We start from the raw sequence: 276561 nt of genomic DNA, 5'->3' as shown, positions 1-276561 counted from the left end.
TCAAACACACTCTTGAGAGGAATGGATTCCCGCCAGCTGTTGTACAATATGTTGATAGATTATACAGTAGACTTTCTGGTTATGTTCAAGGTCCAGGTTGGAAGTCTGACCACTTTGCATTTAGAAAGGGCACCGTTTCAAGGTGATCCATTTTCACCTGTTCTTTTCACTCTCGTGTTCGATCCATTTATTATTATTAAACTTTATTTCAGACAGGTACAAGGACCGTCCATAGAATCAAAAAAGCTACACAGTACACCAAAAAAGCACAACACCAAACTACAAGAAAGTACAGACAGATTACAAAAACACACATTAAAAACAGGAACCCTGAGAGACAATAAAAAGCAATTCTAAGACTAACGATACAGAAGCTGTCTCCAATAAGATTGCAATCCAGAATACCTACAGTCTGACAAAAGTAAAACTCTTAGAAGACTGTTGTCGGTACATTGCAGTCTCCGGACAAGACTGTACACAAGTCTTCTTCTAAAGACTATAATACAGTATCTCAAACAATTTGAAAAATCCCATGGTTATGTTCTTAATGATCAAAAAATCATAACCCTTCCATACGCCGATGACTTCATTTTAGTAACAAATAACAAGCGTAAGCATCAGAAATTGATGGATGAGGTTCAGAGGATTACGAAAACAATGAATCTACATTTGAAGCCATCTAAATGTAAGACCCTTTCAATTTGCAGTGGTCAGGCTAAAGCTGTGCCATATTATATCGACGATAGTCAAGTAGCTCTGGTTAAAGACGCTCCCGAAAAGTTTCTTGGTTCATGGATTACTTATTCAGGTACATCACAAGCGGCTTTCGCCTAAGTAAAAGACAAAATTACCAGTATGTTATCAAATATTGATTCTTCATTAGTAAGACCTGAATATAAGTTGCATGTATATTCCAAGTATATGCTTTCTTCAATTAGGTTTATGTTAACTGTACATGATCTGACAAAATCACAAAGAAGCTTTCTAGATAGTATTACAACTAAATATATCAAAAAGTGGTTAAATATTCCTTCTCATGGTGCCACTTCGGCAATTATTTACAGTCAACAGGGGCTTGCCATTCCGCTCATCTCCCAGGTGTACAGTGAATGTCATGCACATACTGTAGCACACTGTCATATCAGGGCAGATGACCGGGTTATGGCAGCCATGAATGCCACAATAGCACGGGAGGAATCTTATAGTAGGAAATCATATGGCAACATTGAAGCTGCTGCCATAGCAACAGATGCTGTTAATGCAGCAACAGGTAGTAAGTGGGACCATGTGAAGGAAAACATCAAACAAATTGTTACAACAAAATATCAGTGTCATTGGATGGATAAAATAAAATCTCTGGTTGTTCAGGGAAAATTCCTGGCGCTTCTTGCAGAAGAAAAGTCAGACTTACATGGAGAAGCATTATCTATAACATGCCAAAAAAAATCCTCAGCTTCGCAGTCAGAGCAGCTATTGACTGTCTTCCAACGTTCAATAATCTACATAGATGGGGTAAGAAAATTTCCTCAAAGTGTAAACTTTGCGGTAATACCCAAACCCTTCATCATGTTCTGAATGGCTGCAAAATCATGCTTGAACAGAATAGATACACGTGGCGACATAATAATATTCTGAATTATATTTTTGAAATTTGTGCTTCATCAGTTATGGACACATTATCTATTAACGCCGATTTACCAGGTCATACAAAAGGTACCATCCCGCACAATGTTTTACGTACACCTGACCGTCCTGATCTTGTTATTCTTTTCAGTAATGTACAAAGAATGATCATTTTTGAACTGACATTACCATTTGAATTTAATATCGAGAGACGTCATAATGACAAATGCATGAAATATTCCCATCTTGTTAACTCTTTACAAGCTCAAGGTTATTCGACTGAACTCATTTGTTTTGAAGTCCGGTCGAGAGGACAAATAACGACAGACAATAAACTTAGACTTCTACAACTTCTTAAGGCACTGAAATTAAGTAAACAGCATAAAACAGTGATACGTGATATCAGTAAACTATGCCTTATCTCAAGCTATTGCCTATTTCATGCAAAAGATGAACCATCATGGTGTGAGGCTTCAATATTGTCTTCTTCCAAAAGTGCAACTACTAAATAGCATTGTATATGTACATTTACCAACCAATCTATATGTTCATCGGTATTACACAGATTTGCTTATGTTTTGCGCAGGTTTTTCCTTGTCAAATGTTTTATTGCTTGTTTTTTTTTTTTGGCAAGATGTTATACGTCATGTTCTTCATTGTTATTGTATTGTTTTGTTTGCCCTGCCTCTTGCCAGTTCGAGGAACATTTTGCCTTTCTCATATTCGGCTGAGGACCTGGGTTTTATTGTGTATCTTCTTTTTATTGATTATGAAATAAAAAGTGATTTATATATTTGTGGAAGTATTGTCATATTTTATGTATACGAGTGTGATGAGGTATTTATGTTTTAATGTTCAGTACCCTGTCAACATGTAAGGTTTTCTATTGTGATTTCTATCCATCTTTCGCCACTTTGAATATTAAATACCACGCATTGCTAACTGAACAGATTTGCCAGCCGAGAATATACAAGTATTTCATCTTGTTGTCTGAATTCTGCCAGGCATTCTCATGGACGAGTTTTCTCACATGAACGATTCTCAAATACACTTAGATCGAATAGATCAAAATTAGTTGGATATTTGATTGTTTGTAAATAATGCATGCTCCTGGCCACAAAGTTTTTTTATCGTCATGCGTTGTGTTAATGTGCGCCCTCTAACGGTCAGATGGCGAACCCTAGCTCTCGACAGTGTTCACCATCTTTACCGTCGAAATACAGATTCTGAAAATAAAGACTAAAACATTATGAACACCGACCATTCTACCTTATGATAAAAAGTGCGATTTAATTCATGTTTTAACGCGCATTTATGATTTGATTTAGTCTTCAAAATGTCCTAACAGCAGTGGTTCACAATTTGCTGTAGACGGCGCTACCGGGTAAGCGTATGAGATACAAGCGAACTCTGGAGGGCGTCTCCATGGATGCGACCGTTACATTTATTTACATTGAAATATGTCCATCGATGTGGCCATGTTCTTTATCAATGTAAGGCAGACACGGTAAAGTGATATGATTAAGTCATAACTTTAAGAGTTTAGGAGTTTTGTGTATATCAAGGAAAAAAAATGAGATTATACTTAGCTATGAACTAAATCAGTGTCGATATATGAAGTTCAAGTAAAGACATTCTTGGCTGTACATTGTACGCTCCTCAAATAATATTGGCCTCTCAATTAATGAATAAATAACAAAACAAATCTGAAAGACGCTAACTTTCTTCTATATCACATAATGGAAAGTTTGAACTCCCTTGGTAATGTTTATGACATTTCTCGGATGGAATTAAAACAGTAATTGATACAAGGGCAATAAAAATGGTAAAATGCGCTTCGGGACAGATATTCAGACTCAAATTTTTGACAATATTTTGCTGATATGCTACTTTCTGGACTAATTTTAAAGCTAATGGATATATCGTTCCAATTTTGTTTTATTTTCTCCGTGTCGGGACGAGGTAAATGAAAGATGATCGTTGCATGAAGAATATTCTGATATAGTGAAGTGAGGTACAAACTATGGGGACTATCTTTTCTATTCGTTTTGATATTGGAACGATGTCAGTTCATTTCCTTAAGGAAAGGTTTTGCGGTCTTGTGTATATATATATATATATATATTATATATATATAATATATATATATATATATATATATATATATATATATATATATATATATATATATATATATATATATATATATATAAATGGGATATTTATACTTTGAAGAACTACTAAAACTGTCCTCACACGTAGCACGTTGTAAAACTGGAATTAATTTCGAAATTCAATGTATTCGTATCTTGATTTCTCCCGCCGTCTCATCCATTCACGTAATATTTGCAACAAAATTGGCAATGGCAATGCTGAAAATACTTTTCCTGCACAGTTAATAATGATTTTTTTTTTGGAGAAAGTTAAGCATTTATGAGCTCGAGATCCCTCTGATTTTGAAGTTACACTATCGAAAACAAGGAGATTGCGGTTCACTAGTGTGAATAGCGTTAGTGATCCCTTATACAACATATCCTGTGGTTGCATTCAGTGCTGCTTTTGCGAGAATATTCACATTCCTGGCAAACCGACAAAGGCACCTGATTCCAGAAGTGACGTTGCATGCTCTGCCCACCTTGAAGAAAAAAGTTGTTATTTAATCTAAGAAAGAGAACAGTTGCGCGTTCTTGTTCTTACTGTTTCTCTTAAGGTTTACTGTTGGATCCCATATTTTCATCTGATTTGATTTCAAATCGAAATTCAATTCCGGTTATCGCCATTTCCCATGGATACTCAACTTTGCTTGCCCCCTTTCCCTTGCTGATCATGACGATCTCCAACATCATTCTCTTCAGCTCATTAGGTCCATGTACGTGTATCAAAACGACCCCTCAAACACCTTTCCGCAAAGGGCCGTGTAAAAACCCATGCAATTCATGCAAAGGGAGAGATTTGAAACCAACTCATGGAGAGATTCGAAACCGACTCAAAATCTACACTACCCATCGTGTTACTTTGGTTTTTATATTCCGCTGAAAGAAAAGAGACAGACTTATTTCTATATTCTAAAGCAGTTCGTAAAGAGTCATAGCCGAGAAATTGTGATGTGTATTTTAAACGAATGCTAGATAGATATTGAACTATAGAAAACTTGTTTCAGGATGAGGTGAGCTGAGTAGCGACGGTATCAGTTCTTTTGAAAGCTTTGACAGATTTCCCTTGATGATATCGCCACCAAGCGACCGTTTGTGCAAAATAAAAACAAAATAAGAGGAAGCCTTTCTGCAGACACAACATTTTACACAGCACAAGTTGCTATAAAATAATGTTGAACTGCGCTTCACAGTGTTTTACATTTTTTCAGGGTTTTTAAAATACGCATGATATTTAACACGAAAAAAATGGAAAAATACAAGCAAGAGAGAAAGATCGCTGACCAAGATTTAAATATGCTATGTTTTAGCGGTAAAACTGTGTAGTATGTCCGTCACTTGAACCGAACCTTTTAGGACTGCTCATTTTTCTAGGATCAGTCTATTTTAGTGAGAATTTCAAACCGAGCGCTGCAGTTTACAAGAAGCCAGTGAGACTGTACGAGGACATGTGTTATAAATTCTAAATTGGATGAGTAACTCGAACGCTGAGATGGGCATTTGGATTCGCACTTGATCGTTGAATTATCTGCGTTTCTAGTGAGGGATAGGTCCTTAATTCGTGTAGGCATAGGCCGTACTGAAACATACACACACAGACAAAGAAAATAGCTCCTTGTCTGTGATATACATCACTTCTCTCAAAACCATTGCATATAGCGCCATGTGGGTAGGATTTAATGTCTTGTGACGCAGATAAAGGCAATTTCAGATCTACGGACATTGCATACTTTCATTCTTTAGAGGGTTCGAATCCAAAGATGATGAGAAATTAATGACAGGGAACACAATAAAACTAAATACGGTCACAGTTACATCGCAAATGTTCACCGTCAAATCCTAATTTCCGAAATTTCCAACCTCGGCCAGGTATTCATAAGACATTTATAAATTCATAAGCTTATATAAACACAAGCTCCGTCGTCCGCTCGCACGGGTCCGTTACTTCCCACTAACTACTCTGTTTTCGGGAAGCATCCAGAAGCCCGGACAAGAGACCTTGGCAAGCGAAGATGGACCAGCTCCGGCGTAGAAACATCGCATTCTCTACACTTTTAACACTGCGAAACACAGTCGCTCGAGAGTTATTCAGCTCTGGGACTAGTCGCCCCATAGACGAGTATACAGAAGCGAGAAATACCTGGATTTCTCGCTTCTGTATACTCGTCTATGGGGCGACTAGTCCCAGAGCTGAATAACTCTCGAGCGACTGTGCTGCGAAATTGTGTTCTTGCCACCTGTTCCTTGTTCTCCGTTCTAACAACGCTTCACGTGTGTCCGTACGTGGGTGCGTGCTTCACAAATTGCCACTGTGTGATATGCTGATTAATAGTGATACATATAGATGGTTTGCTTGACCATGAATCTTATACAATCAGAAATCAGCAGTTATTAGGGAGCGTTCAGTTATTATGGCCGGGGGTGGGCCGGCAAATTCTTCCTGCGCATCAAGCAAAATAAGTGAACACCCCCTACCCATTGTACCAAAAATTGATGACCCCCCCCCCTTTAAGATGACAAAAATTCATGACCCCCCCCCCCCCCACATTGCTTGAGTAAAGCTGCACAACCATACACCTCGGAGGGATAGAATCAAAAAAAAGATTCTCAGATATTTTCAAATGACCCTCCTCACAAACTCACAAAGTGTTAATGTTCAAATTTCCCCTTCTGACTTGCTATAATTTTGAAATTACCCCTTAAAGGGATTAGACAGAAATTACACGTAGATCGCAATATTTTTGCGGAAGCGTGTGCGTAAAAAATTTTGATATTTGGATTTAATTGATGATCAGCTGTTGATAATGTTGATTCACTATACATGATAGTGTATGAGAAAACTATTAAATACTATTTTAATACAAAACTATATCTATGCATTTATAGATGTTTGATAATTGACATAAATGTACTTACAACTGGTATGTGGACAAAAAAATTGACTTTAGAATTTCACCAAAAATGTTCATCCACTATACATACGAGTCTATGATAAAATTGTGAACAATTTTTTTTGGAATGAAAAACTTGCTATACATGAGCATATACAGACGTTGAATAATTAACATAATTGTACTTGATTAGAATATGATGGTTAAAGGTGCATATTATGTGTACAAGAAATCTGATTTTGAAATTTCACTGAACGTGTTCATCCACTATACATGGGAGTCTATGAGGAAACTATAAATAATTTTTTTCCAATACAAAAATAGGTAAACCTGTGTATTTATATACTCCCGATTATTAATATTAATGTACTTGATTAGTAACAAATGGATGTGTTCGCAAGAAATTGGATTTTGGAATTTCACAGAAACGTTGCATGGTAGTCTTTGAGGAAACTATGAATATTTTTTTTTCAATACAAAAATAGGTAAATCTGTGCATTTATGTACTCTCGATTATTCATATTAATGAACTTGATTAGACTACAGTGGTTACAAATGGATGTGTTCGCCAGAAATTATTTTTTGGAATTTCACCGAAATGTAGATTCACTGTACATGGGAGTCTATGAAAAACTATGAATAATTTTTTTCCAATACAAAAATAGGTAAATCTGTGTATTTATGTACTCCCGATTATTAACATCAATGAACTTGATTAGACTAGGGTGGTAACAAATGGATGTGTTCGCCAGAAATTGATTTGGAATTTCACCGAAATGTAGATTCACTGTACATTGGAGTCTATGAGGAAACTATGAATAATTTTTTCCAATACAAAAATAGGTAAATCTGTGTATTTATGTACTCCCGATTATTAACATCAATGAACTTGATTAGACTAGGGTGGTAACAAATGGATGTGTTCGCCAGAAATTGGATTTTGGAATTTCACCGAAATGTAGATTCACTGTACATGGGAGTCTATGAGGAAACTATGAATAATTTTTTCCAATACAAAATTAGGTTAATCTGCGTATTTATGTACTCTTGATTATTAATATAATGTACTTGATTAGACTAGGATGGTTACAAATGGATATGTGTGCAGGAAATTGGATTTAGAATTTCACCTAAAGAATTATTTAACTTTTCATGGTACTAGTAGTCTACAGGTAACTGTTTAAAACTTGCCATATCTCTAATATGTAAGTAATAGGAATTGTTCATTGCCCTCAGTGAGCTCCATTGACAATAAGACATGCCTCAGAGTTGCCAAGTCAAGATGTTCATGTGATAGATAATTATATTTTTGTTCAGATTTACAATTAAATGACTTCAGAGAATGAAATCATGCAGCAAATCACTTTTATCTCCCAGAATATTTCTGAACACTGAAACTGCTTTTTGACGTGACGGATGCTTATGAAAATTAAGTGACCCCCCCTCTGAGCTGTTTGAAAAATACATGACCCCCCCCCTTTGCAGTTTTCAAATTTGAGGTGACCCCCCCCCCCTGGATTTTGCCGGCCCACCCCGGCCGTAAAAACTGAACGCTCCCTTAGATTGTGGCATGTGTCAGAGAACACGGAAGTGATTCAAAAGATTATGTAAAGGGAATATGTCCTTAATCTTTGGTATTCGACTCACCATTGATCCAGCGTGGGCAATGCAAAATCAAATATACTCAAGACGTAGAGACAGAGTGTCGAATTCAATTCCAAATAAAGTACTACAATTTACTTGGTTCAGATTATCGATTAGTTATTTAGTGCCTGTGTTTATGCTGGTATTGTATGTAAAATATTGCGGCGCTCACGTTTAACAAGTAATCATCAGGCAGAACCAAGTTTCGAGAGCTGGACTGTAACCAAAGATGTCACTGGGCTAAAGTGTTCAAGGGAGAAAGCTCGAGGAATCCGAACACATAACAAGTGACCGATGGCTTTGTCTTTCAAAATCACGAAACTATAATGCTCCTCTGACCCATGACCGCTGGGGCTTGTGATCGTGACATAGGTATAAACTTTTAAGATTTTTATCGAAATATGATCCGGGTGTTTGGAACTTGCTCCGCCTAATAAAACTCTGGCCAAAATTGTCGTTTGTAGACAAGACATGCATGCATGACATAGCTTGCAAGATCAATCGGTGACAAAAATGGAATCACACGGAAAACTGTCATGATCTTTACGGAAGTACTTCTGTCACTACCCCAAAAAGATTCCTAATTGATTCGGTGATTTTCTCCCCTGCTCACGGTCTTCCATTTTTTCAGATCATTATTATTCATTCCAGGGGTCACCTATTTTGATTACATTATCTTTTCTGTGCATGCTTCTTCACAATACGTAAGATTGATTGGTTTTATTTGCACGCGTTGCGAATAATTTACATCAAGGGTAAAACTATGAAGTGCAACCTAGCTCGGTTATTGAACCAATCTTTTTAAGGGTGAGGATTTGGCCGAGCGGTTTCCACTGTGATGTCTTCCCTAGGTGACTAGGTGCCGATCGTTGTGAGTTCGAATCCGATCGAAAATTTACTGAATCACCAACTTTTGTAGCGATACACCAAAATCGAGAGACTTACATGTAGGAACTGCTCATTACAGCTTTATTGGCAGATAATTTGAATGCACACGTGCTGTTTTTTCGCAGTCCAGAGTACGATATATTTCTGTCCAAGATCTGACTAAGCAATACACTAGTACCATTTCCCTCAGAAATCTTGAGGTTTTTTTAAAAGTATCAGTTAGGTGATTTTAGTTTTTCAAAGGTAGAAAATGTTGCACAAACATTTCCACTGTCTTCGCCATGAAGAATTTTTGGTTCTTACTTACCGTTATGAGATTTGACGATCAATTCTCGCAGTAGAATGGGTAAGAATTTTGTCCAAGTCTTAGTATTTCGCTACAAGAAATTGAAAAAATTAAATTTTTTCCCAAAACTTTCCTCAGGGAATGTTTAAACGATTCCCCTTCGAAATCAGCAATAATGATCATGATGCAAAATTCGGTAGTACAGAAAACATATTACTCAATATTACCCAACAATGGAAATTCTAAATGTTTGCAGCCCCTGTGTTCAATCTATGGGGAAAATAAAAATTTTGGTTTTCGAAACAGTATCCCAGGGAAACTTTAACTGTTTCAACAGCTTCAAAGTGAGTTCCCGTGAGTGGCAGACCAAAAATGTGTTGTACAAACACTTGTTCCTACCAGTGTAAGTGTAATAAACTGATATTTCTGCAGTGTTTGAATTGACCAGACCGATGAGTCTTCCGTCAGATCTGTTACAACTGTGAAAGAAGTAATGTAATTTTTGTGCAAAGCTAATGCAGCCAGTAAGTCAAGTATTTAAAAGCTGTGACTTTTGACGTATTTTCCGTCATATTGGTTTAGTTTGCAGAGTACGGTTTCTTGTTCTACTCCTCTAAGCGTGTCGAAATGTTTTGTGTTCAGATTGTCAACATAGCCTTGGACGTTATGGCTCACGTAATTGTTGACAACCAACTCTAGTATAGTCTGGGCAAGGATCCAAAGATGGCATTGCATATTACACTAGAGGTACAGCATTGCACAGGCTAAATATCTTGTATCCAACGAAGTAGTAATTTAAGGAAAATAAGTAGAAATTTACTCGTTCTTGAAATAAAAAAAATGAAAATATTATCAAATGTTGCTATTATCGCCCTTATTTTAAGTAACCCTTGAAGACGAAAGTCTCCTATTCAGCAACAAGCCATTTTGAGATGGACGTGCCTGAGGCTCTATGGTCACCTTGATTTGGTTCGCGTCATATACCGTACACAAAATTGTCTACAATGTTTTGATTAGACTATAACTCCTCTTGAAACCTTCATCCCAGTACAATCACATTTAGAGATTTTTATTCACAAGAAACAGAATATTGAAAAATTTGTTCTGTAGGTAAGAATTCAACCCGATGATATCTTGATGAACAAGCAAGACGTTTATTTGCCAAATTTCGTATGATATCTTCACTATTCATGTTGTTCACTTGCAGTGCTACGAATCTGATTGTTTTTGTGTTTTGTGCGTGTGTATGTTTTGTAATTCACTTCATCGTAGCATAAACATAGAAACATTATCATAAGTTCTGCACGCCATAAATCAATTTGAGACAATAAAGAGAACAAAGGTTCATACCAATGGCAAGACGGAGACAAGTTGTCGGAGGACAAGACTGATAAGACAAGTATAAAAACAGTTCTTATTTAAACAAGCAGTATTTTTGTTCTCGTTTACCCGAGCAACAAATTCTTTAAGTGCAAATACGGTGAATATTTTTGCTTATCAGCACCCTAATTGCCACGGTGTCAACAACCACTTCTGTAAGAGCAGAAAAGATTCCTTTGTGTATCAGGCGGGGATAGCACCAGAATGTCACAAAACTTTACCAACTAGACTTTTTAGAGAAGTACAAGGATATTTACATTAATCACACAGAATGCAGACGCTTTTCTGCGATATCACTTGTTTGTCATGGAGCGAGTTGACCTATTCATTCCGGGCTGGACTCGACCGAGGTGATGGTACCATTGTGAACGGGAGAATTCTTTTGGCAATGCGCCCGTCTGTCGTTCCCTAAAACGAGGGAGAAAGTTGGCAAATAACACAGTACTTTGGACATCAATGCAACCACGGGACAGACTTTTTACTCTTGAAATCTGATAATTCGTAGCTTGTGATTAGCTTGCAAATTGTGTTGACAACTAGTACTTTATGCCTGTGAAAAAGCCTGGGTTTTCATCATAGTCTTGTTTGTGTCAAAATTGTATAGTATGGATGTCCTTCTCTCATAAAAATATTTACATTGTGACATAAATATTTTCATAAAAATAATAGTGAAATAAGCAGTGAACGAGAATGTATGGCGTAACGTTTCTTGAAACAAAATACGAATCAAAGTTCCAAACTTTCCGTCGTCCGTTGCGTAATATCTTCCAGGAGACACCTTTGTTTCTCGTCTATTTTTCATAAAGAAGTCTGATCTTGAAAGAAACGGAAAAGTTCCTCAATTGTCACGGTGTACTTTTTGGAAACACGAGTTCTCCAATTTTTGTGAACACCTCATACTCATATACAATAAAACTGAAAAAAATAGGAAAATTTCTGGGGAGAAAGATAAGATGAAAGCAAAAACACTGTAACCAATCTTTGTCATATTTTGCCATTTTCCTTATTTGGGCATTTGTAGATTTCGAATGTCCACAGTAAAGTATATCGAAGGAGATCCCAACTTGCTCAGATAAGTCGCAGGAGCTAACCTCTACAAAAACATCTCGGCTGAGCTAGGATTAGGCTTTGTGCTGTTGGTGGAGCATCTCTGTTGACGCCCTTTTCTGCATGTGTGATCTTCTTTGATGTACTTTCAATCTAAATCGCACTCAGGGCGATATGCTGTGCTGCTACTGATGAAATAAATTCCAGTCCGGACTAAAATAGCTGTCAACAACTGTGTTTGATACTACGCTCATACAGGCTGGGGTTGTAGACAAGATGAACACTAGACATTTCGACGTTATTTTGGAAATATATCAAGAAAGTGAATTTGACTAACAGAACTTTTGTAGATTCTATAAAAGAACAAACATTCATTCTGAAAATTGCATCAAAAGTTAGGGCTGGCAAAGATTAAGTGTGTAACTTGGAACCATCTGACTTTCAGATAAAAGATTGGTATGTGAAGCGTGCTGGAAGAGTTAGATTATCCGAAGCACTATGTTATCTTCAGGGACATAACAATAATCTCCGACTCTGTGTGTACAAGTATCAGCAGTCAGACCCGGCTTAGTTTTCGTTAAACTATGGATTGTGTGCGTCTGATTGGTATTACTGGCTCTTTCAACTAACCCAAAGATTTTTTTCAATTTTTAACCACGTATGAATGAATCGGATTCAAATAGCTGAAACTAAAATTGACATACAGAAATTATCAACGGACTCCCAGCTCTACCTAAACCAAACGAGCGACCAGTTTGATCGAAGGACATATTTACACTCTCTCTCTCTCTCTCTCTCTCTCTCTCTCTCTCTCTCTCTCTCTCTCTCTCTCTCTCTCTCTCTCTCTCTCTCTCCCCAATACTGTCCTGTAATAATAAGTACATTGTTTAACGATGAATTATCAAGGATTTCCTTGATCGCCCTTGCACACTCGTACTCTGCGTTTATCAATAGTTGATATCAAAATGGAAATAATTTTAATAACTTTCCTTTGGTCGGTCGAAGAAAAAGTACAATAATTTCTAAGAAAATCTTCAGAAATGATGTAAAGAGTAAAAGTTTCTCCTCCTCAGCGCTTATCTAAATCTTATCAGTATGATCTGTGTTGGCTATATCCTTTTAGCATTTGCTGTGAGGAAGCAAATGTTTTAGAATATAATTAACTATGTGTTAATAGTTATTGACTCCATAAATTCACCTGTTCTGGTATGCTATCAAAATCTGCCATAAGGAAGCAATAGCTGCGCATAGTGAGTGCGTTGGTGAATTGTTGCAGTAGATGGAAGTTTCCCCCAGATATTAATTTCAGTGCAATATACGCCGACGATATTCAACATTTTCGATTATCACTAAGTAAATATAATCGCGTTTCCGGTACAAATCGGGTAGTACTTGCCTGGCAGCATACGCCGACCCAAGACAGCCCACGAGTACAACAGACATTAGGGAAAACATTCGGGCTTCTTGTAAACTTAGTTTCTCGTCTAGAATTTTCTTGCAATCATTACGATGATTTAACGATAAAAACCTGGTAACTGTGGAGGGTAAACATAGCATGTTCATGTCTCAGAAATATTTACAGAAAATTTATCCTTTCCTGCCAGAATGCCAAAACCGTAGAAGATTACAATATTCACATCCCACACACACACACACACACACACACACACACATGTACACACACACAACATAACCTATCGGGCTCAAAAACAGTCTATCGCTACTAGTAAGTTTCGGCGTAGGAGTAACTTCCGATGAAGCTCTTGACAATTTCATTTCTGTATGTTCATCGGTCGATAACGATATTATAGTAGAACGCCACCGTTCCATACTGGTCGCATGCCCGCCATAGTTTCTTGAATTTCACCTTCTTTGTCTTTGACGGAAAAGGCGCCAAACATAATCAGTCGGTAGTTATGCATAATGAACAGAAATATAGACATGTATAAATAAAGTACAATAATTGCCAGATGTACGTCAATGAAACAAATTACCTATGGAAAATATACAGGCTATCAAGTTGAACAAGCTCGATGACGAATGCTACAATTCTACACTATTTTCAATCGTTGGAAGATGATGTTCGCTTTCAACAGACAGCCGGGGTCAGAATAAAAAAGTGTATGTATTCAGTCTTAGCTCAAGAAAAATGCTATCGGTCGCACGAAACATTTTATTATTTTAGATGACCAAAAGGAAACAGAAAAATGCCGAAGTAATGGCTTGGTGATCTACTGGTTACATAGTTTTCTTTGCGTATATGACACTGAGTAATCAATTCGGTCGACAGAATTTATTTCGAAATCGTAATAAGAGTGGTATGTTTCAGTGATTCAGAACAAGGAATCCCAAGTGCTTTACTTTTCAGCACGTGGTCGACACTAATCGGTTATTCCAACAGTACACACTCTTTTTTATGGAGGGATGGGGATCTAATACAAGTACTTTGCTTCAGCAAGACTTCATGGAAATCACAAAAGAAACATCACTGGCCCTTTAGGTGTGCCCAGGAACGTACAATATCAATCAGTCTTTTCAGATATACTGCAGTGTTTGCCTTGTGATAAATAACATAATGATTTAAGCGAGTCGGAACGAGTCTAGTTGACTCGTGTATGCTATGTGAAACCCGGGGACTTCCCCGGTCCAGTAACTTTTACGACAGTACCGTGATTTCGAAGTTTATACTGCATACGATTAAGTTATCAATTTAATGAAGTTATGGTTATCAATGACAGTATCTTCCTACGCTCCATAAATTTATTTCAGAGAAATTTTAGACATCGGAAACCTCATCTTGGATAATCACAAACGGATTGTGTAAACTCATTAATCGATGAATTTTGATGACGATTTCTTTCGTAATGAAAAGATTTGCATCTTGACATTGACTCCTTTCCTGGATACTGAAAGAGGATGGTTTAAAGTTTTTTCTGTACCAAAGTATGAAAATTTAACTCTTTCTTTTTCGAGATTCAATACAATCTTATCGTGGTGCACATGTACTCCCTTGTGTTATCCGTGCCAAATATTTAATACTACGTGTGTTCTTGGTGTAAAGTGGTTAATTTGACATTATTTCGAACATAAGCGATTAGGTGAAGTTTTGTAAAATTTCATCATTTTTCTTTGGACATTTACGATTCCGAGCTCTAAAAGTACAATGAACTTTAAACATTGTCACGTTGGTATTTTGCGAATTCGCTGAAGCCATGTTAAAGGTACCACGTTCTTTGGCTTCACTGCAATAGGCTGTATGGATGTTTGTGTAAGTAACTTTCATGTTGACTCATTCCTCATCAGCAAGCCTGATCCTTTATGAGGTATTTTCAAACTAAATTTGCCTTATGTGCGATGTGCAATGCTTCTGCTTATAAATGAATGAAAGGCTGGACTAAAATTCAATCATCAACGATGTATCTCAGTCTTAACAACTGTGTTCACAAGTTGACCACTGAGAATCTCAACATGATTTTTGAAGAATCGAAAGAAACTGTGCATTAGAGAGAGAGCAATTATACTCGTGAAAAGGTACAGCTATGAGCTTTAATATTTGAACCACTCGTTACTTAAAGTTGTATGAAATGCGACTCTAAGGTTAACGATTGATCTTTGACTGTTACAACAAAGCCGCGTCAATGTTATCTGTACGGCACAATAATAACTTATTCAGTGTAAAAATGACAGTCTCGTTGCATGATATCAGCTGTACCTGTCTGCGTGTTCGTACGCAACAAACAATATTTACAACTTTTTATCGTGTAAGGACTTGAATCAAAAATAATCATGAAAGTCAAAATGACTCGAAGAAGTTATAAACCGAGTCATGGCACTATCTGTAAAATAACTAACTAATTACATCAAACGATCATTTGACGACGCATACGAACTCTTTTAGTTTCAAATATTATCCTATATTATTTGAAATGAAGTAAGTGATTTGATAATTGGTGACAAAGTTTCCGGTGGTCGGCCCTGCGCATGCGTATCCTGCGTTATCAATATGTCGTCACACAATTAAACACATGAAAAAAATAACTTTAATGACTTTTCCTGGTTAGCTCAAAGAAAAAATGCAATCATTTCTAGGAAATTCTTCAGAAATAGAGTATAGACTGAACATTTCCCTCATTAGCCTATACCTACATCTTATCTGTGATCCGTGTCGCAGGGTTAACTATATCCAAGCCGTTACTCTGACGAGGCAAATATTTTGTAAATGCAAAATATACATCGAAACCATAAATTCACCCATTCAGGTGTGTTCTCAAAATATGACACGCGGAAGCAATGGCTCTTCTGTGAGTGCGTTGGTGTAATGGCACGGCGTAGCGCTATAAACGGAAGTCTCGGGCAATGAAATGCCGATACGATTAGAAATTTTCTCGTCATCAATAAGATACAATGGCATTTTGAGTGCAAAGTGAGTATTCTGTGAGAACAAGACTATGGATTGATGGAATATTGTTCATATTGCAATTCACAATGCAATGTAGGAGGAAAGCCTTTTTCGAAAGATCGCTTGAAGTGTTTTAGTAATCGTGACAAAACCTAATACCGGTGGAGGATAACCATAGAGCTTTCAATATCATGTCGATGTCTCAGAATCATTTCCAGGAAGTTTAGCCTTGTCTGTCCGAATACTCGAACCTCGTGTGATTTCAACATGCAAGAACACCGTTCAACATCTCCTCCGATTCCTTAACATTCTTGACACAAAAAATGACGACTCAACTGCTGATGAAATCCTTAACATTCGATTTCTTTTTTACTTTATATAAAACCTCAATCATTACATCCTAACCAAGTTACAGCAGAGCGTCAACACTCACTAGTGGTCGTACACCTACCGCATTTTCTTCATATTTCACCAAACTCCCTCCAGCCACAGCTGTGATTTTACCTACTTGTGACTTTGTGTTGTTGGCCGGGAAAGTGCAATATAAGTTCAAAATAACAGTCGGTAGTTGAGCCAATGATCAACAAGACCACAGACATGAATTAACTAGAATGGAAGTACGTCACTTTGAAAAAAGCTGGAAAACACACAGGGTATAAAGTTGAACATACCTGACGACGCATGCTCTAATTCCTTATATTTTCGATGAAGGGAAGATCATGTTGCTATTTACAGACAGGGTCGAAATAAAGCACTTGTGTATTTCTTGGCTACGAAAATGGGTATCGGTAGGACGAAAAATTTCATTAATTTTTGATTGCTGTAACTCACAAGAAGATGATTGGTAAAAGGATTTAGTGAACGCGTTATTTTTTGAAATGGAGAAACCAACCACTGTTACAAGACTATGAGCAAAAGATAGGTGGTATACTAACTTACTGGAAACACGCACAGGTTTTCCCTGTGAAAACTACGCACCAGGTCAACAGAATTTTTTAAATCAGAGTTTTTTGAAGCCAGACTAGTCTTTTTTATTACCAAAACACAGGCAGGGATTTTCAAATAACATTAAAGGGTCAGGGAAATGTATATTATAGCCACATGCAGAATACTAGACATGAGGAGTTGAGTTAACTCTGTAACTTCTGTAACTGTTCACGACAGCATAGTAACGGAAAACGAACAAGCAAGCCCGAGTACTTTAATTTTAATGGGTGGTCGGAACTAATCCTTTTTTCAAAGCCGGTAGGAGGCCAATGCAAATACATTTCTTTTACTAGACTTTGTGGAAATCATAAAAAAGATATCAATGACCATTAAGGTGTGTGCAGGAATGTACAAAATCAGTCATTCTTTTGAAATATGCAGTTTTTATTGCCTTCATGATAAATTGCGCAATTCGTTACAAGTCTAGTTGACTCGCGAGTTTCACGTGAAACAAGGGACTTCCCCCTTTTCAGTAACTTTTAGAACAGTACATGCGTTGATGCTTCTTATTTTATTAATTGGACAAATTATGATTTATAAATGATAGCATCTTCCTAAGTTTATTTCACAGAAATTTAAGGAATTGGAAAGTTCATCATAGTTAATTACGAATCGACGGCGTGAACTTTTGGAGTGATGACTGTTTACTTTTTGGAAGCTTACATGCATTGTCTTCCGTGTGAATGAAGTTTGCTGTCGTATTGGTGACACGCCGTTCATACGCATGTGAATGTTTTATTTACTGGTTGTTCCTCGGAAGCATTTCGCTCGCACGACCTAAAGTTTTAAGTGGACTTGCAGTCAATGGTATTCAAATTATATTCTGCACACTTTCACCTGTGAAAGGAATATGCGCGGAGGAAGTTTGAAAACACTAATGACATTTTGAGACAGAGATTTTCATATACACCTTTTATGTCTTCTGCTTTCGCCGCCTACAAGAATAGGAAAGAAAAGGAAAAACCCTACACTTTTTGATTTCAACTTTATTCATGCGGAAGGTACAGTTCACAAGAATCACAGTTGGAATTTAAAAATATGAATTTTATCACAATCTGTTGTAGGCCTACCACACAAATTCTAACGGCCAAAGTCTCAGTTTTTCGGTCTTAACTTCCAATACTTAATATTGCACCAAAGATTGTCAGACAACAAGTTTTTAGCCTTGATGGTTGCCCTAGAAAGCAGCACAATTTTCAAACGAAAGCGCTTTTGTGAGTGTAGTACATTGAATCAAACCGATACAGAAATGCATCCGGTCTATTCTTGACCGCTGAGTGACGTCACATTGGAACGCACGTGAGCGAGGTGAATGAGATCAGACGATACAGAAGAGCGAATGATACAGAAATTATGTGAAAAAAAGCAGAACTAAAAGTTGCGTCATTTATGTATGTTGAAACTTTAAATATTGGTTTGGCGGTTGAAAAATCCGAACTTCAATTATTTGTTTTCACCGCGCTGTGACGCAAAAATGACGAAAGAACCCGCAAGTACCCGGATGGTCCGCGGTCGAGAATATACAATGATTTATTTAGGGAACAGTATCAGTCGAGTGAAAAGCTTAGATCACAAACTATCCTCCCAATCATAATAGTTTAAAACAGAAAAATTCTACATATTGCTTTTACGATTGAGAGACAAATTTCACCTTATACCGTAATTTGTACATTTGCGTTTCCATGCCCTTTAATACCCCTTGCACCGCATTCATTGACTGGCGCGATAGGTTGACTCGACGCTGTCCGATACCTGGTCCCAAAACGGAACTTGGCACAGTGACTGTAAGCAGACCTTTGCATGCAAACATCAGGCCTTTGAAGAGTACGGAAGAAGTCAGCCATGTCGATCTAGTCTTTCATATAGTATTTACAAGTTCGAGAAGGTTCATAAATAGGTAACTATTATTGATTGTAGTTCACCATGTGAACCAGGTCGATGTAATTGTACATGAAGTATGTAAAAGTTTGAGAACTTATTATTTTTTTGTTTAAAAACGACCGCAGTGGTTATTTTCAGGCAAGCATCAAAGAATGTATTTCCAAACACTTACTACTGCCTATTAATCTTCATATGAATTAATTCGAATTTATTTATGAAGACCGTATTCCCAAACGGAAACCTATGTAAGACAAGCTGTTAATGAAAGGAAAGATACAGGAATGGATTGATTTCCGCGTCCGACTGCGTTCAGCTACTGAAACCTTTTGCAATGTTTATTTATGAAAGAGCACCAGTATAGTGCATGCGTACGTGTACATGCGACACAACGATGACATGCGGTGATAAAATCAATATGCTAAATAGAATAATATACCTGTATGGCTAAATATAAATCACGGGGGTTTTACAAGGGTATCTGGGACTCTATTGTCAGACACGGAGTACGTCACAGGGCACTATGCTTTCTTCTTGCCTGGTCTTTGATATCAGCCAAAAGGTATTCCAACCATTTCAGTTCAACTTGTAGTGTGAAGTATTGAAAGAACATGAACGGTGTATTTAATTGCAGGTATCAACTTTTTCGAGTTGATTTTTAGGCTGTCAAGGTCGTATCGTCAATCAACGAAACGTTCTTCCAGTTAAACTCGAGAGAAGGGTACAACTGGTGTTATCTTACTACCTCGTCCCATTTTTTTTACTGTTCACCTGTCCGTGTTACTGTATTGTTTGTTTTGTCAGTCGTTCAGAATATGCACCTTTGGAGTTTGTAAGGTTTATTCTAGATACGCGCAGAACATTGTATGTACCAATTGTTATATTCAATACATCTTGTTCAGTTATCATGTTTCGCGCGCCGTGGCATTCCTCATGTTTGATAGCCTGACCCTGGGACAATATATCTTCTTCCTGTCAATTTAGTTCAAACAGCCTAAACCATACCGACGAGCTAAATATAAACGTCGGGTTTTGCCAGCCAGCGATTCTGTTTTACGACATTTCGGTGTTGTGTCATACAGTTAACGGTAGCAAAGTTGGCGGACGTTCAAGTAATTTAAGAAGCAATCGACCGCCAATCTTTTACGTGTATAAAACTGCATCTCTTTCTAAACGTTTCAATACCACCTCGATGGTCGAGGTTTGACAATTTAAAAATACGGGATGACGAAATCATTTACGTCACTTTCTTAGAAGAGCTAAGCACACCTACTGTCGGAATGTAAAATAATTCGTTGGTAGATTTACAGACTGCTTACACTTAATTTGATGAGAATGAATCAGGTAGAGGGGAGGCTGTCGCGTAATCGTCTAAATGTTTTATCTACGAGGAAATGATTCCGAAATCAAACAAATGTATAGAGATTACACCAATTGATCCATTGATTTTAATAACGATATTAAGTTTTCCGTGTTCCACTGAATTTTGACATTTCCTCGTCAATACATTGAATCTCTCATGCCCACATGGCATGCTGTCATGACGATGAACTGCGTACATCTTTTCAAGAACCAACAAATAATTAAGTTCTGGATATAGACGCTAACGGAGCAATCGCGGTGCATTAGTATCCGGCCTTTGTAGAGCTTTATCTCAGATATTGGAAGCTGCGATACCTTATTTGCCTTACGAATAAAGTAATTTTATAGCAGAGCATCAAAGCCTAATATTTTGTAGTTAAGGACAACCGTGAAGATGTGGGGAAGTCGGCTGTGAACGAGCTCGGCAATTTTCGGTCAGCAATAAAGAGAGAATGATGCTTGATTTGTGAATGTTAAGGATGATGATGACGGTCGTCGTCATGGGATTTCGTATTCTTAAAGCCTATTATACCTTTTTTGCGCAAGTTGTTTATCCAAGTATACCATCTAATCTTGACGATTCGGTCGATTGTTCAAAGTTTTCGTGTACTCGCTCGCGATGGCCGTATCTGACTTTTCGAGTCGAACATAATTTAGTTGTTAACATCTAAGTTGTACGTTTGTCGCCAATTTTTCAAAAAATATTTTGTGGTCACACTTCCGTAGGAATTTTTACAAAGGTCGCCTTTGATTTCAAACCATCTTATTTAAATAAATGCACTAAGATACAGCTGCTAAATGGGGCGAATTAATACCTGGATTCTTCACCATGTTTAACTCATTGTGGACCGATGCTGCGGAACAGGAAGCGATTCAACGTCTCTGATGTGAACAGGCTGTGAAGAGGAACATCGAGGAATGTATGCTTTTGAACTTGAATATGATAGAGCTGATTTAATGTCATTAGCAAAAATATCGCGCACCACTTTTAGAGGTCTAGCCATGGTTCCATGTTCAATAAACAAGTTCCATCACCACTCGTCAGTTACAGCGTCGCATTCTCATTCTGCGGTTGAATTATGACAGCTCCATGAACATGGAATTCTAAACAAATATAAAATTCACGACACTCCGAAAATATCGTCATGTCAACCACTCGACGTTGACTTGAGAAAGAATCTCTATTTCATAGACTTTAATGCCAATCGAAACATACTTAAGAATATTGTTTGCATTATCTGCCTACAACATTCCTGAAACGCTCATAAAATATGTTGGCTCCTGTCAAATACCAGTGATGCCAAGGTGTGGCTGAATGGATCTTGATAATGATGTAAGGTGAGGTACATTTCACTTAGCATGAAAGCAAACACGTAAACAGCTTGATATCTCGATTGTAAAGGGCCGTGTTTACGGAATTCGAAATTTTAATGAGACATTGGTCTCATATTATCTAAATCGTTCGCCAACTTCCAGTTCCTTCCCGTTAATACTCATGTCTAGTCCTTCCTTCCCAAAGTCTCTCGTCATATCCAGATATTTCTCCCTGTGAATTTATCCTTCTTTCGGTCAGTTTATCTCTCTATGTCTTCGTTTATGTCTGTCAGAGTCTCTCTCCTCATACCTATTCCAACCTGACTGTCTCTATATTACTTTTGTTCTGTCTTCCTTTGTTTCAGCTCGTTCATTTCTCATCCAAATGATGAAAGTGTAAAGACGGGACAATATGATTGTAAAAAATTGTTGATTCTTAAAATCAGTGTACTCGCCCGCGCGTAAACAAGACAAAAGGACATTCTACATGCCTAACTTCACTGCTCAGATAAATTTTGATGCTCTTGTGACACTGTGCGATAGCAGAGCAGGTACTGTAGTTGGATGTCTCTGAAATTACGGAAGTCAAATCGTAACTAAATTTCGTTAGTATGTGACGTAAGTCAATAAATATTTGAGAATACTCTCATAAATAAGTAAGTATCTTATATGAATCTGTGACGTCACACCGTCGTATGCTGACTCTACGAACTGGTCTACGTGTAATGTGGCAGTCAGCAGCCACGGCTATCGACGTGTTACGTTTGGAATTTTAATAGACCAACTGTACACATGACATGATTTTTAGACGCCAGACGTTGCTATTTTTTATGATGAAAAAATCATGATAATGTCACCGATATTAGCTGATAATGTCACCGATATTATCTGGAAGCTGACAGCGCAGTTTTCATTGCAGTTTTTCTGTTGGTTGAAAATGAATGTAACGTGACGTAGTTTTCCTCAATTTGCTGGAGACACAGGTCACCAAAAATATGCAAATCAGGTTTCGAAGGAGGCTCAACTTAATGAACCAACAACTTGCCATTTCTTAACGTCTGTGTGTGTGTGTGTGTGTGAGAGAGAGAGAGAGAGAGAGAGAGAGAGAGCATTAATTTCATTAACTTCATGAGTTTTACTCAAAATTTACATTATCAAGAATCGTATCTGAGAACATTCACTGTTAATCTCAGTTAATATATCTGCTTCATCGCAGAGGCTATGTGAGCTTCCTACCGCCAGTGAATCGTCCGGTGTCAAAAGCGTTGTCCACAACGTGTACTGAATGACATCATCGAACAGTCAATATCTACTCTTACTTCCGTCTCAGGCAGCTATTGCACAAGGTCGATGAAATCAACACCAGCTCGTATATTTTACGCCATGGAACAATGAACGTTTCTATCTTCTCAAGCGAAAAAACGTGTAATATAAATATATAGGAGGCATATAAATGGTGATTCTGTTCATTACTGTAGTCTTTTCTATTGTGAAGCATCCATAATGTTTTCACGGAAAAGAGTTCCAGTAATAATTGTATGTGAAGATTAACTTGATGCTAAATAGGCATCCATACCATTTTAATGGAAAGGATAAATGTCATGTTTATACGTCGCAGCCGATGTGTAGGTGCTGTGAATCAACATATGCTTTGTCACCATGCAACTTGTACGCTGCTTGTCTTTAATGGTGTGACAATTTGATTACAAATTGAAGGCGTGGGTTTTGTCATACGTGTATACATACAAAATGATGGATCAAAGTGCTTGATCGTGGCCAAAGTTGTGCAATACATACATACATACATACATACATACATACATACATACATACATAGTTCAGGTTTTTTAAGGACGGATGGATGGACGGACGGATGGATATATGTATGTATGTATGTATGTATGTATGTATGTATGTATGTATGTATGTATGTATGTATGCATGCATGCATGCATGCATGTATGTATATATGTATGTATGACACAACTTTTGTTTGACCTATCAAAAACTAAAGACATTTTGTGTTGAGTTTCGACCTAAGAATTGGGCCTAAGTGTGTTATTCGACCCCCTCCCCATTTGACGGGAAAATGTAGAATTTTTGTTATACATGTACAATACAAATGTACTTAATTCGAGGATGGTGCCCCAGGACTAAGCAAATTTTATCCCACAGTCTCAGAATAGCTAGTTAAAAACCTTACAGATATAGCCGTTTCCGCCTGATCATTCTCTAAGCCAAAACAAACGACTCGTGTGACTGAGGTCGATAAAGTATATGACTCAGAAATACCAACTGAGAGAATTAACAGGATAAGAGGACTTTGGTCAGTGTACATACTTTTCAAGACAAAAAACAAGTTTTCAAATGTTATCTTTTTTCTCCAGTCAGAGTTGTCTTGAGAAGAGTTTCAGGTTACTCGTCGTCAGCCCTATTTTAATATTTTTTTTACAGTGTGTAATTATCGGAGTCTGCGACTCGGAATATTTGTGTAAACTCAGGAGAAAACATGATATGGTAACGCGTCAATAAATATAACACACAATTAAGGTTATCGGAGAGTCGTGCGACGATATCGCGGAAATCTGGACAATAATAACTTTATTATGAATTAAACATCTACCGTTTGCCGGCATGCCTCGGTCACGAAGGGGCCTCACGTTGACATGACTTAAGCAAATCCGGCGACTATGCTTTGGTATCCTATCTTCCTCCACTCCAAGAAAACTTGGTTGAATAAATTTTTGTCTGAAAGTGAATTTTCTTCCAGAACCACCCTGTTCTCTCAATGAAATAGTTCACCGACGAGTGATGAGTCACTGTCACTTTGTCTTGGAGGACAGGTCAAAAGAGAAAGAAGTCCGCGGCGCGAAAATCACAGGCGTTCGTGGGTTTTGTAGTCTACTCGATCAATCGATCGCCTTTAACGCAAGAAGCAGAGCACTGAGCAGGCGATCGATTGATCGAGCAGACCACAGAGAACCCAGAAATCTGGTTATTGTTGTTGTTGTTTGTGTTGTTGTTTACGTTTATATAAGTCGTGTTGTTGTTGACCAATAAAATTCAAGGAACGTAACTACTGTGTCGTTGTTGTTTCAAACGTTAAATGTAGATGTCATAAGAAACACTACAAGGGCTCAATCATTATTTGATCAGATGCAACTCTCTGCTAATGTACGGTAAGTATAAGGAGAGCGTGTACGCTGGGAGAAAGTTGCATTTGGTCAAATAATGATAGTGTCCTTGTAGTTTTTCTTATGACATCAACATTACGTTTGAAACAACAACAACAACACAGCAGTCATCTTCGTTGAATTTTATTGGTCTGCAACAACAACAACACGACTAATATAAACATAGATAACGATACAAACAACAACAAGGACCAGATTTCATGGTCCCCTATGAACAGAATACTTAGCGCACGAATGCCTGTGGCAAAAATGTAAAAAAAGGTGTGCTGCCATACAGTACATACAAAAGTTATTCCAAGGGCTTGAAACTTAAATGCTGTAGCAGTCTGCGAAAACTGTTCAAGCTTTGCTTTGCGTGGTACACCGCGAAAGAAGACGTCGGGATGTGCAACGCTAGAGGACATTTTCATTTAGCCATGATCTTAGATCACGAGGCAGGACATTCTGTCGAAAGACGATATAGAACCAAAAATAGCAAACAAAGCAAAACAAACTAACAAACAAACAAAACGATTCTTCTAACTACTTTGACTTTCGACTATTTGTAGATGATTCAAACCTTTTTCACACTTTCCAGCTGACATAAAAAATATAGATCTATCTACAGTTGATCACTATCGTAAGACTGTTACACGCTGGTGTGATGCTGATAATAAGTTGACCATAAACACTCTTAAAACAAGTTATGTAATTTTTGACAGCAAACGCAAAATGTTAATAACCACAGTGTTGTGTCTGTCAAAAACATTGTAATTAATGCCGGAGGCCTCAGAAGCATCATTTGTCGGAGTGATAATTGATAAACATCTAACGTTGAAAGAACACATTGCCGAAATAAATCAATGCATAAGAAGAAAAGCAGGGATTTCATTCAAATTGAGAAATTATGTTTCAAGAAATGTACTTGGTTTACTGTACAATGCTTTCATTTTACCTAATATAATGTACGGTCTAGAAGTCTGCGGTAGTACATATTCATTTATTATAGAACTTGGGAATGCTAGAAACTTCACAAATTTATTGTGGGAATATTTATTTTTGATTTGCAGCATCAGAATTTCCCTTTTCCTATGCTAGATTATTATTAAATGGCAGATCATTGTCATGACACTAGATTCAAACTCGGTGCGAATCTATCTCCACCTAGAATGCATACCCCTCTGGGTCAATTTGCAATTTCGTATATGGGTGCCAAGTTAGGGACTGGTCAGTTTCTTCAGCCTGGGGGGGCCCGGTGGATTCATGGGGGGGGGGGTCACCCTGTTTTTGACTTTGGTGATAGGGGGGGTCACCATGTTTTTGAAATGCCCAATAGGGGGGGGGGGGGGTCAGTGTGTTTTTGAATTTCGACACAGGCTCATCATTGCCTAAAATGCATCGTGTCAGCCACAAATTTCATCATTCAGTTGCGTTTTTCGGCGCGCCCTTCGGGCGCATAACTTTAATAATCAGACATATTTTTCAGCACGCCCAACTTTAACATATCAGGCATACATATATCAGAGATATCTGTATGTTCAATATTTTCCAGCGTGCTCTTTGAGCGCATTACCGGTACTTTAATATATCAGACATTTTTCAGCACGCCTTTCCTGTGCATGACTTTAATATACAAGACATATATATATCAGAGATATCAGGATGTTTCATATTTTTCTCCGCGCCCTTCGGGCGCCATACTTTAATAAATCAGAGATATATGCCCGAGATATCTTGATGTTTGCTAAGTGAAAGTGTACCGTTATGAAATCTGCATTTCATATGAAAAGCATGACAAATTCCTGATACTTTTCTGTTCTGTTCATGAGAATTCAGTATGAGAAAGCAACATGCACTAATATTTCACAATTATATATTTGATACAGTGACTTATTTTAGAGATAGAAAAATGACAAGATATCTTTCGTTCTCATTGATGCAACTTTTTTCCTTTGTGTCTCAGGTTTTCTGTAGAATGATGCTTTTTTTATGACCAAAATAACAGTGAAAAAAGGCAGTTTTTGTCATTATTAGCTGTGATTTTATGGTTTCAATGTTACAAGGAAAGGTCATCTCAGGCACTGCACACATCAGATTTGGCTAAAATCCCTCTCTATGGCTCCTCAGGTAATTTAATTGGATGGCTGGCAAGTCTTAACACCCATCAAAATTTTTGATTTACTGCTTTTTCCTCTTTGATATTAATGATTGACATCCATTTCTGATCAGGACATCTGGTTAAGCATAGAATGTGTGAAATACATTCACAGCTCATTCAAAATGTACTGTATTCAAACTATAAGATTGACACTTTGAAATTTCTATGTTACAACTGACATGTCAACAATTTCATTAAAAAACAGAATGACTGTTAAAATATAAATGTATGTAAAATATAAAATATATATATATATATATAAATATATTATATATATATATATATATATAATTTATGTCCACCTTTTGTTTTACAGTTGTCGTGTGCGGGGGGGGGTCACCCTGTTTTCGAAATTTGGGATAGGGGGGTCACCCTGTTTTCAAAATTTGGAATAGGGGGGTCAGCCACTTTTTGACGTCGTGCGACATCTGGGAGTCCCACTTTCTGGTCCCAGTTTGAGGTTTGAGGTACTCTTACATACCTCGACGTCGGCAAAAAATAATCCACCGCCCCCCCCCCGGCCGAAGAAACTGACCAGTCCCTTACGGAACAACTTGCCAAATATTGTTAAAATGAGAACATCACGATACCAGTTCATAAAAAAACATTAAAACAATGATTGTTACAAGACTAGTTGTTTAATATTGAACATTTAACTGAGCGCTACATGGTGGAATATGTAGGCCTAATGTAAACATTTAAGAGATGGGATCAGACTCGATTAGCATATAGCTATTTTACTGGTTCATATTGGCCTTTTCTCTTATTTTTTTAGTTTTTGTAACTCTGAACTTGTAAGTCAAAGATTTCAAAACGGCAATAAAATGAATGAATGAATGAATGAATGAATGAATGAATGAATGAATGAACGAATGAACGAACGAACACCGGCGTTCAAACGCAGAGAACTACTCCCAGCTTTGAATTTGCAGCAGAGAATCTGAACTTGTCCCAAATGCAATGTATTTGAACATTAGGGTCTATGATTTGAACAACATACACCTCTGCAAACTGTAGGGCTGGAAAATGTACATGTAATCCCCCGCCCGCCCCATTTCAACCACTCAGCGTGTACGGGTATTGATGTAACAGGTCTTTTTTTTTCCTGTGTAACATCGAATGTGCAAAGTCACTGTCAGTGACAGTGACTGCGCTTCCTGTTCCATTTTCAGAGAAAAACAGGTCACTTTCTTCGTGGGAGACAGTCAAACTCGATCGGACGTGAGTCTCCAACAGCACGGCACTTTCCAAACCACAAAAATGAGGAAATCTTATTAAATATCTTACAAGCCAGCACGGCTTCCGAACTGTTTACTTAACTTCCCGCTTTTCGGAGTAAAGACTTCCACAATATTTCACTGTGTAGGGCATATATGTAGGTCGGAAGCACAGGCGCTCCTTAGTTGGGTAGTCTGCTAAGAGGATCGATTTTCGGATCGATCTATTGATCCCGTAGTCTATATGCCCGCCACTGCAACCTAAATACTCACTAAATTTAGGTTGCAGTGGCGGGCATATCGACTACGGGATCAATAGATCGATCCGAAAATCGATCTACTTAGCAGACTACCCAACTAAGGAGCGCCTGTGGTCGGAAGGCACTTCGCCACGACATTCAGACGTGAGTTGCAACCATGGGCATTGCGGAGGACGCAGGGAACAATCTACACGTCTATGTTGCGATGAGTTTGATGATTGCAGGGTCTGGACCGGTGCTAACCAGACTCGTACTGGTAAAACTCTTCGCAACGGCAACTAAAAATCACGCAGATCGTTTGTCTGAAGGGAAACACGGCCGAGTGGCCGCGAACAGATTGTGCAATGAAATATGTGCGAAAACATGTACGTGTAACAGTGGGTACGAGCATGGACCTAAAAAGGGGGTCCATGATATGAGAGTGGTGTGGTATGCTAATTAGACATTATTTGAGCTATGCCAAAATATACCAGATAATTAATAATCATAATTATAACAATGGAGTTTCTAGAGGTATCTCGGCCTACACAAAATAGACGACAATGTTTAAAGCAAGATTTTATTAGTCTATAACATTCAATCTATCAACATTCAATTTATCAATATTCATAATTAATTTTTGATCATAATTGGAAAAATCAACACAAATAATGTCTAATTAGCCTGTGCACCAACCATGCAGTCAAACACATTGCCTCAACAGCTCAAGGGCTAATACAACTGACCAGTCACTAGTTCTTAAAGAACTCCAGCTGGAAACAGAATTTCTATAGGCATGGATATCACATGCCATGTCGAGGTACTTCATGTGCACTGAATTTGCCCTGCTCTCAACATGTTCGTGACGGCTTAATACATCGTGTTGTGATGAAATAGTGGATGTAGCAAACAAGTGGCTATTGTTGGCAGCTATTCATAGTGATGATTGTCAAATAGTGGCTACTTCCCGATCACACCAAACCAGTCAACGCGACATACGTGCATGTCATATACAACCACGGTCCCTCCACAAAACGGATCCATGACATAACACTGTATTTTTACTTGGCGCAAAAAATATTGTAGCTTACATGGACCATAAAGAATTTTTTAGAACAAAAAACTAAAGACATTTGGTGGTGGAAATGTTACGAAACGGTGGGCGGAAGTGAGCTCTGGTGCATGCCAGTACTGACTTCCGCAGACCAATCAAACTATACCACTAACACCCCTATTGACCGAGTCGTCTGGACCAGACTGTGTGGACCAACATTCGCATGCAAATTTCGGGAAATCCCCGCTGCAGAACCGTTCTAAATGGCCTTGCTCGGATTTGATTCGGGATAAAAATAGAGACAACTTCCCCGTTTCGTCAGTTTTCATCTAGTTATCGAACGGAACAGGCGTCCTTCTAAAGTCGCGTAGAAGGGGACAGCTACCGCTGACAAGTGGCTGGTAAACTCATCTAGCCCGTGGTGATACCGACAAGTCTTCGCAATCTCGTGGTAACTTGTACTGTTCAAGTGGACTGAAGCATTGACGCTGTACATCCATCTCAACGTCCGCGCCCCAGTGAAAGTTCTGTCAAAAAATTCGTTTATGCCCGTATTTGCTGTATGCAGCCGTGCTGCCGACGGTGACGAACGCTTCGCCGTACGTTCATCGCAAGTCCGTGTTTGATTCCTGTAACTCGGTGAGTATTTCTCTCATTTTGCTATTCCATGGAGTGGAAAATTGTCATCCCGCTCGCCGTGCCGTGCCACCATTTCAGACGGGATATCAATATCATCTCTAATTTTGACAACTCTAAGCGCTGGGTATTTGCTCACGATCCAGGGGTCACAGTGCATGTGTTCAGCGCTCGGCAACTCTAGCATGGCAGTGTGTTTTACAATCGCGCAGCAGCAAAACAACTGAACAAGGAAGTTGTTCTGTTAGGCGACTCACTGATGGACGTCCCTGTGTTCGGAGCCCGTTGCATGTATTGTTCTGTGATTGTTCAAAGTTATGCTCTGTGGATCCGAGACAGCTCGACAGTTATTGTTGGAACAGTGTCCCAAGTCTCCGCATCATCAGTGTCCGTGATTATCGGACAGACGTCGTATCGCTCTTTACTTTTACATGCAGTTTACCTTGTTTTAGTAAAAAGCATAACAAATGTAGCGAAAATAAGCTATCCATTTTATTACTTCTGCGTTTCGTAAATTTATGATGGGAAATGAGTCCCAGTGCGCCTCAAACTCAGTTCAATATGTATAAAAAACACTTCAACTATTTTACGATGACGGACAACTTGCAGTCAACAGCGAAACAATCCATTCATTTATTTAGATTTGTCACATTCAAGTAGATGTTGGTAAAATGTCATCATGTTGGGCCTCCCTTACCGCCTTAAAACTTTTAGCATAGCTCTCTGTAATATTGATCAATATTTATCCTTTCATGCAGAGAAAAGTGTTTTTTAAGATTTCATTAGATGGGCTCACTTGTGCAAACTGTCCCTCCGAGTGTTGGATTATTAACTCATAGAAAAAACTTGACAACGGTTGTATCAAGTTCCTCTTTTAACGCCAACTAGCGTTTACAATGTAATATTCCATCCATTAGAAGTACAAACATTTACGCCAATTTAAAAAAAAAAGGAAGGGGAACTATCAATGGATCAGAGGCTAGAACTTTACTGAATGGTTTGAAATGTAGAAGCGGATTGTAAAATCAATAAACACCTACAGTTACTCCTCCTGAATCAAATACTATCTATCATGTTGAATTAATGATGGGATTTTTTCAAGGCTTAACTACCCTTTGACTACCATGGTTTTGTCCGAAGCTATCGTTATCAATGGTGGTTTTGGACCTCTTTACAGGAACTTTGGGTGAACGGGTTAGAGAAGATGGAGGGATATAAGTTCCACCGTCACAAATGTTTACCATTGTATACAAGAAAATGAGTGATGGCACAGAAATGTTCAAAGGATATTTGCTTTCTGATGGCTTGAATTTATAAAAATAGATCTTGGCGTTTATTTAGTGCAATTTGCAACATCGTAACTCTTTTTCTCATTTTTTCAACAGACTATCAAGCTTTCTTATTTCATCAAGTAACCATGGCAACTATCGACAAAAGCACGGTGGACATCAAACAAGGTTATCTCACCAAGTCACCTGACTTGGATAAGCACAGGGGAATTAAAGCTTCCTTTATGGTAAGATTTTTTCCATTTACAAAATTGATCTCTCGCAAGGCTGGGGAATATTATCACTTTTGTATTGTTCATTTTCCCTTCTCAAAAACAAACAAACAAACAAAAACAAACAAGCAAATGAACAAAACAGACTCATAAAAATATGTCCAATTCCAAGCTGTCACACAAGAGGTAAAGACATTGTTACATATTGTAATTACATTGTAATGTAAAGATACATTTATTAACAGCTTCCCTGTGTTCCACAATCCGCGATGTTCACGTTGCTGTTATCACTAAAATTATGAAGCTCACATGAATTGTTGTTCAGCATAAATTTAAGTACTTGTATGCAAAAAACTCACTCAACACTGCTCAGAGCATGGTGGGAAGATTTCTTGCTTCTGACACGATAGCCTGCCTCGGTCCAATTAGTTTAAATGCATCCATAACAGTGACAAAAAACTCAAATAGCAGAACTGCAATTAGCTATGTGAATGAAATAACAGCATTAAACCAGTAAATTAGCACCTGGCAATTGATTTTGGTCTTCCTGCTAAAACACTTTGAAATCTACTAATTTTGTGTCACAAGAAAATTACGCACCGGATGGATATGTATAATAATACATGGAAATGTATCCACTGGAATTCTAGAACATAAATGCATTAAATTGTCAATATGATTCAAAACGGAACGTCGCCTTGTTTCCTAGTATCCTGACAGGATATTGGCTCCACACCAGGCACTGGACCCTTTCACCCCCGTATTTGGGTGAAAAGGTCCATCGGCCTAACATGAAAGTGAAGGGGTGAAACTAAAGAGGTGGAGAGAGGGTTCAACGAGCAACAACACTGACGTATCAGTAGTATCAGTGATAAAGTAACATTTTATCATGTATCTAGTTCAGGCACTGAGTCAGGAGACAATCAGATAAATTGATGAAGTCTGCCCGTACGACAAAAAGGCAGACACACAGACATTTAAAAATAGAAAAAAAGAAAAGGGAGGGTTCTGATACTGTGCTACCGGGCTATCAATGATGCTTTACTGTCATTTGCAGTTATAGTTTGCTTTCATAAGTGAACTGAAAAGTCAAAATTTTCAGACATTACCTCCCTAAGATAACTTTTCCTTTTCTATTTTTCTTTGGAAACTTATATATTGATAATTAAAGAGCAAGAACACTGAAAAAAAGGTGAGACAATACCTCTGCTCTTCGTAGTAGTTACGCGAGTAGTATAGATGAAAAAAAAAATTCAAGTCACCAAAACTCTGCCTTCTGATTCTTACCTGTCATCTTTTCACATTTCATTAATATGCTTCCATGGCATCACTAACACTAACCATGCACTAGCTGAAAGCTATTTAATTAAAACTGCAAAACGAAAAAGATCAACCTGCTAAAAAAAGGCAGCGTTTAAGCAGCACAGCCAGGCACATTACTGTTCTCAAGAGTGGGAAACCTGCCATAGGTTTTCCAGTCTGTAGAATTTTCCCAACAGGGTAGCAGCAGAGGCTCTTGGTCTCGGAGTGACATTGGCATTTTGATCTTGAAAACTGTTGAAGGGAAATTCATTGATGTGTATGTGTGAAAATGCTAGGAGGGGAAAGAGTAAGCCAGGAAGAAGTGCATACGTGTACCTGCCATGAAATTTTACAAAAATAATCATGTTGCTGTAAAACTATTTTATACACCAAATGATGGACTCTTAAATTGACAAAATTAGTTTGGAACCGTTACAAATGCAATGTTTCTGTCACTCCAGGTTACGAGTGTTGTTCAGAAAGCTTTGCAAAACCCAAATACAGCTAGTCTGCAAAGCCTGAGAGCAACAGCTAGATTCTGTACTATGTATGCTTGTCAATTTGAAAGACACTTTGATAGCGGCTTATCAGAGGTTACCAGGCGGCATAATGTAGATAAGTTAAACAACCAAAAAGCCGTGTAACTTCTGTTGAACCAATAAAAATGTCAATAGTTTTGTCTACTTTCTGCTGTGTGTATTGTTACTGATAAAAACTGTACAGATTTGTATATTTGTATACTTTTTTTGCTTGGTGGTAAAATTTACAACAAGGGGTTTGCATCGGCCCAGGAAAGTCATAATTCAACTACACATGTACCTCTCTGCCTATAAACGAATTGTCTTTCAATTGATATGTGATACAAAACAGGTAAGTTAAATGTCCCTAAGCCAGAACAATCAGACATTTTGAAGAAAAGTTTGCAGCCTTTATGGAATGTGTTTCAACTATCGCTATCGTGTGAAAATGTAATTTGGGTGGGGTTTTTGTTTGGAGAAGGATAGCCACTGTGTCAGTGTATAAAAAATGGTTTTGTACTCTAATGTGGTTGTATGTCACAGATCTAATTTGTTCTCTACATTGACTTTTGCTTACTGCAAATCACAAAGCTTGTGGAATACAGTGTCATCCACTGATATCATGATGAAAATTCCTCCGATGGATAGTGGTCAGGTTCTTCTGTTCTGACATTGGAAGGAAAACAAAAATTGTTTGTGGGTAGTCTTGTTTATCATAGTCTGGCATACCACCAGTTTATAGTTTTGCCCAAGAATGACTCAGTTTATTTGTCCAAGTGCACCATCTCAAACAATTAGACTCAACCAAAATGACAGAGGATCCATCAGGATGGTTGAGTTTACGTCAGTCTAGTTGTAAAGACACACGTCTTGGTCTCAGTACCAATGATTCACTCAATAGCAGTGAAGTATGACTGAATTGGAGTAACCTGATGACATCATCAATATGAACAGCAAGAAGTGCTTCCCCACTCAAGACAATTCCAAGATTTACGCTCCACTGCCGATCGGTAGACTCAAGTGTGAGTCAGACAGCGAGCCAAAATGTTTTCAATTATATCGATCATGTCTTGAAATAAACGCCCCACTGGAAGTTTTATAGTTCCCATGAAATGATGACCAGAAAAAAAATAGAAAAAGAGAAATTTAATCATCAATATTGTGTAATTTGAGTCGTGAATATGAAACATAAATCAGGATTCTGGAAAAGTAAGACTAATTTGTATTCCAGATAACTACTAAACTAGGATGTGAAAAAATACTTCTGTTTTGTTTCTTGTAAATGAATATAGATTGCTTTATTACACAATCAATTCAAAAGATGACATTTCACAACAAGAAAAAAGATACAAATCTTCAGAATTTTCCCAAGAATCTGGATCCATTTCAAGTTCTGGACAGTTGAGACCAGCGCTGTTGCCAAACATGAAATATTTCAGCAGTTCGCTCAGCAGTGTGAATAGCTTTTGTCTGTGGAGTGCCAGGTCATATTACTGAAAAAAGAACCCTGGGTTTTTTCCAATGAGTCAGACATTGTTTGTTTAACCTCCGGACGACCTGCCATCAGAGGAGAGCGGACAAAAGACCAATATGAAGATAACACCACAAATCTCCAGAGACAATACAGTTTATGACTCCACTTGTCAATTGATCAGTTCCATAACTTTAAGGGATCACAGGCTCTGCTCATATTCCATTCCAGATGCATTGGTAACTGATAGCCGTGGGAAGCCACGTCCAAATTAATACTTTCCCATTTGCAGTCCTCGGAATGGCTCTTACCCTAACACGCTGACTATTCTACATGTATTAATTTTCTCCGATGTGTCCAAAAGTTTGAAATATTTTTTGCATTTGAGAAAAACAGGAAGCATCATGAAACATGGTGAAATAATAATTTAAATATTATTTTTTACGTGTTCCTCCTAATTTTGAACGAAATGTGTATTATTGCCGTAATGAAACCTTTTGATTGGTCAATTTTTTGGTTTTTGTATAAATATGACGTTACGCTGAAAATAGTTATATGTAACAGCAAAAGAATGAAAACACCAATTTAAAGAGAGTTTGGCAGTTTGCCAAGTCACTTCACATGCGCAGAATTCCAAATAACTGTACTTCCTCCTTGCGTTGTTATTGTTGAAGTAGTCTTGCTCAACTGTGAACAATACTTTACCTGTATTATTTACAGTTCCTCTTTTCTGATCAGTTCCCTCTCGGTGAAACTGTTCCCAATTTCATCTGTTTTGTCGTAACTTGTTAGTTTGGCTGTTCTTCTAGTCTAGGGGGTAAATCAGGTTGCCAGGAAATTTAAATTTGTGTGAGTTCCAGTGAGCTGTGTTATATAGTCTGTTTCATACACTGTGAAGTGGGACTATTTTCTTATGGATAGAAGGATATGTTACAAGCGCAGTTGAAGGCCAAATTTGTGAGAACTTGGCATTGAACAGCTCTACCCAATTGTCATGAATAAACTTTTGCCACAGAGAAAAATTACACAATTTGAGCATATTTCAATATCTTCAATTTTTCCATCCATATTTGCAACGTTCACATCATTGGGTTATTGTGCATTTCAAAGTTTTCATCCAACACGTATAAAAGTTCTTTTTTCTTTTTTGTGGAGTTTTTTAGATTCAAACTTGGACTCAGCATCATTTTGATATTTTTGATGATTTCTGGCCGTTCTGAGGGTAATCATGAGAATTGGAGGGGTTCTGTTCATGTTAGGAAACTTATGAATGGTACTTGGGATAAATTCATTTGGTTGTTAGAAAAGAGAAATGAAATGTTAGCGAGCCCAGAAAGGAATATGCAGCCATGGATGCAGTATTTCAGGTTTTGTCAACATTCATTCTATCAGCAGGTGTGAGAATTCAGAGCATAATAAACATTTTGAATTGATCTTGTCCTTGAAATTGTTTAACTGATACACCTGCTACGTGGCTAAAATAAACTTGTATAATCTAGTAGCATCACACTGGCCATTACAGCCGAGTGAAGGAAATACTGTAGTTTCTATTCACAAGGGAAAATAGTTTTAATTGCTGTTCTGTTCCCAAGATTTTATTTAATAAAAGAGAAGGGGGAGGAAATTAGCAATTAAATATAAATTGAAAAGCTTATCTGAATCTAACACTGGATAGTTTTGTTGCAGATGTATATAGTCTTGTTTGTGCATAGACAGTTTTGGTTTATTGAATGATATTTAAAGACGTCTCGATATTAAAAAAGTTATTTGCCCAATTTAAGAGGCTTCATGTCATTGTTTAAAATGTTCAGTCCAACATTTACAATGTTCTGACAATAAATACCAGGGGAGCTTATTGTTCTGTATTAATATCTTTGTTTTCTACAAGTGCACTCCCCCTTCTAAATAACCCTTATCACATTATTCCATACTTTAAGCAGTTGGTCAAATCATGATTTGCTGCAAAAAGTGGCCATTGTTCCAAAATTCCAGTGAAAAGGGAACAGAAATGTACTGAGTTCTCGTGAAAGCTCTTTTCATTCTACTGTTTTGTTGAAAACAATTTTAGGAAGAGAAACTAAGACTATATTTACACTTTTTTCAGAAAAACTGGTTCTGTGGTTATTTTTACTGTGTCAGCAGAAAGGTTTATTCGGCTGCCGTGTTCCTTCCGTACTCAGACAAAATAAGATTGGCAAATGAGTGAAGTAGTTGCTAAAATTTGTTCTTTTGTAAATTGAATACATGTGTTACTTTTTAGGATAAATTGAGCCTATTTGCCGTGAAAAGATCTTTGATTATGTAGTCACTATAGTGTCAGATATTGTGAATACTTAGTTTGATCTCGGTTCTGATCGTCTTTTGTGTTATCTCACCGAAAAGGTATTTATCTTGAGATTATTCAAATCCCCTGACCTGTTGATATCTGTCTGGCTTGGATGGTGTGTGATATCTCATACCACGGACTATTTACACAGTGAGTGATAATCAGATTGCACACAAGGAAATAGATTGAGTTAAAAACAACAGACTTATCAGTTACGTGGAGATGTTATTTCTGTCATGGCAGTCATATTTTTGTCAATAATCCATAAATAATGCTCAGTCATAGAATCGTTTGGTGTCAAGAATTTCAGTAGTTTGCATATACCTGAACTTACAAAATTAAGTAAACGTTGGTAGAGTTTAAATTGCACTGATTGTGCAGAAATTTGATTGGTGTAGTACGTCACACAAGTGGGAAGCATATAGGACAGATTGCCATTTGATAGGGGCACTATTGTTCATGCCCGGTGCTAGAAATAGACACCCATCGTACTGTCATGTCGTGTGTGCTGTGCAAAATCTAAGTCAAAAATAGCCCATCCAGAACCAAAGGGATTGACGTAGTACATGGACTGATACTGGCTGCATGAAATGGATACCACTCATGTGTAATATCACTTATAAGCTTACGGTGTAAGATTAATTGATTCCCTCAAGTCTCAGTGGTGGATGATTTGCTCAGAATGTAGGACAATAGTCAAATTGAACATAGGGGCTGTACTGGTATATTAACATGAACGTAGTCAACAACTGCTTTATTGTGAACAGTCTACCCAGTAAAGTCTCTACCGCATGGAAAAATTTGAATATGTGTGTGTGAAAAAGTAATATAATACATGTATTTATGCAGTGGTGATGTGAATAATTTACAGGCAAAACAGCATTTCATGATTGGTGTTTAGCATGAGTGGTACAAATGACTGTAAGGTCAGGTACTTTGGCCTTCCACAGGTTGACAGGTAGTTCCTTGTTCAAGTGGTGACACGCAGAGTCTGCCGCTGTGACGTGTGTAGCATACATAATATCGAACTCCTGCAGAGGTGGTCTGTATTGAAGCACTGCAGCTCATAACCCTTTGAGCGGCGAAGTCAATTTTTGGCGCTTACAAAAAATATACCCTTTCAATTTTTTTCAGAGTTTTGCCAAAAGTTTGATAAAAAAATGTAGCTAATGAAATGCGATGTCCATTTGGTCAAAAATTATGAAAACAATTACCAAAAATATTTACGAAAATTGGTAAAATGTTGCACTAAAATTTTGGTGGGAAAAATTACAGCACTCAAAATGTTAAATAGCTGTTTAGTATTGTTTTTGTTATGTGCACAAGTGAACTGATTTTGGTAAAGGGGATGGTGAGACCTGGGAATCATCAAATGATTTAGAAGGCATTAAGTTTTTGTCTCCAATTTGAATGTCCCTTCAGTACTGAGCAGTTTCTAAAAGATGCTCCCTGGAGAGTATCAAGGCTTTCTGTTTGTTTCTTTCTACGTGTAAATGCAAATAGTGCCAGGGCAATAGAATGGAATGACAAACCCATTGCCACCAGTTTGCTATTTGCATGTTCAGAACAAAAACCTGCCAGGTTGCTCACCTACGTTGTTTACACTGAAGAAGCATCAACTTTCACCGACATTTCCTTGTGCTTTGTCATACCTTGCTGTGCTCATTGTGTTGTAATGAGGGGATTGGGTAAGGGGGGGATACAGTTATGCAATGTCTACATTCTTCCAGGGCTACAGCCTCAGACGCATAAATCGATGGGTAAATGGACAGTGCAACAATTTATACATTCACTGTGGAATCCAGTAACCAAAGTAGCCTTCCTGTTGCATGTTGGGTAACAGCACATCAGAGAGCGTGGTCAGAATGAGGAAATGCAAATTGCCTTATGCCTCATATAGTTTTATCCATTTTACTTTTACATGTATGATTGGGCCGACCATACATATTTGTCTCTCACAATGTTACACTTTTTAACTCTATATCCTTGTGAATGTATTTTGACAGATGCAGGTCTTAATATTTACATAAATCATAGACTCTCGAGGGTCTATGCATAAATTTACTTGCCTGAAGTTGTTTAACTTTGACTACTGTATCCCACTCCCAGTCCCTCAAAAGGTTGTAGAGAGCGTGCAAAGTGTATCAGATAGTCCATCCGTCACAAAATGATGAACTCTCATCGTTGCGGGAGGTGACTGTGTAAGACTGCTATAGTTGGCTATTAAACTGGGTTCAAAGAACAGTCAAGGAAATAAAGTCTAGCATCTTGATGTCTTTCGGCCTTCGTCCTCTGCTGAAAGACGTCAAGATGCTAGACTAAAGAAATAGGACTGTCTCAAATCAAGAACTTTTCATTAATATCTCTCTGCTCATTGATGTCTTTTCTTTCTCGTTGATATGTTGTGCTGTTAAGTGACTGCCTGTTTTGTTCGTCCATGTCCGTAGGATTGTGGTGGCTGGGTTTAGTGTCTGTAATGTCTGCATCTGTCTGTCTGTTACAACCGTACCGAGTAATCTGTTCAGTTACGATGTGAATTCTTCATTGGGTGTTTTGTCTGACATTAATCATGAATGGATGGATATCCGATCTCACACCATCAACTTTCTTTGATAAACATACTTCACACATACTACCATACACTGGGTTCATGGAGGTCTAAGGTGCCAATGCTCACTATTATAACACAGACATCAAGGTGATTTGCGCAAAGTAAAATATTTTGCCCACTTTGAAGGTTGCATTTAATATTCTCTGACTGCAGTTACTTAAGTTATGAAAATTTAGAGTTTTCTTGTTTAGTTGTATATATATAAACTCCCTACAGTTGATTTCCACATTCCCTATCACAAAGAGTTTGATGACGGTGAAAGTGATTTAGAACCTATTATCACTGAGACTAATCAACTTTTGATATTTGGTGAAATTTTGCAACTTACAAAAGATATCATTTGTCATTGAATAGATATGAAATGGTAATATGCTGTATAAGAAAAGGCAACGTGTTTCTAAATATTAGGGTATTTTTCCCAATTCCAGGCATGGAAGAAAAGGTGGTTTGTGTTCAGAAACGTCCAAGAGAACCCAACTCTGTCATACTACCAAGATCAGAAAACATTCCAAAAAGAAGAAAACGGCCCCATGGCATCATAGAACTGGCTCATTGTGAAGCTATTGAGTCAAAACCAGAAGTTGAAGTGCTGAAACACAGATATGAAAATGTTATATGTATTACAGTCTCCAGTTCTCCCAAAAAACCACACGACAAAAGACTGTATTATCTTATGGCTGACAGCAGGTGGGTTTGCTACATTCATATATACTGTATCAAGTGATGTTTCTCTGTTGTCTGATTGGCTGTTGCCATGACAGTGAGAAATACCATATATAGGTATTTCATTTTGACATCAGATTGGCTACTATCACAGAAATGCAAGTGAACTGTATCAAAGTTTGGTGATTGGTTGTTGTTATGACAATTACAATATTACGATTTCAACAAAAACATTAATTGGCTGTGAAAAGGATGACATCATCAACTTATCAATGCAAATTTCTATTGGCTAATGTCAAGACAATTTCTATTTAAACATTTCAATGAAACATTTCATTGTTGTCATGCAATATCTGTTATAATTTGTTATCCATATTGAATGATTCCAGAATTATGAAATCAATATATTATCCATTGACATTTACTCCACTATGATGAAATAAAAAATTTTTTAATTTGAATGTGTTTTAGAAAGTTTTGCAATGGAGAATCTTCGCCTTAAAAATACTGAAACGTGAATTTGCTCTTTCTACAAACAGGGAAGATATGCTGGACTGGTACAAAAAACTGCAGGAAGTGCTTGTTGCATTGAACCTCATGGAACCAGTCGAAGGAGATGGTCTGATACGATCAAACACAGTCAGTCATATGAACAAATTGCCAAAGGATATCTCATCAAGAAGGAACTATCACAGTGCTCCGACAGGGACACTTGAGGATCAGTTCAAGCGCAGGTCAAGTGCAAGTACGGACAGTTCAAATAGTTACGCAAGCAATCAGGTAAACAACCAAACAGGTGTATGTATTGTACAGAATGGAAATGTTAATTATTGAGTGGAAATATTTTTTAACCTCTTTTAATTTTCCTCTGGCCCGTGGATTTAACTTCCATATGAAATTTGAGAGAGTTTGTATAAAGTAGACGCTTCAATGAAACTGTAATTTTGTGATAATGAAAACTCTTCCTTTTCATATCAAGTTATACTGCCAGTCGAACTGACTTAACATTAAAATTGTGTCATCTGAGGAGCACTTTCAGGAGTCCAGTTTACATTTTACAAGAATGGCTTGTTTCAAGTTCATTGACATCTTAGTATTCTTTCTTGCAGTCTGATTCAAGCAGGCAAGATGGAGCTGCTGCCGAGCAGTGCCCTGAGAACGTAATTGTAGATGCGGAAGTTGAGGAAAGAGTTTGCTGTTGTAGAAAGAGGCACGTCATTTTCCACGATCAGTATGGTGAGTATTAGCATCCCCTGAATGGAAGGGGATTAATCCTTTGAGAGCTGTAATTTTTCCCGCCAAAATTATTGTGCAACGTTTTACCAATTTTTAGAAATTTTTATAATATTTTTAATAATTTTTGACCAAATGGACACAACATTTCATTTGCTGCAGTTCTTTATCAAAATTTTGGCAAAAATCTGAAAAAAAATTGACTTGGGTGTATTCTATAAAGGGGACAAAAATTAACTTTGGCACTCAAAGGGTTAATAATGTAGTGATTACTATCTGCATGTAGTGTTAATTCAAGTACTTAATCAAGCTTTTTTCAGTTGATTGAAAGTGATGTTTTTACGCTGACTACCACTCCGCTCACTGGGTTCTCATCATGTCTGCAGGCACCAACATGGCTGACAAAGACGTCATCTACGAAAACATCCACTTCATCAGGAACCAGTGTCACTGGGAAAAAGACGCGATGCAGAGGAAAGAGAGAATTGTTGAAGGAGAGACCGAATACCAGGACTTCAGTGCCATCAAAACTCTGCAAAATGAAAACACCCACCCAGAAACGGACACAAACGCGAATAAGATTAAACCACCACCACCGCCAAGGGGAGACAGTCTTCCTGATCAAGAAGAGTCTTGCGCGTCGACACAGCCGAAGCAAAGTGAAGGGGGACAGCTTAAGCCAAGACGTAGGAAAATATCTGTACAGATGCAGGGAGTCTTAAACCTCACCCCGGAAAAGATTTCGGAATTAGCGAAGGAAGGGGGCGAGGAGCAGCAAACGTCACCGCAGAGAAGGGAGAGAAGAAAGGGCAATGTATCGTCTCCAGTGGGGCTCCAGCAGCCTAATGTGTATTCTGCAGGACCTTCCGTGGACCAATCACGGCTTTCATCGGGCAGCTTCTCGTCATATCAGCTTTCACCGTCTGAATCATTTGATGAGCCCCCGCCATATGACATACCACCGACGCCCTGGGAAGCACAGAACTCTGCGGGAAGGCCTTTGTCAGGGAGAGGGATGCAAGCTCAGGGCCCGGGAGAAGGTTTCACCCCATCATGTTCCAATATCCAAGCACCAAGACAGCGTCCGGTCATGACCAGAAAGATGTCTCATCAAGAACTAGCAAACAGACCCCTGCCAACTCCAGGACAAGACAATCAACCCCAGCCAAGGAGAAAAATATCTGTCGGTATGTTGAACAGACCACTGCCAACTGTCCCCGACGGAACAGCTACAAGGGATTCAGCAGTGAGGAGTTCAGTTGAAGGCAATGCGTATTCAATATATCCCCAAGAAGACATGCCGGACAGGCCACCACCGCCGCCACCTGCAACCGGAAGAAAGCCGCGGAAAGTGTCAATGTCATCGATGGGTCAGTCAACACAACAAGCCATTCTCCTCAGCCCTTGCGTGAACAACAATCCTCAAAAGCTGACTAAACGTTCCAGGTCGGGGTCACTGCCAGATCTCCTTGACGACGACGATTTCCAAACTTTTTCGAGGCTCCATCCAGAGGTACAAGCCAGAGTGCCGCCACAGCCTTCAACACTTCAGCGAGAGATGAACCTGTACAGTCAGAATCCGAACGATTGCAAGCCAAAGATTCCCGAAAGCAGAAGCTCCAAGAAAGAAAGGAAAGCCAGTTTTGAGTAAGTGTTCCACCTGCCGTGTTCACTGTCACATTCACAACTGATTGCTAGAGAATTATATATAACGGACTCAGTTGTGAAGCTGAGCCATTCAATCGCTAGCACTCAGAGTAAAAAACATGTGGTCAGCTGTAGCAATCATACGCAATCATAAGATTGTGAATGAGTCTTGTCTGGTATGAATGATATTAAAATGAAAAATTACATAAGCAGAGAGAATCTACTCCCTTTCTTTGCTTTTAGTTTATCTCCGTTTGACATGAGACTTGTTTTGTTTTCAGTACACTGGAATCAGAGATGCGTCAAACAGAAGGAATAACAAGAACAATAGTGAAAGAGTACCTGGATGGAAAAAGTGTTGCTTTGGTCGGAATCAACAACAGTGTGTGGTAAGAGCATTTCTCATTCAAAATATATTTCTCCTTCATTTCAGTCAATAAGTATCTTTCTCTCATCTTAGTGCTCAATCTCTTTAATACTGTGTACTTTCTCAGCCATTTGTAAGTGCCACTGCCAAAAGAGAATACTCTTTGACTTTGGACAATGTTGTATATTAGATTATAATTGTGAAGGGCTGACTTTATCAAGGAAAAACGAAGAAATTTTTGTATTTCTGCAACGGGTTCTGAAAACTGGAAAGTCAGAGAACACATTGCTATGGTTTCTGTCGTTAGAATGTTGGTCATATAATAAAAAAATTCTCATTTTGTTCTGTGCAGGGTTGCCGGTTGGAAATCGGATATTCCAAATTTGCAAAATGTCTTCCACATTGGTGATCAATTCTGGCCATTGATGACAGGAGTGTAGGATCGGTTTCAGAAGCATACGATGCCATGGCACGATCAGAAGGGCCAGTGGTAAGTGTACACTACGGCAAAATGCTAATAGTGTTGATCGTGATTTTGGGTTTGTTACTAAATATAGCTGCACGCACGCGACTTTCGAAAAATATGCTGAAATTTGGACAAATTTTGTCGTTGTATGCGCGACTGTTATTGCAGCTTGTAGTCTCAGTCATCAATTCATAGGAATAAGTGTGACGCTAAATAGCCATTCTAACACTCGCAGATTTTATTTTCATCGTTCATGCGGAAAATGCGGACAAATATTTATTTATTTATGCATATTAATTAAAGAGAACAGTGACTTCATTTGCGATCAGCGCTATTATAGTTCTATTTTTCTTAAATTACATTGTCACAAGAATGCAGTGTAAAAGTTGTTTCAAAGATTTTAGAGCTTCAAGGGAGCATCCAGCTTATATATTGCGTATGAAACATGACACATTTGTAGTTGAGCGTCTATTTTGTTAAAAATTTTTTACCAGAGCACTTGTGATGACAGAATGTAAAAGTGATAGCATTATTGACACAACTATGGATCGTTACAGAAAAGATAGAAAAATCTGAAAATTGATGTTTTTTCTTTTGTTAACAGGTCAAGGTACAATTTCGCCGACTTCCTCTTGGTAAAATGTTTACGATGAACCGACAGGGTACAAATGAAGATTGGGGAATGGTTATAAGAAGCGTGGGCACAGGCCTGTCAGTACATTCTGAGGTGAGTGCAAAACAGATATAATCAATACATGACTGACATACTTTGTGACTTGAGGAGATAGTATTGAAACACAGGATAAGACAATATCTACGATTCTGAATTCTGCAACTTGTAGAAAATACAAGAATAAGAACATAGTTGTACTATGTTTGAATCAGAAATTAGCCCAACAAAGAGATATATAAAATCTTAATCCCGTGAAATATCTTCAAATCCAGTGTCTCATTCCAGCAATTCTAACTCAATGCTAGCAAGGAAGCTGACATGGTTTGTGTATCCTTTCCATTCACAGATTGATCAGGTAGTGATCGGGGGACTTGCGTACAACAGTGGACTCAAACCAAAGTGCAGGAGTGTCTTCAACAGGCTCAGTTCCTGGGCTATCACTGAACTCAACTTTGAGACCATCCCTCTGTTTACATCAACAAGCAAGGTAATTTTTTATAGCACAGTATTTCAAATATGTTGAGATATTTTGCATCAGCTCAAAAAATTTAAAAAACACTTCAATGAAATGCTGAAAACAGTTTGCATTACAAAGAAATGATATTCGGCATTCTCTAGCCTGTCATGAATAAACTAGAACTTTTCATCAAACCAATCAAAAACGTTGGAATACACTGACCTACAAGTTCATGAAAGCCTTCACTGACTTGAATATTTTGAATATTTTTAAGAAGGAAAAGCATACATTGTAAGAAGGAAAGCAGACATCGTTTATTTTTTCAGATCAGAAGGCAGCTTTTAACTGGTTATCGAGGGAAAAACTGTTATTTCAACAACGAAGTGAAACCTGTTAATGGGAAATTTGGGTGGGCAGGTTACAACTGTCCATCTCAAACTTAAAATGGCATGGTAAAAAATTGTGTAATATATAATTTGACACTGGTTATTTTGCTTGCTACATCGTAGGTGAGGAAACAACTTCAAGATGCAGGTGTGAGCCTCGTCATATTAGTCCAGCCTTGCGATTTCGTCAAGGAACTCAAAAAGCAGCTCCAGGAGACAAGAAACTGGTATGAATATAGACTTGATGCATCCTAAAGGGCAAGCTGAAAGTTTGGCTCTGCACGCTGCTGCTCGGTGTCGCTTGACACAAATGACAGAATTGATACACCCTGGTGGCTGAACCACAACTCCTGGCTTTGCGAACTGTTAAAAAAAATACTAACACTCACAGCCTCTGATAAGCAGGCTACAGTTGCATGGACCTGATATGTAGAAAAACGGATAAATTAAACTGTAATGTTATTGTCCACATGTACTCTTGACAAATGATGACGTGCATGCACAGTGAATATACCCTGTGAGGTCAATGAACTTCAATCGGTGGACCAAGTCAACGGATTTTAAAAATTCATATAAAGCTGCTTTTATACAATACTAAAAAGCATCACTAAGCATCTTAGAAAGGTGTGCTCTGTATGTATATATCTATAAATATAACATTTTGTATCTAAGAAGGGAATGAAGGAACAAAATAATGTAAGAGATTGTTTAATTTGCAAGTTGAACATTAACATACTGTAGGAAGTAATTTTAACAAACAAGTATATCTTTTTAACTTCTACCCCATGGGAGCAAAATTTGCTTTTTTGTAAAAAACTGCATATTCTAGTGTTTTGAGCAACTAAGAAGTTTATATTACATTCGAGTTATGTTTTGATTTTAATATTATGTTTATGTTTTGATTTTAACATTATGTTTATGTTTTGATTTTCATTTTATGAGTTGAAACAACCTTCAGGAGATTAACTTGCAAGTCTCAACAACTGAGTGTTTCTTTCAACTGCATATACATGTACATGTGTACATGTATATATACAAACATATATACAAAATTAATATTTTCACGTTATTCTTACTCCTATATACTATATACTCCACTGTTTGCAATTATCAATTAACTTACCTTAATAATTTTACTATGACAGGTTACCGGAAATTTTACAAGCCCCGCAGTTTGTCGTTCCTGATGAGTAATTTTTCTGAGAACTCTAAAACTATCACCAAAAAAGCAACAATGCGGATAATAGTTACCATGGCAACCACAGGACAAACAGACCCTGGCTTGATTTTGAGCTGTTGAAACTTTCTCAAAATCAGCTAAAACATTTTATTTTCCCGTTGATTACACTTGACTTAATTAAATCACAGACCGTGAAAAGTTGAGGTGTGATTTGGATGGACGTTTTGTCAAAATATTTATTGATGATTTACACTGGTATTGTAAAAAGTTGTCAACAATATTTACATTTATATTTAAAAGGCAGTTTTGTGTAGCAAGTTTTGCAAGTCAGAAAAAGAAACAAAACCACGGTTTCAATTTCTGCTGTCGTCTTTTCTGTAACTCTTATCGTCGCTGTTCTACTTGTGAAGAATTTTTGACGCCATTTTTCAAATTCAATTTGAGAAAAAGAAACTATATAAACAAGAAGTTTTACCATATTTGGTAACATGAACCTTTTTAGAATGGTTTCCTGGTATCTACCTAGTACATTCACTTTTAGCAATGGACTTACACATGTTTCCACTGTCTGGCAGTATCTTTGTTCAGAAGGCTGAACACATTTGTACGAGGGGAACTGAAAGGCAGTCCTTTCACTCAGGCTGAACTCATAAAATATTCAACCAGTCCAAAAAAGAGGAAGATCACTTGTCCAGATTTTTCTGACCTCTGGTGAACCGCCATCCTCACTGGACTGTTTTCACTGTGAGTGATACAGGGTGGCAGAAAGTTTCCATGGTGATATCAGACAGGATTCTGGGGTTAAAAAACCAGACAGTGTAACATTTCCATGTGTACAATTATACCAGTGAACTTTTCAGTATGTACAATGTACCATACCTCCTGGAGGCAAGTATTGTGATTTTCAGAAAATAATCTTTTTTTTTCCTTGCATCAAGAAAGGTTTATTTGCATATTTAAAATCTTTGGTGAAAGTGTGAGATGTATATTTGTGTGAGTTGCCTATGTCATTGTGGGATTTAAAGAAGACATGAGCCTAGGCTGTTTGTCAATTTTTTGCGCAAAGTGGGACTTGTAAATTGGCATGATTTTAATGTTCTTAAGAAGGTTTTGCAGGCAGATAAATTTGCTACTATACAATGCAATTTGCCAACTGGTATATGTATATGTTTATTCTTGGGGTATATGGTACATAAACTTTTGTCACATTGTCAAAAGTAACGCTTTAAAACCACAACTAGGAGCTAATATTTTCAGTTTAGCATATCCTGGTTTTATCAGAAAAAATGTGCATCTTTCATGATCAATTATGTACAAGTGAATTAAACTCAAGTTTGGACATGTGTGCAGAATTTTCCGATCGACAATTTTTATTCGCAGAGCAATCCATGTGAGGGAAACACGAACAAAGAGCACATTTTCCAGGAAGTAGTTATACCCAAACATTCCATCATTATTCCGGCCTTCAGAGAATTTTTAACAGCTGACTGGTGCAACAAAATAAGCTAGGATGACATTTGAGTTATATTGTATGTGACATTTTGCACTTCAAAAACTGAGCAATAAATGACATAGTCAGTTTTATATAGCTGATGAGAGAGAATGTTATGAATTTTTTTCAGTTGTATTAGCTGTGTTGTATTTGTACACAGGGTTTCCTTTTCTTTAAATAGTGTACATTTCATACAACTGAAACGTGTTTTTGTTTTGTTTTTATAATATAATGAAACGTGCTTCAGTTGGTCATGTCAGGAATTACGACTTGTTGGGACATGAAATCACGGTAACCTGAGCAGTTTAGGTACGCCTAGGGTTCCAGTATTTCACATGTATTCTCCTAATTCCAATCCTGCCATACACCGTGGTGCAACTTGCCTGAAGCTTGTTATCGGTTTGTGAGGTAACAAGAGGCGACCAGACCTTTGGGCTGTACAAATTTAGTTTTGTGAGAACTGGATTATTTCCTTGTCAGTGAAATCAGATACTGAGGAGGAATGTTTCTCTTATAAATCCTGATTCCTGGCTTGTCACTGTTGTCAATATTTTTCAATTTACATTTTGGATGTATATACATTTATATGAACCACAGTGTGCTATGTAAATAAAGAAACTTTATAATCTGTAATTTTCAGTCTGTGGTTGTCCCTTTGTGTGCAGGAAGTGGTGGTTGTATGTGTGAGTTAAATTTAATAGAGCATGCAAGATAACATGGAGAAAGGCTCTCCCTTGGAAATGTGTATCAATATCTCAGATGTGGCTCTATATTCTAACACCCTCATACCCAGAATGCAGATATCAAATTACTGCTACACACTGTAAGAACACTGAGAACTGTATAGGAGAAAGATACAGTATGTGCGTCAAACTTTGTTTAAAGGGCCAGCAATGCTAAGTTTTGATGATTTTTTCATTTTTTTTATTTTGTATATAGGTTGCATGTTCTTCTACTCCAAAAAGAATGTTGAAACACCCACTATTTAGCTCATCAACACAGCGTCTATATGTGTTTACATTTGAATTCAAGTCTGGACCAGAATTCATTTGTCAACAATAACAATGCAGGTTACACACGTACAGGCTGAGTTGACAAACTGAATGTGTATATCAACATGATTTGAGGAGTAGAACAAGAAATTATGGTGTACATTAAAAACAAAAATAGTGATAAAATCATCAACAGTTAGCATTACTGGCCCTTTAACAATGCAAGTTTTGAGGGGAAGAAGTCAGTCCTAAATATAGGTTACCACGGTGCAAAATAAGCCAGCCTCTAAAAGTATCTATATAGCCCTTGTTTTAAACTCAAAACTGAAGTTTTGAGTTTGAAATGAGAGATGAACACAAGTACTTAGCATATCCTTCATTACCATCCTCTTACACGGTATACCGATAGTCAGTCTGAGATGTGCAGTCTCTTGACAAAACTTGATAAATCCTGATGAACTCAGTTTCCTGCATTCCTAGCATTTCACCTGTATGTATCAAGTCCCATGACAGTGATTAAAACTTAGGGATTATCAGCAGTATTCGAGAACTTTGTCATGTCACAAAAACACTGGATTTAAATAAGCATTTTGTAGAATATTCTTAAATTCCATGGCCTCAATGCCCAGTATGTGCAGATAGATTATTTGGGATTAAGAGTTACATGGCATGTCCCAGGAGAACAAGTGTGTTACAATTATCTAGTACGAGTATCTGGGTGAACACTAATGATGCAGAACGGGATGTGATAGCATCTTTTGTCAGCAGTGCTGATTTTAAGAGGTATCTGTAAATTGTCTAGGATTTAGTATTTGGATATGATTAGGGAATATTTCATCCAAAGACTAAGAACTAACAAATCAGAAAAAAGCATCTAATTTACATATTATTTTATTTTAACTGGTTTTCATCTATACAAAGCAATAAAACTACTGGAAAACACTTGGTTATATGTGTCTGTGACTATGTTGGAAAAACGACCACATCAAATATTATGGTTAAAAAGTGACGTGCTGGAGAGCGCAAAATTCAAAACACTTTTTGTACATGGGGATTACTATAGCACACAAACATATCTGAGTTGTAGGACCGTCCAAAGCAACCTGATTGAAATTTGATGTACAGACAGTTCAGTCTTTTACACAATTGTATCATGGTCTTTGTCCTTCCCTCTGTACAGAGGACCAAGGACTGCAGAAACAAAGACCACGATATGATTGTGTAAAAGACAGACCCACCTCTAGATCAGATTTTAATCAGATTGAATCCTCAGTGAATTATTCTTAGTCACTCTCTCAATGTATGGAATCTGCTTTGTACAGTACCCTCATATTTCGGTATTATACACCATTCAAAAGGCATCAACAGATCAAAGGGTGTGAAAATATGACTAAATTATGTAAAATAACATTTTCCTGGCATAGACAATGACATACATACACACTTCAATCATCTGCTGATGTTCTCTTCAGATGGAGATATGATTTTCCCAAAATGCTTTTTACTTCTACAACTTTAAGCTGTTTTAGAATAAAGACACACTGCAAGAAAGTATTTGGTGATATACCAGTATGCTTTATAGAGGATGTGAATGTAAAATACCCGACATTCAGTAACATCATTCTACAACTACTTCAGTTTGCCTGGGTACGACTGATGAATAGAGATTTAGGTATGTTTGCTAAAAGGCAGTTCAAAGTACATCTATGACTGAACACTCCGTATCATCTGGTAAGTGCCGTATATGACAGCCGTACAAGCTCATCAATCCCAGCAAGTGACACCTGCAGGGTTGATTGAGGAACGACACAATTTGAAATAATCAGTGCAAACAATTGATACACTAAACACAGTGTTATTTACCAGGAATGAGCCCGGAGCGTCACCTCTGAAATTGGACTTAATTGACGATCTGGAATTCAATGACTAGACTGACGAAAAGGTGATGGTTAATTGTAACCAACAACTGGTTTTTTTCGGAATTGCTTTTTAATCTGTGCTGTACATTTTGATCCCTTCACCGTCAAATTTTGGTTCAAGCGAATTGTCTTCTGTGACAAAGTTGGACCGTTACATAGGGAAATAGGGGTGAAAGTGTGTATACAAATGACAAAGAAGGGCAACTTTCGGAAACAGAATTCACTCCAAGGCAAAATTTAAATTTGAATACAAGTAAATATTGATAGTAGCGAAGCATCGCACAGTACAATAAATTACCCACAATTCAATCCACAGCAGTTTTGGAGAGCCGGTAGCGCAAGTCTACTCAATCTTTGCACTTCAAGAATGTAAGTGACCTACATACGCTGACAAACCATAAATCGTGTCCCGATATTGCTAAAAAGATACCTTCCCCCGGAGTATCTTTGACTAGAAAGTCTCCTTAAATTTTTGAAAACCCTGCTAATCCATTTTGGAATTTGAGATTTCAGTCAAAGATGCTAAAAGGATCATGAAACCTTTTCTATTACTGACACCTTTGCAAACACTGATATTATTCTCATTTGACAATGAATAGATAAAATTCCGTACAAATTACATTTGGATTCAAAATATTATCCTTCATAAACCGGCATCCTGGTCAAAGCGGTGTCAATTTAGAAAGGTACCCTGCACATAATATTTACTGGTCATTATTGCAGTATGATGTAAACCATCATTGAGTTTCAGATTTATGGACAGGTTTCACACAACAATTGTAAAATCACTTTCTGTTTCATAATGAGGTATGAAATACATGTTTGAAAACTTTTGGGCAGAATGCCATACCTCGCTGTTGTCTGTGCTTTCAAAGTTTGAAAATACTAAAACAACCTTGTTTAATCAAAGCATGACAGACAGAATGGAAAATTTATATATACTTGTAAGTTTATTGACATGGCAAAGGTTAATCTGGCACAATAGAAACTTCAAATCCCACAATCAAATTGTGATTCTATTCACTTTACAGCTGTAAATGAGAACACTACAAAACTCGACTTAGTATAATACTTTGAGATATTTAATCCAAATCAAAAGATTTCAATCATAAACAAAAAATGCCCAAGATTTCTGATTTCTCATTCACGTCAGTGACACTGGTCCTGTTCTAAAGATGTAAATATGTAATGTACAGGGAAATCAAGGCTGCTGTCTGTAACAGTGAACAACAAAATGGCAGAGATTTGTTTATTTGCTACCTTTCTTGGTTTTGTTACCCTTATTTTCCAGTTTACTTTTCTTTGCAGCGGGCTCATCCTCTTCATTGGTCCCCTGGTCTTCATTCTGAAGAAGTGAAATAACAAAGGGATGGATAGAACGTTGGCATCAGCTGGATAATACACTGGTTGGAGACGACATAGCATCATAAAATGATTGAGATATTCCACCACCATTTTCAAGGGGTGGGGTTGGGGGACATGGGTCGAAAAAAATGGTAGCGTTTGGGTTAAATGAATTAACGAGCAGAGAAGATCATCAATGCTAAATTTTTATGGTAGTATGAACATCAGAGTAAAAAGACTGAGACTTTTGCTCACTCTTTACGTAGGGAAACTTTGACCATTCCCTTTTAAATCAAGAACAATAATCAGGGTTGCTGTGCAAAATTCAGTACGAGAAGCGCACACTACCTAATATTTACTGACATGAGAAATTCAAAATTGCTACTAGTCCTTGGGTTGTCTGTTTGGAAAAATTAAAATTAAAATTAAATTTAAATTAAATTTTTTATTTCCACAAACAAAGATGGTGAATACTTTATTTACTCCATAAGCTCCAAAATGGCACAATCAAGAGGACAGAGGAACAGCACATGTATTGAACAATTTAAAGGTCCAAATATCTGTCCCTGAGGTGCATTCTACCTGAAAAAGTACCGACAAAAAAAACTCCTGCAACATATAAAACCAGTTATGAGTTCTCTGTAAAAAGTTATGATCACGGCAACCACGACTTTTTAGCCAGGGCTCACTTTGTGGCTGGCTAAATTTCAACACAGAAATAAACCACAATTGACATCAATCAAATAAATGCCTGGCGGAACAAGCAAGTTGTGTGACACAAGTGTATATGTCAATAAAAAAATTGAACTGCTGACTCCTGAAAGTAGAAATCGTGACATGTAGTTCTCATTTGTCCACGTAAAAGAATTCCAAAGATTTAAGCACAATGCTTTTGGTCTTGATAAGAGGGTGATATGTGGAAGTGCCTGAATATAGGAACTGACAGATAGGTCGGTCAACAGAGTTCAGTCAGTTTGATGAAACTGGTACCAGTAGCTGTTGAAGTCCTACAGAAAAGTTATTTGACATTCCTGTCAAGAATGAGTGTGAGTTAAAATTGCACATATAAAGATTGGCTGTATTCACAAGTATTTTTGTGACATAAGAGGGTGACATGTGGAAGTGCCTGAAGTGACAGACGGGCTGGTAAACAGGGTGCAGTCAGTTTGATGAAACTGGTACCAGTAGCTGTTGAAGTCCTACAGAAAAGTTATTTGACATTCCTGTCAAGAATGAGTGTGAGTTATAATTGCCAATGTAAAGATTAGCTGTATTCACAAGTATATTTTTGAGACACAGACTTTTAACATTGTCTCACTTTGAAATGACCAAATAGTGTTCGGTAAGTTTTGAAACAAACCAAAGTTCCGATTTATAAAGACAAAATATTCATATGAAATCTGTACTTTAATTCCTGAAATCTTTTTTCCTCTTTGCACTGTATAACTTTATGACTTTTTTCCGCAGTTATTTTTTTGGTCAACAGTGCGTGTAGAACTGTACACAGGGAAGTGAGCGGCTTGCCTGGGGGAAATGCTGTGAACCAACAAGCACAATTAAATGTTTACAAGCCAATGCAACCATACTGATAGCCTAGTTGTTGATAGACTGTAACAGATCCACAACATGAACAAAATCAATGAAGTGTGAGAAAATGTTTTATTGCCTATTATTGTTGCTCTAGATGACAAATAGCGCAACTTGGTGAAATTTGAGAGTTAAGACATAAGACAGCAGAGAGGGAATACGAAAATGATTAGAAGGAATCATCTGAATATTAAAAAGCAACTTTTACTGGAGTATGAATGTTGAATGGTGACACATAACTTAAACAAAGTTTGCTCTTCATCAGACAATACTTATAACCAAAAATATGAAATGTATTTAGAATAATTCTTAAAAATAAAGGTAATACACAAGTGTACAGTGAACGTACCAAAAAGTCCTTCTCTGCAAGTGGACCAGTTCGAATTGAATAAGAAACACTTTTATTCAGTACATATTTTCTGAGATGTACTGCCATTACTCATGATTCAGTTGGGCATGCACATGATGTATCAAGTACAAAGGCAACTTTTCAATGTTAAAAATATCATGTTTTCCCAGGATACAAAATTCATAAGCAGGTGGTTTTTTTTGTTTGTGTAGTAGGCAATATGACATTTGGCTCAAACTTTGCAAAAGTGATTTTCAGCAGTTCTATTTGTATGGAAAGTTATTTTTACTGGTCAAAGTTATTTTCATTTTAATCCATTTTTATTATATTTACTGGTGTCTAGCCTACGTTGGAACTTTGCAGCCGTGGCATTTTTTTGAGATTGGTGACTGATTTGGTGACTGGCTCTCACCTCTTCGTTTTCGTCAGATGAGCTGGTCTCTTGCTGTTCCAGAGCAGCACGGACAGCCGCTGTGTTGATTCGAAAATCTCTTGATGTGCTCACCTTGAAGTGTTCCATCAGATTGATCTGAAATAGAGATCAAAATCAGAATTAGATTTGAACTTTGAACTCACTTTGAGGCTGTTAATTGTAAGAACCGAAGCAAGAAAAAACAACTCCTTATTTCAGGGGGGGGGGGGAGTGGAGGAAAGTGAGACCTTGATTCATTTTCAGTGAATTGAGATTGCTATTGTTATAACACAGCGTTAGTGAAATCATTAAAAATACGGTGTTTATGAAGATGGGAAAGCACCGTACTAAAAGTATTTTTATGATGATATGTGGTATTCTCTGGTCAACCATGTATTAATTTGTATCTTGTTCTACTTTGGTCAAATAAATATGACATGGTTTGGAATATAGAGTTTGATATAGTCTAACACTTAGACTCCATAGCATCTGGGTTAACCGGTTCATCCCTATTTCCCAATGAACAGGTCCACAATCACCATTCATGACAATGGGTTTGGGCTAAACCATGGTGGTAAAGGGGTTAATAGGTGGTAAATTGGTAACCATACATGGATTTCGAGTATTATAGCATGAAAGCAGATTCCTCAATTTTCCATTGATTTTTTCCTACTGATTTAAGTATGTGTCATTTATGGAAATACACCTCAAGTTTGAACCCCTCAAGTATTATAAATGTAGACATAATATACTGAAAAGGCAGGCCTGAAAGGGTTATGACCCAAAACCTGACATATAATTGAAATGATGATGTTCTATTTCAAAGGGTTTTAAACTATTCACACTCAAAATTCCCCATTTTTTTTCTTTCATTGAAATATAGCATGTAAGAGAATGTAGATTGCCCATGTTGTACAATTCACACATTATTCGTTTGCCACAGTCCTCTCTGTTCCCCTTCCATTATTCCTTTGATGTAAATTTAATTTAGTGGGAAAGGAAAAACAAAAATTCTTATTTCCAAGTGTAGCAAATCACAGAAACTTGCCAGGGGACGTGGATGAGAACATTTTGTTCTGAAGACAGAAGTTAAAAGTAGATTCTCAGTGATAATAAACTTTTGAAGTAAAATATTGTTAGAGCTGTAATCAGGAAGAATGAGAGAAATACCAATTCTGTGGAGTGAGTTGTTGTTTGACTGATTTTAGAGTTAGCTATTGCTAAGAAAGCAGTACCAATTTGTGCGGTTGGCAATTACGTATTGACTATTTATACTGAGCGGTACATGTCACAAAGGTTTCAGGAACTTCAGAGCTTACAATTGATACAAGTTTTTCTTTTGAAGAGCTGTGGTGCATGTCAGATTCAGTCAAAGTCCATAAAAGTACCATTTTGTTTATCAAAATGAATCAATCACATGGCAAAAATGCATTGTTCTGGGTCAGTGACTTGAACAAGGAGATCGAGAGTACAGGATTTTCCTAAGATAGTCTGAAACAAAATACTATTCATTATATATTTTGTACTTGTGCATGTGGTCAAAAATAGCCTGTGCAAGATTTTTTGTACCGACTGGCTATATTTTACAGGTTTGAAAGAAATTGGTTTTAAATGTCCGAGTATAATGGTTCTGAATATGAAAACATGATGTAAACCTGATATCACAACATGGAATTACATTGTACAATACACTGATGGGGCATACATATAGTACCACACATACATAATTCTTCATTCATTTGCCTGGCCATTCCAACAGAATGCATGAGCAAGTGGCTGGCACTAGGTACTTCCCCATGATAAAAAGAGGCCCTTCACTGTGCATCCAATGAATAAGACAGCTGAATAATTAACCTTCTTAAACACTCGTCTGGAAGTGAGACAAGTCAATGGCTGACAGCATTAGAGGACAATTTGCTAAATTGTGAGGCGATGTTGGTCTAAATTTACTGGCTTATGATAAGTTATTGAGAGACTGACAGCAATCAGCGGTCATGGCTTTAAGATGCCAAGGTGTGGATCAGTGAATTTGGAGATTCATGAAGTTCAATGTTAACGTTTTTACCAATTTTACCAGGTATGAACTTATCAACCTTTCACACACAGCACAGGTACAGTGAAGAAGGTTGCGTCTTGAGTAGCTTACGTAATATAAATTTACATCCGCATGCATAAAACAGTGAGGATGAAAGTATTCTTTGGGAAAAACCCACTGGTGAATTCTAACAGTAGAGGTATACAGATAAAAGGTAAAAATACCCAAAAATAACTTTATTGTAACTTGTTTTTCATGAAGTTTCTTTTAAGAGAGGAACCGACCATAGTTTTTCAGTTCAACTGCGTGATATAGCTGGAACATGTAAAGTAGAGTGCAGTCTTTTGGCTGTATTCCCTTCTGTGGTAATATTGTGTAATCTCCATTGTAGTTCGAGCAATAAATTTACATTATTATGGGCGGGTATTAACATATCTTCTGACTGTCAATACCCTGGGTACTTTGCATCATGTAGATCACATGTAGATCACATGACTGCACACTGAAAATCAAAGCCTTTGAAAGCCAACATAAGGTTCAACATTAGAAATGGAAAATAGAGGATTCACCCAAGGTTACAGCAGTGAAAAGGACTAGGAATGCCGTCATCAGGTGTGTTTGGTCTGGTGTGACCAGATGCATGCACCGGTGCAACAGCGTAGTTGTAATCTGTACATCTAACCAATTAAAAAATCTACTGTCACAGCAACAACCTGTGTACTTTTCAAAGGAATGCTGCAACAGACCTTGTATTCTGCAATAGACTTCATACAGTGAACAACTTTTATGCAAATGAGACATTTGACAATAAAGTAAAATTTTATAATATGGAAATGCCATCGACTGTAATGATGAAACTTTAAATTAATATAAGATATAGTCCTAAGACATTAACTTGTCTCAAAATGAATGAGGTTACAATGTTATCATTAGGATAAATAAAGCAACTGCTAAACTTTAAAACTACAATTTCTTGACATGTAGTGGCAAAATGACACAAAATATGACACTTGGAAGTCAAATGTTCATATTTCATTTGAGATAACTGAACTAGTGTTGTTTTATTTGGCCATTGATCATTCAGCATTTGGTGTCCAGACCTTTTCATTGGATATAGAAAGACCATGGGTGTAAAAAAGAGGCGTTACATAGTATCGTTACTGACAGATTTACTGACAGCTTCCCATATTGGACATTCCAATTGGATTTTCAACATATACTAAATGTCAAGGGAGGAGCATGACTATTGTTGGAATTTCCCAAATGACTTTTTGATTCTCCTCCTTCAACATCCATGGTTGACTTGTCTTTCAAAATAGATGTCCTGACATCCCTAGGCTTGAATTTCAAACATATACCCTATGTGTTCCTGTCATATTCAATCCATGTTCAAACTTCTCCCTGTATGCTGCAATTTCCAGGCTGCCTTGGGAGGGGGTGGGGGTGGGGGCGGGGGAATGGTCATCACAGCATATACCTATTCTACTCAGGTGAAGTCAAATTTATCCTGTCTACACAACACCTGCTTGTAAGTCGCTGCTGGTGGCAGGCTTGTGTCCCATGTGATGATGCAGTTAAAACGTGAAATATATCATGAGGTCGTCCACTATGATACACGTTTACATGTTCACTCCCCCTACTTGGGTACACTCCACTTAATCTCGTGTCCATTTTTTCTCAAAGCATTAATCATGTTTTTGGTTGTGTATAAACAATACCGGTAGACCCTGCTGGTGTTGCTTTGTCCACACCATTGAAAAAGGATAATACCAAGAAATAGTGTTCACTTCAGCCAAATAGGACATACAGAAAAATTACATTTTGCAATGATTTTCAAATCTACCTATCTTACCACATGAGCTACTGTGTGTATGCACAACAGCACACATAAACATTACAGCCAATGTTTTGTCAATATGCTAATTTAAGAAGCCACTAATTTAAACTTTTCCCCATATTTATATGGTCAAGATGACGTCTTTTCAGTTAAATTTAAAACCCGCTGATTGCAATGAAAATCCAAAATGGGTAAGCATGCAGCTAATTCAAAGCGTTTTTACAGTATGCGCATACTTTGTGTGTTGAAGGGCTAAAAACTTCAACATGTCCTGGGAATGGAAACAAGAATTCAAAAAGATTATCAGCAACAAAACCACTGTAAATAATAAAAAATCATTGAACATGGAGTTCTTCAGTAGTCCTTTAATGTTGTCAAATATTCGTCAGTAGTCATTTAACGTTGTAAAAAATGTCTTTCCGACTACTTGAAATGAACACACTGTACTCATATATCAACTTCCCCTACTTGGGTGCATGTGAACAGTAGGAACTAGATATATAATCCATTGGGCAGGCTGAGTTAATGAAACTGGGTGGTTATCATGCACTCGGCGCTGATTACTTGTGTTTGTTTTTCAAATGAGCTACAAATGATACATTCACCATAACCACCTAAAAACATGTTGGGCTTAATTTTTGAACTCTGCTAATTACTTCCTTGTTCTTGTTACCTGTTTACTCTTGGATCAATGTGACAAGAAAAACTGAAGTTGTCAAAATATTAGCGTTTTGACCTACATACATGTAGTTGTATACAATTGGTTGAACTGGGATGAAGGAAAACCTATAGAAATGCTAGTTGAGTGACTGCAGCGGTATAAATAAATAATAAATAAATCAATCAATAAATTAAATTTAATAAATCAATAAATGAATAGATAAATATCATTGGTTGAACTGAGATGAAGGAAAGTCTATAGAAATGATATATGGTTGTTGAGTGACTGCAGCAGGATTAAGTTGACTGGCTTGTGAATTTGCACTTTATTCATCACATAAATATATTGGAACTGAAATATTCTGATGTCACGGTAGTAATTTGTAAAGTTGAAGTGTAAAAGTAGGCATGAGTTTTGAAAGAATTTAAAAATTGAAAAAGATGGCTGACAGTTGACCAACAGTTCAGCCATGTAATTTTTTTGTCCCATTCTTTCTCTGTGCAGTTTTGTATACTTGTATAGAATGTACTTATCTCACTTCTCAATCAAATGATGCAGTTATCCCTGTGACCTACTTTAACTAAAATGACATCAGAGACACGAAACCAAAATGTTAGGGATGTACTTCCTTCATGTTTTGTTCAATACTAGGCTAAGCATGGTGGGTTTCATGATGAGAAAAGTTGTTGAGGAATGATGATGTTTGTCTGGAAAAAAATCTAGAAAGGTTTTAAAATATGGCATTTAAGTTTCTCATACAGTTTGGAGTGACTCTATGGAGTGTGACTGCTAATTGTTTTGGATCACATTTTGGGGAACTATCTGCAATTTGGAACTTCAGAAAATTTGCGGAATTTTTGCAATTTGCTGAAATCTACATGAAAAGTGGATCGGAAGAATAATGGCAAAAATTACATGTGAACACTTCAGATAATACTAATAAATCAAGAACACTACAGGTAGTAAATTCAATTTCATGTCAATGTGTAAACATTCTCTGAAAAAGTTAGCAGTAACCTGTATTTCACAGACTATGATCCGCATATCGGTGCTGTACTGTAACTTTGGTAAACTCAACTTATGGAAATTAAGAGGTCAAACATGAAGGGGTGGTTAAGGACCAACTTATCTTTCAAGTACACTGTTACTGTATGAAACAAACTTCCATTACCCATTTCAACAAATTACATGCATGCAATGCAAGTAAGTTTTTAAAAATCAACAAGACCTTGATGAATTAAACCTTTCCAAGTTGCATCCAATCTACAGGCACAGTTGCTGTTTCTTATATATTTAACTTAGAGAAACATATTATTTTGAAATGTGTTCAACAACAAGTCGTGACATTTGGCGTTTTTGTATCAACTTCTGTTTATTTTCAAGATGCTGCATTGTATGATTTGTACTTTACACAGGCCTGGAAATAAATGAACACACAAATGGGTTTTATTTGCCATTCTTTTGTTATTTGCTGACAATGGGGGAAACTACACCCCTAATCATTTTCAATCCTTGGGATTCAGAGTTCCCTCTTTCCTCCTATTCACCCCCAATTGTAAGTGGAAAGGCCCACAATCATGACTGATAACAATGGGTTTGGGCCAAACCGTGGTAGTGAAAAGGTAAAAAGTTTTCAACAGAGAGGGTTGTGGTCACAACATTTCCTAGTTACAATACATATTCTGACACATTTGTGATGTAAAATCCCAAAAATTACAGAAACAGGTACAAGTACGATTATATCAGGAATGAGGAAACCATAGGCTTTGCATGCGTTTACCTGTACATGAGTCAGCTGAATACTGAATAAGGTCTTATGTCATCACAGATACACTGTTTACCAACTACTTTTCAGGTTGATAACGATAAGTATCCGTCTTTGATAAAAGCTCGTTTAAATCCAGGAAGAAATTGAAAAAATTTATTCACACTGGCTCCTCAAATGATAATATGTAAATCAACAAAACATTGCACAACCTGAACGCAATGATGAGAATTTTCAAGGTCATGTTTTTAACCATTTGAGCGCCAAAGTAAATTTTTGTCACCTTTAGAAAATATACTCCAGTCAATTTTTTCAGATTTTTGTCAAAATTTTGATAACAAACTGCAGCCAATGAAATGTGATGTCCATTTGGTCCAAAATTATCAAAAAATAATAGAAAAATTCATAAAAATTGGTAAGAATGTTGCACTAAAATTTTGGTAGGAACTCAAAGGGTTAAAAACATATGTAAAGATGGAGTTTGTTTTCAGCTCGAAACTGACCATGCTGATCACCAGATCGAGATAGCAGATTTGATAACTGATGGAAAATGGGATTCTGGGACTGCGATCAAAACCTGTTACATTGTCTGTTTTAAGATACTATCACATGTACCTATGAAAACTTACAGATCTCGATCTTAATTTTTGATGCAGAAGATATAGTAGTCAGAGTCACTGATCAAAACATGTGTGCAAGAGTGGGAGTAACAATACGATAAACATTAGTTTGTGTACTTGGGTTAATTTTCAACTTGTACTTTGACATTTACTTCCTTGTATTCTGCACAAGAGCAAACACTGACATCGATAATGTGCCAAAGTAAAGTGTAGATGATGAGCACATAGCCTGTAAATATTTTTTTCTGTACTGTAATAACCTTGGACACGTTTAGATGACAAAGGCAGCTAGCTGGCATAGAGCCAGTATCAAAGGACACAAGCCAGTGTGAAGTACCAGCCTGAGGGTGATCTATCATACAAGCTGACTGTTAGAAAGGATCATAAACAAGGCACACACGAGGGTACTTGAGACTGTGCGTTTGTCATGTGTCTGTGTTTTATATAAAAAAAGTTAAAAGTAGTGTAAATATGATGTAAGTCACTTCCAGAATTTTGGAAAAGAAAATGCACAGTTATTGCATGTTTTGCAATATGTGATGCATGTACATACACCGTCCATACTCTCAAAGTCTTGCTATTACACGACACATTTGCTGCGGTCATAACCTATCACATGGCCATTGAACAAATGTGAGTCAGCCGGAAACATCTTTCAACATTCAGCTTTGTTTTGTCACCTGACAACATTTTCACTCACTTGTTCTATTGTACTTGAGTAAGAAGTAATCCTCTCACTCTGCAAAACAATAGAGGTTCAGCCAAGTTTGACCAGGGGTGACCAAGGGTCATCAACCTTTTTGGACTGTTTGCTTTTGTAAGACTCTTCTTCTGATCTCAAAATCTTGTCAAGCACAGATCTTTTTGGTGTACAGCATGTTCCTTGCGAATGAGGTAGAGAATGTGTCTTGGGATGGATATCAGGACTCTAATATTTTTACAACACTTGACAGGTCTCATGCTGTTTGTCAAAGCTGTGTGGACTCGTATTGAAACAAGGAAAGCAAATGAAGTTTTTAAGGTCTTGTTTTTTTTCAAAATTCAAGTGAAAACTTGAATTTTTCCCGACAGAGTTAAATAAGGTATAGCAACCATGTTGGATTTTAAATACTGGCACATTTTAGGTCAAAATTTAAAGCATAACAGCTAAGCGTGTATGCCAGAGTCTTTTGCCTGTGTGTTAATTGTATTTGATAGCTGTGTATTGAGTTCATGGGTTAAAAACGTCAAAAAATTCAAACAAAATACCTTCCTTCTCTACAGCCGTCATGCAACATTGTAACTGTATGAGACTGGACAAAAGAACGTAATTTGCCTCTCAATCATGTTTGGGTTGATAGAACAAACAAAATTGTGTAGGCAGATGGACAGACCATGCCATGATAAACAGAATGCCATCTGACTTTTATGATTTTGGGTCAATTTCAAACCATGTCCTAATAAACAGCGTCTCCTGACTTTGACGATTTCTGAACTCTGAGTCAGTTTTTGAATTTCTTAAATTATCTTGAGTCAGTTCTTATATACCAGTTACAAGTAATATGTACAAGTTTGTTGTCACTCCTGGAGTCCGTGGTGTCTCAAATTGGCCAAGATAGTAGTGATGATGAACACGTTTCTATCTTATTTGCTCCAAACTACGCGGAACTAACCATAGAACATGGAAGGATAAAAACTATCTCTAGAAACTGAAAATTCAGTTATTGTATAAATAAAGTGATCTGTTGACAGATAGGCTTTGAAATGTTGATGTAAACAGCAATGATACAGACTGAAAATGAGTCTGACAAAATTTGAACAGAAATTCTACAAGTAAACACACAGCAAACTCTTAAATAGAAAATTTATTTAAAGTATTGAGGGCCGGAAAATAAGTGTTCCTTGAATTCTGTTATGCCCAGCTACAGGCGGCGAGGATTTTTTTCAGTACCAGGCAAACTCTCTCACTAGTTACGTTGTTACTGATGACTTGGAGTCTACTAAGGTTTTACAAACTGTCCACAATAATAGAGGCATTACATATACAGGCAGTGTTAGCAGAACAAATTCTGAACATTTCCACATGCTCAGAGAAGAAAACAAATTCCAAATTGGAAAAATATGCGCAACAAAAAATAAAATAATTGCAAACCAGAAGTATATATTTGGCGCAATTTCAAGAAAAAACAAATTCCAAATTGGCTGTTTCTCTGCTCTCTATGGTAGAAGCTGTGAACCGAGGAAAAATATAATTATTCTTTCTGGCCTAAATAAAAGACATGCCTAAAACAGATTCCATTTATGGTAAAGATATGGGGAAACAAATGAACATGATTAAATCTTATCAGTTTACTCAAGAACTTAAAAAGGTACATGTATTTCTGACCTGAATTTTATGAAATATAAAAATAATTACACATCATATAAATTGATAAAACAATTTATTTTTTGAAAGACAATAGAATTTAAACATTCCGAAACCCTTTAAAATATTGACTGCCACATTGTTTATCTAATCAGTATTTTTATTGGTCCGGGTGGGTAGATATCACTTAAAATACACAATGCAGTTCCAGGAATTACCGTTAACATCCCAAATTATTTGGTGCAATGTCAATAAGAACACTCAAAAAGTGCTTTCTATCGACTCTAGCAATGCTTGCAAGATAATCTGAATTTGCAATCGGATCAATTCATTGTACTAGCAAACTAGAGATATAAACCTATGTGTACAGGCACAGATTTTAGCCTTGCAGGATACACTTTAAGAGGTAATCAACTGATCATAGAACATACTGGAAAACACATTTATTTACGAGGACTCCTGTAAAATGTCCCATCCCCTTTACCTGCTTCCTATGCATAATATGCAAAGAAAACAGCATGCAACACTTACTCTTGAAGACAATTTTTTAAACAATTCCGATTTAATCTTAAGCGACATGAGAAACAATTGCTACCCACTATGGCTTGTTTTGGTAAAAAAAATTAAAACAATTTGAATAAGGAAGTAAACATTGCCGAAATTAATGGTAATTGATTTACAGATAAATATATGACAAATTGAAAATAAATATTTATGCATTTAATATATGTACATTCATATTTTTAGCAGGCAGCTGAATAATAATAAACACTTGGCTTCCATCAAGTACTTATCTGATTACTGTCAGTAAATGTAAAGTTGACTGTAATATCAGCTATCAGATCACCCAACTGTCTCAGCCACATACTTGTATTAAGTCGCTGATACCTGTGTATTTCATTTTGAACTGTCAGCCAATCAGAGAGACATCACAACCTGTGACATCAGATGGAGCTAAAACTGGAATTGATCAACGGGTAACAGAAAGACTGGCATATTTTAAAGAGAATGTTTTCATTTCAATCAATTTTTCTCCATAACCATTGTTGACACACACATGAAACTGCTTGTTTTGCTCAGCTTGGCTGTTTTCCCTTATTAACTCAATCTGTAGAGCTGAATTTTGATTTTGTTTTGAAACTACCACAATGCCTGCCTAAAACCATTCAAAACTTGAGAAAATCAACATAAGAAGTGATGTCCTCCCTCCCAGCGATTTTGCCTGATCTATTTCCCTATTCTGTGATCACTCTCTTTACATTTTAGCGAAATTCCCTCGTAAAGTTTCAAATGCAAACAGAAAGTCTAACATCCATTCTTGGACTGTTGGTATAAACTTGACTTTGTTATTTTTATGTGACATCTTTTGCTTTCAATACATCACTTTATGAACTTAACTCTTTGAGCACTGTAATTTTTCCCCCAAAATATCAGGGCAACATTTTATCAATTTTATGAATTTTTCTGTAGTTTTTTTCACGATTTTGGACCAAATGAACATAAATTTTTATGGGATGCACTTTTTGACTAAAATTTTTGGGAAAATCTGAAAAAAAAAATTGTCTAGATCTGAAAGAAATTGTTGACATTGTATAGTAGTATAAATGCAACAAAAATCAAATTTGGCACTCAAAGGGTTAATAAGCTCAACCTATCATCTGTAGTACTGACTGATACCTCTGAGCCAGTAATCCATTGACAAACAGGGTTGTCAGTTCTTGTGCACACCATAAATAGTTCAGTTGTTATTTTACAACAAGCAAGTCTCAAGTCTCTTTGTTGTGTATTTCTCCTAAAAAGTAGGTTTAACATCTTTAGTCACTCCAGCTTACCATTAAAAAAACCCAACATTGTTTTACTTTGTTCATGCACACAATATTTATTAACATCAAAAGTGTCTGGTATCACATGAATTTGAGTTGCCTAAGGAAAAGTTTGGGTAAGTGGTTTCTATAGAAAGAAACAATGTACTTGTCGTTGACAAGAAAACCCTGTCTTTGCCTTCCTTCACTGTTCATGCTGAATTATTGTCCTTTGCTGGTGGAGAGCAAGTCAGACATAACTGGTTACCATAGTAACAGGAAAGTGGGGTTACTGGGGTTAAATTAAACAAAACTTAGAAACTCTTTATGCTGTCAGTCGATCCGATCCTCGGGCAGAGTGAGAGTTTCAACAATAGGTATTCTCTAATAAATTTTTATGATCACGTTGGGGTGCCAGGAAGTTCAGCCAACACTTTTCATTGATCAAGGTCGTATTTTAGCTTTCTATGCTTCCTAAAGGATGTAAATGTACTTTGTTTAAAGTTAGAAGATTGCTTTTCTGAACCAAATACAGCGATTAAACTTCAATTGCACACTATCACATACCAGATATATTAGGCATGCTGAACATCAGAGGACTGAAATGAGGTCAGCATTTCTGGACATCGTAACTCTGAACATCAAAAACTCTATACTGTAATTGTCCCTATAGAACATTCAAACAATCAGTTGTGAAAACAACACAAAATATGTACACACCCCCTAAGCCTTTCTATCACATGGTACAACAGCTAATTTGAATTTCAAGTATTGAGACATTTTTCAGTCTGGATCACGTATAGTCTTCTCTCTCTTGGAGTGTTATACAAGCAATGCAACTCAGAGGATTAAGACTTTAATACACAACTCAAAGTGAAGATTTTAGGTAACAGGGAAAAGGGACAATGGCAAAACAGCTTGGCAGAACTGAGTTTCAAAGGAGGAACAATATTGGTCTCCCTGTACAATGTACTCTAGTCAAGCATCCCTCTGTCCAGTTCTGTAAACCCAGCATTACAGTTATTTTTTTCTGGAAGTTCAAAATTATGTGCAATTCTGATACATTTAATTGGCACCTTGACATCAACTCTATCAAACTGATTCAAATGTATTTATTCCATATTCTTCTTACCTTAGATTTCTTGGTGAGCTGGATCAAGAACTTCTCATACTGTTCAATTGAAAAAATCAGATTGGGTATTGACTTGGCCTCCTTCAAGACCTTAGCTTTTCCTGAAGTGGATGCAGACTCATTTTTCTTCTTCTCCTTCAGTGTGTTTGCTTTGCCAGCCTGGGCGGCCTGGGTCAGTTGTTCATTTTGGCTTGTCTGAAATCAAGTGAAAATTCAAGATTTTTTGATGTTATACTCCATTATCCAGCACACTGGAAGCCCATTTACAGGATGAGGTACCCATCAGCCACTACCCAATTGGGCAATGAGTCCCAATGGGTAAAAGCCCATTTACAGGGTGAGGTACCCATCAGCCACTACCCAATAGATTTAACCTGGAATTCGAATCAACCATGGTACAAAGAAAACCATGTTCACAAACGTGAATAGAAATGTGTGTATTTCTGTTCACATTTGCACACATGCGGTTGTTTTTTGCCATCATCACGTCATCCCTTGGATGTTCTGAGTGTGAAAGTGCTTTTAGTACAACCATTGAGCAATGAGGAGTACCTAGCTCAAGGGTGCATGGGCATGCTAGAATCTCAAATTACCTGATAGTGAGTCGGAGTAACCCACCCACTGGGCCATGATGATTGCTTCTCTTGAATATTCTTCTCCTGAATGGTTACGATTCAAAGTGGCCTGCCTCCACTCAGTTGCCAATATGTTCAATTTTTGATGAACTTGAATGAATTTTTGATGAACTTGCAATCCCCATAATTTTCCAAAGACCTAGATTTGATTTGATATGAAGTCTTGTCTCTGCCTATCACCAGTCTGAGCACAGTTTTTATTTTAGAAGTTTGTGGTCTTGAACTTGAATTTGTAAAGTGTATTTTGAAGCAAACATTTAAACAAAGTCAAATTTGGTGAAAAGAAGATCAAATTGATGTTATTTGTTTGTTTATTCTCATATGTAAATTAACAATCTCTGCTTTATTTTTTTCTAAATGCTGCCAAACTTATGACTGGGGTGGATCATCAGATTTAGTGAAAAGAGATATTTGGTAGTTCTGCTGGACCAGGTGGGAGGGACATGAGGTTTGTAATGAGTGTCTCACATTTGTAAGGATAAGCTGTTTGCCTCTTTCTTCTCTCAATACACAATACATTGTATTCCATTATTTACACTCTCTGAATAATATTTCATTTACACAATTGCACTGTATGGTCAAAGTCCCATCAATATTATGGTGTTTTGCAAGGCCGGCGGCTTTTTGTAAAAGAAAATTATGTTTGACTCAGCGATTTATTTCAAAGTTACGAGCTGTTGACTAGTTTTTAGCCAAACTATATGCCGGGGTGGACTTTAACAATAAGATATTAAAAACCGTTTCTACTCTCTGTTTATTCACAAGAGAGAACAATGCATTTGCATAAAGTTTTGAAATAAAGTTAGACTTACATCTATTGTGTATTCTTGCATTATGTTTCTGATTTTACAACATCTCAGTAATGTGTTATTTATTCAATAATATTTCTGTTCACTTCAAATGGTGGTGTTTTGCAGCGTAGGCATGTTTTTGTAATGACAGAAATTACCTTTCAAAGTCTGATATATTTCAGCGTTGCGAGCTGATGACAAGTTCCCTTCTGAAAATGAAATAAACCATTTTCTGCCAAATATATTTACATCACAAGTGACATAACGGGATATGGGGCATAAACCATACTTAAAGTGAATTTTGGCAGCATGTTTCATTTTCAAATTACAAGCCGGTGACTACTTCCCTTATTAAATTTGAATGCACAATTCTCTGCCAATACTGAAGGCAAATTGTATGCTGTGGAATTTGGACCAACAGGGAGTGAGACATTCATATTTGTAAGACTACAACTGTAGGGAACATTTAATTTGCTCTATCTTTTGGTGCATTTGCTGTATTTTCATTCGATTTGTAAAAATGCAGTTTCTTGTCCTACTTTTTCATGTCATGTCAGCGTATCTAGTGTTCAATTTGTCAATACAGCCTGTGCGAGCCATAATGCCCCATGTCAATGTTGATGACTGAATTTTTGTCCTGACAAGAATTCATTTGTCAACAATAATACTGCGTAACTGCACCCAATGCATTATGTTGGCAAGGCTTTGTATTTGAACAGAAAGGAGAACAAGAATATGCTTTCGCTCAACTTTCCAAAGTAAAACTTTCAGCCATAATCTTACCAAATCAAGAAAAGAACATCATGTAGGGCCACTGTGTAAATTTTGGAACCAGAGAAACAAAGCACCTGACATTTACCGATATTTTGAAATTCAAAATGGCCACCATGCCTACATTACCTCTATGGGGAAAAATAATATGTTCAATTTTTAAAAAAACAAAATGGTGACAGCTTTAAAATATGCCCCCACAAGTGGTAGATCAGAAAGGATTGTAAAGTTTGGACGTCTGAATATCTGTCGTTGAGGTGCAATCTACCTTTAAGATAAATAATAAAATTTTATCCAAAGTTACAGCTAGTATCCTTGCTATCAGAGAAATAAAAATTTCATGCACCAATACTTCACAGAATAATTATTTGCACAGGCATTGCAAGTCCTTTGTTTTATTTTCTGAGCTCATCTGCCCGAAATAAATATTCCTAAATTACGTTTCTTTATAAAGAAAAAAACTGTCAAGAGCATTGAAGTAAACTTCTCATGGAATTTGTTAAATCTGTACATGGATATCTGGCATTTTATTAAATGTTAAATTTTTTTGTTGTTGATATCTTAATTGCTAATGTTCGCCCCATCAAATATTGGTACATTTATTTGTTATCATGGCGCTGTTTTGGACGATATCTCAAAAGTTTCTACGTGGGTGACAGGTTTATGTACGCCCACACATTGACTGGAGATTTCAACCTACACACTAGTAAAATAATTCAAGCTGAACCAAGTATGTTGCCCAAGATAAAACTAATTGAGCTTCAAAACATCTACAAGTTTACATGGTGAGAGAGTAAGATATTTAATTTTGCAATTCAAACAACACCACACAGGTGAGCAAATCTATCAATATATTTGCTTCTGTTTTCCTCGGCCAGTTAATTTGCAATAATACGACCAAGCCCCCAGGAGAGCTGAAAACTGAAAACTAGGTCATACAACTAGGGTCCAGGCATTGCAGAATTTAATCTAATTCTGGTCTAAAGATCACCAGATGCTAAGCTGGATAAGCATTTTGTTAGACTAGCATGATCTAAAGGCTATGTTATCATGAAAACTTGGCACCACATTGCTTCCGTGAACAAGCACTTTTGTGTACAAAATTACATCTGTTGCTTGGCAACAACACTCCAGCAAACCAAACTGCGAGGCAAAACATTAAAAGTACTTGCTGGTAGCCGATCTATGCCAACTTGGGAATATTTAGGGTGAAATATAATTTCTCCATTTGCAGCAAAACTGTATTAATAAAATGCAGGCATATCTGGGCAAAACTTCAATATTCACTTGGGGAGGAACTGCAAAATGCCTCATAATCTTTATGAACATATCTTTGAGGGCGGCATTAATAATGCCTTTGTGGGTGACAATGATACGACGCACTGATAAGATCTGTATTGTGTTCATGTATTTGGGAGAATTTCATCATCCCATTAAAAGTTCAGAAAACGTGCCCAAAATTACCGCATTCCTCAGAAATCATTTGTCATAACTGTCAATAAAAATAACAAATGACATCATACTATGTTTTTTTTGTGCTACATTATCTACTCAATATGAGTTTCATGACGGAAACAATTTTATGAGGGCCTGAGTGGTAACTGGTGGCATGCAGTAATTATTGCCATGTCGGAAATTTGGACAAAGGTAGCACTGTAATCAGCATCAAAAGCTGATCTTCATATCTCCTGATTAATACTCAACTGCACAAAAGATTGTACATCCCAAGGATATTGATTATTTCTGTTTACTTTTACAATGTAAACAAAAAATAGCAAATTTGAATCATGTGATAGGCAGGTGATACAAGATTTTTTAATTCACATAGGCAAGTTGATAATGTGGATGCATATCAGTTGATAAATATCCGGAAATAAATCGTGATGTGAAATGTTCAGTAGTTATGGACGAAAAGTCAAATTACATTTACGCGTGTCTCTGCATGAGTAATGGATGTTTACATAAAGCCTGGAACTTTGTTCCCTGTACTTTAACCTGCAGTGGACTACAATAAAACTGTTGAACTGTTGATCAGTATTCAAACACAGAAATGTCGGCTCAAGCTTTAACTTAAAGGAAGCAGCAAACAGTGCCCTCGTGAGTTGGATTTTGATATACGGAAGTTGATCTTTCAATACGGAATAAAATGTGATCAATGCGGTATCTGTGAAACTTTTGTGGGCGTCAAAGTTTATCAATTTTGTTGTACACCTGTATATGACTAAGACACCTAAAATATATATGTTAAAACAACTGAATTATTTTGACGTATCAAAACATCCAGACCATATTGTAGCTGCCAATCTGCATCTGATAGGTTGCAAATTACGCCATACAAAACAAGCATGCAGTAGATTTGACTGTGATTTCATCAAGTTTGAACTTTGCTTTCACAAAATTTCAAAAACAATTTTCAACCTGCAAAGTTTTAGTCCTACACCTTGTCAGAGTCTGATGTGCCAGCGTGTATGTATATGTAGTAATTTATCTTTATAATGATAGAAAGACAGCCAGTGCGTTGTCTAGGAGGGTTAAAACTTTACTCGTTACCCATATTATCGATTGGGATACATTTCATAATGGAAAGTTTGAACTGATCTGAAACCCGCAGAGCTATTCCTAGTTCATTTAATTTGATATATCTCATCAATTCAAGGCTTCAAGAAGTCTGAATATGAACGTTTTGTTTTTGTTATATCAAAAACTGTGTCTTAGGAATGAATTAATAATATTTTTGAATTGTCTTGAGTAGAAAACATAAGTTTTAAACTCGGTCAAAACAAAAAGATTTTTGTATAAAAATATTTTGGATATTTTTTGTACCTTGCCAGAATTACGACAAAATTTTATGAAAATTTTGCGATTATTTTTTGCAGAATGTTGAAATCTAATAGAAGTCTGGGACAGTTATACAGTCCGTCACTGATGGGCAAAATGACCGACAGCCTGCTGTACCTACCTGTATATAGTTAATCAAAGCATAACACTGCTGGGTAAGATGTGTACCGGTCAGCTTTGCTAACTTCTCAAACCTTGCTGACAAGTGGCCGACACGCTGAGTGTATAACGCGATATACTGTAAAAAAATCAAATAAAACAGGAATTATAATTTTCCTGTAGTACGAAGGGTTCCTGAGTTTATTTATTTTCAATTTACATCTGATTAAACGTTTCAAAGAGACATGAGTAGCTAAAGGGTATTTCCCATGTCCTTCCCTTGGTTTCCTTCCGTCTATATTGCTGCAATGTGACCTGAAGTCATGGTGATACAGCGTAGTCAGAGACGCTACTAGGAAATAAAACACTATGTTTGAAGGTATCATGTTCGCTTTAATATTTTTAAAATGTGTTTTTATTTTTCAGAAGCTTCTCATAGCAAATGAAATGCATCCATCACTGCATGTTGGTGCACCACTATTCAAAAAAACAGGAATGTTTGGCTTGTTCAAATTTCATTTTGGGTCATTTTAACCTTGAGATTTACAAACACCGAGTGATAACAATCTCTAACGCATCGTGATGAAAGACTTACATATTTAGTGAGCAAGGCTAGGGTGGAATACATCCTTGTAAGGGTTTTCAACAGAGAATCGACAGACAAACCGGCTGGTAGTGCAGACTGAACCAGCTCATGAAAGACTGTCACTAATGTGCCAAGGCGGGTACAAACAGCTTTATCCAAAGTTTCACGCTGAGTTGGCCCGGGGGAATCATGATCTTAAGACAGAAGAGAAGAGATAAAGTTGTTATACTAAGATAACCAAATTATCCATTAATTATAAGCCACTTCATATCTATTTCGGAGAACGTTAAAGAAATTTTTCTTAAAGTTTTCCCAATGAGGATGCCCTTCAAACTTTGCCAATAGCCACGTCTGAATATCGGAGAGATGGCATTGCATAGTATTGTGTGCTTATTTGGCACTGAGTAATTTAATACACATAAAAACTCCAAGTCTACTGAAAATATTATCTATAGTGAACCAAAGTGAATACATCTTGTTGTTTTTACTAATCCAGAATGGTTCCTTTGAAGTATATAACTAGAATTGTGTTTAAAAGAACCCGATATAATTGCAAAAATTCTACTGGTTGAGATATCCCTACCAAGCAACGATGGAGAATCGTTGGGACACATATATTTGATAATTTGTGCCGGGTTTGGGTTTAACATTTTGCATCACCATGATTTAGCTAAATGCCATCCATAGTTTTCTGGAGCAAAGTTGGGCCCCTACAAAAAGTAATGGGTATGAAAGGGCAAACGGTATAGAGTACACCTTATGGACAGATTTTTAGAAACTCAGACTTTTACAAATTTTTGCTGGTATACTGTTTGTAAAGCTTGTGAGTAAATAACATTTTTGCTCTTTAGATTTTGTGAAAATAGAAAGTTTAATATTTCCTCTCTAGAGATAACACTGAGTTTAGCAGCCATTTTGAATTTCAAATATTAGTGAAATTTTAGGCACAATGTTTAATTGATCCAAAACTTTACATCATAACCCCTGATTTTAATTTTTAACTATGAACAACAATGCAAAGTTTCCTTGAGGAAAGTCTCGGCAAAACTTCAAACCTTTGTTTCAAGGTGTGTATTACCTCAAGGTAGATCACACCTCGGGGACAGATATTTGGACTCTCAAACTTTTACAATTCTTTTCTGATCTACCACTTGTAGGGGTTCATTTTAAAGCCCTTGGAGAAAGAAAAACTTTCACTGGCTTAGTTTTTCCAAATATCGAAAATTTTATTTTTTCTCCATAGACTTAACAAAGGGATGGCTGCCATTTTGAATTTCAAATATCAGTTAATCTTGGGTAATTTGTTTTTCTAAGTGCTAAAATTTGCACGGTGACCCCTGATTTTTATTCTTGATTTTGAAAGAGAAAGGTTGAAAGATTCTTTACCGAAAGTTTAGGCAAAATTTTAAGTCTTTCCCTTTCAACGCACATACTGCCTTAAGGTAGAACGCACCTCCGGGACAGACATTCGGACTATCAAACTTTAACAATTCTTTTCTGATATACCACATATGGGGGTTCATTTTAAAGCTCTTGGTGAAAGAAAACTTTTTACTGGCTTAGTTTTTCGAAATTCGAAAATTTTTATTTTTCTCCATAGAGTTAACACAGGGATGGCGGCCATTTTGAACTTCTAATATCGGTAAATCTTGGGTAATTTGTTTCTCTAGTACCAAAATTTGCATGGTGACCCCCTGTTTTTATTCTTGATTTTGAAAGAGAGTGATTGAAAGATTCCTTGAGGAAAGTTTGAGCAAAAGTTTAAGTCTTTCACTTTCGAGGTGCATACTACCTTAAATAAATCTGCACATGTGAATTATCGATAAAAAGGCCCAAGTCACACAGAAGAAACATGCACAAAATTCTTGAGACAAGCAAAGGAACTTACCCATGGATGTGACTATATTACTATTCAAGGCATCTGCTTTGAGTAAACTCAACACCCAGTCTGTTTCATCAAGGTATTTGTCGACTTGGCTCATTAAAAGTAGCTGCAAAGATGCAATGTGGAGAATAGTTAATACTCCATGTAACAATTACAATGTCAAGACCAGAATATTAGTGCTACAAAAATGTGACATTGATAATTACTTCAAGTTATGGCAATGATAGTGGCTACAAAAATGTAAAATTGACAATACAAAAACGAAACATTTATAATGTGTGAAAAATGTGACATTAATAATGGCGACAAAAATGTGTCATTGATAAGGACTACAATGTGCAACAAACATATACATATATATTGTAGCAATGTAAAATTTATTCCAAAAATACAAGCGAAAAGGTTTGGACTGTAAAAACTACTCATGGGAGAAACATTTAGGAATAAAAAGCTAATTTTGGTAAAATTTCATCCAAGCAAGCCAAGACATAAGCTCTGCGGCAAATGGACAAAGTAAATAATGTCATCACTTACCAGAACTGTTGGGGCTGCAGTTCGAGGGTTAATAATTGCATAGTGAGTTCTGTCCTCCACTTCAACATCCTGAAGATTTGAAGTTTATATAATGAAAAATTATACTTTGTAGTTTGTAGTTTAATGGTTAATTCTATACTGCAACAAAGTATCAATTCTTATTATCATGTACCCATGGCAATATTGCTTTACCGTGACAATGTTTACCATAAAATATCAGAATAGATATTTTTACAGGGGTATCTTTAGGGCAAGTGTCACTTATACATTAACCTCCATCAGCTTTGGACTGTGCTTGAAAGGTACTTCAATTGCAAAGTAAACAGACAAATGGGTTCTGCTTTTTGTCTATGATGTTGCCAAGATCAAAAGTTGAAGGTCTTTGAGGAACAGGGATACTTTGTGTGGTTAAATACTGTGACAGATTCTAGAATCTTGTTTATTTTCCTTTGCAAGTTTATTAAAATTGGTGTAACTTTTAGTACAGGGTCAGGCAAAAAATGGAAATATGAAAAACTAGTGCACAATGTCATGTACATTCGAAAAGTACAAAGAGCATGGCACGAGTGTTATGTCGTGTATGCGTCCCTGTATATGCCATGGCCATGTACTCTCACATGAATGATACACTTTGAACAGAGTGAGGACCATTATGTATCAAAGGTATGAACATCAACAGAACCGATTTGTTTACTGACAAATTTGAAAACGAGTGTTCAGGTAATAATAGTTGCCATATGCACAATACATATTTTGCAGAAACAATAGAAAACAATCAAATGCAGCCACACAATCTCAAAATATCAACATTAAAAAAATGGTTTCTATAGTCAGCTGTTGAGATGATCAGTATGCACATCAAATGTTTCAGGGCTGACTTTTTGAAACATCGAATGGAAAACAAATTTTGAATTGGTAACACAATGCTAAAGCAAACAGAATTGACTATAATGTAACTACTTCAGTGTAAAGTGTCCAATTGTGGGCACATAAACTGCCATGTTTCTTTTGAAATATGTCTTTTTTGAAATATGTCCTACTTGAAGTAAATCAGCATTACATGTCATTGTGTCCACTGCTAGATGTGTAATCGCTGCAATCGTTTGAGAATACGCGCTTTAACTGTGACTGTAGCCAACATAGGGCTTACTGTACTTGTTACATCTTAGTCAATTCTGATAAATATAGTAGTGGCCCGTTTTAGGTTTGAAGTTTTTTTCTGTGCATGTTGCAAACAGGCAATCGCAAGAACAGTTAATAGTTTGGCTGTAAGAGAAGAAGCATCAAATTTCAGGTCTTCCTCTTTTCTGTAAAATTCTTGGCATGGTTATATGATTGATTAGTTATTACCCAATATCATGTTTTCTTTTGTGTCATGTAAGCATGAGTGTCATTTGTGCTGTACCAGACATTCAACTTTGTCTCATGCCAATAGATGTCACACAGGAATAGTGATATTGAGTAATATCCTTCAAAGGTCACTGGACTCTCACTGAATCAATAAACAAGTTGATCATCAGTTGGACCGAAAGAGGACCATAATGTACCGAAAGTATGAACATCAACAGAACTGATTTGTTTATTGACAAGCGAGAAACTGAATGTTCATGTGATGTAGTAATAGTTCCCATACGCAAAATACATACATGTATTTGCAAAAGCAATAGAAAACAATAAGAGGCAGCAAAATACTCTTGACAAAAATAGAGTCGGCTGTTGAGAAAATCAAAATTTGCATCAAATGCTTAGGGGCTGGTGACTTATTTATTTTTGAATATTTTCACAATTGTAAGTTTTCACACGAAATATACAAAATTCAAAATAATGTGCACTTGTCACTTTCTGTTAAATCATTGCAATATGCTAAATGTTATTTCTTATCAAGTTTTGGCGATATCATAGACAACTCTCACTGATGGCTACAATTTCAGGGAAACCCAACGCAATCAACATACCTGGTCAACATCACCAACTTGACTGTGGATATCCTGGGCTATCTCCTTGGCGATCACAATGCTGGTGTTGGATTGCGAGGTCAGCATGAACAGCAAAGACAGGAAGACCTTGGTCAAGGATGTGTCATCTACAGGAAAGAAATGAAATCAGATGTTGCATCAGATAGGGAAGAATTACGCAATATGGATGCAACGTATTATCAGTTGTTTTTATGTACGTACAGCGACACTGAAAACAAGAGTTACTGAAAACACTGAAAATGTTTACATATAGTGACACTGAAAATATTACAATTGCAGAAGATTGCATGGCAGTGAGATGCTGATATTCAAGTCAAAATACAGGACATTGTATTCATACATGTACATTGAAACTTTATAAACTTTGTGGTTTTTGAGGCATAGCACAAAAGGACAAAAATAAAAAAATGTGTTTATTTTTATATCTATAACATTTGGCTTCATTTGAACCAATGAAAGTGATGAAATTTGACTTCTTAAGGATCCATCCTTTTGAAAATGCGAAAAGTTTGCCATCATTGGGTATTGAAAAAGGTAAGTAAGATTTTAACCTACAACAGACAATTTGTTCATTTCACCTTACCTAAGTTTTGCTCCTTACAGATCTTAGTCACCCATGAATGCAGCTGGACAAACTGAAAATATAAAATAATCATTTTTTTGAAATTTACTTGCGATACAGCACAAACCACTGAGAACGGCATATTACTAAAATATAACATATATGGTAATTTTGGTGTAGTTTATATATCACAATTTTTCAAAAATATTTTCCTCTTCATGACACTGTAATTATTTCTCACCTTAGTATTCAAAATTTCAATATTCTATCACCTAATTTTTCGACCTACATATTTGAAAGATAGTGGTGAATTGTGCAACACTACGTCAGTTTCACATGCTTCCATCCAGAAAAGGTTAATAGAGTTCAAGTTGGCAGGAAAGGTCCTATAGGAAGTCATTTCCTTCCCCTTCAAACAGCCATCTCTATTAAATTTAACTTTTTTTAATCATTTACTGGTTTATTTGTTTTCAGTGTTGTGATAAATTTTCGGTGTATATTTGATGAACCTAAAGGCAAGTTTCTGTACATATAGGAAAACTTAAAGTATTTGAAAAGGTTGAATATATTTGCCACTTTGGCAAGATGAGATAACATGTTTATAACTTAGTGCAGTGTTTGAAATAATCGGTGGCAATGGTGGCATTTGCCACCAAAAACTGTCAATCTGCCCCCCAAATTTTTTTCTGGTGGTATTTTTCTGCCACTAAATTTTGGGTCATCATGTCATCGATCCTACGGCTTGAATGAAGGAATGCTGAAGGAACAGGCGTTGTCTGACGGCGGAAAAACTCATTAGCAAAAAAAAACAAAAACAAACTAATTGCGACATTTTGGCATGAATGAAAACATAGCGTGAATCCAAACTTGTGATTGGCTAATCTCCATATCGATGACAGCAGCTTTTGTACACTTGACATGTTGTTGCCCTCAGTGATCGCCGCATACGCAGTCATATCGCACAAGATAAAAGCATGTAGTGACATTTTGAAAACAAAGCCAAACTGCAGCCTGCATGAATTAAATAATAATAAATACTTGCAATTCATTAGCCAGTACAGGGCTCAAAAATTCCTATCGCCCGACGCCCGTGGCTAGTGAATTTTGCGTTCGGGTAAGTAAAATCAATATGCTTCCCGTCCGACGGGCAAGTGCACCAGCGGTTGAATTAACTTAGCTCTGGACAATTCAAGCTTGAAAACGTATTTCATTAGGTCTGTACACGCCTACAATCATTGTAAGTCCTTCAACTCTCAGAAGTTTTTTCTGAAAACCCTTGAAAATCGGTCCGACATCGCAAAATTATCGTTCTTGCTGTTGTAAAACACAAAAAGTCGTAAAAATAGAGTTTTGCGACATGTTCTCTCCGACGACACGGAGTGAACTCACTGTTTTGTATGTGTGCCGTAAAGTGGTATGCTCTTGACAGTGGTAGCCATTTAGTGCAAGTGTATGAGTCGTATGACAGTCGATCGCGATCGGCTTCACACGATAGTGTAATTGCATCATGTGCTTGGTAAATGGATGTAAACTTATTCGAAGCCATGGATCTCGGCAATGCTTACTGCTCAACGTAAATCAACACCCTGTTGAAAAAATACAAGTTTACATCGTAGTCGAAACGGGCTCAGTCGACCAAGGAGGCCACATATTGCAGCTATGTAGTGCGTGAGATGCAGACAGTTTCAAATTACGTGACCTTGGTTGTTAGGGATAATAATAATAATAATAATAATAATAATAATAATCTTTATTACCCTTAATCATAATAATATTACAATGCAATGATGAATGTACATCTGGGTTGTGCTGTGATAAAGGGTAAATGGAAACGGAAAATAGCAAATGCTAGTCTAGTCCGTTCCCAAAGCCATTTGATGTTAAAGCAAGGAAACGAAGAAGAAAAAAGAAAACTGAAGTATATCGAGGGTAGTGTACATGAAAGTAGTGGGATTGCAAAGTAACCTAATTGTAACAAAGTAACTAAGTGAATAAAAGAACAACTACATAAATAAATATATAACTAAATAGATACATTACGAGTAAGTAGAAATGCGTAAAAAAGAAAACGATAAGAGAGAAAAAAAAAACGTATATAAAATATATATATATTTAAATATGATATACATATATGTAAAGTTGAATATAACTCTTCATCACTTAAAAAAAAAAACCAAAAAACAATCGGCTCTCACTTACAGAAAACAAATCTGCACTGAAGAGTAACGAAAACGAAACTTGAATCTGTCTCTTGACGAATACATTTATCAAAATAAAACTTTGAAAGACTGCTGTGCTCAGTGAGCAAACATGTAAATAGTTAAAAGGGTTGCAGAATGATGTACATGTGCGTATGCATTGGAAGATAAACACTACTACTAGCAGAGCAGTTGTTTGTGATCTCACCGTGATAATAAAGAGCAGCAGCCAGCCATGCACATTGTAAATCACACAAGCTTATTACTCTTATGCAAAATTTTAATTTGGATTAGGTTGTGGAAAAATTCCAAATTCAAGGATGTTTTCGAGATGGCCAAATCTACAGAAAAGACTAAAGTATTCTCACATTTCTTCAGCTACATTTCAGATTTGGTAATAGTCCTGCATTTTAACAAGATGTACATGTAGTTCATGTTTGAATCTGTTTTTTCCCTCTTTGAATTCACTTCATATGGCCAAACTCTTGCTCTCTGTTACAAATTACTGGTACAGTTATTAGAAATTTAGGGCAAGTAATTTTTCCTCTCGGGCAAGTAAAAATGAAATTCACGTGTCCCACGGTTAGTAAGTTTGAAAATTATTTTACGAGGCCTGCAGTATGGGTTGACTTTTTGTGACGTGTACTCACCATATTTTTAAGAATTTATAAATTAGAATGAGTATGTGGCAATGACAAAATGCTGTATATACCGATCACATGATGTGTTAAACTGCCACCAGATTTTTCATAATTGCCACCTGATTTTATATCCGGTGGCAAACTTTTGCCACAAGAAATAAAAAAGTATTTCTATCCCTGTTAGTGTAATCTGTGTTTGGCACTTAGGTGTTTTGTGAACTGTCCACAGTGTTCCCTTCTTACTCCAGGACACTATCAGCTGTAAATGATCCCTCCAGATTTCTCTCAGCTAACCAGGCCCTCTTCTGCACAGGGCACACAGCCTCAATCAGGCTGTGTTCTTTCACCTTTTTTCATTCAGTTCTCATTGTTTGCCATTTATATAAGCATGTTTATGAGAGACGAATGAGCAAATATTAGTATTTGTCAGTATCATGCTTGCTTTGACCTTGTGTGTGTAGGATTTCCTTCTCTGTTATTCACGCTGGCCAGTTTTCTCAAGTAAGATGATTAATCAAAATCATACCTGCTGTCCCGTGGAAGTGAGATACTTGGCCAGTACGGAAATGATGTGACAGAGCTGTACTGCATCTTTATTGCTCACATCTTGATCATCAGTGGCATTCAGGATATTCATGGTTAATCTCTATAGATAGGAGTGTGATGAAGACATAATGCTGATTATGACTATAAGATTTGGTTATAAATATGGTATTGTGTGCGAGTTATGAGTGATCTCTGTTGATGGAAGCGTGAATGCTGATTATGACTATAAGATTTAGTTATAAATATGGCACTGAGTGTGAGTCATGGATACACTTCTCGACAAAATTTTGTCTTGTCGCACCACTGTTTAAAGAAGTACCAATCATCCTGCCAAGTTTGTTTGTCACTGTCAGGTCAAGTTGGCTGAAACCAGTGTGGCAGAACAGGTCCCATACGTTGCATTTTAACAAAGCCTTGAATATTTGAAGGCTGCTGAAAACAGAGATAATGTATTATAATTTTAATGACTTAACCTGCTCTAACATATCCCTGGAATACGTCAAAACAGACTTTAGTAGACTTTAGTTCAATGCCACTTTTTGCTGACTTTGCAAAAAAGCAAGTGATTGGCCAGGCAATATGCTCAGTGCTCTATGACAGGTGATATTTACAGTGTTCATCATTATAGTGGTAATAACAACGGGTCATTTTGGTCAACCTTGCACCAATAGGTTCAGAAAGTCCAGTAAAAAATTTTGGACAAATATTTATTTTTACTTATTTATGATCGAGATGTATAAGTAACTTAAGGACATTCTATTATATTACGTTTTTCTTAATTTGCAAACATTTTCATGAGTCAAGCTTGGTTCATTTGGAAGAGAAAAGTGATTCAGTTTTGAAGAGAAATACTAGTGGATCAAGCTCTCCATTTAGTATGTCAAATATTTGTTGTCATAAAGTACGGGTACTAGAGTATGACATACTGAATTCTAGATGAACTCTGACCTGGAATTGCTTGATATGTTGGTGTATAATGTCCTGGTCATCCATATCTTCTACCCCACTGGTGTCTTCATCAGTGTTCAACCGCTGCAGGAAGTCTACAACTCGATTTGGGTATCTACTGCACATGATATTGATGACGTTGTTAACTCCATCAAGACACAGAGACGACAATGCCTTCCCCTGGAAATCCAATGAAACATCAAAGAATTAACAACTGATGAGAGACTGTGTTAGTGTACAGCACGACTAAAGGAGACTGGACCACAATGAAAAAGGGTTAAACTGCACAGATATCTTTGTTGGTCTTCTCAATCAAAGCAAAGAAATACCCTTTCACATATATAAGTATAAAGTTTTTAATCATACATAACAATGCATTTTGGCCAAACCATGATGGTGAAAGGCTTAAAGAGATGATTTCACATGACAGCCGGTAAAGTTGAGAAGAATAAGTGCTCGAAGGTTGAGTTAAAGTATTATTTGATCAAGAATATAAAGTTTGTAGAATTTACATAACGTAAATTAAACTTCAATCATCCTCAAAAATTACCTTCTCTTTAGTTGCATGTTCATCTGGTGTGAAAGCATCAGTTGAGTATTTTTGCAGCATTACCCTAGAAAAAAGTGGACAAAGCATTCATTTGTGAATTTTATATCAGCCACATTACAAAAACATAAAAATATTGTTATCTATGTGCATAATGATATAAAGCAGTTCTACTATGCCATTTCCAGTAAAATAGAGTGGAAAGTATTTGAGTAATGAAAGTTTTGAAATCTCACACAATTTGTAGCTGCTTCAACACGTTTTGATTAGGATTGTGCCCATGTAGGAAACTGAAAGATTCATCGCTTGAGGGCGCTCTTTGTGGTAGTTTTTCCCACATGTGGTGCCTCATAAAGCGGGACTTTGGGCAACAAATCTTGAATGTCCCCTGAAATTGATATTTGTTTGTTGATGTAGGTGATAGAAAAATCAAAGTTGAGTTTTAAACTTCAGTTTCTCAAGCAGAGCGAATTTCATATATTCATAGAGGTGTATAAACATTTAGTGTGACTCTTTGACAGAATATTGTTCAATTTGAAGTCACCTGGCCATGGTAGTGCAGTATCTGTATATTCTATCTTTGTCACATCCTTCTGGTCCATCACACTGTCCTTTATCATTGATTTGCTGGATTTTCTGTAAAGATACATTCACAATGTATCTGACAAAGTCTTGGTCTTCCCTGAAAGATTTTAGACTTTCCTGGTGACCTGGAACGCTGTCGCTATGAATTTTTAAAAAAATCATAAAAATTTGATAAGTTTGTAAGTTAACTGTAACCACTGATGGCCAATGACTAGTGTTGTGTTGTAGGACAGGATGATGTTATAAATAGCTGATCAGTGGCATGCAGATGATGATCATGAACTTGTGTATTTCTGAACATATGTGTGAAACACCTCACGCTTGAAAGTACCGGTAATAAAACAATGAAACTACAACAAGAGTAATGTCATTGTATATATCAACAATTTATAGAGTGTCATTCTGGCATTAAAGTCCCAATAGCTGCTAATTTTATGCATTATTTTCAAACCAAAGTTGGTTCGTGTAAATGTGTTAACTGAATGTGTATAGAAGTGTATAGACGTATCACTGCTCGCTGATTTGGACCATGCCTCCATGTTTTAATAGGCTGAATAATAAGTGGGTGCCACACTCATAAAATGGCGCCCCCAGAGGAAAATACAAAAATGCAGTATTTCCTGCACATACAAATTGTGATCATCCAAGAAACACGCACGATGCCATTTACTTGAATGCACAACCCACTATGGCTGACATTTTGTTTATGTAATCATTATTTTCTCTGTCATATGATTAGTTTTCGAAAATGGCACGAAATCTAAAATGATGTTAAAACGTTTGAATTTACATGCAACTTTTGACACTCATGACAGTGTACATGTTTTCAGTCTCCAATGGGTCTTATTCAGAGAAAACTCTTGGAAAACTGAGGATATTTTGAGATCGGTTTATTGCATATTCACAGCTGTCGGGGTTTTAATCATGTAGCAATAGTGTGTCCTCCATCAAAACATTTTGAAGAATCTGTTAGTTTGTGACAGGACTTACCAGAACAGGGCTCTCAGCATGGTTGAGACAAACTTTATTGAAAGAAGACTCCTGGCTGTCTTGTTGACCCCGGCTGTACTTCTTCCCTTCTTCCCAGCAGCTGAGTTAGCTTTCTCTTTCAGAATCTCCGACAATTTGTGATAATTGTGGAAAAGATTCAGGACATCCTCACAGCTGCTTGGGCTGAAATGATTCCAATTTTTTTTGTGTCAGACTTACAGAAATGCTGTACTATGTATCTGACATCACACAATGTTGTCCCTTCAAATCTGGCTATATTACTTTTTATGACCATTCGTATATCAATTGATTAGGTAACATGGTGAAATGGTCAAAGCTAGTTAGCTTTATTGGATTGTACAGCTAAACAAAGTGATGCACAAGTTCATGGTATACATCAGGTAACATGATGAAATGCAAAGAAAGTAAGCTGTATTGGATTGAACTGCAAAACAAAGCGGTGCATAACTTTGGGCATCCCATATTTTATTGCTTTCTTAAAATGAGAAAAGGAATTATTTAAGGCACATTGGGGAAATCAATTTTGGTACATGCTGTAATATAATGAAAGTGAAGGGAGAATGTCAGATCTGAAAGTGCAAACCTACATGTATATATACATATATAGGTCCTGTCACAGGATTCCACCTGTAAGGGACTGTAATATTAGCACTCAATACATTTTACACAACTGGTGCTACTGAAATGAATGTATTCACCATGTTTTTTTATGAAAGGCAGTAAATCAGTTAAGGTTTTATTGATGTCAGATTTTACAGTAGTTTCGTTTGGTGACTGATTTGGTCATTCCATGAAATGACAGAAATATTCTACTTTATTTCAATAATCATTGCATTACCTGAAGTCAGAACCAGTAAACTGATACTCAATCAAGGCTTCATAGACCCCCATCACTACGATGGCAAAGATGTTGTTTTTGATTCCCACACTGCTACTCAGAGAAAAATCAGCTGATTTGTCCTATAGAAATAAAAGGGTTAACTTCAAATTAAAATCTTACAGTAAAGTGTACCAGCTATTCAGGCATAGTTTATCTTTTTTACAACAGAGACAAAAACTGAGAAAGGAAAGAATGATATCAACATTGGAAAATGGCCACAACTGACATTTTTGGCAAGATCAGTCTCATCAAAATGACTGAAATTTACCTGTTGCTATGGCTAAAATTCTAAGATGGTAAAATCTTTGTATAGAATCATGCTTAAAGACTTATTGTAAGATGTTTTATGCATTCACAAGACACACAACAGCACTTTTTTAGCGCCATGATGAAATTCAGGAATATGCAAATTACAACTCCCTCCTTTAACAAAATTAATGAGGAAACTGTCAATAAATGACTACTGACCAGCTCAAAGTCTTCCATCTCACTTTTTATCATCCTCCTCATCAGAGATTCCATCATCTCTTCAAGTTCCTCCTTGGCTCCACTGCCTTCATCCTCATCATCGCCTTCATCACCTTGGTTTGATGTATTGTCCAACCACAGCAATGACTGTGTGATGCAGCAAATCAGATGGGCCTGTGAAAGAACATGACGTCAGTATCAAACCTTTGGCTGCAAGTTTTGAACTAAGCTGTTATCATCTACGGTAAAGGTTGGAGAGGATTAGGACTGATGCTGAGTGACGGATTATCGCTAACGACATAATTAAAACTGACAACTACCTAACTGTAAAACTCTGTGAAATGTGAATGAAAGTCATATAACATTAGAAAAGGATAATGTTAGCCCTGCTAGGCAAATATACCGGTACAGCAATCAGGATTTTGTCTGATAAAATGTAAACAATTTGAACATTTAAGCATCTAACAGAGATGAGTGTGACCTTGTCGATTGTCCCAAATTGGCCACACGCATTATTTGTCCTAACATACAAAATATCGGACTTCATTTGCAAAGTGTAACAGTTTTAGAGAAATTGTCAGACAGACCTGAGTTGTGCTGAAAGTGGTGTTCACATTAATGCAAAATGTCACAAAATGATATTTACCAGGTATTATATCTTTCAGTGAATGATTGTTTCCAATGGTGGGGTTTCTTTTTGTCACTGACAACAAACTTACCAATGGCTCAGCTAGGAAGACTTGTTCTCCCTGGGCTGTGATACATGGTTCCAGTAAGATAGGTGGATTCACATCTGTAGTGGACTCGTAGTACTTCTTGAAGTGGGAACATACCATCTCCAAGATCGTATTCTTCAGCTGGGAGTTCTTCTTCAACACTTTATACAAACCCTGAAAGTACACACAAAGCCATGTACACTTATACACTACCTTGATATGAACAGAAAAAGCCATAAGTGAATCTTCCAATAGTTAAAACCATAATTTTTCAGGCATCACTTCAAACTGGTATTTCAATAATATTTGTGATGCTGAACTCATCATACCCTTGTGGCTTGAATCCAAACTACATTATTGGAAACATATTTTAAACTTCATGGTAGTGAAATAGGATGGTTGCTGTTATTCCAATAAGCAAACCAATATTGCATTCCTGATCAAAACCCGATTAAGGTAGTAAACGCCTAAAAGTGAAAGACCTCAACTTTTACTAAACCTTCCTCAATGAAAATTTAAATCACTCTCTTACCAAATCAAGATTAGAAATCAGGGGTTACCACACAAAGTTTGACATCGAGAAACAAATTACCAAACATTTACTGATATTTGAAATTCAAAATAGCTGCGGCCACCATAGTATACAATGCAAGATACGAGGTACATGAATATTCCACATTGATTAAGGGTCATTAGCATAGAATTTTAATACTGAAACAATGCTCATTAATCTGCATATTTGAATATCATTATACCTTGCATCTTGCACTAATAGCACCATTGTGTTAACTCGACAGGGAGAAATAAAATTTTTGATTTTTGAAAAACTGAAACAGTGGCAGAAATTTTTCACTCCAACAGCTTTAAAATGAGTCTCTCCAAGTGGCAGCTCAGAATGTTCAAGAGTCTGACTGAATATTTGTCACCAAGGCACATTTTAAACACTGCATTCACTTTGATCAGTCCCTTCACTGACAGTTTTTGTACACTGTGTTGCATAGTGACATATATTTGGATCTACTCACAGGACTATACGGGGTGAAAAGCTGAAAAATAAAACTTGCCTCATAGAGGAGGAGTCTGACATCAGCTTGCTGACTGAAACACCTTCTGAGATTGCCAAGAATTTCCAGACACAAGGCTTCATTGCTTGAAGGGTTGTGCTGGGTGTGGACGTCAACTTGAACCTGTGATATTTTTTTGAGAGAGACAGACACAGATATATCAAAGGCATAATTACCAAAACTGAATTCTATTCAGAGACAAAAGAGCACCAAATTTCAAATTGTTTAACTTACAGGTGATACAAAAAGCGGTCAGACAATGAGAAGAAATCTGTTGCATTTGTGATATCAATCATGCAGGGCAGATCTTTGCAGATTATTTATTGAAAAATTACTAATTACTTTAAAGGTCTGGTGAAATGGTCCCGTTCGTATGACTGAATATCTTCCAGGGGGTCAATACTATTACACTCGCAACAGAATTGCAACTTAAAAGTTTGCGCAAGTGTTAATTTTTTTGATATTTCTATGCGCGGCTTTCATGGGGTCATTTTGCGACACTCAGGTCACGCCCATAGCGGGGATAATAGTTGGCCGTCTGTGACGTCACAGGTGTGTTCATTTACATCGAATAGCGGTCCAACGCCGCCTTATCTCTGCCCGGTATCCGCTAACAAAACAGGCTCCAGTGTTCGCGCTGCCAATTTGCCACGTTCGCCAATGCGAATCGAAATCTGAAGTGGCGAAAAAAAATCGATCCTAATTCGCCACAGCGGCGAAACTGATTTTGTTTAAAAAATATGGTAAAATAAAGAAAAAACGTTGGTTTTTTAGTATTTTGTTTAATCTGCGCTTCTCTCTCGGCGATTCGCAAAAACTGTGTCTACTTCCGTATTATTGCGTTCTTTCCGTCGTACGTATTTGCAATCGAGCCAAGTCTCGCGAGAGATTTGACGTCATCTAGTCTAGTGTAGAGCATGCATAAATGGCTCTCGCGAGAATTGAAACTTTAGACACACGCAATCGAGCCCTCGCGATAAATTGACGTCATTTTGTCTGCATGTACAGCGGGCATAGGAACGCTCGCTCGCGAGAATTGAAACTTTTGCTATACATAGCAGACATACGCATTTTAATCGAGGCAACAAGGATCGGTGTTGCAGTTGATTTACATTGCGGTCTCGATGTTCTGTGTTGTGCATTTTAATCACAGTCTTCAACATTCCATGTTGCGGCCGATTTGCATCGCGGTCCTCGTGGCCCGGTATCCCCGTTGTTCTTCAATTGCCGTCCCAACGACGCGTTCCGTGTTGCTGTCGATTTGTATCATGAAGGACTCTACCTCCATGATTTGTATCACGATCTCTACGTTCCGTATTGTTATTCGTTTAATGGTAGTCTATTCAGTGTTGCTGTTCATGCAGCTGATTTGTAGTTATAGTGCATTTTAATCACGGTCCCATTTACGTTTTAAGTTACTGTCGATTTGCATTGCGTTCCCGACGTTCCGTGTTGTAGACAAGTGCATTTTAATGGCAGTCACAACGTTCAGTGTTGGTGTTCATGCTGTTGATTTGCATTGCGGTCCCAACCTTCTGTGTGTAGCGAGTAGCGAGGCAGGCTCAGCCGAGGGACCGTGGCCGATCGTACGAACCAGCAGAGACAAGCACATTATGGTTCAAACACTCAACACTTGACGGGAACTTGAAAAAGTTTACAGTTGAGCCGTTCATATTCTTGCCGCTGTCACAGGCACCAAAAGAACAACGTTCTCCCATAGTGAAGGAGGACACTGTCCTGATCATGTAAGCGGAAACCCTAGAAGTTACCCCCCGTAGGGAGCTTACGGAGGTGTGAAATACTTTAATTCCCGTTATGAGATACGGCGTCGGGCAAACTTCGGAAAGCCGAAAAAAGTCGACTGGAGAGGCTCGGGGGACACGCCCACATTGCATTTTTCTTTTGCCATATTTCATAATCGCGCGCGCTAAACGAAAAAAGAAATGAATGTAACTGTTTTATAGACCATCAACTGTATTTCTGTGATTTTGCAACATGGGCATTTCACCAGACCTTTAAATGAAAATATTTAAAGTAGAATTTTTCAACATCTAAAAAAAAAAACATTTTTCCGGTTCTTTTTTATGTTCAGGTCATATTTCAACAAAAAAACATCTACCGATACTATTATGTGGGGTGATGTGAACTGACAAGCATCTGACATAAAACTTACAGAAAGCACAAGTTTTTGATATTTTGTTACCTGGCTGCTAGAGCTGTATGCCTGACTGGATTGACTTGATGGAAGTCCGCCTAGGATCTTGAAATGCTTCAATATCTTTAGAAACCCTGTCACTGCTATCTTGCGGGCATCCCCTTGCCTGTGGTTGAAAAAACAAGAAAAGGAGAAAATGTAGAGGTGAATGCTTTCCACCGAATGGAAAAATATGTGACATCTATCTTCTTGTGTGCCTGATACTCGAAGGATAACATAAAAGAGTCCATTTATGCAGAGTGGATTAATGAGTAGAGTTTGATTGAGTACCAAAATATAATTATAATGACGTGTTATTAACGGTGAGTAATATTATTGCAAATTTTATTCTCTGTGGTGTTTGGAAGTAGGCGTTTCCCAATAAGATTCATGCTTGTACATTTCTACAAGCAGAGGAAAGCTACGGGTGTTTTATATATGCCTTCATGCAAATTTCTTTTGTCTATCATAAATGTGAATCCTTGGGTCCATAACCATTGAAAAATCATCTGCCCACCAGTTTGCAAAGAGAATGAGCATGCGTTGCAGTGTTGTCTTTAGAAGCTGGGTGTCGGGTAAATAACCCGCCTGTTTTGCATTTTTTCTACTTTTAACGTAATTAAATTATTTACATTTTTATAGACCTATTAATTTCGAGATCACACTGCCAGTGTTAGACGGCACACGTGTGAGAAGCAGTTTCGCAACCCCTTTCCCAACTTGGAATTGCACAAACATAAAACAGTTTCTAAATACCCATTTGTGGCTTTTTGAGCTCGATCCTTCTCTTGTTAAAGTGTGACTGGCTGATGGACGAGCCTATGGTGTTGCCTTTGTTACGAGCAGCATGATTGGTTTGATTAGTATGAAGGTCATCTTCGGTCATCTCTGACGATGGCATCAAAAAGAAAGGCGTCGGCCACTGGCACCTTGCTGATGGAATATTTTTCCCCTGAGAGACTCCGTTCAAAAGGTATACTTGATTCCAACAATACATTTTGTTTATGTATGAAACACTTCAATTTCACTGAATTTGTGAGAGAAAAGCACCGAAAAGATGTGATTTTGATCTACGATTTGAAGTTCATGAGACTGGCAAGCTAGTTTTCTGCCACTGCGCTGGCTGCCAACGTCACTACGAGTATGATAATCTTCTTAACAAATCAAGTTATTCTCAGTGCAATACCGACGCATTTTCTAGATTTAAAAAAATTAGCTAGAACTGAAATGTTTTTAGAACCAACTGTTTATTTGAATGGGTATTTTATTTTCATTGATTATTCTTATGTACTAGAATCCATTGTAACAGGCATGTGTCTTAATCCATGTTGCCAATCGTTAATTTCACAGTCACAGTCACAGGCAGTTGTGTTTCAGTTTCAGACCATTTTTATAGGTTGTTCTCTCTGACAGCCTCATCTCCCTACTGATACGCTACAGGCCTCCGTGTCTGCATGTATTTGCACTGTTAAAATTCTGGGTATGTCAGGAGATTTGATTTTATCGGGTGTCATTTTTAGATAATAAGGTTCCATCGATAGAGTATATTACGAAAGGACCACGTAAAAAGATCGATGTCAGATAAAAATCTAAATTCTTTAAAAAGATTTTTCATCCAACAAAAACGATATTCTAGTTTTATTTGGTTGAGAATTCTTATAAAATGATGATGTAATTACATATTTTTGCTCCCTACATCGCCGTGATTGCAACTGGAAAACTTCTTTTTCTTCCAGTTGTCTGAAATAGACATTTTTATATTGGTACATGTGTTTACATTACAGTGAATTATCTTACCGATAAGTTTTTTGTTAACAAAAGTAAATGTGTTTTTCATTAGAATAATAATTCAATGAATTAGTCAAATGTCACCTCAGATGCCACCAGAGAACACCATTTCCGCTCCAAAATTTCATTTTTTGCCTTGTGAGAGGGGAATGTCCCCCCTTGTTCGCTACCTTACTGGCCATTCAGTCGTTTCACTCCCTCGCAGTACACCCGTCTACTTTCTTAAATTACCTGGCTACTTTTAAATATAAGGACAACACTGATGTTAGAAAAACTCAAGATGTCATCACTGTTTTTAACGATGATTTGATGTATTTCAGTTGCGCTTGAAAATTCAAGAAACTGTTGAATCTCAGGCATAGAAGATCATAAAGCTCAGGTTTATGTGCAATATAGGTAGCACTGTCATTTTTTATCAGATGACTTTAATGATAACCAAGAGGCTGCATCTAAATCAAGATTTATCTAGCTAACTGAAAAGAAGATGAAATTTATAGTCCCCAGAAGAGTGGTCTCTTGCATGTCAGAGAATGCAAGATGTTTTGTTTACAAACTGTTTTGCTTATCATTCCTGATACATATGTGCAAAATGGTGCTGTCAGATCTCAATGATTGTAAATACAGTAATCTCAAATGCAAAGTGTGTTATACTGTCTACTGAGCATCATAACATGATGAAACAGAAAAAAGGAGCACCTGGCGCCCTCTATAGGTGATGTTTGCAAATGGGTTAGGTTTTCGGGCTATATTGATGAGACACTTTTCCAGAATTTCCCACTACATAGTTTGAAAAAGTGTCCATCAATAGAATAGCACTTATCCTGGTGCGGTCATCATGTACAGTAACTCAGGGGTCGCACTAGCGCTCGTCACATTCGCAAAATGCTACAGAAAGTGCTGGGTGGCAAATAAAATGTTTTCATGGTTCGCCATGCTCATGAAAGTGTGGCGAACTGGCCTAAAACTCAAAGACCCCGGTCAAATTCACGATGGACGATGCGATACTATCAGGTGATGAAATCAATGGGACTATACTCTCGCTCTCAGCGCCACGTATACCCGACAGTGGTTGTGTACTAATGCTTCTGTCCAGCTTAGGTACGCATTGTTGAACTCGGCAAGCCATGAAGCTTTTTCTTTACCCTTTGAACCCAGTTTAGTACCTTATAAGGACTAAAATAATGACATCATCCACCCTAACAATAGAGAGTTCCAATACTTTATGCGAACTTTCCGAGAAGGGGTCAGTGGTTTACGTGAATATTTAATCAGGTCGGCTGCCCCGCTGCCGTGCACTCAATGAGAGTCGAGAGACCTTATGATAGCTTTTCCGCAACTCAGACACAAAAGACGATTATATCATGTACAGCTATTGCTCTCTGAGTGATAGAAACGGTAGATTTTACCACTTTTTTGATAATATTCTATGGAAAAATGGAGCGATTTGCTAGCCAAGTTGATTGTGATTGAACGTAGCGATAGCATTGGATGGCAGCATGGCCATCATTGCGTGACGCTAAACGCTCCAGATTGTCCCATGGTTGAGGTTTTCTTTCTATGTGCATGATGAAGAAATTTGTAAGATTTCAGTTAAACTGAAGTGTATTTTGTTGAATTTCAAGTGACTTACAATCGATAAGCTCATGCAAACTGTTGATATCGTGGCCTTATCCAGATAGCGAGAGAGCCATGACTGTCAACCTAGTTTGTTTACATATTTATGTGTTGTTTATCGTGACATATTTCCTTGGTCGCGTCACGTCTGACATGTGTCTGTTGCATCTCCACAAGGTGACTTGAAACCGTATTTCGTGAGTTTGAAGCCAATTGGAAACACTGTATTTTTAACTGAAATAAACCGGGCATGAAACTTTTATCTCAATACTTTGTGGTTTCTTTCTATCTAAAGACCGCTTTTGGTAGGCTTGTCAAAATACATGATCCAACTTTGAAAACAGATTGACTAACACAGTATGACTACGAGACATGATTAAATTAAGGCAAGTTATCGAAAGCATATGTTGTACGTACATGAATCAAACTAATGTCAGTTGGTCCAAACACCAAAATTAGTTAACTGTTTTTGTCATCAACTCTTCACTCTATTATACTTGCAGTTCAAACGATGGGGGAAAGGAAGCCCTGTAAATTGTGTGTATGTGTTGCACAATAGTTTACCTCTATTGGTTGTACTAATTGAATCATATGGGTTGCTAGAATTCCTTATCACATCACAGAAAATGAACTTCACCAGTCTTTTTAAAGAAGTGTAACAAGCAGTTGCGTTCAAAAAGTCCTTGTCTGAGAAGGGGGGGGGGGGGGGGGGGGGGTAGTGGTGGATTGCATGTGAAGTCTATGGCACTTCAAACAAGATGAGACCTTAAGATATTTTTGTTTTGATTTTATTGTACAAAATTTTTGTGTGGCTAAAAAAATTTGTGTGTGTCTAACAAGATGTATGACCAATTCGCCACGCAAAGAATCTGTGACTAACAACTTTGAAATCCTAGCGCTACCCCTGGTAACTGCCAGTGTTTCATCCAGGATGGCATCAAAAGGGGGGATTTTCCCCCTTTACCAGAAAATAAAGGAGGAGATTTCACCAGTTCATGTGTTCTACTTGTATCTCTAAGGTGTGACTAGTCCACTGGCACCATTTCATGGGGGCTGGCGGCAAAGAAATGTTCTCAGCAGGACAGCTAGAGAGTGACAAGAGCTGGTATTCTCATTGTGCATGAATAACCAATGAAATACAATAATATTATTACACATCTACCATTTTGTACACTAAAAAAGCTAAATGGCAAGCATGTTCCATAAAATTGACTCTTCCAAGGCGACCTAAGTCAAGAGCATTCTATGAGACCTCTGCACGTTCACAGGACCCATTGGATAATTACCCAGAATGTGTGTACATGTGGTTGCACAGGCTCTCATATCAGAAGCGCACATGTCGAGTATAGCATCCCAAAATGCAATACAAATCAGAAGAAAAACTACTGACAAAGCACAAAAATGGTCACCACTCTGCCCCTCTGACGCCAAAGTAAAAAATGTGAGATGTACCCGTATGACATCACAAAAGGATGCACTAGGACATTAGAACCACACATCACCCAAACTTCATATCTGGTCATATACTGTGTCAATGGCCCAGTACATCCTTTGTGGTATTTTTGTAATTACCTCATAATATGACTTTTAGACAAGAGAGGGTTTTTTTATCACATTCTTTGGAGTTCATCAGAGAAGAGACTGATATGTACTGTACTTTATCAACAGAAAGAACATCATGGCTGGTTTACTTTATAGTGCTTTACAACTTTATTGAGATCTATAGACACGGACATGCAATTTTATAATTCATTGCTTCATACTATTCCAAAGTCTTGGAGGCTGATTACAATGGGAGGTGAACCAAGAGGTCTAGGGTTTATCCAAAGAAAGGTGGACGGTAAGGTCTTGGTCTTGGGATTGGACGTGGACGTGGACGGGGAGGTTTAGGATGATAGAAGGAAGGAGGTTTCGGTACGTTGGGATTGGGAATTTCGATGGGCTGTCTGATAGGAGGCCTAGTAGGTCTTGCAAAGCGCATCTGTCGAACGTCAACATCAGAGCGAGATTGCTGTACCCGTGGTGGATGAGGAATTTCTGGAGATTGCCAGGCCTTTTGTATCTGTGGAACTTTAACTTCAGCGTTATACAGCTGGTCTGGTTGTTCAACATTGTAGTCTGGAAACTTATCTGCTGCACCATATTCACTATCTTTGCTGTCACGTTTCTGCAGCATAAATGGAAAACAATCAGTAGTCATTCTCACAGTATTGATCCTGTTATCTAAGCTTGTATCCTAGATCTTGCCATAAAAAACAAGCTAGGATATGCTATAATGCCATGATTTTATACTCTTGTAAAGGGGTATGTGATTTGAAGCAAACTTTACAAGAAACTGACTCATATCTAAGTGACAGATTTTGAAATGTGAAAATGTAAGAAACTATTTGCTCATAAAAAAACTTACCAGATCACAGAGCTATGCTAAAAATACCACCTTTGATGTACCTGGTATTTACACAACAATACCAATTATGTTGGGTTTACTTTTATTGGATAGCACATTGGAAAGTCAGACAAGATCGCCACTCACGATATATGAAGAAACAAAGAAATAAAAAACAACTCGAAATTCACACACGTCTGCTTATCATGGTTATTGTCATCATTGTAGGTAATATGGCTTAGAATCTACTCACATGTGTGACATACATGCACTAACTGGGAGGCTATATAAGTACAGGTAATGTGGCAACTGGAAGTCAGGTTCCCAGACACTTCGCACCAAAACCAGTTCGCACCATGCCTCCTTCCATACCATTTTGCACAAAAACAACACTGTACCAAGACCACTTTGTCCCTAGAGTCACTTTGCCCTAAAACCACCTCGCCCCATCCACTTCATCCCAAAAATCACTTCGTCCCCATAACACATCAAGCCCCAATTACAATCCACTATTTCCCTTACTCTGCCTCTGCGCGCCAACCTGTAGAGCTACATAAATATAACCCACTAATGCTCAAGAATAATTTCCCTCACCCATAATCGGGCCAGCGGTCACATTTGAGTAACCGGCATTCATGGCTTCTGGATCTGTAGTGCATTGCGTTGATATCCGAACATATCAAACACTATAGATTTCGCTGTATGGTATGGTATGTTATGGGTATTTATTACAGGGACTTTTGCACTCGCAGCTCTCCGCTGCAAATGTGACAAAATACAATATACATGTACATAACTGTGAGATACAATACATGCAACCAGCCCACACGGGCTTACAGGTCACTTCAAAGCAGTAAAGTACAACAAATTAGCACTGGTGATACAAAAAGGTTCATGTTAGTACATGGGAGAAGTGGTTTGGGGGACGGGGTGGTATTTGGGGTGAAGTAGTTTTTGGACAAAGTGTTATTTGGGGCGAAGTGGCATTGGATGAAGTGGTGAAGTGGTACTTGGGACGAGGTGGCTTGGGGTGAACTGGATTTGGTGCGAAGTGTCTGGATCCCAAGTCAGATACTGTTCAACAATAATTGTCGCAATTTATTGGATAATGTCGTGAATTAAAGTTGATTGGAATGACTTGGCCAGAACAGCGATATGCAATCTATGATCAACGGACAATATAGCACAAGATTTTGGTGGAATTCACATGCATTCACTCTGCAGATCTACCAACCCATTCTCATGGATTTACAAGACAAGATATTTAGATGGTCTGACTAGACTTTCAAGGGTAAAATAGACCGGGATCACAGTCTTGTTGGGACACATATAGTAAATCTATAATTTGTAAACCTATAAAATTTAACAATTAAATCTGTACGATTGTAATTGGTTAAATTAGCTATAATACAGTGGTATAAATAGAGAAAAGCTCATATGAAAGTGTCACAATAAATATACAGTCATGTAGTAAATGATTGGGGTTATTTCTATAATGAAGATATTTAGGAAAGCTTAGAAATACATCATATCTTTGATTAGAGTAATTGCTAGCTAGATAAATGAAAAACTAACCTGATCTACAACTGCTTTTTCATCGTAAAGCTGCCCATCTTCCACTTGGAATGCTTCTGGGTGGTCAGTTGCAGTACCAGTGCTCAGTATGCACAATACAGCCAACAGATAGAGCATCATTGGTATAGTGGGTAGGACGCTGACTGGCTTAACGGATTTCAGGTTCACGACACAGACTGTGGTAGAGTGTGGCTGTGTGTTGCCTGGTGTACGGTCTCATATGCACCTATATATACACTTCATGTTGGATGTCGACGTGAAACATTGCACATAGACTTTTGCATGAATTTTCGACATGCTTGCCTGAGTAAACTTTGCAGGAACCATACAACTGTCACTCACTTGAAAAACTCTCTAACTCCCTGCTGGTAACTCATAAATATTTTTTAGCCCCAAACAATTTTTATTTCAACAGCCTTAGTTGCAATAGTTTGTTGTTAACTAGTAACTCCACCGAATCTGAAATGCCCATTTGGGCAAGAAGTGATCAAATACATTCTCAAGACCATACAAGTGTCACAACTTCCTTCCAGACCACTATTTTCTTAACCTTTTGAGTGCCGCAATTTTTCCCACCAAAATTATTTCATTGATTTTTATGAATTTTTCTGTAAATTTTTTTGATAATTTTGAACCAAATGGACATCACATTTTATTGGCTGCAATTTTGTATCAAAATTTTGGCAAATGTCTGAAAAATATTGACTTCAGTATATTTTATAAAAGCAACAAAAATTGACTTTGGCGCTCAATTCCATCAGAAAGTTTACATGTAAGTACTGTATACGCACAAATGTTACAAAATTGTGAGTCAGCTTCTCCATATCCTTGATTTGACTCCTTAGAAGTGAGACGACATACCATATTGTTTTGCAGGTTTTCACAACCCTTCGGCAGCACTAGAACACGTTGGAGTATTGTGGAAACACTAAAGTAAAGAACAGCCAATCAAGTAACAGAAAGATCGAATGCACTGAATTGAACATTCATAACAGCTGGTGCTAGAGTGCAAAGTTTAAAAATTGTGACCTGTTCGAGTTTGTTACAGTTGCAGTCGTTAGCAGAAAAAATTGCTGTAACTGCTGTATCAGACCGGCCGCAGATGGGTGGTGTACAGAAATGTTTGGCCAAGGGTATGCAAGTTTTTGCAGATGCACCCAATTTTAGAGCCAAATCTGTAGTGTATGTAGAATACATGCAACATCTGCGAAGGTAAAATCGAAACTAACCCAAGTCCATTTTGTCTGACCAGTAGGAAATTTTTTTCTTCAGTACAGCTCTTTTGAGGAAGAACCATGTTCAATTTAATTTACTTACAGCCATATTGACATGTATCAGTTCGTACTGACGAAATCTCTCTTCCTTTTCAGTAGAAATACAACAACTGCTCAGGAAACTTTTCTGTAAGCCTTAAACACAAAATGCTCAGTACACAATATCAATAATGTCATGATCACATACAGTAGGTCTCAGCCCTTGATATTGCACCAGAGGTTAAGATTAGAAATTTTATTTCCATCTGAAGATGCACAGTCGATGCTTGGTCAATATGGTCAATAATAGTATTTAGTCATGACAAGTAATACGAAAGAATAAAATAGAATTGTTACTTGCTATGTACATTAGTAGGGCCTGTGCGCATTGCATAAACAATATATAATTACCTAGTTTAATTTGTCGCCCACTTATATGCACAGTTTACTTACACTGTGTCAGACCCCGACAGGTATAGATTTTCTGTTAAATCTGTCAAAAAATTGCACATAAATGGCAATTTTTGTACATAACATTTTGCATTTTTAACAACCTTGTGCCATCATTTCCATAGCAACTGTACTGCCCAACTTCCAATTGCAAGCTAGAGGCCTTAGTCTAGAAACTGGCAATTTTTGCATCTACCAGCACTTGGTAATGCCAAGGACACTCTTCTGAATGCGAACGGTGTTGTCTGCAAGTTCAATCCCAGCATTTTGTAGTAAATGCAATGAAAAGTGACCCATGCAAGACTCACGCCCACATCCACGAATACGTTTCCGATGCTCTACCAACTGAACTAATTTTAAGAAAAGAGCTGCCTGTGTTTCTAGATGTAAAGATGTTCATTACACAGATCTCTGATAGCACGCAATGAGATATGTCAGTACTGCATCAAGTAATTGCTAATTTGCATATCTGATGAATTTTTATAATAAGAGTGATATGTCCCGAAATACTGCAGCAAATTTGATGAAACTTGGTACAGATCTTTCGCACATAGTCTCATATAAGTTTACAAAGACACTTAGCAGTGTCATGCGAATTAACAGCTAATTTACATATATAGTGAACTTTCCTAATTAGTGGGCTATCTCCAGAACAACCGACTGCATCAAGTTTGATGAAACATAGTACAGATGTTCATTTCTCAGTACTGTAATACTGTGTAAAGACGTTAAGCAGCGTCATGTCAATTTATTGCTAATTTGCATATTTGATGAATTTTAGTAATTAGTGTGAGATGTCTAGAAATGTTGCATCAAATTTGATGAAACATGGCAAAGATGTTGATCTTTTGGTAGCTTAATGGCGTGCATTGATATGTAACAGTATCATGTCAATTAACTGCTGATTTGCAAGTTTAATGAATTTTTGTAATTAGGCTGATGTGTCAACAAATTATTCAACTTTCATAAAACTCGGTACAGATGTTGAGCTCACATTTCTTTAACATTTGAATGAAGACATTTATCAGTGTCATTTAAATTGTTGCTAATTTGCATATTCAATGAACTTTCCTATATAAACTTGGTACAGATATTGATCTTTCACTACTTTAATACTGTGCAAAGACATTAAGCAGTAGCTTGTCAATTTGATTGCTAATTTGCAAATTTGATGAACTTTCATAATAGTATGATATGTCTAGAAATGCTGTATCAAATTTGATGAAACATGGTACAGATCTTGGTCTTCCAGTTGTGTTACGGCCTTGCAAGACATGAAGAAGTATCATGTCAATTAACTGCTGATTTGCATATGTAATACATTTCCATAATTAGGCTGATATCGCGAGAAATGGTTCATCAAATTTCATGAAACTTGTATAGATGTTAAGCTCACATTGCTTTAACATTGAATAAAGACACTATACAGTGTCATGTTAATTAATATTTAATTTACATATGAAATGAACTTTCCTAATTAAGAGTGATATGTCCAGAAACACTTCATCCAACTTTGTACAGATGTTGATCTCATAGTGTTGTAATACAATTCATTGACACTTGGCAGTATCGTTTATGAAATGTGGTTCACATGATAATCAGTTAGTGTTATAATAGAACGTAAAATAATATGTTTGGCAACATCCTATTATTTAATGACCTTTTGTAAGTAGGGTGGCAGCCCACATTGGTTTTACATTTTCACCAGAATGGAACTCATTTTTTATCACAGACCCAATTCATGAACAGGACTCTATACTCTCCAAGGACTTGTAGTCAACGTACCCATTAACAAGAGGGGACTGTGTCATCAACGATGAATTGTTTATTATATTACCATGCCCTGTCTGTCGTATTTTAATTGGTAGAGCTGAACCATGTGACTGACCACAAATAAACAATAATGGTTCGTTTACATGCCCGTGAATATGAAAATAATATTGTAACTACAGCTAAAACATAAATTTTTATTTCTACAAAGATCATAATCAATCACAAAATAAAATGAAGCACTTGTGGGAAAAGTTTAAACACTTTTTTCCAAAAAAATATCTACATTTGCAAAGTTTTACAGCTCGCATGACAGTGCGTCACATATTACCCAAGTTCTTGGGCCCAATTGTCTTTTGCGTGGGAAATTTTTTGGAAATTTTGACTGGGTTTTGGGGTTTGTTGATGATATAATTGAACAAGCTTTGCCTGTTACAGCGGTGGCGACTGGAACTGGGACACCTAAGTTTGCAAATTACCCAGCTGTATTGCAAGGCATATCGCCATTTTCCTTTGTAATTATCGAGAGACTTTGTTAACTTGTCAGCAGTATTGTTTTTCATTTCAGTCAGCTACAGACACTCCGTACATGTAGGGGTATGTTGCCATAAAGCTTTTCTGGGTTTCAATAATTCAGTATAGGGCTGGCTGCTTTTTGCTTTATGGGATTCAAAATGAATAATTTAAAGATAATTATGATATTCATAATAATAAAATACACTACACTGCTAAATAAAGATATTTTTCAAGCCACACTTGTTATCTCATTTACTGCTCTTTGAATGTCAATAAAATCCCAATTTGTTTGTGTCAATTTCATATCAAATAAGCTAGTGCCTTTCTGAGTTGGGTGTAGTCATGTGGAGACTCTTATCGGGCGTCATTTATGGTCATTCTTAAATTTGGCAGTTTTCATTAGATCAATCTGAGATTCAAAGCAATGTGTTGAAAAAAAACACAAGTCTGAGATACACATAGGCAGTTCAAATTTAACATATTTCAAACGTCACGGATACATACATCTTAGTGGCATCAGCACCCTTTGCAAAACATGTCAGAGGCAAAAACTACAAAAGTCAGGGAATGTTTTTCATTTTTACTTGCAAAGACCTGATATCAATATAACTCCAAATACAAAACGTGGGACATACATTTGCAAACTGCTGCATAGCAGAATCATTTTACATACCTAAAACATCATTGACAATTTACACTTTAGGTATATTTAGGTTCACTAAAGTTTGATATATTTACATTCTGTAAATGTCAAACTCTTAAGTGAAAGGAAATAACAGAAGGACACTTGGTACATTTTTGTCCTGTAAATATCATAAACAGACATAACAGGTGGAAACTTCATATTTTTATGTCCTGTAAATATCATAAAGCCTTAAAAGGAAGTTACAAATGGACACCTTTAAAGTGTACATTTTTATTGTTTAATACTGGCTCTAACAAATTTAATTTATGGACATTTTATCACTTTTGCATGAATTATATACACAGTCAAACCTACATTTAAAGCTGACTTGTACACAAAGTACCATAGTCACTACTATTTCATACTGTGTGAAACGGAAGTAATTCAACTTTCATCAAATAAGTGCAAAGTGTGAAACTCACTATATACGGCTATCAGGTATTAATTTGTTGAAAAATGTTGTAAACATTCGTAAATTACACATACATTTTACATTCAATAGTTAATTTTCAACTACCTTAATGCAGTCAGGGGGTTTGAATGTGTCTGTTGCGATACGTATAGATTAAAAAAACTGTTTCAGGTCCTTGACATTGACATTTTTTCTTCTTTTTTTCCCCTTTTTTTATTCCTAACAATGCTGGTTTGGCACTGTTGATGCAACAGTTGTTGTTTTTTATCAATGGCTGCATAATACTTCCGTTTTCTTTTTAGCATTTTTGGACATCCAAACAGGAATATCAAGAATAGCTGTACTGATGAGTACGTAACCCCCAAAACAAGAAATGATGCGCAGGTTCACTCTCGAACCAGAGTTCTTATCGCGCTTACGCTAATAAGTATCTCTGGCACAGGCAGATTAATATTCATGTGACCTCGAGGTCATGGGAACGTCAATGAACTACTTTTTAACCTGTCGCGCACTGTAGCTATGGTACTGCCACAGTAACGCACGGCAGTTGGAATTCGTTCCAGCACGCGCACAGTTATCTACAAATTCAAATAAAAACGCCATTTTCTCTTTTCAGTGTTTATTTATTGTTCTTTCTTGAGTATTTATATATACGGCCATGGTAAATAACTTCCAGTGCAGGAAGGGTCACAATTCAAGAAAATACATCATCAGCAGACGATACAGGGGATTCGCTCAAAGGTCAGAAAAGGTCAAAGCCTTGTTTCTTCCCGAATAATTACACTATTTAAAAGAAGTTCCAATGTTAATTATATTTTTCCAGTTCGTGTTTTGCTATAAACTTACAGTAATTAGTTTTCAAACCGATGAACATTTTTGCATGGAGGATAGACTTTGTATTTTCAGCTAGTTCGTCACAGTGTCGGTTTTCGAGCTGACTTCCGGTTTGCGGATCGGTATGTGGTGATTTACCACGTAAACAAGACACCTGTGGCAGAGTCATTATCGGCGACAGTGCAAGGAATTGTGGGAAAGACACGCCGATAAGAACTCTGCGGTGGAGATTGGCGCAGGTTCTGAAATGACCTGAGACTTCACTTAAACCCCCATTCGGACTTAATCCGAAAATATAACATACTTATATGATGATTGCAATTTCAAAAGAAGACAAAACACAGAAACGCCTCATGATCTTCTTAACACCTCAGTTAATCCCGATCCCGGGCCTTTTCGAGTCAGGGTTTAAGAATTTTACTCTTACTACCCCTAGCATTATCTTTCAGAAAATATTCTTCGAGGAGGGAGAAAGCCAACTGCCTGCATTGGCAGTTCAACTTTCAGTTGACTGATATGCAAATTATATACAAGCGAACTCATAAGCAATGCATATTGTATCGGTGTATGTTCAAAGGAAACCACACGTGAAAACCACACAGGAAAGTTTTACAAACAATAATCAGCTATCTGTCCTTTAGGAACAATATCTTCAGTCTTATTTCACTCCTTTTCTCTGTGTATTTTGAAAATAAATTAGCCCTGTTATTCGATGATAGCATATTCTTAGCAATGTCATTGGAAAGGTTATACTCACAATGTGTTATCTGAACCTCACATCTACAACAAACCCTTGGAGAGTCTTTTCTTCCCAATTCAATTTCAACCTTATGATCACTTATGTGAAATTTGGTTAGACAATGCAAGTCTCATGCTAAAACAGCTAGATATTCCATATAATTTTCCATGATTTTGAAAATTCTTTGCATATGCTACTTATTTCCATGCAGCCTGTTAAAGGTGTCATTAAAAAGAAAACACTCTCAAGAATCTATATACTCTGTCTAGTTTCATTCACATAATCTTGATAACTGTAGCCATGTTCTACAGCAAATAGACTGAAAACATTTTTTACAAAGCAACAGGCTCTTGAGTGAAGGGCATACCACTTTATGGCACACATGGAAAAACAGTGTGTTTTCAGCAGTCTGTCGTAGAGAGCATATGTCACAAATCTTTTTGATGGCTTTTCGTATTTTAGGACAGAAAGAACGATCATTTTTGTGATGTAGTCAATCGATTTTCCGGACTGATTTTCACAGGAATTTTCACAAAACCTTTAAAATTTCAAAGACTTTCAGTGACTTCTAGGTGAATACAGTTCTTAGTCGAGTATTAACAAATTTTCTACTAAAACTTGAACGCGCTCTGGGGCACCAACAACGCAAATTTCAATGCACCATTTTTCAGGTCAATGTGGAAATGGCACAGGGTACGCTTCCTTCCCAATCACTAGTAGCTGTACACTCCATTGAGTGGAGGGATCCAGGGCTCAAAACCGATTTCAGAAGTTTTCTATTCAATTCTTATTATAAATACTTCAAAAACAGCCTATTGGTCGACAAAACTGGTACTTGATTGAAAAGGTGGCAAAGTGTCGAGCACAATCACATGCTGAAGACTAGGCAAAGTCATGCTACTGTAAAACCCCAAAAGACTGTTAAAGATATTCATTAATCTGTGTAGAAAATACTTTGTAAATGCTTTGAGCAGAGTACATTCATGTTTTTTATCTCTACTGAATTTTTACCTCATCTGACCGGACTTAATTGGCTAAATCTTTGATTTAAAAAGTGAAATGTGTATAATGGTGGTGAATAAAACTGAATTCTTGACAGGAGCCAAGAACTTTATTTGCAAACCAATGACAACGTTATGAAATAAAAGCAAGACTACAGTAGTACTTGCCTAACTTACTTTCTTGCAAAAATACAATGTTTTAGGTATAGAATGAGGAGCAGGATTATTAAATTATGGCTTACATTTTAAACTTTGTGGATTCAATGATCAAACATGCAGAGGAAAATGTGTCCATGTTGGTCAGTATGCATGTAGTAACATTTGCATAAATTCACGCTGGGATATTCCAATAATTGTATTGAACAAGAGACAATAAATCCATTTTAGAAGAAGACAGTTTAGGGAATCATGAAAAAAATAAAGGTTCATATCTATGTCATCGGACTAAACTATTACAGCTGGTGGCTATATTCATTTGTATCACAAATGAACTGGTACCAGGAACTGACCACTACCGGGTCCAAGCATGATCTTTCAATGATATCCGCTAAAGCATGTGTCTGAGTGATGGCTAAAATTTATCCCAGAATGGCCTGTTGGCTGCCATATCAGGCTGTATCATGAAACACACTAATGTGCATCTAATGCACATCAAAACATAATGTTGTATATTCAAGTTCCTTTCCTCTGACCAAGTGCAAATTGATTATTCTTTGATTCAAGTCGTCCTCTGTGGAGGGACTGTGTTAACTTTCATATTTACATTCATGTTTACTAAATCAGTTTGTACTGATCATGTGTCTTCCTGTTTTCAGTAGAAACAGTTTAAGCCACATGAGCAAAATGTGCAAACCATGACATTAATAATATAAGGTTATTCCCAAAGTACCGGGATTTATGTCTGAGTACATCATGCAGGGGAGGTATTTTCTGAGACGTGTAGCGTCGAGGACAATACCGAAGCGTACGATGTACGAGGACATAAATCCCGGTATTTTGGGAATAATCTTATTATTATACACCTTTTAAGTCCAACTTTACACGAAAAAAGTCGAAATTATGGCGTCATTTTGATGCTCATTGCTCACTGTACTGAGTGATCGCGAGCAGACTGGGAACGCGTGTCTGCTAGCGCGTAGAACGAAATTTCAACCCGTGCTGCGCAGTGCACATGGTAGAAATTGTAGGACAGCAGCATAATTTCACTCGCATTCACAGATTTTGGACTGACACGATTTGATTTGGGAAGTACTGATGCTAATAAGTATATATTTTTGTAAAAAATGTAAAATTTTCTCTTCTTTTTCTCTGTGTTGAAAGGTGTTTTGAGGTCAAAGGTCAAATGGCGTCCAATAACCTAAAGTTATCGTACGCCGCGTCAAAGTTATTGGACTCCGCATCTTCTGATACCCAAACTTACTGTACGACGAAACTCCATAGGTTACAGACGCAGGTGTATAATAATTTCATGATATTAATGATTTAAAAGCATTGACAATCGCATTTTTTACATTCTATATGTTTGATTAGCAGGTTTACATTGTGAACCAATCTGTTGCAACAAAAACAAAGAATTATACATATCTAGTATGAATTTAGCATATTTTGAATGTCAAAGACTCATATACAGTATACAATAATGGCATCAGTACCCTTGACAACAAGGCAAAAACCACAAAAGCTAGTATATTATTTTCATTTTTACTTGCAGAGACACTTTTTCAAAAATACAAAACGTGGTACGCCTACCTCAGCAAACTGCTGCATGGCAGAATCACGTCAGTACCAAAAATAATGTTGTCATTTTACGTATGTGTTAAATCAAATTAAAAGTTGATATATTTATGTCCTGTAAATATCATAAACACATAAACCGAAAGGAAATTACAAATGGACACCCTTGAAGTGTATGTATTCACTGTTTAATAATGGCTCTTACAAATTTAATTCATGATGATTTTATCACTTTTGCATGCATCATAAAAACTGGGTGTAACCTGGATTCAAGCTGACTGATACACAAAGTACACTAGTACCACTGCCAGACAGTCCTTCAAACTGAATGAACCATGACTAATCCAACTTTCGTCCAATGATTGCAAACTGCACAACTCATATTAGGAAAATTTTTGTTGGAAAACTTTGTAAACACTTGTAAATTACATGTAAATTTCAATATAATGGTTAATTTATAGAGTGTGGTAATCAAACAAGAGACCATGAACAAGTGATTACTATGTGAGCTGGTCTTTCTGTAGAGCTTGAGAGGGGGCCCATATGGTGTATCTATTTGGGTAGGTTGTACACTAAATAGTGAGTATGGGGAACCAGTGTATTGCCAGGTCATTTATTGAATATTATTCCTAAAAAATTATATGAATCCATAAACATGTGAAACCAGTAACAAGACTCTCCAGTTATTTTCAGTATCAATTACTGAGTTTTTGTTACACGCGGGTACTGCTACCAAATCATGTACCAGCATCTATAGATGATCCCATTCCATATAAGACAGGTGGCTGTTTCATAGGAGGACAGTGAGTTAAATCTAAACACTTACTGGGTTACCTGCAAATGACTACCAGGCACCCACTCAGTGAAGGTGAATATACACTCAGTGTGACAGTTTTCGGACGACCTCAGTTTTCGGACATTTAGTGACATGCTGTTAGTTAGACTCACTTCGCTCCGTATCGATAGCGTTTTACAGATCATGTGACCTCATATTAAGTCAGGTGACACTGTTGTCCCGTTTTCGATAGTTTTTTTGATAGAAGCTATTGAGTTCGCTACGAGCGGCGGTCACAAATTGTCGTCTGATTAGACTGATACCGAGTCAGTGATACTGTCAACATACTGCCGTCAGGTCAAAGTAACTGAAATTTTGACTAAAGTCCTGATTTAGCATTGAATTTTGAATGTGGGGGAGAATAATGATTTTGAAAATATTCTTTCCATTGTTCGCTACGATTGCATGTAGCTTTAACGAAAACTGCGCAGTTGTTTCGAGAAAAAAAAGTACATTTGATGAACGTAAGAATTGTACAAGTTTTCGGACAGACAATATTTAGCATGTGTAAACGTAGTAAGTGACTTACCGCGTAAAAACTTGACAGGTAAATAATTCCATACGATGAAATATACTCGCTATTTTTATTAAATAATGCCTGTGCGATTCCAATACAAACAAAATATGCAATGGAAACAATTATAAGTAATACTCGCTGAACAAACTTAGCGAAGTTTGCCACACCATACGATACAAGGTGCCAAAAGCAACACACACAGAGACAGCCCGTGTCCGATATCTAAGCGCTTTACACGTCGAAATATAGTTGAGTCGTCCATGGATTAAACATAACTAATTATCATGAAATATTCTTATATACAGTTTTCTAAACACATCGAAATTAAAAATCGGTGGTTTGAAGTTTCAAATTATCAATACTTAGCTCATAATCACATTCCAAACACGATGTCCGATTTCTGGGATTGCAGTCCGATTACTACGCCCTCAACATGGGGTCAAAACTTTGGCAACTTTGACCCCGAAATACCGCTCCCGTCGCGTCAACTGAGTTTGAGGATAACCACAATAAAGTTTCGAAAGGTATGGTAATAAGATTTCGTATTGCTGGTCATTTACGAAACGACTTTGGGCGAAATTCACTACCCTGTCCGAAAACTGTCACACTGAGTGTACTGAGACAAGTTTGACTGCGCATGACAAAGGATTTGAAGAATTTTCTTAATAACAATTTGAAAGAAAATCCCATTATTCTGAGGCTCTATTACCAGGAATTAATACTGTAAATTATGGTATAACTGACCATAGCCTCCAAATGGTAGTGGGACATAAATCTCTTGCCATTCACAGATGGTTAATTATTAACCATTAAAGAATCTATTCTTTGCATAGCCATATTTGGTGTTGTATTAAACTCCACAGTGATACATACCACTCTGTCTCTATTAATTGCACCCTACAATTAATATCTTTCGACCCCTATTTTCATCTGCCAAGGTCCAACCTTGGCATACGACTTGTTTAGCTTTGTTTCAAAAATGTCTCAAGAGAAAGGATAATTTCATTAAAGAATCACAATCTTACCTTGAAAACATTGCTTTCCGGAGTACCAGTATCAGGGAGTCTTTCAGTGTCATGCTGATCTTCATCAATGGCTGTATGGCTTTCATTAGTCCTTCTGCAGAACTGGTCGGTAAGTACGCCAGGTAGTCGAAAGCTTCACGCACTTTAGGCAATGAATCCAGCAGGATCTGTGGCGCTGAGCTGATGGTGTTGGACAACAAGTCTGTGAAATAAAATATACAAAAATTTAAAGGGGAAGTTCACCAAGGATGATTTTTACATATGTGGTAGCTCTGTGGTCATTTACCCCAGAAAAGCTATTTTCACCATTTATAACTCGCTGGATTTTTTACGAAAATGATAAAAATAGTACAGGAAGTTGCCCATGTTATTTGAATCATGGGAAATAAGCCCCAAGCTTGGAGCTTGCATCATGTGATATGGAAGGGACCATCTTCGGATGGGTATGGCCCCCACATTGCCCACTCACAGCAACACAGTAGTAAACTGCAACACAAAATCTGACAGGGGACAGTTATTATAAGTGATCATCGTTTATGCAAGGATAGTCAGTATAAACAAAAGTTATGTAAATACGCACAGCCTGGTTTAAGCATGGGTGAGTGGACAATGCCATACCCTTGGGATAATGGTGCCCTCCATATCACATTATGCAAGCTCTAAGCTTGGCGCTTTTTCCCATGATTCAAATTACATGGGCGACTTCTTGTACTATTTCTATCGGTTTTTGTAAAAATCGTGCAAGTTATAAATGGCGAAAATAGCTTTTCCGGGGTAAGTGACCACAAAGCTAGCACATATGTAAAAATCATCCTTGGTGAACTTCCCCTTTAACTGAGCATAGTGAGGTAACATTTGTAACGGAATTCTATGGTGCCGATATTACACACTATAAACTTCTAAGTCACTAAAGTCACAAAATATAAATTATTGGTAAAATTTATTATTTCCAAGATTACTTAATTTTATGCTGAGCATTGTTGCAAATTAACATCATCCCAGTGGGGTATACAAGAAATGCTGCCTTACCATGAAGGCTATTCTGAGACTAGCCTTTAATTACCAAAAGGAACAACAATGAAATTGAAACGTACGAGGATAACTTTATCCTTGAGATAGTATTGTTTCTCATAAATTGTTGGAGGTTTATTTCAGCGACGTCACATGAAATTAAATGGCAGCAACAAATAGAAAAGAAATAAGGTTTTCAAAGGGGGACACACTCTCACGACAATAAAGTAACTCTAGCTTGACAGTGCATCAGAATAATTTTTAAAGATCCAAAGCATGTGAACAAGATGGTTGCTTCATACACACATGTGGTATTCACATGCTGTGTAACTTACCGATGTAATGACTGACAGGGGCAGTCGTCTTGGTAACCACTCGATTCAAAATCTGTTCCAATATCTCCGACCTGACCAGTTCATGTACTTTGAAAGTCTCTATCAAAACTTTACTTCCCAAATCACAGGCTTGTTGGCTTGGAGTCTTGATGTGTGATGTACTTTCTGAAAAGAGAGAGATTTTTTTAATTATACAGGGTTGCAGGGACTCTAAGCTAAAATACTGCACTTTAAAATACTCCTGAAAAATCCAAAATTGTCAATTGGGAATTTTACATGTGAATGTTAAAAAATATGACATGATAGTTGATCAGCATTAAGATATGGAAAATATTCCTTTATCTCAAAAGGTAACATTTCACAATTGCTTTATTACTGAGTTGCATTTGATTTGATAAGTTATCAAGTAGTCTCCTTTTATAGTTTGAATATGGTTGTTTATTTTTGAAGTATTGAAATTCCACTAACTATTGTAAAACGATCCAAACTTGGAAATGTTATTGGCAGATAATAAATATTCCAAAAAATTCAATTGCTCGGCAAAAAGATTAACAATAAAAAATGAGAAACAAAGCTCTTTCTGCATACCAGCACTTTTCCCAAAAGGTCCTGCTTTTGGTCCAAATGAGTCCATCAATGTAAATCCAAGCTGTACCAAGCCTTGCGTTACATGGTCCCAACCATATAGACTGCATGGGGGAGTAGATCATTGATGAAAATACATGCATGGATTGTGACAGATTTAAATTCAGATATACAGAGTGATACATCAATGAAAGACATGAACTGCAAGAGCAAAAAAATGCACAAGTACCGGTAGACCAGCAAACTTTGCTTTATGATTCGATTTTTGAAATAACTTTATGATATATAAAGTAGGTGATTTAATGTTTGTTTGTCTCACTTTGTGATTATACCAGTTTCAGTTTGTCATCTTTTGTTCAGAAGAAAAATTAACTTTTTTATTCGTGCACAGGGTACTTGGTGACATGAAATCTTATGTCTAATGAACAGATTTTATTGGATGGTCTAAAAATATTTTACATTGTTACAACTTGACTAACTGGGTATAATACGATGTAAAGTCAAATGCAATTCTCATGAACAAAGACTAGACAGAGACGATGGAGATGCTTTTCCAACAATTACAGAAAATTTACTCCCCCCCCCCCAAAAAAAAAAGCCGCAGGAGGTAGCTTTAAAAGAGCAAGGCTAAAAACTAACCTGTTCTGAACAGTTTCAAGTATTTGATTTTTGACAATGAATGATTCGGGCACCAATTCTGAAAGATTTAAATTGTAAAAGTCATCATATTAAACATATTTTTGCATGTACTGATCAGTATATCCTCATCCTTGAGAAATAATATTTGACAAAACTTGACATGAATTTCTCATAGAGCTTTATGGGCATTTTACAAATTAAGCACATTATAATGATTCTGTTTTCAGGAATATGCTCATCAATTTATTTGTAAGATGCAAGATCAGCCAAGTTGTGAATAAGCAAATGCTAGTGTCCAACTTTTATCACTAGAAAGGCTGTGTTACCTTCAGTCCATTTGGAAGACTTCTTTTTCTCTGCATCTTTGAAACTCTTTATAATGGATGCTCTCAGGAAATCAAATATCTGGAAGATAATGATACGCACATGCATGAGTTATTAATGGTTTGCAATTTATCTTTAGAGTTGTCCATTTCTTACTTATACACTTCTCCAAAGTAATACTTACAGACTGACAGTTAGAGGCAATAATTTTATTAGAGAAAAGTTCAAAGCTTGCTTTCAAATGAGAAAATCATCATACACTTGACTTATTCTGTATATAATTCCCAACCATTTCAAGCGTATATGTTTGTGCATACCTTGTTGACATATAGTGGCACCTTTGGGGAGATTAATGAATGATGGGTCCCTTCTAAGTTCAACTACAATTCAATATTACCTAAGGTGAATGTTTGTATTCATTCACCATTATTGGCATCCCTAGGCAAGTACTGATTTCCACCACAAGGAGGATGTGATCAGCCTTCTTCAGGAATGCAGGAACTTTCATAGTACAATGAAAGCAAAATGAAGTACCAGACCAGTTATTGTAGATTTGACCCTTTCGTTATCACATTTTGATTTAACCCTGTTGTTTTCAATGCCAAAGCTTCTAAGAAGCAATATAGGAGTGAAAGGGTAGCAAAGGGTAGCAAGAGAAACTGCTGTATTGAAAACAAGTCATTATTATACTTACAGACTCTTCAAATCTGTGAATTCTTGCGATGGAGAGTGCCAAGGCAACATTGAATGGTGTTAATATCTTTGCAGAGGATCCTTGCTGACCAGCCTATACCAAAAGTTGGTATAAAAAAATTAGCTGCAGAATTTTGATTTATTTATACTATCTTGATATAAAACAGATTGATACTCTAACCACACTGATGATTAAACTGTGTCTGTAGTAAAACTTACTGTTAAATCTACAGAATGGTCAATAAAACATTAATCTTACAGCTGCTTGCCAAATAGCACTGATTGTGATTGTAGATTTGTTACCAAGTATATCATCACTTATATGAATTGACCGCTACAGACAGACATTCTGGCATTTATCATTTTTTTAGCAGTGATTATTACTGGAATGGGTCACTGCATGTGACATGATTTTTATGGTTTGCTCTAACATACCGGTATAGAAATGAACGAAGCACCATTTTTGTAATTCTCAAGTGAGTATTTTTCTGAAAGTCTTGTCACATATTTCAAACTAATATTTATTTATTTTTGTATATTTACTATTGAACTCATTGGAAATCAGCCCTATCACACCATTGAATCTGTTAGTCTGTAACAACAGCAGTAGATTGAGATTCTACTGCTAGAAGAAATCACATTCTCAGTGAGTTTGATAGATTTTGTATTTACCTTTAAATATTTGATAAATTCTCTGCCAAGTTCTTGGTCTTGTTTGATAGCAAATGTTATGTGTAGAATAATGGTACCTTCCATGTGTCTCAACTGTTCAGATGACACAGTGGACAAATCATCATCCCTGAAATGTCCCAAAATAAAAATGATGTGAAGTGCTATAACTGGTATACTGCAATTATAATTATTATTATTATATTTATTATTATTGTTGCAATTATTATTATATTTTCTTGGGGAGAGGATGGATGACAAATAATCATCAATACAACAAACAGAATTTACTTTACACACAAGGGCCAAGATTGCATGACAAGTAGTGAGCAGTTAAACAAACTCTAATCCATACATTCCTAACTATGTCAGTAAAATATATACATGGATTCTTGAGTCCATATCAGACTATGAACCAACTTAACATATCCAACGTGATACAAAAACACCAGAAATAACGCCTTTTTGAAATTGAAAAAATTGACAAAGTTACCAACCTTTGGTCTTTGTTTTGTTCTCGGCATATGTTGTCCTGTTCATTGAAAAAGCTTGATATTCCCTCTAGTACCAATCTCTTATGTCCCTGGAAAAAAGTATAATCTCTCCCTTTTTAGTTTCTTTCCCATTTGTTTCAAACTACTAAATCACAAAAGCAACTTTAGATGGCCGGACAACAAGTCAGTGACTTCAGGATGTTCACAAATTTTTCTGATAGCATTGGCTGGTCTGAAGTGCATATTTAGTAAGCATCAAGTTCTTATTTACAATCAAAGGATAGAGATTGCTCTTCACAATATTCTCTAACATAAATGATTATGTGAAAATATGCTCAATATCTTGACTTTTGTGTGTTGCGGCTTCTCCTGCTTCAGTGGTAGAGAGAAATTCAGCAACTTGTTGATACTTGTGATGATGAGTGTTGAAAAATACCCAAGTTTACCTTTGTAGACAAAAGCAAGAGTTGGTAGACCAGTGGTGGCAGTTCCTGTAGCTCCATGGTTTTGAACATTCTCAAAATCTTATCAATAACAAACTTGAGTTCTTCAGGACTGAGAGGAATATCCCTAGAAAATTGAAATTGTAATACCAGTAACAAAATATCATTCCATATCAGATGATAAAAATGTATAAAATTGTGGTTTTATCATATAAAAGCAAAAAAATTTCACAGCTCACAGATTCTTTTAACTTTGTAATCATCTGATCAGTGCTCAATTTGATAGTATGACTATCCCTACCAAATGCAGACTAAATCTTGAACTATGCACATTTGAAGGATTTGCTCTCATGTTATTTTCCTTTTGATAATTTCACATGAAAACCCTTGTATCAGTTATTCTGTACAACATACCTGAACATGGCAGCTAGATGAATCACGCAGTCAGCACCCCACCTGTAAGTATTTCCAAGAAAAACACAAATTAAGACCTTGTGTCCTCAAAGTTTTGTCCTGGTGACTGGAAAGCTGGATATATACTCTCATTGCTGACCATAGACAGATATACTCCAGTAATTATGTGTTGACTACAACAGTAGTTAGATCTTTATAAGAAGTGAGGATAAACTGTTCTCTCTTGCTTTGCCAATTTTTAGTACTCCCAACTGCCCCTTTGTGGCAAACTTGGAATCAGCTGGTGAAGAATTACTATGCGACTCATACAGGTTGAAACTGGCGATTACTTACTTGCTGGAACAGAGGGTGTTCAACACATGGCTCTTGTAATCCCCACCTGTCATCTCACTGTTGCCATAGGCAACTGTCTCCTTGGCAGCCAGCGCAGATAAAATCTTGGGGAAGAGCTCAAATGCCCTGTTTAACAAGATAGTATAGACAGTATGAACACCAGTCTTGTGTTGTTTGACATAATAAACAAATGGTTACATTTATGATGCAATGATTCAAAAGTCACACCAGGTTGTCTGCATGTTGATGATTTTTTGAGGTTTCTCTTCTGTGATACTTCTCTTGCAAATATGTCCGATCTGATGCCTGACCTGCATCATAGTTATTATTATATTTATTTATACAAAGTGTATTAATTATCGCTGTTCAGGTATGCCAATCTGATGATAATAACTAATTATCAATGTAAAATATGTATGTCCTAAAATTGTGACTTAATGAGACTCCTGTGTCACTTCAACTTGATCAATAGTACTCTACCATCAGGGTCTATGATTGTACTCAACCATTTCCATTTTTTTGTCTGAGTATTGTACATCTCTTCCCATACCAATTCTGAACATGATTATTGTTACATTTAAATCAACATGACAAGTAACTTACTTTCCATTGGTAATTTCCCCTGCTTTGATGGAATCCACATAGAGATTGGCCAACTCAGCTAAACTCTTGCCAGTAAATGAATCTGCCTGTTGGATTAAAACAGCTGATGGTTTCTTGGCGAGCATGGCATATCAGAATACAAACTAAAACACTGTGTCGCTAAATACATGTAGGGTGAATAAATCTACAACATAGGGCACATCACATTAGCGACTTGTACTAATTATACATTGCATAAAACTATAGGTTGCAATTTTTCCTGAAATAATATTTCTATTTGTAATACTGTTTGTTTTCTTCGTTTTCTCTGAAAACCTACAAGCACACGGACGGCAAACAAATAGTCTGTGGGCCGACCTTTTAACCAAAACACATGATGCAAGTTTAACATTCCGTACCTCCATCAAGAGAACTCCAACCATTTCAGATGCTGTGTTGTTGCTAAGGTTGCTGCCAGACAACAGCTTGATAGCTTTGGTGTACATGCCAAGTCTGTGAGAGATTCCCTGTGTGGTTGTACATGGTGATCCAGACAGTACTGCTCTGAGTAAGGCTACTGGATCACCTTGTCCTCGGACTGCATAACTCTCAAAAGTTTTGGTTATCTGAAGATTAAATAATGTATAGAATAAAGTTTTGGAGACAGGGACAATATTATTAATTTACACTAAGTCTTATTCTGCCAGGCCTATCACGGGTTCTCAAAAAATTTTGAAGTAGGCGGAAAATTCAGAAAAGTAGGCGGTTAGCTTCTGTGTGCAACCAGGTTCCCGGGGCGGGCGGGGGGGGGGGGGGGGGGGGGGGACAGTACTGAGCAATTTCATGCATATACAGTGTATAAAAGGCTGTTCCAACATACACACGGGGGGGGGGGGGTTCAGGGAGGGGATGCCCTCCCTGTGTGCAAGAAATTTTTAAAATTTGAAGACATTTTGTAGTAATTTCATGCATTTTGTACTGTATGGAGTGTCGGTGTAAGATTGAATCCCTTTCTGTCAAAGATCACGGGAAACAACTGTCTAGAACATATGGTGACAGAGCTTTCAGCGTGTATGCCCCTAAACTGTGGAATAGTTTGCCACCCGAACTTAGGATGATAAAGAAATTCGCTCTTTTTAAGAAGTCTCTTAAAACCATTATTTTTCGTCAATGCTACTGTTGACTTGGATATAATTTTTACCTGCATGTTTTATAGTTTATTTATTTTTTTATCATTTTTAGTGAAATTTTTTAAACTACTTTCTTTGCTGTTTTTAGGTAGGATCCTTTAGTCTAGATTTTAGCTTGCTTGATTTTATCGATTGTTTTTAATTTCACTCTTTCCTCTGTGACTTATTTTGTATTTCTGCGTTAATTTTAGTTCTTCCAGTAATTTTCTGTAATGTACAGACCACTGAGACAAGGTGTGTAGTGGTCTTTAAACAATAAATTATTATTATTATCATTATTATGAAAGACCATTTCAGCATGAGAGTGTTAAGGATTATTTTTAAATTGAAGACATTTCTGAGTAATTTTATGCATTCTTATACAGTGTATAAAAGGCTATTTCAACATACACACAGGGGGAGGGTTTCCCCGTCCCTGTGGGCAAGAATTTTAATTTTGAAGACATTTTGGAGTAATTTTATGCATTGTACAGTATTAAAGACCATTTCAGCATACAGAATAATCATTATCATTGCCAATTACAACATGTTTTCAAGGGATAAAGTTTTAAAAAAGTCAGAAAAATTAATTGATATCACTCGGGCCTGTCAACTGCATTCAGTTGACAAGGATAATAGCAAAATTTCACCAGACTGTTGTGTAGAATTATATTTAGCTCATGACTTGAACAAACATTTGAAATACATCATAGAATAGGGCCTAGGGTTTTCACAACCCAGATAACGATCCGCTAGAATCCTGACCAGCCTGGCTGTACAAAGTGTTTTACTGATTTAAATAGACTTGATTGAAGATACAGTAAAATAAAAGAGTTTATTCAATTCAATGAATTATAGGAACACAATTTTCAGTGATTTTAATTCACTGTACTAATTTCACAATAAAACGAATCGCGAGCTGATTATTGATTTTTTGCTGATGTTGAATATAATTGAAAAAGAGAGCTAAATTTCAGTGTTCATGTTTGATAAAACCTCAAACTAACGACACTGAACGCAATCCTGTACTACACCGTGTGTGTACAAAGCACGGTAGTCAATTGTAACACAGTACACACAACGCGATATCCGGTCGACCTGAAATTTGACACTGTGATCGACGTAGCGACGTAGCGAAAAGTGAGACCAAGTAATTTTTGTTTATTTAGATTTGACTAAACCTCCCAAAACCAACAGACAAAGTCAGAAAATCAAAGTTTTCAAGCGTCGACTTTCTCTTCAGCGATGCACACAACCACGGCCCCTCCACAAAATGCGATGTCGATCGACTTGAGTTGAATATTGACATCGTGATCGACCATGGATAGATTGACGTGGCGTTTCGAAAGTATGAAAAATGAGACTCAGTAACTTGTGGTCGCTTTAGATTTGATCAAAAACCTACAAAAGTCAAAACCCATCAGACTAGGCCCTACTCTTACGCAGAAAACCAAAGCTCTCAAGCGTCAACTTTCTCTTCCGGGTTTGAGCGAAACAAAAGTCGGCTTCATTCGGAAATGGTCGGCTATTCGCGGGCATAACGTAATTGTATGTTAGACCAATTTTCGGCTATACCCGATGTGAATGTCGGAATAATTCGGGCTGTGATAGGGCGAGCGAGGTTGCCCTCGAGAGCGATTCCCAGTGTATAGTACAACACGTTCGCTGATTGCGGTACTACAGTGATAGCAACAAGTTCACGCGTAAATTGCTAGAATACATATAGCCACATCGGCACTTCTGAAATATAATCTGCGGCTTGCAAGACCACCAAAAAATCTAATTATTGTTATCAAAACCAGAATTTCCGGGCCTGAGAGCGAAACAGTGCTGAAAAGTAGCCGGCCAAAATACGAAAGTAGCCGGTCAATTTGGCCGGCATCCGGCTAAAAATGAACACGCTGCTATCACTTCCCCATCTGCAGAGTCAGTAAATTATGATAGTAGAAATTCCACCTGGCATAATATCTTATAGCAGGTTTAGTTATTAAAAATCAATTTACATTTTCAGAGGCCTTCATTGAGGGCCTCTGAATCATAGAATGTCCCATATGTTGCATTTTAACAAAAAATTGAATATCTGAAGTTTTAACATTCAAGTTTTTGTTAAAGTGCAACGTATAGGACATGTTATGCCTCACTGGCTTTAACTAACTTGACCTGATATTGACATATGAAGCAGGGATGTAAGAATGTCTCTTTTGTAACTATTTGACTTTTGAAAGTCATTGTGCCTTATTTGGTTGCATCAACCAATGCCATTGCCAGTTTCACAATGACTGGTAAATGCTTGGTATGTACTGTGCCAATAGGCAAGATCTATAACATGAGACCATTACTGGGTTGATTTTCAAAACCAGTTGAGCTCCAACTCTGGTGCAAATGGTGTCACTACTCAGTCAGCAAAATTCTCTGTAAACAGTTCAGATAATCAGAAACAGCATTTTACACCATTGAAATTGCTACTTGCTTATTTGTACACAATTGACTAGGTCCAAAGGCAACATTTCAATAAGTGTGCTGGACCACGGTCCCTCACGGTCCCTCTATCCTATGGATAGAGGGACCGTGGCTGGACTTAAGAAATGTAACCAAAAAAATGCAAACACAGGAGATTACAGCTGAGAGGATAAAGTAGGAATGTTTTACCTGTTCACTGTCAATGTCCTTCAGGAAATTTGTCAGCTTGTCAGAATCACCAGCTTCAGCAAGTTTCAGTAGTTTTTGGTGGTCCATTCTTCTATGATACCATCACCAACATAAATGTGTCTTGTCGGGTAGCAGAGGGATACTTGGCAAAATACAATGGTACTAATATTTAGAATGTTGATAATGGCGGAGATAGTTTTTCATAAGTACTAATGATTATTAACATCATTTTAACACTAGAAACTCTGGAGGCAATTCATTCTCTGAATTGATAAATATAGAAGTGATGTTAGTAAATGTTGTTTTAAATATGCGCAGTCCTTCACATTTTTTCATGTCAACAAAGGTTCTGAACTTAGATTAGTGTAAATTTTGGTTTTATGAGCTTTTGTCTTAGCACTTGAAGAGGTTGGTTAGTTTGCTTTTTGAAGGGCCTTTTGGTGGCTTATACAATAACAATAACAATAATTTACTTTTCTCAGTTACCAATTTTGTAACATCCACATCATAATTATTCCGCATTGTCAATATGATGTTAAAACAGGTCCAATAATCAGTATCATGCAACCAAGCAAGGTAAGTAAGTTACCACTGGACCAGGTCCAAGAAACAAATAGAAAATGATTTAATGAATGAAAAATCACATAGTAAAGCCTGTATTTACAGAAAATACTGGATGTATCATCGTCATTATATTGCAAAACAAAGTCTGAAATGTGTTTTCTAGGGTTTGTCATTGCAACAAAACAGCGTGTGAAAAGTTTTAACTTGTCTTTTGTTATGTGCTTTCATCATGAATGTTGGTAAAAATATATTTGCGACCCTATAGGCAGTGTCCCGCTTGAGTATATCAGAGAGAATTAAATTTTCCAAATTTTGTTGATTTCAGACAATTTTCTTACTTTTGTAAGCGGAATATGTTTGTGTCCCAATTGTTACTGAATTAAATTTTTTCCCCTTTTGTTCAAAATACTATCCTTCATATTACCCCTGAAACCAATAGAGAATGGATTCATCTAGCTGTGGGTCCATAGCTGTGGTGTTTTCAGACGATATTCCTGCCTTTTACGGGCTGGTTTTGACTGTGGTGGCGGGGTTAAAATCATAAAAGTCAAAACCAGCCCGTAAAAGGCAGGAATCCCGTCTGAAAACACCACAGATATGGACCCACAGCTAGGATTCATCACGCCCATGAGTTCGCAAAGCACAAACTCTATAATTTGTCTCTGCAAAGGCTTGAGGATTTCCAGAGTCAAAAATCTTTGAAGAACACTGATTTCTGTCAAAACCAAACACTTTCTACAAATCAATGGGCCAAAAGTACAGATATGGGTCAAAGGTCAAGTTGGTGTCAGACCACAGGGCCACGCAAGGATCAAGATGCCTACATTTCAACAAAAGTTTACGGGTCGAAAGTCAATATATGAAAGATGAACGAGTCGCTTTCTACCTTAGCTGTCGAAAGGTGGGGGGGGGGGGGGTTCAAAACCGCGGTGCCATCATGGAGCTAGGACCACTGTGCTGGGAGCGACCTCTTCCTCCGGTTTCTGTATCCATGCTATATCGGAGTCCCCTTCATATGGAAAACGTTTGATTGCAAACTTTACATGTATTCTAGGGCGGTTACATAAAAGAGTATTGCCAAACAACGTTACAACTTACCAGCTGAATTAATGTTTGTCACGATTACATTCAACTTGGTCACAAAATTTCACGCAGACCTGGTGTTAATCCCGACAATTGATGCGACAATTAGTCGGAGTTATTTTGTAATAAAGTGTACTGCACCCGAAATTCGCGCCACAATAAGTAGCTCATACCATTATTCAAAAGGGCAAGATAGCTTTAAAAAGTCAACGTCGAAATGCTGATGATGAGAATATAGTTTCAAAAGTTCCGGATACTTATGACATTCTCAATAATATCTCCCTGGAAATGAAATGGAATATTAATTAGTTATTCTTTTCATTGTAAATGGTTTTTAAATAACTTGTCACTCACTACGTGATAATGGTTTATACCAGGTCACAGCAGTCCGTTTCGCCAATAGTATTCTCTATATTCTCTGACCTAAGGGTCAAAGGGATTTCCCAAATATGGCCGCTTGATAGCCCTCAACACGCATCAAGGCCGCTGTTGAGCAGTAAAATACACGTGTTTAAGTTTTGAAAATGTGCGAAAGTTGGTTCTGTGGTTACTTTGCAAAGGAATAATTTGTTTTTCACATTTCGAGTTATCTTAAATCAGATGACTCGTGTAACGCGGCACTTGTCTCACCTTTCCTGAGACGTACGCTGGATTTCGTCGTTCACCCAATCGATTTCGTCATCCACAGGGTACACCTTATACATGTCATATCTATTCCAAGCATCAATATAGACGTTATATTATGTGACAGATGCTTTTCAGGACATTGCATGTGAGCATCAGGAGAGGGTTTATCTTGCAATCTGTTAGACGGTACTCAAACTGGAAAATGGCAGAAGCAGACGCCCTCCATTGCGCGAAGAAGATCAAACTTGACGTCGATTCACAAGAGTTCAACTCCATGTTTACCCCCGAACTGAGGAGACTCGCTGATGTCTTCAAACAGCATAATCATGAACTTAGAATTGCTGGTGGAGCCGTTAGAGATCTACTCATGGGCGTGAGTGTCATTGATTATTACAGTGATCTTTGTTGCCCAATAATATAGAGCTTTCATCTCTGAGTAGACTGAAGAAATGTACTGCACATTTTGTTCTCCTCACAATCACTATTTCCCCTGGAGGCATATATTTTGGCAAGACTTCCTTCAGACCCCCGCGGGGTCCTTTGAGAAGACATGCCAAATCTAAGCTTGTAGGGTTAGGGTTAGTTAGGGGTATGGCGTTAATTAAGAATTTTCCGATCTGGAAATGAGAAATTGGGGAGCAAAGGAAAGTTTTTTTCTGGTTTTGTGAATGGTAACTATGTGGCACATCAGACATGACAGTTAAACTATCCAGGACTGAAAGAACTACTTTTATAAGCAGTAAATAATAATAAGTAAGAATAATTTCCAGATCATTTGGTGTGATGGAAGAAATTGACTTTTAGTTATCATATTTAAAGAAAAACATTGTGGATCATTGCAATTTTTGAGTGACAGAAAGGAATTCATTTTTATTCATTTCAAAATAATTCTTTCTCCTGCATATCTGTATCCCAAACATAATAGAAGTCTAGAACTGATTTTTTTTTGTGCATATGAATGAAGTAACTGACTTGTGTTCACTTTTTCATCCACAGAAACAGCCACAAGATGTGGATTTTGCAACAACAGCAACACCAGCTGAAATGAAGGACATGTTCGAAAGTGAAGGAATTAGGATGCTGAATACAAAGGGAGAGAAACATGGCACAATAACTCCAAGAATAAATAATATGAATTTTGAAGTAACAACACTGCGAGTGGATGTTCTGACTGATGGAAGACATGCAGAAGTGGAGTTCACAAGAGATTGGAGAATAGACGCTGAGAGGAGAGACTTGACAATCAATTCCATGTTTCTAGGTAAGACTAGGGTCACCCCATATCATAATAGATGGCTTTCAAAGCAGGTTTTTATGCCAAGGGGGATTCAAGAAAGATCATGAAATGCTCCTCAATAGCTTTGAGAATCTCACTGATTTCAGCACATATGTTATCACATTAGAGATGGTAAATAGCATTTTTGACCCTAAAATATAAGTACAATCAAGTGTAAACAGTGTCCCTGAGGGATAAATCTTCCTGAGTCACATTGTTTCTTTGTGTTATCACATTATTACATTACAAAGGACAGAGACACTTCCGTTCCAGGAACTGAAATAAATTTCATGGTAGCTGGTACAATTCACCCATCCAAAAAATTAATTTTAAACTTGAGAATTTATGTGATTATTTACATCATTAAAAGAATTGCAATCGTTTAACTTTATGGAATAATATCTCAGTGGAAACAGTAACATCAATAGGTCATGCTAAGAGGTCAGTGTCTGGTGCCAGGAAATCAGACAATATGCTATACATAATCATTAGTAGATGTGTCAACTATTCATGACCAACAGTTTGAGCTAGGTGATGTCTTTTTCATCTGTCACATAATTTATCCTCCTCAATAGGTTTAGATGGAACTGTGTATGATTTCTTCAATGGCAAAGAAGATCTTGAACGACGAAAAGTAGAATTTGTAGGAAATGCTGTCACTAGGATACAAGAAGATTACCTAAGGATACTTCGATACTTCAGGTAGCTGGTCAAATGACATTTGTTGACAAATTTTATAGTCTCTTTTGGTAAATATGAAGTAAACAAAAGAAGTTTCTTTTTTTTTCAGGGAGAATTGGATGGTAAAATGTTGCAAATTTTCTAAATTTCAAATTCAGCCATCAGTAAGTTTTTGGTGGTTTGAAAGCCTGGTAAAATTCTGGCCTGACTTTAAAGGAATCTAACATTTTATTTAGCTGAAAAGGGCATTGTACAAAATTTCTTTAAATTAGCAACATTTGCAACAAGCATCTGAAAATATTCTTGTGCTTTGCAATTTCTAGAAGTCATTTGCTTGACAATGTTTTACCTGATATGTGCAGATTTTATGGCAGAATAGCAGAGAGCTCAGATGAACACAGCCAACAGACACTGACAGCAATCAGAGAAAATGCAGATGGATTGGCAGGGATCTCTGGTGAACGAATCTGGATGGAACTCAAGAAAATTGTGGTTGGTAACCATGCTGCCAATCTTATGAGGTGTATGTATGAGCTTGGACTGCACACATTCATGGGTTAGTTTTGGTCTTTCATCTTCTTCCATGTTGACTGTAGATCTTGGTCTTCCCTTCTTAACCTGTTCACCTCCATTTCACTGTGAACACATCCACAATCACTATGGAATCCCAAATTATTCAAATTGTTGATAAATTCAAAACACCAGTGGTGAAATGTGAGTTTGGTGTATTAATTGTCATTTTGAAGTTTGAACTAGAAAAAGATTTTGTTTATAGGCTAATTGGTGATGTGAATGTCAGAATGACTACTAACTTTCTATCTTATATACCCAAAACTTTTAAGTGACACAGAATTTGAAGTGTATTTAACCTATAGCTTGGCTTACCAGTTAGTGTTTCTAATCAACTCACAAAAATTCTGTGTTACGTCTGAAAAATGTAGGGACTTGGTGCTCATTATAGGTACCGTTTAAATTCCTTGTTTTCATTTCAGGACTGCCGGAGGATGGTGACTTGAATGAATTCCAGACAGTGTGCAATAGGTCTCTTTTGTTGAGTCCAAACCCAATGACAGTCGTCAGTTCACTGTTCAAAAATGAGAAGGGTGTCCTTGCCCTTGACAAAAGATTAAAAATTTCTGCAGAGGAGAGAAAGATAGGCTTGTTCATTGTGGACAATAGAAAAGATGTCACTCACAAAGAACCACTGAAACCATACAAGGATATGATTATAATGGTGAGTAGATATGAAGGAAGAAGAAAAGACTTATTCCTGTACAAGGGTGTGTTTGTTTCTTCCATTGTTAATTATATCTCAAATGAGAATTATTTTTTCTGTATTATAATTTCTTTTAACAATATTATTTCACTCTTCCCATTTTTGTCAATTCTTTCCATCCAACAGAAAGCCTTTGATATTAATATAGTTTAACTGGCTGTACATTCATAAATCCCACACCAATGCTCTGTGAATTCACAGACAACCAAATGAAACATCTAAGCCCCCTTTTATTGCAGATGGTTATTCTAGACATAAAACATTCATCTTGCTTTGCAGGGATCAGTAAGAGATCCAGACACACGTTCCAAAGTGGTAGAGTTACTGAAGTACAAGGGAGAAGCTGAAATGCTCACGGAAATAAAAAACTGGCAGATGCCCAAATTCCCAGTGTCCGGGAAAGACTTGATAAACATGGGAATAAAACCAGGGAAAAAGTTTGGAAGGTATATCGACAGACTGCGAGAGAGCTGGAAAGAGAGTAATTACACATCAACAAAGGAAGAACTTCTACAAGAAGCAGAGAAGTTTAAATCAGAGTAGACGGTCTCTGTGGGTTTCTTGTGAATCTACTATGAATTCTGCATTTACTGTGATGAGAACACTCCTTGTTGATGAAACTGAAACTTCAATATTTTCAATATTTTTGCTTAATCAGCTTTATCTTTCAGCAAATTGATTATCTTGACACAACTTTCTGAGGAGAACAAGAACTAAAGTTGCATCAGTAGTGGATGTCAACAAGCACTAATGCAAGAACCAGGGATTGAGGACTGCTTGTATATTTCAACCCAGTTTATTCAATACTGTGCCTGGATTGATATGGTTTTATTGTGTGATATGTTGGGCATATTTTAGGCATAGTGTTTAACAACCTTCACCTCAGCCAGAGGATAAATCCTAATGTTATCCTTCAGAAGGAGCTAATTGCAAGACACACGATATCTGGCAATGTCAACTTAGGAACTCTTAGAAAAGTATTGTATGTGTTACTTGTTATGCTCAGCTCAGTGAAGGGATAGATTGATGAAATGACAGTTTGTGGACTCGGAACTTTCATACAGTAAAGAAATGCTGCTTACTGTTATGTTACAGAACTCTTCAAATGCAAATGAACAGGGAAGGGAAGAAAGCAAGAGAGAAAATCCTCCTTTGATATTTTCTATATCCTGTTTATGTTTGAAAAACGTTATTCATGATGCATTGTTCAGAAGCATCATTACCTGGAGGAGTTTGCCGCACTGAAGTTTGTGAAGACAGTACTCAGGACATTTTGAGAGCTAACAGCTTACTGCAGCTTTACCGGCATGGATTTCCTGGTCATTTGTGATTTCATGCAGGCAAATTGTGAATTTGTGACTTTAACAATTCTTCGAATAAACCTAGGAAAACTCTAATAAACAAGAAATGTTGAGTAAACTTTTTTTCAGGTTTTTTTTCATCATGCTTGTATGGTGTGTGTTCCAGCCATTTGAAAAAACTAAATACTGCTACACAGAGACAAATGCTTGTATTTCAACTCTCTTGACGGATGCAACAGCCAGTTCTATTTTAACCCTTTAAGTGCTCTAATTTTTTCAACAAAATATTTGTGCAATTTTATTACTTTTTTACAGATTTTTCTGTAATTTTTGATAATTGTTGACCAGATGGATTTCACTTTTCATTGAGCAGAGTTTTTTATCAGAATTTGGGGAGAAATCTGGAAAAAATTGTCTGGATTTGATTAAATAATTGTACAGGATAAATATTTGAATAGGCAACAAAAATTGACATTGGCACTCAAAGGGTTAATGAAACTTGTATACTTCTTTCCTCTGCCAGTCTGGACTTGTTACTCAGAAATGACATTTGCACCTTGACTTTCATGGGTTTTTTTGTCAGCAATCTATTGCTTTACAAGGTACAGTGTAGAACTTGATATCAAATACAACAGTTGCAGCTGCCAATTTTGCATTTGTTGGTTTCAAACAAAGTATGAGCCCACACAAGATCATAAGCATATAGTACTTTTAATATTGAAAATTATTAGCACATTCTACAATACAATGCATTAATAAACTTGCTTTTCACTCTTTCTGAACTCATAAAAGCTTATTTAATAATTAAATGATATAAAATGCACAAAATCAAATTTAAATACAGTGAAAGAAATTGACATGGTCTGAGCTGGTCCAGTCAAAGGAAAGGTTCCTCAATACTTAAGAATGTCACATGAGATGTATGGATATATTCTGTTATTAAAAAGAAAGTAATTAAATTTCAAATGTAAATGTTGATATGAGAGAGTGCAAAAGACAATTTCAATCTTAATATTTTATTTGGGATTGATTACTTCCCTGTCTTCAGGTCAGGTCAGGTTAGAAGGGAAAATACGGAACAATCAAATCAGGTAGTTGTGAAGAAAACATGGTTAGACTATTCATTTTAATCTATGCAGTTTTGGATAACATTCGTAGGTGTTGGTACACCCTGGAGCACTTAAACACAACTGCAATGATATGGAAAATGTAACAAGATGGACAAACCGGAATTAGTTAAAGCTGTGCGTAAACAAAATAGGCAGATCAACTGTTAAAGTATGGCCTGTTATGAATTCAACAATGAAAATTCAACTCTCTCTCTTTCACCTCTGTGACAATATGATTTTTATAGTTTTTAAAATTTTTCCTCAAAGGTGGCATCTAAAATATTTCTCCATAAATACAGACTTCTTTAATGAATCTATATTTTGTTCATACTGTTTATGGGTTATAGGCTTTCTACCATCCCTATTCTCAATAATGATCTAACTAATTGAATCGGCAGGGTTACACTATTTGTCCATAACTGTGTAATCATTGTACAAGAGTGGCTAGATTGGAATGTTTTGGAGCAAGAGAAAGTTTAGGCAGCAATTGGCAAGAAAAAAATCACGGCAAGTCAGGATTTATGACAATTCATGGCTTTTGATCCACTTTTGGAGCTAAATCCAACTCAAATAGCCATGAGTGGCAGTTATTTATTGATCCAAAGTCTAGTAATGGAAATTTAAAAAGCCTACAAAGAAGTATCTACATTTGAAAATAAAAGTGTGCTTCCTGTCAGGTTTTTGGGTTTGATCTGAATTTGCATTCTAGGTATGTGTGAACTTGTTTTCTGTACTCGCATGAGATTTCCCACTAGATTCTCTGGATATATTTATACGATAGATCCTAGCTTTCACAATGTCTCAGGTGATTCGAACTATACATTTATGGCTCTTACTCTGAAGTCAGGTGGTAACCAAGACTTTTCATTTTTTTTTTCATGATAAACATTACTGTCTTACTGTGAATGGTGCTGAAAAACTTTTCAAAAGTTGAAGCATGGTATGGCTGACAAAGTTTATACGTTTTGCCAATAACTATGATTTTGTATGGCAAGGATTTCAAAGCATCTCATTAGCTGTGTTGTACATGAACACGATGACTGCAACGTAGCCTGAGAAAAACGTGGCCTGAGAAAAAAATTCCCTTCAGTATAAAGCTAACATCATGTTTACCACATTCACTCACACATCATGAACTTTCCATTTCAATTGGACAACAGAAATATGAGCCTACTACTATCATCATCTCTGATATTTTCTTATTTTGTCTCTACGAAGTATGAATTGCTTTCATTCTGTGCTGAGTGATTAGACAGTTTGCACTGGGTATAAAGAGAATTCACATGCAAAACAGATATCAAGAATACTGATGTGGCAACTGTTGAGGGAAAGGTCCACGATTGTACATCTACTTGGTTTAACCATGGACACTGGAGCGGTTTAAACTCATTTTTTCCAAGCAAATTGAAATTGAATTTCATCTGTTACCGCAAGCCTAGAAAAACCAATTTTTTTGGAAAATATGAATCAAAACAGTTTAGAAATAGTTTGATTGACTGGTACCATGGAGGATTAGTCTTGGCATGAAGATAGAATGCTGTGATTGTCTACTTGATAACTGAAAAGGTAAACAATGTTTAAATGGACAGATTGGGTTCAGTGAATCTGGCACCATTCTGAGCTTGAATGGTATAGTTGCTGAGTAACCAATCTTGTCAGTGACATTTCAGATTTTTTCAAGAAATTTGTGTCGATGAGTGATTGAGAGAGAAATGGACTTGCATGGGATGTGAGTTCAGGGTGTTGGATAATGCAAGAAAGAATGCAGACTAAAGGCAAGGCTATTTCAGATTTGTGCAATTTATAAGGTAATATTCTAATTTACATGTCATGCCTGCATGACATATGCCTACAGTGGTTGTTATAGATGTATTCATTCTGAAACTTTACAGTTATTGTGGTATATGTGGTATATCTGCCATAAAGGACATACCTTGTTGTTAGCATTACGCCTATATTGCAATTTGACAGTAACACTTCATGTCTGACTAATTACAATTGTTTTAAAATACAAAATAAGAACGCTTTTGCACAAACCTCCACCAAAACACTTATTAAAATAAAATGATATATTCTTGAATAATGAGAAATAAAATTACACAAAAACTGGGTTCTAGCAAAATTCTCTGAATAAGCTTGAATGTGAATTGACATACATAGACAAAAATCAAAAAAAAGAAAGGAAAAAAAGTGAAAATTCAATATCAACAACAAATCTGTGCATTGTCTGCAGTCCTAAAAACAAAGGGATTACATAAGGTGACATTGAGGGCGCCATGGTATCAATGAAATACTGTTGGTAATAATTTAAGTTGGTGAAGGTGATCACAATGTCAGGAAGATAAGAATCACTTCATCGGCGTTATTCATGTACATCAATATAAAATGCATGGTTAAGTACATAGCCCATCTACACAACGAAAGATTTTCTGTATAACTTGCACTTTAATTAAAAAGGGGTCAAAAACTGAATGCTTTTGCTCATCAAACATCAAAAGGAAATGAAGAGAAAAGAGAAACAAATTCTCAATCAGCCTCTGTTGAAAACATTTACATTCAACATAAAGAAAGCTTGCTTTCACACAAAAGTAAAAATGAACAAAAACAAGCTTGCAAAACCTCTGACAAACATGGCCCAATCTTCTGTAACAATTATTCCTCATTATAAAAACCTCACTGAGTAAAACAACTGGATTTCCTCCTCTTAAAAGTGCCCCTGGGAGTTCACAGTATGAACTCAGAGTAATCCTAAAAATCTGACATAAAAAATATTTCTTTTGTCCATTCACAGATGGCAAAGTAAATAAAACCACTGACTGAGTAAAGGGAATGATGAAAGCAGGTATCTCAGAGAACACAATGATATATGAATGTCCCCTTGATTATCTAATGTTTCACAATATTACAATTCAAGCTTTGATATTTCACTACAATATGTAATCAAAGTCATGGAAGTTGCTGTAATTATAAGCCATGATATTCCTGCTTTCTCTTAGAGCAAAGATTTGTAACTGTAAGAGTGTCACAACATTAACAAACTACTGTGGGTTTTTGTGTTTCCAATAGTTAATATGTTACTTTACAAAAGTTTAAAATGTGGCTATTAAATTAAACTGTGCTCATAAATGTTTGTAAATAGTTTTTTTCAAGAAGAACGGCATGTCTTATACCCATGGAGTGTAATGTTTGCACTACTTTGAGCTTCAATAAGCAGCATAAGACAAAAAATGATTCGGCATTTTACACTTTGTAACAGCATTGCACTATTGAAGTTTGTACACATGGAATGTGTTCTTGATACAATAAGTAATTAAGTAATTGTAATAGGTCAAAGGTCACTGCAGCAGCACATGGCTATCCCCTAACACTTCCTCTGTTTGGATGCTGACCTTTGACCTGCAGTTAATTGATTGTCAATCCTTGATTATGAATGATTCACAATGCCAAACATTACATGTACTTTTCAGTTTTTCACCTGGCAGAATGAAGATTGTAAGTATCTAAGAACACACTTTTCAGAAGGACAGTCTTGGCCATTTGTAGTCACATGTAAATGTACTGTAGAACTTGTGAAGAAATTTTCTACTGAGTTGAGCTTCTCACACTGTAATCAAATTGCAGTATAACTTAGTAACTAGTGTTCCTACTAATTGTTGTTTGCATTATGGGCCATGGTTTAGAGTTACAATGTACAGATTTTCTTGCCACATTCAAAAAGCCATGGTCCCATTCCTGTGACCATAGAAAGTGTTGCTTCTACTGTCTATGCTGTGACATACTCTGTCACACATGACGCAAAGATTTGTCAGTTTTGATCATAATTCACAGTCTATGTTATTATTCTCTTGCATTCTTAAAATGCAGCTGTGCAGGCAATGTGGTAGATATGGCCTGGGATTTCTTGCCTAGAGGAGATATGAAATACAAAAACTCTTGTTTTCTTGAACTTTGAGGCACTCTCTGATATGCAAATAAACCAGGTGATTGCTGTTGACAAATTATCATGCCTGAACATGGGTGTTTCCTGATAGTCAACAACTTCAAAGATTTAACAAGTACCCATGAAGTATTTTCAAAATGAAACACACAACTGATGATATATGTAGATCCCTACAGTACATTTTTTGTACACACCTGTATGATCAGTGTATCACCCCTACAGAACACTATATCTACCCAGTAGTCTACACTGCAAAACAGGGTACCATTCTACGGGATATTTTAAGAGTTCTTCACCCCAAGAAGTTTCAGCAAAATATGAAAAATCCCCATTTTCATGTTGCATATTTGTAAAAGTGATCACATAATTGCTGCATGGCAAATACGTTTTTTTCGTGTACACAAAGGCATGATCCAAAAATACTGCATATGCAAATATCTATGATTTAATTGGCTATCTTCCAATCACATGACATTCTTATGACGACAAGAACACTCCTCCTTGATTCATATTATTGATTACAAAACTGTTCCTCTTCAGGTATGAATGGCTATGATATGACGACATGAGGTCAAAAATACTGGAAGCCACATGTGACTGTCCGAAATCAATTCCTCGTGACTAGTTTTTAATTCACATAATTACACTAGTTGCAAATTTTCACACAGCTGTGAGCTTTGGTTTCATTCAGAAATTAAAATGCTAAGTGTAATTTTTCAGAGTATGTGTGGAAAGCCTATACTGGTTTTGAGGCCTACCTTAAATAGTTATTCAAAAACAAAAATATTAGAAAGAGTGGTGCTGCCAACTTCTATATACTTCTACACATGGCTAAAAAAATTGACATACCAATATATTCCGACAATATCACACTTTGTGATGTGGCCCTATTTGCATACCAACTTGTCTGCATCTGGTGGCTGCACCAATGAGATGCAAGTCTGGCGACAAACACAGCACTACTGCTACTTTGACTGCTTTCACAACAAACAGTGGCATCATGATTTATTTATTTATTTGTAAGTTTTTGAACCCCATGGCTTTTGTTTTCTTAAAAACTTCTCATTTGATCATTATATAAAATTTCTCTTTCCTATTATATGGAAAAACTGTTACCACTTGATTAAATTTGTCAGATTTTGCTCATCCATAACAAAAAAACTTTGTAAATTGTAACTCTACAGATATTTCTATGCTACAGTTTACTCTACCACTCACTAACTACAAATACTAGCAAACTGTAGCATTAGGATGAGGTTTTCTGGGTACTGCTGGCTTTCTTGGCACAACAGGTGCCCGTCTTCCCGGCGCAACAGGTCTTAGAGGTAGACTATTAGGTCTGGATGGAGTTTCTGGTTTGCTTGGGGATGCGTTTTGTCCACCCCTGGTTGGTTTAGGTGGTGGGGCTGGTCTGGCATTATCAGTTTTGCTTGGCTGTGACCTGGCTGCAGCTGGGGGTGCCATCGGCCGTGCCGGGGGGACTGCAGGACGCGATACGCCATTCGCATGATCATCGCCATTGATATTGATTTCTGTGAATCCCTGATTGCGTTCTGATGATTTTCTTTCTAACGATCGCCTGTCAAAACTACCGGTGTATGGAACCCTGTGTATTGGTCGGTTTTGCGTCTTGGCTGGTGGTTTGGGCTTGCTGTGTGGGTGTGTCTGTGGCTTTGCTGTTGCTGTTGTAAGCTGGTGTGTCTTTACAACGTCAGGCTGCCCCTTGGGATGTACTCCATTGGCATCAGCTTCTGTTTGTCTGTTTAAAGGAACAGAACTATGACTATGGTCAGCATTCACCTATACAAATAACTCTTTACAATATAGATTGAACAGCATAGCTGTTGTGTGTTGAAGCCAAGAAAGTTATTGATAGCACGAAGTATGCACTGTAAGTTGATAAGCCCTACATAATTGTTTTACTTGGGCATGTTCAGCCACCAAACTATGGCTCTACTTATCTAACCCATACAATGAGTCTGTTAATTGCTTTGCACAACATATCCCAAGATCCCTTGTGCATATCAACAATTTCAAAATGGAGGCTGTATTGATACTGGTAATCACAGCCAATGTAAAAGCTTCCTGTAAACAAAGGTACGCCATCAAAGTTAATTTGGCAGTCTTGCAGCGATTGGAAAGGTACAGAACTGGTGAACTATTGACATGCATCAAATACTGAATTCGCTTCACATTTATACACCATTCATCTCCAATTTCTGGGAAGTGGCAATGTTTATTAACAAGAAAATGTGCAGCTACAGACAGGACGACACCCTTCCCTTTAAAATTCATTTACAGCTGTAACGATTTATATATGAACTCTTTGGCATTTTGATCTGTCTGTAATATGCATTTTCTTGGTCTACTCACATTGTCATATCAAAATGTCACGCATTCAACTTGTTAATACAAATTATATTGTGTGCTACGTCCAACATACTGTTGACGACTACAGTTTTAGTCTACAGACTAGCAGCTGTCAACAATAACACTACATATTGCACACAATTGTGGCAGTAAGTTCACATTTTGTATTTTCACACACTTTTATGAAAAAAGTTTGTTTCCAAGAATACAATTATTGAAACAAATCACAGCATTTGTCAGTTCAATGACAAGCGAAACAGCACGGTGTCACTTACTTGTAGTGCCTGCTGCGCCACCAGGCATAGATCCTGTTACGATGATACAACAGACAGATGCCCACTACAAAGAGGCACGGCACAACAACCAAACACAGGATAAGTATGACCAGTACAGTACCACTAGATGTTGGCTCTGCAAAGAAAGTGTATCATTACGTTTCTCCACTGGGCTTCCCATTTGAGAGGAGGCCTGTTCACCGCTACACTCCCTGTGAAGTTGACTGACCCCTACAATATCTATCGCCAGTGGATCGCACAACTGCTGCAAGGATTGCAGGGATGTCAGGGTTAGTTAGGAAAAATGCTTCAGTCCACATTAGTGGCAGAGGTAAGCTTGCAGATCTATTCAAATTCTGGAATCCTCATAAATGTCAAAAAACCCTAATTCTTTTCTCAAAATTTGAATTTCAGAGTTACACTGTTAGCTTGTTTCAGATTGAACTCTATACACAGTGTGGAAATGAACTGAAGTAGAGCAATGAACCAAATTATCAGGGAGAAGCACATTCTCATGTGATCACATCTCTGTGTAAAAAAAATGGGAAGATCTGCATACTTATGATAAATATTACTCAAAGCCAAGCCTGAACTTGTAACCAGCCACAGATGTCAGAATGGAGCCAGCATGCTATGACTCCAACAACGCTCTCTTCATTCATTGACATTGGATTGTAATGCACCAATGTTACATTCTCGCCTTTGTGATTGCTTTTGAATCATAGGTCCTGAAGTGCGCCCTCTGTTGGGCTGGTGCATTCAAACAACAAGCGATTTTGACGATGAAAAATGGGTGGGCTGTTTGACTGTTTGGGTTACCTGAGATGGGTTTCGTAATTATGACTTGAGTGTGATAATCTGTGGATGGAAAATCTGTAATGTCTGTTAAGACACTTGGTTCAGTAGTTAGTGCTGTAAAGTTAAAAAAAAAAGAGAGAAACACAAATTGTCACAGATGCCATGCTGAGTTTCAGGGGAAAAAAACCAAAATTGACAAACAAAATCAACACAAACAAGTACATGTCCATGATAAAATGGAGGGGAGCAAATACAATGCAGAAAGACTCTGCAAACACATGCGGCACATACCACTAGAACAAAAGAGTCATAACCAGGAATATTTTGGGCTGAAACTGTCTGTTGAAAGAAAAACATTACATTTGAAAGGTATGCAGACAATGATGACAACACATTGCTTTCCACAGACATGCAAAGAAAAGGAAGCACCAAAGGAAAGGAAAGGAAAACAGACAGACAGAGAGACTGAAACAGTTTATTTTTACAAATTACTATATTCTCTTTTCCTTTGGATAAAAAAAAATCATAGGGAAAAGATTTCTGAAGGTAGAGGAAGGGGTACTGATGGGGTGCATGTACTGGGTATAATATGCATACAAGCTGATGCAAAAGAAAGAGACAATTTATTGTTTGATGATGCTTTGCAACAATGATTCATGTCTGGGTTTCTGGAGACTTGCGTTCTTGTTTACATGATGTGTTGGATGTGAGTCAGGTGTGTTCCATGACCAAAGCTTCCGTTGTAGGAAAGGTCGGGGAAGAGTATCTGTTGAGGTTGTGTTGTAAATCACTGAGATGTAGTACTGTGGCTGAGTTACTGCCAAGCTGGCTTTGAGAACAAGTCAGGTATCCTTCAATTCATGATAACAGATCATACAAACTATGCCTAGGACTAAATGCAAGGAGGACTTCATGTCCAGCCCATTTCAGGAACAGAATTATATTTCAAAGTCCATACATGTTTATAACTGGGGAAAAAGATGCAGATCCATATTTATAGTACGTAGTATTTTTCCAACAGTGTTCTTCTCAACATTCACTGTGATTATAAACAATGTCAACAGGATTCTCTACGTTGGCATTCACATTCACAGATCCATTATTCCTTACACTTGTACTTCATGGGTATGCTAGCAATTCCTATATTTCTGAATATACAGTACTGAAGTCATGTCCATCAATAGAAATCACAACGTTTACCGAATGCAATCAATTGAATTGATTTCAAAACTCATCTGGACAGTGTGCTCAACATTAGTTATAGTTCAAAAAGTGGCATTATTGGCATATAAAGCTGTGGTAACAGGAACTTGTTGCTTCAAAAGACAACTGTCAAGTAGAAATGAAACTCTGATAATTTCTCTCAAACTGCTCATCAAAATTATTGAAAATCTTTCTACATGTTAGAGGATATTCGAAACTGATAGATGTACAATGAGTAAAAGCAGTTTACATTTGAACAGAATAGCTGAAATGGCATCTATGCTGAGAAAAGTTTTTAAGCAGCTACAACATGTACATAAAACTAATGCTGAGAATGCGAAAGAAGAGATGTAGCTACAAGAGACACACATGACTGAATGTCACACAATGACTATCATGAGAATGTGACAAAATTAACATTTAATGGTGACTGACTCATCACTCGATTGTATTCTGCCTTTGAAAGGCACCTTGTCTTACCTTCTGCTGGGGGTCTGATAGGACCACTGTCAACACTGCCTCCAAAACCAGGAGAGGTACAGTATGGAGGTGCCCATTCCTTGTCACAGTGACAGTTGTTATTACTGTTACAAACCTATCAATAAAGATTGAACGATATTTGGATAAATTATGCATTCTCTGATTATTTACAGGAAGGTCACTGTCCTTGCACTCTGTAACATGGGAGAAGCAGAGGGAAATATTTTGCCTGAGTAGGAATTGTATATATCAAGTGTAAGCATAAAATGGTGTTGGATCCGTTGTTTGAATTGTACAAACCCAAATGTATACAGCCAAACTGAAAGCGAATAAAAACAGGATCTCTACATACTAGGTCATAGATTTTAAAAACGGGTGAACAACCCCCATTCAAAATTCACTGGAAAGCCTTCCCTGGAATTCATTCTCAGAAATTTACGAATGTGGCATTACAATCAGTCACTTTACACTAGACTGCATCCAGGGTTATCACCTTGCAATCTGCCACAGGTGAAAGGCAATTTAACCTATCCTCAACCAAGTTTTGAATCCTGTAACTCTGTCCTTGTCAACAGTATGACTAAAGTGTTGAAACACTGAAATCTACTTGCAGTACCGTTGTTCAGTCATCACACTATGAAAAGTGATCAATTCAAGTCTTCATTACAATTAGTAGATACTGTCAAAGTACAGGTAGATATCTGTTGTGACATACATGTATCCTTCAGCAGGGGAGGAAAATTTTGACATCACATCAAACCACGGCAGTAATTTTAATTATTGCACAGCACCGTACTTTTTGAGCCTCAAACCTTTACATTTCCATACAAAATTCCTTGAATTTCCTTGATCAGCCCTATGCAAATTTATAGTAGTGTAATATGAAATATTTTCCGGAGTCTAGGATAAAACTTTGGAGTCAAGTCAGCTTAGAAGGTAGAGTACACTAGGGGGTTGTCTTCACTCTTAACACTTACCCCATGGTAAGAACAGTTGTATGGACAATTCTTGATACCTATTTCGGCAAATGTTTGACATTCGTAATCCAGGCACATCTGGAAAAAATAAATTCAAAACCTAGGTAAGACCATTATTCAATGAAAGTGATCAACATCTTCGGATTTTGTCAACATTTTCATTCATGGCATGTAATTTTCCTCTCGTAGGCACTGTCATCTCACTTTATGTATAAATGTCTGATATGAATTTTAACTCAGAGGCTGAGCATGCAAACAAGCATGGTTTCCTCAACTTACCATTTCCTCGCCACATTTTGTACCAGGTTGGGCCAGTCCAGGATCTGGGACGTCATTTCCAAGGTCTATCCTGGCTGCTTTGCAGTCGTACATTTTGTCGTCAATGTAGACAAAGCCAAGCCTGGTTACTGCCAAGGAACCTTTGACTGGATAATTCTGACCATTTTGACACATAAGTCTTCCACACAGGATATCCCTGCAATTCCACAAAGCAGAAAAAGTTCCTTAGTTTGCTATGCTATGCAGGCTCTATTGCTAACAGATTGTGATAGATGTAGCTCACATATTCACAACAGCAGCCAAAAATCCAATTTTTCTTTCTGCTTTGTTAGAGCAGACAAGCTGCTCATCCAAAAATGTTCTGAATTATTTTTCAGCAGTTTGCTACTTGGTATGTTATCATGCATCCAAAGGGCTTGAGTTTACAGTAGCATGCTTGTGAGAAAGCACAACTGCCTGCACAGAAAATAGTTGAGTATCCTCTATGGGTTGTGGTAAGTGCAGTTAAGAGTTCACCATACATTAAAGGTCTGGTGAAATGCCCATGTTGCAAAATCACAAAAATACAGTTGATGGTCTATAAAACAGTTGCATTCATTTCTTTTTCGTTTAGCGCGCGTGATTATGAATATGGCAAAGGAAAAATGCAATGTGGGCGTGTCCCCCGAGCCTCTCCAGTCGACTTTTTTCGGCTTTCCGAAGTTTGCCCGACGTCGTATCTCATAACGGGAAGTGAAGTATTTCACACCTCCATAAGCTCCCCACGGGGGGTAACTTCTAGGGTTTCCGCTTACATGATCAGGACAGTGTCCTCCTTCACTTTGGATAGACGTTGTTCTTTTGGTGGCTGTGACAGCGGCAAGAACATGAACGGCTCAACTGTAAACTTTTTCAAGTTCCCGTCAAGTGTGGAGTGTTTGAACCATAATGTGCTTGTCTCGGCTGGTTCGTACGATCGGCCACGGTCCCTCGGCGGAGCCTGCCTGGCTACTCGCTACACAGAAGGTTGGGACCGCAATGCAAGTCAACTGCATGAACACCAACACTGAACGTTGTGACTGCCATTAAAATGCACTAGTCTACAACACGGAACGTCGTGACCGCAATGCAAATCGACAGTAAAAAACGTAAATGGGACCGTGATTAAAATGCACTACAACTACGACACGGAAGGTTGGAACCACGATGCAAATCAGCTGCATGAACAGCAACACTGAACGTTGAGACTACCATTAAAAACGAACAACAACACGGAACGTAGAGATCATGATACAAATCATTACAAATCATGGAGGTAGAGTCCTCCATGATACAAATCGACAGCAACACGGAACGCGTCGTTGGGACGGCAATTACTGAGGCTAAATTGAAGAACAATGGGGAATACCGGACCACGAGGAACGCGATGCAACTCGACCACAACGTGATTAAAATGCACAACACAGAACATCTAGACCGCAATCAGTGTAAATCAACTATAACACCGAACCTTGTTGCCTCGATTAAAATGCGTATGTCTGCTATGTATAGCAAAAGTTTCAATTCTCGCGAGCGAGCGTTCCTATGCCCGCTGTACACTGGACAAAATGACGTCAAATTTATCACAAGGGCTCGATTGCGTGTGTGTGTTTCAATTCTCGCGAGAGCCATTTATGCATGCTGTACACTAGACTAGATGACGTCAAATCTCTCGCGAGACTTGGCTCGATTGCAAATACGTACGACGCGACGGAAAGAACGCAATAATACGGAAGTAGACACAGTTTTTGCGAATCGCCGAGAGAGAAGCGCAGATTAAACAAAAGACTAAAAAACCCACGTTTTTTCTTTATTTACCATATTTTTTAAACAAAAATCAGTTTCGCCACTGTGGCGAATTAGGATCGATTTTTTTTCGCCACTTCGGATTTCGATTCGCATTGGCGAACGTGGCGAATGGGCAGCGCGAAGCCTGTTTTGTTAGCGGATACCGGGCAGAGATAAGGCGGCGTTGGACCGCTATTCGATGTAAATGAACACACCTGTGACGTCACAGACGGCCAACCTTGACTCCCGCTGAGGGCGTGACCTGAGTGTCGCAAAATGACCCCATGAAAGCCGCGCATAGAAATATCAAAAAAATTAACACTTGCGCGTACTTTTAGGTTGCAATTTTGTTGCGAGTGTAATAGTATTGACCTCCTGGAAGATATTCTGTCACACGACCGGGACCATTTCACCAGACCTTAACCCAGCACAACCATGGGTTTATAATAAGAAAGGCATAGAAGCAATGTATTCCTGTATGCCTTTCTGCATGGATTTTTGTTTGTAATTCTGTCAAATTATTTTCATTTTGCTTTGTGTTTGTCAGAGCCAGCAGTAGCCAAAGCACATTATTTTAGCCCAGTGTAAGCCTTTTGAGCATGTCTGATATGCAGAAATTTCCTGTTGTGATCTTTTTACGGTGGCACAATATACAAGATCTGGGGGACAGCTAGTGGTATTCACTGAAATGATCTACTGCAAGCTCAAAGCTGTATACTTACTCTTCAGCGCATCTCTGATACTTGCCATCTCTGCCCTTTCCACAGTTCGATAAGTCATCTCCTCTGACATGATTTCCCTGATAACACAATTCAGGTGAACTCGTGGCATCTGTGGAAGCAAACATCCACATTCGGAAAGGTCATTTTCAAGGGATGGTAGTAGCACTATACTATATATTTGTTCTATATTTTTTACTTTAGCAACCCAGTATTTTAGCTTTACTTGCTTAAAATGTCCTATAATTGTTTCTAAATTACTTTTTGTGCTGCAATTCTTGATTATTTCAATCAAAACCTCTACTTTTTTGGTTTTCTTGTGAAAAATATAGTCTACACTCAGCAGATGATATTATACTTTTTCAGAATCACTCACTTTCAATGAAAGCCATTCTCGAAATTAACTTCCTACACTGAATTTGAAGCACATATGTCCTGCTGGTACAATTCTTTACTGAATTAACATTTTTTAAGTGTAAGCCTACCCCTACAAATGGTCCCAGGCTATTTCTTTCTGAGGCAAGTTCAGTTTCTGAAGGGGTGAAACATTTCCCATGAACCATTCTCAGTGATTGTACACACGAAAAAACTCACTAAAACCTCATTGTTGATCAAAATTCTATTATTGGAAAGCTGTAAAAAGAACGAAGAGAAGAATTAGATCTTACCAGAACCCCATACATCATTGCATTGTTGATCATGAGTCATACAGGCGCCATAAAAACAGTAAGCATTGGGTGTATTGGCACATAATTCACCATTCTGTCTGTATACATTGGCAGGACACTGTAAATGCATATAATGAAATGAGTTACTGATTGCTGGTAACTGAATACAAATTCACTGGACTGGTACAGTTCATGTCTTGTAGCAGCCCTTCCTTAGTAAATCAACACCAATATAGGCTTAAATATACTTTATGCATACATTCTATGCTTGAATCATGACTAGAATGCTGAAACTAGAGTGTAGGTAAATTCTGTGGTTACAAGAAAATATTTGCTTTGAATATTCATCCTGCTGTGTTGAAGATAATCTTGAACACTTATCATACATACCTCTGGAGTATATCCACGGCAGTACTCAGGCAAATCACATTCATTGACAGTATCCCTGCAGACAGTTCCTGCAGATTTCAGCTGACAGTCCTCACAGCAAGCTCCCTCAGCACAGGTGGCGTTGGCATGGAGAGTGCAGTTGAAAGGATTGCAGCATGGGTTGTCACAGGTCTGAGAAGGAATGACATAACCGGTTTTAGAGAAGTCAGAAACACATGGATTGGTTGCCATGATGGTGAGAACGGGTGAAAAAAGAGTGATGGAAACAGAGAATGAGTCTGACAAGCAGTGTTGGGGAGGAAAAGTAGGAAGAAGTAAGCAAATTGAGCTAGGAGAGCAAATCCAGTGGTCTGAGGTGTGGTCCCATTGATTCTTTTTGCTCATACCATCTAATGTGCTTTTCCATTTTGTCAAACAGACAAGTGACAATAATGGTCAAAATGCACCAATAGAATAAAAGAAAGACCGGCACGAAAGACTAGTGGGCCACTAGAGTTGCCATCAAACTGGCCCTTGTATATGGATTTGCTTCCCCAAAAGATAGCCGAGACAAACACATGTAATTAACTGATTGATTAATTAACTGAGTGATTAATTCACTGATTGACAAAGAGATAGATTAATTGGTAGAAATATTAATACATAGAATTTATAAATAATACATGGATGGCAAGGATGTTCAACGGTTCTGTAGCATCTCAGAATGCTTCCTTCCATATAAAGGTCCTCAGGTTAAAGTTTCCTATAGTTTGACAGTAAACAGACATGTGGTAAGGTAAATGACTTACATCCACGTCACCACAATCACATTCTTCTCCTTCTTCTTTGAATCCATTACCACAAAATGGACCACCGTATATTTCACTTGGATAGTCAAACAAACATGCTCCTAGTCCCTTTTCTAATGCTGCGCTGAAATCTTCATGGCTACAAGATGACCAGATTGTCGGTGGAATAGTCCTGTTGGGACAAATGATACAATTATTGTTTAATTGCTGGCTACACTTGATAATAATAAAACAGAACTTGATGGTTTTTGTTTTTTTCTTTCTTTTGTGATGTAAACTTACGAATAACTAATTACAGCTGCTGTGTTGAGCTGTTGAAATTTCACGTCAGTAAGATCTTGGTAAACGTGATACAGCTCCTAATGTACTGTACAGAACTATTTGCTTGGACAAGTACTGGTACTAGACAGATTACAGATCTCACCACTGGTGGCGCCATTCATGAGTTGCTCAGTTGAATGACATCCAAGTGTGAACGTTGACAGTGTTCACAGCAGTTTGTTGTGCAGTTTTCATAAGGAGGTACACAATGTTTGGGAAAAATATAAGAGAATTTTCTAGGAACAGTAAACATCCTCTTCACCCATAAGAACTGCTGGAATAATCTTCTTAGGGAAATAATCTTCAGAAATACTATATTTGTTTCTTGTAAATATCCAGTGTTTGGACAAATATGGTGCAGACAGTTTTTTACTGAGAGAGATAATCACCAGTGTGACCTGTCAAGGTACTTGTCAACTTGCAGCCATGAAAGGATGATGTAAAGTATGAGGTCAACCACCTCTTGCAATACCTATAATCTTCCTTGCTGCAATCTATCTTTATGTTGGGAACTCCATGATTGCTAATCCTTTGCAGTAATATGCTACAATAACAGTGCAGGTGATTGTGATCATGATAAAACATCAGCAAAGATTGGTGGACATGACCTTTGGATACAACTAAAATGGTTTCCCCCTGGGCCTTAAGATACATATTTTGTCCCTTTTCTAGCCCTAACCTTAACAACTTTCGAGTTTACTTGTGCTTGATGGGAAATGTTTGGTCACATCTTCCCACTGACAAATGATGATGACGATGATGATGATTGTAAAAACATCATCCACAACAACAACAACAACAACAACAACAACAACAACAACAACAACAACAACAATTATGATAACAGTAATAACAGTGATAATCATAGCAGCTACTAACCCACTGGCTGGCTCCATGATACATCCTTCTCTAGGTGGGGCATGGCAGGTACAATTTTTCTCCTTGGCATCGTGGAACAAGCCTATATTGTGGCCAATCTCATGAGTCATTGTAGATGCTACATGTGCAGCTAGTGTCCCATGATCCTGTGTATTAGAATATTGATTACTAAAAACTGCATACAATGCATGAGGGATTTATGAAATATGGTACATGTATGATATAGTATAGGAATATTTAAAGTCCAGGAGTGTATACACGGTACCAGCAGATAAATATCTGTTTTACCAGCTGCTTCCATCTTGCAAGTCATTCTGTGAGATACAATATCAAAGCCTGATTGATTACTGAAAGGATCCAGATCCAAGGTTTGTGTTGAGAATTTGAGTTGATATTGGACTCATGAATGCGGATCTGTTTGATCAATATTTAGTGCCTTAAGGCACTACTAAATCAACAACACTCAAGTTCTTCACTGTAAAGAATTTAGATGCTAGAAACACAAAATGCAATTATATTTCACAAAAAGAAAATCACATTTTTTCATTTGCTTCAGGCAAAAAATTGCACTTTAATCCCCCCCCCCCAAAAAAAAATAAACATAGGCCAAAGTCCCTGAAGCTACTATAGACATGGATAAAAATTAAGTATTTCCTGACTGTATGAAATTATCTCACTAAGGTCATCCTAGGGACTTGTAAACCAAATATTAAAGCTGTCTGACCAGCGGTTTTGAAAAAACAAGCGACTCAACAGTTGGCAGAGCTCTGCTGTGTTATGTAGAGAATAACCTTTTGTGACACATGTATTGATGAAGAAGGTGGATATCTTTAATAGCTCATTTCAGGATGGCCTGACCAAAAATGGAAAAAAATTCCGTAAAAATACAGATTTGCATATTTCATCACAATTTTAACAAATCTAAGTTGGGTTATCCCTAGGGAACCTGTATACCAAATAACAAAGCTGTCTGACCAGTGGTTATGAAGAAGGAGATTTTTTACCAAAAATGCCTTTTTTGGCGCTAATTTGCATATTTTCAACAATATCAAAAAATTAATAAAAATAGTTTCTCAAAATCATATTTTATCCACACAACAAATATCAAATCAGTAAGTGCTGCAGTTCTCAAGATATTTGAGTGGAAGGACGCCTCACAAACGGACATACATACATACAGACTGACGGTGGACGCCAGACGGATACCCATCCCAATAGTTTCTATAGACTATATTAGTCTATAGTAGCTAATAAAGGAGAGTTAATTACATTCTAATTAAAGTAAACAAGACTTGCTTAAATCAAGATTTACGTCATAAAAAAACAGCATATCTGTCAGGTTATAAAGAATCTTGAGCTGGTTATTTTTTAATATCAGTATTTTCATCCTATTAACCAAGCACATTAAACTTTCAAATTAACATTGTAAGTAAGTTCTGTTGAATAAGTTGAGACTGTACGTACTCAGAGAAAGCACACTGAAGAGACAAATGTTTGAAACTTAAGAAGTTCAAGGTCATCAAAAGCATTATAAGGAATCATGTAATACTTTCATTGCACTGTTTACACAGATTGCATAATTGCTATAAATAGCACATGAGGAATCTTACCGCCCAACTTTACCATAAAACCCCTATCACTTTGACCACTCTTTTAATTGACCACTCTATTTTTTCCTCAAAAAATAATGTTATTTTATCCTTACCAAGTCAACCATAAATGGAAATTAGAACTTTCTCTATCTCTTTTTATTTGACCACCCTATCATGACAAACTATTATGAACAATTTCTTTTAGATAACATACAGGGCACAATAAATGACGGTTCAGAATATATCAAAGTTGAGATTCAGGAAAGTTGCCTTTACATGTTTAAATCCTCCAAGATGGTAAGCATTTCACTATGAACTGTTAAAAAAAGTTGAACTTTCTGATAATTCCACACTAAAATTATTTTGGCTTTGATGATTTCCTAATTAATTCAATTATTTAAAATCATATTAATTATTTTTTTCTGGGTGAATTGATAGGGTTTATACAGTACAAGAATTACATACAATGTAAGTCAAATTTGACCAAAAATGACAAAAAAATTCCTTAAAAATACACATTTGCATATTTCATCAATTTGAACAAATCTAAGTTGGGTTATCCCTAGGGACCTGTATACCAAATAACAAAGCTATCTAACCAGCGGTTATGAAGAAGAAGATTTTTTACCAAAAACATCTTTTTGGCATTAATTTGCCTATTTTCAACAATATCAAAAAATTAAAAAAATTAGTTTCTCAAAATCATATTTTTATACTACACACACAAATATCAAATCAGTAAGTACTGCGGTTCTCAAGATATTTGAGTGGACGGACGCCTCACAAACGGACATACATACATACATACATACATACATACAGACTGACGCCGGACGCCGGACGGATACCCATCCCAATAGCTTCTATAGACTATAGTCTATAGTAGCTAAAAACCATACAGGTACTCTTTTCTGTTTAAGTTTCACATTATTCTTAATTGAAAGATGCTGTTCTCTGGTAAAATTGACTATTCCAGACTGCCTGCACCTGACCATCCAAAGACTGCCATTCAAGAATACCCATCACAATCCCTACGATAGCGTTCAACTTTCTTTGTTTACACTTCATAAAGGGCTGTAATACCAGGACAACTCTCGCACATATCAACAACAATTTACCCAATGTGAATTTGACAAACAGCAGCTCAACTAAAACCTGATGTATAATAAATGCCATGATGATTGACCGAGCCAGAGTGGCGCCTAGAGGGTGAACATCAACTGAACAACACCTTCATATTAAAATCTAGATCCCTGGTTAAGCTCGTGTGAAGGGACTTGTATTGTGATATCCCTTATAAAAATGGTGTGAACTCCTTGTTGCTCACAACACTTCAAATCTTAGGAAGCAAGACATAATCATAATCTTTGCCTTACAGCATTGCAATCCAAAGCTCCTTACGAACACATATTAACAAGTGAACTGGAGATTTCTTGCTATTGGGCATAAAATATGTTATATCATACATGTATGAAACATGAGATAACGTGACTGTTTCTCACCTCATTCACACCACCTGATCTCTCTGATGAACACATGCCTCCCAATGATGCCATGCCAACGGTGTTGCCTTCAAATGTGCGGCCTCTGCAAAAGAAACATACGTGATTTGAGGGATCATCTAATGGTTTATTGATGTTTCCTAGACTGAGCCACACAAAGAAATGTTGTGAGATTAAGACTTGACGGCAACTTTCGTATTTATAGCTGTGGAAATGTGTACAAATTTGAAAACTGTTTTGATTTGAATTCAACTGATTTCATTCTTCAGGTGTTTACTGTAGGACTTTCAAGATTATCCAAAATCATCCTCCAATAAACTACACCTTTGTCTTTCTGAAATCCAGCTGAATTTGTAACTGAAAGCAAAAGGGCTATGGTATATAGTTTATGAGATTTGGTGATTATGACAATGTCTATTATATAACTGTAAGCAATAGGGCTATGGTATATAGTTTATGAGATTGGGTGATTACGACAATGTCTATTATATCATGCATGTGCACAGTTATATTCTGAAATTCAATAGAGCAAATCTTTAAAGATTTTTATGAATATCTAGACTTACGTAACAAGCTGTGCATTGTCATTGTAAACTTTGGGCAACAATTCCTCCTTTCTCCATTTCTGGAAATTCTCCATGGTAACCATTGGATCACTGCTGACTTCAATCATGTCACCATCTGACCACACTTCCACGCCAATCAACGCAACACGTACATTCAATGGCTTATAGTGCTACAAAAAAGCAACATTAAATGATTATTATTACAGAGTAGGATTTATAACTCATATAAGAGATATGATATGATGATGGGAAAACATTCATATTATCAACACTAACAATCACGGTAACCCATAATATCATTTGCCCAAGTGTATAAAACACTCTGAACATTAAACTGGTAACGGCCATAAGACTTGAAATTCTGACATGTAGTTCCACAGCAAAATTTTCAGTTAATAATTTGAAATGCCGTAAACCTTCAGTAATTTTGGCGTCTATATTGGGTTTTCTAAAAATAATAATGCGAAGTGAAAATTTACAGAAGTGAAGAGTATAATAAAACAGTTTTAAGCCGATGAAAATAATTATATCCTGGTCGAAAATCCAGGAAAATGTTGATATTAAGAACAGATACAAAATATGTCAACACAGCTGCAGAATATTTCTTACATTCAACGGTCTCTTTTATAATGCCAATGTTTTAACAGCAATAACGAGAAGTGTTAGAGCATTTTTATTACTTTTTTTTATTTATGTTTTTGAGCCATTTTTCATGAAATCACAAGCAGGAAGCTACAGATAAGTGCACATGATCTGTATAAATTTACTTTACAGTGACGGCACCAATTATTTTGACGATGAGATACAGCTGGATATTGATACACTACCGAATTAGGTTTGTCAGTTTGCTCACAAATTTACCCTTTTAGTGGTCAACTTTTACAACTTTGCGCCAACATCAGACAGACTAAAACAGCAGGTGACGCAGCAAGATGTCTGTAAACTAATTTACTATGTAGTATGTTTATATCTTTACAGCAGCTATCAGTTTCAATGGTGACACACACAGAGACTGGTTGCCAAGTTTTACAAGCAGTTCAAATTCACCGAAATTTAGACTCAGAGGAGATTTTTTTGAAGTCATGAATTTTATTGATATTCAACTACAAAGAACACTGTCCTCCGAGTCTAAATTTGCAGTAACGTCGTTCTTTTACCACCTCTCAGTGAATTTGAACTGCTTGTAAAACTTGGCAACCAGTCTCTGTGTGTATCACCATTGAAACTGATAGCTGCTGTAAAGATATAAACATACTACATAGTAAATTAGTTTACAGACATCTTGCTGCGTCACCTGCTGTTTTAGTCTGTCTGATGTTGGCGCAAAGTTGTAAAAGTTGACCACTAAAAGGGTAAATTTGTGAGCAAACTGACAAACCTAATTCGGTAGTGTATCAATATCCAGTTGTATCTCATCGTCAAAATAATTGGTGCCGTCTAAATTTACTTTAAGATCCACATGGAAGTTGTGCCCTACAAAAATTATTTATCTCAGATTACAACATGCATGAGCTGTGACCGTTTTTGAATGCATCTGTAGACCCTAGGAAAGAATTTACACTGATGGTTTAGTAAGCACAAGTAGTGCTACAGCATAGTAGATCCTTTGTCCCGCTTATAATGATATTGATGACCAGATGACCACAGCTGTTTCCTCAATATCACTGGTAATGAAACACATTTAAAATGGGAGCCCTCTATACATACTGTACCTGCATAACTTAGCAAACTTTCTAGCATTACTAAATGGCGCTCTGTTGCTGTGATATCTATGTCATAACATCTATTATATATGGTAACAGCCTTCTGGCTTGTCTAAAGGTATATTGATAGTCTGATCCAAAGTAATGTCAAATGTTTGTGCATTTTCAATGTCTTATTAGTGACTTATAAAGGTCAATGTACAACTATAAGCTTTTTTGACAACAGAAATCAAACACAAACGACTGTTTTTGAAACTTCAATCAGAGCTATACTGATGTTGAGAGAGTTTATACATTAATTTTCAAGGTACACAGAATGTACGTGTAGGCACATGTAAAAGAAAGTAGAGCCATTATAGAGTGTTTTTTTGGTGATTCTTTACAGACTTATTTGAAGTAAGATATTCCACATATTTCAAATGCTACCCAATCCTACTAAACTGCAAAGGCATTAACCCACTGGACACATGGTAAGCACTTTGGTCAGACTATGCAAGTAACTTACCGTGACTGAAAACAACATGCACACACTTTATAAAGGGTTAATATACAAAAGTTAATGTTGGCAAATGCACAAAGATTTCAGTAATATACCAATGAGAGAAGTCAAACCACCTGAAAATTTTGAACCACTCTACGCAATGGAAGCATCCAGAATATTTGGGAATATGAAGGTGACTGAATCTTTAGATTACTCTTTGATTTTTTTTTAGGAACTGTATTATTTCTACAGAAATATTTCAAAGTACCTGTCTCAGTTCTAAAACAACACTACATAAATACAGAAGCAGGCAATGTTTGCGAAATTTATCAGAGAGTGCATTTAACCTATGTTTATGATTTATTGATTAATGATATCAAAACCTCACACACTAAAAGCAGATATTACACAAGTACTTACTGAGTCAATTAGATTTGCCATTTCCTTTGTTCGCTCTAGAACCCTGTTCAAATCACTTTCCATGTACTGATACTGTGGGGAAGAAAACACAATAACATGTCATCAAAGAATACACTTCTGTTAGGATCAGAGTTGAGGAAAATCAGGTTAGTACGCCTCTCTTCTTCAAGTGAATATAATATTTCAGACAGCCTGTGGTACCAAGTCTGAACTCTAACATTTAGAAATTAAGGTAGAATGCACCTCCGGGACAGATATTCGAACTCTCAAATTTTTACTTTTCTTTTCTGACCTACCATGTGTGGGGACTCATTTTAAATTTTAAAGCTCTCGATGTAAGCAAAACTTTCACTGACATAGTTTTTCGAAAATTGAAAATTGTATTTTTCCTCATGTGATGGCGGCGATTTTGAATGTCAAATGCATGTATCAATAAATGTGAGGTAATTTGTTTATCAAGTACCAAACTTTACACTATGACCCCTTTTTATTTTTTATTTGGAATGAGTATGGTAGAGAGTTTCATTAATTACAGAAAGTTTGAGCAAAAGTTTAAGTCTTTCACTTTAATCTTTGATAACATTTTCAATTATTTTTTTCTGCAGGAATATGTACACATATTATTCTTATTCTTCTCTCCATCAAAAACTACATTGAAAAACAAAGTGTTGGCCTTGTAAGCATAATTCATTGAGTAAAATATGCAAACATCACATAAAATAGACCTTCAATAACTTTTAAGAAGATGACTTCAATGAAATTATGAGGCAGACAAGGACGGTGTTTATATGTATGATTATATCAATGCTTTAAGCTAATAGCTTTTTGGGGGAAATCCCAATGCATGTGACAGAGAATATCAATGTCCATTAGAGTTCTCTGTTGGGAACACTCGTATGAAACTAAAACTTGCTGTTTTAAAATGTCATTTAAGGCAGAATGTGTCTTGGGGATAGATATTCGGACTCTCAATTTTTACAATACCTAGCTGGACTGCTGTTTGTGTAGACTCATTGAAGCCATTGAAATAATTTCAGTTTTCAAAGTTTTATTTTTGAAAAAAATTCAGATTTTTTCCATTGAGTTATTGAAATACAGGGAAGCAGCCATTTTGAATTTAAATATATTAGAAATTTTAGTTAATTTGTTGGGTTATTTCAGAAACCTGCAGGGTGACTCAACTTTAAATTCCACATAACACAAAAACATGGTTTCAAGTGTCTATAGGATAAGTTTGAGGAAAAGTTTAAAACTTTCGGTTTTTAGACACGTAATTCCATAAGTGACATGATGATTTCAAGTTGACACAAAGCAAGTGTCGATACTTGTAAGAGTACTGTGAAATAGCCGTGATGGAATTAGAGAAGAACTCTTGACTGACCTCTCTGTTATCATTGACTATGAATAGTTCAATAAATTTTGTTTCTGTGTGTACATCTCGTCTCACTCTCTTCAACTTGGAAAGATTTGCCATGTCTTCTGCAAATGCTTCATTGAAAAGGCTGTCTTTATCACCTAATATCAAATTCAGAAATTGATGAATGTTAGTGACTGTGAAAACATCTGAAACAAACACAACATGATAAATATATGTCTGCTACGACATATCAACGGAAATTTTTATCTGAGTACATCACTTAAGTTTTGATCCTCGTTTCAGATTACAATTGTCAGTTTTAGATTAAATCAAAGCAAAAGAGACATGAATTAAATATGTCAGTATATTGTGAAAAATGAAGTCTGTCGCTGACAATCCAAGCAAACAAGATGGTGTCTCAAAGCATTAAAATTGTTACAACACTTGATATCTTGCAATGATCAGAATCTCTCTGCCTGGTACTGTAGAATTGCCTGAATTACACAAGATACTTCCTGTCATAGATCTGGTGATTCGCATGAAATAGCCAGATCAAATTTGATACGATATTCTAGAGAAGCCTGCAGAAATGACTGTAATATCAATATTCACTTTATCAATTGGCAGAGTTTCCAAAGATATTCCCCAAATCCCCACCCCCGCCCTAGTCATTCCCTATATATTTCTCTCTTTCTGCATAAGTTCTGACTGATCAATTGAAACTATACCTTTTTCTGACGCAGTATCAATCTGCATTACTGGCAACACACAAGAAGTATCAGTGAAGGTGATTGTTTTGCTTGGTGCTGATTTACACTCATCCCTTAAAAGGGTCAAAGGTCACCCTCCTTTGTAACTTTAAGAGAGCGAATGATTGGAGCTGATTTCCAATTCAGTGCTGAAACTTGTGAAGACTCTCCTCAAACCATAAGAGTTTGCAACTTTAACTACCACAGGATTATTCATCAAATACGGTACAGCAATGATTGGGCAAGAACTCTGTACTTAATGTATTGAACTTGCTTGTACAGCTTGTCAAATATGTCGAGAATGAAAATGATATTGGTGCATATTTAGTTGTATTTAGCATATAGCCATATTATACATCCCACACCTGAATGTTTTCATCGGGCAATTTGGGACAATTTCAAGTTTGTGTTCAGGGAACTTGTGTTGCATCATCATGCATGAGAAATAAAGCTAAAGTGACTGTATATTGATAGTGTGACATTGATATTGTCCTAAACATGTGATTTTGGAAGGAACGATGAAAGTTCTCCTACACATGACACTGTTACTTGCACGTAATCGTACAAAAAGTCCCAGTCAGAGTATCACAAGAGAAGCCCTGGAAATCATTTCTGATAATATTCAGAGTAACAAACGGTATTCTTGATGTCATCTTTGACAGACAGGACATGCTGCTGATGCAACAACAGGATAGGATGAAAGTTTGCTGAACTTTTCTTGCATGTTATTGAATGGGGGAAGGGTTACTGAATGGGAGGAAGACACTGTTTCTTGTTGATGTACCCTAGACTTACCACATGTGGCCTTGAGAGGACGCTTGACATCCTGAGCTTTGTAAATGAGATGTTGGTTTGAAAAGGAATTCTGGAGAGGTTCTACATAGAAGGTGTCATTCTCTGATGATATCAAACCACTGAAAGAAAAAAAATGCAAATATACTGTTATATTTCACATTAAAAGGTGGCCCATTTACTGTGTTCATTAAAATTGTGCCTGATTTGTGTTGTTTGTACACATTCACACCTTCAGCAATTTTACAATGTTAACCAAACCTTTAATCTGAATTTTCTGAGGAACTTTTCATCATTTTTTTCTGACTCAATCAACCACAACATATGTAGTAAACAGATGTCTATTTCAGTAAATGAGGAACTTTGTCTGTATTAAACAATGTCATACATGTTTTGATAAGCAAACAACATGTTTTTGAATAGGGAAGTATAATCTCAATGAACAAGTCATCATTGATGAAACAGTCCCTACACAGTCAAATTGTGTGTTCGTTGGTTGATCAGATGTAAATGAGTGAGTAGAAGTCATGTTTACGGCATGCATGTGTATTAAACTCATAGTACGGTATGTTGTCCTTGTGCCCACTTTGAATGAAATCCGTCCACATACATCCTTATAATGCCTTCAAACATGAAGAAAATGGAAACAATATGGCCACCAGAAGGCCATATTGGATTATATATCAAAATCAATTGACACGCATATGGATGCCGGACTGTATTATCCTTGTACCAAGTTTAAAAGAAATCTGCCCTGGCATGTCTGAGATATCTGCATGGACTGACACACAGATGCACACACACACACACACACACACACACACACACACACACACCACACACACACACAGGGAACCCAATCTACTATAAGTCCCCTGGACTTTGTCCGTGGGGACTAATCTAATAAGACATTAAAAGCTTCATTTACCGGTATTGATAAACTGACAATTTTGAATGCAGACATCATAATTATCCTACCATAGATGGACTGTGACATGATGGGGTCTCTTGATGTGTTTATAATTCAAGGCCTCAACACAGTAATTAACTTATTTGGTTGTACCTGGTGTAATATTGAAGGCATAAGTATGTAAAGGTGCGTGTACTTATGGTGATATAATGAGCTACGTTTATAAGAACCTCGCTGTGTTTTTTCAATTTCAACAAACCCTGCTTGCAAGAGGATGCATCAAATTTGAAATGCATCACTGATTCTAATACTCTAACATACGGTAGAAATCAGAAATACTGCATCCATGTGCCATGTGTGATTGATCCATGGCTGGTGGGCTGGCGGTTTAAATGAAACACTCACGTGCATGACAAGAAAGGGAAGTACTGTCTACAGTATAACACTGGGCATCTTGCAAGGACCTCGTAGCTGGGTCATATTTGTTTGTTATCACTTAAAATGCAGATAACTTCCAGACTTTAGAACCATTTGTCAACTGTGAGGCCATGAGAAAGGGTCATCCTCAAATGTACTCAAATCAAGCCACATGGTAGCACTCTCAAGGTTTATTGATATACACTGCACATCTGCAAGTTCTTAATTGAGAAAAGGAACATGGCCACATTGTTCAATTAAGGGGACAATAGTTGTAACTTTTGATAATATTTCATTATTGTTGTTCAAGAAACCAAATACAGAATCTTATTGCCCCTAAATGTTGAAGTATAAAGTACACTGAGTTACATTATTGTTATTGTTGACAATGAATTCTACCAGTAGTGCAGTTAGTTGTCAACAATAACTTTGGACATAGTACATACAGTTGAAGGTTGAACATTGGGTATTTCAACCTGAGTTACATGTAAGAGCAGACGAAGAAACTGTTCAGGAGACAGAACACCAGTACATGAAGTATTGAATCAACACAATACATCAAATGTACAGCTATATGACCTTTAAATACAATGATCTCCAGTCTGTTAAATGTTTGACAGCGCTTGCTGTAAAAGGATACTGTCAGTGTTTACAAACACATGTACCTTTTCCTGTAGTCAAAAGTTCAATAGTGCAGTACCCTGAGTGAATGCATTGTTTGCTTTCATCACGAAACACTCAGAACAATCTTTTAATGATACAAACCCACCTTAAAATATCTGATTACTAAGTTACTATATTACCAATCCATCCTTTCAACATAGCTGGTATTTTGTTGTACAATTGCTAAAATGGCCATGTTTATTTGATTTGAAAGTAAAACTGACGTGATGTTTATGATATATTAAACCACTCAACACACAGATTCAATAATGCCTGCTGTTATGCACTATACGGGTACTTTGTTTAGAATTTTCCCTGTCAATTTTGAGGCAATGCTATCAATACTAAAGTAAACAGGAAATCAAGGTTTTCATGAAGGTACTCTTTTGCTTAAAAGGGCCAATAGTTGTGACTCTTGATGATCTTTTTTACTATATATGTGTTTTTTGTCAACTACAGTTTCTTGTTCTACCCCCAAAGTGTGTTGAAATACACAGTATTCAGCTTGTCAACTCAGCCTACATGTGTAGACTGCATTGTTAATACTGCTGATCTGATCTGGACTAGAATTCAGTGTAAATAGGAAAGGAGCAATCTACATGTAAAGGCGCTGGGTTAGCAAGCTAAAATGATATTAGGTATTTTAACAGGCTTTGTAAAGTAAAATGTGGACTTGCAAATGACAAACACAACAAAATTGAAAGCAAGTCATCATAAGTTACTGTAAAACTCATGGCCCTTTTAATCTGCATGTACACTCCACCAGAAATCTAGACTATCAGATGTGGGCTGTCAATCATGGAGACTGCCATCACACCGGAAGGAAAGAACCAAAGACTGATAGGATACTAATGCTACCTACAACACTATCTGTAGTCAGAGTTATCTGAACAATTTCATTCCCCATTTCCAAGTTTTGAGATCCCATGTCACCTTGGAAAACAAAGGGTTGGGCTAAACTAGGGTGATGACAGGTACTATAGGATCACCTAAGACAAAACAAGAATCATGTCAAATGACAATTAACTGCTAATTTGCAAATTTGATGAACTTTCATAATTAGTGTAATATGTCTAGAAGCACTGAATCAAATTTGATGATATGTACCTTCACTGATACTGGTAAATCTGGTCAACAGTAACTCTTCTACTTGTAGTCATGTGGGGTTTGCCAGGAAAATTATTTACTCGACACGAGATTGGAAAATCTTAACAAATTATACTTTTCTATGCATACAAAAGCTTACTTCAAAGCTGCTTACAGAGAGAAAATAAATCTGGAATATCTCTTAATATCTATCAAGAACTGTCCTAAAACTAATACCCTGAAATTAACCATCTCATTTTAATTATCTTATATCAAAGTATGTTTTCATTGAAATGTTGCATAGCCAGTGTTAATTGAATTTTATGTGTTGGATCATAAATGTGTATTTTCTCTATATTTTTCATTGCATTCTGCAATTGCATCCCAGCTAGGTAAGGAGGCAGGCATAGATGTACATGAAAATACAGCATGGCTATTGCTTACAAGCTGTCATTGCAGCTGGTTAGTTCATACATCTCAACCACCTGGGGTAATGTACTTATTTCACTTTCAATTTTGTGTCTGCATATTCCATCAACACTTTCATATATATTCTGTGAAGTGTTCGCTCTGGGAGATCATCAGGGCGTTATTCTTTCGTCACCTCAGACAAATAATGGCTCCTTGAAAAGAGTTTATAGTTCATCAGGTAATATTACTGAAGTGTGCACTCAGAGATGACCCTATGACCTGCATTTCTCAGTATGTGTATTAAATCATACTTCCAGAGAGCAATTGGGGCCGACTAGACATGGCCCAAGTCTGTGAATAAAAACTGATTAAATTATTGAGAATGTGATGTAGTCAAGTAACTGCAACTGGTTTTTCCTGACCCCAATGTAGTGGAGTTATCACAAGATTCCAGGAGAATTTAATGCTGATAGCATTCACTTCACGTATGCGCACATCCACAACCCAGAGGGTTAGCCTCTCACAAGTGTGAAGAGCATAGGATCATACTGCTGAATCTTAGTCAATACCCTTCATATCAAAACTAACATAATGCCTTAAAACTTGCTCAAATGACTTTACACAATTACTGACTGGAATTAAGTCTAGGGGCAAACTAAAGGCCAAGGGATAAAAGAATAGAGGAGGATTGCCATACATGTATGCTAATCCTTCAAACCTAACTCATTATTAATATTATTATTATTATCATTATTATCATTATTAATATTATAATTATTATTATTATTTTCATAAATTCGAAAGTAGCTCATGAAGTCTGACAAGGTTTGTCCATAGCTATAGGTTTGACGACACCACAAAGTCTACATATCACACTGTCACAATCATATGCATATGGTAACACATGTGTATGTGAAGATGCTAAACTGCATTGTTAGACAGGCTTGTAAATGTCTTACCAAAGCACATTCAAGTGAACAAATGATGTACACTTCTTTCAGGTACCCTACAAAACCTATAGAAATTGGATCCATGTTTATCAGCATGATCCATGAGATATACCAGTATTCAGTCACAGTCCCTGTGTGGAGGGACAATGTTCCTACTAGTAGCTTGCTAAAGCCATGTTCATTCAAGCGAACATAAATCTATCTGAGGATATTAAGTGATGTAGATCATCTGATGATGGTAAGGTATGAATGCCACCGTTTTTTATAAATGTTTAATGTAAATGTAATGTACATATACATCAAGTCTAGTCAGCTTCGGTTTTTTGTTTGTAAGGATACTGATTAATTATTAATCATTGAAGATAATTGGAAATTTGTTCTAATGTCAAGTGAACACACCAAGTTTATGCACCATTGTCGCATATCTGTATGTTTGTCAGTGGTTCTTTTTTCCTTCCATAGTGTACATTCCAATTATATCCATACAGAGACGTGGAAAGCAAAATGGGCAGAACCACGTTGGCGGATTCATTGACTATGTTATCGAAACATCTTTCTGAATACAACATCTCTTTATTATCCTGGCTTTGATGCACAATCATGTACCATGTATGTGACAGAATTACTTTTTAATGGCAATTATTGATGTAGAACCGGAGCAGAAAAATGGCTGTGATGGTTTTCGTAACAATGGCTGCGACAGTTTTCCCTGTTCTGCATTATTTATTGACTGCATGAAGACATCTTGAAAACAACCATATCTTCTCCTCAGAGATTATTACCAAGAAGTCGAAATAACAAGAACATTTCCAAAGGCATAACAATTCATATTTGATACTGGCACCACGATGGCTGTCAGTATACATGCTTTTCAGACAGATTTAGCCTAATAATATACTTCTGGTACAGGTTTAACATACACACCCTAATCCACCATAAACAGGTCCACAATCATCATTTATGAGATTTATGACAAAGCCTTGGAGGTGAAAGGGTTAAAGATTGGAAAGGGCCCCATGATCTGTGACTGGTTTTGTCTTTTGTACTGAAACAGCTGCCACACATTTGAAATATTTTATGTGACTGTACTCTTCAAGAAGAACTGACGTTGTCATAAAACTAGTTCAAGTACCGGTATATCTGAAGTGGATAGAATTTCAATATCATGACCTACAGTAATATGATTAAATGTGCCTAATATAATGAAGATGAAAAAGATGACTTTGTAAGCTATTTCTGATTTTATATTCGAACAATTATAAAGACTTACCTTAGACCATTACATGTACTTAACGCTACATTGGATACATTACTGCCTCTCACTTCTCCATGGTAATAGCAATGAGTTTGCTGTTGGAAAGACAGAAAAAGAATAAAATGAACTTCTGGATGTACATTATTCGATCAATGCAAAACAAACAGCATTGCTTTACAGAAATCTTCAGTATGAAAGTTTTAATAAGTACCATATGTATGATGTTACCAAGTTATGCTGATAATCAAATTATCAATTACACATTCATCAGTAGAAAGCATGAGCTACATTTGTAAGTATTTTGAGGGAACACTGGAAGTTACACTGTTGCTAGGAGGTGACCAGTGTATAAAGGGGTCTACAGTACTGAACTTGCTCAAATGCTCATTTCCCAAAACATTTTCCTATTTTTTAATACATGCATGTGTTTCATGATCATGTTATCAAGTTTGTAATGATTCTGAAAACACTGATCAGTGTTTTTGCTAAGGTTGGGGAATATTGGTAAATGATTTGGGAACCAAGGAAACATTGCTGCTGTCCCTCTATTTGATTGCATTGATATACCAGGGGGAACCCCGGTAAAATGACTGGGGAACCCTGGTAACATTTACCTACTTACCGCCCTTTGCAAAAACACTGCTGATGTATGTATGCATTGGAGCACTCTACTTGTAAGCTTGCCATTACAACAGGCAGATACAACTTTCATTAAAGGAAATATGCTTATTGACAGTCACCTGGGAGAAGCTGTGTAACTGAATAACATGGACAAAAAAGTTTTGCTTTTCCATTTCCTTTGATGCAAATGCACTTAAAAGCATGCATTCTTTTCACATTATGGATGACAGAGCCTAATAAGAAATATTTCCTGACTCTGTCAATATTTATCAAAAACTTTTTCACATATCGATTTTGCTTCTGCATACATGTACCGTAGAACATAGCACTGCCGGCCATGCTACATTGTATCTTACCACCTTCTGACATTTCACGACAAACTAACTGCATCAATAATAGAGCATCTGAACACAAAAAACACATCATAAAACCAATCTTTTCAAACTTACAAAGACTTCACAGTTCATTTGTCTTTATACTGTGGCAAATTTGACTCAACGTGTGCAAAAATAACCCCAAAACATAAACTGAATAAACTGAAGTGTAAAATCTGTTTCATAAAATAGGCAGCTCTGCCTAGTGGCAGTGAATCATGATTTCCAAAATCAGGAATATTCCTCAATATTTCAGCTAGTCTAAGGTGTCTACTGGGTCCATATTTGGAGAAGCCCAAGGAACAGAAATCCCCAGGGAATACATGACACTCCGGTAATCCACTATCTTGGAATACAGTCAGTCTTGAACATACACACGGTAAATACACATGAATATATGTAAGCATAGAGTGAAAATTTGGGATTAGTGTGCGTTGCAGCGTGTTGGACCTAATCTATAAATATTTAGAGTCAAATATTCTTGTCTCCTTATCACAAGTTTCTTATCTTGGTATTCCTACATGTGTCTGAGCCATACCCTGGTTGTTTACTTCTTAGGTCAGCACCCTGGAGGGACTATGGTCAGCATGATGTGTTTGTTACAAAGGTCAATGCACTTCTGATCAATATCGACTCAAACGCTTCATTAAACTTTTCACATGCCAAGAATATGCAAATGACGACAGCAATTACAACATAGCAATGAACTTTCAACATTTCAAACTGACGTGCCACATCATTGATTGCCCATCTAAGGTTGGTACAACTGGATTCAAGAAAACAGCGATCATCACCATTGCAGTTGCACACTGCTTCTTTCCAGTAGAATGTCACATGACATCTCTGGCAAAACTACTTTTATGACTGAACATGCTAAAATAATAACGGTTTGTTCACAGAGAAAGTGACAAAGATTTCATACTCGTGATAATTTTTGTAAAATATCTGTACCTTCTGAAGTGTCATGAGATTTTTTCATAGCTTAACTCAGTACTAAATATCTTCGAAAAATTAATATCTGAATTTTACAATAAGAACTTATGAGGCAAAAGAATTTTGAAATCCAAAACAGCCTAGGAATCAGATTTCCCTGTGATTCTGATATCACACTCTTGCAGACTACCACATATCAAAATAAAACTCTCCCTGCATGTCCATATGATAGCATGAATCAAATATATATTTTCTTATCAGAAGAAATTTTCTATCACAATATCTTAATAATTCATTACACATTTTTTATTTATGTAGCGATGATGCCAGTATTTTCAAAAGACACGTAAATAATGGTAAACATTAAAGAAAAAGTAAGAGTTTCATTCACTTGTTTGGCGTTATTTTGTGGAATAGGTTGGCTGGAATATCAGACATGTTTCTTTTAACCTGTTCACCCCCGATTCCCTGTAAACAGGTCCACAATCACCATTGCTAACAATGGGTTTGGGCTAAACCATGGTGGTGAAAGGGTTAAGTTGTCATTTCACCTTCATACTTGACTATACTAGGTTTCCAATATAAAGGAAATTGTCACACACTCTACTGGTATACAAATGAAATCATCAACCACTTCTTCAACACCTGAGCAAATACCATAGTTTCAGAGAAGGCCATTAATCCCATAAAGTTACAGGGTGTGCCGATACAGTTGTAATTACCAGGAGTAGCAATGATGCAATATTTCAGATTTAAAAATAATAGGTTCTCCAACCATCTCGCGAAAGACTCTGAATACAAGTAAAACCTGGGTGCTTTCAATATTGCAGGACAGAAATGATTTCACATGATAGTAAATTGATGTTGTCAGTATGATTATCTTCCTTTGTTTCTCTCATTACATATGCTAGATTCATTTGATCCATACAATGCAAAATATAATACATCAATTATTTATCTGGGGGTGATGTACAATAATATTCACAACACTACCGAAAAGAAAATCTTACCCTGATATCAGGTCTTTTAGTTACAAGGGTTCCATCTTCTAGATAATATCTTTCTACATAATTGGATGGAAGTAGGAATCTGTAAGCAAACATATTGAATAACCTGTTAGCAAGGGTTTCAGACTTGGCTGTTGTTAATATGCAGGTGTACAAACATTTCTCAACAGAATGGAATAGAAAGTTCTAAACTTCTTTATTATTGTAATGTACATGTGCCCTTATTTACATTGGTGAAGTGTGTTTTTGTTAAAGAACAGCAAGAAGAATGGTATTGGGGGATTAGCTGATTTGGTACCTGGACAACATCTGTAGCCCCATTAACAAGAATACGCTAACCTCTTTCACTGAGAATAGCAACAAAAATCAGATTGAGTCAATAAAATTACATGAAAGTGTCGTACTGAACACAGTAAGCACTTGATATTAAATGTGTGTTTTAATCCTTTTCAAAGAAAATGGAACACTGTTTGTAAAGATGGTTAGATCTGGCTCAGGTCAAGCTAGGACTCATGCTTTTTATGACTTGTATTCATAGCACAAGCTTTGACAACGCAAGCTTTGTGGATGTTGAGTGCACTGACAATAGTTAACATCTGTGGGGAGGCAGTGAAAAGACAGCTTATGGAGAATCTAGTTTATCATTGTAGGTCATGTTTATATTGAACTTAAAGTGTTGGCAAAAACAACATGTGAATGTGGGTAATGTCCTGTTGATATGGAAGAAATCTGTCTACACATCATTTTGGAAACACAAAAAAATAGAATATCAATGTGATGTGGGCTACTCAATTGGCATATGCCTTATGAAAGTTCCTAAAATCATCACAGCCAATGCTTTTGACTAACTTTAATGAAACAAAGTTTCCAATAATAAATATTGAAAGGGAAAATTCTGAAGTACACTTTGACCTCCTGTATCCTACAAACATTTCTACGCATTATATTTATTTAGATCCTTGTTTGGTGGGTCCAAAATACTATATAAAATAGAATGGTATACAAAATGCACTGGAAACAGTAATATGGAAACCCATCACCGTGCAGTATGAAATAACTGATCAACATTCAAATCCCTTCCCAGCATAGTCGTCAAAACTTCAGCACATACAGGACTTTCTTCAACGCTATTCACAGGTACTCACTCTCATCAGGTATTAAACCCTGATACGGAGACAACGGCAGACATTGTTCAAAGTGCTTAGATGACTCGCACTGTAAGGCCTTTGAATTGTTGACCTCTGTTGGGGGTCACACCTTCTCAACATCATCCAAGAGGTATTGAAATTTCTAATGCGTACTGGCAAACCCATAATGAATGCAAATGAGGGCCAAGTGGAGAACTGGCCAAAACGCAAAAGTGAATTTCTGCATGAATGTTATTACAATATGTAAGCCAAGAAACAATTTTTTTATGACAGTTACAGATTTATATTCTTATAAATTGAGCTACAGTATGTGGCCGAGACGTCAATCCTAATGTTTTTCCTGGTTAGTTTGTTTTCTGTCACCTGTACTGCATGACAAAATTTATGATATGATACATCCACTTGTATATATCATACAGAAACAAACAGTTCTATATTTGTAACTTCTTTATTTTGCCCATTCTTTCCTTAAATACACATACATGTAGGAAGGATGTTAGACTAAGGAGTATATGCAATGAAATAATATTTCATAGACAAAGATGAACTGCACCATGAGGAAGTAAATGTCAAATAACAAAATAGATTCCTGGATGGGCATTGATAAGAATGTTTGGGTCAGGTGATATTGCAACTTTACATGAAATAAACACATCAACCCTCTGGTTTTGTTTTCAGTGTTGGTGAATAACCAATCATGAAAATATGATCATAGGAAAGTATGATCAACAGCTATTTTAACATCCCCCAATACACAGGCACACACAAAAATGGTATTGAAACAGCTATTAAAAGAACTGGGTTACAGGAACACTGCTAATTTGCCACAGAAGAAGATGCGTTTAACAAACCAGATATTCTTGTGAAAGTTGATAAATAATGTTCAAAGCACAGCATTGTACTTTCCAGTCTGTGAAATATGACACTGATCTACCTGAAGGAGGAAGTGTACCGATTTCCTCCTTGCATGATTCATCTAGAATGCACTATTAGAGTAAATGCAGGTAAACACAATGCCCACGTAACTTGGCAGAAGGTGCATTTAATAAATAAGATAGTCTTGTGAAAAGTTGACAAATGTTAAAAGCACAGCATACTTTCCAGTCTGTGAAATGACACTGATCTACCTGAAGGAGGAAGTGTACAGATTTCCTCCTTGCATGATTCCTATAGAATTACTGGGTACTGTTCACTATTACAGTAATGCAGGTAAACACAATGCCCATGTATGTTGTGTGATATTGAAATTTTTGTGTTTTGATGTAAAGTTTATAACCAAAGTAAACAGTCACTTCAGTACAAACTGGAAAATAACACATTCAAGATTGAAAGCTAATCTCTATTGTTGCACTACGGCATTGTAGTGTATACTCTAGCCTTTCTATTTAGGCTTACAAAGTGACGGCTATATTTCACTGGTATAATAACTCAAATTGAACAGTCAGACCCAAGGCAAAATGCAGAGATTAACAGTAATCATGACTGAAGTTTAACCAGTAAGATCAACCATCTGATGAACACAGCAGGAAAAGCAAACATTTCCGTTGGGATTACAACTCACTCCAACTGAAGGGTTTCTCTTTTTTTTAAATGCATTAACAGTGATATGCTATGATAGAAATGTTTAGTCTGAAATGTCACAGAAATACATGTGATGATCTGAAAACAGTCCAAGGGTTATATTAGATATAGTTATCAATTATTTTAAGGATGACATTTATCATATGTCAATCTTTTTAAATAATCTTTTATCTGACAATACCATTCAGATTTACAGGAACACTGATTTAATTTCAGATATCTATGGCAGACGACTTGAGATATCACAAGTGGGTTCAGAGACCACACATGCATCTTCCTGACATACATATAGCAATAACAAATTTCAGAGATACATTTTTCCAGGTACTTGCTCGGTACTCTTTTTGCCTTGGGCCATGATGGAAGTACCTTGGACCAATCTGGTGCCTTAAATTGTCAGTCTGTCATAATATATTAGTCTGTCATAACATAAAATACCATGTTACTTTTCATGTAGGACTAGTATTTGATAATTTGAGATCAAAAAGGGATAGACCGTGAGATTACGAGGCATGTAAAATTGTTCACAATAGAATTTATTGCAAATAAGTGCACATTCGGTACTATTAACCCTTTCACCACCATGGTTTGGCCCAAACCTATTGTTATCAATGGCCAGTATGGACCTGTTAATAGGGAATGGGGGGAGGAACAGGTTAAGTCTATGTGATGTTTGATACTAGTGCAACAGTAATAGTATACCTTGATTGAAATCATTGACCTATTGGGATTTTGATCATACTGCAAAATAGCATGAAGGATTTGCTAAAAAAAGGCTGACAAACAATATGAAAAATAATAAAAGATATAAATGTATGTAATATAGATGTTAAAGCTACATATTGAATTTTGCAAGACCCAATCATTGTCTACATGTATCTCATGAGGAATACCAAGTCTGCAACTTTAATTACGAATGAAATGACATGCAGTTATGATATCTACAATGGGGCAAAAGACTAGGCCATGGATTATTAATATTAATCAAACACAGGAAACAGGACTGAAAATATTAATAAATGAATGAATGCGATACATTTGGGTCATGTGATGCCTGGTACATCGCACTAATGTCATGGTAACCACCATGTCTGTACTTTGATTGTCGATTGTGCCATTTTGGTCTTTTTTAACTAAAAATTAATATTTGAAGTGTGAGAAATTGGTGTTTCCTTTATGCAAATTGTACTAAAGGGCAGACTTCAGTCCCTGGTTCTAGCATTACTCTTTGTCAACATTGACTGTTTTAAAATATGTGATTTTAGTCCTTAGTTCTCCTTTGAAAGTTGTGTGCAGTTACTCAATTTGCTCAGACATAAAGCTGGTAAAAAACCGCCCTTGAATAAATACTGTTCCAGAATATAAATCTGGAAATAAATGAGTCATGATTATACAGGTATTCATGTTCTGGTGCCTCAGACTCTGCATTTTACACATTCTGCTTTGAAAAATTCAGTGCAACTAGATACCTCATTTCTTTGGCACTAAGCTTCAGAAAATCCGCATCTTGCTTCTGATGCTATTTTTAATAACCAGGGACATGTCAGAATGGAGCTCATAATGGTGGTTATCTGAGCAAACAAAAATTCATATGGGAATCTTGACAGCTTATGTTGGTGATACATCATCTATATAGTAACATATGACAACTGATCAAGAACTACTCTAATACATTACTCAGCTCATATTCTGCCTTCAAAGAACTTAATAATAAATGATAGTTTCATATGACTGGTTCTCACAAAGGCAACATATGCTGTTGTTAAAGAACTTAAAAATCTTTCTGCATGTAACTATCTAGGCCGCATTGTTTTTATTTAATTGGTTAGTTATGGATTATCTAGCATTTCCTTTTTTATTGTCTTGTACACACAGTTTTATATTGTATTTGTCATGAATGAATACATTTAACTCAATGCATGTATGGTATGTTGAGTGATGAATGGCATTTAAGTTTTATTAATATTTTTGTATGGTTTTCAACGTTAATTAATTTCAACATTAACTCAACACCATTCAAATTTGGCATGTTTACCTTAAGAATTAGAGTGTTAAGAATTACAGTTGAAAAGACCTTGGCAGGATCAACCTTATGTACAGCTCCCTTTAATGCGTAATTGACATGAATTTTCATAATTATGCAAATGTCTCAAGGCTGGATACCTTTGAATAGTTCCAATAGAGCTGGCACCTAATTGACTTATTGAGTTACACATGACATTCCCTTTATCCAGCGGTATTCAAGAACCGTCATACCAGCTCACAAATCAATTTTACTTAAAGGCTATTTTATTCTTTCACACAGAGCCTGTTTTGACAGTTGAAACAATGATAAAAATGTCCAAATTAGCATCATTCACATTCATAAAATATTGAACAAGTACAGCCCAGACAATTGTAAAGGTCAAACTAATGAGCTTTCACACACACATATACATATATATGTAATATATATATATATATATATATATATATATATATATATATATATATATATATATATATATATATATATATATATATATATATATATATATATATATATATATATATATATATATATATATATATATATATATATATATATATATACAAGGCTTGGATACACATCCCCTGAATACATGTACATTTTGGAAGATCTCCCAACTCCCAACTGAAATGATGAATTCATCAGATTTAATAAGGGTGTTCACTCTTCTTAGTAGGGTGGCCAAGCCATTTTTTTATCTTGTTTATACACACAGTTTAAATGGATTTTTAGCAAGATGGGGTAAAAGAAGAAAATAAAAAAAAAATTATGCAAATAGCTGTATCCAATCAAAATTATGAGTTTTTAAAGCAATAAAAATGCCATTTTTTTCGCGGACAATTTCGGCAAATTTTAAAATTATTTCAATGAATGCCGATTCCTTCAAGTTTGGCAACCCATAATTTTTTATTTACTTCAAATGGAATCATTTAACTATGTGTCTTGTGCACAGATTTACCCAATATTACGGAAAAATCAAGATTTGACTGATGCACAGTCTTGGATTTTGAAACTGTGAGTGTTGAAAATTGAAAATATTTTGTCTGACTTAGTCAAAATTGCGGCGGCACCGTACCATCAAAAATGGATGCCTTTTTATGTTTTTATGAATTTTGAATTCACATAACTTAAAAACTAGAGCTCACAATACAATGAAATTTTGTCACAATGTTATTTAATAACACTCAATTCTAACAAATCAATTTAAACTGCCAATTGTCTTTTAATGCAGTTCATTTTCAGCCATGAATTGTAAGAAATAGCTGTCCCTAACTTCACCTCAGGCAGGCTGTCAATGGTGTGTAAGTGTGACTGCCTTCCGCCGCCATCTTGAGTCACACTGTACTGAGGTCTATGAATGAACACGATTTTGTTTTTATGATTCGTACTTGTGCTCGTGGACAGATTTTCTTCATATTTCACAGAAATGTTGGAATGATGTTTAAAAAGAGCATGCTACAAGTTTTATGGCAAAAATATGTATCTAAATGGGAAATCTCTACACCGAATTTACCGTACTCACTTTACCTCGTGTTTGCTGGCTAAAATTCCCAGAATATAACAAAAACTCACCACTACATGTAAATGGGATGGTCTGCCACTTCCTGGCCAAGTTTCACAGTTCTATGACAGCGTGCACAGGGCCCGAAAGCAGTTCCGTTGCGAAATAGGTATTGACTGGATTCAGAAGAGCGTGCCATGAGCGGCGACCGCTCAAGCGCTGTGGTCGTCAGTACAAAGTGGCATTTTGGAGAGGAAAAACACCATTTTTCTATCGTTTTTTCTTCAGTTTTTTAATGAAACCTGCCTCATACATCGATTTTAATTGGAAATATCATTTTTTCAGTAACTGAGCTACTTATTTTCAGAAAAAATGGCGTTTAAAATTTCACGAAAATCAAATTTCACTTTCAGTGTGCGTGAGTTGCGTAATAATGTCGCAACATTTTAGCTTAACTTTGGCCACCCTATTACTTAGATAGGGATTTTCACTGTGTCATCAGTGTGAGTGTATTTATGTCAGAAAATTTCACTACTTAGCTGTTTGACTGAGAGGATTGGATTTTTCTACACAAGTTATACCATATGATAGACACATTTGATTAAATGAAGGTCGGGATTTCAGAACACGGTTACTGACAAGGATAGTAATTTGCATCAATGTGAGTAAATATCAGTATGTTGTCAGGTAATACGCTAAACTTCATTTCCTTTACACATCAGCTTTTCTAACAATTCTAGGAACACACTTCAGTATTAATGTAAACATGGGCATCATAAAGTATACATTGATGTGACTTATGCTCTTAGAAAAAGGTAAACACTTAAATGTGATGTCAGAAGTGCAGGGCAGAGAAGTCAACAGTCACTCAATATGAATTGCTTTGTGTGTAACATTTACCTGTGTGACATTTAACAGCATTACATTGGCAATGCTACTGATAATTAAATTGATAACTGATCACAGGTTGATTGATTACACCACCAATGGTAATTGATTTTATCCATTTAATAGGCAAAAGTAACCAATAATTATATAGCTTTAGCTATCTAGCTCTCATATTTCAGGTCTGTCTGATATTGTACTGTGCAGTATGTTGCCTGATTGCATAATTTTAGCAGAATATAGTGATTTTAACATTTTAACAGAAGTGTGTTCACATCGTTTTTTTCACTCCAATACTCAAACAACTAAATGTTCACATTTCACATATACTCAGTCACTGATTGGAATAAATATTGAACACAAACAGCACATGAATGAACCAAAGTCTAAGGAAACGCCATCCTGTAAATTGTCTCTCCCTATAGCCATATTGCATGCAACTTTTGTTAAAAATCAAGAACAGCATTTCACGGAATTCAGTATGCCAGGGAAGAAGTCATAACACCAGTGCCATTTATTCTCCATAAAATACTCTCTTTTCAATGGCTGTTGTACCGTACATAACTTAAAAGAGTCATTCTATGATATATGGTGGAATCAACCTTGGAAATAAATATCCCAGTACTACTGTTTCTGTATCACCACTGTCAGACCATCTATCAACTTTGTCACCATCACCAGTAAAACTCCATTCCTTTTGATCACCAGTATTGAATTACGCTCACTGCTATTTTCACAGCCTTTCAATACCCTGGAACACACTTACTGGGTAAGAATTGTCATGCACGCAGCTCATTCATAAAGATTATCCAGCACATTTCAAATGATGGGGGAAAAACGTGACAAAAGTAACAATCAAATATTCAATGGTAGAATGTCTCTTTCAAGGAGAAATAGAAGATATGGGAAAGCAGTTTTAAGGCTGCACAGTGAAAGATTTAAGAGGCAATCAATCTTAATAATCAAACATAATGAGTTTCACATATTGTGTTTAATTACAGTGAAATACCCATTGAATAATTCCATTATTAATCTAAATATAATTTGTAAATAAAATTTTGGTTGTTTGGATCGTTAGATGCTGCCAGTGAAGTGACTACTGTAAAGGTAAGTGTATAAGTTTGTCAAGTTTTAAAAATCTCCTGTTTAACTGTGATATTACTCAAGGAGTACCAATTCTGCAAAGGTGAAAATATTGGATGCAGTCTCCACTAGACGGCTAGCTATGCTACGACAGTATCGATTTGCTCAATGGTTCATCATCATCCCTCTGAGGTTGCTTCTGAAAGGTCCAGACAAACAGATGTTGCCAAAAGTCATGTGAGTAATTCTTGAATAATGATAAAAAATCTACAAAAACGAGCTGTGGCCTGGCTGATCCCCTTAGTAATCTCAACCATGATAGGCTCTTGACTACAACCAGTCTTAAGAATCTGGCACACAGTCCATGTAGCCGACAATGAGATGCAAATGATATGCAGTTAAGGTCTCCTCAACTAACTTTCAGCTTGTTGTTCACTTTCTACTATTTTTATAGTAATTTACAAAGGCACAGACTTATTCTACCTGCGACTTAAAACTGATAGTGATTTTGTAGCTCATTATTTACTATTTTTCCTAGTTTTCGGTAGCCGGTAACAGACACTTCGTGTTCGTGTCGGCTACATGGACGATCTGCCAAGAATCTGATAATCTTTAATTTGAGACTCTTGGCTTGTTTTCTTCACACTGTTAATATTTTGTCATTCTTCAAGCATGTACAGCTGTTACTCCTGAGATCTGAAAAATTATCATCTCATGAACAGCTGGCTACTCCTAAGATCCAAAAACTTATCATCCACAGTCGCCCAATCACAAATGTGGGAGAGAGAGGTCAGAGTATATATATGGCTATCGATGCCAATTGACAGATATACCTACCACCTAATTAGACAACCCATCCATATTAAACTATTGCTGTATTACACATGTTCATAGATTGCCACCCTAGGCTATGCAAAAACACATCTGAGGCCCACACCAGCAGCAGTCTGTCAGTCAGTCTCTGAAATAACAATTTTCTTTTAATCATCCTCCTCATTTCCTCTCAATTTTTCATTTTGAATTATCACCCTGAGTTATCAAAAAGAGGTCTGAGCACTGGAGAGTTAATATACCAAACGAATTTAATTGGAAAGGAGTATATCCTATCAGGGTCTGGAAAGGTGATGTCAGCCTGCAATATAATCTTGCTTCTGGGCTCGACAATCTACAAACACTTTACAGCAATGTGATAATAATATGCTGACTATCTAACACTGATTTATATAAGATTTGAAATATCCTCAGGCCATTTGCATACAAATTTCAAGTGCGTGATCAGTCAATATTCTGTCAGGATTTTTCCCACGTTGGGTTCAACTGTACTATTTCAGTGCATCATGGATTGTCAGCCAAAGTAAATACATTTTTCTGTAACAGCAACTGGATAATTGTTTCTTTGAATATCAATGATGGAGGATCGTTGCCCACACAAAAGCCTGCCTGTTTTAGAAAATCTCTGTTTTGCTTGTAGATATATGAAAAATATCTGCAATTCAGGCTTTAATATTTCTTAACAAATTAAATTATTTCTGATAATTACTTAAATCTTCTTCATTTGCTCGTGGAATGTTTTAAATTGCTGTGGTTAAACTGTGACTGGTTCGTTTGAAATACTCGAATGTCTATTCATTTGAATGCACTGATAGATCTTCATGTCATGTCTATTAAGAATGCAACACAGAAATAATCTTTAATTGCCAAGACCAGCAATCCTTATTGTCAGGTACTGGGATGATATTAACAAGTTTTGCTTGATGCGAGAAGAGATTTATTTCATTCTGTTCAGTGTGACCAGCTTAGTCATCAGCTATCAGAATTCTACTCTCACCTTGCTTGGAGACATATCTGGTATTTTGACAATCTCTACTCTGGCAAATCACAGAGGTAATGTGTTATTGAATGACATATCTGTAAGGAATAGTGTGAATTTTACAGCTGGCTACTGATCCTGCTCATTTTGCCACGGTAGAACGAAAACATAACTACTTATCACATGAAACAAGAAGTTCATCATATATTACGTTAGAAATTTGCAACAGACTATGTTGAACTACGTCCTCTTCACTAAATTTCCTTAACTTTACGTTTCCTTTGAAAACGTCCCAGCACACTGGGAGTAGATACACAAAACATACATACATACATACATACATACATACATACATACATACATACATACATACACATACATACATACATACATACATACATACATACATACAGACAGACATACGGACGCCACCAACTCACCATATAAGCTCTTTTTTGTATTTATATACATACCAAATATGAGCTAAAAAAATGGGCTATATGAGATGTGATGAAACACATCCTTGCCAGGGTGTGAACAAACTCTACCGGATGTGCACTACAGGTACATGTCTGTGAATAACATCTTATCTTATTATATCAAACAGAACTGGGAGAGATCAAGAAATTGCAATTGAAGATAAGATCAGCTCCACTTCCCTGGTATCAGAAAATGGTAAAAATTCACACAAGTACTGAACATCTCTAAAACAAAAGATCTTGTGTTACTACAGCTGGTGGCCATTGTCCTTGTGACCAATAGGCATAAATATCTGTCATCTACATTAAATGGAAGGCCTAAATCCCTCAGGCAGGGTTGTCTACAAAATTTTCATGGTGGACAAATGGCCTCTTTGTTACACCATGATGTGATGCAATCAGTCGGCCACTTTCACTTCCGATTCATTCTCCCTTGCTTGAGCATGGTTGATTTAGCACATCTGGAAGCTCTGCCCTCAAGACTGCGGTTAATGTGCCCCCACTGGGACGCTAATTGAAATTTTCCATCTTCCACAACCTAAGCAATTTAGAGGTGTTTAATTAGACAGTATACTGTGTGCAATGCAGATAGCTTGGGATACTGTTACCAGTCCGGGTTATGTCCATAGAGAGGATAGTACGATTGACCAATCAGCGAACCTGCCGCCACCAACGTCACGAATAATTAACCATGCAAACCTGGGCTCGTACATTGCAACGAGTTTGGAACTTTTCGGCTTGATTTCGCCCTTTACTTTTAGCACTGGGTAGTTTTTAGATGTAGACTTTACTCACAATGTTTAGTACGGTCGAGATGGTGACCGACACAAGTGGTTAGTACATTGAAAATTACTTATTTGGATGAATTTCCTGGCCGGGTACGTCTCCTAGAAATCAGTATTTGACCCTTGTAAATCTACAGTAAGTTATTTGTCGCCAAATATCGCCTATTTTTGGTCAAATTTCAATTTAACCTTGTAATCTGCAGTATGGAGAATGTTTCAAGCTTTGCAAAGATGGGTCAACTGTTTTAGTCGGTCATCGGAGCACGATGGAGCACGATTTTTTCGATCACCATGCATTTCCCGGTACGATTGACCCTTTGCTCGGAAAAACGCGCAGGATCAATCGCCGAGAAGTTAACCAAAAGCTGGGAAAGAGAACGAAAAACGTCCAATAACTCTTTGTCGAATATGGTCAAGGGTAAAGAAACTTAGAAAACTATTCCTGAAGAAATCTTACAATTTTTAACACGGTAGAACGTCGCCAATCGACTGGAGCTAAGATACTTCCGGGTAGCCAACAGTCTCACTCGATCGGTGGATCTGTCCGGTCACATCGCTGTCTGAACAAAGTGAAAACGTAACCTTTGACCCTTATTACATATACAGTACGTGATTGGTTCTTGCCTTAATTTCATTACATATACGGTACGCCATTGGCTCTTCTCTACTATCCTCTCTATGGACATAACCCGGACTGGTTACACTCATGTTTCACGTCTTTCAATCAGGGGCTGCCAACCAGTCTATTTTGAGAAAGTGTAACTGTAAGTAATGGTACTTCAACAGGTACATGTAAACATGCAATTCTACCATATTTTGAATAAAATTGAAATGTGATGTTTAGCTTGTCAATACAGCATCTGTTATTCTTGAATTTCACTTGTCCACAAAAACAATGCAGTCTACACATGCACAGACTGAGTTGACAAGCTGAATATTGTGTATCTCAACATGCTTTGGGGAGTGAAGCAAAAAACTGCACTTGACATTGAAACAAAATTACTGAAAAAATCTTCAAAAGTTACAGCTACTGCTAGCCCTTTAAGGTTCTGGAACAATGAGAACCAAAAATACATGTGTTGGCAACTCTCGGGCTGAAAATGCATGGCTAGGTTCTGCAGTATCTGTTGTGTGTCTTGCCGATATTTATTTCCCACATAAAATGCAGTGAGGAGCAGTTGGTCTGTAATCAAACAAGGTCAATGCAATGCGACAAGTTTAAGTGTTGTCAAGCAAGCAAGATAGAAATTGTCAGCCAATGTTGCTGAGGGATGGAATTTCAATTTTTTTCCTGTTACAGCTAACCTTAAACACAACCTCTGCCAACATCATCAATCAATTCTGCCTTTGGAGATACATCCTTGCAGGCTGAAAACGGAGTGACCTCAAGCAGTCATTGAGTGCATGGACGATGCGTGTTCCTAGGATGTCTGCGCTGAAATGATACTCTCATTACAGCTCCATTTCAACTCATGAAAAACACACACACAGACATATCTGCAGATTAAGTTTGGAACCCTGCCAGCTGTCTCTGTGGAAGAAACGTTTGCCAGGATGGTGGAAGATTATGTCTGTCAATGCATATAGCTATATGCCACGTGCACGCACTATGATAAATGCACACCTCCTCCTCAACACATTGTAGCGCAAAGATGATGTTCACTCTAACCATTATTAAACCTACGCAATGGAGAATCTGCTTAGGGTTCTCAACAAGGGGATTTCTAGAAAAGGGCCATCTGGCTGTTTTTAGAGCAATCTCTTCATATGTGAATAACCTTACAAAGAGAAATACATTTTCACAACAAAAGAATATTCAAATTGTGCACTCTTACATTGCTATATGGTTTATTGTGTTAATACTAAATAATTCGAATTAGATGGATGTAGGTGGTAGACTATGTAGTGAATGCCATAAGTTTGAAATGACTTTCAAGGCAGATATTTACCTACTATATTGGACATGCAACTGTCAGGCTGATTTGCACTCCAAGTTTTATCATCAAAACTACAGCCACAAATTACTGGGAGTGAGCGTGCAATGTCTGAATATTATTCATTGCCAACTTTAAAAGTTGGCATTGAACAATGAGACAAATTTCACAGTTGTGTTTTGTGCATATCTAAGTATCTGGTTGGTTGCTTAGAGACTGGCCTTCAATCTCCATCTCGAATGAGAAATCACACAAATCAAAAATATCTGTCATAATATTTGAATAGGAAGACACAGCCTGCAATCAGCCTACTGTAGGTTTCTGACTGATTCTGATCTTACCAAGTTAACTGCATGGATCTTGTCCCGTGAAGATCACCTTATAGGTTTCATGCAATGTTCAGGACAACCACACGGACACTTTCCACACTACAGTATCTGAAGTGTGTACTTTTGTTATTCAAATATTTATTTTGGAGCAACAAATGCTGTAATAATCATGATAGATACACCAGAAAATGTGACTCTGGCTTTGATATTAAACACACTATGATCTGGGAAGAAAAGTGCATAAATCAACAGATTCTTAAATAGACTCCTTTCTTTTTCACATACCAGATGTTCACTCATAGAAATGATAGAGCATAAACCTCTGCAGCATCTCTGTACTATTCTTGACTGCGGAGTGAGGTCAGTAGGTGAAACGCACATGAGCGAGTTGAATGAGAGATCAAACGATGCAGAAGCGTGAATGATACAGAAATTGTGTGAAAAAGGCAGAACTAAAAGTTACGTCATTTATGTAAGTTGAAACTTTAAATATTGGTTTGGTGGATGAAAAATCTAAATTTCAATTATTTGTTTTCACCATGCTTTGACGGAAAAATACCGCAATTATACGGTGTCGCTCAAATTTGATCAGCATTGGTACATACCAGTATGGGTACCAAAGATCAACAATAAATGTTGTTTTCTATCTATGAGTGCAGGAAATTCTACGTTGATGTTATGACAATGATTTTTGCACAGTACAACCAGAAAAAACAAGAAATATTTAAACCAGAAAAACAAGAATGACAAAAGTAATTAAGGTCTGAAACTTTAGGTACTGGAGGTCAACTTTAGCAACATGCATAGCAGAAAGGCAGCTAGCCCCCCTTAGTTTGATCATAGACGTCTTCCTCCCCTCTACTGTCTATGGTTTGAGCAGGTCTGTTAATATGTAACAGTTCATAAAACAATGACAGGAAATGACTGAAGTCAGTGGAGTAAGCCTGTTTCAAGCCTGTTTCAGAATTTCGCTTTTTCTTACCTCATTTGCACATTTTTGACACTGATGTGTTCATTTGAATAAATTCACATTTCAACCCCTACATCTACATGTACACTAAATACTGAGACGGTAGCTTTGGCGTATGGGAGCCTTGTGTGTGACGGACATACATCCGCACATACCCACAAATATACAGACACTTAGACTCATCATATAAGCTCTTTTGGTATTTATATATAAAACCAAATATGAGCTAAAAATGGTGTAAGAATCCACAAGTACCCGGATGGCCAATGGTCGAGAATAGTGTTGGTCTACCAACCAAGTGTCTTTTCAAAAAGTAGACATACATGTAGGATTGGCTTCACATTTCTATACATTTATGCCTTATGGTAGTCATGTACAGTGACTGAGAGGTCATCATTTCTTGGACGGCAGATGATGAATTATTCACAAATGATGCATTACGATACACGTATGCGGTATCGTCTTTCATATAACATCCCTTCAAACTGGCCGAGTGCAAGAGGCTATTAACTTCAGTAGTTGAGCTTTTCCGAAGATCAGCAGGTGTTCGCCATTTGCAAACATTTGCGTAGCTTAATGTAAAGGTTGCAGCCATCTTGGAACAATTTACCTTCATTAAATGTTAAACAGCAGATACACCAACAGCGCAAATTGCAATATCATGTTGACAGGCGTGACAGATGAGACAATGTTTCTTTGCCAGTCAGCTCTTGAAAGGAGAAATAAAACTTTTATTATAGAGTATTTGTCACCTGCAGGTTTTTTCCAGAATGCTTTCTTTTCAATATACGGAAATAATTTGATAACAGGAAAGCCCTGACAGTAAAAGGAGACAAGGAGACTTCGGTGTCACTGTTTTTGAAAATGGCCCTGCAACACACTATAACATAGTGATGGCTGGCCTTTTCAATTATCTCATATTTTTTGAAATGACAGATAAAAACATGACATCCACGCATGTAGTTGTGAAAGCCACAGTCGCCTGTGGTTAGGTACATGGCAAAGACCCCTGTAACCCCCGTTTTTACTAGGTTACAGGGACCTCGTGTATACCTATTCACAAGTGACTGTGTAAAATCTCAATCTGCATATTGGTTTCTACAAGCTCATACCAGTATTTTCTGAATCACATGATTCAGAGCAAACACAGTATGACTGTAATAAATACCAGGGGTATTCTCATTAGCATTCAACAGAACACATGAAAGTAATTATATCTGTAACTGAGTTGAACATTTCAATTTTAACTGCAATGATTCTAACACATTCTGCATTGCAGGATTTTTAAACTTCATTACATTTATGAAACAAGTACATTTAAAAGTCAAGTACAGTGTTTCATCCAGGGTGACATAAACGGGGGGATTTTCCCCCTTTACCAGAAAATTTAGAGGTGATTTCACCAGTTCATGTGTTCTACTTGTATCTCTTAGGTGTGAATGGCACCATTTCATGGGGGGCTGGTCCCCTCTTGAAAAATTACTAGGGGGTGCCAACATGTCAACAGAGGGGGAATTCCCCCGTCCCCCTCTCTAGATGAAACACTGCAAGTATACATGTGTAATTATGTTACAGCTTGCACATTGAAATTCCCATGTCCTGCTATTATTGGAGACCATTTTTCTGCAATAGAAAAAGCGGCCGCCTGTTGTCAGCGTATGTGCTGTTACATGTACATATGTTTTGTACCTAATGTAATTTTATTGTAGCTTCCTTGAGAATCAGTGGCTGTTTGTGAAAGTTCCTAGGGACAAACTATCCTTGGTCTGTACTGTTACTGAATACAGTGGTACATGGCATAACATTTAAGTTTGACCATCAGCAACTGCACCACGCCATGTTGAAATTTATACAATGCAATAGTGTGACAAATTTTGATCATGTGCTGAACAAAATATGATGGACTTCACAAATGCAGCTATGTCATTCATTCAACATGTATTTTAACAGACTGCATTTTTGATGAGGTTCGAGTGGGAGGTGGATGCGGGTTTTAACTCACCCTCGCATTTTTATTTTGAAATTGTAATTATCCATTTCGAATTCAACAGCGCTGTATACTTACTCATTTAATTGGACATCTAAGATAAAATCTTTTCCAAAAGCTTCAAAGACAAATGTTGTTTGTTCTACGTGACCGTCCTGGAAAGAAACAAAATTTACACACATTGGTTTGAGTAATGAGTACTATCTTTTCACAAATATGCCGTATGACTTAAACATATGAACATACACACAGACACATGTACTACTGAAAATGATAAATAACATGGTATCCTGAAATATGGTTATGGTAAAGTTGCACAAATCACATTACAGGGAAACCAAATATACATTTTGTATGCTGCATATTTTAAATATCAAATGCACAGATTAGGTTGTTCTTGATGTTTCTGAAAAGAAACCATGCATCAAGAACAGGTGATCAAACAAGGCATAATTTTCATGGATACACGCGACAGTCAACTGGATTTTAAAAAGGAATGTTGTAATTGGCTCATGAATACCATGAGGCTTTGAATAAAGTACATGTTATGGTACTGTCTTTGACTACATGCACCCACAGACTCGTGACAAACACAGCCCCCTAGAATATTTCCATAAATGATATAAGTTTACACCATGAAGAATGAAACATCCATGAATCTCTCCCTCCTTTGGTAGGTAAACTACAACAGAGGTGTAACCATAAAACAGTATAGACAATGTATGTGGTACATCAGAAAATCACTGCAGCCAGCATGTACTGCAGCAGTGGTAACAAATTCACTGTTCTCACAAAAAACAGATCTAATTAATAATCTCCCTCATATTTGCGTATATCTGCTTTCTGATTAAATGGATGCCACTGCCAAATGCAAATAACCACACCAATAAATGATTACACTTGAACAAGAGATTTCAATCAATGTGTTCGTTCAGAAATACAACAGAGAGATCTGTATGTGACAGCCTTTTTGTTTGGCATGGCTGGCCTTTCTGACTGACTAGCGAGGAAAATTGGATTGTGAACACCAGAGCTTGTAAGCCGGTGTGACATCCCATTACAGAAGTAGTCTCTTATAGAATTATGGGACACACTTCACAATTTCCTGGAGACACAGTGATTCATGCCTAACCTGTCACTTCTCACTGACTTCATCTGTTCATTGATGTCCAGGCAGAAAACGTCTCGCATACATGAATTTGTTTTCAAGAATGGCTCTGGCTCTGGTCAGGTATATTTTCATAATACTATGGAACAACATCTTTGAGGTATTTCATTGATTTACTTTTAAAGTAAAGCAGATTTAGCTGACTCATTAATTTCTTGGCAATGCATGGGTGAATCAATTCACAGAAGTCTCGCCGTTGTAAGTCGCAAATATTTTCAGGAGATTCAGATGTTCAGGAAACTCTTCTACTGTAAACTGTTATGCTGCACTGTTTAATCCTAAGCTTAGCAACAACCACATACCCATGATATACCTTTTACACTTTGGAATAACTTTGTCTACCTGTGATGTGAAACAATCGTCCATAATTTATTCTTTATTTACTAAATTTTCATAACATGCCACAATAATTTTGTACAGAGATAGAAATCTTTGGTGACATAGACTTGAAAACGACATCGACCTGGTCCTGAATTAATACGAGCTCCTGTACCTTTTGAAATGGTAAAGTCTGCAAAGGCATATATGAAAAGACAGAAATGGAGAAGAACAACAGTACAAGTCTTAATTAGCACAAAAAGTTTGAACATCAGGAACTCAGAGAAATGGATGCTGCGTGCTATTCAGAAAGCCCCTGCATACTTAAAATATCAATAACCTAGCAACATGAAAGACAGTCTTCCTCATATCCCTTGTCTCCGTGGAAATAGAGTTTCCTATTGTGTAATTGGCATCTTAGAAACCTATTTTAGCAATATGATGCAGAACTCAACATAAACAGCAAACTTAATTTTGCCGGTGATGAATGCCATCTTTCTCGTTTCCAAGCAATCATTGAATGTACGTTTCTCTGATGTGTTGAATAATTCAAGTGAACCCGCCAACTCAGTCTTTGTCTTCGAGAAGTAAGACATACTGGGTGGCAAGGATTATGCGCAATGTGAAGAGGTTTTCCTATGCTAACTCATCCATAATTCAGAGACTTGCGAGTTGCGATCGCTTTTCAAGGATGAAGTCACTAAAGGTTGCATCCTTCATTCACTGATAAACACAGGATAGACCGCACAATAAGATGATTTCCTCATACATTTGTGATTTATTTATTTTAAATAAAAAAATGGGGCACTTTTAATATGACAAGTAATAAATTTTTGCAAGGAACTATGTTGCATTGAAGGATCATGTGATAAATTTTGAAGGCATTTTTTACGTACAGATACACTGTACGTGCATTACAGGGTGAGTTATTGTAATTATGTACAGATTACCCATGGACAACATTCACTTACTGTAGAGTCTATAATCATAGACCCTAAAAGAACAGGGTATATGCTATACACATTCTAATTTCGCAGTAAGCTGTATATTTGCTTTGGCAAATAAATAACCAAGTGTGAAAAAGTAATGAAATACATGTTTTTAAGTTTTCATCTAATACACTATATATATCAATGCAGTAACACTATGAAAATGACCCTTATAGCAGAATAAAACTGCATGCCACGGACAAATATCGCCAACTTAACCAAACTTTTAACAAAACGCTGCCGGGAAATAAACATTTTCGAATTGAATTTAAAAGCAGAATCAATCACTTTCTTTAATTCAATAGTCATCGCATACGTTATTTTCCCACTACATCTACCAGTAGGTATAATATGTACCGTACACTCATTTAATACTATTGTACACACAGACACCATTTTCTTACAAGCAGAATATGATGTTTTGCCTTCAAACTCTCTCAAATATGCACATTCCTACTTCACAGTACAAGCCTGAAGTATATCATTACTGTTGTATAATATTCTTTTGGAACATAAATTTTCTGATAAAAACCATGATGAAAGTATCAGCATAATTATGCTATGACTCAATTCTAAATCCCTCCGCTCTGAATATAAACCTTGCTATTTTCCACTATGTCTTCAATTTGAGTTCCCGGCAAGGCTTCTAGCTATGCGGCACTTTATAAATGTCTCACAGAGATTTCTAAAGCGAGCCGGTATGAATCGGTCTGGTACAGGAAAAGCAATATACACAATTCACTACTAAAAGTCACACCTAGCCTGCGCATGATGATGCAAAACGCCTTTCCTTGAATCGTGAAAACGTCATAACAAAGTCACAGAATGCATCAACCAATCCAATCATCCTCCAAATCTAGAATCTGATAAAAATATTAACAGAAACAATAAAATCAAGAATGCACAGAAACAATCATTTGTACATTCACTGTCAAAAGTAAATTTTTACATTTGGTGTAACGTGTACTCACATATCCTTCTACTTGTAGTTCTTCTTTATTATTATACATCACTGCAACATGTAATCTCCTACAATACTTGTGTTGTTGCATGTGTATGTGCGCACACATGTGCTTGCATAAATTTTCATTGAGAAATTCCAGCTGATTTTGATTCATATGGATCAGGAATCTAAATTTCCAATTTCAAGCTTAATTAACTTTCTCTTTCAAGCCCACTTCACCTTTCCTCAGCAATGCCCTCATCACATTAGCAGGTTTCCTGATATAAATCCACTTTAATTGTCTCTTCTCACTCTGAAAACTAACTCTATTTTCACTCTGCAAATCTAATTACCTTTCTCTCTTTTGATATTCAATTTCAATTTTACAACATCTCGACTGCAGGACACACAGTATCTTGTTGTACAATAACATTTCATAAATTTCCTGTCACAGTGCTCTATATCTTGTTATCAATGATTTTGATGCAGTCACAATTGTTGATAACATCCATTATGATAAATGCTGTGTTGATATCGAATACGTGGTGATACTTGAAACCCCTAACAGTATCAATGGCTATACAAACCATCCTACTGGTAGCATATGAACAACATGGCAGTCAACACAAACCATGATATTTGAAAAAATTGTAGGTGTGGTCAGGTGTTTAATTAAACATTTCCAACATGGTGGGTAGATGGATTTACCTGTGACCCCCCCAAATGTAAATGGTTTCATCTGTTACTCCCCCCAAAAAAGGCAATTCTCCTTAATATTCATATTCAAAAGTGCTTCTATTGATGAGAAAACCAGATATTTGCAAGGTTGGGGATTCATGTTTTTAGACCATAACATTATCTCTGTTAGTCACCTTTTATAGGATTGCATTGATACACAACAGCACTTTCACGACAACCTGGTAAAATTGGTTGGGGAGATTAAAAATAATTGAAACATAATTTGGAAATTCATCCAAAATTTAATGACAGATAGTCTATTAAAACACTTACTTTATCATTTGGGCCTTGAAGGCTATAATCTGAGTGGTTTTTGATGATATTTGTCTAAAATGACATGGAAATATTTTGATCATTTTGTCAAATTGTCGGCAATTGCTGAAATTCAATTGCAGTCTGAATTACTGGCATTAATACATCTTAATTCTATGAGCCAGCAAATAAACAGTTACAAAGTCTCTTTACAATGCCTTTAGAAATGTACTCCATGCTTCAAGACCACATGATTCACGTGGCCAATCAGAGCATGCTCAGAAGTGACTGCCATATTGTCTGATTGCAATGGGAATGAATCATACAACTGTCCTTGTTTAATGGAAAGTGACATTAAAATACAGATCATTCAGCTGCTCCGTCTGACTATCCTCTCAAAGGTCAAGTTAGGTCAAAGAAACCTTGAAACCAATCTGCCAATTGTCTCCAGCATTTTAATCGATAGCATGATTTAATTGCACCTGGGAACTCTTCAATAACGCGGAATGAGAATATCATCTTCAGTACGGTGCTCTCAACCAATCGAAAAGTGCCATTTGCATTTCAGATGGCTGTGTCAAATTTTCAGTACATAATCTATATCATTTGTTACAGCGTAAAATTTGATAATACCATTTATTTTCATGATTGTCGATAAATGTAGTTTTTTCTAATACAAGGATACAATCAAAAAGTACCATTTACCATTAAATAACAGAAATGAACGGAATAAATTTGCAACATGTAATTCATATACATGAAAATGATCATAAAAGTTACAGTGATCTACTATTTTGTATTAATACTCCACGTGTCCAATAAAAAATTTACTATCAATTTGTCAGAAACATTCTTTGAAAGATACTGATTTATTTTTTATGGCTTTCCTTTTTTCAATTTTATCACAAATTTCATAGTAGTTTGGCTTTATCAATCCATATATTATTATCCTGGGTATAAATTATTTACAGCAAAAATTCTATGCGATGAAAGTAACCGCTTATCTGTGGCTACAGTGATAGCAAACAGTTGGTTTTATTGCAACACAAAGGAGAGAGTTGTACATGTATGTTAGCCCATAGACAGAAGGGGCGGGAACCTCTATACTGTCTATGGTTAGCCATGTACCGGTACATGCAGTTTGGGCAGTCACAGAAAATGGAAGCACAGAACATAGGAGTAGGAACAAAAGACAGAGATGGTGAGAGACGGTGAACCCTTCAAGATGAGTGGACTGAATGGGGCTTGAATTAGAAGCATGTTATTTTGACAGTACATTTGGCACAGTGCTTTGTTGCTTCTGTACGAGTGGGAGGATAATTGGAAGTTAAAACACAAGGATGAATTCTGAAATGAGACTATCACGATTAAAAACATGATGCTTTGTCCTTAGTCACTGACAGGATATATGTCTCTCATCTCACCTTGGTGTATTTCTCATTTCTGAACACAGATGCACATGCCTCACCTCTCGGCCAGTCACACACCCTGTGGCCTCTAGCATTTATGGACAGATGGATTTGTTTGCCAATAAAATGCACTATCATTTTATTCTCATCAAAGTAACCGCAATTTCGGCCTTTAACCTGTCTTAGATTATGTCTGGAAAACTCACCGATATGAAGGCTTTCATGATTCAGATTCTTGTTTATGCTTTGCTGTACCGTGTCATAAAAATGTTCTGTCAATAATTGATTTGTTATTATATTTTGTGTCTATTACTACCAACCCTATCACTTGTGACTAACATGAAGTTAATCTAATGTCCATATAGAAATAAGTAAGCCTATATTTGTGAAGATTATTACTAAACTTTGTATTTAATAATAATATTTGACACTGAACATTGGGTGAATTCATTTCACTTTTTAAAATACACTCAGGTATTAAGGGGGCGCTGCACCCAACACAGTGTATTTTGCTCAAAAATCACATTTTTGCAAATATTCCTTCAATTTTAATTAATTTGTTAACCCAAGATTAAAATATTGGTTGGGTCCTCTTAGCTTGTCAAGCTATCGTAAGTTGCTTGACAAAAGAGTGTTACTTTACACAGCTGTATGCGAATCATGATTTTCTGAAATTTTCACATCATGTTTTTAAATGCTCTATTACAAAAAGATTATTTTGTTTGGCAATAAAGTTCTTACATTTTGAATGGGAGGCATTTTAATTTTGCTCATCATGTTTTTAGTCACTTTTTTGTGTCAGTCTTTCAACCTATGTCATTTTAGAATGAGGATAGACAATGCAAAATAAAATCGTCGTTTTTTTCTACATACACTCTTCTTTCAAGTGAAATATGACATTTCAGAAAATAGTGTCAAGTTTTCAACCTTATTAAATTTTTATTATTACTACCAAAATTGAGGTTCTTACCCCAATTACGCCCCTTCATCCTTCAAGTTAACTATTGCTACCCTATTCCACTTCATAGTATGAGGAGTTTCCCTGTCATCTTAGATGAGAAACATTCTTTTGAAAAAAGTGTTGGCAACATTCAGCTCTTAATAAATGTATGAAATTCAAAACTCCGGCTCCATACACTTACACAATTTATAGCCAGTTTTCATCGATAGTAAGACTAGGTTTTTTTTCTTCTTTTTATCATTTTGAAACTACCAAACTAAACACTGAATACAGTCCTCAATTTCTGGCTTTGTGCACCGAGAATTTCTCTCACACTGTTGTAGGGATCACAGCCCTGGATTTTCAGAGATATAGACCACTGAAATATTAAACTTAATGTTTACTGACTGAGTGACCTTAACAGGGCAAATGTTCAAACACCCTGCTTGAGGCTAAGTTACAGGTTAGACAAGGTGGCATATACCATAGTGTTTGTAGTAACTATGCCAACATGATGGATGGCTCACACTGGTGTCTAATCTAATATTGCTGATTGATTCGATAGATAAATCCAAATCTTGATTTGATTGGTACAATAAAATACCACTGGCAAGTTATACTCTCAGTGATTGGTATATATAGCCGATGAACTTTATCATTGTTTGAAAAAATAGGCAATAAATTATTTGGAGCAAAATTGTGGTAGCTTTTTCTTCAAGTCAGGCAGACGACTGTCTTACCCTGGGATTAAAAACCTGTATGCACAGAATCTGTTTACTTCATTCATTGATTTTTAAAAAATATGAAATAGTTGTAAGATGAATCATGTTTCCAATGAAGACAATCCCTCACCCTATCTTTTTTCACTATAAGAAATTCAGCGAACCTGTAGATGTTTTACAGTCACTGGCACAAGTAACTAACACTAATATCACGGAACACTCAAATCTCACAATTGTGGTAATTCTTGGAAACATTGTGCTAGGTGTGACGTTATGAGTATTAGTCTCAAATATCTTCTTAGGCACTGGGAGGCATTACCAATGAACTGAAACTTAATATCAATATTTGCTTTTGGTCACTGGTGTAACTCATACTCATATTCCGTTTAATGTCACAAATAATACTTGTTTATTGATAAGAGAATGAGACCTTTGAAAATCAAATAAGGTCATTAAAGGGTTCGCTGGATGAGTTCACAGTACGGGGAAACAGCCATTTCACAGCGATTTATACTATGAAAAGACTCATGAAGTAAAAGACCTTGATCTCAACGAACCTTTTTCTCCGAAACAAACTTCACTTGATGTTCTTATGATCAGCACTTCCTCATGCAGACAATCATTTGCCAAAACAATAGAAAATGACTACACTACAGGGACAAGCAGAGGGTTCATATTCCTAATGTTCTGTTTGGGTCCACAATAAACTCTGCACAGTCAGAGTTAGAGTACACTACAACACATAGACTGAACTTCCATGAATCATAAAAGCTCATCAGCTCAAAACTTCCATCGAAAGGAGACATCATATTTCCATGCGGACATGTGTGAGTTACTTGCAGCCAAGGTTGCGACTAATATGAACGCCAACACTTGAACTTAAAAAACAATACAAGAACCAGTGCATCATTTTAATAACAGCTATATCTTACACGTAAACATAGAGCTATGATTTTGTAGTGAAATACCCAGCTACTGTACAATGTGCTTTGCATCTACATACATATTGGGCTTGGTTTAATTAGATTTCACACCATAAATCTAGCAATTCTCTCCAATTTTCATGTTGCAAACACATGTCTCAGCCTTTCTGCTGGCTGCACTGCCTGAGAGATTTACAAGAGCAAATTATCCATTGATACATTCTGTAATACATATCATGAGGTATGAAATCTTATTTCAAAGTACATTTTTAATATTTCATGAACTACATCTTTCAATTTAAGGTCAGGCAACTTCTGAGAGGTCATACCAAATTTATCTTTTGTAACCATATTTGGCTCCCTATCATCAATGTAAATGATTTATTTGTTTTTCAAAGGTTCTGGAGACAAAATAAACTTCCTTTTTGCAGACTGTACATGCTCTGACAAATGAGAGTTTTAAAATTGGTTTGTACGGTAACACTTGTGTCCAAAGTGCTGTTCATATGTAAAACCTATATGTAATCCATCGTCAAACTATGCAGTCAGATTGATTGCTGTATGCTAGTTACAGGTGTGAGAGAAATCATCATCGTCATAATTGTCTCATGAACCAGCATGCTGGGGAAGTTACAGCTTCGCAACAGGATTCCCTTCATGTGATTGATTAAGTCATGACTCAGGCCCTGACATACGATGGGCTGGGTGATAATCCTGATATGTGACAGACTACTACAGCTGATCAGTCTTTTCAGTGATTACATTCTACAGCAGAGGAAAGTCACACGAATAACTACATCAATTTTCATTCCATATTGTTCATCGGCACGCACATTCATTTTAAGTTACAAAACCTAATAATGGCTCTTGATTGCCATAAATCTAGTGCCTATGGAAATTAAAGAGTGAACTCTGCATGTATAATGGAAAGCTAGTTGTCTGGTAAATTTTGCTGTATTCCGTATTCACATTTGGTTTTGTATTCACCCCATCCATTTGTAACGCACCATCTAGGCTTCGATGAATGCAGAATTACCAAGGGGCTTTACCTTACTCATGCATGCACGCCAACATGATAAATGTACAGTCCTCGTTTATTTGTACAATCAAAATATTATTTAATTACTGGTACTAAATTTGCAAGTAAGAGTCTATTTCTATTTTTAACAGTGATAATGGATCCTGAATAATCAAAGTTAATTATGCAATATAATGACATTTCATCACTTTTATAGATTTTATTGTTGGAAAGAGGTTTAAATTATCGGCTATCATTTACTTGCAGTGGGTACTTTTCTTTGTGGTATAGTATGAGCTTTGAAAGCAAAAGGCCTAAATTTTTGCTAAAACTTTCCCTGATGAAACTTTCAACCATTCTCTTACCAAAATCAAATATAAAATTCAAGGGTCACAGTGCAAAGTTTGGAACTGGAGAAACAAAGTACTTAACATTTACTGATATTTGAAATTCAAAATGGCCGTCATCACTATTATATGTCAACTCTACGGAGAAAAATAAAATTTTTGATTTTCCAAAGCCTAAAACAGTGAAATTTTTTCACTCCACAAGCTTTAGAAAAGATTGTAAAAATTTGAGATTCAAATATCCGTTTCCAAGGTGCATTCTACTTTAAGAACTGCACGAAAGAGAAGAAGTACACTGCCAACATCCTACGGTGTTTATATGGGCTATAAATACAAAGTAAATTCTGCAATTGAATTCTCTGGTTGTGAATGTGCAACTTATTTAATTTCTAGTAAGTACCGGTAGCTACATGTATAGTGTGATTAAACAACACCAGGATTGACTAATCACAAAGGCAACAACACAACAATTGGAGAGATTTTTCACCAGGTGTTCACCTGTGCATAATCATTTATGTTTTTTTCTTTTTCACCTTTTTAGAGTGAAAGAAGCTATGAGAAATTGAGGAAATTAGTGAGAGATACTAGACATAGTGGGAGACATTTTGGCCTGTTGAAAACAATATTTGGTGTTTGAGTGTACCAAAACACTGATTTTTTTATCAAAGGTCAATTTTAATAAGTCACGTAAACTTTGAGCTGTAACAAATAAAACATCAACTGGACTACCTTGAGTTCTTCCTTTTCACCTTGTTGGTGTAACACAACATGGATATTCTACAGGGTACTTTCAAACTTATAAAGAATTCTGTGGATGTCTTCATGCTGCATTGCAGTGATTGAAATTGTCTTCAAGAGTGCATTTGTATAAAGATGAATTGCACCTCAGATTAGATGCTCGTAATAAGTAGGTAAGATTGGTACTCCCAGGTAATGGAGGAGTTTAATATTTTTGGCTCAAAAGTAGGTGATTGACAGCGGAAAGAAACAACTGGAGTGTCACTTTCACGTACATTTCATATGCACAGCAAGCTTCATCTCACCAATTTCTTCTCTTTCAGTTACACCTGATGCAACATTTCAAGATGATTGTCTTCAAGCCCTCACTTCAGTAGAATACTAGAAATCTCTGCTTACAAAAATCCACCTCAGTATCAGTGTATCAGTATCAGTCCTGTGAATGCACCTTTCAGACTTGTGCCGCCAGTACTTATCTTATTTTTGTCTAAAAATTTAAATAGTAACAATTTAAATAACAGTAGATGGGTTTTTTGACCGTATTTTTTGATCAAAGCTGATCAAACGCTTTCCTGACACATACTGCTGCTGGAGTAATGAGAAGGATAGCTACATGTATATTGCAGGCAAGATACGATGTAGGGCAGAACAATTATTCAGTGAGTTGACTGCTAAACCATCTTAACTATCAAACTTGCCCCGAATGCTTTAGGCCAGCATGGCTTGTTGGGCTATAGCTAGTTTGTAGGGCTTCGCTGATACAGCTGTTGGAAAACCACATGTGTAGACTATGGTAAATATAATTAAGGTAAATCACATGTTTGGTCAAACCACAGGCAATGACATATGATATGCACGGATTCAGCAGGGTCTCTTTCTCTCTCTGGCCCACAGTGAATCAAAGTTCAGTACCACAGAGAGGTACAACTGACCACCTGGGTAGCTACCAGTAACAGCAACCACTTTGTAGTTGTTCAACACGCGCCTACATCTTCATCAAGTGTTTCGCCTGTGGCTCAGACTCTGGAGAACGCTTGCACTGAGAAAGGCTGGCATTATTAATTTGGTAAATGTGCACACCAGAGAGTTTCACCAGAAGGCATGAACTCTGGTTGGCCAAGTATGCAAACAATCTGAGTGGAGTGCGTATCCGACTAGTACATAATTGGTTTACTACCAGGATTACATTCACATAAATTGTTGGATGTCTAAGTCTTTTGACCGTGACTTCAGTGAAGTGGAAGGTTGGAAAGGACAATTTTGTTTCTTAATTACTGTAAGTTGACAACTTCAATGACTACTGATGTTCAAAACAAGGAGATAAACTCACTCACTTCTGAGTATTAGGTTGTATCGACAATCCACAATGGGATGAAATTTAATCATGCATCACGACACCACATTACACGACAGCCTTTTATCTGACCTTTTTGGAACTTTGTCAAGAAAGTTTTTGTAGGCTTTGTCTGTCGCTTATCTCAGAGCTGATGTGACTATGATAGACTTTCACCATCTTCTAAAAACAGGAATTTGAAATGGAACACCTGAGCCGCCTGGTATTTGGATATATGAAGAATGGCTAATTCAATCAGTGTCATCTATAGTACAATGGCTAATTTTTATCAACAAGTGTCATACACACAGTGGCTAATTTAACCATAGGAAACCCCCCCCCCCCCCCCCACCCCCCACGCGAACGTTTTTTCTCGAGGGGGTCTATGGTTTGACAAATTTCAATCACAAGTATGCAATCTGGGTTTGTTACAGAGGGTTTACCCACTATATACCCATTTATCATAGGCAACTCTGATGTCAAATATTGCTAGTTTTCATTTTGAGGTTTCATGGTCTGAGGTTTTGAACAATTGGTACCATGAAGACAGTGTTACATGTGAATTGGATACACTCAACAATGGTATTGATCTGTGAAAGCAAACACTGTTGACATTTTTTTGAACTAAATCATACAACTGCGAAAAGCCAGCAAATGCAAATGAATACATTGCAATGGTACTGCAGGTGATCTTTCTTGGAACATTCACAAGGAACCTCTGTGTCAGGGTATCCTCTTACACTTCCATTCTGAAAACAGGAAATGTAATAATATGCGTTGAACTGGAATGGCTGACCAAATTCACAAGCTCCATCAAATTTGACAAAATATTATTTCCTATTGCAAATCATCAAACTGATTTCCATCAGCAATCTGTCTTTTTCCTTCTGCACCTCTCTCTCCACCAATCAAAATCTCTCTTTCCTGTACAGATAATCCAAGTTCTCATGGACACAAGACAATATCTGATATAAGTTCACAGAATCTGTCTTGTGTGATGTAATTGTAAACTTTTCACCCCATTTCCTTGCAAGTTGAGCCAAATATTAAATGAATAGCATCTGGTTAAACCTATTGTTGGTGGCAAGAATTGTAAAGGAGCATGAACTTATTACTTACTTGAAACACGACATGCACAGATGGTATTTTGATTTATAAACTGTCACAACAAGGAAGTTTAAAGTAATCGTTTTTTAATTTCGTGAGCAAATATTTTTGTCCTGAAGACAGGTGATATAGGTAAATTCAATAATTCTACAAGTTGGCTTGGTAGTCGTGCACAATTACATTGTTTTCATACATGCAATTAGCATTCGCTGGTCTGGTAAAAAGGGAATTTAAGTAGTCCATGCAAACAACTACTCGAAAATTTTCTATAGGCTCAACGGCAAGACTGAACATTAGTGGACACAAAGGAATTTTTGTTTTGAATTGTTAGTAACCAAGAGAATCCACTCAAAACATTTAAGAGCCCCCTAAGAAACTCCTTTTCGTTTGCAACCAAAGGTGTATCTTCTAATCTTAAGTCAACCGGGCTCAACATACTATTAGTGTTATCAGGCTTTGCAAACCCAAAGTTTAGATTTGTAAAGCCTGACTGACAATACTTGAGTATAGAAATTGTTGTAGACTCATGACAGCTCAAGCATAATGGCTGCATGATGGTGTGGCTGACATATCAACATACATGCTGAAGTCTCTTTGATACTGTATCCATCTAGATAATACAAATAATGCAACATTATGGAAATAAAACTTTACATATTCAAAATTGCTATGGTTAACACACATTAAATCAAAGAGACAAAATATATGCAATGTAATGCTAAACAAATGTTAGTGAGGAATTTCAACTTGTATCTGGTCAGATGGAAAAATGTACATTTAAATGGTACATTATTCATGATTGCATGAGGAAATGCCCTCTTAAATATCAGTATATGTACCTGTCATTCCATACTGACACTGAAATATTTCTCAGAAATAATAAGTATCTGGCAGAACTTGGTACCATTGAGAAATGAATTATGCATGTACCTCATTAGCATGCATACCAGTACAGGGTGCTATTCTTTTGAGGATACGTATCAAACCTGGTTTCATAACAGGATGTCACCGAGAGAATAGTTGCGTCTACATAATTCCTGACATTTTTTTTTAAAAGTGGCATCAAAATATTAGCCTAATTTACTGAGTAAAAAGCAACTACAATATATGAATCTTTTTGTTACTGTAATTGTGAAAACTGCCTACTTAAAATATGTATGTATATCACCTTGCCCAAGTGGCCGTTCTACATATCAATATACCTCCTACATAATTTCTATAACTTTGTTACTATACAAAATTTTGAGTAAATTAAGATTTCTGATTAAGAAGAACAAAACCCAAGCTTACTTGCAAACTTTAAACAGTAAACATGAAACATTTTTTTTTAGTTCTAATATACTGCTTATCACCAGACTTTTGAGATTACCTTGCAAGGTATGTTTCCTTACTGTTTTTATAGTTTGCATAATCCGAGGACAAACGAACTGTTCATATCCCCATATCCTCTCCCTTGTGCTTTAGTTTACTAAAGTAATACTGATGTTTTCAAAAGGAATCGGCAAGGATTAGGTCTTCCCATAGATATTTGAACTTCGGATGTATATTGTATAACCTTGGTAAGTAATTGCATAACGGTCAAATTTGAATCAAGAGCCTCTGCAGAATAAATTCTTCATTCCACAGCTTTTGAAACCTGTGATTTCATTTTATGTTTTTAGAATACGGTGTCCCACAATACACATTTAACTGTAAGCCAGAGAAATTCAATATGAAGCAACAAGGCTTATTACTTTTCTTCAAGCACATCAAAAGTCCAAGATGGTGAGTGTTATCCTCTCAATATGATATGATCATTGAACTTTGATATTTCATATTGTGGCTGAATCGACTGACATAGAGGGCCTGAAGAATAAAGGCTGGTAGCCTAGAATCCTATTCGTCTGGTTGCCTCCGTACCTCCGACCCGGAGTGGGTCTGAGGTACTGAGGCAAGCGGACGAATACTAGGATTCTAGGCTACATGTAAAACGCTGGATACAAACACTGTAAACTCTTCCAAAGATTTGGCCACAAGCTAATTACTTTTCAGCGGGGTGGTTGGACCGCAGTCCCTTCAAGGGAGAGACTGTGGTTGAACCTATCATTTACGGAGGGAGGGAACTCGCAAGAGTACAAGACGACAATGACGATTGACAGCTCTGTTGTGATATTTTCTTTCAATAAGGCCACTGCCGGCCACTGGATTGATTTGGATACAACTTGCGTGTTGAATAACATATTTCAAAGACAGCAAAGTAAGGGCTTTGTTTGTTATCATTTTAGTGATCTGGTAATAATCTTGAACAAACTTGATCTTTGGATCACTACATCATGGTCCCTACATGCACTACACACAGTGATACATGTAAGTGTGCTGCTTTCAGTTGAGCCGTACAGTTAGTCTCAGTGACTACTTTCCTCTCATTTTAACATCCGGAAAGGGAGGTCATTCAAATATGAAAATCCTTTGTTTTTGATCTGATAAACAGCAGTTACAGAGGATGGAGTTTTATCGCTGTTGGAAGGAAACAGGAAAGTCATTGAGAAGGTCAAATCATGGCGTGATCTTCTGGGTCGGTCATTCCTGCTAGCTTTCTGAAATTCCACTACCTACTAACGTACCACGTAGATTAAGATTATTAATGTCTCCTGTGAAGTTTCTATGGTCAATACATCAATAATAATTCTATCTTTGTGAAACTGGTCGTAAAAGGAGGGAAACTTGCAGGAAATCAGATGAGAACACATGAGTAAACATACAGCAACTTCTTATCTGGCAATTTGCAATCCTCCCTCCTTGCAAACAATGATTTTCTCAAGCACTTTGATTAGCATTACTTACTGAGGTTGAAGTGGCTATATCTCTCTTCTGTTTTCCTTCAAGTCGATGCGGTTCAAAGATTTCATAATGGTGCAACTTTTCTATTTGTTTGCTGAAACTTGACTGTGCACTGATGACATCTGAAAAAGGAACACGATAATTTTGATGAAAGACAAGTCACAGTGACTTCAATGACATACAAACCTGAAGATAATATATATATTTATTTACACTACAGTGTTTACACCATATCCATTTTTTTCTGAAATCCACCCAAATTGCACAAATGGTAATAATTGTCACAAAATTCACATAATATTGACACTGCATTTACACTTCTTTTAATACTTTTCTTTGTAGAATGATAAGTTTTGTGTAAAATGGGTGCCGTCACAGAAAGGCTATATTTTCCTTTTTATACCAAAGTCATTTAATCCCAAATATCTGAAAGTAACTTGAGAGACAAAACATTAATAGACATAACTACAAAACAAAAGTTTTTTTCTGTTCCTAGCTCATGGCCCTGTCCAGAAAACAGTCACACTTTGATTTTAGCAACGAGGGTAGAAGAGTAGCTTCTACTGTCTATGTACTACTGTACAGCTACTTCTACTTTCACAGCTGACATTTAATATCCTGACTGCGTTGCCCTATGCAGCGGACATATACAACAAGGTGTCAAGCAATATTTACCCTTTATATTATCCATTGAATAACAACAACAACGCTCACAACTTTTCATTTACTTTGAGAATATCCGCCCTCCTTTTTAAAAATTCTTAAAACACAGTTCCTTTGCTTGGAACAACTTCAAATCAGACTACAATGACACCATCGCTTGTAGTGCGATGCACAAGTGACTGCGTAGAATTTCATGAAAAGACGAATCTAATAATTTTAACCCATACAATACTGTGACGTTGCATGAACAGTGTTACCAAAGACTTCAAATGAATAGTGTAACCTGGCTGCACTCTACATTACAAACAGCCTTTTATACGTTTATCTGCTTCACACAAGTTTACATTACAATGACAATGGCGTGAACAGCACCAGTTATAAAATCGTAAACATTCATTTAGTTGTTACATGCCTGTCGTGTGTAGCTGTGACGCACACTGTTTCATCTGTAGGAGTGAGGTCAGTAAGCGAAAGCTGTTTTCTGAGTCTATGCTCGTATATTGCATTTATGCCATTCTACTCTAGCTCTGCAGTCAATGACTCACGGATCTGATGTTGTGAGGGTCATTGACGTCAAAGTACGAAGGACGGATTTTGTGTTCGTTTTGTCTGGAAAACCGAATTTAGTGATCTCATTGAAGACAAAGACAAATAATTTAGGTTTGTGAATGAAGCTGGCATCTATAGGTAGTTGTCTTGAAGGTATGGCTTGACGCAGTGACGAGCTATCACCTGCGCCTAACATGAATTACACACTGCAAGTAGTGACCGATAAATTTGACTCAATGAACGAATAGTGGGAATACTGAATTCAGTGAACTATCCTACCACTTGTGTAGTGCATGTCTGCACCAAAGTCGTCAGACATGTAAAGAGATTGGGTAAAACAACAAAAACTCTCAGAGAAATGTACTTCACTTACCAAGTAAATCGCCAGATATTAAAAGTGACAGCACAAATACAAAGAAAGGTGTAAAAGCGTTGTCCATCGTGAGAGACGCATCCGTATGCACTGCCCACTAATCCTTCTATGCTGTACGCTGAATTGCAAGCCACTTCCGACTATTGAAATGACGTCATATTTGTCCCTGTCGCAGTCACGTCGTTTGCGGCGCTTCATACTATCAACTCTCCGTCATCGTTGCATCAAGGTTGCGTAGTTCGTCGACGGAGTAGTTTCTCTACTGTGTATGGTCGAACCAACGTGTCGCAATTACGAAAATTTCGTGAACTCTGAATGCAGTGTTCGTTCGTAAACCCTGCCGCACATGACACTCTTTAAAAAAAAGATTTGCTCACACATTTGAAATGATTACAAAAAATACGGCACATTCATGATTCATTTTTCTAAAGCATTGTTCCAATGCGTTTGAGAATGAACGGTATTGTTCTAGATAATCAGTTGACATAATTTTCTCATTCAAAATAAGTGACCTAATCACCATCGTCGTCAATTTATTTACTGAACGTTGTCCATTCATGAAAGTTACACTAAGTAAAGAATAAAACAACTGTTGCACAGTCCCCTCGTGAGCTATTCAGCTCGGACTATTCGCCCATAGACGAGTGTACAAAGCGAGAAAAACCCGCTTATGTACACTGTCTATGGGGCGAATAGTCCCAGAGCTGAATAGCTCACGAGGGAGTGTGATTGTTGTCAGCTCTGATAATTCTATTAGAATGTTTTTGAAACGCGTAATTTGTAAAGATTAATTGTTTCATTCTGGGAAAGTCGAGGGTTAGCCCTAACCTTCCAAAATATATTACCATTCTGCAGTTTTTGTTGACAGCAAAGTAAGATATTAATGACCAACTTCCGGACATGTGAATGCTCATGAATTTTCTCTATAATAGAGACAAATATTTTACACTTTTATCGTTGTCATTGAAAGCTGAACGTGACATGCAACAATATGATAACATTTACTTCCAATAGGACTGTTACATGTATTACATATTCAGACTGATTATAAAACAGACATTTATTTATTCATTTAATGGATGTTGTGTGTGTCCGAAACTTTTAGAATCACACAATTTACCACTTTCTTTTTTATTCCTACCGATACCATGATTTCTCAGTTGTGCACACGCTACCTTTAATGCCTGATCTTGTCACTTGAAGCAATGTTTTTACATGTAATGTTTGTATTGCTAAATTGTCACTGTTTTCATTGTACAATATATCTACTGCAGTCTGAATCATTCTCATTGTTCAGCTCATTTAAAATATTAACGGCGTCGTCTTCATCATCCTGGCAAATATTAACACCTTCTTCAGCTACTTGACTTCCTTTGTTTCCAGTTATTGCTGCCTTTAGACCCCGTTGTTTCTCAGTGCTTCACTATCAAAAGTTTGTAGTTGGTAGAATCTAAATCTTCCTATCCTATCTGTCTCGCTATCAATCGATCTATTCTCACATTTTTATGTGGTGCAAATATACAGCACAGTGTGTCAATACCTGTGAAACTGACGCTCATAAGGGAGCCGTCATTATTTTTGGCATGGGGGTCGGAGGAATTTTATCGGAAACCCTTAAATTTCGAGTACCCCGCCAACTCTGATGAGTTTGAGTAACCCCCTCCTAACACAGAAATTGTGACAGACCACCCCACTTAGAAAGGTTAAATACTAATACATGTATTTGTCAAAGTTACCAAAATACAGCAATACTAAAGACCGTTCAATCCTGATGTAAGTTTACTCTGCTAGATTATTATCGGTTAGCTCACGACGGTTGAAAAAGGCGAAACCAACAAAATGAAATCAAAGTGGTCAGAAAATACACGTCAGATAAAAAGCTCACGCTATCATCAGTATCAAATCATACAGTATTGTTTCATTTGGATGGGCATCATGACAGGGTTTTCACTGGAATATCTGACGGGGAAGAATTTAAAAGTACAGGGGAGAACACGGGAGAGGCTGAGGGGGAAGTGTCAGAGGGAGCTGTCCCTTACCTTGCGTGGAAAATTTGTAGAAATTGATGTGTGCAATGGTGCAGTCGTGATGCTATCTGTGAGATGTTTTAATTTGTTTTACTAAGTAAAACTGTTATAACATCCAAAAGGGGAGAGCACGAGAGAGGGGGTTTGAGAAATTGATGTTTTTAATGGAGCAATCTGAGAGATGTTTCAATCTATTTTGCACTCGGTAAAATTGTTTGAAAATGACATTAAACACTGATATTTTTTATTACATTTTTTGCATGACCAGTGTTTGAGTCACAATATTCAACAACCAAACAATGGTTATACATTTCGTTAAAAAAAGTTTTCAGTTTACCAGAGATTGAAGATCAAAGAACATGCAGGAATGGAAAATTTGACCTTCTTGTGTTATTTCTCCAGCTGCCAGCTTCTAATGAAAAGCCTGAGTACAGTATGAACTGGAGTCAATTAAATTATATAATATGTGCCTGTGATAATAAAGAATGAATTCACAACATTTCAGTTTTGTCCTAGATCCTGTAAAATTTTTTAGAAACTGATGTGTGCAATGGTGCAGTCTGGTGCCATCTGAGAGGTGTTTTCAATTTGTCTTTTACTAGTAAAAATGTTAGAACAACCTAAGGGGAGAGCACGAGAGGGGATGTCCCCCTCTCGCATCGAAAATTTTGAGAAATTGATGTGTGCAATGGTGCAATCTGAGAAGTGTTTCAATTTATTTCGAACAAAAAATTGAGGAATCACCCTTCCTCTCCACATTTTGAGCAACCCCCTTGAAGTTATCAATTTTTTGAGTAACGGCCCCCTGAGAGAGATTTTTTCTGTCAGAAAAAAATGGTTTTAATAGCACATGCCTAGTAGATGTATCATTTGTTCGCTTTTCGGTGCACCATCCGTATTGGATGAAATTGGTGAACTATGTTCAACTATTGCAATTATCATGGGATTGTTATTACAGTTTCGTCATACTGTAAGATTTTGCGATCATCATAAATTTGCAAATATGAAATATGACCCTCCCCAGGCTGTTTGCAAAATTGAACCCTCCAGGAGGGTAGGTTTGTATAAAAATGCCCGCCCCTATCCCCGTCCCCCTCTTAATACTGAAAGCTCCCGATTATTTGACGGAAAACGACATATACCCATAAAGTTTTCATGCACCCATCTTGCCAGTGTTGGGATGGTTGACTAGATTCCCTTTTCTGAATACTGCAATTCACAGCTACAGCCAACGAAGCTATCATGGAAAGGGAAGGCAGGCGGGTAAATTCAAAGTAGAGTCAGTGGGTGACTTTTTCTCCCCACCCGGGTGGGGAGAAAAAGTCATATTTTACAGTGGACAGGAATAAAATGTCTGGCAGTGGCTACCGGAAAGTATGTATAGGAAGGGAATGATGTCGTTGATAGCACAGGCTCTAGAGTCAATGCAGGCGAACCGCTAGCCGCCACTGATACAGTAGCGGCTAGCGGTTCGCCTGCATTGACTCTAGAGCCTGTGAAATGTATAGTCTGATGAAAAGAATATCTTACAGTGAAAATACAATTGTAAGAATGGTTAATGATGTACTGTTTTACAGTTCTGACTTGCGTAACCTGTTGAGAAAGTCGATCTTTCATGGTTAGTGAATGAATCTATATATGGATAGTATATCCAACACCATTTTTTTTTGTATCACAGTATCTGTATTCTCGGGGTCCAGACACTTCGCACCAAAACCAGTTCGCCCCACACAACTTCGTCCCAAAACCATTTCGCACCAAAACAACCTCGTCCCAAGTACTACTTCGTCCAACGCCACTTCGCCCCAAGTACCACCTCGAACTAAAACCACTTCGCCCAAAGTATTGTACCATCAACTCGTCCTAAAACAAGGATGCCACGACGTATCATAAGACTGTTTTTACCTGCAACTTGGAGGCATTCATGTGTCAGGACATTTGGGCCACTACGAACCATTTATTGTTGCATGAAACCATAAACGGTATATTAGAAAAAAGAAACACGCAATGAAAACTACTCAATGCTATGTAACTCAGGTGCCGTGTGCACGATGTAATTTTCTCGAAATTTGTACACTTTCAAGATTTCAGTCCTGGGATGACAGAAAGGTTATGAAAACTTCGATGGCAGTGGTTGGTTATTTTCCGCTTTGCCGGTTGGCGATAACTTTGGGGCAAAGTGGCATTGTTTCAGTTGTTTTGGGGGCGAAGTGGTTTGGGGCGACGTGACTTTTGGGGCGAAGTGGTTTTGGTACGAGGTTGTTTGGTGGCGAAGTGGTTTTGGTGCGAAATGGTATGGGACGAGATGGTATGGTGCGAAGTGGTTTTGGTGCGAAGTGTCTGGGAACCTCTGTATTTCCTTTGTGTAATTTATATGGACGAATGTTGTCCGAAATAAAAAATACAATTACAATTACAATAGGGAAGATTTAAGCGATATCATAGCAGAGCGAGGGTCTCGGGAACGAATAGACGAGATACAGGAAGAGGGCAGCAGTGGGCGTTGTGATAATTTTGTAGAATTGATTGAATATGCCTGTTGGATGCACCTTACTTCACCCCGCCTCACCGTAGCCCCTATCCCCAAAACGTAAAGTGCCCTGTGGTGGCGCTGTCCTGGGATCGGCGCTTGCGATTTGTGCCAGCTCCGACCTGCCTTCGTCAAATCAAATTCATACAACGCGACAGGAAGTACTGGTGTTGCGGAATGGTTGCAGCTATACCCACGTCGAGGTTCGGCTATCTTTGTAGTCAAGTCCGTTTTCCTCACATGGAGACGATAACTGTCAATAATTTAGAAGGACGTTAATGTTATACGGCGCTTGAGTTCACCTAAGTTCTGTCAATGCCGATGTCTTCGCGATAGTCGATCTTCAAATTCAACTCTCGTAAGTCATACATTGTGTAGTACCAGCTGGCTATATTGAATGAATGCATATACAAATGTTTCCCGAGTGGTAAAGCCTGGCACTTGCAGTCTGTTGTGAAGACGTGGATCTGAATTCTTCGAGAGAAATCTTGCCCCGCTTCATGGCCAGCCAGCAAAGTCAATCGTCGTGACAGCCGTCGCGACCGCAACAGGAGTCCAGGAGAAAATGGAGCAGGAGCCGATGATCACAAATTTAGCTGACGACGACTCTGCTCTGCTGTGTTCCGGTTATCAAAGATTTTGGTCCACCTTTGTACGCTACAGTGATTTACCGTCTAAAATGAAATTCCTCCCTTTAATATAAACTGTTGAAATAGCAAAACGAAGGGGAAGGACCTGTCCTCCGATTACGTGACAGTCAAAACATTATCATTTTACTGAGAATCGAGAAACGGTAACCATGACAGTTAAGGAGACATCTGCTCTCGGAGTGTACTACGGTTCAATGTCGTTGTTTCTATCCATCACACACAATGTCTTCCTTCTATACTATGTGGAGATGTTTGTGTCTGTCTACAAGATTGATAAACTTTCCTTCTGGGTGGGAGAGGTAAGTCTAAAAGAAAGGCTGGCTAACTTGTTCATAACATCAAGTGATGAAGGATGCCAAAGCTGTGTCAATTGCCATATGTCCACTTAAAAAAAGTAATGGCCATATGATGATTGAGATAGTTTATGTGTATGGCAATTGCTGAAACACCGTGCACCATATGGTTAGCAAAGTGTTTCACATATGACACTCCAATAAAAACAGTAATGTTGATAGGATAAAGCTGAACAGAAATGTAAATTCAGGTCAACGGACTTGCTGCAAAACCTTAAACCTTACTATATGTCTGCAAATCTGAAAGTGTGATTTCTTATATATTTAAAATCCCAGCTGCCTCTTTAGGGGCATTTCTGTGCCACCATTTTGTTGCTGGGGGTGTGTCATTCATAAATTGCAAATCACAGTCTACAACAAACGTTGTAATATCAAGGACATACAGCAAGATAATGTATCATCTTCAATGAAGCCCACAGAGCAGGACGACACACATTATGTCGTATACATGTGTCACATACTTCAAAAATCTAATTTCATCCACCATATATTGATATGAAAGGTCCTCATTTCTTTTCATTACAACAGTTCTGGTGTATACGGTATAGCAGTCTCAATCATGTTGAAGCATTTGTCAGTTATTATAAAGACCTACTAGAGATATCTCCAGAATGGTTCTGGTATTCAATGAAGTATTGTGTTAGGCAATTAAAAATGTAAAGAAAATTGGAAACCCAAAATGCAAGAGCATTTTATTCTAAATATTGACAAGTATTAGTAGATTTTGTTGTGATCAGCACATTACCTGACAATGAATTTCTGTGGTATATTCAGTAAACCCTTGTACACATGTGGAAGTATTCCCGCAGCGGGAATACAGCAACCATGTTGTACTCCACAGGCAGTTGACAGAAAATGTCTTCTGAAGCAAAGATTCACTTATACTTGCAAATTGTGTTCCTAAAATATTTCACGACAGACAAGAGATTGAGAAGAATACCTTTATTCCATCGGGCAAAAATGGAATTGATTACTCTCTTATATATTTTTAAATATTTATAAAGTTGAAAAATACTTAATGATCAATAGTGGTTTTGGAACTGTTCGATAATGTAAGTTACTGAACAGAGAAGTCATTTTTACATGTATTTACATGTTTTCTCACCTATATTTGCTCTGGGCATTATTTTCTAACAATATTTGTCTGACTATAATTATGTCAGGCATTTTTTCTAAACCAAAAAAATTGATGAAATAAGTTCTCAGCGGCACCCTGGTCCCATGGATCACTTCTTTGGAACTGTAAACATTTCTAAAACAATAAATGTAAATTATTTGATGAATTATAATGACAGGTGGTTTGCAGTGACACAAGAAGTTCTGCTTTAGGGCACGGATACTCTGAAAATGGAATGGACTCAGGTGATAATGATGCAGATGATTGTTACCATAGCAACAGACTATCCATTTCATGAGGCTAAACAAGTCCCTTTCACAGAGCTATTTAAGAAAGCCATTGATTTCCTTGAATTTATCGGTGAAAATTGTTCATGTGAGCAATAAAATAGGCTTGATTATGTCAATTTAACAATTTTCAACATTTGACATCAACTGTTGAGTGTTTATACACGCATAAAGTAGATGTATTGCCTTATGAACACAAATAATTCACAAACATTAATGCAAATCCAGTGACAAATGTCATGAATATTGAAATCTGAATGTGAATTCATACAAGACTGTATGGGGAACTGTTCAGGGCACCCGTATTTCTAACATGTATCATGAAAGTCACATAATCAGAAAATATCAGAAAACGAGTGCTTTATTAATTTTTAAATGGATCATATATTGCATTTTTTGTCCCAAGGACCGTAATGTGAGAAACAAAATACGGTACCAGTATGTGATACTCTATTGAAATCCCAAGGAAAAAAGCAGAGTCATGAATGAAGACTGATTCATATGCTTCAGTCATTTGATTTAAAACTCTGCGTTGTCTGATCATTCAGATGTTGTACTTTGCATTTAATTTCAGACAGAAAGAATAATTTCATGATGCTTGTAAGGTGTGATCTCACAAAGTTTTATCTGAATTATGATGCTTGAGTTCACAAAGGCCTGAGGCTGCCTGATTTGTCTTCAGAATTGAAAGAAGGATGACAAGAATTAGAGTTTTGTGCAATCATACTGTATAGGTACTTCAGTCCTTTCAATGTTTTTCAAGTTGGATCTCTGTGAGGGGAGAATGGGATAAGGTGATTTTATCCGGTTCCCTTTTATGATGAAATCAAACATATGGTGCAGTTTTAGGCACAAAAGCCAAGTCAGAGAAAGATGTGTTGCAAAACTTTCCATGTGACATCTCGCTATGACTCTGATTAATCTAGGTAATATTGGTATATCATATTAAAGAATATTTTTTTTGAACTTTTTCTATTTTCTTACAGACAATATTTCTAGTGTGGAACGCCTTCAATGACCCTCTGTTTGGTTGGATCAGCGATAAAAGCCTCCTTAATTCAGAAAGGTATGCTGTGACAATATTTAGATTTGATTCGAATGGTTTGCAGATTTTTTATGCATAGATTTATTCATACTAGGTACTTTTGCCTTTTTTTTTGTATTGTTATGACTGGTTGAAATTATCATAAGTTGCAAGCAAGTATGGGCATTCTTTCACAGCAAAGTGCTGAAGGTTGTGCCTACACATACAATGCTTACTTTGAATGTTGCACCACTACCGGGCAAAGTCAAAAGGCAAAATGGCACATGATGCTGTCAGCAGTCTATGTATCATATTAATTCATAACTATAAATGTATGAACACAAGAGATGAAAAATCTTCATATTTTTCAACATTGACTGGTACATGATTTCTTGTACAAATAATATATTTCTATTTTTCCAGTGAGAGTAAGTCAGGGAGTTACCCGGCAGTTGTCTTCAAAAGACTGCGTGCCTTGTCCATGAATGGTCCCCTATTTGGTGTCTCGTTTATGCTGTTTTGGATTCAGTGGGCAAACCCAACGCTTCAGTTTATCGTATGTCTGTGTCTCTACGATGGATTCCTTACGATGTTGGATCTCCATCATACAGCTCTGCTGGCAGATTTAGCACTCAGTGCTTCAGAAAGGTATGTCCTGGTTTGAATCTAGTGATTTCTACAAACACCACTACTCCAGACAGTCTGTTTATTTTATCTATGCAACTGTACAAAGGTATACATGCTTTGTGAGCACTGCAACCAAAGGTTTTATTATTAGATTTAGTATTTTAAATATTTTCAGTATCAAGCTTTATTTCTGTCTGGTAGTTTCTTTACAGGCAAGTTGTCTAAAGTTGGGCTTGGCTGAGAACATAATTAGGGTTGATCCATGCATGATTTCAGTCGTAAAAGTATAATGTAAGCCAACCATAATGCTTTTTTGTTTCCTACACAGCATACGTTATTCATTGATGTCAATGAAATCAAACACTGCTATTTTAATTTTTGGTGTCACTGAAATATCCCCTTTTCAAACAAGCCGCTTTCGACCAAAGAGGCTTCAAGTTTATTGATAGAAGTGACTATTTTATATACTCTAGGTAATATGCATTTACTAAAAGATTTCAAGTGAACTGGTATGGGATCACTTAGTCAACAATTTTAGTGTATCAGTATCAATTCAGGCTTTCTATATGGGACAAAGTCATCATTCTTTATGTGGAGAATAATCAAACATGACATTGGATTTAGAAAACCATCTAAAAATCAGTATGTACTTGTCTGTAGAGCAATAGGTTTCTTTAGCTTTGAGAATATAGAGACATTTCTTGACCTGGTCAAATTGCATTTGTACCGCAAACTGTACATTACTACAAGACTTCATCTAGCTCACAAACTTAGAGGCTTTACTGTGACTACACAATGTGGAATGTGTCTTGGGGACAGATTTTCTGTCTCTCAAAATCTACTATCCCCAAAGTATGTTGACACATTGTGAAAATTTTAAAGATATGTCAAGTTTTACACCATCTTATTTGTTGGCATAAATTCAAAATTCGAAAATTTGATTCTTCACATTTTCTAATTTTTGAATTTCAAGTCATAGTAACACTAAATTAATTTGCTTCTTAAATTCTAGAATTCATACAGAGGCACCTGACTTTCAATTGTACAGTGATCCCTAATTTTTATTTTTGATGATAAAACAGATAGCGTAAAGTTTCCTTTAGAAAATTAGGAACAAAAGTTTCCATTTTGATTTTCAAATCGCAAATTACCCCAAGTTACTTTGGCTTATGATGTAGGATTTCATTGTCATGCTTAGTCATGGTTAGTTACAGTTTCTGTGTGGGCCCTTTTCTGAAATATAGAGGACTACATCTGTATCAGGATACTGCAAACTTTAGATTGATGTAGTCTGCATAGTTTATTTAGAGAAATACTAAATTAGAACAGTTTGGTATTTGAAATACATATATTTATATCTTTATTACAATTTGCTGGTATCATTGCTGGACTCAATATTTTCAAACAGTCCATGCATACCCTTTGACAGTCAGCCTATATTGATGGTGACCATGTTGTCTGACAGTGACTACATTATTTTTCTCCTGGCAGATTACAGTTGCCTAATACAACTTACCTTCTATGATAAATTCCATGTAATTCTAAACTGATACATCATCTGTTCAATGCCCAGCAATAGTCTAAATATATATGTTATGTAAACATTACACTGACTGTTTTAAGCCATTTTGTCTTGTATTTTGAATATTTTTGAACCTATCATGAGTACAAAGGACACCTTCAACGAAATTTGATCTGGTAAAATAAAAAGAATTAACATTTAAAAAATCCATATGCTTCGTCCAAACAGACCATATTGTTTGAGTACAGACTCTGAAAATCAGCATATGGCAAACTTAGTTGTGTACAGTCCCTCAGTGAATATATTGAATGGATCAAATGTGACATTTTTTCAAATTTACTCAGCACTCCGCACAAACACATACTGTACAAAAGCTGGTCAATATAGCCTAAGAGACATTTAACCAGTGCTTAATGTTTTACCTTAAGTGTTTAGTTGCAATGTGTTTTATTACGTCCTTTTGACCTTGTATGCTTGATTTGCAATACACACTGTCAGACTGATAATACTTCTTGTTTTTTCATTTCAGAACCAAACTCAACGGCTATTGTTCCATATTCAGTGCAATTGGTTCACTTTCAGTGTTTGTATCGTATGTGTTCTGGGACAAAGAGAATTTACAATCTTTCCAAATATTCTGTGCAGCGCTGGCAATCTTTTCCATCTGTGGTTACATGTTGGGCGCCAGAGCTCTCAAACAGATTTATATCGAGCTTCAAAACATGGATGACTCGGCACAACTCAAAAGGTAAGTGACATTTATAGTGAAAATTTTCTTCTGGGGCAATGAGTACTGTAAAACCCCAATTAATTTGATCACCCGATTTTTTTTCTCAAAATGCAATTTTATTTTACCCTAATCAGATCGACCACCTATGGAAATAGGGAATTTCTCAATCTCTAATAAATCATGACAAGCTGTTTTGAACATTTTATTGTCGATAAAATACACAGAACAATACAATGTACAGCACAGAATAACTTCAGGAAAGTCACCTTTATATGTTTCAATCATCCAAGACTGTAAGCATATCACTTATGAACTGTCAAAAAAGTTGAATCTCTAATAATTCGAAGACTAAAATTATTTTGGCCTAGTTAGTTTTCTAATAATTCAACTATTTAAAATCGCCCGTAATTTTTTTTTCTGGCCAAATTGATGGTACATTCTGTTTTGAGATGAAATTCTCAATCCTAGACATTGAACCTACATGTACTCTGAAAGGTAACTGTTTCTTGTCATCTAATACTCAGAAAGGATGTCCTAATTAGCTTTCTCTTTGTGTTTTGTTTTGACTGCTTGATTTTTTCATCATTTGGAATTCACCAAAAGCCATCAGAAGCAAGGCTCTGACCTTGCACGGCTCGCATGTCGTGTAAAAAAAAAAGAGAAAAGCGAATAATCATCAAAATGGAATGTAATTTTCAATTTTTTTCACATTAAAACCTTGCAGTGCATTTGAATGAATATATTGAATATATTTGCTATGCGCCAAATTATGCTGATGAATTCATGGTAAGATTGGAACTGTAAATGTCACTGAATATCATGCATGAATTTACCCCTCTGAGTCCAAGTTTTGAAATGAATAATCTTCAATACACACCTGTGGGGAGATTTTCATCAGCCATGTATCAATTATTTTAAAAGATTGCTAAAGATTTTTCAGGTATGAGAGAACACAGAAAGTGCCCAGAAATTTATGATAAACTTTTTTCATGTGCGTTTGGATTTCAGTTTACAAATTGAAAAAAGTGAGAAGTCGCAAGTAAATAAAGAAGAAATGTCTGTCAAGGAGTATGTGAAACAAGTTCAAAAGCACAGGAATTTTATTTGGTTTGCTGGCATGAACTTTGTACAGGTGAGACATTGCTGAAAAAAGCGTAGGAAAGTCTTGGCACATTGCGGCAACAGAGAATATATAAACTGGAAAATCCCTCGCCTGGTGTTTGTCCTCTTATATCAAGGAAAGGAGTGTTCATGAGCGAGGGATGTTCCTGTCTAGTTAATGAACTGATGCTGGGAAAACATTATTTGGAAGAAATAAGCTTACCATTCTGATTGCACTTTTGAAGTGAGACCATTTTAAGCATGCCCTTGTATTCAGTATTGTTGTCAGTCTATGTAATACACTGAGTATAAGAGTGGTTGGGAAGGTCAACAACATATTGAAGTATTACAACCAGTGCAACCAGAGAACTTTTAAAGAGGTGAGACTCGGAAAATGCCACATAGCTTCAAATACTATGTTTTCCCGAAGTTTCTCAGCTCTCAACCACCCAAGGGATATAGTGTTACCCATGAACCTAAATACAGGGAGATCTTCATGTTTATACATGACACAGCTGTTTACATGAGATTATGTGAATATTGATCAATACGCCAAATATCAGCTTTTACAGAAAAGTGGCATGACATTTTTTTGTCCAAAATCTTATGTTGTATGGTATCTAATTGAAACCATTATCAAATTTTAAAATACTGTGCAATTGTATTACATGTGTAGAATTCCACCCATCTATCATGGTTGCGCCTATTTATTGTGGTTCCATGGGTAAATTAAACAATATTTTTTCTAAGAATGGGTATGTAACTCTGTAAACTCATTTGAGAAGTAAATCCTGCTTATACCAGAAGTATTAAATATCAGAGTTAAACCACAGAGTCAGACAAAACATGTACAAACACTTCAGGAAAATAGAAAAGTGATGAGTCACCAATTAGTTTTAGGAAAACTATCTCACGGCATTCAATTTTCCCTCCATTGCAGGTATTCCACTGCCATTTCAACAGTAACTTTTTCCCGATATTTTTGGAAAACCTGCTTGGCAGTCACATCAGTCCGGCGACGGGATCTCTGATCCTTGGTACATCATTCATCATTCCACATATCAACAATCTCTATTTCCTCACTCTCTGTCGGAAGTATGGTGTCTACGTAGTTGTGAAGGGACTTTTCATCTTCAAGTTGGCCTTAGCAATTTTTATGTTGTTTATTGGACCAGGACATGTGGTACTTTTATGCTTTTTTATTGCGAGGTAAGGACATTTCTCTCCTAAACAATTTTCTGCTAATAAGGTAAATAACAAAGATTTCTGAAAAAAGGGGGAAAATATGTGTCAGAATACTTGTTTCTTGTATAACTGACATAGATCTTTTTTTCTGTAAGTTTAGATGGTTTTAAAAATATTTTAAAACTTTGTTTCCTCAGAATTTGTGAGAGTTTATGTGTCTCGTCTCTGTGTTTTTAACTCAGTATCTGTATTTTTAACCCTTTGCACCCTGACCCCCTGGTGACCTATGATGTAATATGGACAGTTTTTTCCGAGCCAGGTTCAAAGGGTTAAACAGTCTTCAATAAATGACCTCAGATATGGAAGTCATATTAATAAAAAAAAATCCTTTTGGTCAATCATTGGTACATTTTTACCACTTTTGGACCAATTGTACATAATTAAAAGAAAATGTAAAAAATTGTTTTCTGCCAAAATCTGGCAGAACACTTGAACACCCAACTTCATGTACATGAATATGACATGCTCACAAAGCTGGCAATAGTGAAGTAATGAGAATAACATTTCAAAGTGCTTTATCAACACTGAAAGGGCACGTTGATGAACTTGGACTCGTAAAAAGTGGTTACCAATTACCTGGTAGTTTGTTGATGACACTCATTGTACCATACATCCTAGCAGTTGGCAAGATTGTTCATGTCGTCAGAGAAGGAGGATATCCATCCTATCAGAAAGGAGAAAGAATACTGTGTCCAGTATAATGCTGAAAAATTATTCAGCAATTCACTATCATTAGTCTGTCTGTGAGAAGTTCCATCACTTCCTCAGTGGCCCTCTGACAAACATTTGTCCTTTCACCCAATTGCCTGTGTGTAAGGTTTCTTTTCAACATTAAAAGTATCTGCATTGTACCAGAGCTCAGTTGTGAAGCTTTCATCCATACAATCTGGTATAACCCTATTGTTCAAATGGAAAAGACAGACCATTGTAGCGGAAATGGGATGGAATGTTCAGAGCAAAAGTTAAAACAGATGACAAAGGTCTTGTGTGAAATACAGAATTCAAATACAGACATAATGTAGAGTCTGTACATTGAAAAGTGATGAACTTCATTGCAGGAATTACGACTGTATGCAGTTGCGACTACATATGTAGAGAAGCTTTTTTAAACATTCTTGACTGTTTATTTTCCAGTAATCGTGTGTTCACCGAAGGAACATGTAAATTATTAAACTTAGTAATCAGTGATTTAGTGGATGAAGACTGTGTCTTACACCACAGAAAACAAGCCGTGTCTGCCCTGGTGTTTGGAACCGCTGCATTGCTGAGTAAACCAGGTCAAACTCTGGCTCCGCTAATGGGAACATGGCTGCTGGCTTTACAAACAGGTACAATGAGTTCGCAAGGTCAAAGGTTACATTGTCTTGTTTTAGCAATTATTCTCCAATCTATGTTTAATACATCTACAAATATATGGTTATTTCTACTGTGAAAGATCATATTTACGTAGACTATGTGCACTGGGACAGTACACTATGTGCACTGTGCATTTTGTGAAAGCATTTAAAGTCTACATTGCCTCCAAAAGTGAAGTTGTGAATATCTGCGAGAACCTAGCTTGAGGAAATTTTGTTGCTTTGGGTGATAAAGCCTACAGCTCATACCAATAATTTTCCCTTTCTTTGTTGCCAGGTCAAGATATTTTCCAGTCTGGTCATGACGCCAGTTCCATCCGCCTTGCCCAGGGTTTCAGCGCGGAGGAGAAAGCCATGGTTGAGCTGGGTTGTTTCCAGTGTTTAGTGATTGTGCCGATAATCTGTGCCATAGTTCAACTGATAGCCTGGTCTCAGTTCACTCTACATGGGAAGAGACTCAACTGGGTCAAATCAGTCCGGGCTGGAGCTGGCTTTTCTGATGTATGAGAGTTACTATCAGCCTTACAGTTGCCTATTTTCTGTGTTTATGCCAAGTACTGGTCTCAGTGTAAGAAGGATAAAAATATTGCTGAGTTACAGACAACTCTTGAACAACGACTTTCTCTTTAAACAAGAATAAAAATCAGTAATCATGGACAATTTTCCGCATAAAAATGCAGAATATCACCTTTTTACAACAAAGACAAGAATTTGATGAATATTTTGGCAAATAAATTTATGTCTTTTGGAAATGTACAGAAAATATTTAATATCAATCCACTGAATGGGTTGGTAAAGAAATTAGAACAGCTGATTCGCTGTTTAGTTGAGATGTCATTACACTGTGATGAGTATTAACAACAGGGCTTGAAATAATACCTGTCTCCTTGTCCCAGATAGGCACTTACTTTACAACAGTAATTGTTAAAAAGTACTTGTCCATTTGTCCAGGTTCAAATTTTCAACATTTCATCCATATAACACTTTTTGCCTAACTTTTTGCAACTGTCAGTGTAAAAGTGTCCAATTCACACAACTTCAGAGGATTTTTGAGACAAATTTACTTCACATTAATCCAATCCAAAAAACAACTGTCATTTTGAGTAGTATCAGTTCCCAGAAGGCCACAAAATCACTAAATCACTTATACTACATATTTTAGGGCACACTTTTCAGAACTGGACATGTAAATTTATTTTGATCAGTCCAATGGCAGACAAGGAAAAAAATTATTCATAGCCCTGTGGTGTGAAATATGTATCTATAATGCTGCTTTTCAAGTCAATCAGTGTATCAGTAACTTGTCATGCTGGGTGGTTTTGTGATATATTAACTAATTAAAGTAGGTGTAAAAATCTATGAAGGTTGATATATGTGCCATTTGTCTTTGCTAGAAGATGTGAAATGCAGAGAGTGTGTCAATAAGTTTGTAATTGTTGTCTCCGTAACTTAAGCATATCAGTGTTCTTTTGTGTTTAATTCATAAACACTTTAACTTTCAAGTTTACTCGTGAATCAGAAAGACATATTTACACCTCAAAAATATTCTTGCCGTTTCTGGGGAGTCTGAAACATCACAAAGTCATGTCCTTGACAAATTCATAATTTTCATTTTGGGCTCATGGTGAAACACTCAAAGAGTAGCATCAGAAGTGTGTGAAACCTTTGGCTCACTAGAATATGTTACAATCAAGCTGAAATGGATGGATAATAATCTTCTGAAAGTTGGAGGCAGGAAAAAATGTATTAAGGTAGAATGCACTTCGGGGACAGATATTCAGGCTCTCAAATTTTATCAATACTTTTCTGGTCTAGCACTCGTGGGGGCTAATTTTAAAGCTCTTGATGTAAGAAAAGTTTTTACAGTCTCAGTTTTTCAAAAAGCAAAATTTTATTTTTCCTATAGAGTTAACACAGGGATGGCAGCCATTTTGAATTTCAAATATCGGGAAATCTTGGGTAATTTTTCTTTCAAGTACAAAATTTTGCACAGTGACCCCTGGATTTTATAGTTGATTTGTTAAGATAATGGTTGGAAGTTCCATTGAGGAAAGTTTGAGCAAAAGTTTGCAAAAGCACATACTACCTAAACCCTTTGAGAGCTTTAATTTTTCCAACTAAAATTTTAGTGTAACATTTTACCAAATTCTATGAATTTTTAGGTAATTTTTTGATAATTTTGGACCAAATGGAAATCATATTTCCTTGAATACAGTTCTTTATCAAAATTTTGGCAAAAATCTGAAAAAAATTTGACTGAGACATATTCTATAAAGGCCACAAAAATTGACTTTGGCGCTCAAAGGGTTAAGAACAGGAGTACATACCATTGTGATTGCAACTCATTCTGATACCAATACTGTTATGGAAGCAATGTTTGACTCCAAAGCAGACTGTTGATGTATTGATGGTTACTTTAAAACCAGACTGTATTATCATATGTTAACTTGTTTGCAAAATTATTTTGCACTATAAGACTGACAGAGTATGCAGTCTCCCTTTACAGAGAATCGCCACTAGTAAACAGTTTAAAATAAATCCGATAAATCTTACAGTTTACAGAAAATAGTTACATTTGTAGGGACATTGCTAATCCAATAACAAAGTAACACATTGTTTATACATTCATTTCAAGTCATCCATGCTTGCTCTAACAATCTTTTAAAACCGATACTGAAATTGTAATGTGGATAATTCCAGTTCCAAGTTCTGGATATCATGTAGACCGCTAAATAGTACTAAGTTTGTTAAGAAAGTTCAATCAATACTACATGTAGTATCGTAATGTAATCAAAATTTATTTTGTTGTGTACACTCTGAGAATCAAAGTCTTCATTCAATGTTGAGAGCACTTGGCATTTTAACTTTATCGTACAATTTGTATACGGTACATGTTTTGCACTGGAAAACAAGTCACTCATCACCTTTTAATGAAAATTTTTTTTTCTAATATTGCGTGCAGGAATCTTTTCAAATTTACATCAAAGTTGCTGCTTCAGAAGTATATTTTTGGAAGAGACTCATTTTAATTTCAAAGATGTTTTAATAAATGTCAGTATTTCTATATCAGCGAAATTTTGTCAGAATATTTTAATGTTTCATTGTCTTGTCTCTCTTTACTCTAATACTCATGTAAACTCGACTTGCACAATTTAAAAGTTAACTTCTTGATGTTTATTTGTAAGAGTGTCCACTTAAATTGAGAATTTCTATTGCTCCAGATTCATTTTTGCATCATATTTTTGATTGATATTTAGGTGGACGATAAACTGAAAACTGGCTGATGTGATTGACTGGTGTTATGTTGTAACTTGAATGAAAGTGTACCATCTGCTCTTGTTGGTCTGGCTGGATGTTTGGTTGGGGAAACCGTGGTTTGGGTATCCATCGCATCTTTGCAACCCACTTCACCTTTCACTTTGTACAAGCAGCACAAAATTCATAATGAAAAGTCAATCACCCGGTCTATTTGTACAAATACCATTTTTAGAGCATGGTGCATAAACTATGAATATTCAAAGGTGTTCAGTCATTATCGTTCATCAGATTTGCATATGAAAACAATACACATGAATATACTTTGCATAAATGAATAATATTATGTCACGCTTTACATATTAGATACATACCAAGTGGAATGACCAAGCAATAAATATCTTTGCTCATCTAAAACATCAGCAATCGGTATAGATAAGGGTCAATGGTGAAGGAATTGATGACTCTTTTAAGATGGGAAAATGGTCGACAAAAGTGTGGGCACATGGATGAACATCTATTTTTGTACATCCATGGTTAGCATAATTCCTGTAAATGAATATGAAGTACAGTGTACATAATTCATACCAAACAAAATGCACTTTTGTCACATGTAAAATGACAGAAATCCAATCAATGGCATGCTGGGATAGTGAATGGTATTACAGAATGACATTGTTGTACTGTGCACATTGGGTGCCTATATTGTATCTACTTGGTACTGTTAGACAGTACTGCTGATAAGACAACCATACAAGCGATCACAAAGTAAAAGGTCATATCACATGGTTATTAAATATTTGATTCTGCAGTTGTCAGTCTTGCACTTTAGGACATGACACAAACAGACAGTAGTTTGTGTGACTAAAATTTTTGAACAAATTCTAAAACTTATCAGTAATCAGCCAAGATATTCATGGGTCTCATCCTCTAATGCATACTGAAACTTGTAATATTTTAGTTATGTGAATATGTTATCAAATGTCTTAAATTAAACTTTACATGATTATATTTCTGAATGTTCATACACATCTTGTACAAGCGTTTTTTACATTTTCTATAATTCTGTCATGTCAATCTATTGCTGTCACAAATGATTGTGAACTGAAGATAAGTGTAATCAAAACTCCAAGAGCAAACATAGGGCCAAAGTCCCTGAAGCTACTATAGACATGGATACAAAATTAAGTATTTCCTTACTGTATGAAATTATCTCACTAAGGTCATCCTACGGACTTGTAAACCAATGTCTGACCAGCGGTTTTGAAAGAACAAGCAACTCAACAGTTGACAGAGCTCTGTTGAGTTATGTAGAGAATAACCTTTTGTGACACATGTATTGATGAAGAAGGTGGATATCTTCTGTTGAATAAGTTGAGACTGTACATACTCAGAGAAAGCACACTGAAGATACAATGTTTGAAACTTAAAAAGTTCAAGGTCATCAAAAGCATTATAAGGAATCTGTAACTTTGATTGTACTGTTTACACAGATTGCATAATTGCTATAAATAGCACATGAGGAATCTTATTACAGCCTAGCTTTACCATAAAACCCCTATCACTTTGACCACTCTTTTAATTGACCACCCTATTTTTTCCTGAAAACGTAATTTTATTTTATCCTTACCAAGTCAACCATAAATGGAAATTAGAACTTTCTCTATCTCTATCTCTATTGACTATTTTGAGCAATTTCTTTTAGATAACTATACATACAGGGCACAATAAATGACGGTTCAGAATATGTCAAAGTTGGATTCAGGAAAGTTGCCTTTACATGTTTTAATCCTCCAAGATGGTAAGCATTTCACGATGAACTGTCAGAAAAAGTTGAACTTTCTGATAATTCTACAATAAAATTATTTTGGCTTTGATGATTTCCTAATTAATTCAATTATTTAAAATCATATTTATTATTTTTTTCTGGAAGTTGATAGGGTTTATACAGTACAAGAATTACATACAATGCAAGTCAAATTTTGACCAAAATTGACAAAAAAATTCCTTAAAAATACACATTTGCATATTTCATCACAATTTGAACAAATCTAAGTTGGGTTACCCCTAGGGACCTGTATACCAAATAACAAAGCTGTCTGTCCAGCGGTTATGAAGAAGAAGATTTTTTACCAAAAACACCTTTTTTGGCATTAATTTGCCTATTTTCAACAATATCAAAAAATTAAAAAAATTAGTTTCTCAAAATCATATTTTTCATCTACACAACAAATATCAAATCAGTAAGTACTGCGGTTCTCAAGATATTTGAGTGGACGGACGCCTCACAAACGGACATACATACATACATACATACATACATACATACATACATACATACAGACTGACGACGGACGGATACCCATCCCAATAGCTTCTATAGACTATAGTCTATAGTAGCTAAAAAACAAAGTGTTATCTTGTAAAGTTGGTCAGGGCAAATATCTACAACATTGTCGGACTGATATCCAGCTGCTAACTGCAGTTTTCCTTGTACATGTACCATATTCATGACCTGCCTGGTAGGTTAATACAATTTGCCAATATGGAAAGTGTTAAAATCCAATAAATACCATGCATTTTGATTCACACACGTACACAAGTCTGTTTTCTCTCTCTCTACAAGACTGTAAAATGGCAATTTGCACAGTCAACTATAGTTACTTGTCTCGTGTAAATGGTAATGTAATTTATGTAAACCTCCCACCATATACTCATTGACAATCATCAGTCAAGCCATGGTAAGTGTGTAACATGATTGAATGTGACTGGATCTATTAGGATTTCACAACTACACACAAACGCACACATACTGATACATACAACACAAATATTCAACGAAACGTCAATTAATGATACGCAACTTGTAATATTTATTGCTACTTACATTGACCCTTCCACCCCCATCACCCTGTTGAAAACAATGAATAGATTCCAAGGTCTGGCAGTTCAGTTTCTCACAAGCTTTTACATTTTGTAACTGAGAAAAATTGCTGTGCAATGCTAGTAGCAGAAGCACTGGAATATAATAGTGTTTGTGCCTTGCATAGCCAATGGAACACGCTAAAACCACATTTGAATTCATTATGTATATCTCTGTTTGACCTTTTTCATGTTCCATAGACCAGCTTGGTAAAGAGACAGCTTGCAGCAGTCTTGACAATGTGTAAACCTGGCAGCTCTGCAAAACATTCCTACTTCACAATCTTTGAGTCACCATGTTCCAATTCACAAATTATTACAATCGGGATAAATGTTTTGGTTGTTGGGGTCCCCTTCAGCCAACTTGTGGGAGGACCTCTCTTTCTGCAAACAAAAGTTGGGTATGAGTGGTAAACTGATGTTGTGAAGTTCTTAGTTAATATTTTGCGTCATGCATATCAGAGTAATAATGTCCTTTGACACTGATTAAAATCCTCATATTCATTTACATATTCATTTGATGGAATCTGTTTTCCAATAAGCCTTTTACCTTTCTGTTGCCATACATCATTTGATGTGATGTTATGCGCCCTCACTCCCATAAGAAAGAACATTTCAGTTGTTTAGACATCACTGTAAATTTGCTTTTCATGAATTTCTGATTGGCTGTTGTATTCATTCATTGGTCAGTTGTCATAAAATAAACTTTCATGGAAATGTGTGTTTGCCGAGTAAGATTAGATGTCTGTATCAAGCTCTATTCAAAGGGGTGAGGATATTGTATAGTTCATCCATTGCTATCAATAGGCACTGATCCTTCATCAGCTGTGCTGTTGTAAAGCCTCTTCCCAGTCAGATAAACTTATCTTCTTTATTTACAAATCTTCAAAACTTTTACATTTTTTTGTATCAGTGGCATTTTTTCTTCAAATGTGACCATAGAGGGCGCACTATGTAGGATTACCCATGCATCACAACCAAATCCATGTCTGGTTTTTCCTTGCAGTATTCTAGAGCAACCATCTTCTTCTAATGCTGTTTTCAAGTTTGTGAGGTTTTCCTACATGGACCTCTTTTGAAAGCAACAAAATCTATCACAACAAACAAATATGTAGAAAGATTTATAATGCACACAATTGAGAAGTACTTACTCAAATTCCCACAAAAAATATTAAAAGTATGAGTACCGTAGTTTGGAAAATACTGTTGTATTTAGTCAACTTTTTTTTGAAGAATATAACTTCCTTGCATCAAAAAACATAGATGAAGACTTGTACTGGTGCAAACATAACTGCACCAGCAGTACAAAAAATCCCAGTCAAAAATTGGCACAAAAAATGCTGTAGACATAAATTATCCAGTGTCTACACTGCTGATGGCAAACATCTTCTGACGAAGGATTCCTGGATCACCTTTGTTGTACATCCGGACAGATTCAAACACTGGTTCCATTTGCAAATCCTGGGATAACAGCTGGATGAATGATGGATTTTCCTCAAGGGCATCAATGTAGATTGTTTTATCTGGAACAAGGCTGGACAGAGTCAAAAGCAACGGTTGTGTGATGGCAGTGTTGAGTGCATACAGTGGTCCGATCATATGCCCCTCGATGCATGGACGTACAACACCATAGCCAAGAATGTCTCTATCTGCAAAATATTACAGAATATTCAATGGAGTCTACCTAAGATTAATGAAATTGTAATATTTTACAAAGCCCTTTGTACACATGTACAAGAAATATCTGTTTTCTTTCCTATTTTTATCTTTTTAAGCAGCACACAATGGAAAGAGCGCAATAGCATGTAACTATGGCATAGTGTGATTTTGTCTCAGAGTTAAACTTTAAACCAATTGTCACACAACTTGGGTAACTGTTACAGAAGATAGTGTGTACATGAATTTGACTATAGACTGGAAAAAAAGATATTTTGATTTGTTGGTCATTATATCATTGTTAGATCAGCTTAGCCATACAGTGGTCACAAAATTTTCTCATTGTGAAGTACATCTTTTGAAATAGAAGACTCTGAGATCCAGCTCGAAGTGAATAATAAAGTTACTGAATTGTCTTCCAATTTGAAAGATTTCAAGTTTTGTCACGACAATGTAGTTAAGTAATATTCTCGACAGGAGCTCAAACGTTCAAGATATGACGACAGATTCTACTGTACTGTATATATCCTTACAATTACCTCTGACTGCAGCAAACGCTCCTCCTGGCTTTGGCGTATTAGCCCATCTTTGTACAAAATGTCGTCTCTCAACTTTGCATACGTCAGAATCAAAATCAACCATTGGAGCCAGAGACAACCTTGCTAATGAGCGGACATGCTTTGTGTCAATGACCTCTGGTAACAGATTGGTACTTCTACCCTTGTATCGACAGTTCCTCCAAGCAACTTCAAAACCTAACTTTTGTAGAACTTGTGTTTTCTCTGCTGGGGCATCAATGCTGATATTGCATTCAGCACCTAGATATTCCACTGCCGTATTCCAGAGTTCATGGCAGATGCCTTTACCTTCTGAACTGTGGTTCTACGTGATAAAATCCTACATGTCCCAATTTGGGACTGTATTTCATGGCACAGATTGAGCCGACAATTCCTTCATTTGATTCAGCAATGAACAGTCCATCTGGATTGAACTGGGAGATAGTCTGACATTCATATGGTGCTGGGCCACTGCCCTCACGGGAAGCTCTAGGCAATACTTCTATTGCTTCTTGTGGGGTCATAGTTCGTATCTGGACTCCACTTGCTGTGGCAGAGCAAAACTGGTTTGATACGTGTGCTTTGCATCGGGACAAACTTGGCCATGCAAGTTTCACAAAATGTCTGGATAACATTTCCATCTGAAAGACAAAAATATGAAGATTTCCATACCGAGCAACTACTTTTGCTGAATTTTCTTCCTCACTAATGTAGTAAAAGCCCAATGGTGATTTTTTCAAACGTTTTCAATTGAAAGAAATATTAGAAACATACTACGGTATTCATGGAAATTTGTGTGTTTGTGACTTATTCGTGCAAATTTATCTCATGAATATGACGAAAATTTCCGGGGGTGTATTTCAGTTTCTTACCATCAGGGAGGTAGGAAGAGATCCTTGTCTTCCTCCCTCTATGCCATCAAGTACCATGAAGCATCTCTGCTACCTCCATGCATGAAGGTATAAGATACCAGATACCACCACGGGCGCTCCTTAGTTGGGTAGTCTGCTAAGTAGATCGATTTTCGGATCGATCTATTGATCCAGTAGTCGATATGCCCGCCACTGTGAGTATTTAGGTTGCAGTGGCGGGCACATCGACTACGGGATCAATAGATCGATCCGAAAATCGATCTACTTAGCAGACTACCCAGCTAAGGAGTGCCTAGCTGTGGATACCACCAATGGTTCTCCTGACATGTATCAATAATCATACTTTAAGATGAAAACTGTTTGGGTTTTTTTTCAGAATTTCAGCACTGTGTACCTTCATTCAAGAATATGGTCCTTATATGAGGGTCTTGGGCATCAGAAACACGTAGGCGTCAACGGCCGTTAGTGGTTGAGGAGTGGTACGGTTTCTGCAAGATATTAATATATTGCACGCTGAAGGCACGTTATCTGTTATGGCCCTTCAACTATCTGAGAAAAATCAATACAAATATCATCCATTTAAATTGTTTTACATTGATTGATTTATACAATCGATGTCTATATGGTGCTATGTAATGAAATTTACCTCCAATTTTACTGCTTTTCTTGGTGATTATCTTAATTAATTAATTACAACATGTTCCGAGTGGAGGACATAACATGTATAAATGTCAACCTAGGTAGCCTTTTCCCGTGGGCCTCCACGAAATCAAAGATGGCAGCGCCCATGACAACGTGCTCCACGCTGCCGTTCAACTTCCCAGTCCTCTGATCAAGTAGCTGTGAGCCAGTTCACCGAAAGACCATTAATTATTGTTAGGTTAAGTCAATATTTCACTTGCTCCAAACACGTGAACATTCCTGTCCGACAAAGAGAAAAACGAGAGAAGCAATAATGGCGTCGGATCAATCGGCAAAGAGGTTGAAGACTTCGACCGATGCTGAAAAGTTTCTCGAGGAATCCTACTTTCGGTCGTATGCGAGTACGGCCGTGCATGCGGAAATGATATACGACACCGTGCGTACAAATTCGTATAGACTAGCCATTTTACGCAGCAGTGATCAAATTATAGGCAAGGTGGTCGCAGACGTCGGTACTGGCACAGGCATCCTGAGTTGTTTTTGCGTTCAAGCAGGGGCGAAGAGAGTCTATGCCATCGAGGCCTCTGACATCGCCTCTGCAGCGGAAGAAGTAGTGCGACATAACAAGTTTGAAGACAAAATCAAAATCATAAGGGGGAAAGTCGAAGAAGTTGAGCTTCCAGAGAAAGTTGACGTCATCGTCAGTGAATGGATGGGGTACTGTCTACTCTTTGAGTCGATGCTAAAGTCGGTAATATATACACGTGACAAATGGTTGGTAGACGGCGGTATAATTTTACCAAATATGGCGTCAATTTACCTGGCTCCTATCACTTGCACCAGTGCTGATTACGGAGGGGACAGTGGTGACGAAGATGACATCAAATGGGCTGATCCAAAAACCCATGACGGGATTGGCTGTTTACTCCAAGACGAGACCGATTTATGGAACTCTGTCAAGTCATACTATGGTGTTGATATGTCGTGTATGGTTAAATTCTCCAGGGAAAACTTCCTTCAGAAAGCCCAAGTACATTTCGTAGAAGGCAGTCAAGTTCTTGCCCATCCTTATAAGATAGCAGATATTGATATTTCAAAGGTTACTTTGTCAGAGCTTGCAGAAGTGTCGGGAACCTTCAATTTCAGATGCTTTGGTCAGTCTAAAGTTCATGGTTTTGTAGGATGGTTTTCTGTATCATTTCCTTGCAAGAACAAGGTGATCATCGACACCTCACCCTTCCACCCACTCACCCATTGGCAGCAAACTGTCTTCTACCTCGACAAGGACGAAGACGTAGAACAAGACACTCTGATTTCAGGGGACATTGTCATCAAACCAAACAAGTGTGAACGATATTTAGACTTTATTTTGAAATACTCTTTTGCGGGTAATAATCCAACATCAAAAACATATCTCATGGATGATGCACCAGAGTGATGTTCTTAATGGTTTGCACCGTGATAGTGGTATATTCTCTTGTTGATTGTATAGTGTTTTTAACATACCTATTTTAGCTCACAATTTTAGTCAAATCATACATTAGCCATGGACAATGCTGTTTATGGTGACAAATTCTCTGATGGAAAACTTGGCATGACAGGATGTTAAATTGCTCATGTGACAGAGTGTGAAAGGCTAAATCAGAACTACATAATTCATCATAGAGAAAGTTTTTTATAAGAAAACTCCTTTGAAGCCTCTATTTTTAGTTAGTTTTTTGAACATTTTGTTCTAATAGAAACGTAAATATGCTCCACATGTTATTTTTCTAGTGGACTCCATTGAGCTTGTTCAACCAAAGGAAAACAACTTATTAGAAAATGTCAATTCTTCAAATGAATAAAATGAATGCTGCTTTATATCACAATAAATGTACTTGTAAAACATTGCAAGATGTAAGACCTACATTCTCTCGTATTGTGGTGCTGATCCTTGACATTTATGCATATTATTTTTGATCCCTTTGAACTAATCTCTATGTTGACACTACTGCTACATTGTATCCCTTTGAACTGATCTCTATGTTGACACTACTGCTACATTGTATCCCTTTGAACTGATCTCTATGTTGACACTACTGCTACATTGTATCCCTTTGAACTGATCTCTATGTTGACACTACTGCTACATTGTAGCTGTTGCTATTCAACTTTGCTGATCATAGAAACATTTATTCTTCCTCAAAATTATTATCGTTGATAATTGTATGACTTGGGACAATATACCACAACATTACATGACATTTGACTGTAATAAATATGAGCTGATAATGTGCACAGAATGCCATTTGGAAGCGGTTTATCAAGCAGTGAAAGGCTTCCTGTGTAGAGATAAAGCCATGACAAACATTTGCAAAAACTACACTGAGACTATGCTTGCTGTCAACTTTAGCTCGGCAGTTATCCAACACTCCTGCACTAAACTGATGGAGAAAATTACATGATTCCATCATCTTTTCCAGATCATGGGCAGTGATTTTATAAAATTCAGATGAAAGAGCTCAGCTCCAGCTATTTAATCCCTACTGACTAGAAAAATCCTAATGCTGTTTGGCTGAATACATTGAAGTAGAATATCAGCGGTACATCCAGTGCTGGCAAAGCATATGTAGTCTGTGTTTAACTGTGGTACAACAACGTTCATTTGTGCTCAAATTGGCAAATAGATTAGTTTCCACTTCATGTTTAATTTCCTGCCATTTTCAAATACTGAACATACTGGGCATATTCAGTGTTGCAGCCAAGTGTCTAAAACAGAACCCGTTGTCCCGCATTCTCATGTACTGCAGGTCACCTCGGGCATACTCATGAGTCGACTGTGTTGGGTGTAGTCTGCAAGTAATATCTAGCTGATACTGATGATGACCTTTTTTTTGAATGATTGTTTTGAGGCTTATATTTACATACCCAGTACTTTCAAAGCTGTGATTAAAGGTAATTAAAATGCTGCACTTGGTTATAGTCCTTCTTAGCTCTGAGTAGAGGCAGATACAGTATACTGTTACAATTGCCTGAAATTAAAGCATAGTCCCAGTAGCTTGAATTTTGTTTCGTGAAACTAATTGATAATAAAAAAATGCAATATTTGATTGACAACTGACACATGTTGTCCCCAAAATGTGCAAAATGTCCTCAAAAATAAACAGTAGTGGGACACTGTGTCCCACTGGTTTAAAATCCTGGCTGACATCAACATTTGGTTGAGTGAGTTGCAACATTTTGTTTCTATGTGAGTTTTAATTCACGTTCTGCACCATGTCCACCATTGTTTATGTAGTTGAATGTAGGTAGCTATCCTTCAGTTTTGCATCCATTTAGTGTTATATGGAGTTATGTTCCGCTCCAGGCAGTGGTTGATTCGCATTCTACTGTACTAAATTTACACAAAACAATTTGGGTTTGAAAGTAAATTCATGAAAATAATGCAAAAAGGTGCAGCTGATTAGATTTTGAATGACATCAACATTTGTTGCTCCGTAGAGGACCAGTGATATTACAGCAAAATTATTCTAAATTGTCCCAAGACAAGTGTTATTGTTTCCAGTGCAATTCCTTAATGACTTCTCATCTTTTACTAATAATACACTAGGTTTTTCAAATTTGATCGTGATTTTGAGTCAGTTGGAGTTGAAGAATTAAAACACTCAACATTAATGTATTGTCATTTTTCTGATTTTTGTAAATGTTCTCTGATTATAACAACAAAGTAAACTGGAAAAGGGGGTTACCGTCCTTCTTTTTGAGTTAGACGGTCGTGAAGTACCCATACCCAACACTTTTCTACAGTTGTAAAAACATGTTATCTCACATTTTGACAAAGAAAAACATATAAATTTGTCAGAGAGTTACGTATTTTTACTTTTTGCATATGTTATGTAGGGTACAGTGAGGAGATAAGAAAAGTGATGACACGATGTAGTACTCACATCTTACTTCTACAGATACATCTTAACCCTTTGAACCCGGCTCGGACATAAATGTCCGATGACGTCATAGAGTACCAGGGGGTCAGGGTGCAGAAGGTTAAAGAAATATGCCATCTCCTTTGACTTTATGTAGTTGGCGGTAAAATAGCGAGACTTGACAATACTTTGATCAACTGCTACATGTGAATATTTTTGTACCGGTATATTACTCCCCTTTCCTGTTGATCATTTTTTCTAGTGACCTCTTCCGTTCTTCTACCCCCAACTGTAAATAAGGACAGCTCCCTAACCGTAAGCACAACTGCTGACAGTTGAAATATTAAGGATTGCTGCATATTTGATTCATCTCCATGTGTTTTCATTAATCCAAAATTCTAACAGATCAATCTTTATGTTACAACGATTTTATTTACTGTAAATGGACTAGCTCTAGTGTGTTTGCAAGCTTTGTCAAATTTTTGGTCTATCACAGTCCAGTGGAATAAAGATTATGGCTGTCTTTTTCAAGCCATATTGCCGTTTTGGCTTGTTTGGCTCTATTTGGCTTGTTTTCAAGTTTATAGCCAAAAAATGAGTAAAGTGTGAGTAGAGTTGTGGACACAGTTGAGTGCTTACTTCTCATGGCAAAGAAGGCGTATGCTTTATTTCATCTGTTGGATTGTATTAGAAACTTTTAAAAGTACCATTTATCTATTATTCTCTTAAACAAACAGACAAACAAACAAAAAGTAAACAAGAAGAAACACTGTTCTTTATTGACTAACGTGAACAAAAATACAACTCTTAATTGGTTCTTTATTTTATATGGACATATTCATATGTAAAAAATAAACAAGCATGCATAAACTAACAAGTAAACATGGAGCCAGGGTTCCCTGTGATGGTAAACCAAAAAAAGATTGTAACAATTTGAGAGCATTTTTGCAAATGCACATTTATTACTGAACCATAAACCGTAGTAAAAAAACCAATATCATAACATCTTTCCACAAGAGCAAGAGAATATTGTTACAGTGATGCGGACCAAAATTAACCATGAACGAAAGTTTATGTGTACACATCGTGCATGGAAGACAGTACTTGAGTGAAAATGTGAAAAATGTCCTCAATAAACTGATAAAATCCAGGTTCAAGGAATGGTGTAAGATGTGATTATCAAAAAGAACTTTAATATAAGTGTTTACTTGATTGATTGAACACCCCATCGAATTTCGCGGACTTTCTGTTAGCGTGAAAGTTTCTGCACAATAAAGTGATTTGATTGGCCAAGGAGATAAGTTGTTTCCATCAGAACTTAGCGCAAAGTCTGCTGGGAGTGACCCTTGAACTAGGGTGATCAGGTGGAACGAGTCAATCGAGATTGATTGATTTTGGGGCGACGGGAATCGCTGCATTGTGTGAACTAAATGAGTGCTGGAAGATGGGAATATAACGGGACAAAATCGATATATTCAATGTAAAGGTCAGAAGAAAGATAGTGTTCTGTTTCCTGTGATTGTAATCACGAAGAACAAGACAAATGAATATTTCAACGGGGAAGTGAATCGTGTAGCTGGCCGATATTTCGTGTATATAAACGACTGGCTGAGGCCGAGCTCGATCGGTTTGCGATTTGTTTACAGGGAACACGGTCTAATCGTCTACCGTAGCGTGTGGCTTTGACACTTTGAAGCGGGCTTTGAAGCAATGGGTAAGACGGTCAAAGTGGTTGTGTGTGGAAGTCCAGGCGTCGGTAAAACAGCCGTATTGGAGCAAGCTATTTACGGTAGTCATGTACCTGGCAAGGTGGGTTCTCAACGTCCTCTTGCAGAATCATGTACGTGTTTTATAGGTTTGTGATGCGGCATGTTTACCCAGGTTTTTGCAAACAATCGATTTGGATAAATTGGGATAATTGTTCAATATTGTTTCGTCTCACTGGACGTGACTGCTAACATCCCAGCGGGAGATTGGTGCATGGTGTCCTATCGCAAAATGAATGCATGGAAGAGTAAGGGGAGAACATTTGATTTCGGGGGGGGGGTATGGAGGAAGAGGGTATGGGAGCAAATTTTTTTTTCCTGTCCGAGTGACAGCAATTTTTTTTTTCTACTGTCAGACCTGCATCAAATTTTTTTTTTCAAATGGAGTAGCAGTGCAAATTTTTTTTTTCTTGGTCATCAAGTTTGTAATTCGTTGTATATAAGGGAGCCGTCATTATTTACAGCCTGAAACTCCGAAATTTCGAGTGACCCCCCCTCCCACTTCGCCAACCATGATGAATTTGAGTAACCTCCCTCTCTAACTCTGAAATTTTGACTGATCCCCCACTTAGAAAAGTTAAATACCAATGCATGTTATTGTAAAATTTACAAAATACAGCAACAGTAAAGACCTTTCAAATCCTGATGTACCCTGCTAGACTATCATCAGTTATCTCATGATGGTTCAAAAAAGGTGAACACATCAAAATGAAATTCAAAGTCACAATAAAATAAAGATATAAAAGATCACGCAGTATCTAATCATATAGTATGTTGTTTAATTTGGATGGATATTATGACAGGGTTTTCACTAGCATATCTGACCGGGCAGAATTTGAAAGTACAGGGGGAGAACATGAGAGAGGCTTAGAGGGAGAGTGTCACAGGGGCTTTCCCCTATCTTGCATGAAAATTTTTAAGATATTGATGTGTGCAATGGTGCAGTCTGGTGCAATCTGAGAGGTGTTTTTTTATTTTTTTACCAAGTGAAACTGTTAGAATACCCCAAGGGGGAGAGCATGAGAGGGGGGTTCCCCCTCTCGTATTGGAAATTTTGAGAAATTGATGTGTTTAATGGTGCAATCTGAGAGGAGTTTCAGTTTATTTTGCACTCGGTAAAACTGTTTGAAAATGACATTGAACACTGATACTTTTTACATTTTTTGCATGATCAGTTTTTGAGTCACAATATTCAACAACCAAACAATGACAATACAATTTGTGAAAAACAGTTCTGTTTGCCAGAGACTGAAGACAAATGAATATACAGGAACGGAAAATCTGTGACCTTCTTGTGTCATTTCTCCAGCTGCCAGCTTCTAATGAAACGCCTGAATATGGTATGTTTGCGATCCGGTGTTTGTGGTCAGAAAAACAAGGCTCAAACATTGTATTTCATTATATTTGTTGTTCCTCAATTTTTCATTGTCAAGGTACATCTTTCTAACAAATTTATATTGAGAAATAATATATTGGTTTTAACACTAGTTTATTGACTCCTGTCTTGTGTTTTAAATTTTCACAATTTACAGAAGTCAAACAGTCCCCTTTAGATAGTGCCTATGCCATTGAGATATTGCAACAGAAATCCTGAAATATGATTTCTTGGGTCAGAAAAGGGAAGGAAACATTGAGTGTACTGAGGTGTAAAGTAGACCTATGTAGTGCATGCTTATATCATAAGTGCTGGGAAAAGAAACATAAGAATTGCTTGTGGTAAAACACTTGCGCCGCCTATGGCGGCGCGCCGGCAAAGAATACATGAGAATAAGGTTTCCAATTTTTGCTTATTTCTGGTGCATTGTGACAATTTTTTTTTCTCTTCTGTCTGTTATGACAATTTTTTTTTCTCAGGCCATGACAGGATCATTTTTTTTTTCTTCTCTCTCACCTGGTGACAAATTTTTTTTTCTAAAAATCCTCCATATCCCCCCCAGAAATCAAATGGTTCTCCCCTAACCGTAGAAGAGCGTAGCTGTGGGTCCACTGCTCGGCTGTGGTGCTGGTGGTGGTTTTGTGACGGGTCTGTTACGCCTTTTATAATAGTAAATACAGCGTGAAAAGTCGTTCCGAAGTCAAAATCAGCACGTAGAGGACAGAAAACCACCACCACATCTAGAAAGCCGCAGCTAGAAAGTGTGTAATTCTGGAGACTTTGTTGTGATTTTGGGGCCTTCCCCAACACAATGAATTGCTGAAATAGGTTGTTGAAATTTAAACTGCTGACAAATTTCTGAGAAACAGACAATAATTCAAAACAAAATCTTGAGATAGTGATAGTGCAAAATCTCAACTCTGCATCTCCATGGTTTCCATGGCATATTCCCATGACAGGCCTAACCATTGCATACAGTTAATATGAATAGAGACAAACCTAAATTGCAGTGAGCTGCAATTTTTCATCCACACGTTTTAATCATCCATGTAGTCTCACATGCCAGACCTTGGGCCTACATCTGCATTTGAACGGCACAAAACGTGTACCAGGAGTGGCAAAGCCAAGAGCTGCAAGTAAGGGCAAACTTCTCGTAACCTACAGTTACTCGCAGCTCACGGCTCACCACCCACACACAGTGCAGGAATCAAGCACAGACGCAGGTTCGAGGTCTGGCATGTGGGGACTATTCTTGACCGCGGGCCATCCGGGTATACTTGCGGGTTCTTACGTCATTTTTGCGTCACAGCGCCATGAAAACAAATAATTGAAGTTCGGATTTTTCAACCACCAAAGCAATATTCAAAGTTTCAATACACATAAATGACATAACTTTTAGTTCTGCTTTTTTCCACACAATTTCTGTATCATTCGCCCTTCTGTATCGTCTGATCTCTTATTCACCTCGCTTGTATGTGTTTCACCTACTGACGTCACTCCACGGTCGAGAATAATCCATGCTGCATTAACAGTCCACAAAGTTGGCACTTCAATATGCTTCAGGGAGCACAGAACAAGGAATTGTAGATTAAATGTAAATACAATGGGGTAAAATCATCAAAAGATGCCTTTATCGATGGGAAAGTAACTTTGCTTTAAGCATAGACTATAATCAGTGTCTGTACTTCAAGCAAGCACAATGGTGTGTCAGTATTGTGTATGGTGGTGTGTTTGATAGTCAATGGCATCAAGTTTTTGAAGAGCAGCCTTTACCTAAGTAAATTCTGCCAGCGCCAAAAACGAAGTAGAATTTTTTTATTAAGAATTTATACTAAAGGCAACACTTCACTTTTAGCAGTATGTGCCTCCAAAGTGAAAGACTTGAAACTTTGCTCAGACATTTCGAAATGAGACATCCATTCTCATACTAGATCAAAAATAAATTGGGGTTCATTACTTAGAATTTGGTACTAAAGAAACAAATTATCTTACATTTACCAATATATGAAATCCAAATTGGCCACAATTCATGTGTTAACTCTGTTGGGAAAAAGGAAATTTTTAATTTTTGAAAAACTGAGAAGGTGAAAGTTTTTCTTTATACTCTGAGAGCTTAAAAATCACCTTCACAAGTGGTAGATCAGAAAAGAATTGTAAAAATTTGAGAGTCTGAATATCTGTTCCTGAGGCACATTCTAACTTAAGAATCAATCATTTGCCATTGACAATATGTAAAATTTAAATATGATTCTCTTCCACATAATTTTGAAGGTTCAAATTTCTGACAAGCGTTCCTTTTTCTCCTTCAGTCAAACAACTTTCCAACGGTAGAAGACATTTATGTTGCTATGATTGATTCCGACAAAGGAAAGGAAAAAGTGAGATTTTATGACACAGCTGGTCTGGTAAGTTGCTGAAAGTTTTTGTAAGTAAAAGCTTTCAGTTTGATGAATTATTGTTGGAGATTTCACTACATCAAGATTTCCGTTGTTATTTAAAGATAATGAGGCATCATGTCGCAGCAGTTTTCTTTCAAAAATCTCAAAAAATATGTGTTGTGTCATGACATCGAAAAATCACAACTTTCCTACACTTAAAGACAGTCACCTGCCTCTGAAAAAGTATATTACCACTAGAAAGAGTCACAACTCTGTATAATTTGTGATTTTAATTTTCCTGTTGAAAATAAATGCCTGTATTAGTGCAGTGTTTTGTTGAGAAGCTTGGCTAATGGTGCATAAAATGCTTGTTTTTAGACTAATGTAGATGTATGGTATTGGTGATGACAAAACACATATTTTTCTGTTATGTACGGTATATAAGATCTACTCATAATCAATACACACAAAATATTTTGTATAATGACACTTTCATACTTCGTTTTGAGTCACAACTGTCGTTTTTTCACACATAAATGTAAATCCTGGAGCATCAAAAACAACCCAGTTTTCAAAACTTTTCCTCTTTTGCAGGATAATGACGTACCAGATTTGCCAAAACACTACTTCAGCATCGCTGATGTAAGTATCAAACCGAGATTCGCGCGGAGACTTTTGCAAATGGTAATGTCAGTCACCACATCATGATGCAGGAGGTTTTTTGTGTGATATCTACACTGTTTGAATTCTGAAGTGAACCTGAATCTAACCTATTTATGAATGCGATATGTAACATGTGAAACAGGAGCACGTGATCACCAATCACCAACCAGTATTTCATTCTCATGTCAATATTAATCAGAGCCAATGATAGTGCCCTGTTAGGATTCAACAGACAGATATGTTAGAATTACTATAAATGGAATGTAGCCTGTTATTTGTCTCATGTAGGCTTCTTATCATGCCAAATTTTCCAATTCAATTTCCCTGCAGGATTTTGTTGATCTACAGCATAACAAACAGGGAGTCTTTCAAAAAGATAGAGGCACTGAAAAGGAATAGACAGAACGAGAGACAAGAAAGAGGTGTGTGTGAAATGATATTCTATAAAGTATAGAATAACTCATAAGATTCTACTTGTAATCGTTTTTGTGAAGTTTAGGAAAGAATGTATCACTACCATGGTTTGGCCCAAAGTTTGGGCCCCAGTGCTATCAATGGTGCGTGTGTATCAATTGCTAGGAATTGGGGGATGAACTTGTTAATTGTACAAATCAAATGATTATGACAAGACAAATGATGAAGGATTTACCACCACAATTTGACAAAAGACTTGGCTACTTATATCAATCAGGGAATTTCTAGAAATTGGTTTTACATCAGCCCTTAATACCAACATGTGTAAAGTAAACATTGTGTCTTGCTTCATGAAAGTCTTTGATCCAGTCCCACACCATGTAAGCCCATAGGACATTGCTGAACTGAACTTGCTAAATATACTATCACATCACATTGCTTTCTTTTGTGTGAGTTCCTTTGTTGTTTATGCTATGGTAACAACTTTCTAGTACAACTAGAAACTACACTATGCCATTTCCATAATCAAGTAAGACAATAAAGTTGATTTTACAGATCACAATAATTGCTTTGGGAAACAAAGTAGATCTGGATCACCTGAGGGAAGTGGACATCTCAACTGCTACAGCATGGGCTCACAAAGAAAAAGGTAAATTTGCCTATTTAATTCAAATTAAAAATATCTAGCCAATGTCTGTGTGTTTCACTGATTCACTTAATGTTTCAATTGTGATAGTATAGTAATATAGTTGTATCATACAATAATATGGTAATCATTTATGCTAATTTATCATGAATAACTTTTTCATGTATGCAAATATGATGATTTAAATAAAAAGGCTCACAGACAGTCGACTAATGTAACAAACTGCTCACTTTCTTTATGTATATATATAAAAATAAATATGGATTACAAACAGCTATGATCTCTGTGCTTTTTGCAATGCTTTTCAGTGAAACTGTTTGAAGTATCTGTGAAAGACAGGAGAAGTATCCTGGAACCATTGGTTTTCATGGCAACCAGGATGTCAACGCCGTCAAGTAAGTATTCATGTTATGCATACTGGAAGTGATTGAAGTCCTTCATCATCAATGATTGGCCCAATTCCATTGCTTTCATTGGTGAATGTGGACCTCTGTGGAGGGAATTGAGGGGGCGGGGAGTGTGTGTTGAAGAAGCAACACCCCTATGTCAGACAATCATACACCAATTTTTAGATTAGACTAAACCTAATTTACAGTATAAATATTGGTATATTTTAATGTTTGGTCAATCAGCAGTTATTGTAATATGAAAAATTACAGTTGAAAAAAATTATATTTATGGCCTGTGCATTTTTCTCATTTTTTCTCCCTTTCTTGTGCAGGTAAGTCCTCATTTCAGCTGGGACGGAAAGCCAAACAAGGATCTTTCAACTCCTCTGAAGCCTAAGTGTACATTTTTGAAGGATTTCAAACAGAGAGAAGACAAAGACAAGATCTCTTATCCTATGCACAACTCTTCCAATGTACAGAACCTGTCAGGGGTGGCTCAGCATCAGGAATCTTCAAGTCTCACGAGGGCGCCAGATCATATTGAGTTATTCAGAGATGTTGAGCAGTGCACCACATCTCAGGATAGATGTTCCGCTTACATCTGCCAAAGTGTGTGACTTGACTTTAGACTCAGTTATTCAGAATAGACTAGTCTTCCAGTGTACAGGTTTTGTGCGGGCAGGCTAGTTTCAGACACCTGTCCATTTTCACTGTATGCCAATATTAATCTTTCATGCATGATGGTGCAACATGTGTGCAAGAAAGTTCTACCTTTCAGGAAAAAAACACTCAGTTAATTTAGCAAAATAGACTGAAATGAACATGTTAACATTTAAATGCAGTTGAATGAGGATTTCAAAATATACAAAAAGTCTAGGTCAGTTCAGTGTAGGATTTAGTACAAGTGTAATTTTTTAGAATTAATTCATGTTTGGAAGGGATGTGAGATGAAATAAAGCAATTACATTGAAATATACATTAAATAAGGACTAAAAATATTTTTTCAAGTCCTGTGACAAGACAAATTATGAGTGCTTGTTTAAAAGTGCAATGAAAAGGCCTTTTTTGTTCTGGAAACAGTTCTAATTAATAATGTATATATGTTGCTTTCGAAATTGATATTCATTATATTTACCGGTAGTCAGAACATTTTGGAGATCTACTTCAGGTGTTGAAATGGCTTTATATTTCATTAAGCCATGTCTGTTATCTTTTGTTGTTCTTGAGAGAGGCTAAAAATATCCATTCGGAAATAAAGAGCTGTTCTTCATACAAACACCAAAGCAATCAGCATTTTTTAATAGATTATTGTTTTTCAGGTTGGGTGGTTTTTGAAACAGTTTTCATTCATGGATTTATCAAGACACTGCTCTAAGACAATGGCCTGAACTTTCGTTCTGATGAGAAAGAGATAATCTTTACACATTGCTTGGGTAACATGAACATTTTGGAAGTACTGTCTCCCTACAAATATGCAGATGTTCTGTAGAACTGATTTTCAAGGTGGCATGTGTCTCAAAGCAGAGTTTTACGGTGTTGCTCAAATTTTGTCAAGAAACTTTAAAAACATTGTCTTTCATAATCACGATTCAGAGTTAGGTTTCTCTGTGCTAAATGTGTGACAAGAGCAACAAATTACCTAAAATTTCTGTATATTTGAAATTCAAAATTCACATTACTTGCATTTGCCTATTCTACAGGGGAAATATTAGAGTCTCCGTTATCCACAAAATACAAGAGTCTCTAAACCTCATCAACTCCAAAAGCTTTGAAATAAGTGATTACAAAAGCAGTTGACTTGAAAGGTGTCGTTAAAACGTCAGCATCCAAAAACCCTCACCTGAGTACACACTACATTAATTACAAAAGAGACAGTGCTCTAATTTTCATCATGACCTAGAATAAATAAAATATCATAGATGAATAAAACACCCAAATTTCTCTGTTGTTGTTGTTTGTGTTTTATGCAATGGACATATCGGCAACTTTCTTTCTGTTATTTCTGTTCTCGATAAGGATTCAAATACAAATCATAGCAGACACAGTGCATTGCGTACAGTACGCAGGTACCACAATTTTTATACAGCTCGCAAATAGTGATTGTTGCTCTGTCTTGCAAGGACATAGCAGTTCAGATCTTGAGGCAATTTGTACTATTTCCATAACTGCGTTCCAGTTTTCTCAATGTGTGCTGCTGTTTCCAAACCCGATCCCCAAAATTTGCAACTACTTGTTCGAAAAGTGTATCATTGCTACCGAGTCAGTACGGTTTTTGAAATTCCCTGCCAACAGACCGGCACTCTGGTTTCTGTTTTTCCAGCTGTGCACCTGCTGCTTTTTCACCAGCTACTGTGCTGTATAGCGCCCTCTTGAAATCATGACTTATAACTCTCTTGTTTAAAAAAAGGACCAACAATGATAACAGCGCCCTCAGATAGACCTTCAGAGCGTGACCTGTGAACTTACCTGTGTGCTGTGACCTAGTGCGATGATACATCATCATACAACAAGGTCAGAAATGAAGATAAAGTAAATACATACCGACATCGTCGATCTGCATGATTAAGTGACGAATGAATATCTGGATCATACGCAGTTTTTGATAAATAATCGGAGGTTGACTGAGAACATGCATGGAGAAGGTACGTTGGCGATGATCATGTGACAACTGTACGTGTAGCCCCCGGGTGTAGCCTTCTATAAGTTTCTCGCACTGCGCCTCTGCTATGCTGCAAGCAACTTCCCGATTTTTAGGATTTTTGTTCTGATCAGCTGATCGTGTATACTATAGGCTTTCTGACATGTGGACAGGCCTGATTAGTTGTTCATTCAAAATAGAGGCAATTTGAGCCGTGGATGAAGGTAATACAAAAAATTTAGACAAGTAAAAAATAGTACTCAATTATGATACAAATTCGTACTATAATATTGCATGGATGTAAAAAATAGATATTGACAAAAGCGAGAAGTAGGAAGTTGTTCAGCTGTGTTCAAGAAGCCAACATGTCTATTAAAATGAGTGTTCGGTCAATTTTACAATATCAATTGTAAATTGTTCCACATGTATCAAGCAGTTCAAGGAAGGCGTATTACAATGGGGGTTGGGGGAGGCGTTTTTCCCATTGTTTATTTGTTTACAAATACATAGGTAGAACAAATAAAATATACCTGAAACATAACGATGTATGTTTGTTTGAAGTAAAGCAATAAATAAAACAAAATGTGTAACGAAGGCCAGCTGGAACAGCAGACACACTCTACCAAAACTATCACACTGTCCAGACAAATAAATGCTAAAGAAAATTTATACTACAATGATTTTGCCTAAGCAGAGTGTGCAGGCTGTTCTGGCCTTTGTTTTACCTTTCGTGTTATTTCTTTATTGCTTTATTTACATCAAATTATATGTATCATCATGTTTCAGCGATATTTTTATATGCTCTACCCATGTGTTTGTAAACGAACAAACAATGAGAAAACATGGGAGACTCATCCCCCAGTGATTACAACCTTACTTTGGAGTTTGTATCTTAATTCACATGTTGATCATGTGTAAATTACTAGATTTGGAATGTGTGTTGCTGCGAGTTCTCACCTTTTTTTGACATTTATTATTTCTCACTACAGGATTAACACTAAACATGAAGCTCCTTAAATCAAGTCATTCAGAAAGAAAACCATTTTACTGCTGACCTGCCAATCATACCTGAACAGCCAATCACGTTTGTCATTAGAAACTGGCACACCAATCATCATGAAGTGTCTGCTGGTAGTCATGAACCTCAGCATGCCAGATATCGTATACCTGGCTGCTGATAGGGAATTCACACAGCACATCAATGACATTGCAGTGGAGAAAGGATTGATACAGGTATGTGGTGCAATACTGATGCTGTACTTGGCAAAATTGCTGATGAAACTGTGTAGGAGACATTTTCTGGAAAGCTACCAAAGCAAGAAATGGTCATATTTGTAAGCAATTTCATCTACTTTCTGTTAGACTTTCTTTATAATGAGCCAAAATGTTAAAATGTACCAGATTGTGACGAGTGATCGGGGAATTTGGTTTTGTTGGTCAAAATATAAATTGCACTTGTAAACACACATTAATATCATGTCAGCTGTCTTTATTGAATATGCCACTCAAAAGATACAGATCATAAGATGTCATCTTTATTGTTAAAACCTCAAAATGAGGTGGTTTGTTCGACAACAAGTTATGTAAATTGGATACAAACCCAAACATACTGTCAATGAGAAATGAATCCCAATTGGTTGGACTGCAATAGTATGGTCAATGAGACAGCTTTTTTGATTGGAACAGACAGTCCATGATATGGATATCCTGTGTTTTCTTACAGGAGGATGATGTCACAGATGAGGTCGATCTGAACGCTGCCACTCAGTTCTTCTCACCCATTGTGGCATCACAAGGAATGCTGGCAAATGAACTTGACAATCCATACTCGTCAATCAGCTGTGGAAATGGATTTATATTTGTCTTCAAAGAGGTCAGTATCAATTAAAGTCAGACTTGTTGTTGCCATGGTGAGTAGCAATGAGATGATCAGAGATTAGGGTTTCTATGGTGATAACCACCCTCTCTTTTCTGTCAAGAAAGTGTATCACCAGACACCAGATATAGGGTTCTCTGTGATACTACGATCGATGATACCAGAAACATCTGATTGTCATCTTTTACTCTCTATAAATAAAATGTCAGTGCGGTAAATTGCTACAGTCACGCAAAATCAGTACACAACCCCCTGAAAAGAGATATTAGAACTCAGTCATAAAAAGTAATAGCTTACGAAATTTCAAAGCAAAACAAACAGTGATTGAATACACTTAATGACTGTTTTAATAAGTTTATGCCCTTTTTGTGTTTGTTGATTCATACATACATCGGTCATCAATGTTGATGTATATATGTGTATCCGCAGTATGGTGAACATCTGTACATAGCTGTCAATGGTGACGGGCAGGAAGATGAAGAGTTCTTACAGAGGAAATTGTTGGTCTTACAGAAACTCATTGGATTTTTATACGGACCAATTGTGGAAAAGTAAGAACAGATTGTTTGCAAATATTATGTATTTTCTTGGGTCGTTTCTAATTTAAAGCAACTACATTTGGCTTTTTCATAGTCCTTTTAAATTATTTTTTAATTATTCAGAGTCTTAGCCTTGTCCATATTTCAAATTGTTTGTATTGTTATCTACATATCTTATTCCAACAACACTAAAGCGAAAACATGTTTTATATTATTCTACATGAAAAACAGATAACTTTTCTTCACTAAGTGACAGTGACAGTATATCAGAGAGGTTTTTTAATAAATTAGCACTTCACATCATAATGCTTAACATATATAATGTGTTTGATTTGACTTGATTTGATTTGGGTTTGATTTGATGTGATACGATATGATGTGATCGGGTTAGATTTGATTGAAGTGATTGGATTGGATTGGATTTATTTGATTTGATTGATTTGATTTTGGTTAGATTTGATTTGATATGATATGATATGATGTGATTGGATTATATTTGATTGATTTGATGTGATTGGATTAAATTTGATTTGATTTGCACTGATTTCATTTGATTGATTTGCTTTGATTTTACATGATCAGAGTGGATTAGATTTGGTAGTACGTCTCATATCATGGCTTTCTTTGCAGACTGAGACCAGACAGACAGTCTGAAAGAAACAAAGTATGGAGTAAACTGACCAATTTGATGAACACATGGGACAGACTCTACAGAGAAGAACAGTCATTTCTCCTAGAGGTGAAGGATTACATTCATTGCAAACTCGCACTGAATTAATGCAAGAATTTGTTTTGATATTTTAAATTCAAAATGGCCACTGTTGCTGTGTTCACTCTTATTTGCAAACCAAATTTTCGATAAACTAAGATGGTAAAAATTTTTCAGAATTGGAGCACTTTAAAGTGAGTCCCCACAACCAGTAGATCAGAAGAGAATTGTAAAAATTTGAGAGTCCAAGTATCTGTCCCCATGGCGCACTCTACCGCAACTATGTATTGCTAAGTTTTGTAATGCTATTCAAATTTAAAATGTTATCTTTTGATACAAATGTATGAAGAGTTTGAGTAAACTATCTATGCCCTCTATTTTTGATTGATCGGTTCAAGGCTGTCGAGAGACTCCACGTTGGCCAGAGTCTCAATGAACTGTGTATCAACATCTTAGAGATGAGTCTGAATAAAATGAAAGCTGGTGGTGAGCGCTACCCTATCCATGCTCTATTGACTGTCAATGCTAAACTACTGGCGCTCTACTCAAGGTAAGTCAAATCATACCATACTCTGAATAGTCCCAGGTTTGATATCCATGTGCTTTATTAACCCTTTCACCACCATGGTTTGTCCCAAATCCATTGTTTCCTATGGTAAAGTTGGACCTGTATACAGGGAACTGGGGGTGAAAGGGTTAAGAAGTGATTGTCCAAATGTTACTTGGAGCAGAAAATTCAGGTGCTTGTTTTGTGCTTGTGCTAGTTTTCACTGAGTTTGAATACTAAAATTTTGTAACTCTGGTTTCTGTGCTTCACATGAAATAGTCTGCCCATCCGAGAAATTAGGTTACACAGATGCCGCTGTGATTCTTGCTCATAAGAATCAACCATACATATGATTATGAAATGAATTTGGAAGTCTTTGCCATAACTTTGGTTGAAGTAATATTAATCTTTTCATAATTTATAAAAAAAATTATGCAAAGTAGCATCATCAAAGTGGTGTGTAGGCAGTTCTATCGTAAGGGGCCGTGGATAATTAAAACATGCGCACAGTAAACGCAACTTCGTGTTTAGGGGGAGGGGATTTGGCTGTATTTTGATTACCGTGCACAAAAATCCACACTACAATTTTCCTATCGCAACATCTCGCTACTCGTTTTTTTGTATCGCAAAATATCGCACTACATTGTTTGGTGTGTACAAGGCCAGTACAGCACCAGCGCCACACCGGCATTCTTCTGACATAACTTGTGATGATCAGTGCACGAGTAAAATAACGTAACAATCGTTTTGGATACGCAATTTCATTTAATTCTATTGGTTGTGCCATTTTTGAGTTGGCGCTGAACAGAGATTGATTTTACCGTGGGTACGTGGGGGGGGGGGGGGGGGGGGTAGTAGAGTATGCGTGATTTCATAGGGAGGTATGTAATTACCAATTGTTGAATGCAGATACAGAGTGAGGCTTGGTTGAATTTCGCACTTCCAAACTTTCGTTTAGGGGAGGGGGGAGGGGGTTGAGGCCAAACTCACTTTGTTTCGTTTATCGTGTGCATGTTTTAATTATCCACAGCCCCTAATACATTATCATACACACATATCACATATGCAAGAGCTGGAAACAGATGCTGGTAGTGTGTTATTCTTTTATGTACTTTGATGCACTTGATTAAAAAGTAATATTTTAGTTGGACCGAGTTTTGAATGATTTTCATTCCTGAATACTAAAACAGATTTTTTCTTCTCTACAGTCGTAATGCCAATGAACTTCTCTCGTCTGACCAGTTATTGATAATCCTGATGGTGCAGGAACTGTATCCATCATCCACAGCGGCGCAAAACTTGATATCCCCACCCGCATCACCACATTTCCCACCAAATGAGGGTGTAGAGGGCGCTATTTCCCAGTCTGCTGATTTTACCGGCATGCAGGAGGAAGTCCACGAAGAAGAACCAACCGGGACAGAAACAGGACCAGACTTTGTGTACCCAGGGTCCGATGCAGTTAACCCAGAACTACAAGCAGAGCCTGGAATTGTATCAGAATCACAACCAGAGCCTGATGCTGAATCTGAACAAACTTTTGTACACAAGGAAGACAAGGAAGAAGACAAAGTATGATAATTGCTTCAATTGAGTCAAATTACGAAGTCACAAGTCACAGAATTCAGACTTTAATTCACTATATAAAGATAACCATTCCTTTAGGGTTCCTCTTTTATATCATTTTATATCATATTTTTTTCTATGATTGATATGCACAATGTCTGGTACCAGTATTTCATTGTACTGCAGAGATGACTGTGATCAAAAAGGTCAGCATATCACAACAGCTGTAATATGGTGTCCAAATCAGATTTGTCACATTCAACAGCTGTTTTTGTACAGACATCTAACAGGCACTTTTGTCACAAATGTTTAAGGAGAAAAACAATGAGGCAAATGTTAAACAAGTCTGAGAGAATTCTGTTGAGATATAAATGGAATAAGTGTCTATTGATAATCCTATAATAGACAGAGCATACGAGATGTAGGTGTCGTAGCTCTTGTCAGAATGTGAAATTCTATGATAAATCTTTCAATCTTTTGTGAAATATGCCATTTCCATATTCCTTCAGCTTTCATCATCTGAGTACCACAGTCCAATGTCAACTCCAGAGAGAAGCAACACACCAATCCAGGGTTTTGACCCCCGGAGGCCAGTACACCGGAAACTGCCAAGATTTTTGGGATAATTCCAGCAGAGAGATCAGGAGCCAAGTACCAAAGGAGTCAGTCTGAGCCAATCCCAAGCCGGGATGTGTCCGCGTCCATGGCATCAGCAGCGTCATATGACCAGTACGTCACACCGGTAGAGAGTGTTTCTGCCGGAAAGTTCATCAGGAAATTCAAACAGAAAATTACGGAAACAAGGCGGGGCCTGTACATGTCTACAGAAGTGAGTGCTTTTACACTTTTGACAATGCTTATAATTTGTTTTGTTCACATGCTATCAGTATATTGTGTGTAGGGTAGCGTTCTTCACTAATATCCCTTATGTGTGCATCAAGTCTTTCCATGTTTAAGGTGCCTCCTATTCTTGTGTTCCAGCAGATCGTAGTTTTAGCTACATTAGGTACAAGATAAAGTGATGCTTCTAATGCAGAATGGAAAATAGAATGTGTACATTCTCATCTTAGCAATCAAATTTCACCATTTGATTTTGGGTAAACCCCACTCTATGCTGATGTAGGTGGAACTTTTAATTTGTAAATAGGGATGACAGGATCAAGGGACAGCTGATAGTAACAATTACAAGTGTGCAACCTTTGGAAGATATTACATCATCCCAGTATTGATTGATTGTTGAAAATGAAGGAATTTTTAGTGAGAGATATGTTACATGTTTTAAGATGTGTGCATTATTATGTGAATATACCAACGTCACCAAGAGTTGAGCAATTGTAAAGAACCTCAGGACACTTATAAGACTCTTGACTACCATGTTGTCAATTTTCATTTTGTGTGACCAAGACCATTGTCTCACATCTGATGTACTTTTCTGCTTGGCAGGAGGAATCGTTCTTTGACACGGCTACCACAGAATCACTCCCTCCGATGTTAGAGAGCAGCTACCAGATGGTTGATTCAGAAATCAGCGATTATAGGTCACTGATGGTGTCGTCACCAAGGATACCGGTGTTTCTGCGGACAAAATTGTCGCAGTACAGCCCCCATGAGCTGCACGTCATTCAAGTTTTACCAGAGACGGTGCTGGTGGTGATAACAGAGGTAGTATGAGTTTATTAAATTTGCCACATTTCATATTCAGTAACTGACCAATGATATACCCTTATTGTCCATATGTTAATGTGAATTACCATGACCATTACCTGTGACCATAGATTGTAGCCAATGGATGTAGAGCAATTTTGTGACAGACAGGTGACAAAAAGAAATAGGCGGGGCACTATGCACACCCTGGAAATATATCAAGCCTCTCATTCAGACTGTATGTAATTTGTTGAGCGTATGTCCTTATGCAGATCATGACATCCATGCTCAACGTTATGGATGTATTTGTGTGATTTCAAAAAGGATATTAGTAAGTCATGATATGCGAAAAAAATCACTAAAAATAGTGACAGTGTCCCCTTAATATCATCAGTCTGTATACTATTTTTATATTTTGTCCCTACAGATAAAGAGCAGTTTGGCCGGACTGGTCACTCGGTGTCTATCTGCACTTGAGCACATCTTGAAAGTCACAAACTCTGCTGTCAGAAAGACCCAGGAGAAGATCAACGGAAAACTAGTCATTGAGAACTTGGACAATAACATTAGGAAAATTTGTGAAATTGCCAAGAAATTTAGTCAGTACGGCAAGGTGAACGTTTTTTACAGATTCAGGTCGTTATGGAATTTGAAACTACAAAAACATATACAGAAAAGTTAGTCAGCCTCTGACTATGACTGCGTGTCTGTATTGGAGTCTTTCAATATGCCAAGATGGAAATGTAGCCGCTAGGATAATGCTCAGTTTTATTACTGCTCAGTTTAATCCACCATTCTACAGTCTGCTAATGTTATATGTTGCCGTGTGTTCATCCAAAGTCAGAGTAAATAATATCTCTGAATGCCATTGACTCCTGGGAAGAGCACGGAAAAGTGAAGCCATTAGTCCTTTAAGGAGTTCATTTTCGATCAACAAATCTGTTCAATTAATTGCGTGTGGTAAAATTCAATGTTATTTTTCTTGAATTTACTGTCATAAATGGATCCATTGCTGTGCCTTTACTTGTATGATTAAGTGCCAATGTGTCTTCTCTGCTAAAATGATGCACCAGTACACAGAGAACAGTCATCTTGGCGACTTCTTAAGAACTTGTACAATTTATAAGTGATAAAACATACATTTTAGAGCTGGCACATAGAGAATTTTGCCAGTAGGTAGAATGGATCCAAGAATGTGGAAACCATGTGTTGGCGACACACTAAGACACTAGGTGTCCTGCAGTTGTGATTTATTCAATGAACTTTTATTCACAGACCCCTGTACAGAGTGCATGTAGTACGCTACCAGTGAAATGGGAGAATCTAAAGAAGGCTGGGTTTTTAGAACATTTGGATTCTGCCATGCCAAGTACAACATCTCCTAGGTTTGTCAAGTATTAAACTCCTCAGTTTCAAAGTTTGTCTGCTGGAATCCTTCAAGCGCATCTTTTGCTTAACTCTAGAGGGAGCCCTGTGTTGCTGGTGTGTTTTTCTTGTATAGTTTCACCACTGTCCAAATAAACATTTCTTTAGTGTTAAGTAGGAAAAAAATCACCATAATTTACCATTTTGTCAATTTTTTTAGATCCAATACATTGTACACATGAATTACGATACCAGAATATGTTTACGTAACTGAATGTACCAATATTTTCGTCATTTATTACTAGTATGTGTGAATTTCAAAGGATGTTTACTTGAACAACATCCAATGTGACTATTGTGTTGGCAGATTGGAAACCTGTTTGTCTGAGATGATCAAAGCACTCAAGTACATCTTCCAAGTTCGGTTTTTGTCCAAGCCAGGTGGAGGCCACCTTCGGTACCATGAAACAGTCAACAGCATTGAAAAGACAGCTAAGAAGAGACTGGGAGATTACAGGGAGTATCTCTCGGTCAAAGGTCAAAGGAACATCGCCATGACAGCGTACATGGAAGACTTTCCAGGATTGGTTCACTTCATCTACGTTGACAGAACAGTAGATTTGCTAACAGCGCCCTCTATCAACAGTACAGGTGAAAGTGAGCAGGACGAAAAGGATCCGTCTCAGCTTCTGAAGAAGAAGGTATTGAGTCTCTGTGTTTTGATTTAGGAAGAAAAATAGACCGCCACAATATCCTGTGTAGTTAGATTATGAGATTATTCTGACCACAAAACATATTTTGAAATAACTTTACATACATTGTTCTCAAGAGTTTTAATTTTCTTCCCAACCACTCAGAAGAATACAGGATAAATGTTACAACAAAATAAGAATAGCGCTATTCTGGTTACAGGTTTGTTACTAAATAAACTGCACGTGCGCGACATCGGAAACTGCTGCTTGAAATGCAGACAAATTTTATCAATGTTGCATGAGTGGCTGTTGTTGCAGCTTGTAGTCTGAGCCGTTCATATGTCTTTTAGAGTTCGTTGCAGCATTCGCAGTTGCCTGTTTAAATTTGTATTGTTGCCGTTCTTGAATGAATAATTTCCAAAAATGTTATATAAATTTGCGGACAAAGGTTTATTTTTGAAAGAACAAAAGCATAATTGTGGAGATTTCTGTTGAAATATACTGGTAAGTAAATTTTTTGTAACAAAGTTGCAACTCCCTACAATTTGCTTTTCTATATTGTAGATATGGGAGATGGTGAAGCATTGCCAAAGCTACTTACAAAAAGGGTACATATCAGTGATGAGACGAGAGGGGGACTACTACTATACATATTTCATCTGGTTTGAAGATCCAATGGTAAGTTCAGGAACCTTCAACTCTTACCTTTGACCTTTGACCTTGCATCATTGATCTTTTGATCAGATGTGTATGTCACATTTGATAAGTGAGATTTAAACCATTGAAATTCAAATTATTTTACTATATATTTGTCGTCATATGAGATATCCCTTAAAAACTGTCGTTTCCTTAAATATGAGAGATTGTTCATTTATTGTTAGGGAAATCCGCTTCGGATGATACAGCCACCAAAATTAGATGTGGATGGTACCCCAGTTGGTATTCTGGCCGGTCACTTCTATCGGTGAGTATGTTACCTTGTAAGCTATGATGGTAATTATAAAATGTTTTATCAGCCATTTTTTATTTTCAACCATTCAATCCACAAAATCATATACAAAGCATGTTTTCCAAGCTGAAATTCTTCAGATTTTCATAATTTCATAAATCTCTTTATAGGGAAAGTCAACTCTCCAGTTGTCTGAAATCTGAAAATATGTTAATTTAAATGAAAAAAACATTAAATTCACCAGCACCGGTCAGAACATGCTATTTTCTTTTTCAGGGCTATAAAATTACTCGTTGATACCTCACTTTAGTGAACGATTCCATCCTCAAAGCACGGTGAGGAAACTAGAAAGTATAGATGGAAGCGTAATGTCTAACTGTTGTAATTTGTGATCTGTTCATGATTTCAGGAAGCTGGTCAGGCAGTGTTTTCCCAATGCACCATTTGGATCTGTCCACTGCTTTGAATTGATGTGTATGCATGTCGGTGTGGTACCGGTGCAGTACGTGGTCAACCATTGTCATCACTTAGCATCTAAACTGTGGGAGACATCTGGTGAACTCAACTCACCAATCAGCTTACTATAATGTGTTGGTGTGGCACCGGTGCAGTACGTGGTCAACCATTGTCATCAATCAGCTTACTGTAATGTGTTGGAGCAATTTTCAATCCTGGAAGAGGTGGACCAAGTCCAGCTATCATGAGGCAATATGTTCACCCGAACATTCTGCTGTGGAAAGAGAACTCAACTCACCATGGCAACAATCCAAAGTCGTTAGCATTATGGACGGCAAATCAATACAGTGATTGGAGGCCATTGATCAGAGAAAAAACATTTTTAAGAGATGTGACTCATCTTGAAGGCCTGTGTTGGCGTCAGATTATCGTGCAAGGAAAATTTACTTACTAGATTACAATTTCAATGGAAAACAAAAGGCTCTGACACTCCATAATCCTCTCACAGCCTAGAACAAACTTGATCTTGGGCACCAAGTCCCTTTGTACCTTTGTGTTGCTTCATCTCCTGTGTACATTGTACTTCAAACAGTTTTAGGTGCTAGTAAATGTGGTATCAGTGCAATAATCAGAGGGCTGCCATGCAGTAAGACACATATCCAGGAAACGCAAAGCTATCACAGCGTAACATTTATTCAGATATCTCAGTGTCGCAGTCAGTCAATATTGAAACTCTATTCTGAAACTCTGTCAAGACTTTCGATATGCACTTCGTTCATATTTCAACCATTATGTCAAAATTATAACCATTATGTCTATATTGTAGATTGAAATATCAAACTGTAATTTGGTATATGATACTTCCTTTTCCAAAAGATGGCTGGGTTTTTTTGTAGCATTGTTGCTCAAATTTCTGTCACCTACTTGTTGTCGATAATCCAATGTGAGCCATCTTTGCAAAGGTCATCTCTGTACGTGGGATTGATCTTTCAACTCCATTGCCAGAGCCATCTTCCAGAGAAACCCCTGCACTTGGAACTTTATGAATTTCTCCACCATGTAAACATGGATATTGAGCAGGTGTCTTATATAAATGGATAAAATTTTCTTCTCCAGTTTCTGACAGCTCCATAACATATATTGAAAAATACAATCAAGGTATTGTACTTTTGTGAACAAATCATGAAGAAAGCCATGATATTGAGTCTCCCGAGACAGGGGTTTGGTGTGGAACACAATGACGGGCTATATTTAGAAAAATATGTGCCTCCTTCCCTAGCCCCTACCCTGTCACCCCATTTCCCTGTTTAGAGGTCCCACTTTGCCTCAGAATACAATGGGATTGGGCCAAACCATGGCAAAAAAGGGGTTTTAAGCACCACTAGGCGTGACTTTAGATGCATATTCCAAATTTCTCTTCTGTTTGTGAGATACAGGTTCTTGTTTTACTCCCCAAAATCATGTCGCAATGCCATGTGTTCAACTTTTCAGCAAGTTCCGTATATATGCCGGGTCCAAGGCTGTCGCTGATGACTGAATTTTAGTCCAGAGTAGAAGTATCATGTCAACAGTTACATTACAGACGGTATAAAATAGTGTCAATGAGGCCAATAATTTGTATACAGACAAGAAAATGGAGTAGTTTTCTTAATAAAAAAGATGTTGAAAATTTTGTAAAAAATTTACAGCTATTGTCCCCCTAGGAATAAACTAGTATGGGGATTAGTTAAATTTCCACATGAAATGGATGCATGCTATGAATTGCCATGGCTTGTCATTTTGACTTTTTCAAATATTTACAGTCAATGATCAGATATTGAATATACAACTAGAAGAGATGTATTCAAATGAAGGATAAAAAACAAAACAACAAAAACAACAGGCTTAATGCAATATCGTATATAGAGTGAAACTTTAAAAAGTTTTAAAAAATTTCTCTGGATTCACAGGACCAAGAGCGCTATATATTATACATGAAACATTGTATATAGGAGAAGAATTGTAGCAAAATGACAAATAGTTTCTATCATTCAGAATAGACGGCAAATTTTAATGTCTAAAATGTGTTAACCCAACATAGACTTCACTGTTTTTTAGTATAGCGTGACCGCATAGCAGGTTTTTAATGTCAATATTATACCAATCTAGTGATGAACTACTTTTTCAAAGAAAGGGTGCTAATGTACTAAATGTGAAACTAAATGTGAAATAAAGTTATTCCCATTTTAAAATCAAACCATTGTTTTCATTTTTGAGACTTTGATCTGTTTTAGTTCTAAGTACTATATTAGAATTTGTATGTTATTTCTGGTCATGATTCTATACATGATTCTATCCTTATCTGTCACATTTCTAAACATGTTTTCATACAGGCGTTCTCTTTTGATCCTTTGCGTGATGTGTGCATGCATAATCCTGTGTCGGAATTCTGGGAAGTGAGGTACACGTAGCTGTGAGGAACATGAAATCTTGCAACCCATGTGATTATCGTAATCACTGATTTCTGCATGCAGAAGTTTAGTGAGGGGGTTGAAACGATTCACATTTCCATATTAAATGACGTCAAGCTGATGAGAACAAGTAGTTTGATCGATGTAATGATTTGAATAGGGACATACTGGGAGTTACATGTGTTATGAGTAATATATTAGAATTAAAGATATATTATGGTTATTGATCCGATGATAACACAGAAACTACAGTAGCTAGACATACTTTCAGCAGACCAATATCAAATAAGAACCAAACAAATGAAGACATTCAATAAAATATAATCTACATCTGCCAGTTTTTACAAACCACAGAACAACAGTTTATGAATTCACACCAGTCTCACCATTGGAGTGACTTTTCTGCCCATTATTCTTAGCCTTTGCTACAGACACCAGGTGCACACATGCAAACACACTGCTTGTTTCAACACTTCTACTGGCATCAAAGAGAGGTTAGCTCACATTCCACAGACGAGCACAGTCACCTAATAATGTCATTGCCACATTCATGACCTTGAGCTACACAACTAATGAAACAGTTTTCAGCTGAACAACCAATCACATTGCCGCATCCATGATGTGAGTATAACAACTAAACAAAATATTTAAACCGATTTGAGCTTGAACATTGTATTCTCATATGAAGTTGGTCTTCTGTTGAGCTAATCAGCACTTTGTCAGTTTTATTACCAGTTAAATAATTTTCCACTGCGAAAAGTAAGCAGCACTCTCTCAATCATTCTGATAGTGAAAACACCGCCATTTTGGAGTGTGATAAAATATACACACCTGTTATACAAATTAAGATGATGCTCTGAAGAAGACAGTAGACCAATCACAGGCAACATTGCAAGATTATAAAGTCATACACTGAACGATAAATTTTGACTTGTGAGTTTATTCAAGACAAAAATTTACAAAAAGTTTACATTTTGTTCATGATTGACAAAAAATCTGCTGAAAAAACAGCTTTCACCATACAGTTTGATTCACACTACGATGAGTTTCCTTTAAGTACGTTACTACAAATTAATGTTTTGCATTCTTACTGTATAGACAGAGTCTATGACAATTTTTCTCCCCATTCTTTCTCCTACAGATTGACATTTATCGTTAATGTTGCTTTGAAATTTTACAAATCTTCTTTGCATGATGCTATTACATCAGAATCTTTGGAGGAACATTCTTCAATTTTCAGTTGATTGGAACTTGTACAAATAATTTTTGAGCTTTTGACATAAAGTTGACAAGTTCAAAGGAGATATAAAAAAAAATATGTACCAAAAGTAGTAAAGATAAAGACAGCATAAACTACATAACTACTATTAAACTACAGTCTGACAAAGCTGAGGAATAAATCAAGGTAATTATTACCATACTGTAATTTGATCCCCTTTTATGATTGGATGAAATCGTTCTTATTATGCCCGTTATGTCACTTTGTATCAGCTCACAAAGAAATGAAAATGATTTCTGTGTAAAAAGTCATCTAATTAAGCAAAGGAATGTAAAATAGTATTCAATGGGAGACTTTTTGGTACATTTTATCATCAAATGTGTCGTCACATATTGAAATTTCCATCGCTTGATGGCGCTGTTTACAAGTGGAGTACCCTCGAGTGATCGATTCTAAATTACAGGACAGCTGAAAAGTCTCTGTGCAGCATGGTGTAAAAGTAAAATATTTTGAATCTGTTGGCATGGAAATTAGTAATTGAGCCTAAAAATGTCACAACGTGTTACAACGTGTACAATGAAAATAGAGAACATAATCCATTTGTACATAGTAAATCTCTCTGTGTATTTTGCATTATGAAAACCTGTAAGTTGATCCTGCATACTATGTGGTACCTGTCACACCCCTTCATGAATGGTAAGATGGTATAGCCCACATCTATCGAGGGAGCTCACAGAATTGTAGGTCAAGTCTAAATGGAAGACGGTGTTCAAATGTTGTTCATAAAAGCCATAGCATGCAGTTTTTATAGTATACTATGGTAAGAGCAGAAAGAGAAAGGAGGAATTTTATTACTTGATTCAAATTTTCTGTAATCGCCATAAATCAATAAATTTATCACTTTTGGTCTCTCATTTAGACATTCATATAAAACTACCCATCCCAGTCCTTCATGCTCCTTTTGATGACAAAGTCATTGAAACACTGACTAGATCTCTTCCACATAGTTGGCAGGAAACATTCCATAGCTGCCGTCTGGACCGACACCTTGCCACCATCCGTCGTCAATTTTTTCGACCTGCGTGATGATGTCACCGGGGTCAAAGGAAATCTCTGTGTCATCAGCTGTCAAAATGAAAGAGACATTGACATTGATTATGGAATGTATATGTGGTTATCAAGCAGAGGCTATGAAAATGACAGGTTTGTTTGACGGGTTTTGTTTCTTAGTTTTCTCCAAAGAAATTTCTGATAGCATAGCAGCTAATTTGCTTAACAACATAATTGTTATGTTAATGACTCTATATTGTTTTACCAAAATTAATGAGAAGTGGTCACTAGCATTTAATTGCTCTGAGAAGAAAACTTCTTAATTTGGGTCTCCAACAAAAAAAAAGATGTTGCAACACAGATTTTTTTTGTGTTAGTTGTCAAAAATATTTTTAGCTAACACAATCCAACCATCGGCATGAAAATAATGAGGAGGCAGCTAAATTGCAGGAGTATTTATGACATGAAGCAGGATAATAATGATAAGTTTACTCTTCAGAACTGAGTAGTTCATGTATGTGTAATCACAGAAGTATTCTGCCAAGCACACCTTACTGTCAATTCTCTTACAAATATTTTTAACTCAAGGCAAAAAATGTTGATGCAGTTTGTACAGATTGGCACATATGAGGATGACGTGCAAGCTCTTTCTTTGTATTGGCCTACACATTTTTTTAGAAAATCAAAACATTTGTAATCGCTGGTTGGCTGAATGGTAGTGGACATTAAAGGCAGTACAATTGCCTATCTTTGACAAATTTTTATTTAAGCCAATAACTGAGTTCACACATGGACTCTGGTTTTTTTCTATTTAACAGTCAAACATATACATATTCCTGCTATAATGTTAGACTGGGCTCACTATTCTTGACTTATGTCAGACTTTTGAGTGAATAGGTGTCTTACATGCTTGGTAGTCATACAGGGCTCTGGCCTGGAGTTCACTGACATCTGAACCTCCAACTTCTGAATATTCCGATTCTTCCATCGGTGGTGGCGCTGGCTGAGCTTCGTCATATGCACTTTCCGGTTCGTATGCTGGCTCTGGTTCTGGCTGTTGTGCTGGCTCTGGTTCTAGCTCGTACTCTGGTTCCTGCTGGTATGCCGGCTCCGGTTCCGGTTGGTATGCCGGTTCCTCTTCATATACAGGCTCTGGTGGTTCAGGTTGTGGAACATTGTAACCTGTTTGTTCTTCTTCTGATGAAGTGAAAACAAAGAAGAATACATTTTAGCCTTTCATAGATAGAAAACCACAATGTGGGAAAAACCATGTTTGTGGTACCTACAGAACTAGAAGGAAACACAAAATAAAAGTTGAATATTAAGTATTGATTAGTGATTAAAACATGACTGAAACAAATTATTCCTTGGTTAAAATGATTATGGAAGATTGTACATATGCACTGTACAAATTTACTGGATTAATTAGCGTCAGTTGAAAAGTAGCTGCAATGAGATCATTTGCATTTTCAAGTTCACGAAAAAAAGAAGAAACTCTCTGATCATCAACATGTAACTTTCATTGGTGTTGTACATTTTAGTCACACAGGGCAAGTTTAGTGTCGTGGCCATGAGACATCTTGGGGCAAATTGTTTGATGTTTTGATGTTCAGAATTACCTCCCTTAGCTCAAAGATTATTCCCGCCAAGCATGATCATTTGCTCTGAGATGTCTGGTATCTGATACAAAACACAAGTTGGATACAAATGAGCACCATTATAATTTCAAATTTAGAGTTAGTGGAGGGGATGATAAATCATGCAGGTTCCAGGGCCTCATTATTCACTTTTCCGAATGTGTCAGCCCAACCGATAAGTGCCTGTTCAAACACTGAAGCTCGTAACCTTAACCAATGGTAATGACGCTGTCTATTGCTCTAACCCTATTACATCTCTTTAATCCTATTCATCACTTGCTTCTGAAAGCTGCCTGTCAAGTGTGAAAAAAATGTCAAGAAGCTGCCACTCTTACATGGAAATGTGTTAACAACAAGTTTCATCAAGCAACAGCCAATCCTATGCTTAGAATTTCACTTATTTGGTAATTACCTCCCCAGTCTTCATCCGCTGCTGCCTCTTCCTCATCTGAGTCTTGTCGGTATGGTGCTGGAGGAGGCGGTGTTGCCATGGTTGCGGCTGCTGGAGGGGGTGGCGTTGGTTCAGCTTCATCATACAAATCTTCTGGTTCTGGCTCAGGCTCTGGTTCTGCTGCTGGTGGAGGCGGTGGGGGCGCAGCGGCTGGTCGGATCGTTGGTGATCTGACTGGCTCTGGGGGAGGGGCAGGTTCTGGGGCTCCGGGAGGGGCTTGGCGTAATTTTCTCGGCGGCGGTCTGGCCGCTGGTTGAGATGGAGGAGCTGCCGCTCTCTGTTCAAACATTTTTCTTGGATCATTTTCTCTCTGTTTAACCATTGCAGCAGCTTCCTGTTATAGACCAGAAAGTCGAGATGTGAGTTGTCCTTCATTCACACCTTCCTTCTTTCATTTTATGTGTGGCTTCCTCCAGTATCGAGGGGAACCTACCACATCCTTAAGTTGTTCTTGTTTAACTTGATTTGTAGATCAGCCCACCCAACTAACATTCAACAGACTCTGTTTGAACTTGAACATTGATTTATCAAATCACTATAGAACTTGAAATCAGTTTGTTTCGTTTGTCTTGCAAAGACTGAATCATTCACATCAAATGAATGGACGGCAGATCAAATCTCGTCAACTTTTGGTGTGTGAGAATGACTCTAAAATGTAATACAAATCACTCATCACTATTCATGTTTTTGCGTGCACTCAGCATAACATGGAGGAAACCTCTACAATGCACACATAGATTCATGATGACAAATCCAGGGCAGGTATAGTATCAGTCCATCGAATGCAATTTTGTAAAATGTCAACCCACTGACTATCACTGGCAATGTGTATAAATACATAGTAAACACTTGCAAGATCATGTGAGAATTCTCTGGAACTTGAGGTATATAATAATTCATTAAGGCATTGGAAATTCCAGTGCCATAATGGTAGTCAGTGGGGTTAATCTGATTATGAACAGTACACTATCATTAGTAAGAAATGCTGAGGATTAACAGTAAGGTAGACAACAGTGAAGAATCTATGTGTACATTTCACTGAGCAGACAAACATCCTTTGAATCAATTTCCGTACAAACTCACCGCTGCTTTTCCTCCAGTGTGAGGTTTCTTTTGACCAAACCTGTCTTCGTCTGCCATTTGAGCTTCCTGTTTTCATATAAAAACAAAAAGGTGTTAGCTGACTTGATATCTAGAAAACGTTGCAGTGCACACAGGTACAGTATATAGTAACAGTAGTATACAACAAATAATATATTGTCAACCATTTCGCACTTTTGTCAGGCACAATCATTTCATGAAATGCTGCTTTTGCGATTTCCTATTTTACAGTGAACGTAACAAGCGAACGATATTCCTTTTCCTTACACACTGAGCATTACGAATTGAGTATCTTCTGTACCAATGTTATAAACTGTAGAACTTCGACGAAGCACAACAATTATGTGACATTTATTGCTCTGGGGAGTAGACAGGTTATTTGCAGTGATTGAAACTTTTTCCATGGTCACAGCTCATTTGCCAGTATTTTGACAGCTTTCTATAACTATGTGCACTGTAGCACATAGCTTGCTAGCATTTCAAAGTTCAACAGCTCTACCATGATAATGGTGCTGAATCCTGGTACACATGCTACACGGCAATGAAGTTCATTTGCGGCAATTAATATTCATTGTTAACAGGTCCTCATGAACTTTTTGAAAATTTGTCATTTTCCAAAAATTTCCAAGTCCAAGTAATTAGATTCACTATCAACTGGGCAAAAATCATTGACATGAATGCCTCTGTCACTTTTTTAGTGAATAACTTAGTGATTGGATATGAGCAATCAGTCACTATACATTGATCATTTGGTTGAGTGAGGTACGTATACAAACATTGCAGTGGTATTATGTTGTGGATACTAACGTGACCCCTGATCATACTCAGACAATAAGACTTTGGGGTTTTTTTGTGCACTGCCATATTTACCATATACAAGTTTTCTAGGTTGTACTAACTCAGGGAACTCAAAAAGCAGTGCTGTCATCACAACTCTTATGAATGATCAATTACTTCAATGGACTACTTTTTGAAATTCTGTTTGACATACCATATTATGACATGGTCTTACTGTTTCACTGATAAGAAGTACTGAAAAGTAAAGATGATGAATAATTTTTATTGTCTCATATTGGTCCGACTCAAGTCCAAAACTAATATCAATCATGCCATGTGAAATTATTGCGTGAGCTGCTTTTAGTGTTCCAAACTGTTCCAGGAAAAGTTGCACTACCTGATTTGAGATAACTGGTTTAATACTTACCCATTTCACCTGATTTGAGATAACTGGTAACTTACCCATTTTACCTGATTTGAGATAACTGGTAACTTACCCATTTCACCTGATTTGAGATAACTGGTAACTTACCCATTTCACCTGATTTGAGATAACTGGTAACTTACCCAGTTCACCTGATTTGAGATAACTGGTAACTAACCCATTTCACCTGATTTGAGATAACTGGTAACTCACCCATTTCACCTGATTTGAGATAACTGGTAACTTACCCATTTTCACCTGATTTGAGATAACTGGTAACTTACCCATTTCACCTGATTTGAGATAACTGGTAACTTACCCATTTCACCTGATTTGAGATAACTGGTAACTCACCCTTTCACCTGATTTGAGATAACTTGTAACTTCACCCATTTCACCTGATTTGAGATAACTGGTAACTTACCCATTTCACCTGATTTGAGATAACTGGTAACTTACCCATTTCACCTGATTTGAGATAACTGGTAACTCACCCATTTCACCTGATTTGAGATAACTGGTAACTTACCCATTTCACCTGATTTGAGATAACTGGTAACTTACCCATTCACCTGATTTGAGATAACTGGTAACTCACCCATTTTACCTGATTTGAGATAACTTGTAACTCACCCATTTTACCTGATTTGAGATAACTGGTAACTTACCCATTTCACCTGATTTGAGATAACTGGTAACTTACCCATTTCACCTGATTTGAGATAACTTGTAACTCACCCATTTCACCTGATTTGAGATAACTGGTAACTTACCCATTTTACCTGATTTGAGATAACTGGTAACTTACCCATTTCACCTGATTTGAGATAACTGGTAACTCACCCATTTCACCTGATTTGAGATAACTGGTAACTTACCCATTTTACCTGATTTGAGATAACTGGTAACTTACCCATTTTACCTGATTTGAGATAACTGGTAACTTACCCATTTCACCTGATTTGAGATAACTGGTAACTCACCCATTTTACCTGATTTGAGATAACTTGTAACTCACCCATTTTACCTGATTTGAGATAACTGGTAACTTACCCATTTCACCTGATTTGAGATAACTGGTAACTACCCATTTCACCTGATTTGAGATAACTTGTAACTCACCCATTTCACCTGATTTGAGATAACTGGTAACTTACCCATTTCACCTGATTTGAGATAACTGGTAACTTACCCATTTCACCTGATTTGAGATAACTGGTAACTTACCCATTTCACCTGATTTGAGATAACTGGTAACTTACCCATTTTACCTGATTTGAGATAACTGGTAACTTACCCATTTCACCTGATTTGAGATAACTGGTAACTTACCCATTTCACCTGATTTGAGATAACTTGTAACTACCCATTTCACCTGATTTGAGATAACTGGTAACTACCCATTTCACCTGATTTGAGATAACTGGTAACTTACCCATTTCACCTGATTTGAGATAACTGGTAACTTACCCATTTTACCTGATTTGAGATAACTGGTAACTTACCCATTTCACCTGATTTGAGATAACTGGTAACTCACCCATTTTTGTTTCTCCTCTTCTCTCCTTCTATCTTCCTCTTGTTTTTCCTTCATTCTAGAGTAAAAGTAAAAAGCCAATAAATTCTTCACGTGTTTTTTGAAGCATAGTAAATGTATACCTATGAAAGTTAGTATTTTTAGGACAGAGAACACTGTCTGAATGGTCATTTTCTACATCTGCTCATTCCTGAATATATTCAGTATGATGAAACAAGACTAGAACAATAATTTTTTGTACCATCAAAATTGTCATTCCTATTTCAGCTGTCATAGGTAATTTTCTATTACCTAACATATTGTACTTCAAATGTTCTTTTTCTGTAGGTTACTGCTTGGAAAATGTACTTGCAATGCTGTGTCATTTCACCACAATATTGCAGTGAATTGCCTAAATGCAGGTTTTCATGTTTCTCTACTGGTGAATCACATTTCACATCCGGTAACTTTTAATTTAACCCATCTTTATTCAATGTTTTGAGTGAAGCTGCATGGCATTGCGGCAGGGACAAGAGAATGAGTGTGGGATAGTGTGAGGCAGCCTTACTTCATTTCATTGACTGTTTTCATCCTCTCTGCCATCTGTCTGTCTCTGTTACTAGCTTCCCTGGCTTCTCTGTCCCTTCGTTCCTTCTCCGTTTTGTCTCTCTCTTGTTTCTTCTGCTCCTTCTCTGCTTTCAGTCGAGCCTCTTCATCTTTCTGATTGGATGACAGAAAAGAGTGCATACTTTAACTCCGTAAAGAATGTATCCATTTACACAAAATAAAATGTAACGACACGAAATAATTTATAATCCTGTGTAAATGTACAGTATATCTGATAATGATAAAGAATCACATATCAAATTACCGCTTTACTCTCAGTATTTGTGCTCATGAATGGAAATATGTATATTGCTCTCGACAGATTTCCATTGTCAGTTTGGTATTAAAGCAGTTTCAAAATGAACTACAGTGTAAATGATCAGATGCTCGAGCTGGGGAAAACTCAGTTACATAGAAGAAGTAAGAAACATGCTTTCTCAAGTAGCAATTTAGTTGTGTGAACAGCCAAGATATATATATATATATATATATATATATATATATATATATATATAATATATATATATATATATATATATATATATATATATATATATATATATATGCAATTAAGTTGTGTGAACAGCCAAGATATATATTATATATATATATATATATATATATATATATATATATATATATATATATATATATATATATATATATATATATATATATATATATATATATATATATATAAGGGTTGCCAGAGAAATGATTTTACAATTTCATCTCTACAATGTTGTTTCGTGAGCCAAGTGACTCACTCATCAGGAGACTAAACTGGTGTGAATATACATCTACATTGGGTACACATCGCTGATTACACAGATGGTGGAATGTTGGTTGAGTTTGACAGTTGTTGCATAACAATATATTTTTACTGTTATGAATATTCATTTCCAAGGGGAGGAATGATTTATGTAGCGGGATCCCAGTTCAACTTCATCTTGCAAACAGACCTATGGCTTCAAACCTACTAAGAACCTACCCCCCCCCCCCCCCCCCCCCCCCCCCCCCCCACCGACCGACGAGCTAAAAGAATTTGAAGACAGCATGCTGAATATAATACAGACGACGAAATTCAAACAAGTAAGTAACCCCTTTCTTAACAAACTTAAAGACATGGATTAAACCAATTTATGATAAGAGGCAAATACGAACATACCTGCTGCTTCGCCCAGAACTGTTCCTTCTTTTGTCTCTGTTGATGAATTTCCTGTGCAGCTAACGTCTTTTGGTAAACTGAAGCTACGGGCTTGGGTTCTGGAATGGGTTTGGCCTTTTCTTTGTGGAAGCTGTAGTTGGCACCTGATGCCTTGGAGACTTTCTTTTCAAGTTCACTTTTCTCGACGTCATCATCTGATCTGGCGTTAATTGTGACATGGGCTCCCTAGAAAAAAGTTATCAGTAAAAAAGTATGTAAACAGTGTTCTTGAGTCAAAACCTATTTCCACTGACTTGCCATGTCTCGTATATCATACAAGAAACATAACAGTGCTTAGCTCGGTAGTTTGAGCCCCCCCCCCCCCCCCCCCTACAGATTAAGCTGTTCACCCCCATTTCCCTGTAAAGAGGTCCATAATCACCATTGCCAGCAATGGGTTTGGGCTAAACCATGGTGGTGAAAGGTGGTGGTGTGGGTCACTAGATTGGCTAGGTAAGGTATATTACTAAATCTCACTACCTTTGCAGGATAATGGCCCCCTGAATGCCAGTATCAGGGCAACATGAAAACAGTAAATTTGATTCTATTTTGCTAAACTGAAAATGCTATATAAACATTTTTGGTTCAGTGTTTGATAAATGATGTTCAGCAGTCCACATGTTCTGACAAATCAGAGGTCCCTCCATTTTGAACCCGTTCACCCTGAAATGGTTCAAAGGTACAACAGTGACATCAAAAAAATACATAATCACTAGGATTGTACCAAGAGGGAAACTGTATAAGCAGGGGCACCACTGAAACAGCTTCCCTTTGATTAGGAACTTTATGCATGTTAAAAGCTGTTTCTTGTGGAACTCAGCCCGAATTTGTGTTGTTTGTTCAGATCTCGACCCATCAAACTCGTTGTCTGCGCACGATTGTTTACAATTTTTTGATCACTTTGCTGATCAACTGGTATTCTAATTGTCATTTAAATGTGTCGCTGACAAACCTGATACAGATTTTGTTTTTAATGTGATCAGCACAACATTGTCAAAAAAAGACCTCTGTGAACTGGAACTCTCTTCAGAGCAGCATTTTCCTCGTCCCATTCAATTTTGTAACATTGTACATTACATCCTGTACGCTCTATGAGTTGGCTCACCAAGTTTGAAGGTGACCTCCATTTTTTGAAACTTAAACTGGGACAATACAGAACACCCTCATCCTATGGTGACCATCCCTTAGACAGAATTGCCAAAGCATCACATGTTCCTGTGATCCTGCTCTAAATGTATGCTAATGGTTCAAGACACATATTAAACATGAGTTCACGGAAGATCACAGACTGAACAGTAATGTGTCTGACAGAGTGAACGGTCCGATATCTCACCCGAAGTAAGTTGGCTACATCCCTTGTGTGGCGGGCACAGATTCCTTTCTTTTCTGCAGGGGCACCTTCACCAACCTGATAAATAACAGAAATAAAAGGATTACAAATTAAACTTCTGTGTATATCTGTGGTACATTCAAAACTATAAACAAAACAATCTGAGATAGGCTATATTAATTTTTGTTGCTCTTCAGTTAGTATGTAAAACTATGTGATGTTGTCAAGGCTGTTGATTGCTATCAAACTGCGGCAATAATCAAGCACAGGGGGAAAATACTCAGCGATATTATCACTCAACGCTGTCCTAGGGGATAGTTACCAGTTATTGATAATGACATGCACTTTATGACAACCACATTGCTATGATAAAAAGGACAGGGCCAATATTTCTGCTGGTGATGCAATCTATGAAAAAACATAGGGCCAATGTCCCTGAAGCTACTATAGATGGTACAGAGGACATACATAGCATAATACCTGATAAAGTGAGAGCAGAGGTCCTTTGGCAATACAGTGTATTCTTATGGCAGAAGAACTGTTTAAGTATGGCTCATACTTACAGAGCCCCCTATAAACACAGACATTCATCAATAGCCAGCATAGAAAACTGCCATCTATGCCTATAAAAATGGCAAAAATTGCCAGAAAAATACAAAATTGCAGATTTCATCATTATTTTGATGCATTATAAATAAGATAACCCCTACAAACCTGTGTACCAAATATCAAAGCTATCAGATGAGCAGTTTTTGAGAGACAAATTTTTTGATCAAAAATGGCAAAAATTGCCCCAAAATTACAAAATTGCAGATTTCATCATAATTTTGATATATCAACTTCAGTTCATCACTACAAACCTGTACATCAAATATCAAAGCTGTCAGACAAGTGGTTTTGATGAAATAACTTTTTGACCAAAAATGACAAAAAAATTCCTTAAAAATACAAATTTGCATATTTCATCACAATGTGCACAAATCTAAGTAAGGTCATCCCTAGGGACCTGTATACCAAATATCAAAGCTGTCAGACGAGCGGTTTTGATGAAATAACTTTTTGACCAAAAATGACAAAAAAATTCCTTAAAAATACAGATTTGCATATTTCACCACAATTTGAACAAATCTAAGTTGGGTTATCCCTAGGGACCTGTATACCAAATATCAAAGCTGTCTGACCAGCGGTTATGAAGAAGAAGATTTTTTAACAAAAACGCCTTTTTTGGCGCTAATTTGCATATTTTCAACAATATCAAAAAATTAAAAAAAAGTGTTTCTTATAATCATATTTTGCATCTACACAACAAATATCAAATCAGTAAGTACTGCGGTTCTCAAGATATTTGAGTGGACGGACGCCTCACAAACGGACATACATACATACATACATACATACAGACTGACGCCGGACGCCGGACGGATACCATCCCAATAGCTTCTATAGACTATAGTCTATAGTAGCTAATATGGTAAATAACGGCTGTCGTTGTTTCAAATTGGAAACTGCAAATCAATTTCTCCCCTGCACATTTCACACTGCCAGGCTGTATGATACTCACCCAGTTAATGAGTACAAATTTTGGCAAATTTGTGTTTGGATCAATAACTTTGCAGTATGCGTACTGTATTTTGCTGCCACTCAGTTCATCAACCAACTCATCCAGGTCATCTTCAATTACAGAAAAAAATTCAAAAGTTTATTTTTATTTTACCATCACAGGACGATGATCAGAACAATGGACAGAACATGGTATGCAGCCATAACGCCATCAAACTTTGTGAATGCTGAATTCAAAATGGTTACAAACCTCCTGTTTCAACAACCTTGAGTTCATAAGTCTTGCCTTCATATCCAAATATAGCCCTGAAGAAATGACAAAATAAAGTCAGAGAAATCACAAACAATACACAAACTTTTGTCACAGCTGAGATACATTTGAAGATCTAGGCACAGCACAGACATTTAGGACAATTACTAGAGTCTTGAAGGAGAATGTATAATCAATCAAAGAACTTCAACAAATTTGTGTTTGAATGAAGAAATAGGGTATTTTCATTAACCTCTACATACGTGAGCTCACATTCGGATGTTTTTTGGTAAAGTATTTAGTATTGTATAATGGGCAAAATATTATCATGACTTTAAAAAGTTTAAACAGACAGATCCACTGGTAGATCCCTACCAATGAAAATACTACGATGAAATCTCACATTGGGGGTCATGAACATGGCCAATCTGGAAACATTGAAGTAGTAGCATTACGCTATGCCTGAATACCACCATTGAACTTTACCCTAGGTCCAAGAAACGCATTCTGAAACCAGCTGGCTGCTATCATAAAAGAAAATTTCTTTGGGTGTAGTAGCATTTGGCAATTTTGAACAGAAAGGGATTATGGCTCAACACTTTTGGGTGTTTTATTGGAATGATACATTCATGCGATGACTCACCGAGGACCAATATGAGTCAAGTACAGGATTGTGAGAAATGTGTCTCTTATTCAATGACTGGCCTGTGCTGTTCATGTCATGTAACTGAAGCATGTACAAATGGATGGAGTTTACATGTACATCGAAAATACACTATCAGTTCATTGCAAGGGTGGTTTGGATTGAAACTTCTAGTGAAAAGAGAAGTAAAACTTAGCTATAAAATGTAGGTATCATGGTAAATAGTGATTCAGGTGTTTCTGAAGCAATACTTCAGCACGGTCTTATCTTACAACGTGCCTTTTCACTTTCAACACTTTCAACTCAGTAATATTGCAAAGCTTTGGAATGGGTAGCGCAGTGTGCTTTACAAAAGCAACTCCCCGAGGAAAAAAGGGGGAAAAGGTATATTGGGCAAAAACGAATTAAAAGATGCACTTTTGAACTAGAGTACATTTTGAACCACTATATTTGTATGGAACCCTTGTGAAAAAAGTTGAGAGTACGAATACTGTATTGTTTTATTATCAATGTTTTATTTTAACTTGTCTAGGTTTTCTTTTATTCGGTTTTCAAGGATGCATCACAGAAAAGACTGTACCTATGGGCTGAATTGATAATCGCTTTTTACATGTGATAAATCATGTTATCAGCAACAGTTGTCCTTGCAGTTATCATAGGCAGGTTACACATGTTCATTACCTTATGTACATTATGGCATGGTTCACAAATCATTTACTTCCCGTGGTATATGGGATGGTAAACTGTGACCTTTGGTATTATTTTATGATAGAGGACACATTTCCTGCAGTTTGGGTATATTACCATTCTGCCCAGTCTAAGTTTCAAAAATAGGGGTGCTAAGGTATGAGGGGAAGATACCCCGATAAGTACATAATATTACTGATACATGCCCTTGTCACCTCTGATAAATGTTGAAACCTAGTTTTGTCACATAGATGACAGTCTGATGTATCGAGCAGAGGAATCTCTCACCCTTACTTGCTATTCCTGAATCACAGTGTTCTCCTAGGAATTTCAAACACCATAGCGATTAATTTGCATAACAATACAAATAACTGTTATGTAATAATTGAAGAGTAGCGGCCGCTATGCCTTAATTGCTTGGGGGGGGGGGGGGAGAACACTGAATCATCATCTCGTCGCTCTGGTAAGAAAACTTACTCATAATGAAGTAAAATATTTCATATGTCTTATATTTTAACTCAATACAATGCCAATGAGTAAATACAGCCCAGACATCTAGTGACGTACCAAGTAAGAAATACAAATGTACATCATTGCATACAAACAGATTCTAATAAGTGATAGATATCATTTTACCGACAATATTGACATGACACTAACAAGTAACAAATATATTTGTGATAAAAAAAATTGCAACCGTTAAAGCAGAGGGCAATCAATTAATTTTGTTAGCAGAGATGAGAATGGACGTCAGTTGATCCTTACAATTGTATGTGCCTTATACACCCATGCCGTTTAGTCTACCTCATAATGACATTCAATCATATTTCATCATGGACAGGTCAAATTCTATAGCTCCCACTGTTTACAGCACCTTAGGACACCTGGGTTAAAAGACCACAGTCCCATCACTGGTATGGCACCAGTTGCTTAGGTTTAACAACAGGAGGCAAGACGGAAGTTGGGGCGGTCACTCATTAACAGGAATTGCGACCTTGCGTTGATTTAGAAGATGACAAAACTATTTCAAACCCTGATGAATTTGAAATAGTTATTCTACTAACTTGTGCAACAGTCGACAATAAATTTTGAAAACTTTCTGAAGGCGTTTAAACTTCCTGAACAGTAAATGAAATGCTGAGACAAAGGCGGAAGTGCCCAAAATTCTGAAATTCAGTCACACCCACCCATGGTCAAACCCACAGGCTTCTCCGGTATCGGAGTAAACCCTTCACTAAAACAGCACAAAGCCACGCCAAGTTTACAATCTTACCAATTCGTGTCACTTGAATTGTCGGAAACGTCTTTCCACGCTTTCACTAGCTCCGATTTATACTTCAGGAAGCTGATCGCCATGATGACTTCTGCCTTCTGCTGTCCAACTTATTTACATGTGTATACGTCACTGGTTTGCGTGCTCATGTATCAAAAATCGAAAGGTAGCCGTAGGTGGCGCAGTTTTCTGCGCTCGTCTGAAAGGGTCTCCCAGGTGCTCCAGGTGGCTCATCGCTTTATATAGGTTTTTGACACAATACTCTGTCCATGGTTTCTGCACCGTCGGACAGGGATGAGGTAAATTTTGCGTAAGCCCGTACAATGTAAAGACCAGTACCTGTAGTTCGACAATTTTCAGTAAAGTTGTTCCGTCTAGTGACCATTTTTGGTGTGTTAACCCTCCAACCCCTCACCCCCGGAGAAGATCGAAAAAGTGTTTCACAGTTGTTCGTCTGGCAATGTACAGCGTCTCGGAAGCTTGCTGCGTATTGGTTTGCTGAATATCATTGCCATAAATCAATCACATAACATAATTATTGCTCATCTGTATAAATAGCATCGTCTGTATAAATAGGGCAAGTCGTCATGGTTACAAACCGAAACGATTTTAATTATGGCATGCATTCGGATATTCTCAATAACTCTGTGAGGATCAAATATAATATCAAATATGCCCAATGAAACTGTGGATTGTTCGCGCAGCGTCGGACATACAAGAGTTTGTTTCAGATCGCGTAATATCAAGTTGATAACACGTGATCATATGGGCAAGATCACAATTTGTATGTTGATGGCGGCGTCAACGAATATTATATGCTGCAGATGTTGGCACCTTGAACATTAACAGCGGCTCCTTGCAGATAGTGCCTAAAGTTCAAGGATCTTTTATATCTAATAGTTGTATTCTCTCTGTAACCCCTACGTCCATTCTCTTGTTCGTAGGCCTCATGTGCAGGGAGTATGAGTGTGATCGACAACGGAGTTGGCCGAAGAGTGTGTCAGAAAGTATGATCACACCTGAGTCGATGATGGCACTCCGACGAAAAATGGGTATTCATGAGTGTTCAAAAAACTATGCGGGAAAAAGGAATCATCACCGTCCATGAAAATAAGTAAATGGGTACTCTTTCCGAAAACCTGACACATTGAAAAGATCTGAGAGCCAGATACTCCAAACTCACACACAGTAAGGTGTGAGTCACCTATTTTCAAGTATGGTTCAAACCGGGATCCGATCCCGGGATTGCAGCAAGCTTGACGAGACAGCAATAACAGAGTTCACCAATTTCTTATACTGAAAACAATCTCATTGCTCCATTAGGTATTGACATGGCTGTAACTGTATTGTGATACAAGGTAATGACGATCTTTGATCTTGTTCCTCGTGGAAAACGGTGTCATTTTGGTTGAAAAATTAAATGTCATCGGAGTGCCATCACTACAAGGATCATGCATACAGGCATGAGAGAGTCGGAATATTTTCAAGGGGGGCGGTGTATTAAAGCATATTACATTCTCGTAATGGAAGCAAACGTAAAGTTAAACACCAACAAATGTACATCTCTATCTTCAAGACAACTCGTCTCTTACACTTTAAAGAACGCCTTAGATTCGTGTGGTAAGCGAAGACTGCTTTCTTCGTTTTCTTCAAGACATATACAACAGACTCATATATAATGCATGGCGTTTATTACCGTTATATTTAAAATTTACAGAACGATGAACAAATTTCAGTTTAGTGTCTTACAGAGGAGAAACATACATTCAGATGCGTGGAGAGGCTTATCAACACCAGTTGCATGTCACTTTCTGTGTGCTTAATTAGAAAGCAAAACTATAATAGTTAGTTACTATAATAGTTAGGCAGAAAATCAAGTAAATTTTGAAGGGGATGGAGTCACGTGTGGAAGTTCACTTGACAGCAGGCCATCTAGTGTATGACAGAAAGAACGCTGTGTATTTTCCGATGTGAACAAATTTTCGCCATCTCAGGATTTCGGGGTTCTTCATCTTTTGTCGATATTTGACTATGCAGGGATAGGGCCGTAGCCTGGAAATGCCAGCACGGTAGCTAAATCCTTTGAAACTGTTGCAAATACGTATTAAGAATCGAAGCAGGTTTTTGGAAACGTGTGAACGTTTCTAAAAATATTACTACATTAAGTAATAAGTGGCTATACTATATCATCTTGTATAAGCCATTTTTTATTCAAACATTTCAGCTGTCCCTGTCCACGGTCCCTGGTTACGGCTCTGATCTCAAACATGGCTGCTTAACTAAGTCCTCTTTTGCAGTCAGTCGGGAATGCGTAGAACCGCTGTTCAAAGAGATCCAGCTGCAAGGCTATCTTGTGGAGTTCGAAGTTGAAGTTTCTCAGAGTGACGAAGTGCTCCACGCTTTTAATGACGTCGCCTCTATCACTTTCGAATGAACGCCTATCTTCCTCTTCGGCAATTTCCGTCTCAAGCGACGTAATGTCGATCAGTTCGTCTCCGTCGAGATCCTTTGAAAGTATCGCTATATTGGCAAGCTCAGTGTCATCGACTCGTTCGATCATATAAAACAGAAATATCTGTGGAAAAAATCAAGAATTTGACATTCAGGGCACCTAAATATCAAAGCTGACGTTATCTACGAGAAAATCATTAACGATGCATGAAAATAACACGATTATAGCAATTTTATGTACATGAATGCATTTCCCGTTGATTTTGTGACATCAAGAGTTAAGCTATGGACGAAACATAGAGGCATGCATGTTAAGCTATGGACGAAACGGCGAATTATACCAATCATCGACAAGAATGGAGCTATTCAACTCCTGTAGAGGGACAGGTTCTTTATAAGTTTTATCTCTAAGCAAATTGACTAGCTGTGCACGACTTTCAAAGGAGAACAAAAGACTAAAATTGCATAAACAGTCAATTTCAACAACCGCTTATGCGAGAACCAGGGATTGAGAACTGCCCCTTTAAATACACACTGCTGCAGAGAGGTTTAACGTATATTTCAGTAACGGTTGCTCAACAATAACTTCGTCTACCCATACGTAAGATTGAACTCGCTAGAAACAGCATGAATCAGATTTTGCACTTCAGCGATACTCATATTCACCGTTATTGTGCAATTTCCCACATTGCATTGATTAATACACTTAACAAAATTACGCACGACAAGACCGTGTCCTATAAAGGAGACACAAGCTGTAACTATTGATAATGTCTTGATTATTTTTCGTTAGAAAAAAAACCAGGTGTATTTTCTCTTTCTTATCCGGTTAAAAATGTTGTCATGAGAAGTATACGCCCTGTACATGTGTTTTGTACATTATGCAGGTTTTTAAGAAACGAAATCCGTCACGGACAAAATTTAGGTGTCGACAATCATATCGAACATTGCACATACATGCATGCATCTATGTTGACACTTGACAATTCGACTAGCTTTTTAAAGTAAAACAAGAATAATCACAGCTATTGAATGAACCTTTATTAGTAAGAACTGATTTGGGTTTTAACCGTGCAGTGGTCGCGAGTCGGCCGCGGCCCGAACGGTCGAATTGCAACACAGTGCGATACGAAGAGACTATACACATACGCCATGTCACACACAACTCGGGTTAAATTGAGCAGCCTGGCCGCCTGGCCTCGTATACTCACCAGCTGGTCAAGGATTCGGCCGACCTTTCCTATTCTGTGTACCACAGTTTTGATGTACGCGTTGATGGCTTTAAAGCCAGCGCATCTCTCTTCCGATTCCCATTCGTAGATGTTTTCGATGAAGTTTCGGTAATTTAAAAGTACTTCTCGAGTGTCAGTAATGATCGCCAGCCAAGCTTGTTGTTCCTGAAATAAAGCAATATTTTATTTTCCATGTGAATTTTGGTACCAATTTTATCGTGTGTTCGGTTTGCGTCAACTTTGGTTAAAACTTTCCGGTGATTTCTACTTCCTTTACTCGCTTCCACTGTGTCATTAAAAGTTGTTCCCTTACCTACTTTTTAGCCGGGCTTTTTAGGAAGTATTCTTTAGTCATCGATTGTTCAACTTGAAACGAGTAAATGAATGAAATATGCAATGAAACCTACTTCAAGACTTATTTGCAAACACTGCTGGTGATGTTGATCATCCAGGGTTCCAGTGCAGTTGGGTACTTTTGCATGTAGTCAATAATGGCAGAAATATTAAATTTCTATCAACGATATTCATATTCAAAAAATATTGATAACAGGGTCTGTACTACAACTGCGCGAATTTGGTATAAATATTGATCAGCAGTAGGATAGTTTTGTAAGTATACAATAATGATAAAAATATACAATAATGATAAAAATATTCAGTTTGTATTACTCATAATCATAAATTTATTATTTTTTTTACTCTCCTGCGATGACTAACATCACTATGTGCTATACTATGGGCCTCTTGTCGAAATGGTATTGGTTCACTGACTATAAAGTACAGATTGGAGCTTATCACAGCTCTACGTAGACTTGCCCCGTCGCTTGGCTTTCAGTATCTCGGCAACAGTTAGTGGCCGGCCTATCGGGCCATCGCGTATACCCCAAGATCTACGCAACCGCCTACCACTAACGCGACAGTCTACTGAAGTTCACTACTTCGGGCCATCGCGTATACCCCAAGATCTACGCAACCGCCTACCACTAACGCGACAGTCTACTGAAGTTCACTACTTTAGTGTATTCTGCTTTGATATTTATATGTCCACAGACTTGGGGCAAGTCTAAGGTCTAGGTGAAAGAGTCTAATTGCTGTAACAGGATTATCTTTGTTTTGGATTTAGTATATTTGGGTAAAAATGTAGCTCCAGTCTATCAAAAGTAGTGGTTTTTTAAAAATCTTACCGTTAAAGACAGTAGGAATTGCCTATCTGATAACACGTGCGGCAGCGTCGGTATGGTCAGAGGCGTGTCGGTGTATTCGGAACGAATCCGATAACGAATCTGAAATACAAAGTAAGCTTACAGTATTTTAATGTTTTATTCACAGCTAAAAGTTTGTGGGAAATGCCTTTTTCGTTGTTTGTTAGACGGCATCGTATATGTATTTCGTAGTGTACTTTATTCCAGGGCTCAACATCCCGCTCAACATCGACCTTCAGTTACATCAACTTAGCTGATAGATTACGATGACGGCAAGTTGTATGATACATATTATCATCAGTAAACTTAAGGTAGATCGCACCTCGGGGACAGATATTCGGACTCTCAAACTTTTGCAATTCTTTTCTGATATACCACTTGTGAGTGTTCATTTTAAAGCTCTTGGTGAAAGAAAACTTTTCACCGGCTTCGTTTTTCGAAATTCGAAAATTTTTATTTTTCTCCATAGAGTTAACACAGGGATGGCGGCCATTTTGAATTTCTAATGTCGATAAATCTTGGGTTATTTATTTCTCTAGTACCAAAATTTGCACGGTGACCTCTGATTTTTATTCTTGATTTTGAAAGAGAATGGTTGAAAGATTCCTTACGGAAATTTTGAGCAAAAGTTTAAGTCTTTCACTTCCGAGGTGCATACTACCTTAAATAGTCCTGAATGTAGCGAATGAATATAGGCCTACCTATATGTGTATCTCGGGAGTGTTCGGCTCTTAAGCCGAGTAATGCCGACATGCAGGTAGAGCTATTGCCTTAATATAGGTCGTTTACAGTAATATTATCGTGCCGATAATATTACTGCTATGTTATCTGACAAAGGATGCTCAAAAGGCTTGAACTTAGTAATATGTTAAAAGTGCTCTCGAAATAATTAAATTTACAGAGTTATAACGTACTCTTTGAATGAACAGAAGCTGTAACTTTTTTTTCTAATTTTTTCATTGTTTTTGTTTTTTGAAGGTCACCTAAAACTTTGTTTTCTAAACCAAAAAGCTATTGAGATACGCTGTATTCAGCTCGTCAATTCAGACTGTGCACTTGTAGAACTGCATGATGGTTATTGTTGACAAGTGAGTTTTGGTCCAGACTAGAATTCAAATGTAAACAATCATATTCGAGTGCATTTTGCACGTATAGACAGTGTGTTCACAAGCGAAAGAACAGGCGTTTGAAACAACATACTTTTGGGAGTAGAACAAGAACTATCGCAATTGAGATAATATAAAACAAAATTGTATAAAACATCACCGAAAGTTACAGCTACAGTCTTTCAGTGTGAACGGCATGGTTTGTTACAGTACTCACGTAGACGTTTAACGATGCTGCCAGTTCCTTTTGCAGTACAGCGAGGTTGCCGGATAACCGTCTGTTGGTTTTCAGGTCGCACATGATTTCAGTCCATTTTTCATGGTTACCAGGGTAATCATGGCTTTGTCTGTTACGCATGGCAAGTAAAGGCACGCAGCGAAAAGTCCTAATGAGGCATAACGCAGCTGAGAGAGAGAGAGAGAGAGAGAGAGAGAGAGAGAGAGAGAGAGAGAGAGAGAGAGAGAGAGAGAGAGAGAGAGAGAGAATGAATGAATATTAAGCTGTGAACAAAGCGTGGTTCATAATCTTTGGAAAACATGATACGACTGTATGTCCACCCACTCAACTAACACAACTCAGGAAGTCTTTTCTGAAAATATCGGAGAGGAAAATTACTTTTGGCTTCCAACAAATTTGAATTTTACGTCCGATCGGATACCATGACAAAACTTTGTATCGACGAGCATGATGGTAGCTTTATTCAGCACAGGCTGCCATTTATTTTTGTTTTCCTATCAGAAAAAAAAAAACAACTTCAGAAAGTGCTTCGACAAATTTCGGTGGCTTATTACGGAGCATGTATTTTCGTACTTCGACACGACCGCAACTGTGATGCATTGCACTTCGAAACTGGTAATTCTCAAAAGTTACCGTGCAAAATGCTTTTGTCGGGTTGCGGTCTTTTCAGAATTGAGAATTTAGTCACGCTATATTTCAGAATTTGAATTTCGCGAGAAAGTGTGAGTATACCTAAAGTGTTAACTGCATACTCTAGGATCAGATATGGACACGTGGAAATGAAATGCAGAGTTTTGATTGGTTGAAATTTCCCGATAGAGCCAAATATCTAGCAAAAAGTATGAGAAATGAGAACAGAATATTCCACCGCCTTCGTAGAATAGAAATAGCCAGAGTCGGCAAAACGCCCCCTCAACGGCCGCGTCTCTTGATCTACATTGAGTGCTTATGCGTCTCCACAGGTGATTTTCAGTACGGCTTGTGAGACGTCACTCGACGAGTAGGAACCAGAGTTTTCCCATGTAGTTCACGTGATGTCAAGAATTCTCAAAGAATATCAGTGGGCGTTTAATGATAGACCCTGGATGGCGAGATCTAGGGTTGAGTATTTCGTTAGGACAGTACAGCCAGTGTAAACGTCAACGTTATTTCGGTGTGAATGAAAATATCTGAAATAAAATAAATAATTATGAAAATCAATAAATTCGCGATACTTTCTCCTGTAAAAGCTTCTTCGTGTGCAACCTTTGACGTGTTTCCTCTATTATTTCCCTGTTTGTAAAATACACCTTGTCATTTTCTTCCAGAATCACGTGCCAGGTGTTCACCTCGTCGACGTAGCTTGTGTTATGGCCAGTGTGATAACCGATCTATACCCGGCCTGTTGCATTTGAGGATGCTTGCATACACGATCGTGTTTTGCTGAGGTAATACTCCAGGCAGAAGAATACGAAAATCTACTTATTTATATTACAAAAATTATGACGAAAACGCAATATTATCGAAAGTTACCGCTAGCTATAGTCGTTTTAGTAATATTTGTGAAAATAATTTCTGCATAAGTTTGCCTTGAATGCTAGACGAGGCGATTACGGCAGTCGAATTACTTGAATGAAGACAAGTACGATAAACAAAATATTGTCTTTCTCTGGGCCTTGCAACCCCCCCCCCCAAAAAAAAAGTTTGTTAAAATATTCGTCCTCAAAGGGTAACAAGATTAAGAAATGATATCACTGTCTCCATAACGGGCAATCCATGAAAGCGAAGAATTTGTTGACTTACCCAGGATAATAATAAGACGCATCTCTCCTTGCAGGTCCGAGTTTTGATCAACGATTCCTCCGGGAAAATTGACCGATGTTACTGACCAGTATGTAATCTCGATTTTTTTAATTTATAGAATTTATTGTACTCGACTTGGTTTGCATGGTGATCTAGTAGAGGAAGCTTTAATTTGACAATGACGTAGAAACATGTGTAAGGAAGTAACACGCTTATATGATGGCCACCGTTTCAATTGAACTCGTCCGTGGAAGTGGCATTTGTTGCTATCGTAAAAATGCAACCTATTGTCAAATAAAATCTTTGCTAATCGAGGGAAGCTAAATTTATATAAACGCTAAAAATACAAGGTTGTTGTCCACTACAAAATGTCATTATGATTCTTTTTTGCGTACCTCTCCTCCATCACTTCCTTCCTTCCCTTCCCCTCTTCCTTCCTTTCCATCCGTATGCCATCCCCCTTCCCCCTCCCAACATTTCTCTCTCTCTCTTTCTGTCTGTCTGTCTGTCTGTCTGTCTGTCTGTCTGTCTGTCTGTCTGTCTGTCCCTTCCTCCCCCCTCCTCTCTCTCTCTCTCTCTCTCTCTCTCTCTCTCTCTCTCTCTCTCTCTCTCTCTCTTAGACAATACACACAATTGCAAGTTTTCCCATCAGGGAGCACAGTACCCCATAGAAATAGAAATGAACATGACGGATGTAAACATGCAAACACATCAAGAATTAGTCAGAGTGTTCGCCACTCCAGCAGTTTCACCCAGCCCGATGATTTGATTATAGCCGGGATGTGTTAAAATCGAGTTTACGGACACCGAAACATGCATAAATGTTACAGCCTGATTCCAATGAGTTGAATTTCCCCTCTGTTGTCTATGGTCTTGGAGAATTGTTGAAAGTTTCCCTGAGGAAATTTTTTAGCACAGTTTTAGGTAACATGGCTCGTAACACAGCTCACTTTACTCGAAATCACTTTTTTTGTAAGTATTCATTCAATTTTCATTATTTGTTAATCCAAGAGTAAAATATTGGTTGGGTTCAATTTTTAGCGTGGCAAGTTACAAGTTTGGAGAGAAAGAAGTGTCAGGTGGCTTAGCAACAAAAAACAGCAAGATCGTTACACGGATGACAAAAGTGCCAAATTTGCTACAGAGGTTCACATATGTGTGTAGATGAAAATTAGCTATTGCTCCAAAAATTTGGGCCACCGGAAAGGCTCGATGACGTCATAAATTCAAAATGGCCGCCATTATAACGCTTAAAAATGGTAAAATACAGTTTATTCAGCCAGTTTTCACTATTCTTGTAAATAAACTGACTCAAACATTCTCAATCATAAATAAAACATTGAATTAATGCAAATTAATTCTTATGATGACGTCATAAAGCCAAATGGCCGACCAAATTCAAAATGTCCCCATAACATTGTCTAAAAATGTTAAAACACTGTTAATGAAGCCTGTTTTCAGCATTTTATCACCTGAACTGAAATGAACACCCCAAATTACAGACAAAACAGATAATTGATGCAAATTAATTATTAAGATGACGTCATAAAACCAAAATGGCAACCGAAAGTTACAAAATGGACGATTATGAAGTTTACTATGCTTGGTACAATAGCCCATTTACGTGACAAAATGATAGTATAAAAGTAATGTACAATTTGTATTAATATTCCGTAAACTTAAAATAAAAGTATAAATGTATCAAAACTTAGCCAATAAGTTCAACACAAGTAACAAACTCTTATGAGATTATTGATTATTAAAAATGGTTTGTGTTTGAAAATCGAATCGATATAAAGGAAATGAAGGCAACTTCACACACTGGTTCTACCTTTGCTTGTGATACCGTATAGTGGGTAGATCAATGTGGTTTGGTGATAAGGAAAATGGTGAGAAACCAGTGAATCGATAGTGCTTTGACCCTCGTTATTTGACCTTGGTCCCGGAAATAAGGTTTTATGTTGGTTATTCCTCCTAGCGGCGTTTCAGGCCAAAGTTGGGTGCCTTCTTCAGTCACTTGAATGGTTTTGTATTCCCACATGCTCATTTTAATGGTAGCCATTGTTCATCAAAGACAGATGCTAAAATAATTATGTTTTGGTCAGAATTTTGCGTGAATTGTTGCTCAGACCGTTCATTTGTACTCTCCTTGTGTTTGAATTTTGCTTGAAGGAGGATATATATATTGTATGTTTTTCTTCCTTTTATACGTTATTATAGGTTTTCTCGAAAACCATGGCCAGCGTTTAATCGCCCTTCATAATTTTCCAGATTCTTATCACATTGTTTGATTAGGCTGGTTTTGATGAGGTTGTGCTGACTAGTATTTTGTTACATCATTACTCTTACTTTTGTTGATGAAGGACGGCTGACGTTTTGTTACATTCTTTTTTATACAAGCTATGTCTTTCTTTTTGTAATCTCTTTGTTGAAGATTTTGCGTTGAGAAATTGACCTCTTTATGAAGTCCATATTGTTGTTGCATGTACATATCTGAGTAATTCACCTTCAATTAAGCATTTGAAAGTCGGTGGCAGATAAATATCGTCAGATGGTTTTTTGTTTGTTTTAAAATCGAGCCATCTCTCTCAATTGCGTCAAGGTATGATATTTTGTCGATAGAATGTTCAATTATGAATTCCCAAGTTGAACGTAGAGTAAAGGGTGTTGCACTCCTCGACAAATGTTCTGAATGTTAAAAGTTGATGATCGATTCCTGTGTAAACCATGAACATGTCACCTTTTAAATTTCCATACGAATATTTGACCGGATTTGGAATTTAATATAACTTTCTCCGTTTCATGATATATGATATCAGCTATTTCTGGTGAGCCCATACTGCATCCATAGATTCGTTTGTACTTTTCTAAGTTGAGTTAAAATATGTTGCGTTTCAGAATAATCGACAGTCAAGGCTTTCATGTACATTGATGGTGGGTTTTTGTATCATACCAGTTGGCAGTACTGTTTCAGAGTCCAACGCTACGATCGCTGCATTTATGGCTTCATTTTTGGCATGTTTTTCTATATTGATACCACGTCTTATGTTACCAGAATAGAGTTTGCTTGTTTTTTTAATTGGTTCAACCTAGAGAATAAAGTTTTTTTGTGTCCCTGGCATATTTAAGTCGTTTTGGACGATTGGTTTTATGACAAGGTCTAGAAATTCCGACATTTGTTTTATTGGGCTTGAGCAGCCATTTCTATCGAGACGTTGGGTGATGATTGTTTCTTCTGCTTTAGTTTTGTGTATTTTTGGCAGGAGATACCATCATGGTGTACAAATTATTCTACTTATGGAAATGGGGAAACTGTAAATCACCTCGTCAATGATATTCTTGTCGCAGATAAATGATTTCGTATACAATATCCACTGTATAGACAATGTCGCCAAGTGTATTAGTGAACATTTTTCAATTCGCAGCTGTCTAGAACTTTCTTTAATGTCATTTATCTTATTCACAATTGCTATGCCTCATTCTTTATTGATGGGTTTCACTAAGATTTGTTTGTTTTTAGACAGATTGTTCAGGGCAGTCTTTTCTGCCAGAGCCATATTCTTTCTGAAGTGGGTTGCGAATGGAATTTCCTCTATCGATGTAAGTTGTTTCGAGACAGTTTTACAATTTTTGGGTTTTCCGCGGTTACTAGTGTTGAACATGTACTTATCTTTGAACAGATGTCTGATTGATTGATTGATTGTTTCTCATGATATCGCATAATCGTATGATGCGAATAAATTTGTTGATATCTCATACGACAATTTTTCTAGACACTCCGGAGTGGGAATAAATTTCAAGCCTTTACTTAATGCTTTGATTAAGGTTTGATTTGCAAGATTGTTGATGAATCTGAGAATCTTTCTGAGTTCTTATCTTTGTTTAACCTTCCATTTCTGCTTATGTTCTTCCTGGTGTTTTTTTTATGTTTTTATGTTTTGGGTTTCCAAACAGCAAAACTCGTCTGGTCACGTTTTTTGCAGTTTCCTTCATCTTTGAATTCCCAACCAGTCTGGTAAGTGCACAACGAAAGGCAAAGACGCTTTTCATAAAATTCAAAAAGTAAGCTAAGCTAGATTCAAAAAGCAAAAAATAGTCTTCTTTTTGTTCATAAAACCCTGACCGAACGATCTTTTTCAGGCCGGCAAATCCTCCAGAAAGAGAACTACAGTAACTGTAGCACAAAACTATGTCACCACACATCGAGACATAAAAATCCAAGAAAATTCAAACGAAAAAGGCTTCTGAAACAAAGGAAGCAAAAGTCTAGACCAAAATCACAAACATAAAACCTTTTTTCAGGGACCAGGGTCACATGACCAGGGTCAAGGCATGATTTATTTACCGGTTTCTCGCCATGTTTTTCGTTATCATGAAATTACATCACTATTGATCTACTCCCTATAACGTAACACTTTCAAAGGTAGAACCTATGAGATAACTTTATTTCCTTATATTGGTTCAGTTCTTCAGACAGAGGTCATTGTTAAAAATAAATAATTTTATAATATTTTGTAATTTGTGTTGGGCTTATTGGCTAAGTTTTAGTACATTTATCATTTAGTTTGAGTTTATGGATTATCAAGACAAATTGTAGATTACCTTTAAAGTATTATTTTGTCACGTAAATTGGCTATTTTACTAAGCACAGTGAACTTCATAATAGGTCATTTTGTAATTTTCGGTCGCCATTTTGCTTTTATGACGTCATCACAATAATGAATTTGTATCAATTATATGTTTTGTCTATAATTTGGGGTGTTAATTTCAGTACAGGGGATAAAATGCTGGAAACAGGCTTAATTAACAGTATTTGAACATTATCAGACGATAATATGGGGGATAATTTGGTCAGCCATTTTGGCTTTATGACGTCATCATAATAATTGATTTGCATTAATTTTATGTTGTATTTGTAATTTGGGATCTTTGTGTCGGTTTATTTAAAAAATGTTGAAAACTACCTGAATTAGACGTATTTTACCATTTTTAAGCCTTATAATGGCGGCCATTTTGAATTTATGACGTCATCGAGCCTTTCCGGTGGCCAAAATTTTTGGAGCAATAGCTAATATTGATTTACACATATATGCGAACACCTGTAGCAAATTTGGCACTTTTGTCATCCGTGTAACGATATTTTTGTTAAGCCACCTGACTAGAAGAGTAACAGTACCCATATTGTGCAAATCATCGGATTTTCTGGTTTCTTTTTCTCTCTCGTATGAAACATTTCAACTCAAGCTGGGTCAAATTTTGTGAAATTTTCACATATTGCTCTTTATATACTATATAACAAACACGACAAATTTGTTCGGCAATAAAGGTCTTAAATGTTGAATAAGAATCATTTCAACCTTGCTTGAGTTTGATCACGCTTTTGCATATCAGTCTTTCAAACCCAGTTATTTAAGATAGATAATGCAAAAAAAAAATCCTTTTTGCTGCGTATGGCCTAGTTTTAAGGTAATATGCACCTCGAAAGTGAAAGACTTAAACTTTTGCTCTAACTTTCCTCAAGGAATCTTTCAATCATTCTCTTTCAAAATCAAGAATAAAAATAGGGGGTCACCGTGCAAATTTTGGTACTAGAGAAACAAATAACCCAAGATTTACCGATATTAGAAATTCAAAATGGCCGCCATCTCTGTGTTAACTCTATGGCGAAAAATGAAAATTTTCGAATTTCAAAAAACTAAGCCGGTGAAAAGTTTTCTTTCACCAAGAGCTTTAAAATGAACCCCCACATGTGGTATATCAGAAGAGAACTGTAAAAGTTTGAGAGTCCGAATGTCTGTCCCCGAGGTGCGTTCTACCTTAAATGAGATATTAAATTTCATATGGTAGTATCAAGCTTTTTACGTAATTAATTTTTGTTATTAATACCAAAATTGAGATTTTTACCAAAATCTGTTCCCTCTTTGCCTTTGGCATAAACCATTGCTACCATAGTAAACTTCTCAGCGTTTTGAAAATAAAGAAATGAGGGGTTTTCATTCTATCTTTGATAAGTGTGTTGGTTAAACGCAACGCTTAAGGATTCCAGTGTTGCTGAGCGTATTATCTTAATTGTGGTAATATTCCCCTTGATGAAATTTAGGATGTCGTAAGCTTGAAAGCGCATGCGTGGACATATTGGACATTTGAAGAGAATCAAACCTGGTGGTCTCGTTATACTTCACAGCTGAATCAGTATTGTGTATTGCACAGTAAGCTTACATGTATAAACTACGCAAGCTCACGTAATGATTCGATATTGTTGTCCCTTAGCTGAGGAATAAAAATTGCTTCTTTAGGCTCCACTTGTTGGTTTACGCACTCGAACTGTCGAACGATATCAGATTTTTCTTTCTATCATGGCAACCGTGACAATTATTTACTCACTTTTACTTTTCTAGGTACGAAGAAATGCGAAATTGTGTCGGTCACGAAAATTTGAAAGTATTCCGTGTTTGCAACAGGTACCGAACAAATTTATTTTGCCATCTGATTCTGAGTAGTCAAGTCATTTTAAAGTTCAGTGTTTCTGAACCATGCACTGGG

General features: G+C 36.9%; 12 protein-coding genes across 18 annotated transcripts; 6 read left to right on the top strand and 6 right to left on the bottom strand.

Moving 5' to 3' along the window:
- Nucleotides 1-29971: 29971 nt before the first annotated feature.
- Nucleotides 29972-45161, top strand: LOC139120341 (uncharacterized). 2 transcript variants are annotated; one of them, XM_070684679.1, is made up of 10 exons: nt 30012-30332; nt 31715-31845; nt 33002-33022; nt 40487-40745; nt 41261-41501; nt 41831-41957; nt 42341-43601; nt 43883-43990; nt 44321-44458; nt 45039-45161. In XM_070684679.1, exons 4-9 carry the CDS (start codon nt 40489-40491, stop codon nt 44406-44408), a joined length of 2082 nt encoding a protein of 693 aa, XP_070540780.1. In that variant the 5' UTR covers nt 30012-30332; nt 31715-31845; nt 33002-33022; nt 40487-40488; the 3' UTR covers nt 44409-44458; nt 45039-45161. The 2 variants fall into 2 exon arrangements, with proteins under 2 accessions (XP_070540779.1, XP_070540780.1); XM_070684678.1 differs by lacking the exon at nt 33002-33022 and having other exon boundaries at nt 29972-30332.
- A 5328-nt stretch (nt 45162-50489) lies between these two features.
- On the bottom strand, nt 50490-121170 carry LOC139120336 (Fanconi anemia group I protein-like). Of its 2 annotated transcripts, none has more exons than XM_070684669.1 (34): nt 121033-121170; nt 119371-119512; nt 115972-116178; nt 115574-115659; nt 114971-115096; nt 114638-114679; nt 114227-114350; nt 113784-113869; nt 113290-113416; nt 112619-112711; nt 111927-112005; nt 111601-111658; nt 110965-111065; nt 110377-110541; nt 109031-109232; nt 89906-90023; nt 87703-87825; nt 86642-86812; nt 85923-86096; nt 85413-85534; nt 84554-84736; nt 83523-83702; nt 82982-83045; nt 82432-82611; nt 81464-81583; nt 78120-78171; nt 77516-77643; nt 75561-75629; nt 75030-75132; nt 73151-73335; nt 72578-72694; nt 67422-67616; nt 55226-55342; nt 50490-52878 (listed from the first exon to the last, which is right to left on the bottom strand). In XM_070684669.1, the coding sequence occupies exons 2-34, from the start codon at nt 119455-119457 to the stop codon at nt 52783-52785; spliced, it is 4080 nt and encodes a 1359-aa protein (XP_070540770.1). In that variant the 5' UTR covers nt 119458-119512; nt 121033-121170; the 3' UTR covers nt 50490-52782. The 2 variants fall into 2 exon arrangements, with proteins under 2 accessions (XP_070540770.1, XP_070540771.1); XM_070684670.1 differs by having other exon boundaries at nt 119371-119532; nt 121033-121168.
- LOC139120340 (uncharacterized) lies at nt 94991-97502 on the bottom strand. The gene is made up of 2 exons (XM_070684676.1): nt 97260-97502; nt 94991-95465 (listed from the first exon to the last, which is right to left on the bottom strand). Exons 1-2 carry the CDS (start codon nt 97377-97379, stop codon nt 95118-95120), a joined length of 468 nt encoding a protein of 155 aa, XP_070540777.1. The 5' UTR covers nt 97380-97502; the 3' UTR covers nt 94991-95117.
- A 272-nt stretch (nt 121171-121442) lies between the features above and the next one.
- LOC139120339 (CCA tRNA nucleotidyltransferase 1, mitochondrial-like) lies at nt 121443-126296 on the top strand. The gene is made up of 6 exons (XM_070684675.1): nt 121443-122017; nt 122641-122905; nt 123496-123622; nt 123964-124157; nt 124594-124835; nt 125157-126296. The coding sequence occupies exons 1-6, from the start codon at nt 121769-121771 to the stop codon at nt 125418-125420; spliced, it is 1341 nt and encodes a 446-aa protein (XP_070540776.1). The 5' UTR covers nt 121443-121768; the 3' UTR covers nt 125421-126296.
- A 577-nt stretch (nt 126297-126873) lies between these two features.
- On the bottom strand, nt 126874-195024 carry LOC139120337 (disintegrin and metalloproteinase domain-containing protein 12-like). Of its 4 annotated transcripts, none has more exons than XM_070684671.1 (21): nt 194841-195024; nt 193259-193377; nt 177569-177645; nt 160973-161051; nt 158050-158129; nt 152346-152464; nt 150826-150959; nt 149445-149516; nt 146841-147010; nt 146275-146359; nt 143181-143326; nt 141981-142152; nt 141193-141363; nt 140803-140920; nt 140138-140246; nt 137610-137805; nt 137331-137408; nt 136354-136468; nt 134692-134784; nt 133873-134008; nt 126874-133004 (listed from the first exon to the last, which is right to left on the bottom strand). In XM_070684671.1, exons 1-21 carry the CDS (start codon nt 194905-194907, stop codon nt 132458-132460), a joined length of 2883 nt encoding a protein of 960 aa, XP_070540772.1. In that variant the 5' UTR covers nt 194908-195024; the 3' UTR covers nt 126874-132457. The 4 variants fall into 4 exon arrangements, with proteins under 4 accessions (XP_070540772.1, XP_070540773.1, XP_070540774.1 ...); XM_070684672.1 differs by having other exon boundaries at nt 126874-132986; nt 194841-195023; XM_070684673.1 differs by lacking the exon at nt 134692-134784.
- Nucleotides 195025-199480: 4456 nt separating this feature from the next.
- Nucleotides 199481-212477, top strand: LOC139120335 (transmembrane protein 180-like). Its single transcript, XM_070684668.1, has 8 exons — nt 199481-200346; nt 202791-202870; nt 203252-203476; nt 205507-205725; nt 206716-206839; nt 207749-208017; nt 209188-209381; nt 209686-212477. Exons 1-8 carry the CDS (start codon nt 200197-200199, stop codon nt 209913-209915), a joined length of 1491 nt encoding a protein of 496 aa, XP_070540769.1. The 5' UTR covers nt 199481-200196; the 3' UTR covers nt 209916-212477.
- Nucleotides 212478-215496: 3019 nt separating this feature from the next.
- On the bottom strand, nt 215497-219441 carry LOC139120334 (holothin acyltransferase-like). Of its 2 annotated transcripts, XR_011549082.1 has the most exons (4): nt 219065-219441; nt 217781-218439; nt 216737-217234; nt 215497-215969 (listed from the first exon to the last, which is right to left on the bottom strand). XR_011549082.1 is itself a non-coding variant. In XM_070684667.1 (3 exons), exons 2-3 carry the CDS (start codon nt 217881-217883, stop codon nt 216939-216941), a joined length of 399 nt encoding a protein of 132 aa, XP_070540768.1. In that variant the 5' UTR covers nt 217884-218439; nt 219065-219441; the 3' UTR covers nt 216431-216938. The 2 variants fall into 2 exon arrangements, 1 of the variants encoding a protein (XP_070540768.1); XM_070684667.1 differs by lacking the exon at nt 215497-215969 and having other exon boundaries at nt 216431-217234.
- A 184-nt stretch (nt 219442-219625) lies between these two features.
- Nucleotides 219626-221218, top strand: LOC139120333 (protein arginine N-methyltransferase 6-like). Its single transcript, XM_070684666.1, has one exon. The coding sequence runs from the start codon at nt 219626-219628 to the stop codon at nt 220748-220750; it is 1125 nt and encodes a 374-aa protein (XP_070540767.1). The 3' UTR covers nt 220751-221218.
- Nucleotides 221219-224558: 3340 nt separating this feature from the next.
- Nucleotides 224559-232773, top strand: LOC139120331 (NF-kappa-B inhibitor-interacting Ras-like protein 2). Its single transcript, XM_070684664.1, has 6 exons — nt 224559-225023; nt 228665-228760; nt 229328-229375; nt 230366-230459; nt 230765-230851; nt 231178-232773. Exons 1-6 carry the CDS (start codon nt 224925-224927, stop codon nt 231240-231242), a joined length of 489 nt encoding a protein of 162 aa, XP_070540765.1. The 5' UTR covers nt 224559-224924; the 3' UTR covers nt 231243-232773.
- Nucleotides 232774-233305: 532 nt separating this feature from the next.
- LOC139119528 (BLOC-3 complex member HPS1-like) lies at nt 233306-246053 on the top strand. The gene is made up of 15 exons (XM_070683369.1): nt 233306-233487; nt 234473-234716; nt 235207-235356; nt 235789-235910; nt 236529-236637; nt 237006-237157; nt 238363-238726; nt 239310-239549; nt 240164-240382; nt 240792-240977; nt 241640-241749; nt 242097-242430; nt 242986-243099; nt 243303-243385; nt 243780-246053. Exons 2-15 carry the CDS (start codon nt 234600-234602, stop codon nt 243955-243957), a joined length of 2478 nt encoding a protein of 825 aa, XP_070539470.1. The 5' UTR covers nt 233306-233487; nt 234473-234599; the 3' UTR covers nt 243958-246053.
- Nucleotides 246054-247196: 1143 nt separating this feature from the next.
- LOC139120330 (drebrin-like protein B) lies at nt 247197-262158 on the bottom strand. The gene is made up of 11 exons (XM_070684663.1): nt 262008-262158; nt 259405-259460; nt 259156-259265; nt 257598-257672; nt 256226-256450; nt 255020-255171; nt 254476-254530; nt 251717-251782; nt 250595-250967; nt 249452-249742; nt 247197-248620 (listed from the first exon to the last, which is right to left on the bottom strand). Exons 1-11 carry the CDS (start codon nt 262088-262090, stop codon nt 248484-248486), a joined length of 1623 nt encoding a protein of 540 aa, XP_070540764.1. The 5' UTR covers nt 262091-262158; the 3' UTR covers nt 247197-248483.
- Nucleotides 262159-263697: 1539 nt separating this feature from the next.
- On the bottom strand, nt 263698-270143 carry LOC139119638 (uncharacterized). Its single transcript, XM_070683471.1, has 5 exons — nt 270019-270143; nt 268216-268403; nt 266875-266973; nt 265670-265855; nt 263698-264582 (listed from the first exon to the last, which is right to left on the bottom strand). The coding sequence occupies exons 1-5, from the start codon at nt 270038-270040 to the stop codon at nt 264283-264285; spliced, it is 795 nt and encodes a 264-aa protein (XP_070539572.1). The 5' UTR covers nt 270041-270143; the 3' UTR covers nt 263698-264282.
- Between the last annotated feature and the right edge of the window lie 6418 nt (nt 270144-276561).

This window comes from Ptychodera flava, chromosome 20 (genome assembly GCF_041260155.1).
Source record: "Ptychodera flava strain L36383 chromosome 20, AS_Pfla_20210202, whole genome shotgun sequence".
NCBI classification, from domain to species: Eukaryota; Metazoa; Hemichordata; class Enteropneusta; family Ptychoderidae; genus Ptychodera; species Ptychodera flava.
The sequence above is the reverse complement of the archived record's forward strand: the minus strand, read 5'-3'. Positions and strand labels throughout refer to the sequence as shown.

Bases quoted from the DNA above. Each gene is read 5' to 3' on its own strand.
- LOC139120341 (XM_070684678.1), top strand. From the start codon at position 40,489: ATGGAAGAAAAGGTGGTTTGTGTTCAGAAACGTCCAAGAGAACCCAAC. The intron at 43,602-43,882 runs GTAAGTGTTCCA...TTTTGTTTTCAG, and splicing joins GAAAGGAAAGCCAGTTTTGA to TACACTGGAATCAGAGATGC. The intron at 43,991-44,320 runs GTAAGAGCATTT...TGTTCTGTGCAG, and splicing joins GGAATCAACAACAGTGTGTG to GGTTGCCGGTTGGAAATCGG.
- LOC139120331 (XM_070684664.1), top strand. From the start codon at position 224,925: ATGGGTAAGACGGTCAAAGTGGTTGTGTGTGGAAGTCCAGGCGTCGGT. The intron at 229,376-230,365 runs GTAAGTATCAAA...TTGATTTTACAG, and splicing joins ACTACTTCAGCATCGCTGAT to ATCACAATAATTGCTTTGGG. The intron at 230,460-230,764 runs GTAAATTTGCCT...AATGCTTTTCAG, and splicing joins ATGGGCTCACAAAGAAAAAG to TGAAACTGTTTGAAGTATCT.
- LOC139119528 (XM_070683369.1), top strand. From the start codon at position 234,600: ATGAAGTGTCTGCTGGTAGTCATGAACCTCAGCATGCCAGATATCGTA. The intron at 237,158-238,362 runs GTAAGTCAAATC...TCTTCTCTACAG, and splicing joins CTACTGGCGCTCTACTCAAG to TCGTAATGCCAATGAACTTC. The intron at 240,978-241,639 runs GTGAACGTTTTT...TTTTATTCACAG, and splicing joins AATTTAGTCAGTACGGCAAG to ACCCCTGTACAGAGTGCATG.
- LOC139120339 (XM_070684675.1), top strand. From the start codon at position 121,769: ATGCTTTTCAGGACATTGCATGTGAGCATCAGGAGAGGGTTTATCTTG. The intron at 123,623-123,963 runs GTAGCTGGTCAA...TGATATGTGCAG, and splicing joins AGGATACTTCGATACTTCAG to ATTTTATGGCAGAATAGCAG. The intron at 124,836-125,156 runs GTGAGTAGATAT...CTTGCTTTGCAG, and splicing joins ACAAGGATATGATTATAATG to GGATCAGTAAGAGATCCAGA.
- LOC139119638 (XM_070683471.1), bottom strand. From the start codon at position 270,040: ATGCGTCTTATTATTATCCTGG. The intron at 268,404-270,018 runs GTAAGTCAACAA...TCTCTCTCTCAG, and splicing joins GCGTCTTATTATTATCCTGG to CTGCGTTATGCCTCATTAGG. The intron at 266,974-268,215 runs GTGAGTACTGTA...TTTGTATTTCAG, and splicing joins CAGCATCGTTAAACGTCTAC to ATTCGTTATCGGATTCGTTC.
- LOC139120335 (XM_070684668.1), top strand. From the start codon at position 200,197: ATGACAGTTAAGGAGACATCTGCTCTCGGAGTGTACTACGGTTCAATG. The intron at 205,726-206,715 runs GTAAGTGACATT...TTTGGATTTCAG, and splicing joins GACTCGGCACAACTCAAAAG to TTTACAAATTGAAAAAAGTG. The intron at 209,382-209,685 runs GTACAATGAGTT...CTTTGTTGCCAG, and splicing joins GCTGCTGGCTTTACAAACAG to GTCAAGATATTTTCCAGTCT.
- LOC139120334 (XM_070684667.1), bottom strand. From the start codon at position 217,883: ATGGTTGATTTTGATTCTGACGTATGCAAAGTTGAGAGACGACATTTT. The intron at 217,235-217,780 runs GTAATTGTAAGG...AATATTTTGCAG, and splicing joins AGCGTTTGCTGCAGTCAGAG to ATAGAGACATTCTTGGCTAT.
- LOC139120333 (XM_070684666.1), top strand. From the start codon at position 219,626: ATGGCGTCGGATCAATCGGCAAAGAGGTTGAAGACTTCGACCGATGCT.
- LOC139120337 (XM_070684671.1), bottom strand. From the start codon at position 194,907: ATGGACAACGCTTTTACACCTTTCTTTGTATTTGTGCTGTCACTTTTA. The intron at 147,011-149,444 runs GTAAGTACTTGT...GCTTTTTTGTAG, and splicing joins TGGCAAATCTAATTGACTCA to CACTATAAGCCATTGAATGT. The intron at 137,806-140,137 runs GTAAGTATACAG...GTGGAATTGCAG, and splicing joins TATCAGAGATGCGCTGAAGA to GGATATCCTGTGTGGAAGAC.
- LOC139120340 (XM_070684676.1), bottom strand. From the start codon at position 97,379: ATGATGCTCTATCTGTTGGCTGTATTGTGCATACTGAGCACTGGTACT. The intron at 95,466-97,259 runs GTTAGTTTTTCA...TTTATGCTGCAG, and splicing joins AAAAAGCAGTTGTAGATCAG to AAACGTGACAGCAAAGATAG.
- LOC139120330 (XM_070684663.1), bottom strand. From the start codon at position 262,090: ATGGCGATCAGCTTCCTGAAGTATAAATCGGAGCTAGTGAAAGCGTGG. The intron at 256,451-257,597 runs GTGAGATATCGG...ACTTTTTTCTAG, and splicing joins ATGTAGCCAACTTACTTCGG to GGAGCCCATGTCACAATTAA. The intron at 254,531-255,019 runs GTAAGGCTGCCT...CTTTTACTCTAG, and splicing joins AAAACAGTCAATGAAATGAA to AATGAAGGAAAAACAAGAGG.
- LOC139120336 (XM_070684669.1), bottom strand. From the start codon at position 119,457: ATGGACCACCAAAAACTACTGAAACTTGCTGAAGCTGGTGATTCTGAC. The intron at 110,542-110,964 runs GTATGCAGAAAG...CTCTCTTTTCAG, and splicing joins ACCTTTTGGGAAAAGTGCTG to AAAGTACATCACACATCAAG. The intron at 55,343-67,421 runs GTAAGAAGAATA...TCTCTATTTCAG, and splicing joins AGCTCACCAAGAAATCTAAG to ATCAATCTGATGGAACACTT.